Source organism: Mesocricetus auratus, unplaced genomic scaffold, assembly GCF_017639785.1.
Source record: "Mesocricetus auratus isolate SY011 unplaced genomic scaffold, BCM_Maur_2.0 Super-Scaffold_100011, whole genome shotgun sequence".
NCBI classification, from domain to species: Eukaryota; Metazoa; Chordata; class Mammalia; order Rodentia; family Cricetidae; genus Mesocricetus; species Mesocricetus auratus.
This window is the reverse complement of record NW_024429195.1, coordinates 48513141-48801498: the sequence shown is the minus strand read 5'-3', so window position 1 is coordinate 48801498 and position 288358 is coordinate 48513141. Positions and strand designations below refer to the sequence as shown.

The following is a 288358-nucleotide window of genomic DNA, read 5'->3' as shown; positions in this document are numbered from 1 at the left end:
GACAGAAGCTACATTTTCCTCATGTTGCCCCCTAAATGGCTCTAGGCTAGTGTTTACCAAAGACAAAAATTAAGTTGAAGTCATTACTGTCTCAAAGTCTGTTAGGAAAAATGACAGACAGCTTCTCATTAGGTTCCAAGGTCCCTCCCTCTCCTCTGCTTCCTGTCCAACTCTTATTACCAATTTCTGGCTTTGCTGCTTGGCAGAGGTCTCATGTCCCCCCACTAGGATCCTAGCTGCAGATCCACAGAGGTACGTAGAATTAATAAATTCCCCCAGACTTTCCATGACCCTCCTCCTGAAAGTCCCTCTTCAGGGAGAGCCTCATTTCTATTGGACAGCATTATTTTTGACATCTTGTAAGATCAATTCCCTCAAAGCAGAGATCTTTGCTCCCAAGTCAGTGACTACATCCTAAGATGTCCCCTAAAATCTGTTACAAAGCAACTAAGAGTCATCATTGGACTTGGAGCCAAAGGTTTTTCTTTTTCTTTTTTAAAGAGAGATAGAAAGATAGCTTATTTGGCAAAGTGCTTGGCTGTACAACCATATGTATAGGAAGATAAAACCTACAAGACCAAGAGATGATCCGATGACCTAGCTACACATATGGACCTGAATTTTGCCCCCAACACTCATGTGAAAATCTAGACACAGAGTCACACACCTGTGACTTCAGCACTGGAGGGTAGACAGAGAAGGCTCACTGGCTGGGGCATGCCAATCAACAAGCTCTAGGTTCAGTGAGAGATGCTGTCTCAAAAACTAAGGTGAAGAACAATTAAAGAAGACTTCAGATGCCAACCTCTGACTTTCATATACAAATGCACATGTGCACATATACCTGTCCACACACATGAACACGTGTGCACGCGCATGCACACAGAGAGAGAGAGAGAGAGAGAGAGAGAGAGAGAGAGAGAGAGAGAGAGAGAGAGAGAGAGAGGAAAAAAGAAATAAAAGGAGAGGCTGGGAATGCAGCTCACTTGATGAGTATTTGCCTGGAAGGCACGAAGACCTGCATTCAGTCCCCAGCACTGTATCAAACCAAGTGAGGTGGAGAATTCATGGTACCTCAGCATCAGGAGTTCAGGTCATGCTATCCCAGCATCAGTTAGAACCATCAGAAGTTCAAGGTCATCCTTGGCTACACAGAAGGGTGAATGAGAGCCTGTCTCACACAAATGAAATTTCACTTACTTTACATTTAATAATGTAGAAAATCCATTCATTAGCACATTTCTGAGCTTCAGCTGATTGCATGCAGGCTTCCAGTGAATTCCTCACGCAAACCAGTGCCCATCAACAAAAAGTAAGAACTATGAACCATTCAGGACTGCACACAGCTCTCATGCTGGGCCTTTCCCAATGGTAGGACAAGATCAAATGATTTGGATTTTATCCAAAACAACAAGTCAGCTAAGTCAAGATCTAAGACACTTACTAAGTTAAAAAGTGATTGTTCTTTGAGTCAAATCTCCAAACAGGACTTCTTTTGTTTGTTGCTATATTCAGACATAACCTAGTTTTGGAAACATTGAAGTCAAGGAGATTAGAAAGGCCTATTTTGTATGAACTTTATTTGTTAGCTTCACATATAAAATTAACCAGTATGCAGTGAGGAATTGTTCTGGGACAACATTTAGAGGCCTTTTAGAGTAAGTCCCTCCAAGGTACCCATGCCCACATATGCAATCAAGGAAAACACTCAACACCAACCTCTGGCCTTCACACACACACACACACACACACACACACACACACACACACACGCATGCACGCATGCACGCATGTGCGCATGCATATTCACATGCACTCACACACATGCAGACATATACATGGAAAAAACAAAATAAAATTAATTATTGCACATAAATTAATAAGAAATTAATAAAATGACAAAATGCAGTTTCCTGATGGAGAAGGTAATCTAGAATATATACTTTAAAATTAAATTCAAGCAGTGTATGTGAGCATCACAAAACACAAGTCCTATTGCTACACCTAAGATAGGGGGAAGTTAAATCAGCATGGGTGGGGGAGGGGCTTCTGAAGCCCCACCCTATCTGAGGAGCTGTTGGCAGCTGGTGGCTACTGTCAAGGGGAGTCACTTTTCTTTAGGGATATGGGGCCTGAGAGGCTGCCCATGCTTCAAGTACATAGGCCCACACCCCTGTGCATTCATGAAGCACAGAATGAATTCAATGGCATTAAATTACACACAGAGAAAGACAGGGATAAACAGAGACAAAGAGAGACAGACAGACAGACAGACAGACAGACAGGGAGGGAGGGAGGGAGGGAGGGAGGGAGGGAGGGAGGGAGGGAGGGAGGGAGGGACAAGTGTGAGAGGGGAATATGAGGGGGAGTTTGGGGGGAAGGAAGGACGGAGGGAAAACAGAGAGACAGAGACTGAGAGAACATGAAGTTGGGAGGAAAATCAGGGGGATGGGGGATTAGGTCCAAATACATTATATAAAAGTAAAAGCAGGAAGAAAGCTAGAGATGACTCAGCAGGTAGATACACACACAGCCTAGCCTGTGGTAGAAAGGACCCACTCCCAGAATTGCCTTCTGACCTCCACACACAGTCCCAGAAAAGGGGTGGGTCTTGCGATTTTTTTAAATGGGAGGATTACTGCCATGCTATTGGCTACTGGGCAGGGTTCGGTAGAGACAGGAGGGACATGAAACCGGCTGAAAGAAAGCGGCCAGGTTGCTGAAGCGCATGACTGAACAGATAGAGCAGACAGGACCCGACGCACAGGTCAGGGCGCAGCTTCATCTAAACACCCACAGTGACAGGAAGGGTGGGGGATGTGGTGACGATGTGCGGAAGCTGGGACATTAATGAGAGTGAAGCCGGACATGAGAGACAAGTGACATAGAGAGAGAGCTGCTTCTACCTCTCACACCCCACGGAGCTTACCACCACCATCTCCTATCACAGTTACCTTGGATGTATATCCGAAGTCTAGCCACTTTCTCGGCAGCCTTACTGTCACGCTATCATTAGTTCAACAGCCCCCATCTCTCTCTGTGCTCGCCCCATTAGGATAGTCTTGATGCATGGCCTTTAAGAACGTCAGTCAGATCGCATTCCTTTTGTGTTTACAATTCCCCAGGGGCTCGCTATCTTGAACGGTGTACAAATGAATCCCTCACGAAAATGTGAAGCCCTTTCATCCTCACTGTTGCCTTTGAACTCAACCTCCTTTCCTACCTTGTCTCGTTAGCTCTACTTCAGCCACGCTGGCCTTCTCTAGCTTCCTTGAAGATTCCTGACATGATCCCACAGCAGCATTGTCAGTCCCTCACCCTGTGCTATTTACCCGGCAATATCTGAACAGCTGATCTCTCTCCCCTTTCAGGCTCTGAAAAGAAATACTCACTGAGGCTTTCCCTAGCCCCGCTGTCTAGAATTGCAATCCCTATTCTTCACACTGAATTTTTCCTGCTCCATTTTTCTCTATAATACTCATGGCTATCTAGCACGTTCATTTATTTTCTTAAGCTGTCATCGTAACAGAATGCAACGAGTTTGCATCTTGGCTGTGCGTGCAGTCAAAGCCAGCATAGCCAAGAAATGAAAAGAGGAGAGACAGATTTATTATCTGCACCAGGCAAGGCAAGCTTTAGGATTAATTCCAAACCAATGCCCTTCAGAAGAACAAAGGAATTTTTATATAAGAAGCCAACACGTGTATGTGTAAAAGTGATTTGAGGGACAGGTACAAACCTAAGCACCCTCAATTTAAGATGTGCATCACTGAGCATGCTCGGCTTAAGATGGAAGCTCAAGAAGGGCCGACAACGATAACCCGTCTGCCATGTTTAGCCTGTAGCACAAAGGTGGCTGGCAGGAGGCTTCCAGATGCACTTAGCTTCTTTGCCCCAAAAGGTTTTACCTGCAGCCAAATTAAAAGACATTTTAAAGATGTTAACATAGGGGTACCTGGTTCTACTTTTGTTGGGTTGATTGCTAACACCGTGTTTATCGGTAGGCTTCCCTAAGAGGTAGGTTCCGTAACAGCTGGGACTATTGTCTGTCTACTCGAGGTTACTGCTGCTGTTTCTCAGAGCCCAGAATAGCGTCTGCTCATGAGAACTCATATTTATTGACTGAAATCGTACACGAAGATTCAGTTTCATAGACAAAGAAATCGATTCGTAAAAGCACTGACATTGGGCTGAGGAGATAGAGCATTCTGTAAAATGCTCGCCGTGGAAGCATAAAAACCAACGTTTACCCAACAAAAGCCACCAGGTGGGGTGGAGCACACTTGTTATCCCAGCACCAGAGGGGTGAAGAAAGGCAGTTCTCTGGGGCTCACTGGTGGGCCAGCTTATTTGTTCAGCCACGTTCCAGTTCCGTGTCAGGATACTACCCACTATTAGGAGTTACAATCTTTATCGATGGCTTCTGGCAGGGTGGGGGTGGGGAAGGAATCAGGAATTTCTTCTTCTTCTTCTTCTTCTTCTTCTTCTTCTTCTTCTTCTTCTTCTTCTTCTTCTTCTTCTTCCCCTTCTTCTTTCTTGGGGGTGGGGGGAGGTCACAAGGGTATGTTTAGGAAAGAAAAAGAATTAGACTGTCTGCATGAATGCCTCTCTGCAATTGTATGAATCAGCTACCAAGAACAAATACTTTCCCAACAATTGGCTCTATTGATACGTTTGATTATTGTTTCATATTTACAGAACTGCATTAAAATATTTCACAAAGATGCTAATCACAACATTGTATGCATGACCTAAATTTAGAAACTCCTAAGTGTTCATCAATAGAAAACTGATTAAATGAATTCACTGGCATCCAGAGTCCTGAGAATTTCAGTAGATGTGAGGGAAGGTTGGGCAGATCTTTACAAAGTCCTGCTTTACAAATCTTATCTCCAAGAATATTATCCATACTATCTTATCCATGTGCTAAGCCAAAAACTGCCTAGCAACTAAAGGATTTGCTGTTTTTTTTTAACTTGGTGGTGAAGCCTGACCAATTCTAATCCCACTGGACAGCAAATACTGACATGAGAAGATGCAAAGACCTACTTTATCTCACTTGCAGCAAACAGAACGTTCACTGCCTTTGATATAAGCAAAAATGTAATTATTTTAATTATGGAATGCTCCTTAAGCCCCCTAGTAGGGCTATGTGATATTTGCTAACCCACTGTATTAATACTCAGAAACTCTATTCGTGCATGGCTTACAAAGATTAAGCAGATGATGAAGAATCATGAATGCATCATGACCTGACTTCTGTAATTTTAAAAGATATACTGGGAGCTAAAGAGGTGGGCCAGCGGTTAAGAGCACTGGCTGCTTTCCCAAAGGACGCAGCTTCAGTTCCCAGAATCCACTTGGCAGTTCATAACTATCCATCAGTGACTCCAATTCCAGGGCATCTAATATCCTCTCTGGCCTCCATGGGTACCAGGCAAGCAAGAAGTGCACAGATGTACATGCAGCCAAAACACCCATCACAGAAAATTAGAAAATGAAAGGATATACTTGTATATGCCCTGGAATTCTGAAGGGAACATATGTTTTTATAGAGAAAGAATTGGCCATGGTTACTTCTAAATAAGGGACTATAAGGAAGTACAGAACTGTTCTCAGAGAAAGTAAATCCTTCCCTGGGCCCCAGGAGTTCACAGTCTTTCTCTGCAGTGCTGTCCATGAGATGGTTCAGCTCCAAATAACTGGCATCCCTGTGTCTCGACTAGGGTTAATGCCTTACAGTGAAGGACTTAAAGCCATCATAAGTCAACAGGAAATCAACTGACATACTGGGCAGTATCCTGAGTATGTGAAACCTCAAATTCCACCCCCCATGGTGACACACTTCCCATTCCAGCAAAGCCATACTTCCTTATGGCGCCATTCCCTATCCCTATGAGACTATGGGGGCCAATTACATTCAAACTACCACACTTGGATTATAGTTTATGTTTTTCAGTACCCAACTTTTTACATGGATGCTAGAGTATCACACTCACTTAGGTTCTCATGGCAAGCCCTTTACCAGATGAGATATCTCAATCCCAAATTATGTATTTCTTAGATAACATACCTAGATGGTGCTTATACAGTTACAAGTCTGGGACACACTGTATCTCGTCCATCAGAAATATGAGACCAGAGAGATCCAAAAAGGCCTCCTGCTTTGTAGATAGAGAACAAGACCTAGAATGCAAGGAAGGTTTGCCCAGTGTGGTGGCTTGAAAGAGAATAGCTCCCATAGGCTCACACATTTGAATGCTGGGTTTCCAGTTGGGGAAAGATTTGAGAAGGATTAGGAGGTATGGCCTTGTTGGAAGAAGTGTGTCCCTGCTGGCAGGTTTTGAAGTTTCAAAAGACTCATGCCATTTCCAGACTTTCTCTCTCCCTTGCAGTTCTGTTCCAAGATGTAAGCTCTCAACTCCTACAGCACCATGACTACCTACCTGATACCATGATCCCTGCCATGATGGTCATGGATTCCCTCTCTGAAACTGTAAGACTCAAATAAACTTTTTCTTCTATGAGTTGTCTTGGTCATGGTGTCTTATCACCCCAGTGGAAAAGTAACTAAGATATATTTATAGATGTATACGAGTCATCTAGATATATTATCAAAGAAATACATATGGGGTTGAGCTATCTCAGATGGTAAAGGGCTTGCCATGAGAACCTAAGTTTGATACTCTAGCACCCATGAAAAAGTTGGGTACCTCAAAACATAACTACAGTCCCAGTGTTGGGGTAGTATAGATAAGGCATTACCTGGAGCTCACTGGCCAACTAGTTTAGCTGAATTGTCAAGCTGCAAGTTCCGTGAGAATCCTTATCCCCAAAAGTAAGGTGGAAAGCAGTTGGAAAAAATGCCCAACACCAGCCTCAGGCTTCCATGCACATATGCACATGCATGTGCATGAACACAGGTGCATACACAAACATGTACTTGTATACACACAAAGACCGACTATGATTTGACAAGTCTGTCGCAACCTTAATAAGTAATTAACTGATGGCAAAGTTGCTGGTTAACCAGATCACTGAGCCCTACACAGCTAAAGTAAGCAAAATTTGGGTTTTAAATGATTAAGGGTTACTTTATAATAGTAAAACACTATTCAAGATATTCCCAATGATGCAATATATTTCTGTGAAGTATCTTGAAAGCAAGCTTAGACACAGTCATTAATGGGGTTTGTCCATTGTTAAGGCAAGCAACTCTGGTTCCATCATTAATCCGTAGGCCAACTGAGTGCATCCGTATGCTAACTCCCTAAAGTATTACCTAAGAGTTGTACTTTCAACTAGGTTTGGTACTTCAGAAACAAGCGTGGCATTGGCCCAGAGTCAATCCATACAAAAGTCCATCCATACAAAACATTTCATGATTAATGTAAACTTTACAGAAACATTTTGAGCTGTAGATAACCCATTGTTCAATAGTAAGAGGATATTAACCAACAGAATGTGGCTCTTGTGGCCCTTGGGAACAAGTTAGGTTTTCATTTATGTCTGTTTAGAGTTAAGTAGGCAGATGGGTTTTCAATGAATAATTCATTATAATGGAACTGGGGTTTTCTAAAGTGAGTTGTGTGTAGCACTCAAAGATTCATGGTGAGTTTATTTGAGGTCCTGCCGACATTGGGAGGTCAATCGTCCTCTGATAAATTTGTTAGTGTTTAGTCTAGATTAGGGATAATTTTAGAACTACTCTCGTGTCACTTTCCAAATTACACTTTCAAACTAAAAACCACATCAGAAAACTGAGTCAGTTGGAACATTAATTACTTTCAACGGGTCCTTACCCTGCCAGTTTTCTGTGTCCTCTCACTGGCTCACTTTGGGAACATAGGAAAACAGGAGAGCCAAACTGCCCTGGAAAATTATTGAAAAACATGTTTTTAAAATTTTGAGTTATAATTCACCCAAAAGACATGAAGTTCTTGGCTTTATTTTTCAGCTCTCAGGTACCATGTGATAGCAGACAGTGAGAACTAAAAAGTAGCTATAAGGAAAGGACTTTCAAGAAAGGTAAGTAAATGTTTAGTATGGCTTAGCCTGCAAAGCAAACTTTTCCTTCTTATCCCCATCCCCACCCTGAGCATTTTTCAGAGAAGGAAGTTCCAGAGGGTCCTTGGGTGTCTGTGATAGACCAATGGAGTCACCCCTGAAACGAGGGGTGGAGGAAAATGGGTCTGTGGGGGCGTTTAACATGTGAAATGCTCATACTTGGTGTTCACAGGGATTGACGGTCTTTTAAAACTCAGAGTGACTAGAACAGAGAGATGTTTATAAGAACTAGTCAGGCAACAGTATGTTAGCTAGGCCATAGAGAAAAGACTATGTAACACTGCGGAGCCCCTATCTTAGCACGTACAGAAGTGGAGAGCATGTCCACACATATGTCCATGTGCTTAGGTCTGTGGCTTTCTCTCATTCACTCCATGCATCGAGTCCTCGGTTTATTTACTAACCTCACACCTCACTGTTCAATGTCCACACTGAGTGGATCCACTGAGCAGGTTATACATGGAGTTTCCTCTCAGTGTGTCGGGCGAGCTATTTATTGCATGCCTGTGACTCACAATGGGGTCCCATTAAGATTATATTTAAAATGAAGATATGTTGGTATGTTGGGAATTGCAGAACCTGTTAGAGAAGCAGAAGGCAAAACATGTGACGAGGAGGCACACATGTATGTGAAAGAGAACGGGCAAAGGAGGCTTCCCTGCTTTGTAACATCCAGCCCTTGTGACTACCAATTTGGTCCCAGGAGGCCATGTATCCCTACAAGATGGTAGTCTTGATATACTGTCTAGATTGGCCCTCAGACTCTGTTGCAGATGACTCTGCTCACTCAGCTTCATGTGTAGCTGGAAAGACAGGCGTGCACCAATGTGCCTAGCTGGTTCTTCATTTTGTTTCCTTTTGTAAAGTGTTTGTTTGTTTGTTTGTTGTCTGGTGTGCATGCAGAGGTTAGGGGACTTGGTTCTCGCAATCCAACATGCAAGAACTTAGATCTTCAAGCTTGGCAAGCACTTCTAATCACTGAGACATCTCACTAGCCCTGACTATGCAGAGGAAAACAAGACTGCCTTCGGGAGATTTTTCTGCTCTCATGATGAGGCAATGCGCATGTTAATTAAAGTGAGCTCTCCTCAGTTGCCACCATGTGAGGACACTGTGGGAAGACAGCACCTTAAACATAGAAGAAGGCTTTCCCAGAGCCCAGCGACGCTGGAGCCATGACTTTGGATAACCAGCCTTCAGAACCATGGGAAATAAGTGGCTGTTGACTTTAAGCTCCCCAGATTCTGATATTCTGTTAAAACCGTCAAAGCTAAGACACATCAAATACTGAAATAGAGTAAAGGTCACCATAATGTAAACTACCAAACAAACAAAAAAGCAGTCACAGGATACATGTAAAAATATATTAATAAGCTGTGAATAGGGCATGCACCAAAATACATTCAGTTATCAGAAAGCACACTTTGCCAGCCCAACTATGCAAAGAAGGATGAAGAAATACCCTCTGACCGCCTCTTCTCTCTTCATGCTGCTTTCCTTTCTGTGCTCTTGGTTAATTTGGAGGAAAGGACTAAGGCTGTGTTTCTGTTGCCTTTCTTCCTTCCTTCCTTTCTTCCTTCCTTCCTTTCTTCCTTCCTTCCTCCCATCCCTCTCTCCCTTCCTCCCTCCCTCCCACTCTCCCTCTTTCCCTCTCTCTTTCCCTACCTCCCTCCCTTCCTCCCTCCTTCCCTCCCTCCCTCCCTCCCTCCCTCCGTCGTCCCTCCCTCCCTCCCTCTCTCTCTTCCTTCCTGTTGCCTCTGATTTCAAGCTGAACAGCATGTGGGCAACATTTACTTGTCCCTAGCTCCCCTGTCCCCAAGCTTGTCATTCACAGCACCCCAGTCCCTTGCTGTTGGAAAGAGGTTAACTTAAAAAGAGTACAGGGAGAGGAGTGGCCCAAGACTCAGTGGGTGAGCTCAATTCTGAGGTGCAGCAGCTGCCCGCATGGAAAAGAGGCAGTGGAGTGTCTGCTAGTAATAAGGTCACAGGTGTTTATCTGGCTCCTGCATTTACCTTCCATTTGGTCAATGTCTAACAGCAAGAAAGGGAAATGGTCTGTATAAGGAGGCCTTTGGTTTTGCTTTCCCTTGTGTTTGAGGTTTGGGGATGTGGCTCAGTAATAGAATGTTGTCTTAGTACATACAAACTCATTCACCACACCATGTACACACACGAAAATAACATGTGTGATTTCCAAAAGGTATTTCCAGGGGTCTAGAGAGACTTTTCATTGGTCAGGAACACTTGCTGCTCTTGCAGGGGACCCAAGTTAGATTCCCAGCACCCACATCAGGCAGCTCACAACTGCCTGTAACTCCAGCTTTAGAAAATCCGGCCTCTGAAGGTACTTCATGCCCCTGGTGCCTGCTGTGTGGCATTTCAATCGTACTCTGACAATAAAGCTTGACTGGGATCAGAAGACAGAGTTAGCTATTAGTTGACCAAAATTAACCATAGAGATTTTGGAGGACTGAGAATAGATAGGAGGCAGGAAGTAGTAAGGCGGGGTTAGAGAAGATTTAGGCCCTTTTGGATGCTGGCAGCTGAAATATCCCATCATACTGAAGCAAACTAGATTAGGCACTGCCATTATGCTAGCAATGTGACTAGGGGATGTCCATTAACATCAGGCCCACCCTAAAATAAGAGGAGGTTCCTCCTGTATGACTCTGAAGTAATTTCAGTAAAAGGGGGGATGTATGTATGTAAACCCTGGACCCATGTCCCACTAGACACCTCTCTCCCTGAGTGCCCACAATGAACCCTAAAAATGTTTCTAAGAGGTCATTATCATGATGGTGAAGTTCGTTATCTCCTAATCAGACTGGGTCCTCTTCAAAAGCAAAGTCCCATCACTATTCCATTTGTCCCCCGAACTGGTATAGTTAGATCTGGGTACAGTTTTACTCAAAACAAATAAAGACAAGCGTGAGAAACTGCAGCTTCTGCATCTTTCATCTCCCCTTCAGGCTCACCGTGCACCGTATCCACCAGCTCTCTCATCTCACTTTGTGTAACATGATGACCAAGTGTAAGCACTCTAGAGCATTTATCCTGCATGCTTCATTATCTCTATAATGACTTGTTTTTCCTTGTGTGGACTTGGTCCTCTCCTTCTTGGCCAACTTCTAAGTATTTCCTCATACCCAGTGAGAATGTCTCTGCTTTTAATCGCTTCTCTGTATATTACCTATACTTCCAAGTTCTTCTATGACTATATGAGTGGTTTTTTTGAGCCCCACCTATGCATTATAGCACTATGAGGTATGCTTGGTGTCCTATTTGCTCCCCAAGGTCATTTCAGACCATAAGTCCTATTGCTCCTGGGCTCAGGGTTGCGGCTCACTAGTCTGTTCATATCAGCATGCCTCTAAGTGTGGTCCACAGTAGTAGAGTTCATATCAGCATGCCTCCATGTGTGGTCCACAGTAGTAGAGTTCATGTCAGCGTGCCTCCAACTGTGGTCCACAATAGAAGAGCACTTGCCTAACATGCATGAAGCACTGGATTGAGTCCTGAGTCCCGCTCCTCTGAGAGCTGTGCTACTTGGCTGTTCTCTCTCCCCTTTGAGGTCATCTGCTCACCACTGTCCACTCTCCTTCACTCACTGAAGTCTGGCTTCATGTTTGACATCACACCTTCAAGTCATCTACCCTGGAAACCAGACCTTGATTGGTCATTATCCACAGGGTTAAGCCAAACCTACATTCCCCGTGGAAAGCTCTCTCCTCCCATCAGTTATCAATATCAACTATTGCTGTTCAACCACTCTTCAGCCTTATTGAGGTCTCCAGACCCACGCCCTCTCCAGCTTTCCTCCAAACAGACAGCATCTTCATCTTTATTTGCTTCCTTATACTTTATGTTTGTGTTCCTCTGTCTTTAGCAGCACTAGTCAGGACATTAGCTCTCTCCTTCCCCTCTCTCATGTATATATGTCCACTAGAGAAAGTGATACTATAAATTCATAATCGCAAGCATCAACACACCATCCACACTGAAGCCACATCATGTCAACCTAGCCTCCAAAATTTTTTTGAAAATGATTCTCCTATTCTCAAGTCTCCCCTTCTCATCTCCAGAAAATAACTTTTCTCTCTACTAAAGAGGTAAAAAGTTGCCACCTAGGGATGCTGCTAGGGGCTGAGTTGTGTCCACTGCAAGTTCATATGTTGAAGTCCTAACCCTTAGTGTCTCTAAGTGCAGTTATCTTTGAAGAGGAAATTACAGTAAAGGTAAGATCCTCCAGTGTGGACATGGCAGTAGAGCACCCAGTCCCACTACTACCTATGGAGGAACTGCAGATTATTAGCTGCTGGAAAAGGAAGATGCAGTTTTCTCTAAGAGTGTAGTTCCTGGTAAGTCAACCATACTTCAACAGAAGACCACACATCCAAAATATATTTGGAACAGGATAAATTGGTCTTGAAGGAGTTTTTAAAAGGGCACAAAGTTGGATAGGTAGGTGAGATGGTGGATTTCAGAAGAATTGCATGGATGAATCTGATCAAAACACATTGTACAAACTTTCAAAGAATGAAGACATTTTAAAGGAATATAAATAATGATGATTTCATATATGTGTGGGACTCAAGCTAACATAACTGACATCTTTAAGAGAAGATGAAGGCATGCGTACATGGGGAAGATTGTGTGAGGACACCGGATGACAACCACCTACCACACAAGGAAGGGAGCCCCAGAAGAAGGTCAATCTTGTACCTTGAGCCTCCAGAATCAGGAGAAATTGAGTAACCGAGTGTACCATGTATTCTTTCCACCAGCCTGGTCCCAGAGCTGCATCAGTCCCAAATGAACACGCAGGATGCTTTATTAATTATAAAACTGTTGGTCAGTTGGGCATTGGTGGCCCATGCCTTTAATCCCAGCACTAGGGAGGCAGAGGCAGGTGGATCTCTGTGAGTTTGAGGCCAGCCTGGTCTACAAAGCAAGTTCCAGGACAGCCTCCAAACAATATAGGGAAACCCTGTCTTGAATCTGCCCCCCCCAAGAAAACTGTTGGTCGTTTGCTATGGTTTCTTGATGGCTAGCTCTGACTTAATTATCAACCCATAATTACTAATATATATTTTTATAAGGTCTTATCTTACTTGTGCCAGACTTGTGCCCTCTCCTCCCAGGATCACATGGCGACTCTCTACTATTTACTACATTTCCCAGAATCCTCCTCAACTCCTAGTCCCACCTATCTTGCTTCCCTATTGGCCAACAGTGCTTTATTTATCAACCAATAGGACAACATATACACAGAAGGACTTCCCCCATCAACCAAGTCTGTAATAATTGCTGCATTAGTCCTGGTAAAACCATATAAATGTTCTCATCTGCCAACCAACTATAGGTCTTTGGGCTTCATAATATTATGCCTATCATTTTTCTTACATAAATAGTCCTACAGTGAATACACTTCTTGACTTGACTTTTCTAATTGCCTTAGCTGTCTCCAAATATCTCTCCCTTTTAATATAACAATAGGTTGTTTAATCTCATTTGCTCCCTTGTAATTTCTTCTCTTTCCTCTTGCTTTATAGCCAGAGTGGAAACAAACAAGCAAAAAAACATTATAAAGGTGTCTTAATTTCCTCCCATCAACCACAAGTCAATGTATTCTCATTTTTCCCTATCCCAACTTGCCAGGAGGGACAACTTTGTGTGTTGTGAGTGCGTGTGTGAAAACATGTGTATGTGTGTGTTTTGGTGTGTGTTAGTGCATGACTCTGTGTGTGTGTGTGTGTGTGTGTGTGTGTGTGTGTGTGTGTGTGTGTGTGTTTGCTAATATTCTCTGTATGACTTCTCATCTTTTTGGCCACTCCATTGCTTTCAGATGTCTGTTTGCACCTGTTTTTCTTCCTGCAGTTCTGGTTGCTCTTCTCTTGGATTTTATGCTCATCCTTTCATTTTTATCCAGTAAAATTGGAGCACCTAATAGTTCTGTCCCAAGCTTTCATCTTTTCTTCCTCGATAGTTTCCATGCCATTGCTTCTTTTATCATGCCTATGGTACCTTCCATTGCCCACAAAGGAAGTTACTTAATATCCTACAAATTCACCACCACCTATTTCGGCTTCATTGTCCCTCTTTCATAACTCAGCCATATTTGTTCTGCGATCTTAAAATTAACTGCCTTGGTGTTTTTCTGAGACTATTCTTCGCAGGCCACAAATAACCCTTCACTTCTTCCTCCAACATTCTTCTATTTATGTCTCACTCACCAAATTCACTTATCACCTCCTGGAAATCTCATTTCAGTTTTGCTTCTGACTTCATCATTTTCTCAGTACCAGCCCCGGAAGAACAGTGGGCTTTCGTTTTATTCTTATCCTGAAAATCACCTCTCAAAATGATTTCCACACAGCAAATGACTACCAAGCTTTCCATGTCAGACTATAGTGAATTTATTTACTTTATGGCAGCCACAGGTGAACTTTTATTATTATTTTATGGAGTCATGTGGTTGGGCTGACCCTACTAAATATAAACTTCTTTCCTTGAACAATATAACACTCATACTTCTATATATACTCCCCCTGACTGCTCTTCATCCCTTGAAACTTCTCCCAGGAAAGAATCTATGATGCCTATTTTTAATAGTTCCTATGCATATCCAAATGAACCACTCTATAGTCATGTTTGTTGAAGGTCCCATGATAATTAACCACAGAAGTACAATAATATTGGAAAACAAAATATCATTTAAAATGTTATTTAAGTCCAGTTGGTTGAATTAGGTTATGCCAAAGGAAATTAATGAATCACAATTCTGGCTGGTGTGTCTTTTGGTGTCACTTTCCAGAGACAATTAGCTCTTGAAGGCTCTGGCCTAATCCCTGGATCGATCCCATGGTGGACTTGTAATAGGAAAGCTTCATTGAAAGGTAGCCATTCTTGTTGGAGGGAATAGGCCACTGGGAGGTGTATCTGGCCCTGGCCCATTCAGTATTCCTTTTCTCTGGGCTTTTCCCCAAGCAGTGAAGGACCTTATCCATGCCCCACTGAACTTCTGCCAAGATTCATGATATTCTCCTCAAACAACATGGGACCAAGTAAATGTGAAATAAACTTCCTGAAGCTGTGAGCCAGAGCAAATCCGTCCTTCTGTTATCTCTATCAATGACACCAAAGTAACTAAATACTCTAATATTTTTAAACAAGGCTTCTTTTACTTTCATCTCATTTTCTACATATCATGGTCCTTCAGGAAATGAGTTTTCAAAATGGGACAATGCTGACATGACACTGGAATGTCTCAAACAAAAATTGCCTGTGAGTGAGGCTACAAGACTGCCCTCATTGTTTCCTGTAATGAGCATTCTTCCTGCCAGCCTGGTCCCAGAGCCGCATCAGTCCCAAATGAACATGCAGGATGCTATATTAATTATGAAGCTGTTGACTGTCTGCTACAGTTTCTTACTGACTAGCTCTGACTTAATTATTAACCCACAACTACTAATCTATATGTTTTTACAAGGACTTATCTTACTGAGGATGCTTGCCTAATGCATCCTCTCTTTCCTGGATCACAAGTCAGTTGAAGCTGAAAAATAATTAGAATGGGTAGAAAAGAGAATACTAGAAGCGCATGTAGCCCATGTGGATCCAAAACTAGACTGTATGCTGGTTATTTTACCATGTAGAGAATATCCCCAGGAATTTTGATGCAGAGGGAAAATATATTAGAATGGATATTTCTGCCACATAAACAGAATAAAAAACTACAGACATATAGAAAATACCTCTGATTTGATTTCTAAAGACAAATTAACGCTTCATCAACTAACTGGAAGGGACCCCCAGAAATTATAGTACCTTTAACTAATGAGGAAATTTCCTCCATATGGAAGGATAACAAAGATTGGCAAAAGGCTTGCAGTAACTTTTTGGGAACAACTAGCAACAATTATCCCAAAACTGAGAGAATCAAATTCATAAAGAAAACAATTTGGATCCTTTCACGTATTGTAAGAAAAACACCAATCTCTGGAGTCCTTACATTCTACACTGATGCAAACAAATCAGGTAAAGCACGATATAAATCAGGAAATATAAGTAAAGTTATTCAAAGCCCTTACAACTCTGTACAAAAGGCGACGCTGAACGCCGTTCTCACTTTTGGATTTTACAGAGCCTCTCAATATAGTTACTGACTCTCAATATGCAGGGAGAGCCATTTTACACATAGAGACCACTGAATTTATTCCTGATTATACAGAACTAACTTCATTTTTTATACAATTACAAGAAACTCTCAGGAATAGAACTCATCCTATATATGACGCATATGGGTCTGCCAGGCCTCTAGCACAAGGTAATGATGAGATTGATAATTTATTAGTAGAAAGTGTGCTAGAAGCCTCAGAATTTCATTTAAAAACACCATGTAAATAGAAAAGAGGATTTTTCTATCACTTGGTAACAAACCAAGGAAATAGTAAGAAATTACCCCATCTGCTCATTCTATAACCAAACTCCATTACCAGCAGGCAGTAATCCCAAAGGTATTCACAGAAATGAAATTTGGCAAATGGATGTGTTTCACTCTCCAGAGTTTGGAAATTTAAAATATGTCCACCATACAATAGACACATTTTCAGGGTTTCAATGGGCCATTGCTCTTAGCTCTGAAAAGGCTGATTCTGTTATAACACACCTATTAGAGGTGATGGCTGTTATGGGTACACTTGTACAAATAAAAACTGACAATGCTCCAGTATATGTCTCCAGCAAATTGGAATAATTTTTCAAATATTATAACATAAAGCACATAACTGGTGTACCTTACAATCCCACAGGACAAGCAGTAGTTGAGAGATCTAACTGCACTTTAAAAGAAATGCTCCATAAACAGGCAGGGGGAACAAAGACCCCCAAACACAGATTACATAATGCTTTATTAACACTAAACTTTCTTAATGCTAATGAGAAAGGATAAACAGCTGCAGAAAGACACTGGACTACAGAAAAAACTTCTGAACTTAATCAGTCTGTGTACTTCAAAGATGTATTGACCTGTTTGGAAACCAGTATATGTGTTACAGTGGGGAAGGGGTTTCATCTTTGGATACCATCAAAATTGATCTAGATTCGATCCAAACAGGAGGAACCTCGGGATGAGGAAAGATGACAGGTCATCCACAAAGTCATATCCACGAGGTACATGGAGACCTCACAAAGGAAAGGGAAGTGTTTTGTTCTTGTCTTAACAGGAAAACCCGCCTCCAATAGCAAGAAGCCACTGAACGAGTAGATACCTAAAGAAGAGAGGATAGCTAACCCAAACGAACCATCAAACAAAGAAGAATCTGACATTTGGTACAACGTCTAATTCTCTTAACCTATATCTTTACAAAAATTTCTTTCTATTTACTTCCTAGTACTCTTTTAGTCCCAATTCACTTAAACCAATGCTGGCTTTGGAGTTGGATCTGGCTCTCCTTCTCTAATCCAAGCATGTTGTTAAAATAAAATTCAAAGTTTCTATATTCTATCAAGAAGCCAATTGATGTAAGACAGAAGAAAATAAAATCTAGGAACTGTCATTTGTCTATACTAAGTTCCTTCTCTGAAAGCCTAATTTCACTCATATTTATTATCTTCCTTATTGTTGCCTTTCCCAGTATGCATACCCATAAAAGTTGAAATTTCTTTGTTGACATTAACGTTTAAGTCCTCCACAGAGAACAAAGGATTTCCTAACAGCAATCTTTGAACTCTCTGGAAAGAAAACAGGGCCCCACTTCATCGATTCCACCTAATCCAACTTGATGCATCTGAACTAACAATTACCACCCTGAAACTGGTTTGGGACTACATCGCTCTAGACAACTCCAGACCAGCTAACCGATATGGTGCACCTTCTTATTACACTCTGGCCAGAGCCTCAGACAAGAACTTCAATCAAGATAAGAACTTCAATTAGAAACTCCCACCAAACAGAGACTAGGTACAAATGTTGTAGCTAGTCCACTTGAGAATTTCACTACTCTAACATTTTCTTCCTACAGGAGGTTACCATTGTCCCATTTTAGCAGGAAGTAATTCTGAGAATACTACCCCCCCTTTCCATACTGTTGACATTAAAGGATAATTTACACCTGTTTAGAGTTAGTTTTCAATTGTTTAGGGTTGGGATTGGATGGAGGCGTTCAGATTGGGCATCTCTTTCATATAAGTTTAAGGTTTAGATGGGATAGATACGCTTAGGATGGGATATAGGTAGATTATTATATCTTCTGGTGATTTATAATTTATCACAGTTCGTCATACTGTGTAAAGTCTTATTTCTATTCATGTTTGATGCATAAATATCCTTATCATCTTCTATGTATACATGCTTTATGTATGTTTGAGACATTTTGTATATTGACATAATTTAGTTTTGCTTCAAGTCTAAATATTTTCTTTAGACTAAAAGGGGAATTGTAGGGAGAGATCCAGGTACTCATGCTGCTGACCACACCCATTTTGGGTGTGGCTACAGGTGCATGCCGGGTGTGGATAAAAGAATGAGGAGAAATGCACTCACTCTCCTTTTAGGGTCCCAGTTGGGTCTCGGAAAGCTGCTGAGACTAACCTGGGTTGCCGGTTTCTCTTGAAAGTACCTTCCCATAATAAATAGTCTCATAGACCCTCATCAAGTGTATGATTTATATTTCCTTATCAGTTTCCTTCCCTTTCTTTCAGTCTTTAAGTTATGTAATAATGAGGCAAACTACGATGGGCTTTGGGCAGCTGTTTGCACAGTTGGTGCCTTTGGTAACTGGTCCTTTATATCCCCTGGCCCCATGGGGTTATGAAAACTAAAATTTCATCAAGTGGGAGACCATTTAAGGCAGGATGGCAGAGTGAGGAAAAAGCCAGAGAAGGAGAGCATCCAAGCAAGTCCATATGAAAGGAACTCTCCACAGGGCCTTTGCCATGAATCTGCCTCCAGGAAGTTTCCAGATCACACAGGCTATCCCAACCAGGAAGTTTCCAGATCACACAGGCTATCCAAACCTATAGGAACCCTAAAGAGAGCCAGGAAAAGCCTTGAAGATGTCAGAGACTTCCTCAATTGTGATGTAAGAGGTGCATCATGGAGAAATAAAAAGAATTAAAGGTGCAAAGGAGAGAATTGTCACTTAAATGAAATAGGCTCATAAATATAAGTGTATGTGTGTACATAAAGAATTATTTGTTTTTAATAATGAGTAACAGTATCCTTTTTAATTATCTGTCCTAACCAATTTAAAAAAACAATGAATACATATTTTAACCTAACAATAGAATGCATCATTAAGTCCCTGACTGTGGTGAAATCTTGCTTGTAGGAATAAAGCCTGTCTGAAGGTTAGAGACTGGAGCTTGCCACTAAGTAACTATAGAGGTCTGGGGTCTGTACAGACAGAGAGGAAATGAAGTAGCTTGGGGAAAACAGGATATAAGCAGGGAGAAACAGAAACGTGTTCTGTTGTCTGCTGAGACTGGGTTTTTATTATGTAGACTGATTAAGAACTTCATTAACGCATGACAATCCAGGAGACTCATGGCTACAAAAATAGAATACTGGACTCTAAAGTCATATTTGAATCAAATTTCACCTCCACTGTTTACCGCACATGACTTGGGTCACATCATTAATTTCTCTGAATCTTAGATTCTCCGAGTAAGGACCTGGTGCTTGGGGTGTTGGCTGTGTTCAACAAATAGAAAATACTTCTGTTGTTAGCAGGGAGAGACATTAATAGTTCTTCTTCCTGAAGATCATATGACGCTGTAGCTACTGGAAAACAAAAGCTACTTAAATGTTCACTTTTATGATGTCAAGCTAGCCTGACTGCGTTTACTGACTTAATGATATTTGCAGCTTGCTGAATTTTGCATTGTTGTACAGGAAGTTACCTGCATCCCTGAACATTTGGGGTGCATTCCACACCCATCCAAAGCACACCTTGCATACCATTGCTTCAGGAGAAACCCCTAATAAATGTTAGCAGATCTAACGATACCTAAGACTCATGGTACTAAAGAAACTCATACATAATTTATTACCACATCTAAACATTTAGTAGTTAATATTTGCTTAGTTCTCACAGGGTGTGTGGCATTTTCCTAAGTACTTTAGAGTGCAATTAAAGTGATTTCAGCCTCCTAGAGGCGTAAAACCCTTCCAGCCACCCGTTTGGGGCATACACATGAGTTGTATATATTTAAAATGTACAACTGTACAGGCTTTGCTATTTATGAGAGCACCTCCTAACAGACAGTGAACTTAGTGTCACTGTCAACTTTTCCTCTTGTTCCTCTGAATTCTTTTGTCCTCCTTGGGCATCTGGCAACCTTGGGGTGGAGAGGACTGTTCACTGTACACCAGTTCACAATTTCTGAAATTTTATTAAAGGAATTATATAAAATGTATTTTAACCTATCTTGTTTATAGTAAAGTTATTTTGAGAGCCTAGCATATTGTTGGATGTATCAATAATTAATTTCCTTTATTGCAGAGTAGTATTCATTTGCATTTATAAATATGCCATAATTCATTTATTTACTCACCAGTTTATGACATTTGGGTTGTATCTACTTTGGGGAACATTTGATAAAGGGTCTCTTTGCTTATCCTGGACCCGTGGATCCTTTGAATAAACTGACTACTTAGTAAACACCCATATTTTGCTTTCTTTTGGTACAGAGTCTATATAGCTCTGGCTGTCTGGGAACTTGCTCTCCAAACCAGAATGGCCTCAAATTTACAGATATCTCCCTGCCTCTGCCCCCTGAGTGCTGGAATTAAAGGTGTGCATCACAAGGTATGTTATCACAGCAACAGAAAAAGATGTGTACAACACAAGGCATCTTGAAACGGAAAAAAGATAATATCTTCTTCCAGATATCTGCACATTTCACTTGCTTTGGGGCTCTTTGCCCTAATTCCGAAATTATTTAAGATTGTAGCCTGGCTCTCCTTATCTATCCATACTCTTTGGTACACACTACATATTGTACTTACTGATTGTATTTATTGCTTACTATTTATATGCACCTTCTGGTGACTAAAGTTCTATTAGTCAGACTTTGAGACTTTTATTCATTGACATGTTCCAATACCAAAGACATGGCTTCCTGGTACATAGGAGACATTTTGTAAACGTTCACTTGATAAATGAATGATGATGCTTGCATCTTACTTGGCACATGGTGTAACACATGAAAGTACTTAATGTTAGTCTCAAAAACAAAAAGCAGGGTGAGGATAGCTTTGATACTGATAGGAAGCCAGGCGTGACAGCTGCCACAGGTCCTAAAGCCAAATAACACTGAACCTACAGACAGACAGTAGCCAGGACCAGCTTTAGAGATTATAACATAGTGGGGGAATAGATGATAGATAGATAGATAGATAGATAGATAGATAGATAGATAGATGATAGATAGTAGATAGATGATACAGATAGATATATAGAGAGATGACAGACAGACAGACAGATAGACAGATAGATAGACAGATAGAAGAGTAACCTACACACAAACCTACTCTGAAGAGAGTGCTGAATTTTGTTTCCCAATTCTGCCTTTATTATCTTTGTTTCTTTTAAGTATAATTACTTGACTTCAGCTGACCTTTCTACAAAGACACAGCTTCTGACCTTTCATCTCTCTGTCTGTAAAGTGAGCTCCCCCACAGACTTTATAAATAAATGTGAAACTTGTAGCTGAATATTGGAAACAAATCATTAAATCGGTCCTCTCTCCCATGGAGGCTGCATCTAGTAGAATTCTTCAGGTGTCACCCACTGAGGAATAAAAGCACAACCCTCTGTGTAGATGACAAGGCACCTGTAGGAAGGATCAACATGGTTTCCAGCCTTCAAACTTCAGTCTCTGCAGCTGGAATAGAATTGACAGGCAGACTCTTTCTTGACCAAGTGTGGAAGTCCCAGCAACCTGGGATGCTGAGGCAGGTAGATTGCTTGAGCCCAGGAATCTGAGGATATCCTGAGCCACAAAGCAAAACCATGCCTCAAGTCAAACAAACAAAAAGCACATGAACAAAATGAAAACCCAGGCTCTTTGCTTGGGAACTACAGGTGTAACACCACTGAATGACACATGTTGCAACCATCTATCTTCTTTGTAATGTGTCTGTCCAACTTTGATTTTACAAAACATTAATAAACGTTTCTCTATGGTTGGCTGGGAATGTGACTAAGTGAGAAAGTATTTCCTGATGTGCATAAGACCCCCAGATTCTAATAAAAATAAAGTGCATCACAGAAATAAAAGGGAATAAATCTCTAATTTAATTCAATAAATTCTATAATGAACTTAACCAGATGTCGTCACAGAGGATTCTGAGAGATGCCATCTGCTGGTGTGCAACTCTGACTATCCAATAAGATGGTGATGGAAGCCCTTGGTAAAAAAGTCCCTGAAATGCCTATTTAATTTATTCAACAAGGACTCACTAAATAACTACTGTGAACAAGATTCATTGGTGTACAGAATACACACAGTCTTTGTTCTTAGAGTACTAAACATCTGGCAGGGAACTCACAAGTGAAAGTTGATGAATATAGTGATAAATAGAATAAAGGATGTCATCTGAACATTTAAGAGAGGGTCATGTCTAGAAAGATGGACTTTAAGAGAAACTAATTTGTTTCATGAATACATTTTATGTTTATGTAAATAATTACAAGATGTTTCTAATGTACTATGTCCACAGTGCTGGAAAACACAGATGCATAAAATATGAGCCTTGCTTAAAACTTCTCTAATTGAAGTAAAGATCAATAGAAAGAAAATGAAGCAAATAACATAAGCTGCAATAAAATTATTTATTGTAAGTTTGAATGGCTCAATTGCCCATTAAAAGTCTATTTCTCAAGAACTATAGATTTTCATTGCTTCTGAGAAATCTTCTCCCAATGCCTAATAGCCACTGCTAACCAGACTTTCCCATCACTTAGCTCATCCTGCCTTATAGGAAAGTGATCTCTGCTTGAGATAAACTATCAACTTTGTCTTTTATACAGTGTTGGGGATGTACCTCAATGGGAAAGCATCTATCTAGCATCTTCAATGAAGGTCTTGGTATGCTCCCAAGAACCACAAACAGATTTTGACCTACAGGTCTTTACATATTTGGATTCTTTGACATCAGTTTGGAGCCACCAAATTATAATGGTTAACAGCTAAATAAAAAACAAACAGACAACAAAGTATTAATTGGTTAAATACTGCCCTTGACTACTTCTTGCTTTGGGTACCTTGAGCCTTGATTTTCTTGTATATAAACCAAATTATAATGCCATTATCTACTTAATCACATTATTGTTTTGGCATAAGAATTTTTTTCCAGTGCAAATAAAGATGGAAGACACTTAAAAAGACCTCCTTAGTCAAACCAACTACTTACTGTAGATTGAAGCTGAAGGACAGCAAGATGACATAAATAATGGACAGGCAGAGAAAGACACATGATGAAGTAAAGGGAGAGGCCAAAAGTGTGAGTTACAATGCTCAGATGTGATGGGAAGGTGTCAGATAAAACTAAAGAAGAAAGGCTGAAGAAATTATTGTCAGAAGAGATTGTATTGTCAATAGTGATTAATGGGAAATAGGGAGACTGAAGTAGAGTCTCAAGGATGTCAATATAATTAGTGATCAATGGGAACTAGGCAGAATGAAGTAGAGTCCAAAGGATATTGGTGATAGCCATATAAAATGATGAAGTTGTAAATGTCACACAGATCTCATCAAGGTTGTATACCAATAGACAAGTAATCGATTGTGCTTGGGCCTGGATAGGTGGGGCGCCAAAGCAGACATTACAATGTCATGTTCAAGACTAGTTAGTTGGATGTGGCAGTGCACTCCAATAACCCTAGTATTTTGGAGGTATTGACAGGAGGATCAGGAGTACAAAGCCCATCCTCAGTTATTAATGCATAATGAGTTCAAAGCCAGCCTGGGCTACATAAGACTTTCTCTCAAAAACAAAACAAAACAAAAAAGGTAGGGGCCAGCAAGATGGCTCGGTGAGTGAAGGTGCATAACACTAGGTTTAATGAGCTAGGGTCAATCCCCAGGACCTGTATGGTAGAAACAGAGAAATTACTCATGGGAGTTGTCCTCTGACCTCCACTCCCAAGCCTGAACATCTATCTACACTCATGGATGCCAGCCCATACAAGTCACATAAGCACACCAAAACGTGAATGTAATTTAAAAGAAATTTACTTCTGACTCAAATAACCACAAAAGCAAACAGCTGAAGATTAGTTACCATGAACTGTAACTGTCTTCTTGCACAATTCAAGATGGCATGAGGCCTTCCATGAATCAAGAAGTTCCTCATAAAGCCATACTTTTCCATAAATAAATGGTTCATGGCCAAACCACTTCTCAGACACACATTATTTAAAGAGGGTGGATTTAACAAAAATAATACCCTTGTTTTTATAGATACATTGTATCAAGAATCAATAAAAAAGAATTAAATCTTTTTCTAAAAATCACTTGGAAGATTATTCAGATTTCACCAAAAATATTAATAAACCACTCTTAGTTTTACATTATCTTGCATTAGAAAAAATAAATACTGAAAACAGTGAATTGAAAATATAATGATACAGTTGATTGTTTTAAAAGGTCTATGTTACATTCTTGAAATCAAGTACTTTGGTCTTGTCATATGCTGCTGACTTCTGAATTGAGAGAGAATTTGAAGGTGTTGTGTTGCCTTTTTCCCCAAGTGTTATGGTTAAGGTCATGTGACCATTCCACCTTCCATTCTGCTTCATGCCAAGCAGGTGAGATACATCCTTAAATATCTCAATTAAAACTCTGAATTGTTTTCCCAAATGCATAAAGGAAAAGTGTACACCATACTTGAAATATTATTTATTCTATGTACCAGGGATTTAATTTCTAGGCTAGTCCACAAAGCATCACTTAGGCGCAATATACTAATATATTACAAATTAATTTCTAAAACACACAATCTGTTCATAACTTCAGAAACCCAAATTCCTAAAAATTGAGCCATCCTGGCACATGCCTTTAATTCCAGCACTCGGGAGGCAGAGGCAGGCGGATCTCTGTGAGAGTTCAAGGCCAGCCTGGTCTACAGAGTGAGTTCCAGGACAGTCCTGGCAGTTAGACAGAGAAACCCTGTTTTGGAAAAAAAAAAACAAACCCTGAGCCATCAGATTTTGTTGTTACTGTTGTTTGGGGGCTTTTTGGTTGTTTGTTTTGTTTCTTTATTTTGTTTTGTTTTACTCATGCATATACCTAGTCTGGCCCCAAACCCACTCCTCTTACCTCAGTCCTCCAGTACTAGGAATATGCACATCCGCTGCCATGCCTACATTGAGGCCACTGGGGAGCTATATTTAGGGGATCGTGAGATTCTGATAGAGAATGTGATGCCTCACCTCTACTTGCACACAGATTTCTTAATTCACAGATGTACAGGATGCCCAACCTGTACCCATCTTCCAAAGCGCTCAAGCCACCTCTGTTTTATTCAAATCGAACCCAAAGAGGAAAAATGATTTCCATACTCAGATGGCTAGGGTTTGAAAATAGTTATCATAGTAGAAGACTCTCTTTTAAACTCCCTAAAGGTCATTTGTCCCTTTTGTTTTTCAATCATAGTCTGAAGGTTCATTTGCTGTGTGCCTCCAGTGGGCAAAATCTTCTGCTAGTTTCTGAGGAAACCCAAAAGGAATAAATTTAATTTTGTTCTTAATTAACTGAAATCTAATTCGGCATACAGATGAAGCATTAGGAGATTAAATTACTGTACAAGAGTCTCATAAACACAGAAGTTATGTCAGCATGCGTGATTGACTGTGGATTGAGTTATTCAGACAATGTTCTGAGTACAGAAAATATAGAAATTAGAGTAGACTTAAGGGGTCTCAGAAGGCTTCAAAGTAGGTAAAATTTAGAACCAAGTACCCATTTATTTTCCAGAGACTATGTGGTACCCTAGCAATTTAAGGAGGAAAGACATGAGTCCTGACCTTCAAGAGCCACCGGCTGGTGATGACAGCAAGGGCAAGGAACAACTGGAGACAGGACAATTGAGATGACTCTGAACTTACAATGTATGTATAACACAATTTTTTAGATTATTACTTTTACATTTAAGATTATAACAATCTTCTTGATCTGTATAAAGTTATTTGTAGGTATTTTTTCGGGGTTGACTTGATTTGGTATTGGATAACCAATTAGTGTGCTTTTCTCTGGGTAAGATTATTTCTTCCATTCTCTGCATTTCTTGGTTGCCTGTATGTAGTTCTTTGTGTGGGATGAGGCCTCGTGGGCTTTTCCATGTCCATTTTAGCATGTCTGCTGTTGTCCCTGTTCAACTCATGTTTGTGACTCTTCTGACATTACCAAAACACGCCATCTTGGAACAAACTTCCTGACCCTCTGGCTCATACACTTTCTGTCCCCTCAACTTCCTGACCCTCTGGCTCATACACTCTTTCTGTTCCCTGAGCCTGAGGTACAGGAGTTGTTTTTTAGATGTAGCCTTTGGAACTGGGTTTCAAAATTCAGCATTTTGATTGGTTTTAGTTCCTTTTTTTAAATAGTCTTCATTTGTTGCAAAAAGAAATTTCCTTGATTAGGGATGAGGATTGCATTTACCTATGAGTATAAGGACACATATTTAGTTGTGGGCTATGCTGGTTTACAAAGTAATGGTTATGGAGTCTTCTCAAAGATCCATAGTTCACTAGCCATGTGTACGCCATGAGGCTTCCAGTATTAGACGTGATTTCCCTCTTGTTGACTGCGTCTTAAGGTCAACTAGAGAGCTGTTGGTTACTGCCAAGGTATTCATGCCGCTAGTGTACCTTTAGGGTCATCAGGTTGCCTAGTTACTGTGGTAGAACACATATTTTAAGGAATCAATTGTTCTAATGGTCTTGCAAGGACAGAATTGGCATTTTCCTGCACCTGAGAGAGTGCCTACAGAGGTTACCCCTACTATGGTGATCTAAATCTCTCCTTTATCCACCTGAATACCACAAAGCCTATCTCCTTGTTTATCTGTACATAATAACCTCACCTCCTTGTTCAACAAACCCTCCTTCCTTTCTAATTGTATATAGTTAACACTGAACTTCTTTGGTGCTGACATTTCTCCATCAGAGAGTCCAGATCATTCAATCCCAATTTACCTGTTCATATGTTCATCTGTCTGAGTTTTCTTCATTCCCTCACTGTTTCAATCAATTCTGATCCTGGAGCCCTACAGAACATGGCATTTTCTCAGTATAATTTCTCTTTTGCATGAGTAAGTTCTTTATAGGCAAGCAGCTAGGGCTCAGTTGCATCTCCTGTCACCACAGCAAGGACCACACAACTGATATCACAAGCTACTTGAGATCCCATCCTTTACAGGCTACTTTGGGAGAGTGGTAATATATTCTTTAGTCCATCAGCTACCTTGGGATCATCCCTGTATTTATATGGCAGACCCCACTTATCAAGGATGCTTGCTACTTTATACCACACAAAAGAAGATGACTGTCTTGTGGTTTTTCCCAGTCTGAATAGCCTTAGTTAAATGTCATTTTACTCATGGCAAGGACAATGTCACAGCTATTTCAGAAAGAAAGCATGCTGCATCGTTTCACATGGGCCAGGTTGACTGCATCAGGATTGCCTGTACAGACACTCCTACGTTATAATGCTGGGTGAGTCTTGAAGAATTCTGTGGGGAATAGAAGAGGTAGTCTGGAAAGCTAGATCAGTTTGGTGTTAATCTAGAACCGCAATAACACTGTCATAAGACTGTAGTCCTTGTTAGTTAGTCACCTGAAATATCACTTAGTGGATGATGGACTAAAAAGTAGCGCATGGGTACAACCGGTTGAGGAAACTCTGAGCTAACTTTGTGGTTAATAGCTAAGTATATTACTTGTTCTGTTTTAAGAACCAAGTTACTTGTGTTAAAAGTCTCGGGAGTGAAAATAATAATAATAATAATAATAATAATAATAATAATAATAATAAGAAGAAGAAGAAGAAGAAGAAGAAGAAGAAGGAATGCATTTGTGATAAATCAGTCTGGCTCCTGTCTATGAAGTAATGATGTTACTTAAGTGATTATCTAGGATCTGAGTTTAGAAACACAGCTATAACCCCATTGTGTATAGCAAGAGAGGAGAGCTCCATGCTCCAAATGGCAACTACAAAAAAATGACCCTTAGTTCTAAGAAAGTAGGGGACAAATCTGCTTTGAAAATGAGCCTCAACCCAGTTCCCAAATTGATAGAAAAGACTCAAAAAGAGGACAAAGAAGAACTCCTAAAGGAATTCATTTAAGGGGTGTCTACTCATGGCAGCACTGGAAAGATGTCAACTGAGACAACACAGTCTGGTTCCTCAGTGTTTCACATGCTTGAAGAGTGCAGTGAGTCTCAGAGAGGTTTGGCAACAGTCTAGAGTTATAAATCTTATGGAAGAGTTCTTCAAATCTAGGTGTGATTTCAAATAAAATGAGTTTTTTTCCAGTGTTTCTCAAGGTTGTGATGGAGTTTTAGATTGTTTAATTTACATGTCATGGGGTTCATCAGGGTAATTTTCATTCACAAACATTTCCACAGAACTGGTAGGTTTTGGAGGGAACATACCAGCTTTGATCTATTGTTTGCACTTTTGAAACTAAATCTGAACATATGGGCTTCTTTTGAAAGTTCCAAATCTGATATGAACAGAGCAAGTTGGGGTAGAATAAAAGATGTACAGCAGGCTAGGCCTAGAGGCTGGAAATGGGTTAGGTGGGATGAAGTCAGGTGAACACAGAGGACTGGGATGGTGTAAAGGAAAAAAGGAAAAAGAACTTAAAGGGAATAAATGAAAACACCAGATCATCAAATCCCCATGGCATATCACAATTAAAACACTAAGTGTATATATAACAAAGAAAATGTATTGAAAGCTACAAAAGAAAAGACACAAGTCACATATGGAGGAAAACCCTTCAGAATAACAACTTATTTGTTAGTAGAAACTTTGACAGCCAGAAGAGCCTGAATCAACGCATTGGAAATCCTAATAGATGATGACAGCTAGCCTACACTAATATACCCAGCAAAAGTATCCACTATAATTGAAGGAGGAAGAAAAACTTTCCATGATATAATCAGTCTAAAATAATTATATCCAACAAACCAATGTAAAGAAAACATAGCAAGCAATATTTAAGAATAAAGAGAGGAATGAGCATAGCAGAGAGACAGTGGAAAGAAATATGAAGCTATAACTAATAAAATATAAAATACCACTGAGAACACAAACAATGCCAGAAATCAACACCACAATGACCACAAATAACGGACATGCATTTCAATAAAAACTTTAAATATAAATGACCTTAACTTCCCAATCAAAAGACAAAAACTGACCCAAATGGATTCAGAAACAAAATTCATCTACATGTTGTCTACAAGAAACATATCTTAGCTCTAAAGATGAGCATTGCCTTAGAGTAAGTGGATGGACAAAAGTATTCAAATCAAATGGAACCAGGAAACAAGAAGGCATCACTGACCACATATCTGACAAAACAAACTAATCAGAAAAGACAAAGAGGGACACTTCATTCAAATCAAGGGGGCATTTGACCTAGGAGTCATTACTGCCTCAGACATATATGCACCAATCTGGTGCACCCAATCCATTTTTTCTAAATGCACTGATGAGTTAAAAGACATAGCTTAACAGCAAGAAATTAATAAAGGTTGATTTCAGTACCCAACTTTCTCCAATAGACAGGACATGTGAATATAAAATAAACATATAAATATCAGAATTAATTGACATTGTTATATATCAAATGGATTTAACAGATACTTACAGAATAGTCTACCCAAGCCCTAAACAAAACTCTTTCTACTCTTAACACATGGAAGCTTTTCTAAAATAGTCTGCATCCTGGAACACAAAACAAATCTTTACAAATCCAAAAAGATTGAAACAACTCATGTATCCTGTTTGACCACAAAGAAATAAAGCTTGAGATTAACAGTAAACAAATCTCTTGCAAGTACATAAGCACATGGGGATTAAGAAAATCATTACTAAATGATGGATGGGTTCAAGAAAAAATTCAAACAAGGAAAATTTTACTAGAACTAATGAAAATGAAAACAAAACCTCTGGAACACACTGAAAGCAGTCCTAGGAGGGATATTTGTAGCTCTAAGTGCCTATATTAAGAATAATCAGAAAGAACACAAAAATGACTTATTAATGCAACTAAAAAAGGTGGAAAAATAAGAGCAAACCAAAGCCCAACCCAGTCATTAGCAATAAATAATAAAAATCAGAGCAGAAATCAATAAAGATAAAGAAAACAATACAAAGAATAAAAGAAAATGAGAGCTGACTCTTTGAGAAGATAAACATGATTGACAGACCCTTTGCCCAGCTAACAAAAAGAAAGAAAGGCAGGACTCAAATTAACAGAATCAGAAATGAGCAGAGAAACATTACAGTAGACACTGAAGAAATTCAGGATATTATTGCATTAAGTCGGGAAACCTACAAGAAATCCATAATTTCCTAGCTTCAACAAATCCACTAAAATTAAGCCAAGAAGAAGTTAGCAACCTAAATAGACATGTAAAAGATGAGGAGATTGAAACAGTAATTAAAAAACCCCTCCATCTAAAAAGAAAAAAGTTCAAGTCCAGAAAAAAAATCACAGCAGAATTCTAACAGAACTTCAAAGATCTACAGCTAATCCTTCCTAAACTATTGAAAGTATCCAATAGCTCCATCCAGCTATGGCACTTATGAACCACAACAATAACCAGCATGCACAGTAAAACTCTAAGGGTGCAGCAGTGGTACCCATAACTTGGTAGTAGCCATCAACTCTGTAATTGAATTTAAGACTCACACAACAAGAAGGAATCATAGCTGTCACTGAAACCTAGACAACTCCCTAGGGTAAGTGAACTCCTGGATGTTGGAGGAGAACCTACAACTACCACTTCATTAAATCAGCATAATCTACTACCCACATTCTAAACAATTGTCCTTACACTCACAAATAAATGTAGTCCTCACCCCCAAGCAATGGAACTTACCCTTTGCAACAAGATAGAGACCATTGTAGAAAACCACAACCAATCAAAATGTGTAGAAGTGGAATCTAGGACCAGTGAATACATCCACAAAACAGCCTCCTCACCTAATGTTCAGAGATCATTGTGGAAGGCATAGGGGCAGAAAGATCACAGGAGCCAAAGGACCAGGGAGTTTGCTGTGAGTTGTGTCTCCTAGGAATGGTAGAAGCTATGCTCAGAAAGTCTCACCAAATGACTGTCCAAAGATGAGCTGAACAAGGACCACAGCAATAGACATGCTAAAGTGGACATGGGGAAGCCCGTGAGGCTTCATCCCAACCTGAAGAACTACAGGCAACTGAGGAACGCCAGGAGTGGAAGAGTCTTCCCTGGGGAAGAGCTCATGAACTGCCTAGCCAATATCAAGTGATAATCCATGAAAACATGCAAGCAACATTATACAGGCTGAGCCCAGTGTATTTATGTACCAGGAATATATTATAGACCTGTGTGTGTATATAATAACCATTAATGAAAAAAAGAGAGCATGGAGAGGTGTATGGAAAGTTGGGGGGAAGGAAGTAGGAAATTAATTATATTATACTCTCAAAACTAAAAGAAATTAAAAGAAGACATTGTTTCCCAGTCCTTGAACCCCTCGGGCAAATGAACTGTGCAAAGGGCTTAGATTGTGGGCAGTAACTGAATTGGTGAAGAATCGCTGTGAAAGGCCAGATGAGGGGTAAAAGCATGTAACCACAAACTTAAACACTGTGACTTCCTTAGCACTGGAGACAAAGCTGTTAGCAAAGGATTCATTGTGAGAAAGCTCGAGATGGCTCTGGATAAAGGGTCTGGTCCTGCCTAGGAAATATATATATATATACACAGAGAAAGGACGGGCCAAATGCTGGGGAAGGAACGAGACTGGTCTGGGGAGCACCTCTAACTCTCACAGCTTGTTGAGTAAAAAGATGTACGCTACCAAAGACCAGGGCCATGTGAGTAGGTGAGGTGATGTGCAGGAAGAGCCAAAGTGAGGCCACTGATTGCCCAGAAACCTGAAGAAACCCAGCAAATCCCCATCTTCCCAGATCAGGGATCTGCATAAATAAAAGATGGCCAGAGATGCAGCTGGAGTAGCTATCAGTTTTGCATACAATCTGAAGCCAAGCAAACCTTGGCTGGCTACTTAATCTCTCTCCACTCACACCACTTCCCTTTGACCCAGCAGACACTCCTCCTAAGGCAGGTCCTGGCTGGTGGAGCGGTGACAATTCAACTTGACTATGAAGTTCTAGTTATTGAATTGAAATAGCTCTCACCAAGAGTCACCAGGGGAATTTTAATTCTCTGAGAGTGACTAGAAAAGATATTCCTTTCTCTGTCTCCATTCAAGATGCAAAAGAAGAAAGAGAAAAAAATCCTGAATTCTGACATAAGCACAGAATAAGCCCATGTCAAATGAATTTAGGTCACTGATGAGAAGGATACTGACACTGGTCCAGCAGCGCTGGAGAAACCGAGTATTTATAGACACTGTTAAGGGTAGGATGAGGACTGAGAGACTAGCAACCAACTAGCTACGTCCTTAACAGGGCAACAAACCAAGACTGCGTGTTTTGTTTTGTCATTTGCTTATTTTCTGTAATGAAACCAGTTGCATCTCAGTTAGACACCGATAGAAATATTTGTGAATATCACAGGTGTTAGCACCATCACAAAATGTGGCCTGTAATCGACAATAAAGACCAATGAAATATTCCCCCAGATGTTAGATCTTCTTTGCCTGGGTCTGTGATGGCAGCCCCAAGGTGACACTGAAAGAACAGATGGCCATTCCCCTGCTTCACCCAAAGTTAATTTAGAAAGAACCCCATACTTCACTTTTACATTTGCATTTATTGTACCTATTTGTCTCTCTCTTTCCCGTGTGTGTGTGTGTGTGTGTGTGTGTGTGTGTGTACATGCACATAGGCACCATGGAGCATATGTAGAGATCAGAGTCAACTTGTGGGAATCAGTTTTCTCCTTTCACCATGCGGGTCTGAGGGATGGAACTCAGGTCCTAGGACTTGGCAGCAAAGGCCCTTACCCACTGAGCCATCTGGCTAAGCTTGCACTTACATTTAGACCTTCCAGAAACAAACAGGTATCACAGCAGGTCTTAGACTCTGTAGGAGAGGGTTGTTCTCCTGCCATTAGGAATGGGTAGGTACAGGCTGTGCTATGTTAAACAGATGTTCAAACGCTGAATTACAACCTCAGCTCTGAGACAGGCTTTCCCACGGTGCAAGTTTTTAATACTATTACCTTGTGAGCTATTTCAGTTCAATAACTAGAACTCTCAATGGGTGTGCATGTACCACCCCGTACATGTGGAGGCCGGAAGTCAGGGTCACGTCTCCCTTTCCTGCTCTTGGTGGGCTCCAGCGTTTAAACTCAGGTCTGTAGGTTTGCATGGCAAACACCTTTATCTAGGGAGCCATCTTAGCAGCCTCAACGTTGACTAAGGAAAGGGGAAACAAAACCCCCTCTGCCCATGAACAGGAAATAAAAGGTTGCATTCTCATCATGATGTGTAGGATGCGGCAGCTTAACATCCTAGATGTGCATTTCCGGGCACCAGAGGGTTGCACCTGGCTTTCTCTAATGAGCTAACACTGCAGATTTTTGTGGCCAAGTGTGAGACAAGGCCTGGTGTGAATCTGTCAGGAAAGTCTTATCTCACATGGGGGAAAGAAGATGGAAGGTGTGAAAGAAGGAATGACACGCCACAGAAGGAGGAGACAAGAATCCAGGGCAGGCCAGTCTCCAAAACCAGGATTAGGGATGAGCTCCAGGCACGGAAGCGGTGTGTGGCCAAGGTTCTCTGCTGCACTTTTTGCTCGAGAGAAAAGACAGAGGTTGCTTGTTTTCCTCTGAAGCCTGCATTTATTCTGTATTTTTCCAAGTGACCTAAGAACTTTCTTTAAGAAAAACCAGGGCACTGTCCCCTTGATCACACCTTGAGTGTCCATTTAGATTAATCTGGTAATTGACAGGAAACTAGCAAACAAATGAATGTACTGTGGGCATTGTTCTCTGTGATTGAAGATGAGCAAATGCTTTGACACAATTGTTTGGTTTCTCAGCACTGTTGGGCCCATAGCAGCAGCTCTGTCTCATCTTGACTTAAGGTCTGAGAGTTCAAGCCCACTATTGTTCTCTCAAGGTCAAATAACAGAATGTTTGGCCTCAGGTGTGGCTATTGTGTGTCTTGCCTTGACAACTGAGAGTCAGTAGTCTAAGGAGTAACTAATGGATGTGTTACCTTGACAACAGACTATTTATTTAGGATGTGGTTACTTGATGTGGGTATTGAGAAGGTAATTTCTCTTACTTGTTCTTTGTACCATGGTAAGGAAGTCTTTTGCCTTCCCCGCTTTTGACTGGGGAATGTAAGAACTTTGAGTAATAAACTTGGAGCTGATCCTGGTATTCACTGGGTGCTCTTCTGACTCTATCTCTCATCACTTTCCTCTTCCTTTCCTCAGTCCACACTCCTTCTCTCAGGTGTGGACCGGACAAGTTGGCTGGACCGGACAGACTGCCCCCTCAAGGTGAGTTACTACACAGCACCAACAGTCTGTACATACGGTACTCCTCTGCCAGGGATTCTAACATTTTGTTCATTTTTGTGGCAGTGAGTTCAAATGGACACAGTGGTTACTTAAGACTATGATAGACACTGTTTCCCTTGGTCAAATATATGGTCTTTTTTCTCTCTAACAAGCAAAATGCTTGCCACAGTCAAAAGGTCCTTTGTGCCTTTGTCAACTAAAACTGTTCAGTGACCCAGAGGTTTTACTGGCTGTCATAGATCCTTGAACAAGACCACAAAGAGTTAACTGTTGGTTGCTATTATGGTCTGGCATTCTCCTAATCTAACCCTGGAACTAGGCAGCTGACTAAGCAGTATTGCTCACCGATACCCCCTCCCCCAAGCTAAAATAAACAGAGGCAAGTATGTACATCCAAAGAAAACCATTTCTCCTAACAAGACTGTGAGACAGAAGCCAGAAGAACAGAAAACTATCCCGCAAAATGAGAAGACACGACAGACCCCGTCCAGAAGAGAGTCGGGTGGAAGTCCCTTTAAACTATGATCTTTGCTCACACAGAAAACACTAAGAACAGAGTAAGAAAAAAATGACAAAGAAAATCATCCTCCTCCCCTCACCCAATCACAGAAAAGGGATTGGGTTCATTTCCTGAATCTGGATCTTAAAGACAGGTGCAAGAGGAGTAAAGGGTGTGCCCTATCTACAGTTTGAGAGGAACATCCTCAAAATCACAAGTAAAAGGTCCCTTGAAAGCCAGTTAGGTGTGAGGTACTTAATCTCAGCACTTGGGAGGCAGAGGCAGCTGGATCACAATCTTCAGGCTAGCCTGCAACAGTGAGACCCTCTCTCTACACAAAAACAGAAGAAGGAAGGAAAGAAAAGAAAATCTACTTGTTTGTGTTTGTATACTTGCTTTTAAAAATGAACACATGCTAACAACAACAACAAAAACGCAGTGTGCTTTGGTGGTGGCTATTATTTTTGGTGTGTGTGTGTGTGTGTGTGTGTGTGTGTGTGTGTGTGTATTATATGAAGAATGCACAAATGAGCACCAGTGCAGGATGCAATCCCCTACTTATTGTCTTGGGTCAGGGCCTGTTACAGAACTGGAAGTTTGATGTTTAGGATGGGCTGGCTGGTAGGGAGATCTTCACCCAAAACTACGGTTACAGGCACATGCAGCTCCACCCAGATTTTTATGTGGGTGATGGGATTTGAACTCAGTTCCTCATGCTTGCAGAGCAAATGCTCTTACCCACTGAGTTACCTCTCTAAATGGATTTTTTAATCCTTCATCTTCCATGCACAATGAGGATTATTTTACCTATTTTAATTAAAATCTTAGAGCCTTATAGTTAATATTTGATTTGAGTTTTCATTGCTAGAAAGATTTATAAATAATATCCTAAATCTTATATTTGCCAGCTACTGGTCCTGTACTACATAAACATTAAAGAAAAAAGTTAAAAAACAAATGCTTTGATTCTTAATTATATAAACCAGTAGATGATATCAGATCCACACATACACATAACACCCATAACTGCCAGTACAGGCAGGCCCCAAAATTATACTCATTTAGTACAAACCATACCTTAGCATCTGAATTCTGAGGTTTGCCCTGGGCTAGTTATTTGCACTATAATGCATCCTCCAGAGATGCCAAACAGCAACAGCAAGCTGCTGCAACCAGTAGCTTTGCAGCTGAAGGAGAAAGAATTCATCCAACACAACGCACTCAACTTTGGGTCATGTATATTAAATTCCCTCTCCACTTACAATGTTTTGATTTACACTGACTTTATTAGACCCTAGCTAATTGTACCTTATTGTACCATATAGTAAATACTTTTGACACATAAAAGCATCTGACTTTTATGCTAGCTGTATTAATTTGGGAAAACTTGTAGATAACAACATTAGGAATTCATGGACACAAGTCTAGCTTTAGGAACATGTTGCATCTATCTTTGTTTCTACAACACACTCTCCACATTTCTCTAATTTGGCTTTTAAAAGAGAGAGTACTACCATTTCATTTTTTGTCATTGTCATTAAATTATTTATTTACTCAGTCCTTATTTAATATATGATACAGACTGTAAATTCAAAGAGAAAAAAAAGACAAAAGAGAAATAAGCCCTGTTTTTCAATTTCCTCGCATTTCAGGAGTCAGACAATTACAATGCAATTTGTTGTCCTATAATTATGGGTATGATTATGTAAAAATGCTTTAGGAATATAGAAAAGGAACCTCTTGACTGTTGAAGGATGTGCAGGATATGGGAACAATTAGTTCCTCTGAGTGTGTGGAGGTGATGGGGGGGAGGGGGCTTGCAACGTTCCTGAAAGAGGGAAACAGCGTGTCAAAAAGGGAGATGAAGGCAGGGTGACCTGATATGAGCAAATGATTGAAAAGATTGAGAGATAGAATTGCTGGGACCAAGGAGAGATTAACCTATGTCTACAAAGGGAATCAAGGACTGGACTATCTAGGCTGGCAAGAAGCATTTCAACCAATTGACTAGCTGAAGAGTTCAAAACTGAAAGAGAAATAGCATCACCAGGGGCACTGTTTTTGAAAGCTAGTTCCACAGAAACACCAGCAAGAGTCCTCCATGGAAGTCTGACATCATGACAGGCTGAGTCAAATTATTGTTGTGGAATCATCTTGAGATGAGAGACCTGCAAGGCCTAGTCAACAAACCTGTGTGATGACAGTGTAGGGGAGTTTGAGAAGAGGGATGAATGGAAGGTGCCACCCAAACTTCTAGATCGGAGAGATTGGAGGTGGTTGTCAGTGTCGTTACCTAAGATGACAGCATGAAGAAGTGTCATTATATTTATGATGTAGTGAATTTGAGTTGCATATGGAACACACGAGACAAGGCTTAGAGCTAGATGAAAACCCCAAAGGGTAGTCCTTGCTCCTCATCAGGGAAACTTAGTGCAATAGACAGAGACCAGTACAGAAAACCACATCCAGAAGTCAAAATGCAGAGTTGTGGATATGAGTTCTGATAGATCCACTGAACATTTATATCTAGTACCCTAGTCTCAACATTCAAACTAAAAACAACCTAACAGCATATAATAAAGGAAGGTGTGGTGACCCGTTTGTAATTCCAGAGTTGGTATAACAAGTGTTTAAAGCCAAAGACATTTGAGATTCAGCAAAGGCAGAGAAGCCTTCAGAGTTCCCCAGCAACAATTAGAGAGCTGCTGCTCTCCATACAGTTCACATTTGCAGAAATACCAGAAGCAAGAGAGCAACTCTGACTTCTGCCCGTCCCGCTCCCCAAAGCAGGTTATTCTCTGACTCCCTTGAAGCAAGTCCTAAGACCCACACACAGTTCACAGTGCCTTTGCTATGTCAAAATGAAAGAAATGTCTTAATGCAAAGGCACAGAGAAAACATGAACATACCTTGCTAAGCCACTCCCACTTGCTACCAGCAAACATACACCCTTGTCCAACTGTATTCATCCCTCGGACTTAGCCCAAAGCCACATACAATCTCTGGTTCTATGCCTCTTCATTTATACAGATTTCTTTTGTCACTTGATAAATCTTTTGTTATTGATAACAGTGTATGTTTTTATATGTGCATGTGGGAAGTGTACCTACATGTACATATGTATACCCCATGTGTGATAGTACCTGTGGAAGCCAGAAAGAGGATGTCATGCTCCCTTGAACTAGGGTTATAAATGTTTGTGAGCCACCATGTAGGTGCTGGGAACTGAACTCAGGTCCTCTACAAGAACAGCCTGTGCTCTTAACTGCTGAGCCATCTCTCTGCTCTCCTTTTTAATTCTTAGTCCGTCCATAAGGAACATGTCCATGGACTGCAGAGAAAGAACTTCTCTCCCCTAGCATCGAGCCATGTGGAGGAGTTTGTGGCTGAGACCTCTGTTACAAGGCAGATTGACAAGAGGAAAGCACCAAATTCTGTTCAAATCTCTCATGGAGTGGGAGAACTCTTATGGAAATAAAGACCTAAAGAAGTGGGCAAGCCTGTGTAATTTTTATGTTAAACGTGATAGGGAGAAGAAATGACAGGCATGAAGAGTCTTGGGGTTAGTGGAATCCATGCTCAGATCGTACTCAGCTGGAAGAAACATGCCAAGTCCCAGCTGTGTAAACTCTCCCATCCCTGGGTCTTCAGAGACAATGGCACCCTCTTCCTTCCACACATCCCTCTTTTATTTTATGGTTTAAGGCAGTGGTTCTCAGCCTTCCTAATGCTGCAATCCTTCAATACAGTTCCTAATGCTGTGCTGACCCCAACCACAAAGTTATTTTCATTGCTACTTCACAGCTGTAATTTTGCTATGGTTATGAATTGTAATATAAATGTCTGATATGCAAGATGTATTTTCATTGTTACAAACTGATCTAAAGAGGTCATGACCCACAGGTTGAGAGCCCCTGGCTTAAGTGGACAAGGCCAGCTAGAAGATGCATCTGGCCTTTCTTTTCTATGTCCTCAATGCCGAGGGACTGTATTTTGAGGAAGTATGTCCTGAACACCCCACACCTCTCTTAGGGGGAATGCCATGACTGTGAAGATTGCTCAAACCTGCAGAAGCAGGAAAATCTGAGAATATTTCCTATATCCTATTTCTTCTAAAAAATAATAATTCATCTTCCTTTCATAAATAAACCTACTTGCCATCTTCACCAGAGTTTTATCTCATCCCTTGTAGTTGGACTTTCTTTGGACTGCTAGCTCTCAAATAATGACACAGAGACTTCTTAGCAGTGCAAAAGCTTGAACTTAACTTAGGCTTGTTCCCAATTAGCACTTATAATTTAAATTAACCCATTTGTATTAATCTGTGTTCTGCTATGTGGCTGGCTACCTCTCCATCATAGTGTACACATGACCCCCTCACTCCCTGCTGGTGAATGCTACCTCTCTTCTCCCTAGAATCCCTATCTCTGACCAAAAGTCCTGCCTTCCTATCCTGATTCTCCTGCCTGGCTATTAACTGTGTAGCTCTTTATTAAACTAGTCAGAGAGTACTTTAGCAGAGACATCTTCACAGTGTACAAAAAGATTATCCCACAACACTCCTTCCCCACTGTTCAATTAAGGATAAAACCTCTAGTTTGAACCTCCCTTGAACAGTCTCACCCACATTTGTGCACATCTTATTTCATGTGAAAATAGACACGTTTCCTCTTGCTAATCTGCTTTTTGTTTTTCAACTTAATTTCCCCCTCGGTTTCAAACATGAGATGACAAGATTTTTTCTTTTAATTACTGGCCACACTAACAAAAATTCCATTCTTCAGGTATAGTCCTATGAGTTTGTATTTAAATTATATATGTAAATGTATTCAAATATTTCCCTGTCCTATTCTAATTAATGACAGAAATATACGCACAGACAAACCGCCTGTTGTGTAACTTAGTCTAGGAGGGTGATCAGGAGGCAGTAGACAGGTCCTTACATGGACAGCTTCCCATATGCCGAAGAATTCAAATCCCTGCCCACAGCAAGTGCACACAGGATTCTCCACTAACATATGTGATAGAAACGGGAGAAGGGGACAGTTCATATATTCCCAAATAGACTCATTCAATATAGTCTACATTTAGAGCTGCAGAAAGTGCATGTCCATGGCTGCTTATTCAGTGTCCCTACTCATTTCCTATGTGTGGATGCTTCTCATCCCATCTGTAGCAGCATCACTCAAAAGATTGAACAAAGTACGTACTGGGGTCCACCTTCTTCAACACGTCTGAAATGGGACCAGATAACCACTTTTCTAACAGGTTTGGAGCAGATCTGTAGTGGCTCACGGTTGGCTGGTTGGACATTTTTCCAGGTCCATGTAATATTCTATTTTTTTTGTTTGCTTGTTTTGTTTTTTGAGACAGGGTTTCTCTGTGGCTTTGGAGCCCATCCTGGAACTCACTCTGTAGACCAGGCTGGTCTTGAACTCACAGAGATCTGCCTGCCTCTGCCTCCCGAGTGCTGGGATTAAAGTCATGTGCCACCACTGCCCGGTTTCATGTAATATTCTAGAAATATGCTCTACCCAGCCACAAATTCTAAGAGCTCAGAACTTCTATTGTCTTTTAGATATTGGCTGATTACCCCCTGATGTCTGGCCTTGGTGGAGAATGGCTCCTATTTCTGTATAACAAAAGACTTGGGTTAGGGTGAGTAGACACCTACTCTGAGGGCTAGGGAGGGCCTGAGGGGCTTGAGTACAGGCTGTAAAGGAGTGTCTCTAGGATTAAGGGAAATATTTGATATAATCTCTTTATACATGATAATTGATGCCTTCGGCCACTGCCCCCAACTTTGGATGGTTACTTAAGGTAATGGAACAATAAACCGTGGGGAGCCTTCCTGATATGACCAGATGTCTCTGTCTCATCCTTAGTGTCATTAGGTAGCTAGGCCTTTCCTCATCCACACAGGGCTGTTCAGCTGGTTCAGTCCCAAAGACATCAGTCCTGAATAGATGGCCCCTGCAGCATGGGTTAATACAGACCCTACCTTGATAACATTCGACATTAGAGGATACATTGTTTAATGTAATTATTCCTGGGGAAACTTTCAAAGAAAGATCAAGGACTTTGTGGTGAAGTTTTTAGGTAGGGTACCATGTTCCAAAGTTGGGAGCAGCTTTTTAATTCTCCCTCCTTCTGCCATTTTAAAATCATTGTGACAAAGATTATTGTTTCAAGGTAACAGGGACCTCACTAAAGTAACAATGAAGGTTGTTTACCCAGTGGCAACTCTGTTTGCTCTGATAAATGCTCTCACTTTGCAAGAATTCAGCAATCAAGCACCTAAGACATCTTCCTCCCTGGGGACCAGCTCTTTCCTGGCCCAGTGTAGAGATGACAGCTGTCTTCAATACATTGAAATGCAACATTAGTTGCTTTGTCCCTTTTATCATTAGCTGTGTTTTGAACAGAATGAGAATGATTTCTATGCTTGCTGTAACTATATTAGGACAATTGCCCCAAAACCTAACTATGCTATTATTGCACATAGTCTCACATTTTATTCAAAAGCAGGCTAGCGTGCTCCCCGGTCTGGCTGTTGTTATGAATACATGGTGATGTTAGTAAGATACCTATTTTTTTAAATAAATCTGTACTATACCTGTATAATTGTCTCTATTCTAGTCTAAGTGGCTTAACTTTGGAAAGCTAGCTTGGGAACAACCTTCTCCACCTATGCGTAATACTATAGCTATAAATGAAACCTAATACAAAACCATCAACTTACTGGAAACATTAAGATATTTTGGAATTTTTTATGACTTAATTATACGAGTCTCAAGCCTAAACTTTGTAGTTAATATCATGTAGCAGTGTCACTCAAAATGTACATATAACCTCTACTTCATGGTGGCATGTGGCTTCTAACATGATATCTTCCTAGGCAGACAGTGGAATCTACATCATCAAATGTTACAGGCACTCATGGTGACTTGGTGAATGAATAACAGCAATAATGCCTTAGCTTTTCATCACAAATGATCTCATTTACTGTTACCTGGGAGACAGGTAAGCATTCTTATTTAATTATAAAGGATACTTCCACACCTGGGCTGAGACGTGGAAGGGCTTAAACCCAGATTTCTATTTTCACTCAATTAATTTTCACAGTGAAGGTAAATACTTCTCCTTTACTTGATTTTCAATCCCAGAATTGTTTTGACAGTGTCTCAACAGAAAACAGAAACCATAGCAAAGGAAGATTCTGGATGAAGGAAGCTTGTTCAGTGGAAAGCAGAAAGACTGAGGCAGCTTAATTTTTAGAGAATTGTGCACATTTTCAAAGACTGTGATTTGGAAAAAACATCATATGAAAAATATGTTGTCAAATTTGGTATCTGTCAAGGATATCATAAAGACAAAACAGCAAAACTACAAAAAAAAATTCATCTTCTCTAAACAGTTTTTTAAAGTTACAACTCAGATTCAAGAGAAGAACTAGTTAGGTTATAGAGTATTTAATAACAAAAAGTCAAAAAACATGTAGTGATAATGAGTTTATTTATTTGTTTATTTATTTTTTTTTTTAGGCAGGGTTTCTCTGTGGGTTTGGAGACTGTCCTGGAACTAGCTCTTGTAGACCAGGCTGGTCTCAAACTCACAGAGATCCTCCTGCCTCTGCCTCCCGAGTTCTGGGATTAAAGGCATGCACTACCACCTCCTGGCTGATAGTGAGTTTATTAAATAATGCATAGCCAGTGTGGCAGATATAATACGCCCTAGAAAATGAAGGAGGCTAAAATCAGTTTGTCTCACCAGACAATGCTCATGTGAGTTGAGAAAAACTGAGTCAAATCTATTGAAAGGAGTTTGGAGGAGGGAACCCATAGTCTTCAACTTTCTGCTCTGGGGATGGATGGCAACAATGATGCCAAAGATGCACCTCAACCTAACTCTTTGTTAGAGGCATTGATGCAGAATGTAGCAAACACAACTGAAGAAATGGCTTCATTCGTATGAGTTAAAAGAACTCAACTAATTCAAAAGATTTATGCAAAGCCATAAAAGTTTGTTAACGCGATTGCGTCTTGTCAACATGTCTAGTATAGTTGCCAATGACAAGATAAATGAGAGACTCATAAAATTAATAGAAGATGATGTAGTTGTCTGAAATCATACTTAATGAAGTATCATAGCATCTTACAGCAATGTATACCCCAAAGTAATAAAAGTGGGTATCAAGCAAATCACCAAGGCTGACTTCCTTGAGGTCCAGGGGTTAATCATGGTCAGTTTCAGGAATTTCTGTATTAATGCGGCCTGTGGTGACATCACTTTTGAGAAAACAGCAAAGTCAGGTCCAAATAAGGAGAAGATTCTGTGCCTTGTGAAGTGTTACCAAGTTGTTTATGTCGCCAAATACAAAATCCATCCCAGAACTTGATAAAGAAAACTGAATTACAGATTTAGCACTTTTAGTGATTTAAGCACTCACTTGAGTTAAAACCAGTTTTCAAGGTGAAAAAGCAACTTATCAATACAGTGTTTCGAATCAAAACGGGATTCTACATGAAACTGAAATTGTCCAAGTTTGGGTTAAGGCAGACTGTTTTATACATTTCAACGGGTTGGCTTAAGACAGCCAGCCCTATGAACAATAAAAAACAAACCAAAAACCTTTTTTTTTTTATTTGATACAAGAATTTAAAACGCATTTCAAGATTGCTGAGAAAATATTTTGGTGTAATTGTGACTCCATTTTCTGTTACTGTAAGCATATTACTGGCCAGTTTTCAAATAGCATGATTATAGATGGTAAAGAAATGGTTTTGGCCATGTCTCTGTACCAGGCTTTCACGGGCCCTATCTTCCCAGAGATAAACAGCCTTCAATTCACAGTCACTTCTTAACCATGCCATGACTTTCAGCAGCACTTACATTTGTGAGAAACTATTTTCAGGAATGAAGCAGGCTGGGGAGATGGCTCCTGGGTTCAATTTGCAATACCCACATGACAGATCACACATGTAACTCCAGTTCCAGGGTATCTGACACCCTTATACAGATATACATGTAGGCAAAACATCAATGCACACTAAAAAAAGAAAGGATGAAACAACTTAGAAGTAAAACAGAAGCAAAATATCTGACGAGGACTTCAAAAGAGGACTGACTGAGTACTGCAGCTCCTTCCCTCAATCACAGAGGGATGCCACAGTAGTGTTTTTTTATTTCATTAAAATAATTACATCATTACCTCCTCTTCCCGCCTATCCTTCCCATGTCCTACCAGTTCATACCCTCCCATATTCGTTGCCTTCTCCTCTTAAAACTATTTTTGTTACGTATACACATAAAACAATAAATAGAATCTGCTGAGTCTGTTCAATAGTGGCTTGCAAGAGCATAGGCTGTTAGTGTATTTTATATTGACGGCATTAGCCTTGATCATTTATTTACAGAGATGTCTGCTAGGTTTTTACAATGCAAGTTGTTTTTCATTTTGTCATTAGTAAATATTTTAAGAGAATCCCTGATATAGGGACTTTTTCTTTCTTTCCTTATGAAAACAATTCTTAACATTAAGTCATTTAGAAAACAGAGTTATAGTATCATAGGCAGAGCAATGGGATTACATGAGAAGTACCCAAACATAGTCTCTCCCAAATGTATAGTCTTCAGACACAAGAGGCAAGTGCTGTCTTAGTTAGGGTCCCTATACCTGTGAAGAGACACCATGACCTTGGCAACTCTTATAAAGGAAAACATTTAATTGGGGCTGGCTTACAGTTAAGAGGTTTAGTCCATGGTGGGAAGCAAGGCAGCATCCAGGCAGGCATAGTGCTAGAGAAGGAGCTTAGAGTTCTTACATTTTGATTCACAGGCAACAGGAAGTGGTCTGAGACATTGGGTGTAGCTTGAGCACATATGAGACCTCACAGCCTACCTCCACAGTGACACACTTCCTTCTGCAAGTACACATCTACTCCAACAAGGCCACACCCCCTAATACTGTTACTCCCTATGGGGCCCATTTGCTTTCAAATGTGCATAGACCCTCTACGGACAATATGCAACAAACCAATCAAGCAAGGGTCTCTCATTTCCTGATTCCTGTATCATTTGAATTTAGTTGCTCAGATCCTCCCAGGAGTAACATATGTAGTAAGTAAGAAAGGCATTTAATTTTAGGGACATCAGTAATAATAATAATAATAACCTCACTTTAAATTTAAAAAAGCAAAACTCACTTTCAACTCTTCTTATAAATCCATTCAAAGCAAGAAAGTGGGGAAGTTTCTGTTGATTTTAAGACAAAGTTCCAGGGAAGACTGCTGGACCACACTAACAATGACACTGTGCTGTGACCATGCTAACATGGGACTGTACTGTGACAGGCAATAATTAGGTTATAGAGGAAACTTAGAATAACCTCTTAAAGGATAAATTCACTAATCTTTCTAATGTTTCTGTGAGGTGCCTGAGCCACAAGCAAGTCCGAGGTATTAGGAGAAGAAAGACAAGACATCCAGCTGTTTTTATTAAGAGAATGCATGTGCTGCCTTTATTACCAGGAGTGTGTGTGTGAGTGTGTGTGTGTGTGTGTGTGTGTGTGTCTTTATTGCAATTGCTAAGAGGTCTCCCTCTTGTAGGAGGGAGCAGTCATATATATGTGTGCATATACATATATACAGGCTTACAGCACAGTGGAAAAACCCCAGTTGGAAGAGAGTGTATTTTCCTCATGCTAGATGTTGATGTCAGTGGGGCAATGCAGGGTCAGTAAGCCAGGACTAGAAAACAGGATGCACCTGTGGCTATCAGCTGACAAACAACTCAGAGACCCTGTGGGGGCTAGGACCAAACATTTCTGATTTTAATTGTGCTAAGTGTCCTATTTTAATAAAAGTTTGGAAACTGATGGGAAAATATCAAAAGTTGTTTCACCCCTGAAGATAAGGGAATCTTCTACTTTTTCATTATGGTTCTAGACCACTGAATTTTATTTATTTAAAATATGCCATGGACAGGTACCACTTTGCAACTGAAAATTAACCTGACAGGAAAAATTTTAATAAAAATCCAATTTCATATGCATAATAATGCTGTACTAAAAGGTGAAATGAAGAGAAAACCCATATTAAACTTGGCTCAATGAAAAATGGTCATTGAAGCATCTAAAGAACATTATTATGAGGTACCTGTATTATAAGAAATGCTTGAAACAGGGAGTCTAAGCTCATCTCAGACCCAGAGGGTTTTAGAACCAGTGATGAGTATTAGTGGCTCCGTTTCATATTGACTTAAGGTCATATGACTTCAAGCCCATTTTTGCTCTTTCAAGGTTAAATCCACAGTATGTTTGGCCTAAGATGTGGTTATTGTATGTCTTGCCTTGACAGCAGGATATCTGGCCTAAAGTGTAGCTAATGGATGTCTTACCTTAACAACAGGATATTTGGTTTAGGGTATGGTTACTTGATATTTTGAGTATTCAGAAGGTAATTATGCTTGCTTGTTCTTTGTATCTTGGTAAGGAAGTCTTTAGCCTTCCCTCCTTTTGACTGAGGTATAAAGAGCTTGGGTAATAAACTGGGGCCGATCCTGGTGTTCACCAGGTACCCTCCAGACTATTGTCTAATTCTTTCCTCAACCCACACTTCCTCCTTCCAAGCACAGACCAGGTAAGTCTGCTGGACCAGACTGGAGTGCGAATGTTTAGATGAAACATACATAGTGACAGACTCAGAAGTTCACAGTTTAACCATGCAAAATTAAAGAAGGCATTGAGTTGTCATCATTTTAAATCCTGGCCCATTAAAAAAACTGCTTTTGGTGGGGCCTTGGTGGCGCACACCTTTAATCCCAGCACTCGGGAGGCAGAGGCAGGAGGATCTCTGTGATTTCAAGGCCAGCCTGGTCTACAGAGTCAGTTTCAGGAAAATCTCCAAAACAATACAGAGAAACCTTGTCTCAAAAAACCAAAACAGAAAAAAAATGCTTTTGTTTTGTGTTTAATTTTATTTTATGAGGATGGGTGTTTTGGCTCTATGTTTGTATACCATGTTAGTGCATTGCCCGGGGAGGCCAGAAGAGAGATTTGGATCCCCTGAAACTGGGAGTTACCATGTGAGTGCTGGGAATTGAACTACTGTCCTCTGGAAGAGTCACTGATCCAGTCCCCTGACCCAAATTTTATAATTAGAGGACTGAAGGGGACTGAGAAAAAACTAATGGGTATTTCTAAAAAAAATTAATGGATTGAGAGTAGTGGAATTCACTAAAACATTTGAAATATTGCCAAAATTATGTAATGTGAAATGGTCAAAGGGAGGAAATACCTTTAAAAATGATTCTAGATACTGAAGAGAGGAACCACTGGGGCTTGACCAGGCTTAAGGAGCAGGGTTCTGTGGTGCCTGAAGATTAGAGTGCAAAGGTAGCCACACTAGTTAGCCACAGAGGCCAGGCAGTGGTGGCTTTAATCCCAGCAGCCACACTAGTTAGCCACAGAGGCCAGGCAGTGGTGGCTTTAATCCCAGCAGCCATACTAGTTAGCCACAGAGGCCAGGCAGTGGTGGTACACACCTTTAATCTCAGCACTAGAGAGAAATATAACGTGGGTGGACACAGGAGTAATTGAACGTATTGAGTCTGCAGTCTGCAGTCATGTTGAGGACAGGATCACCCCAACCTCGGTGGAGGTAAGAACTCTCTCGTAGCTGGCTGCTTTGCTTTTCTGATCTTCAGGTCTCCGGGTTTTTATTATTTGTGCCACAGGGTTCCTCTTTGTGGAGTGCTAGGCTCCTCTTTCTCCAGCACCTGGGCCACCCCCTTCTCTCCACTCACTAAAGATAAGGGTCCGGATTCCATCTACAACTCCAAAGAAGCCACTCAGAGCATAGCTATCCAGTTTGTACACTCTTAAACAGAAGGTAAACATCAGAACACGATGTAAAACAGTTTAGCATGAACCGGTCCTGTTGCAAAAGTTTTTTTTTTTAATTAAGCAAAACCAATATTTAACAAATGTTACCCTTGAAGAAGCACATTTGTTATTCTAAAGACGTTTAAATTAACATAAAATCGCCAAAATATATTTTAAGCATCTGTTCATTTTTTAAAGTTTAGCATTTAATTCAGTGGCTGTGTTGTTTTTCTTTAGTTTTCCACGTGCACTTAATTTTGTGCAGTTAAAATACTGCAATAGTAAAGATACATTTGTGGCTGTGTTAGAGGAAAGACCTTGTGTAAACTTGTTAAACGACTCATGTCATTTTAAACAGTGCATGTTCTTAATTTCTTGGAGACCTTTTATTTTCTGTTGTGGTAAAATTCTAGATTCAAAACAAGACTTGTGTCACTGACAGTGAGGCTTGTAGAGGTAATCAAAGAGGAAAGTGATCCTCTAGAAGCCTAGGGGAAACTTCCAAAGATTCTTGTGTACTCTTTGTGTAGTTAAGACTCGACACCAAGGTAGACTTACTTCTTTCCGTCGCGGGACTGGGAGACCCGCCACCTCCTCTGCACCTGTCTCAGCGAAGTTTCTTTTCCGGAGGTCAAAGGCAGTTTTCCTCCTAGCCCTTACTCCTCTGGCTTCTCCCTGCTGCCTGACGCCATGTGACAGCCCCTAACACCTGTACAGCCACCAGCTTCACAGCGCCCCCATCCTCCTCGCCAGGTACCGACCAGGCCAGGCTCGGTCTTCCTCAGGAGGTCACGATCACGGAGCTAGCCAGGCTCGGCCGACAGGGGAGGGGCTGAGCCTGGGCCAGAGCCGCAGCCCGAGCCCGCGCAGCCTGATTATCACATGACTAGACGACGGTAGCGGTGGCAGCCGGAGCGGCGGGTCCGCGGGCTCGCCGAGTGGGCTCAGTTCCGCGCACGCAGGAGCCGGGCGCAGGGGGCGGGGAAGCGACCCGCCGCAGCCGCCGCCCGCCAGCCGCTCCCGGGGCTCTCGCTGGCCCTCCCTAGCCGCCCGCCCGCTCCATGTCGCCCGGTTGCGGAAGTGTCGCTGGGAGAGGTGGCGGCGGCGGCAGCCGGGAGCACGGGAGGCCGGGGCTCGCCCCCCTGCAGCACTGAGCTCCGGGAGCCGCGCGCTCCAGCGGCCCGGCTGGCTCCCCGTGCGCCCCGCACCCGCCGCAGCCTGCATGCCCCGCGCTGCGCCTCGGCCGGCCGCCGCCTCCTGCTCGCCCAGCGGCTGCCCGGCGCCGGAGTAATATGCTCACTCGGGTGAAATCTGCCGTGGCCAATTTCATGGGCGGCATCATGGCTGGCAGCTCCGGCTCCGAGCACGGCGGCAGCGGCTGCGGTGGCTCGGACCTGCCCCTGCGCTTCCCGTACGGTCGGCCGGAGTTCCTCGGGCTGTCTCAGGATGAGGTGGAGTGCAGCGCAGACCACATCGCCCGCCCCATCCTCATCCTCAAGGAGACTCGGCGGCTGCCCTGGGCCACGGGCTACGCAGAGTGAGTGCACCCGCTCCCCGCTCTCCTCGCTGCCCTTCCCCGCACGGTTTCAGCCCCTTCCTCTCCCTGCTTCGGGGCTCTGGGGCTCTCGACCGGTTCCGGCCTCCAGGCCTCGGCGAGAACCTCTTTACTTCCACTGACTAGTTCCCTTCCCCCCTCTCCCCAGACCCCCGGGTATCGATGGGTTCTCCGGGCCGGGCGGTGGGTGGCAGAGCGGATGGTAGCTGCGCAGGACCGTGGGAACGCTGAGGTTGGACTGGTCTTATAATAAGGGGTCTGTGACACTTCGGAGGGGAAAAGTGGGCAAAACAGCTTTGCTGAAGTTGCAACATAGTAGGAAGACCCTGATGTCCGTGCCCACCCTCCAAAAAAAAATCATTGTTCCCCCGCGCGAAGAGTTTGGTGAGGTGAAGGCTCGCAGGATGTGTGCCCCGAGGCGGCCGGCTGGGTGCGCGTGACTGCGTTCGGCAAGGTCTTTCTTTCTGAGTTCCTGGGGCTTTCGAGCAGGTAGTGAGCGCCACTCGACCCGGTAAAATGCCACTGTCGTTTCCCACAATCCTTGGGAAGGTAGAAACTTACTCCAGGCGTCAAATACAGCATTTTAGTAATCAGCTTTTGCGATTAAGCGAGCTCCGGAGTGATTTGCTATTTTGAAAACAGACTGAGTTAGGCTACAGGGCCAGACATGGGACGGGGCGGAAAGGTTTCGTTGCCCCTCCCCTACTCCAAGGCCACTTCTCCATTGACTATTAATAACCGTCTTGTGAATGGTGGGATAAGTAATGTTTTCCCTACCTATTATCTACTATTTAGCTTTGTGGAACTAGCAGACTAGGAAGGGTGAGGGGATTTGGACCAGAACCCTGAGGTTAGTGACTGTGGACCCAAAAGCACTCCAAGCCCGGTGTTCGGCATACCTGCCCCCTTCCCTTGACACCTCCTCTATAATCTTGGCCATCCCCAACCGATGCACGATGTCTCCCTCTGATTGGTTCATCCGGGAACCAATCAATTTCTCCTATGCCTGGGCGCCTCAGTGCTGACCCGGTTCTGGTGGCTCGGATCCCCCCCAGCAGGCGTGGTTCCCTACGAGCTGGGTTCCGTTGCAGGAAGTAGGTGGCTTGCAAAGCAATCTGCCTCGAATCTTCTTTTTCCTCCCGCGTCATCGCTGTGGTCGTGACTCCACGCGCTTGTGTACAAATGGGGATTGATGACTGGCATGTGAAGAGAGGAGCGGGAGGATTGGGTGTGTGGGCTGGTTAGGTGGGTGTATGACATAAAAGCAGGCAAGCGTGAAAGAGAAGCAGCAAGGGGGAACAAAACAACCCCATAACCTCCAAGAGGAAGCCTGTGTGGGGAAACCTAACGGGGGGAGGGCGAGGGGGTGCACCTGCTAATTCACACCAGCAGTTCTTTGCCTGAAAAAACAAAAGTTTAAAAGCCTATTTGGTCCCTTTGCAAGGTCAAAAGCAATTGGAGAGGTACAGTCCCATAACTGTATACTTGGAGGTTTGATGCCGGTGGTTTGGTGGCGCGTGGCTACCTGAGGATCTGTCCTACTGGCAGTGGGAATTTCTAGGACACAGTGGACGGGAAACCTCACAAAAAGTGGGAAGAAGGGGAAAGGAAAGAAATTTTCAGTGAAAAGTAGGAGCAGGAAGCTGGATGGCTCTACCTCCCAACACACAGGTACCCCCTACTAAGCCCCGTTTCCTCCTCTACAAGAGGTCTGTCTTATTCTAGACTAGAACATGAGAGATGTTTCACTCCAAGGCTAAAAAAGTCACTATAAAAGCTTCAACTTTTAAGAAATAGTTAACAGGTACTACTGTGTACCTGCTAATTCACACAATGATCTTCAGGAATGAGTCGGCTCCACCACCCTACCCCAGGACCCTCAGTTTTGGGAGTGTGCGCTTCTCTAAACGTTTGACTGTACCTTTGAACACTTCCGTGTTCTTCCCCCAGACAGGATCCTAGTTGGTGTTACTCTGTAGAATTTTCACAAAGCACTGTGTCAGAGACATCTTTCCAACTCAGTGTGGGTAGAATTCCATTGTCCTGGCTCTCACCTTTAAACAGGTTCTCTTTACTACCCAGACATCCTGGTCTCCCTACCTCAGCTTCCGGAGAGACCTCATTCTTCTAAACTGTGTTATAGTTTCCATAATGTTTATGTAATGCTGGGCATTCTTTAGTATTTTCAAGTTCATATCAGGCCATCTAAGTATCACAACAGTCCTACTATTTCTACTTCACATGAGAACACAGGTATGAAATGGTAAAGCAACTTGCCAATGTTAATACAATCTGTATCTGAACCCAGAGAGTCCAACTACAGGGCCCATGATGCCAAACTCCCTATCTTTGAATCCTTCTGACCCAGGACATGTCATTAACAGTGTCACTAACATCTCTCCTCATGCCTACTTTCGACAGGTACAATAGTGTATCATATTATTATTCAAACCTCTATCATTTTTCTTTTTAATTAGTATATTATTACAAAATTTATATGTAAATATGATAAATTTTCTTTATAACTTTTCAAGAATCCATCCTAAGTGATTTTAAAAAAAGGAAGGAAGAAGGAACTGGGGGTATGATCAGAGTTGTCTTTTCCTAGAAAGGAACGGGGAAGCAGAAATCTCTTTTCTTCATTCTAGACAGATCCTGAGAGGGATACAGTAGGTGGGAAGATTATTTAAATGGTGGAAACAGAAGAATCCCTTAGAACCTAGTCCTTTGATTCTGTCTCTTAAGTTTGAAGTTAGGCCTAGTGATACAGCCTGTAATCCCAGCCATTTGGGAGGTTGAAGCAGGAGGATCTCAGCTACTCAGGAAGCTAAAGTAAGAGAATCATAAGTTATATAGCCTATCTGAGGTAGAGTGAGTTCAAGACAAGGCTGGGCAACTTAGTGAAACCATGTCTCATAATAAAAAGTAGAAAGAAGGCTAGAGATATCTGTACACACACACACACACACACACACACACACACACACACACTTCAGTGGAAGAAGGCGTCTGGCTCCAAGATCTCCAGGAGAGAAGGCCATCATCTGGTGACTGGGATGCTGGAGAAAGGGCTTTGGCCTATGATGTTGATGACCCACCATTTTGGATGGTAGAAGACGGTCTATTTTATCATTTATTAACAATCCCTTTTAAGAAGAGAGTCTGTGTGACGGGATTAGAGAATCAGCTATAAGCAATCACTGTAGTCCTGGGGATGCCGAGACTCAAGACCCTCTCCCATCTCAGAACTGTGTTAATGGGATTTCCTTCCACCTTGAAGAGTTTCTTGTTGGGGGTGGGATGTAACCACTAGATCAGCAAGAGATTCTCAACCTGTGGGTCGATATTAGGCATCCTGCATGTCAGATATTTACATTACTATTCCTAACAGTAGCAAAATGAAATGATTTTATGGTTGGGGGTCCCCACAACATGAGGAGCTGTCTCAAAGAGTCCCAGCATTAGGAAGGGTGAGAACCACTGATCTAGATTAAGGGATATTTGCCAGGTCAGGAAGCTCTTGGAAGCGCTGCAAAATAGACGGATATCTTTTTTAAAACATGCATTAGCTAGTTCCATTTTGAGTCTTGGCTTTGAAATCACTGACTGAGCCTGTGAGGTCTACCCAGAGAGCACCCAGGGGAAGCCACCATCTGACCCAGAGACTATGGGGACAGACACTTCCTTACCATCCCACAAGTTCAGATGCCACAAAGGTAGTCCCAGTGGTGCAGGAGCCTGAGGTCAGCTCATACTTTTAATAGGTTGTAATCTTTTTTTAACTTAAAAAAAATCTGTCTAACTAACTTCTACTGTTCAGGCAGACTCAGACATGCAGGCAATAATGGAGTTTTTGCTTACGTGCCAAAGAATGAGCCAGTGTTTTTTGAGAAACACTATTCTGTGTATTAAGTGTCATTTAAGTTTTACTAATGATACATCTTTTTCCATAATAATAATGGTGTAATTTTGCATGTAAGTAACTGAATGTTTCTCCTTTGTTATATATTTTCTAATAAAGGTACCACTGGGTATGGATTTTTAAAAAATGTCAACTCTTAAACATCACTTTGAGAACCTTTGTTAAATGTGCATTAGGTAATTTCGTTGAGTCTCATGGAGTTAGTTCTGAATTGTGACTTTTGAACAAAATAACCTTATTAAAACCCAGAGACCAACTCACAGGTGTTTGAATTTGTTTTAGAATCTGTAGGCCACTCACTCCATCTCTCAGTGAGTACTCACTGGTACTAAAGTACTCAGTGGTACTCAGTGGTACTAAATACCAGCTGCCAACAAATAACATTTCCTAGTCTGGCTTCCCCTGGCATACTCATTTTTCTTTCATACACCTTTTGTGGAATTACTTCAGAACTTCCTGTTCGACCTTTGCAACTGTGGAAACTGAAGGCTTTCTGTCCACTTATGGTTGAGAAAGGATGAGAAGAAGCAGGGGTGGGCTGATCAGTGAGACACCCTGTCCATAGCATTTACCTGCAGGTGATCCAGAAGTCCAAGGAGCCGAAGATGTTTCCTCTGCCTCTGTGATAACTTTCAGAAGACTTTAATTTTCCAGATTCCAAGTTCATTCCAAGATGGCACAACTGTGGCAGCCATTTTTCCTTCCAGGACTCCTTGTGCTTTCTGGAACTGGATTTAGCCATTCTGACAGGTGTATTTACCTGCAGTAGGACTCTGTTTGGGTAGACAATATCATGCATGATGTGACAATAACACACCCTGGTTTTCTGGTTTTGATGATGGCAACTCCACCTGGTAACTTTACCCTGAAACATGTACTTGTTTCCTTCAGACACATATGGTTCAAGACAGTTTTCTTTGTGTTTGGTAGAGAAATATTTTTAAGTGTCTTGAGTTTTCTAATTTGCCTAATCTAAAGATAAATTTAGCTTTTTCACTCTGAAGTTGTGCCCTTTTTAAGAGAAATAAACATAGCTCATCTGCTTTTGTTATTTCCCAATGATGACATCATTGCCCTCCTACTGTGTGACAGGCACTGGTCCCCTGCTAGGTCTGTGAAGTAATAAGACATATAGTCATCATCCTGTAGTCTTTGTTATAGAATTGCCCAACTCCCACCCCCTCCCATGACCTTTATGGATCATCTCTGAAGTGACAACAAGGACTACCACGAGTAAAGATGTCACAAGTGGGGGTTTTGTTTGTTGTGATTTCACTCTTCATGCCTCTGAGCAATTTTGAATCTCACTACTTATGTCACATGAGGGAAGCAAATTATTTTTTCCCAAATAGTTTTGTGATTAGCTCTGTTCCCAAATGTCCCAAGACCGTCTTCACACACCTACTGTAAAGAAAAATGTTCCTAACTTACTCTGTTGCAATATAGCATTTAGGCTCAACTCCGGATGGCTGGACTGATGGCTAGGGAGCTAAGTGTGGAGTCAGTGGACAGAAAGTCACTGAACTGGCCTGACCTAGCAGGATTATTGCTAGAAACAGATTAACCTGTCTTTCAGAGGTCAGGGATGGAAGCTTGATCCGATAGCAAGGTTGAAGATTTCCTCCTAAACTTCCTTTGCAGGATTCTCTCTAAGATCATATAGGCTGGGAGTGAAGGTCATAGAATAAAAGAACTTAGAGGACTGATTCTCAACCCGTAGGTCACAACCCCTTTGTGGGGGGGTCGAACTACCCTTTCACAGGTGTTGCCTAAGACCATCGGAAAACACAGATATTTCCATTAGTATTCCTAACAGCAGCAGAGTTGCAGTTATGATGTAGTAAAGGAAATAATTTTGTGGTTGGGGGTCATCTCAACTTGAGGAACTGTGTTAAAGGGTCGCAACGTTAGGAAGGTTGAGAACCACTGACTTAGAGGAACCTAAAGTCTGTCTCATCAAGCACAGAGTGTCTGCCACCCCTGCAAATGGGGGAATGCGAGAGTGGGAAGGAGGGCGGTTAAGTCATCATGTTTTGATTCTGGTTTGTAGCATTGCCTCCATGACCTTCTGTTGTTACCATGTCCCATACTGGCTGTGGGGGAATGCAAAGTGTGTAAAAGATGCAGGACCAACCTAATTACACAAACCGATGCTAAGGGCAATCTTTGAGGGTCCTTTCCTAAGAAGTCCCTTCAGTGGTTCTACCTGCCTCCTAACTTATTCTACCACAGACACTTTGAAAATAACAGAAGAATAGCTTTTGATGTACTTTCCCGTTCCCATCTCCCCACCACTACTATACCTTGTTAGATGACTAGCATTCTCAGTGCAGCAGTTAGGTACTGAGATGTCCCTGTGTGTGTGCTCCGTACACTGTATTTTCCATGTGAATTTAATTAAGTGCATGCAGCCCGGGAGCCAGAACCCATTCAAAAACACAGTGGTTTTTTTACATGGCAGACTTCTTAAGACCAGACTCAGTTCTCATTCCCACCTCTCGTGGTTTTGGCCTGCCTTATAAATATTTCTTTCCTTTCTATTTGTAAATTGTGCACATTCTTTAACTCCCACCCACCTGTTAAAAAAAACTTTAAAAAATGTAACTGTAAAACATGTCATCAAAAAGCTCAAGTAAGATATAATTTACTGAAAACTACAAAGAGCAAAGTAAAATTGTAAAGCCAGTAACCATTGTTAATGTTTGAGACAGATTTAGACTTACTATGCTAAAAAATAAAAGTGGATTGCTTGCACCTGCTTTGAAGGTGTCTTCTTTATGAGTGTGTGTTGGACTTTTGGTATCCAGAGAGATGGCTGACTCTTGCTCTGATGGAAGGCTTTGCGTTAATGAATCGCTAGTGGACAGTGGATCTGGGATTTACATTTAGGCTTTTAAGATGTTCTCTGGTCCTCTAATTACTTCCTTATGGACAACTTCTAGATGTGGAGAGCTTGGGCAGAAGCCTTCATGATTATGATTCACGCTATCGGACTGGCTGTACCACACAGCAAGCTGTAGTCAGCAGTGTGTGACTAGAAACTGATTTAGCAGTGAGCCGTTGATGTTTGCCAATCAGCAAAAAGATGGGAAGCACTTCATTAAAACTTTAGCTTGGAGAAACTAAATAGTCATGTATATGTGTATATCATCTATCATATGGTGGATGTTTGGATTATTATTCTTTCTAGCCTATATAGTTTCTGTTACTCTTTGGAGATAACTTTTTATTTATAAGAGCATTTTATATAGTAAGGACATTAACTAACCTTTAGCCTATTACATTGCAACATTTTTTTCATATAGCCAGTGAATTAGTTACTTTTCTGAACCAAAAATACCTGATAGAAGCAACTTGAGGAATCAGTGATTTGCTTTGGTTTACAGTTCCAGGGCACAGAGTCTATCAGGGTGGGAGGTGACAGTAGCAGAAGTTTGAGGTAGCTGTCACATTGCATCTGCAATCAGGAAGCAGAGAGATAAATGCTGTGCTCAGCCAGCTTCCTTCTTTTTATTTAGTCTGGGGACCCAGTTCAGGAAGGGATGCTGCCCACATTTAGGGTGGATTTTCACACCTCTATTAACCTAATCTACATAATCCCTGACAGACACGACCAGTGGTTTCTTTCTGTGGCGACTCTAAATCCTATCAAGTTGACAAGATTAAACACCATTTTCAAATCTGACTATATTTTCCCTTTACATTTCCAAGTTTAATTTCTGTGTGATCACATTTAAGCTCTGTTATACCTTGTATATAGTATCATTTCAAAATTTTGGAGTACTACAATAATCATCTTAGCTTTTTGCTATTCAGTGTTGTTGATTATAACTCATAGAAGTACAGGTTTTAGGGACAAGGAAGGAGTTATAGAGAAGGTAGCGTTATTGTCTTAGTCAGTGTTCTATTGCTTGCTGTGAAGAGACACCATGACCGTGGCAAATCTTACAAAGGAGAACATTTAACTGGGGCTGGCTTACAGTTCAGAGGTTTAGTCCATTATTGTCATGGCAGGAAGCATGGTGGCATGCCAGCAGATGTGGTGCTGGAGGAGATGAGAGGCCTACATCTTGACCCACAGGCAACAGGAAGTGGTCTAGGACACTGGGTATGGCTTGAGCAAAGCCTACTTCCACAGTGACCCACTTCCTCCAACAAGGCCACACCCACTCCAACAAGGCCACACCTCCTAATAGTGCCACATGAGTCCATGAGGGGCCATTCCTGTGCAAACCACCACAGTTACCTAAGTCCAAGCATAGCTGAGGATCTCCATAATGAACTGAACATCTGCACCCAAAAATCATACTGGAGCAAACCAGGTGTTCTTTGATTCCTTCAGTAGCCTCACGTCTGCCTGTCCATCCGGCAAGCAACAAGGACAGACTAACTGAAACCTCCATTCCAATGTGGAGACTGGGAGAGAGGCTCTGTTTGGTTCAGCTTGTATCTGATGTCCATCTTTGGCTTCCATGTCTGTGACCAGGGAGCCAAGATCACATCTCAGTATGGCTGCCAGAGCCCACCACAGGAGATGAGCCCTTTGTAAAGAAGGAAGGGGTGGTAGTATGGGCTGGGCAGACAGATCAGAAAATTCTACTATAGGTAACTTATTTAGCAATGAACACTAGATTTCCTTATTTCAGACTTGTATTTGCAGATCAGAAAGTAAATTGGCCTCATTTTTACAAATTTCAAATCATTATCACTAAAGAGTGAACCTTTAGAAATGAAAGGACTGTAATACAATCATTTATGCAGCTGTTTGCACTCAATCCTTTTCTAACACAAATAGTGCCTGAAATATTGTGTTTGTGTCTGAATGTCCCTGCTACCCTGCCCTACAACTCAGGGTTCCTTTCATGCTATATCTTTCAGTCTGCTCTTACATTGGCCATGGGAGCTTCAGTCAGGCATGTCCAACTTTTTGACACTGCGACACAGTGTTGTTACCTAAACGTTCATGCTCTAGAACCATGCCATCAAGTTACAAATAGCAACAATAATAATAATAACACACAAAAATCCCAGAATGTATTTACATACAGTTTTGTATTGGATGCCATTCATAGCTCTCCTGGGGCTCAGGTGGCCTGTGGGCCACAGGTTGGAAATACTTAGACCAACCTTTTTTTTTTATCATTTCTCTCAATTCTCGGATGGGTAGACTTGGGCCAGCCATGGAATTCATGTAGTTTGAGATTTGTCTTAATGTCTGTTACAAATTAACAAAGACATCGTGGTCCTTAAGACAGAGGTAAATCATGGTATGACTGTGCATCTCTGCTTGCTATTTTATTCATCTCTGTTTTCTATGCAGTTCTAGGCTAATGAAAGACACAATATGTCACTGGGTGTCTAATCTGTTTTTATAAAACTGAAGTTCAGTTTATCTTCTGTAACCTTGTTTTAAGTCTTCCAAGGTCTGTACCATTTCCCTCCATTAGATATGGGTTCAATTTGATGAACTTCTTATTCTGTTTTTTGGAATTGTAGGTGCAAGTTTTCTTAGTACATTTCTTGAGCCAGTTAAAGTCTGAGACTTGATAGTCACTGCTTCTGTCTCACTCGTCATCTTGAGTCTCCATATAGTAAAAGCCTACAAAGGAAAATGGCTTGTGTCACAGTGTTCTGCATAAACTTCCCTGCTTTCCATTTGGCTACAAGGAAGTAAGGCCAACAGATGATATAGTCTTGGAGGGGGTAAATTTGCATGTCCTTATGCTCTTGTGTTAAACCGTATTTTTACAAGTGTGGTTGAATGGCTAACGTCAAAACTCAGAAAAGTCACTGTAAATGTGCCGAGCATAGGAAACACTTTTTGCAGTACACCACGGAAGAGCCGGAAGTGGGGTGACTTGCCAATTGAATCTTGTCTCTGTGTGTGTAGTCTGGGTTTTGTTCTTAGATGGGAATCCTACCTGTGATGTTGGTCACCTTTCTGATCTCTGGAGCGAAGGACTTGCCCAGGGTTTACAGAGTTAGCTACTATTTCAGTTAATCATAGTTCCAGCCTCAGTTTTTTTTATAAGATGGAGGGACTGGACTGGAGAGATGGCTCAGCTGTTTAAGGGTAGACTCACAACCAAAAATAAATTGGAGGTATTGGATTGGATCGGTAGTTCTCAAACTTTCCATTTTGTAGCCTTATTCCCGAAATGCTGAGGAAACCAACATAGGATTATTTTCATTTTTGCCAAGAGGACATTTAATCTTACCGTCAGTTGTCACCAACATATTGGTTACATTTTAAAGCCGGAAGTGTGGAGGCATGTGATCTCAGGCACAAGCACAGTTTTTAAACCAAGTGCTCACAATTTTATGAAAATACTGCGAAATTGCCAGTGCTTTTCTAGATTTTTTATAGAGCCATAAAAACCAGAGATTAATTATCTCAGAGAATACCAAGGCCCTTGTCACCCCTGAGCTCTGAGTCCCTGGGGTAAGACTAAGAACAAAATGTGTTGCTTTCCAGACTAAGCACTGTCCTGGTGAGACTGCTGCCTCTTTTGTTGTGATATTTCCTCCAGATTCTATTATAAAAACATTTTGTTGTTGTTGTTTTTTGAGACAAGGTTTCTCTGGGTATTATAAAGACTTAAAAAAAAAAGATAGGATCTCACTGTGTCATTCTGGTAGACTCACCATAAAAATCAGACTGAACTGGAACTCTCAGAGATCTGCCTGCATCTGACGTCTGACGTCCAGCTAAAGGCATGCATGGCCAGGATTAGCCTCTTATAAAAAGTTTGAAACTTGCAAAAAAAAAAAAATGAAGCCACCATGTGCTAGGAACCACATCCCCACCATCTAGATTCTGTGATCACAGCTTGCTGTATTTGCTTTGTGATATAGTTGCCTGTGTCGTCATCCAGTCCATCCTTGGGGTATTGCATATATATTTTCCTTAGGTTGCTTTATGTTATTCTTTCCATAATAATTAAAAGATTTGAGAAAAACCATTAACAGTTGGGTCCTCCATGTCAGGGGGACACCCCACATTGGACTTCTCTATCATTGGCATCTACAGATGCCTCCTCCGTCCTTAAACCTTCTATGTCTTAGCATGCATGTCATTTAGAGCTTTCCATGGGGTAGACTTGGGAAGTGTCTCTTTGCGTTGTTCTTGAATTGCGGGGCATAAACGATACATTTGAAATTGGAATCGCTCTTCCAGGCAGGGGGGCAGCCACGTGATTGTTATCCTGTGAGCATTCTTTACTAAATACTCCTGGATGGCACTGCGCAGTGCTCAGAATGAGTCAAGGCATCTTGGCCTGGGACTTCTTGGTTAAGAAGTGTGCCTACCCATCTTCTCAGTGGCTCTTCTTTCTGGCATGGGCAAGCCAATTGTATTTTTCTGGCAAGTAGATCCACAGTATTTTCCTACACTGTCTCTGTCTTAATTTTCTCTAAGTCATTGGTTCTCAACCTTCCTAATGCTGTGCCCTTGAATAAGTGCTGTGTTTTTTAATTATTATTAATTAAAAGAATAACAAAGTAAAGGAAAATATAGCATAAAGACTAAGATATATATATATATATATATATTCGAGTTGTGGTGATGATCCCTCTCCCCTCCCCCGCAACCATTATATTATTTTCATTGCTGCCTCATAACTGTAATTTTGCCACTATTATGAAAAATAATGTAGATTTTTTTTGGAGATAGAGGTTTGCTAAAGGGGTTGCAGCCCACAGGTTGAGAACTGCTGCTCTAAATGAGTGTACATTTTAAATACTTAGATGTGTTTTCTGTATGTGGATTTTATCTTTCTTAATAGAATAAAGATAATAATAGTAATAATACTCATTTATAACTCTGTGGCTGTGGATGGCTGGTAAGGGCCTGCATGGGCTCTTAATGTAAACAAACATCTTCATCTTTAATGAAAGAGGATTGCAGCATCTGTCTGTGTCTCTCTCTCACCAAAATAAATAAAAATAAAAGAATAAAATGAAGGCTGAAGAGGACTCCAGCTATCTCAACACCCCATGCTGTCTTTCTGTTTGGTGCCGGCTACTGAGCCGTTGACACTGACCTAGCACTATGTGGAGTCATTCATTAAGAGAAGAGTATCCTGGGCCAGGGTGTTGACTTAGTGGATAAAGACATTTAAGTCTGATGATCTGAATTCCATCCCCAAGACCCACACAGTGGAAGAAGAGAACAACCTCTACAAATTATCATCTGGCAGGCACACCCATGCTCTGGGTCCACATGAGCACAGACACAGGCACACAAGATGAATGAACCATAGCTTAGCTACGACAACAAAAGGCATCTTACTCTTGTGAATGAATTACCATGAAAAGGAGTTTAATGCTTTTTGCCTCCCCCGGGGGAAACTAACAAAGCCTAATCTTCAGGTGGCTTTAAATTGGATAAAGGAAAATGAACACATCACATTTTGAATAAAATTATGTTTTTCAAGCACTTCAAAATAATTTCATTGAATATAGCAATCTTTCTTAGTTATGCTTAACATCCTTGGTATATGTGCATTCCTAAGCATAGCAGTCTGGGACTCATCAAATTACCATACTTTTCTTGACTAGAAAAGGCTTTTTTTGGTAATGTCATGTCTTTGGAAGTGCAGTATGCCTTGAAACCAATCTGGCACCTCTATGTGGTGCGTTAAGTGGGTCACTCTCCTTGGAGATGTGCTCTGGAATTCTCAAGAGTGGGACTCAAATCATAAGTCGGGTTTTAGGAAAACCTTTTTAATGTCCAGAAAGACTACCTGGGCTCATAATTAAGTAGATACATTTTAAAGGGTATGTGTTTCAGGCCAGTGATCTGGAGAACAACAAAGCAAGAAGCATCGAGTATAGTGTCCCCAGCCGTGTTTGCCCGCAAGTAACCTTAGAGTGTATGCTTTGGCATCAGTGACTTGCACAAACCAGACCTTATGGAACCTTGCTGGTGTAATTAATCATTGCAGGGCTGTGGGCAGACAGAGAGATCAATTACTTGGCGAGCTGAGAGGGCCAAAGTGGCTGTACACTGTCCTTTTAGGGAGATGATAAATAGATTTCTAAGCATTAAAAAAAAAAGATGCCTTTTTACTATGTAACCTTTTCCATATTAAGTAGGGTGGTGGGAAGGGAGGAATTTCAAGTAACAAGTTTGTTGTTTCTAAAAAATAAAAATGTAGCAATTATTGAACTACTTTATTTTCAAGTGGTCTGCTATGGTATAGCCACTCCATGTGGTTTGGAGACAGCCGGCGTTGGCAAACTGTGTTTAGCAGAATCAAAGCTGGGATGGGAATGTTGAGGAGGAAGTGACTTGAAGGTAACATGAATGTCAACCGCTGTAAGAGGATTCGAGGGACGGTCCAGCAGGGAAAGCAAGCTGGCTACAGTACAGACGGAACTCTAGCTTCTTTACCCAACCTAAAAGGAAAGAAGTACAGTACTTGACCACAAATGAGTAGCTTGTGAGGATATGAGCTCCAGAATACATGTTTGGGGAGAAACAGCACCTTTATCAGCCCTTAGGGTAGTGTTCCTCCATGATGCGGGAGGTGGAGCAGAGCCAGAGGTCGACTCGATGGCTCCGGCCCCTCTCCCTGGCTTATTTAATGGATGGAAGCCACCGAAGGCCAGGCTGTCCCGTTGCTAGAACCAGGTGTCCAGAGCGAGCGCGGCTGGTAATTCAGTGTGGCCACAAATAGGAAGGAGAGAAGAATTGGCAAGCTAGACTACCGCAGCTGCTGTTTTTAATCTGTCTGTCTGTCCATCTTATTTAAAACAGTACTCATATGGGGACTTCACAAGCCGTACTTGAAGCCCCGCCTCTCTCCCCTCCTGCCTCAAGGCATCAGGTGAGTACTGATGGAGGCCACCAGGCTGTGCCAGCCGTTTTGTACCTTGTATCCCCTGAAGCTTGCCTTCCCGCTGGCATCCTGTAGAGGCATCGCAATTATGGCCTGTCTTTCAGCCCCAGTGCCAGTAGGACCTGTGTATTAGTTTCTCATCTGCGAGACAAAATGCTCAAGAGAAGTCGACTTCTTTGGAAGTTTCAGTCGAAGCTGGCCTGGCTTTTGGCCTAGGTGGCATTGTGCAGGTGGCAGAGGAGGACTGTTCACCTCGTGGTGCCCAAAGGAGATGGGGGAGGGGAAGAGGTAGATGTGTCTTCCTGGGGTGCTCTGGCGACTGAACTGCCTTCCCTTGGCCTTGCTTTCTGGCTCCACCCCTCCCAATAGTGCCACCATGTTGGGAGTACAGATTTGGACTCCTAAAAAAGCTTGTTTCCTAAACGTTGACCCTTATAGGCTATTGTCATTATCATCATGGTGGTTTTAAGATTCCTTGGGGAAGATTCTCTTTGCAAGCTGCGCTACACAAACATTGAGTTTCCTCCATTGGAGAACAAAAGACACATTCAATCCCTTAGGGTTCATGAAGACCATCACGACGACCACCATGAGTGTTCTGTTTCAGCCCAAAGCAAAGTGCTTGCTGCCCACGGTGGAGGGCCCCCAGGCCCCAGTAAACTATGGATTAACTCCCTAGTGCTGCCTTCCCAGATCCTTGTTATACCAGATTTAAGCCCCAGCCAGAATCTGCCAGCAGGGCTGGATGTTGCACATACACCTGAGGATTGCCCCAGGTGTGCATAGCTCAGTGTCAAGATCACTGTGTTTAGAATTTAGAATTTACATTGTCAACATTTCCCTCAAGCACGTTGTTCCAAAACGTCTCCAGTGTTCTGTTCCTTGTTGAAAAACTGCTTCATAATGGTTTTATTTTCTTGGCTTCCACAATGCTGCCAAGTTGCCTGATAGGCCCTGACGTTCGTCAGCTGCAGATTTAATTAAACTCGTGCTGAGAATAATATTTTTCTAGCAGAGTTCAACCCTAGGGCAAAAGTCTCTCTTGTAAAATTTTCTGTCATTTACTACCTACGAATGAGAAGAACTTACAAGTATCTTTAGAAGTCTACTAGCCCCTCAACAAGGAGGGAAGATCAATTAGTCAGGAACTTACAAGTAATTTTTTTAATGTTGGTGTACTTTTCTTACTGGAGAAATGATAGTTCCATCGTAGGTACTTCAAATTCTTATGAACATTATAAAGAACATAATTATATATTGTTAAGAGAAGCTTTTTCCTTGAGAGGAGCCATTCCGCCCGCCTGGTTCTAGAGCTGCATCAGTCCCAAATAACACACAGGAGGCTATATTCATTATGAAGCTGTTGGCCTTGCTTGTTTCTTACTGGCTAGCTCTGACTTAAGTAATTACCCCATAATTGTTAATCTAAGTATTTCTCTTACCGGAGAATGGTTCCGGGCGTCCTACCCCCATGGCATTACATCTTGACTCTCTTGTGTTTCTCCTTCCGAGAATCCTCCTGGACTCCTAGTCCCACCCATCTAGATTCCTATTGGCCAACAGTGCTTTATTAACAAATGTACAGGACTTCCCCCATCATCTCCTCTTTTCTGTTTAAACAAAAAGAAAGGTCTTAACTTTAACATAGTCAAATTATATATAACAGAACAGTTATCAAATAAGAACATAGTTACAATATTTTAGCAAGATTTAAAGAAAATATCATCCATCCCATCCTTGTGAGTCCAAAGTTCTATATGTAGCTTATCTTTTATCATAACTAAGGAAAACTATAATTATAACTATCTGTCTTCAACTCCATCAAAGACCACAGAAGGATAATATATAAACACTAGGATTGACAGAGGTATCTTACTGCCTGGACAGTCACCCGAAGTTCCTCTGTAATGTTGGGACATCCATCTTCAGCCCATAGGCCACAATGTATCCAGAAGATTTCTCAGCAAAGCAGGAAATTTCAAAACTGTCCATCTGCATTGGCAGTCTGTCAGTCATTTCTCTGTGTCCTACAGAAATTCTCTTCCATGAAGCAGGAACCCTGTAAGACTGAGTTCAGCGGTCACTTTCCTGTGGGTCCTGCATGTCCAGATTATACAACAACAGTCAAGCAGTATAGGCAAGAGCAGTTTCTTGCCCAAATGGCTAATCTTGCCATGTTGAAAGCAAACTCCATAACGAGTTTCTTCGATGCCCATTTTCCTCTCAGAAATAATTGGTGCTGCCAGGAGCAGACATTTCTCATTGTCAAGAAAAACCCTAAACCATTTTAAATGCCATTTTCTGAAGGTCTTTGAGAGGTTTGAAGACTGTTTATCTATCTCAAATATATTTCTGTATATCTAGAAAACCTAATTAACCTAACTATAAGTTCTGACTATTATAAGTAACTATCTATAGTCTGTATTTAATTACACATTACAGTTTAAAAGATCAGTATAAGCACAATACTTAATCAAGAGGAGAAATATACATATCACAAAATTGACCTTGAATTTGTATCAATAAATGAAAAACCATACCCATACCATAATTCCCCTTTTTACCATTAAAAGGAGATTGGTTGTGATCATTAACCAATTATAAACAATCCCATTTAAATGAAAACAAAGATTTATAAACAAGATGGGAATTGGGATGTCGCTTATTCCAAACTGCTTCCTGCTGGAAGGGGGCGCTGTTTATACCATGGGGATCATGACAAAACTCAGAAACCTATATAAGTCCGTATTTTTGGAGTCTGTAAAGCTGCATCATCTTAGCTGTCTCAATAGTTGGAACACCTGGTCCACTGCTTCCGGGGGTCTTGGTTCGTCAAACCACAGAAGCCTGGAAGGAATCCTCAGCTTTTCATTTTCTGTAGAAACATAAGTAAAATCTCCTTTTCCAAGTAACATATCCTTATACTTAAATTTTGAAGTCAAGGCATTTTTAAAAGATAGAAGTTGGATTAATTCAGCAGCATTTATAATCAAGTGTACTTTAGCAGTTCCTTCCTGAGTAATCAAAAAACTGTAAAACACAATAGCATACAGTATCCAGACTCTCTGTGTATTTTCCATCTTTACGTGGCTTATTTATTTATCTATTATTACTTTATTTATTTTACTTTTATTTATTTTTCTCTGAGACAGGGTTTCTCTTTGGAAATCCGCCTGCCTCTGCCTCTGGAGTAAATCTTACCGGCGTGCGCCACTACAACGCCGGCTTTTGTATTTATTTACCACTTTGCCATTTCATTTTCTCTCTCAATCTCACGTATATTTTTAAACACACTGTAAACCTTTAGAGGTTTGTTTATCCAAGTCTGACTTTACTGTAAATCTTTATGTTTTTCTGGCCACGTGTCTTATCTGTAAACCCGCAGCTGTTTTAAACTGCCTTTTATTCAAGATGGCAGGCATAAGCGTGATTCCAGCTTACCGCCTCAGTCCATGCTGACATCCAGCAAAAGCTGCCACTTCCAGCTGTACATACACACCTTTCAATCGTTAGCAGAGTCTCTTAAAACAACCTTGTTTTTTTTTTCTTTTTTCTTTTTATGCCGAGTCAGGAAGACTCCGGTAAGCGAGCCACGTGAATCTCGGCTTGTCGCTAGCAAAACAGAGCACACCTGAGAAAAATGCTGCTACCAAAAATCTGCGTTTCTCTCTGTTCTTCTGTTTCTAAAAAATTCCTTTAAAGCTTTTGTCGTTTTGCGTGGAAATTCAATCCCACTCCTGACAACCATTCTGTTAAGAGAAGCTTTTTCCTTGAGAGGAGCCATTCCGCCCACCTGGTTCTAGAGCTGCCAGTCCCAAATAACACACAGGAGGCTATATTCATTATGAAGCTGTTGGCCTTGCTTGTTTCTTACTGGCTAGCTCTGACTTAAGTAATTACCCCATAATTGTTAATCTAAGTATTTCTCTTACCGGAGAATGGTTTCGGGCGTCCTACCCCCATGGCATTACATCTTGACTCTCTTGTGTTTCTCCTTCCGAGAATCCTCCTGGACTCCTAGTCCCACCCATCTAAATTCCTATTGGCCAACAGTGCTTTATTAACAAATGTACAGGACTTCCCCCATCAATATATAAATATTATTTATTAGTAAAATGATAATCTCTATGTATCTTAGTGTGTATGTATTTATGAAGTGAGATAATCCTCCGTACTTAATTCATTTCTCTTTTGTAAAAAGTATTCACTTGGCAGGGCATTGGTGGTGCACGCCTTTAATCCCAGCACTCGGGAGGCAGAGGTAGGTGGATCTCTGTGAGTTCGAGGCCAGGCTGGTCTACAAGAGCTAGTTCCAGGACAGCCTCCAAAGCCACAGAGAAACCCTGTCTCTAAAAACCAAAAAAAAAAAAAAAGTATTTACTTTTGTATTTTATGTATATGAATGTTTTTTCTGCAATTATGCCTGCACATCAGAAGAGGGCATCAGATCCCATGGGACTACAGTTCTAGATGGTTGTGAGCCATCATATAGGTGCTAGGAATTCAACTCAGGACCTCTGGAAGACCAGCCAGTGTTCTTAACTGCTCAGTCATCCCTTTAGCCCCTCAGTACTTTTCTTAACGGTAAAACAAGTATCTTTTCTTGTACATACAAATATCATATTCTTTGTTTTTCTTCTTCCTTTTTGAGATAGCTTTTAGTGTGCAGAGTGAACTGGTTATATAGCCCAGACTTGTGTGATTTTCCTGCCTCTGTCTGCTGAGCACTGGATTACAGGAGTGAGCCACCCCACCTGATCTAATCTATCATTTTAATAACTCCAAGTAGTCTGTTCTTATAGCATGTCTTTTCCCTTAATATAGTGATATTTACATATTGAAAACAGTTCTGGTTTGGGGAGGGTGCACAGGGATGTATCACAATGGTGGAGCATTTTAGTAGCACGGATGAAGCTCTCAGTTTGATTTCCAGCAATAGACAGTCAAGCACATGTGCATACGTGTACGCATGCAAACACACACACACACACACACACACACACAACAATTCTGGCATGAGCATCCTTAACATATATATATATATATATATATATATATATATATATATATATATATGTATGTATATGTATAGATATCTTTAAAATCATAATCTGAAAAGTGACAGGGTTTTTGTTTTTCAGTGAAAACTATTCAAATGTGACTTTTGAGAAATGTCAGATAATGTATTTTATCTAAAATTCCTTTAGTAATGTAACAGTTTGCAGGATATGCCTACTGAATGAGGGAACATTACTTCACTTTGACATTCAGGTTTAAATTTTGTATTTCATATAAATATTCTTTAAGGACCAATTTAGTCCCACCTTGATGATTCCTCAACACTAAAGGAACATTTTGGCTCTAGGCATTTGACAATATAAAGTTATGCTATTTTTTAAAGAATAGTCATAGCTATTATTCATATGTATAATATGTATATATCCCTCCCATAGTTGCCATGAAGTCAATACACTGATGATCAAATGTAAAACTGATCTACTGGGAACATAATATAGTTCTTTTCATTGTACATGAAGGGAACTTAAACATTGTTCTACAGGCTGACTTAAAAGTATTATGTGTTCAATTCCTGGGTATAAATTTCCACAGTAGATTTCAGATTTACATGGCAACTAATGTTTGTTGGCAGAATAGTTTGGTGTATTCTGCACCTGCAGTGCCCTGTGTTGTGTGACAAAACTTTTTATGGGGAGATACAGCAGATAGGGAACCCATGACAGACAAAAAGTACAGATACCACCAAAGTCCAGCTTGATGAACTAATGAATGTTGTTATTGGGGTTCCTGACAGGAGTATGGGTGAAGGGTTACTTTTAGGAGCAGAAATGACTCAAAAACAGCTGCTTCACCAAGGCCCACCCCAGTATGAGTGACAACTCACAAAATCTGGGAACCTGGAGCACCCTGCACAGCCTGCAGGGATCTGAACATGTTGAAGAGTGTTCTTTCTAAATCACTCTGGTCTAATAGTCTTCCATCTAGGTCAGCTGGTTTCTGCTTCTCCCAGGCAGCTGGTCTGGGCTTAGAGTCTTCCTTGAAGCTCATTTTCTGTTACCTAAGGGAGCTGAGCTTTTATAGCCTGATAGGGTGGGACCTAGTTAATCTGGTGAGTTTCAGGGACTTCCTGAAGCTGTTTTGGGTTGTTTCCCTTCCGGTTTGAAGAGTGTCCTGCAGGATGGAATGTTTTAATTTCAAGGAAACTGTTACCCAACACCCCAAGGCTGCCTTCATTTCTTTGTCCAGCATCTCTACACTGTTTGTTACTCACCTGCCCACTTAGCTGTTGGCTACCCAAGTGCTTGTGTTCAAGTATTTCTTAGCTGTCAGCCTAAAGCTATGTCATGGTGCCCACGTCATTCACCCCTCTTCACTAAGGCTGTGTCATGATGCCTGCATCATCTCATGAATAGGCATCATATCATGTCACATCCAAAGATGTGTGAGTTCCACACAATAGCCTATTCTGAAAAATACCACCTCACCTAACTTATATTGCCTTTATCCCACTACCAGTTATAGTTATTAATCTTTTACTGTGCCTAGTTTTGAAATTAAGCTTTATCAAGGAAATGTATAGATAGGGGAAAATGTAGACTGAGAGGAGTTTGGCTCTATCTGCAGTTGCAGGCATCCTCTGAGGCCTTGGAACATCCCTGAAGAGGATGGAGGATGAATATATCACAGATTGCCTGATCATTGGTTCTTATGCACAAGTTGAAATACTGTTGAATTAGGTACAGGGTGGTGTGTTCATGCTGAACCTTACAGTTTGAATTCGCTACAACAGCTCAAAGCTATCCATGGTGCCCTCCCTCTCCATCGAGTCCTGTACCTATAGATATGAACAAAGTAAGACAAGGAAATTCTGGATTAAAGTGAAGCAATTAGTAGCAGTTCTTGTGTTGGCATTCTTCAGAAGATGATCCCAAATGTTTGTGTTCTTGTTGGCGATGCCTAATGCTACTTAGAAATCAAAACAACACTTTTAAATATTTATAAATTTGCTTAATAAACATGTTCATTTTATTTAGCTTTGCTTTTTTGTTTTGTTTTTGTCTTTCATGTTTTAAGTGATTTTTGGACAGTATGGCTAGCCTGGTCTAGCTCTTGCTAGGTAGTACATCCTAGCCGTGAAGTCATGATTTTCCTGTCTCAGTAAACATTCTTAATTAAATATTAATTCTAAATTAATACTACATTTATTAATAAATGAAATCGGAAGCAAAGATGGACCTTGTTTGTCCCTTGAGAGTTTTGGAGGTCTCTAAGTTTCCTCAACTCATACCTTGGGAACTGCTGACATGGCATTTACTACTCAGAGTTCTTACACCTTTTAAATTTAAATTGAACTATGTTTTATAGATAGCAAAAATACTGCTGTAAGAAAAAGAAAGTCAACAGACAAAAGCAATTCTTCCATTTCCAATATGAAGACAAATTCAGATACTCGCTTTCCTGCCCTCCTGGTGGTCTTTTGTCCCTTGGGTACTTGTCTTCTGAGGCCCTGTGTAGCATGTATGTCTGGGCTGTTTAAGAATATTAAATTGTTATGTGGGTAAGTACTATCTATCCGTCTTTAATGGTAAAAGTGATAGCACCAGCAGTCGTTAGTGAGAGATAAGTACACATCTTTGGGCACTGTGGGCTTTTTCATTTCCTGGATCATTGGGTGTGGCATTCCTCTGTTTCCTTCTCAGCGTTATCGTAGAGTGAATCTGTGCTTCCTGTGTGCCAAGGGCAGGCGGTGCACAGCTCTCAGCCTCACACTCTTGCTGGGAAGACGCCTGCACACAACAGTGCAGAAGAGTCTGCTGCTGGGAATAGCGTGATGGTAGTGTAAGGAGGTAGCCTGGAGTCATCTCGGCTCGTCCTCTCCCCAGCCAACAGCCGCAGCAAAATGGTCCACATCTCAGTCCTAAGCTAGCTTGATCCTAAATGATGTCATTGCCTCAGCTGCTTCCAGCTGAACCATAGAAATAAGTGTGAGAAGTTGTGCCCTGATTAATTCCCACTGACTTAAACTGGTGTAGCGTTTGCATAAACTCCATGGTTTGCTTTTCTTCCTCTGGCTGGATCTTAAATACAGTCCAACTGAACGTGCATTGTGACGAGAAGTGGGAGTGAACTGAAAACCTAGTTACACTTGATACTATGGTGCACATTTCTCCAACAGTAATAAGAACCCAGCTATGGGGTATTGGCAACTAACAATCTCTCTTAGGGCCATAGTCTGCCCCTCTCTCCCTCTGCAGCATTGGAGGAAATGGCACCAGGCAGGACCTAGAACACTGTGGAAAATAACACTTCCACTTGAGGGTGATGTTGCTGTTAGTGTTTTGTTCAAGAAAGATGATTGGATGACTGGGAGTGTTAACTGAAAGGGGGATACTTCCAATTTTTACCAGTGAAACAGGTAACAGCACGTTGGCAATGACGAACTGTGAATTCTGTGCCAAGGTAGCCATCTTTTGGACAGTTCTAGCCAGATGGTAATTTGCCAGTGCCTGGACAGGGCCTACTGAAAGGGGAGGGGGTTTGAAATGTCTTACCGAGCTTTCCTGAAAAAGAGAATAATGGAGTTCATGAATATTGTAATTCAATCCCCCTTGGTAATCCCAAACTATATAAGGGTTAGGTGACCCCAGGATGTCTCCACAGCTCTCTGAGTTGTGAGGTCACTTGGTGTAAGGCTAATGCCCTCCTCCTCTGGCAGTTAAGCTGCTGTGGACAGCAGCTGCACTTGATGTAATTTTAATCAATGTCTTGCGCTTTCATGCAGCTGCAGAGTCACCATGCCACGGCTCTCAGCATCTCTAACTTAGAAGGACATGATGTCTTCCTTGTGATTTGAGTTGGAGATTCATGGAAGTCAAATTACATTTTTTTAAAGTACCAGGAAACGTAATATGGCAGTGTGTGACACACTTTAAACTGTTCACAGTCATTGTCTAGATCTGTATTGGTTCTTTGAACTTCAGCTACTGGGCACTGTGTTTTTCCAAGGTGAAAGGTAACTCGTGGGCTGTCCAGTGACCAGCAGCAAACATCCATACATCCTTGAAGGTCACTGGGGGCAGGCGACTAGAGATGAGTGGTCTGGGCTCCGCTGACCTCAGCTTCCTCTCTAATGTGCTTTGGATCCCACCGAGTGGTTTGCTGGCTTTGATCTCAGTGCCTTTGTTCATTTCGTGCCTGCATCACCATCGGTTTCCACAAATGGTTCTTCTGATACGAAAACAGTGAGCTCACAGAGACAGCATACGCTTGGTGTGTGAGCATAAATAAATACCATTCCCTGCGATATTTCAATTTTTATCTCCTCCCAGAGCAATGACTTACCTCAATTTCTCATTCGTATTAGGAAAGTTAGGGATTCCTTTCCTCTTTTTAATAAGTCCATAACCAGTTAGGTCTTCCAAGAAGGAAAGTTACCTCCATTCCATTCTATGACATTCATACTTTTCAGACTGTACTTTGACACAGACATCAAAGCCAAAACAAAACAGAGTAAAACGGCTCCTGTAATGAGGAGTCCGATATCAGTTTATTTTTAAAGCGAAGAGTGTGTGGTCAACCCTCCCCAGATTTAATCAGTGATCCTGGGGTACCGGGTATAAGTAACACCTGGGTTGTTTCAGCATCAAGTTAATTCAGTTTGGAGCTGGTATTTTTAGCCTTCCACCGAGTGTACAGTTCTGAAGGATGAACTATAACACAGTCCCTATCTTCAGGGGTCCACAGGCTAGGAAGGGAGATGTCTCTGTTACACCCAGCCCGTTATGCACCACAAGGAAGGAGAGGGACACTTCTGGATCCCAAAGATGTTACTAATTCACCATATAAACGAATCACTGATCGATCAAGGCTGCAGAACAAGGACTCGGGAGCCTTGTTTCTCCTGACAGCCCTGAGAGGGGCCGAAATGGGGTTTATAAGCACAAAAATCACAAACATCTGTTGCCAACGGTTACAGTTCTCACCAATCAGGATTTAGAGATTAGGGACTTCTTTACATTGCTTCTTGCCCTGTATTTTGTTGCAGCGATGAGAAAAAGTCACTGAGATTAAAGGGGCCACACTGAGGAGGGGACCAATTGCTTTCTGCTTGACCTTGCCTTCCCTCGCCTCTCCTCTTCCTCAGTTGTTAGTTTCATGCCTACCTTACTCGCCCACACTCCTGAGCCACTATCCAGTGTGAGTTCTGCCCCTGTCCCCATTGGGACCTCTTTGAGGCTGCCTTGCTGTGTGGAATGGAGAGATGCTGTAACAGAAATGTTGACACACATACATCCTCATGTACACACGCATTCATGAATACTTGCTTGCGTGTTTGACATCGGTCTTCCCTGTTCTAGCACCTGGAGTCTTTTTCTCTCTGTTGCTTTTCTTAACACTGTTAAGCCGCTTTCCCTTTCCTGGGCTGCTAGGAAAGTACTGGAGGTACTGGTTACACTGTTGCTTTTTGTTGCCTCTGCCTGCTGTATTTCCTTCTTTCTAGGTACATTTGTCAGACGTCTACTCTGAGCCTTTATCAAAGGTGAACTCTGAATCAAAAGAGTCATCTGTATAAAAAGATGCAAAAACCAATGAGATGTGTCCCTTCCTTCAAGTTGTCTGGGAGAGTGCCACACACCTGAGCAAGTCACTGGAGTGGAGTGGAGTGTCGTGCTACTTACTGTGGGAGCACACAGCATCCTGGACCTTGGACCTTGACTGTACCATAGAAGGGTCCCCCCCCTTCGATCTGAGGCTGGGACAGAGGCTTAATGAAGTCAGCAAGTGCTGAAGAGGAGGGCCAGAGGGGTGCGTGGAAGGGTGGAGTGGAATGAGTTGCAGAACACGAGAAGTCTCAAGACGACTTGCTGGTTGTCCCTCAGACTCATGAAGGGAAAAGCTCTCTAGAAGTCACTAGTTGGGATCATATTCCAATGGTCCCTTTGGCTGTTCTCAGCTTTCCCCCTTCTGGGACTTCCGGTGACTCCTTTCTTTGAATTCTTTTTCTGATCCTCTCATCATACTCCCCTTTCTTCTCAAATTGCCTGAAATATGACTTTCCCTGTGAGCTCTCTAGTCCCTTCCTCTTTTCTATTTTTCTTCATTAACGACGTTATCTCTGCCATTTCCCTCGAACTCTGAATTTCTCTTCTGTATGCTCGGTTCTCCTGTGAGTATTCCCTCATGGTTATGTCTACCCAAGTCTGAACTTACATTAGTTTGAAACATGGCTGTAAATCACAGGAGTCGTAGATGATGTGGTTGCATTCCCCCTGCCCGTGTGTCATTTATGAGCTAATGGTTTTTGACAGTGCCAGGTGGAAGCAGTTGGAAAACATGGAGGTCTCCCTGCATCAATACCTAGGAACAGCTGGGAACAAATCTGCTTTGAGTTTCTAGAGCAGGGCTGGCCTATTAATAAAATTCTGTTCTGCAGGCATTATGGGAGGAAAGATATGTTTCCTTCGTGTCCAATTATGCTTGGTGGATGCTTTTTTGGCGAATTGCCACACCCATAGTCAATATGTAGCCTTTGTCATGTCTGCATTGCTAAAACAGAAAGCTAATTGAGTTACCTCTCGTGGTACCACTGGTAGTAACAACCACTCTTCATCAGTGCTTCTAGTTCTGCCACAATCCAGCATAATTACTACTGCTCACCTGTTACATGACCCCTCCGTGCCCACATTTCTCGTCACCCACTTCCCTTCCCCCTGCTTCAGCTCCAACGACCCTCTGGATTGTAGAGACTCTGGCCTAGAAGGACATTCATGCACTCACCTGGGAAATGAAGGGATTTTTATTTGTAACTGTCAGACAGTGAGTTCAGACTATGAAGAATAGTTCTCTTGTCAATCAATACGTTGGTTTTAGAAGTAGGTCTTTACTACGTGATCTGTATTTCTAATTAAAGCCCGTTCCTGGGATCACCATTTTGGTGCATTGCAGGCTCATAAGCGTAGTGTTGTGAAATGGGTGCCATTCTTCCCTTTTTTGATGGGAAGAGAAAAACACATGAATCCCTCTGAAATTTAATTGGGATACTCACAAGACCTGAAGAAGACTTGGGACTTAACAGGGACCACATCTCACCATGATCTATGAAAGCAATCCAACAGAGAAAACATCAGAAATGCCTGTGTGCTTAGAGCCGTAACCAAACATGTATGCATGAGTGGAAGTTGGCCTGATTTGTTTTGGTTTGGGAGAAGGCCTCCCAGAGAGGTGAGATTATTCATTTGTTCAGCCAGAATTTGTAGTAAGGGTTATTTTATTATGTATATGTCTGTGTGTGGATATGGTCACAGGAGTACAGATGCCTTGCGAAGCTGGAAGAGACAATTGGAGTTAGCGGAACTGAAGTTATAGATGTTGTAAATTGCCTGACATGGGAGCTGGGAGCCAAACTCGGGTCCTCCGTAAGCTCTTGTTCTGAACTGCTGAGCCATCTCTCCAGATCCCTGTGAGACCCTGACTTCATGCTGGGTACTGTGTGATGGTTGTGAGAGAAGTGTGGTTCCGTCCTTCCAGATTTTACAGTCAACACTGAGGCCTGAAGGGGAGGAATGGTGGTGAATGATGGGCCAATATAGCCTCTGAAAATGAAAACCAGCATGCAAAGGCTTAGGAGTGCACAAATGTTGGAGCTGGGAAATGAAGCTAAGGAGGACCCAGGATTCTACTTGGACCAATGGCCTGACATCCAGCAAGAGCTTCTCACTTGCACATGTTAAGTAGTTCTGGCCAGCACACTTGGGCCATTAGGGCCAATCATCGAATTGTACAGCTGACAAATGTCTGAATGTCGTGTTGACTAACAAGCCTGTCACATGAAAAGAAGAAGGGAGGTGGTAAGGTGAACCTATCCCAGGAGAGGATGCTCATGAGACATTCAGATCACATAGAGAAGACCCTGCTTCTAGAACTAGACAGTCCACTGACCTATAAGAAGAAGCCAATGGCTTTTATCACATGTGCCTTTTCAGGGCTTGGGTTTGCTGTTCTCCACTGGCTTTCCAGTCCTTGTGAGGTAGGCTGGGGTGATGAGACAGTAACAATATTGTGTCCTCTTGCTTCTTTTATGCCCTCGGCTTTGGGGAGCCTGGCATGTTATAGCTACTCAAATATTAATTTTTTATTTTGAATCATTATTTAAAAGCTTTAAGCTAATAGACTTTTTATTGGGAGAAAAAAAAAGACTAGCATTTGCAACTTGGAGTGGCCATAAATTGTAGTTCTTTCTACAGTCATGCTGGCTACTCCGTGAATCTTCTGATGTCATCTAACATTACACCTGAAGGTACTTAGTGCCTCACTTTCAGAGCAAGCTCCCTTGTATTCTCTGGTTGCTGCTGGTGTTCAGTGATGTCGCTGGTTTTTCAGATAAAGCAGTGCTGCTAGTGAGAGTGGTGGCCGGTGTCAGGCAGCAGATGGTGGCCATTTTCATCATCATTGCATGTTTTAAACAGCCACTGAGCCCTTCCTTCACGGGATGGCTCTTTCCATTAAAGGTCAGCCTGCATAGGGCACTTGGAGTTATAGGGACATGGCATCACTGGAATCTCTTTTTAAAACTGTCATTGCAGGCATCAGCTCCCTGAACCCAATGTACTAGATTACTATACATTAACTCACCCCCCCACATGTTTCTCATAAGGTGGAAATGAAGAGAATTTTCCTTTTCTCCTTCAAATGGCTCCCAGTGACACCAGCCCTGGACTGTGCTCTGAGAGTTCCTTTGATGGATTGAGAATTTGCGGCTTGTACAAATTGCTTCCGAACTTGGAAAAGGATAAGTGCCCTAAGCTGATTAATGTAAATTCACATAAGCATCTGGTGTAATTTTCTCACTGTATTTTACTTAGTGATGGTCACAACACTTAGCATGCACGCTGTTCCCTCCTTGGCCTCCTTCCCTTCTGCTCTCTCCTGTGTCTCTGCCATGCCCTTCCACATTTCCCCAGGTCAAATCCCTTCCAAGCGCCAGCATTCTCCTTGACATGGGTTGTCTATGAGGATCGGCTTTTCTGCCTGCTCACCTGGTCGTTTCCTGCTTGGCTTCCTTCCTAGAGGGACCATACCTGAATTCCAGGGTCCATTACACACCCCCTCCAATTATGACTATCTCCTGACTCTTCACAAAGGCATTTACCATTATAATTTTGAATTCTAAAATGGTACCAATTATAATACCTCAATTAGTTTTACTTCTGTTTTCATATACAATCTTTTGCTCATCTGCCAGGTGACACTTCCTGCCCGCAGGGAGCTCTGAGCAAGTAGGGGAAGTCGAGACTGGGTAAAGTTCTCTGCAGAATGGTCACAAGTGACTTTGAATGCTGGTCACAAGAGTCAGAGAAAAGAAAGATGTCCGCATTCCTTAACTGGGGGGCGGGGGGGGGGGGACGGTGTCAGGGAGACCTGTCGGGAGAGTGACTTCTACAGAATGAAATGACAAAGTGACACCCGTGAACACAGGATTGCTCAGAAGACCTTTTAGGCAGTGGAAAGCTGGCATACAAAGGTCTCTGGATGGACACGGGTTTGGTACGCTCAAGGGCCAGCAGGAAGGGTGTGTGGCGAGTGGCTGGAGAGAGGAGGATGCTGGAAGGAAGAGGTCAGGAGCCAAGGTGGAGCCGGGCAGTCAGTGGCAGGGATGGGACACAAAATGGAAATCCATTGTTTTAGAAGGGTGGTTTTGGTCACTGTAGGGAATAAAATTCTAGCTGGCCAAAGTAAAACCAGGGAAAGCAGTTGGGTACCACTGCCTGACTTCTGATAAGTGATGACACAGGTTTGTTCACTGTAACAGCGGAGGAGGGGGTGGGGAATGAAAGGCTTCTGGGTGCACTGGGACTGGACGATGGAAGGATTCGCTGACGAGTTACACATACGAGAGAAGAGGAGTCAGGGGTTACTGAGACACTTGGTGAGCAGTAGACCTACTTTCAACAGGAAGGCGTGGAGTCTGGGTGCTCTGACAGGGATGGGCTCTGATGCTCATTGGCTAGTTTCCGCCTGATAGGGAATGTGCTTCCCATCTGTGGTCCAGGGTGACTGTCACTCACCAGGTACTTGGGATGACTAAACAGATAAGAGAAATCATATGTCTTAAAGTTGAGAAAATGTGATCTAGAACTTTTGTGGTGTGTTATTTCATGTATTAATAACATTTCAAGGTAGGGCAATCAGGGCAGTAATTAGGATTATATAAAGTCATGAAGGTGAGACCTTCGCAGTGATATTGGTGGCTTGCTACGAGACCCACTCTGGTCCACCTACATGTCTTCCCATGTGATGCCCTCCACCCTCCTGAGATGGAGCAATAGGGCCCACACCAAATGCTGAGAATATGCTGCTGGCATGTTCTTGGGTTCTTCCTTTCTACAACAGAGAGCCAAATAAGCCTCTGTTTAAAAGTTAATTTACTGGTCCCAGTATTTTGCTATAGCAACATAAAATGAGGCAACATGTGAGGTGAGTCGTTGTTTGTAACAGTTTAGCATCTGCCCACTCTGGAAGTTTCTTCAGAGCAGGCCTACAGTTGTTCTATTGCCTTTTTCCCAACAACTCTAACAGGGAGCTGGCTTAGAAATCCATTGCTCCAGGTGGCTTCTTAGCCAGCACACAAATACACTGGACACCCCGCCCAACCTTTCATAGCCTTCATAGTTGGCTTTCTCCACTTGCATATAGTCAGGAGTCCAGATAGTCAGTAAAAATATGCCTCTTTAGATAGTTTTTTAGTGAAATAACAATAAGCAAAACTCACTTTCCTCTTAGATATGCGTGATTGTGAATGAAGCAATTCAGTAAGCAGATTGGCCTGTGCTTGTCCTCAGAATTTATATTCCTCTCGTGCTTGACATTTTAAAACAAATGGAATGTTAATTTCATTTCTGCCTTGAGCCTTTTTTTTAAAAAAAATGATCTTAATTGGTGTTGCTCTCATAACGGAGAGGCCAGTTTTAATGTCTTTACCCTCTGTCCTGATGGAATGCAGAGGAAGTGCTGTGAGGACAGTGATGAGGGGGAGAGGCATCAGCCTTGGAGATGTACGCTTCTTCCGAGGCACACCCTTCCTTTCCCAGGCCTGAAATGGAAGAGCACACTGGTACAAGGACTAGCTGATCACATGTGTCCAGCAAGAACACTTGCGATGACCATGTGTGCCTCCTGTTGGTACAGGTGCACTGCCAAATTCTCCAGGTCACACAGAGAGCTCACTCTGGATCATCACAAGAGATTGGACCAGGATTTATTTGTGCTGACATTTTAGGCGTTTAGTGTCAGATCAAATGCTCGACTTGATCCTTGATCTAAGGTGGTGGTGGAGTTTGCAACAAACCTGTGGACAAGCCAAGTATAAAAACTGGGCTGGAGGACCCAAAGCCAGCCCAGGTCATCGGAAGAGCCTTCAGGTCTGGTTGGAAGTCCTGCACACAAGTCTGGACACTTGGTTCTCTGATGACTGTAGACAGTTTATTCCTTTTGCTAGAATGCCAGTTTCCCCATCTATAAAATGAAAGTGATGATCCCCGACTCTCAAGATTCATGGTGATGAGATGACAGGATAAAGGACCTGTTCTCTCTGCAGGACTGGGCACATGTTGGTGTCCAGTGAATGGATACTCTTCTCTTTCTTGTCTTTTCCTGTGGGCAAGCATCCAGACTGTCTTAGGTGGAGGAAGCGGGTTTTGAAGGAATGAGGTCCAGGGTTCCAAAAGGGAAAACAGTTGTTAGTTGCCAAGAGCAGACAGACCTGAGAACTTGAAGGTGGTGCGTTTGGTGTAACCCTCTCAGGAGAAACGGGTCAGAGGAGTCATGCTTTTTTCTCAGCAACACTCACCCCTCTTGACACCTAATGGGCCGCCATTTTAGTACATTGCTCTAGACAAGCTAGGGCGCGGCACCATTCCCTAATTTGTTTTATTTAAAGCTGAAGCAGATGCGATGGGTTCCTCTGCTCTCCGTGTCTGATTGCGTTTGTGCAACAGATGGAAGCTGGGGTCTGCTGCACTAATTTCCCATTATCCCCTTGTCCCACTTTTACTAAACAAATTATGGAGGGGCCCTGGCCATGGCATTTTTGTCTCTTGTTTTCCCTCCTATTGTTACTTTTTCATTTTTGTTCCCGTGGGGTCGTTGTAACAGACAAGTAAATTGGCATACTTCTGAATAGCCTTTCCTGTGGAGAAACACAGTTTACATTCTCTGGACATTCTGTTGGTGACCCACTTTAGGTATTCGTTAATGTCGAAGGCGTTTTGTTCACAGGGGAAGCTGTTTTTGGTATCTGTGTTGTAGCGCTCAAATGTCCAGCTAAAATTTTGAAAGTCAGTTTTGTGACTCTGTGTAAACATGGATTGCAAGTCATTTAGACATTTAAACTACAGGGCTGTTACTTTTTCACATCCCAGTATTGGATATGGTACAGAGATCCAGATCTCAAAAAATGTTCTGTATGTGGAAACCTGTCCTCCAATGCCCCCACTATGGCAGTTTATTTGTCATGCTTGACCCTGCCTGTTTACTTTCCTACCTTTGTGGCAAAATGTATTTTGATAAATTCTAGTGTCAGAGCATGATGCATTTTGAGGCTTTTCTGGAACAAGTGTAATATAATAATAACATATGCCCACAGTCCAGGAGCCTTTGAGATTTGGGGAAATTTTCTGACCAGCTGAGATAACCGGATCTTATTATCAGCTGATTTGATTTCTGCTCATCTTGAAGTTCATCAAATCTAAGTCACTGATCATCTGACTACCTTCATTTAACACTTGTGTTAGTTCAGACAGATTTCGGAGCTCTGGTTTGCATACGGGTCTTGGTCATTTGCATGGTACTTATCGTAGGAAGCTTTGGTTTGCATATTTTTCTGGGCTGGCATTTCATAGACCATTGCTTAGTTGCTCTCGTTTGCCTGGTGCTCTGCAGCGGTGGAAGCTAACATATGCTGTGTTACCACTTACCTCCAATTAGTACAGGCATCTACAGATATCATCTCCTAGGATACGAAGACAAAGTGTGTGCACCGAATGCACCCTTACAACATGAAGCCAATTCATCACTTTGACACGCTGTTCGGTTGCCTTTCCCCTGACTATTAAGTATACCGAGGCCTTCTCCTGTCTGTTTGTGCTAAAGCTGGTCTTACTGACTCCACTACATTCAACCTGCTCGTTGTAGACAGATAAATATTTACTAGAAGGAACAGTTCTCCCTGCAGCCTTCTACTTACTAAAGTTAAAAACAGACTGCAAACTTTTCTTTTCTCTCTTGTCTGATGACCATCTCTCTGTGTGCTCTGTGTTGCCTTGTTTGGATGTCATGAAAATTGCACCTGGCACATTTGGAATGTATTGGTGCCTATGTTGTCCCACCTTGGCCTGTGGTCTCTCCTGGGGGCATTATCCCTGACGTCCTTGTACATCTCTTCACTGGTTCCAATTTGAGGCTCACCAACTGTTATTTTTCTTGCCCTGTGGTAGGTAGTTATTTACTTCCTAAAAACTCTGATTCCTGTTATGTGTAATAGAATGTATTTGTAATCCCAGCGCTTGGAGGCTGGTGCAGAAAGATCAAGGTGGGAAGTCTTTACTGCAAGTTTGAGGCCAGCCTGAATTACATGAGATGCTAATTGGGATAAAAGGAACCAAACAGAAACATGGTTCCTTTTGAGGGGAACAATTTGTTGCCAAAACCTAGTACTAGCCAGATGTGGTGGTGTACACCTTTAATCCCAGAACTTGAGAGGCAGAGGCAGGGGGCTCACTAGCCCAGCTTCTTTGGGGAGCTTAGGAATATTGCTGCATAAGCAAGGCCTGCCATAGCTATCGAGCTACCAAGATGGAAAATATTTCTTGTAAAGTGAGTAGGTTCGGATTGATTTCCCCCCAAGAAATCCATATTTCATATACTAAGATATCAGTTTTGTCCATATTACTGCTTTATATATAAGAAAGTAAAAGAAGACATTTCTAAGTTCACTCTGATACAGTGCTCATGCTGAGACTTCTGAGTGATTACAGATTACTTCAACTTCTCAGACTATAGGTCATTGCAATCTCTTGTTCATCCCTTACCACCAAGGGAGGCAATTCTTCCTGCCTTTACTCTAGCTGACTGGAGCTCTGACAGCAACGTTTGTGTCCTTCCTTGTCTCAGGGTACAACATATACATTTCTACATTGGTGTGTGTGTGTGTGTGTGTGTGTGTGTGTGTGTGTGTGTGTGTATGTATGCATGTGCACGCATGCATGCCTGTGATGTAGTGTGGGTACACAGGTTTGTGTATGCAAAGGCCAGAGGGAGATGTCAAATACCTCTATCACACTCTGCCTTTTTTAGCAGAATCCCTCACTGACCCTAATACCATTTCAGCTAGGCTGAGTCAGCTGGCTACCAAACTCTAAGGATTCTTTGTCTCTGCTACCCAATGCCATGGTTGCAGGTACATGCAGCTGTGGTTGGCTTTATGTGAGTATTGGGGATTTGAACTATTGCTCAATCTCTGTGTTCTGACAAGCTCCCTCTCTTAGGACCCTAGAAGTAGTTGGTAACATTATAAGCAGATGGGGCACTGTGGTTGTTTATCCACAGGACATTTGCTTTATCAAGAGACAGTTTTAGATGCTGCAGCTGTGTCTTTAGACCTTTCTGTACACAGTCACTTTTTGCATCAGTGGTGACTAATAGTTCCTTTTTGAAGACTCTATTCATTGGATACACACAAGAAATACCAATAATGTACACAATGCCATTGAATTCCTAGCAGTACATGAACAGTGTCAACAAGCTGATGTATTGCATTTCCATAGTCTGTTTCCTGATATAAGATCCCATCACTCAGATCCCTGATTATAGGATGACTCCAAAAGAAACCCTTGTAGAAATGTATTACCTAGCAGTTAGCTTGAGTGTTTGAGAGTTGCCCTTGTATTTCTCAGTTTACATCTAGACTAATGATTTATTTACAAGTCTATTTGGACTAATGTTTCTTTAAGACCTAGTTACTGAGTTCATACACATATACACACAACATACACACACACACACATGTACATATGATGGATAGATGGATGAATGTGTGGATGGATGTATGGGGGGATCTCATATATCCTAGAATGGCCATGAACTCTATATGTAGACAAGAGTGATTGTAGACTTCTGATTCTCCTGCCTCCACCCCCAGGTGCTGGAACAAGAGGCATATACCACGACACCAGATCTGCAGACTGAAGTCAGGGCTTTGTGCATGGGAGGCCAGCACTCGGCCAACTGAGCTACATCCCCAACCCACCATGAGTTAATATTTCCCAAAGGGTTCAACTTTTAAACTCTGTGCCTTACACACACACAGCAACACACACACACACACACACACACACACACACACACACACAGTTAGATACAATTCTGTTTACTTGGCATATACCGAATTTGCAAATCTTGAGTTGCTATTTTCTTTTCTAGTCCTGTGGATTGAACTCAGGTCCTCACTCACTGTGCCTCTGGGCTACCTCACCAGCCCTCTTGTGGAGTCTTTATGTCTCATTTCCTTCTGCTATCAGAGAAACCGGAAATGGTGGCTACTCTTCATTTCCTACCTGACTATAGCTAAAATCCTTGGGAAAGTTCTTACCTTCGTGGTTGACCTCTGGCCCTTAGGTCTGTCTCCTTTTGCTGTTGTTTGTTTGTGGGGTTTGTTGTTGTTTTAGCAAAATAAATTTTATTCCACAACGTTATTTCCCTGCTCTTTCCTTCAAATTTTACAGAAGCATTAGAGACTACACAGGATGGAAGTCTTAGAGTCCAGATGGGGGTGTTTCTGACCCATGCATCTGCTTGACTTCCTGATGCTTTGTCTTCAGCTAACTCCGTGCTCTCCATTTCGAGTTTCATCTCAAGACAGGAACATGGCTGCTTCCGATGGGGAGACCTTGGATTCCTGTGATTTCTGAGATGTGGTGTCCTTAAGTTTGAGCACTCAACACTGAGCAGATCTGGTCTGCTTCTGTGTCACTCTGGATGGAATTGATGATACCCTTCACACAGCCCAAGTTATCTGTGACGGACATCATGATTGTGGCCTTTAAAAAAGCTGGTAATTTAGTTGCCGCTGAAGCACCTCTTTGGGAAGCCATGGTAAAATACTGAAGCTGGTAGGATTTGTCTGTCCCACTTGATTTATCTCACTGGTCATAGGAGGTAGGCCAAGGTGGCTGTCTGTGGTTGGTGTTTCTGATCATCAAAAACTATTGCATAATGCAGTCCTCAGTGGATTCATTTCCATCATTATTCTTTCTTTCTCTTAGCAGTAATAAACATCACAGTCAAGTGCCTAACCAAGCATACTCGCCCATGCCAGCACTGGGTCATGGGTGTGTGTTATCTCCATTATTCTTCAAACCAAGTCTGTGTCAAGATTGTCATCATAAAGAGCTGAATCTTAGGGCTAAATGGCTCGTCCAATGCTAACATGATTCTGAACCTCGGAGACTACCACCAGAAGGAAGGGCCACCCCATTAGAGCTTTGCTGTCCTCTAGACAATGTTGACAAGGACCGCCAATGTGTCCTGAGGCTGTGAGCTGTGTCTGGAAAAATGATCTAATGTTGGGTGGTCACAAACAAACAAACAAAGGCAAAGACCCATTGGTCCCACTTGGACCAGTTTCTCTCCACTCACCAAGTCCCTGAAGCTGCTTATAAGATAACCACTCACACAGAAACTTCATATATATTTATAATTGTTTGGTCAATGGCTTAGGCTTATTAATAATAGCTAGATCTTTTTCTTATAAGTTAACCCATGTCTACTAATCTATGTATCACGTGGTTGCAGCTTCCCAGTGAGGCCCTGTCATCTTGCCTCTCTGGTGGTTACATGGCGTCTCCTCACTCTGTCTTTCTTCTCCCTGTCTCTTTGTTTGGAGTTCCCACTTAACTAAATTCTGTCTGTCCATTGGCTGAAACGGCTTTGTTCATCAACCAATAAAAACAACACATTTTCGCAGCATACAGAAGGACGTTCCATATCAAGTCTGTGCTCTGTAAATGTCTTTTGAAAATCTTTTTTAAGCTTTAATTGTGTTTAATAAGTGTTTCATATTCTGATTAATTATCCTTCTGGGCTGTCTGTAGAAAATTCCTCCGAGCAGTGGTTCTCAACCTATGGGTCTCGACCCTTTGGGGGCCAAACAACCCTTTTCAAAGGGGTCACCTAAGACCATTGGAAAACCCAGGTATTTACATTGCAGTACATAACAGTAGCAAAATCACAGTTATGAAGCAGCAATGAAATAATTTTAAGGTTGGGGTCAGTACAGCATGAAGAACTGTTTTAAAGAGTCACAGCTCTAAAGTAAGCAAACCATGCTCCAGTTAGATTATCCCTCATTTGTTTCTGTTTTGCCATCTAATTATATGCAAACCTTAGAGACTTGGGTCCAAAATAGTCACTGATAGACCTTGTCTTCCTTGCCTTCACCTGCAGCTCAAAATCCCTTGTGCTTATCCCCTGCAGCTGTAAGGGTGGATGGCATCCAGGGCCCCAAGCGCACCTGGAGCATAGACTCCTTCTGCTCTAACCCTCCTGTCCTGTCCAGGTGTCATACCATGATACCTTACAGCCTCTAAGTAGTCACTAATTGGCCATCACATTAGGAAGGATTTTCTTTAGTTGTTAGAAATGTGTCTTGCTTGCAGAACATCTCTGTTCTTGGAATCGTACTCGGTTGCCTCAACAGTAAGTGTCTTTATCCGCTTGCTCTTTATAGGCAGAGTCTATAAAGACGTCTGTAATTCTGAAGTAAGTGCTGCTGGCAGTTCTCAACGGCACAAAAATTACAATCTCACCCAAAAGGCCTCTGTTGCCCGAGGCACAAACCGCCAGTTTCTTCTTTGGCTGGCAGCAGGTTTCGTATGTGAAGTGGCAAGCTTTTTATGAAACTAGACAGCAAGTTCCATCATTAATGATTCGCAGTCTTTCTCCTTCTAATTCAAGAACTTTAAAAATAGAAACACGAGAGCTAAGTGGGTTCAATGGCTTATAATTGCCATTTCTTCATTATAAATGTAAACCCACCTCCTGGGGGTTTTGTAAAAGTGGCGTTGGAGATTTGGCTGGTACCCACTAGGGACATATGGTACCAGTGAATTCATTGTGTAGCTGAGGCCTGGAAGGCACAGCCTCACAGAACTGGAATCTTTGCTCTATTTTGAGCAAGCTGCACTGTAACAAAAAGACACCAATTTATGTGGAAATAGAAATGAATGACCCTGACATTCTAGTCTCCAAATTCTCTCACCCTCAAGCACTAGTCTGTATTGATGTGGTTATAGGAAGGCCATTGGGTTTGCTTTGGAGGATGAGGTCTGAGGGGAGCCTGGACATACCATTATAGCATATGGAATTGGAAATATGTGGGAGGGATGAGGATGCTCATATTTGCTCCTGGACACAGAAACAGAATTGCTGAGGTCAGTGTGGCAGTTCAGCAGGAATGCTTTGAAGCCAGAAACAAGGAATTCATCTTCCTCCCCTGTGATATCCAACATTTTCCTCCCCTGTGGTACCCAGCATTTTCCTCCCCTGTGGTACCCAGCATTTTCCTCCCCTGTGGTACCCAGCATTTTCCTCCCCTGTGGTACCCAGCATTTAGGAGACAGTTTAAGGGCATGCCTAAGACATACAGACAATGTTCGGGACACATTGGCACATACATACACACATGCATGCCTCTCTAGCACACACACACACACACACACACGCACACACACATAACTTGCCAACCCTTTGCATGCATAGCTTCCCTCTTATCCTAATGAAGAAATAAGTAGAAATTGAGTGTAGCTAGGTGGCAGAATTGGGGCTGCTAGAACTATGGCAGCAGCTGCCACAGCCTGGGTGCTTAGGGAAACAGAAATGTATTTCTTCAGTATGGAGGCTGGCAGGCTGTAACAGGGCCTGCTTCTAGGCTGCTTACTGATGACTCCTGATGGTGGTCCCACGTGGCAGAGACACTGATCTCATTCATGAGATATGTCCCTCCCTCCCTCCCTCCTTCCCTCCCTCCCTCCCTTCTTCCCTTCTCCCCAGCACAATCTGACCACCCCCTAAAGGCCCTGTTGCCCATGCCTAATGCCATGATCTTGGGGCTTAGGCTCTTTACAGGATTATGGTGGACATAAACCCCAGTATCCTCTCATGGCCGCTGTGATGCTTTTCACAAAACTGTGGAGTAGTGTGTGGGTCTAGAGGGGATTGGAGCTGTCTGTGCTTCATCTGTTTAACTGAATACTGTGCTATTTGTCTGGATATCTGGGTTACAGAGCAGGAGCCTGAGTTACTGTCCATGCTTGTCCTTTCCCAGATTCACACACTGACTGTGACGACAGTGTACCCGATGGTCACCTACAACCCTGGCCACTCAGAAGTCAAGAGGCACCTAAGGGCCCCCGCATTAGTTACTTTTCTGTTGCTGCGATAAAAATGCCATAATCAAGGCAACTTCAGAAGACAGGATTTATTTGGGCTTAGGCTTTCAGAGGGGTAAGAGTCCTGTCCCATCACCGCAGAAACATGGCAGCCAGCGACAGGCAAGGTGACTGGAACAGAAGCCAGGGACTCATCTCTGACCACAAACAGGAAGCAGAGAGAGCTCTCAAACTCTGTCCACTGGGATGTGCTTCCCCCAGTAAGTCCATACCTCGGAAGCTTCCCTGTTCATTGGGGGACAACTCACCTCAGGGAATCATGTCACCTAGAACAGGATGCTGAGAGCTCACATCCTTAACCACAAGGACAACTTAGACCAAACAGAAATCGGGAATCCCTTTTAATCCCATCCCATCAGTCCCCACCCCTGAAATGTCCTTCCTCCAGCAAGGTTGCACCGTCTATCCTCCCCAAACGGCACCACCAAGTATAAACCAAGCGTGCAAATGGGGAGCATTGCTCATCAAAGCCGCTACAATCTCCTGTTTGTCTCACCCAGGCTGCAGACTGTTTCTCTGCAGCAGGCAGGCTCTCTTTGCTTTGGCTTGCCTTGTGTGTGAGATACACGGATGAATCTCAGGTGTGAATGTGTGTGAACTAACCCAGCAGATTCCCTCTTAGCCACAGGTGGTACGGTCTGGAGCTTGTGCAATAGTACATTTCAGGGAGGTGTTTGGCAAAATGTGGATTGATCATTACCAAATAAATGTCCATCCACCTCTATCTGGCTGCTTTTTTTTTTCAATTCTGCCTGTTTTCTAAATTTGGAAAAATCTGTGAGTTTGAGCTCTGAAGAAGATAGTCTCTTAGCAACACATCAGGACTAAGGCACAAGCTAAGACTCGTGCTATGATTTGTGTATGTTCTCATTATTTTGAAAATTACCCTCTAAGTAAGCCTACACCTTGTTGTAAGATTGTTTACAACATTTGATAAATGTAACTTAAAAAAAGAATGGCAATTTTTGGGGGGCGCATGCACACGCGTGCACACACACATACACACACACACACACACACACTTCATATTTTGCCCACTTGGAGAACATACATCACTAAAAAATTAATTAAAAGTATCTGTCTGAAGGACTTCCTCCTCCATACTTAATTAACTTAAAAAACATTGCTTCACAAGCCAATGGGTTGTTTTAAAATGGAAAACAAGAGTTCACCCTCATTTTATACACATAAAGTAATCCTTTTAATTAAGAGTGGAAGCGTTTTGCATCCATTGTACATCTGTAGACCGGGCAAGGCAGGAGTGTTGACTGCTCTGTTTAAGGATGGACATGGTCTTTGTCCCTGCTCTTGTGAGCAGCGACTGGTAGGTCCCAGCAGAGGAGAGAGCTGCGGTGGATCTGTCCCTTTGCCTGGATATCCCCTCCCCAGGCATCTGGCTAATTTACAAGGCCACCACCTTCCTGCACACAGAAGGCTTTGTTTCCTTCTACCTCTCCACCTGAGTCTTCACCTGCGCTGGCTCCCTCCTCTCCCCTTTACATGTTCATGATCTCTGCTTTCGCCCATCACAGACCCCCGTTACTGGGTCAGAAGCTCTGCTTGGTTGCTTGAGTTTTGAGAGAGAATCTGCTTTATCGCCTGATGTTTTGGAGTCCAGCCTCAATGGTCACTAGCTGATTGCCTCACCAAGTTTTACTGGACTTTATTACAATCCCACCCCAGTCTCATTGTCCAGCCTGGGGACTCATGGTTTGCCCATGGATGCAGCATTGGGGGCTGGAGTCAGGATAAGCCATCTCCCTCCCCCCCCGCCACCATTCCTCACTCTGTTGCCCCGGTGAGCTCCAAATTTCCTAAGCTTAAGTTACCTTCTGTTTTGGCCCCCTGAGTGTCCCCAAGTGCTGGCCAGGGCTAGTGATTGAAAACTTTGCAGGTTGTGCATTGTATGTCCTTAGCCCAAGGTTGCCATGACTGTGTTTGTCAGAGAGATCACAAAAAAATAATTACCTGTCTAGAAGATTTAGGATTAACCTTGATTTTTATTCAATAACAATTGGGATCACTTAAATTAATCACACAGATACTACTTAATTAAGGCCATTAATAGATGCAGCATGAATTGTGTAATGACATGGCTTTATTCATACATGGAAGGGGCTTTTATATAGTGGAAGAGCTCATGGGGAATAAAAATGCTGGCAAATTATTTTATGCTTGGAGGCCATCACTGGAATAATAACCAGTACTTCACATCATATGAAGTCATTGATAAAATGAAAGAAGGGACATTGTTTTCTCAAAGTTGTTTCTGGTTGACATAGGTATGACTTTCTCTGGGTCAGTGGTTCTTAGACTTTGATGGATTTGAGAACAACCTACAGGGCTTGTTATACTGCTGCTTATTGACTAGGTCAAGGGTGGGAGAGTAGGATTTGATTTTCTGTAGCAGCTCCTGTTGGTGCTGTCGGTCTAAGCACTGCACCTTGAGGACTGTCTTTTGTCCTTGGCCTTCCGAACGTAAGAACTTAGAAGTTTGAGCAGGGATATTAATCGGATTGTCCATTCAGGGTCATCTTTCCCAAATGGGATTGCATGTGAAATCACGTTAAGGAGACTTTCTCAGTTCTTCCTGTGAATTTTGGCTCACACTCTCTTCCATGGAAAGTAGACATTTAGTTCTTCATGTCTACAGAGCCATTCCCAGGTCCTGCTGGTCAGAGAGGACACACAGTGAAACTGTAAGGCATGGCGTCAGCGTAACAAAGACGGAACAGAGTATGTCATAGTTTCTTTAAGACTCTGTGCTGTCTTCTCTTTCTGAAAATGGGGATGAATGACTGGAAAAAGTAACTAAAGCTATCAAAGGCCACAAGATCAAACACATTAAAAACAATTAGGCATGTTTACTTACTTTTAAAAAGTTGTTAAGTGTGCTTCCATAGAAGTTGAATCCTTATATATTGTGATGATTCATTGGAAGACTTAAATCACTCTTCGAGGCATGTGTCTGATCAGGTTGGAGCTTATTAATAAACTTCAAGTGGAGAAGGTATCCTAGTTGGCTTTAACTATCAACTTGAGACAGCTTGAGAAGGGATTGCCCAGATCGGGAAGTTTTGTGGCCATGTCTGTGGGGGGTTATCTTGACTGTTAATTGGTGTTGTGGGGCTCTGTTCACTACAGATAGCACTGTTTCCTGGGCACATGGTCCTTGGCTGTGTAAGAAATCAATGACCCTCAGAGTGAGCCAGCAAGCAGCATTCCTTCGTGGTCTCTGGTTCAAGTTCCTGCCCGAGTTCCTGCCTAGACGTCCATCAATAATGGAGGAAGTGTAGATCAAGTAGATCTTGGATATGTTAGCATGTCCCTCTAGTGTTGTAAAGTTATTTTTCCACCATATGGGCAGTCCCTGCTCAGGTGACTTAAGTCAATTTGAGCTGGATAAATGCTACCTCAGAATTCTTACAGGAAAAACCTTAAGCAGCTGTCATTACAGTGACCATGCATCAATCGTGTTTTCTGCAGGGATATTGAGCCAAGTGACTTCTGAAGTTAGTGACGAAAGCAAGGAACTGGAAATGTATCCAGCGAATGCCTCTGGTTAATGGATGTTTCCAGCATTGTGGCTTTGTGGGCTCATAATGTTTCTGTCATAGTTGTTTTTTTAAAAATATATACATAGGCCTCTCTCCATATGTCCTCTAGCTCTTAGCAAGATTCCCCTTCCCGTGGCGGTGCTGAGGAACAACCATAGGGCCTCATGCTTGCTAAGCTTGTACTCCACCATGAGCTACATCCTCAGCCCAATCCAAGCTGCTTCGCTAGTTGGTGGTGATGATCAGGTTCTCAAGAAGGTGAATATGGAAGAATTTTTAAGAATTGGGCTTGATGTGTGAGAACTTCCCTCCTTCTGTCACGTTCTGCTAATAAAAGCAAACACAAGCCCAGTCTAGATTCTTAGGAGGGAAGAGAATTACTCCCCTAACAAAAAGAATGCTGTGCATAGATAGAAAGATTGAAGAAGTTTCCAGTATCTGACTTTGGACACACACACAAGTGTTGTGATGTTATTTTGATTGTGATCTAACAAATAAAACTTGCCCGAAGATCAGAGTGCAAAGCTAACCACACTAGTTAGCCATAAACACTAGGCAGTAGTGGTACACACCTTTAATCCTAGCACTTGGGAGGCAGAGGCAGGTGGATCTCTGTGAGTTCAAATCCACCCTGCCCTACCTGAGATTGATCCAGTCTAAAAGAGAAACAGCCAGGTGGTGGTGGCTCACACGTTAATCCCAGTACTTGGGAGTCACACACCTTTAATCCCAGCACTAAGGAGGTAGAGACAGGAGTGATAGGGCATGGTGGAGAGAGGATTACAAGGCGTGAAGAGACAGAAGCTCATAGCATTCAGTCTGAGGATTTGTAGGGACAGTACCACCCCTTTGGTCTGAGGATTCAGTAGAGGTAAGGGATCTCTCTTATGGCTGTTCCTTTACTTCTATGACCTTTCAGCATTTACCTTGATATCTGACTCCAGGTTTTTATTATTAAGATCTATTAGAACTCATGCTACAGTATGTATATATGTATGTATATGTATAATTTATGCATAGTTGAATCCCATTTTTGATAATTACTTTGATAGTTCTGAAGTTAGGAGTATTTCACTGTTGGTGGTATTTTATTACAATTGAATAGGGTCCATTGATATGTCTTATTCCTGGTTATTATATAAATTTGGATACAGCAATTGTGTGTATGTGTGTGTTGAGTTTAATTTCCTTTAAGGAGTCTTTAATTTTTTTAAAACCTGAAGGCCTGAGGATGTGTCTCAGAGGTGAATCCCTAAACTTAATTCCCTAGTACCAGGAGAAAAAGAAAAACCATACATGAATATAGCTCAGTTATTAGATGCTTACCTACTATGTACAAGGCACTGGGTCTGATTTCATCACTACATAAATTAGTCTTGGTGGCACACACCTGTAACCCTAGCACTCAAAGAAGCAAAGGCAAGAGGATCAGAAGTTCAAGATCATCGTTCACTGCCTGACAAGTTTGAGGTCAACCTGAACTACATGACTCTAAAGAAGAAATTCTTTTAATCTTGACTCAACACTAAAACAATTAAGTTTCTGTATGTGTAAAAGACATATTACTATGAGAAGGGAGGATGTGCTATCAGGGGAGCAGAAAGACCTCAGCTTCTCTGTTTTTTGTTGAGAGAGAGAGAGAACAAAAACCAAGAACTTTATGAGACGGGAAATAAGTCCACTAATCTGTGTTACAAAATTATAGTGGAAGCATTGCTTTTCCGATGACAAATGACATACCCCAGAGTAGGGTAAATTGGTGGATTCATTCAAAAAAGATGACTTGAAGTGTAGAACACTTCCAAAGAAATAATTCTCCCTGAATATGTTTGTGCACACATTCCTACATGCATAAGCACATACTTACATACCCCCTCTGTCTGTCTATCATCTTCTCTCTCAAGCTAAATTTACAAAGTAATTCAAAATTGATGGAAAAAGATGTCCCAGAGCCCCACAAAACATATCTCAAATATAAGTTCTTATTTTATATATATGGGTGTTTACCTCTGTCTGTCTGTGTGTGTGTGTGTGGTGTGTGTATGTGTTTGTGTGTGTGTGTGTGTGTGTGTGTTATTGTACCACATATATGCCTTGTGCTTGCAGAAGTAGATTCTGTGAGACTGACATTATGGTTGTAGGCTGCCCTGGGTTCTGGGAATCAAACTTGGGTCCTCTGCAAGAGCAGCGAGTGCTCTTAACCAGGAGGCCAACTCTTCAGCACCCACAAAATATAAGTTTGTGATGACTTTCATGGATGAGTATCTGAAGCGTAAGGAACAAACTCACAGGAATATGTTGTGATCTACTGCAGTTCTGCCTAGAAAGCTAGACTTCTCTATCCTTTATGACACTTCAGTCACAAAGATATGACCCTGTGTTGTGTAGAAAGCCTTGTGCCAGTCTCAAAGATGGCACACTGAACATAGACTAGTTGGATGGTGCAGAGCTGCCCCAAACAATAGAAGAACATCAGATGGGAAAAGATGGATGTCAGTGTCTAGCTTGAAGTGATTTAGCAGAGTCGAAATGGGGCATTCAAAGAAGCGTCGTGAATATCTTAGGCGGTGTATTTTTATGTAGGTACGTGACTGATGCACAACAAACTTATGTAAAAGCTCTTTAAATAATTACAGTTGTAAGTGACAGGGATGCCTGGCATCACAGTTTCCTTGGCAGCCTTTTCTCTTAGCTGTGTGAAAACTGGTGGCTCATCATGAAATGGCTGGTGTCTTAGACAGGATAAATGTGGCAAGTGTGGAGCCTGAAGTTGCTGCTTCCCTGGAGTTTCTAGTCTAGGTGGTCCAGGCTCTGGTACAACCATACTCCTAGAGAGCATGAAGAAAGACGTGCTAGCATCGTCTTCTTAGAAAACTAGTTTCTGCTTTGCAAACAGCCACGACTTGGTATTAGACTCATTTTCTTGCTATTTCATGTGTGTTGTGTGGATTTCATGAGTGTAAACCATTAAAATATTTCAGAGTAAATTGGTGCTTCATTTAAAATCTGTCCCACGCAGGGCAGTGGTGGCACACACCTTTATTCAAAACACTTGGGAGGCAGAGGCAGTGGATCTCTGAGTTCTAGACCAGCCTGGTCTACAGAGCGAGTTCCAAGATAGACTTCAAAGCTACACAGAGAAACCCTGTCTCCAAAAACCATTAAAATCTGTTCCCTTCTCAGGAGCTACTTAAAACCCCATTTGTGTGTGTGTGTGTGTGTGTGTGTGTGTGTGTGTGTGTGTGTGTGTCAAAGACTACAGACAGCAGATGTTCAAGAACTGTTTTATTTATTTTTTAAATAGACAATTTTTTAGAGTTCATAGCAGAATTAACTACAAATGTCTTCAATGCCCCTTTTATAGTTTCTCTGTCACCTACATTGGTTAAAGCTAGTACACTTAACACACGTGCTTACCGCCCAAAGCCATAGTTCACATGAGTGTTCAGTCCTGGTGGTGTCCACTCAACAGGCTTGGAGGATGAACAAGGCATGGCTACATCGTGCCTTCAGGCAGGGTAGTTTCACTGCTCTTAAAGTGTCCCATGATGTCCTTTTCAGCCCTCTCCATTAGCTCCTATAACCACTGGTGTCCTTGTTGCCTTTAGAGCTACAACCAGAATGCCATGCCATTGTACTCTCTGTTTATTGCCTTTCAGATTGGACTTTTTAATAGCATGCATTTAAAGTTCCTCCATGTCTCCCTGTGGCCTCATAGGTCGTTTCTTAGCCTCCAGATAATCCATTGTTGGTATGTATTGTCGTTTGTTTTTCCTGTTTAGGCATGGAAGGGCACTGTTACTGTCTCCACGTCTTGGCATTTGGGAGTAAAACTCCCAATTGTAAACACCTATGTACAGGTTTGGTTGGGGTGTAAGCTTTTAGTTCTGTTAGTAGATAATGAAGACCACAGTTCTTTTTTTCTCTTTTTATTTTTTACATTCCAATCCCAGTTCCCCCTCCCACCTTCTCTCCCACTCCCTCCACTCCTCCCATCTGCTCCACGGAGAGGGTAAGACCTTCCATAGGAAGTCTACTATAAGTCTGTCCCATCATCTAGTTGAGGCAGGACCAAGGCACCTCTCCACCCCTGTGTCTAGACTGGGCATGGTGTCTCTCCATATAGAACGGGCTCCACTAATTCAGTTTGTGCATTAGTGTCAGGTCTTGGACCCACTGCCAGTGACCTCATATATTGTCCCAGTCATACCATTGTCACCTACATTAAGGGAGTCCAGTTTGGTCTTATGCAGATTCCCCATTTGTCAGACCTGAGTCAGTGATCTCTCACTAGCTCAGGTCAGCTGATTCTAAAGACCACAGTTCTTAAATAGCACGCCAAGAGTATGTTTAGTTTTGTGAGAAGCCAAGCTGCCTACTCAAGTGACTGCTTCAATTTTGTGTTTCCAGTGAGTAATAGACAAGAGTTCTGTAACCCCATAGTTACACTGTCAGTGTTCTTGCTTTGGGCCATTTAATAGGTGCGTTTGTGTTTCCCTGGTGGTATATGATGTGGAATGTGTTCTTTTATGCTTCTTGTCACCGTTGTATTTTTTCTAGTAAGGTGTCCATGAAGGGCTTTGGCTCATTTTTCCCCCTCAGGTTGTTTTGTTATTGTTGAATTTTTAAGGGTTCGTTTACATATTGAGTAACAGTCATTTACCATATGCATCTTTTTGAAAACACTCCCTGCCAGTCTGTAACGTCTTATTCTCTCAACAGCAGTGTTTCATGGTAGGAAATTTTAATGAAGTTATTTCAGAGTTCACACCTTCGGTGGTCCATCTACTGTCTTTGCCAAATCAATGTTGAGTATGTTTCTTCCTCTATTGCCTATCTATAAGTTTTACAGTTGAGTTAATTTTTATGGAATATGCTGAGTCTGTCTAGATTAATTTTTTATATATAGATGTCCAGTTGTATCAGCATCACTTGTTGACAAGACTTTTACATATGCTTCATTCTGTTGTCCTTGGTCCTCTTCAAAAAAAAAAACCCAGTTGATTCTTTTTACGTAGCCCTGTATTTCAGAGTTATTCTATTTGAGATGATCTACTGAATTCATTGCTTTCCTCATGCCACGGTCTTGATATCTGTAACTCTACAGTAAGTCTTGACATCAGAGAGTGTAGCAATTTCCACTTGTCCTTCCTCAATGTTATCTTGGTTATTTGGGGCCTTTTTCCTCTCCATTCACATACTAAGAAACAGCTTGTTTAGATAAGTTGCAACGATAGTGGTTGTTTCTGCATTGATTTTGGAATTCTGACTCAGTGAGGCTCGAAGGTAAAGGGACTTCCACCAAGCCTAATATCCTGAGTTTGAACCCTGAGGTTTGGGTTAATTGGACTCTTGTTTGCATCGTCACTCCTGTCTTAGCAAAACTGCCTCTGCCCAACTACTGCTAACATGGTGGAATATTATTGGCCCTTACACCTCACCCGGTCCTGAGGTCCCCGCCCACTTTCTCAACTCTATATAAGAGCTTGCCTGATGCAATAAATCGAGACTCTTCTTCGACAAGTCTCCCAACTCAGTGTGGTTCTCTCTGGTGACTAGGAGGGGGAGTCTGAGTCATTGACACTCACCATCCTGCTCAGCCCCAGGAAGAGACTGATTAGATCAGCTCTTCTCCAGCCCTACCTGTCGGAGGACCTGGCAACCTGGCTTCCTTATGGACTCCCGCATCCATTTCTCTTGGTGCATCTGTCTGCAGTAGATTGTTTTGTTCCTCTATGCCCTGCCAGTGGAAAGTATCACCCTTCCTCATTCTCCAGATCCAGTCCCCATTTAGCTCAAGAATGGATACAGTCTCATATTGCCCCTGTCCTACCCTCTGCCTCCCACCCCACCCCGACATCACCACCACATTCTTAGATCTGTTCAGTGTCTCATGCCCTCTCCCCCAGAAAGCACCTCAGCCATATTTCTGGCTTGGATGATAACTGATAGGTAGCCAGACTGGTCTTTCTGTCCCTTTGCCCTCTTACCCACCACTCTGTGAGTCACATGCTAGTCTGCCTTCTCTCGATGTGATCAAGTACCCAAGATAAGCAACTCCTTACAATTTGACTTGCAGTTTCACAGATAGCCCATGGTCCTTTGACCCCCATTGCTATGGGGACTGAGGCAAAGGAGTCTAGCACGGTGGAAGCCCCACAGCAGAGGAAAGCACATCAGGTCTTGATGGCCAGCAAGAAGGGAAAGACAGAGAGATAAAGAGAAAGCTTAGGGAAAAGCAAGAGAACTCCTAAAGACCCACTTCCTTCAAGTAAGTTCGGCCTCCTAAGAGTCCCACCGCACCATAGCACATCACATGAATGGAGTTCATCAGGAAGCCATCACTCCTTCAAATCCCTGCTTCTAAACATTGCTGCGGTGGGACAAAGGAGCCTTTGTGGGACATTGCAGATTCAAACTGTGACACTTAGTTACCCCCTTTCTGAAGGCCAGAATGACCCTCTTCCTTATCAAATAAAAACCACATGATAAACCCGTTTTGGCCGTTCTTGAGCATGCACCACTTTCTGTGTCTTTGTGTTTGTGTAAGTGCAATCCCGAAGACTGAAAATACCAAAGATTTGAATGATAGTATTTTGTGATGTTTCCTTGATGAACTATCTGCCGCCTCTGGATGAGTGTCTTGAGTAAACTTAGAAATTTTTGAGTTTATTCTGTTGCATTTGCTGATTCTGGATATCCCCTATAGCATTAGAAAAGTAAGATTCTGAGCTTTGATACTATTACTCTGCAGGGCTGCAGACATTTCCCATGGCAGCTGTATGCTTCCAGGGTTTCAGTTAAGCGTCCTTGCTTGTTGCTTAGAAATAATACAATAGATATGGCAAACTGAAAACATGTAGTTGGGTGTGGTGGCACACACCTGTTGCATTAGTTACTTTTTTTTGTTCCTTTGACAAAATGTCTGGAAAACATAATGCCCGAAAGGAAGGATTCTTCTGATTCATGTCCACCATGGGCAGCAGTGGGAAGCATGGTGGCTGAAACTCCAAGCACTTGTCAATTTGTAACACAGTTAGGAGCAGAGTTAGTGCTGGTGCCCTAAGCCCTCAGGTGATTTAAAAATCCACTCAATCACACCCATTGTGTGAACCCCTTGGGAGGCAGAGCCAGGAGAATCATGAGCTGAGGGTGAACCCTTGCTACATAGTGAATTCTTGTCTCCAAAAAAAAAAAATCAAAATAATAACAGTAACAATTGGAATAACAATAGCAACTATGTTTCTAATTACATGGCTGCATTCAGATACTAAACTGAAAGTAATTTGTGTTAGCCCCTTGCCTTTGATAACATAGCACACAAAGGTTTGTAACATATGCAAAGCAGGCACTGTCTCCAGTAATAGAGAATTCACACTCAGGAATGTCACCCAGACACCTACACAGAACAGCAGAAGCTAAATGAGGTATGAAGGACTGCAGAAATAGTGTCCACACATAAAATAATATCACACTTGAAAGAAAGATTTGGCTACAGTGTATGGTATGCTTTTAAATGGCCTTTTTGGAAAGGCCGTCTTAAACCTACCTTAATCTGTAGGTAAAGAATTGCCATTATGATGCTCTGTTAATTCTGATCCCAATAATGTGATTGATCTGTGTGTGACCTCAGAGAAATGTTATAGCTTTGATGTGAGACTTCCTTTCTTTTCCTTTTTTGTAAACTCGATATACACAGGTCAGGGAACAAAATGGCACAGGTTTCCAAATTATTGTGGCTTTTCAAAGTACGTGAGTTTTATTCCTTCTTTTAAATTTTCTCATTTGGGGATTTGCAAGCCTTGTAAAAACTATGTTTTTCTGGTGCCTTCTATTGTCAGCATCTCATGGAATCATAGCACAATGATCAAATGTAAGTCATTATAATTGCACTTGTAGTAGGCAGAATTATAAATTGACCCCATGGTTCCTGGTGTGCCTGTGACATGCAACCTTATTCCCAGGGTGGACCAGCACACTTCGATTGTGTGACTTGGAATAGCTGAAAGGCTTTTGCAGGTGTAGCCAGGATCTCCAGTCAGTTTTTGAGGCTGTTGAGCCTGGGATGTAAATCAGTTAGTAAAATGCTTGCCAGAGGACCTGAGTTTGATCCTCAATACCTGTACTAAAAGCCAGGGATGAAAAATGTATGTCACTTTAAGTTCATGATAATTCATGGTATAGATGCAAAAAACTAAAGTACAATGCTGTTGCTGGTATTTCTTGTTGCACCAGGTCCTGAGACCCTTGAGCCCCAAATAAATGTACAAAGACTTAATTATAAAAGTGTTGACCAATAGCTAGGGCTTCTTACTGTCTAGCTCTGTCTTAATTATTAACCCATTTCTATTAATCTATGTATGTCCACGTGGTCTTATCTTACTTGAGAATGTCTAAACCCTATTACTCCTTTGGCGGCTACATGCCATCTCTTTTGGGCACCTCTCTGCCTACCTTTCCCAGAATTCTTCTTGTCTCCTAGTCCTACCTATCTTCCTACCTCTATTGGTCAAAACATAGTGTTGTGTTTTAAACTAAAATACAGGCTCTGTTTTGGTTTTTATTATCACCCCCCCACACACACACACTATTGCCTTTTGCCTGTTCCAAGATTTAATCCTTTTGTTCCTAAAGGTTTTTTGTTATCCCCTCCCCCCCACCACCACGATTGCCTTTTGCCTGTTCCACGATCCATTAAGATTCAATCCTTTTGTTCCTAAACAAGTCAAGATGGAGTCAACCTGAGAGGGTGTTTTTAGAATAGCTTTTACTTATCATTTGAGAATTTCATACGTGTAATCAATGGATCTCGATCATATTCATCCCCAGTTCTCCCTCTCCCTTCTGATTCTCCACATATATCTCCGAAGCAACCCACTCCCACCTTCATGACTTTGCTTTTTAACCCACTGAGTCCATTGGTGCTGGAATGATGACCCGCCTTTGTTGGTAACTGAAGCTGCAGTGAGTTCATGAATACAAGGACCATGCCATGTCCAAAGACAGTGTTCCATGGCACTCCTGCCCAGCCTCCAGCTCTTACATTCTTTCTGCCCCCTCTTCTGTGATGTCCCCTGACTTGGGAGGAGGATCAACACAGATGTTCCCTTTAGGGCTGAGCACTCAACAGTCACTTATTGTGGTCACTCTAATCACTTGTAAGTCTGCATTAACTGCTGCCCACTTGTGGAAAAAGGCTACTCCAGCCAAGGTTTGGGTTGGCATTAATCTGTGCACAGAAACATTAAGTATTTCAAAGGAAGTTTGACACTATATCCATTTAGCAAAACAGCAGTAGTAAGCCTCTTCCTACTATGACTTCCCAAGCCATGGACTTTTGTCCAGGCCTACAGTATGGAGCATGAATTCCCTCCTGTGGAATAGGCCTCAAGTCCAATCAAAACGCAGCTGGTTAGCCTGTAACCATCATGCCACTGTTGTGCCAGATGTGCTAGGCAGGTCAGCATTGTGGTATTAAGGATTTACCTCTAGGCAGTGCCATGGATGACTCCCCAAACTCCGGTGGCCTGCATAGCACCATCCAGCCTTACGGAGGCAAGCCAGCGAGGAGGAAATTTCCAGGTCAGCCTCATTTTTCTATGTCCTACAACAAAACTGGGTTGTATCTTCAGCAATAGAATCTTACCTTTCCGTTCTGGTAGGCAACCGAAAGCAATGGCAATCACCTGTGTTGTCTTGGTGTCCTGTTTGACCTCCCTGACCATAACTCATATCTCATGCCTGGGACTGAGGTTTCCTTTAACTACCTAAGTCTTGTTGGGGAATGTTGTTTGCCCATGAAGGATACCTGTATAAAAACTCATTTTTATTGTATTTTTGTCTTACATAATAGTGGATTTCCAAAGGTTTTTTTTTCCCCTACCTCCTTAATTTTGGTTAACCTACACCCATACCCCCCTCTTCCCTTTCCCTGTGCCCTCACTTCCGTCCATGCTTATGAAGTAGAATAAGGTAGAAAAGACCAACTAGATGCTGCTTTATTAGCGATTTACTTAAAGCATTACTCGTTCTGCCTATTTGACAAGCATGACCTCACTTGCTGCCTGAAAGAGTCACCTACAGGAATAGCTGAAACATGGGTCACTGCCCTTGACGACCCGCTGAGTGCCATGAGGGTTTCCATAAACCCTTGCTTGCTTGCCCAGCCCGCTCCCTTGTGGTTTCAGAGGATAAAATACAAATACAAACGAGACCCGGATCGAAGCCTTTTAGGAGCTGTCCTGGCTTTGGTCCCTGGTGACATCTCCTGTCTTCCACTCTCATTGGTGTCAGGGTACTTATTCCAGAAATAGCCCCACAACACTTAAACCTTTGACTCCCAGGGTTCCCCCCAAGTATTTTGGTATCACGTGTGTTCCTCTACCTGCTGCAAAGTATTTTGGTATCACGTGTGTTCCTCTTCAGGCCTCTTTCCCTCCCCATCCCCACCTGAGAGGCACTCAATTTGTCAATCCAGTGTCTACAGGTAGTCTCATCTCAGAATTTGCCATCAGTAGCATGGGAGGACCAGTGTAATCTATTTATAGACTGTGTTTCTCTGTGGTTCCATTGCCAGCATGAGTGCCATGGTCCCTCAAGGACTTGATACCCCTTTTTCTGTGGGTTCGATCTCTGTCACAAGTGCCCTTTGCAGGTGCAGGAGAGGTCCAGCTGAGTCCCGAGAGTCTAGGACATGGGCACAGGCCCCTTTGTCCCTTTTTCTCCTAATTACACGGCATCCAGTCATCTAGAAAAGATAAAAACGGTGAGAAAATGCTTCCCGGAAGCCCAAATGTGTCAGCTTTGGGTGGTTGTTTTCCAGCCTGGGCAGATGTTTTGGATGCTCAAACTGCCAAGAACTGGGATGGCCGCCTTATTCTCGGTGCCTCCAGTTCACAGGTGACCAGGCGGAGGCACCGGGCACACCAGGAGGTTCACACGAACAGAAACTCAACCTTCTTGCTCCTAGGATGTTGTCCCTACCATCGGTAGATTGATTAGTCTGTTCATGTGTTTTTGCCATATGCTCCTGTTAGAGATTGGGGGTGGTGTTTGGGTGCTGTTTTGATGGAATTTATCCTAAGAGCAGAAATGCTCATACTGTACTGATACTCCCTCCATGTCAACTACAAGACTCAGGAAGGGAATCAATTTTTTTTATGAGAAATTTCTGATGCATCCAGAGCCCAAACCTCAGTCATGTGTAGGACTGCTGTGTCCATCAACTGACCCAGCCACGTAGAGCCAGAGGCGGGGGAATGGGAACTGCTGGGAGTCATGGATTCCTGCCTCAGGAGATCCAGCCACCTGTGACTGGGTGTGGTGGACCTTCAGCCTCACCCGCTTAAAACAGTGGCTCAGTAGCAGCTCCTCCTTTGGACAGGTGAGAGAGGAGCTGGGAGGAGGCAGCAGTGGGGGGGGGGGGGGGGGTGATGAGACTGGAATTCTTTGGTGTCTTTGCTTTTGGTTTGCAGGCCTGGGTGGACCTTGACAGCAAAGGGTGATAACGTGAACTGAGGTTGTGACTGTGCTCTTGGGGGTTGAGGTAACAACTGGATCAGGAAAATCATTATATTAAGGAGATAGAGATGTCAGGGTTGGGCCACAGAAACAAAATAAGCACAAAGAGAATAAGTAGGTGTCTAGATGTGTACATATTAAAGGATTTATTGCAAGGAACCAGATTATGCCATTGAGCATGCTGGCTTCACAAGTTCAAAACCCACACACCAACAAAACAATGGGAACCTGCTGCACACTTCTGACCTCCGAGGGCATCAGGCATGGATGTGGTATATAGACACATATGCAGGTCGGGAGTGCATGTGGGATCCCCTGGGGCTGGGATTGTAAGTGGTTGTAAGCAACAATGTAGGTGTTGGGAACCAAACCTGAGTCCTCTGGAAGAGCAACCAGTGCTCTTAACCAGCGAGCCATCTCTCCAGCCCAGAAAGCTGTTATTTGTCTGTTTTGTTGTTGTTGTTTCTTTTATCTCATAGATAACTTCAAAGACTTGTTTTCATTTTTTTAAATATCTTATATCATATCTTGAAACTGCAACTTCTGGCCTCCAGCCTCCCCTGAGACACTTTGAGTCTGTAGAGTTCCTCAAAACACAGCATAAAGACCAAAGCATCATGTGCTAAAGTTACTTCCGCCTCTGGTAAAAGCTAATATTAGCAAAAGTGGTATGAAATAGAAACCAGCTGCCTCAGAGTGCGCCACCAGACCGTGGCCTACTATTTCCTACTGAGGTTTCCCCCTCAGAGTCCCCATTTTGACTAAATGTCACACTTTGGCAGCAGTCGAAGAAGGAAAGAATTTTGCCCCCTTGAGTATAGATAGCATTTTAAGAAATAAAATAGTTAGTCTGGTGTGCTGACACAGGCCTGTAGTTGCTGCATGGGTGGTAGAGGAGCTGAGGCAGGTGGATTGCTTTAAGCTTGAAGCCAGCCTGGGCTATAAGACAAGACCTTGTCTTCGAAGAAGGGAGGGATCAAACTATAAGGAGAACAGAAAGGGTACATAGAAAGGACAAAACACGTCTGGCCTCGTGAGGCTTATATTCAGGAAGGGCACTGAGAAGGTGGAGTATATGAGCTTGTCTAACAAACGCTGTGAGCATGCTCTGTTCCCATGTCTGTTCCAGGGGCTGAAAATGCAGTAGGACTGAATGATGACCTCTTCCCAGCAGGCCTTGGTGCCATTGGGATGGATTCATGGGGCGAAGAGAGACAAGAGGGATGCATTGAGATGGGGTGCCCCGTTGTGGGAGGGGACCTGACATGAACATAAGGGATATGATAGTTCCTTTTCTATTTTATTCCTATTTATTTCATCCCTAGTTCCTTCACCTGTCAGTGAGGGAGGAGGGAGAAGGAGAAGGGCAGTGACTCAGAGTGGGTACTGAGAACTTAGCCAGGAGTGTTCACTGCTGCACAGGTGGGCAGTGGACCTCACTGAGTCACAATGCGGCGGTGTCTCCTAGTCCTGCAGATGGGACTGGCACATGTGCAGACAGTCACGAATACCACCCAGAATAGCAGGCTGCTCACACAGTATGTGTCCTGGAAGATGCAGCCAAGACTTTTAAAGATCCAGCCAAGAACACACCTCCATGATGGCTATCTCCAATTCAGCATAGACTATATTTCTTGATGTAGGAAAAGCATACAAAGCCTGAGTCAGGAAGCATGGTGTGTTTGTTTGGGAGATAAAGGGCAGCACGAAGTAAAACCAGCAAAGGCACATTTGTAGAACCATTTATTCAAGATGGGCAGAAGGATGGATTCTTGTCCTGTATTGCAAAGAAAGCTTTGGTATGTGGGGGAGTGTGGGGAGTTGTAGGTGGCAATTACATCATTGAAATTGGCACTGTCAGCAACTGGGTACCACTTGGGATCTAGTCACTGAATGGTGTGTTGGGTGTCTCAGCAGTCCTTGCAGTCTCCATCGAAACATCAAATGGTGGTGAACTCAGAGTGGAGTGGACCCATGCTGCCTGGACAGTTGGTGTTGGCTCTTGGGGCTGCTTCTAAGTCTTGGGGTCATGCAGCTGAGATGTATCTGTCACTGTTACTTCAGGGCACATCTCCTATGCACTTCCTGACTCGAATGTCTCTGTGAAGTGTGGTTTTAAGAACCTTTTGGGTCATCTTAATCACTGACTCTTTATGTTATTTTTTTCTCTTCCTTTTGTGGGTGTCAAAGATCACTGTGTGTATCATTCAGCTAATGACTGGATTTGCCTTGGACATAGCCAACTTCTGGATGCTCACCTTCCTCTCAGTGCATGTCCCTCCACAAGAGCTTTTTGGTGCTGGCACAGTGAGGTTATATGTCTACTGGAACCTGTGCACATGGTTTTCTTGTGTATTCTGATGGCTGAGCATCTCATAAGTGTCTCACTTCCTTCCTGTATTTGAATATTTCATTTTTGCAGCCCACGTTCAGACCTTTTTATTTCATCCCTATTTTATTGACTCGGCTTGTAAAAAAAAAAAAAGGTCAGATCCTGATTCGTGGGGCAGGAAGTCACTACCGTGCCCAGGTTACTCTCAACATGGATATGAGAAGCTTCTGTGTTCACATCACAGGTCATGTTCCTCAGGCAAGGGCAAAGTAGTGGATCTTTGACAGGTCACTAGCCAATCTTAGCACATGTGGTCGTGGGACTGCTCAGGGCATGCTGCAGTTGGCAGCTTTCTCTACACCAGGGTACTATGTAGTAAGGCTACCAGAAGCTTCTTAGAGGCTAGTGTAGTCTAGTCCTCCCCAATTTTTTACTTAATGCTCTTCAGTGTCAATGGACTGCCTGTCAACCTGACACAACCTAGTCCTCCATAATTTCTTACTTAATGGTCTTCAGTGTCATGATGACTATGACTGTAAACTTGACACAATCTAGCATCACCTTAGGGACAAAACCCTCCCCATGTCTGAAAGCGAATTTCTGGGTTGGGTTAATTAGTAGCCGTGGGCTGGGGTTGGGCTCTCGTCTCTCTCAGCTTCTTAACTGTGAATGTGAAGTAACAACAGCCTGGACTTATCCACCACGATGAGCTGTCAGGCAAGATAAGCCCTTTCTCACCGAAGTTACTCCCTGTCAGCTATTTCGTCAGATCAAGAAGAAAAGTAACTACCAAAGGATCACAGCTTCCCAAGCTGTTAGAATGAAGGAGAGAACCATGCCAGCTGACATGACTGGTTTTGAACCAGCTAACTGCTGTTTTACAGGGTTTCAGATTTTTTTTTAATCTTAGATTTTCATTTTGCCTCATCAGTATTCATCTGCTCTTTTCTATCTGAACAAACTTCACTTTAAAATATCAGTACATATTCCCTATGCTAATTATAAATTCCCTGTATCCTGACAGCAGAAAGAGCCCGCCTTTGACCATGTTCTAATGATCTGAATACTTACATGTAGAATTAAAATAATAATAATAAAATGGTTTTTAAAATAATATTGTCTACATTAAATATACACAATAAGTGAAATTTTTCAAAAAAATGAAATGATGGTATCTTCGTGTCCTACTTAGGGTTTCTGTTGCTGGAATGAAACACCAGGACCAGAAGCAACTTGGGGAGGAAAGGGCTTATTTGGATCACACTTCCACATCACTCACTGTTCATCACTGAAGGAAGTCAGGGTAGGAACTCAAATCAGGGCAGAGACTTGGAGGCAGGAGCTGATGCAGAGACCTTGAGGGTGCTGCTTACTGGCTTGCTCATCGCGCTAGCTCAGCTAGATTTCTTTTGGAACCAAGAACCACCCAGTCCAAGGACAGCACCTGCCATGATGGATGAGCCCTCCCATATTCATCACTAAGTGAGAAAATGCCTACAGCTGGATCTCATGGAGGCATTTACTCAGCTGAGGTTCCCTACCTTCAGATGACGCTAGCTGTGTCAAGTTGGCTTGAAACTAGCCAGGACACTTAACAAAAAGGCCCATCCTTAAAACCTTATATTTATTATCTGTAATCTCCAGTTTGTGATTTCATCGGTTTCTGTTTTGAAACTGGTTCTTGCTGTGTAGCCCAAGAGCTTAGACCTCCCAGTGCTGGGATTACAAACCCCGAGTGTCAGTCACCATGCCTGGCTGGTCTGTGGCTTCCTGAGGAAACTCATCTGTCCGTGCAACCCTCCTTCATGCCTTTCCTTCCTTCGTCGTAGGTTCTGTGCCGTTCTAGCATCCAGAACAACCTCTTAAGATCTGAGCAGTCTTGCTGGTTTCCATAGCAACATCCACTTTTCTTCTCATTAGAATTTTGGAGAATTGCCTAGTTATAGCACCTGACCTTTACAAACACACTCCTGTTTTAGAATGCTGTGCCCCATAGCCCTCTTGCCTGTGATCTTCCAGCTTGACATAGCCCATCCACTTAGGGTCAGGACAGCCACCTCTGCCTGAGATAGCCCATCCACTTAGGGTCAGGACAGCCACCTCTGCCTGCGATAGCCCATCCACTTAGGGTCAGGACAGCCACCTCTGCCCCAGCCTCTGCCTGTGAGGACTCAGTTTTGGCCATTAGGGCTCTTCCCTATGTATGGAGGACAGGCATTGGGATGTGACATTGGGGCATTTGTGGTAAACTGTAACTTCAGTGACTTTCTCTGTTATGGCACGTTCCTCCCTTTCCTCGCCTCTCACCTTGTAGAAACCCAAGGAGGGGTATTTAGAAGTTGCACAATCCAGGATGGAGACTGCCAGTGGCAAGGCATGTTAACATGCTTCAATTAACATAAAGCGCAGAAGCTGTGTTCACGCTGTTTTTTAGATGATGTCATCTGCTTGAAGCATGTGTATGTGGAGGAGAGTGCTTCTCACTTTGGACCTTGGACTTTTCTAAAGTAGAAATACCCACTGACCTAGGAAAACAGTTCTTCACTCAGCTCTGGCCCCGTTCCTAGACCGCAAGTCTTGGGAACAGCTCAGAAAGGCTGGGACGTCAGTCTGTGGGAGCACACGCTTCCTCTATTGGCTCAAAGTATTTTATGGACAACTTGACAAAAAAAAAAAGGTGGCCAGTAGCCACAATGAGCTAGAAAACCTCCCTTCTTTGTCACTTCAGGTTCCTGAAATGTTTTTCAAATTTTCTGATGGCAGTAAGTCAAAGACTTAGTCGATCACATCCTGGTTTGGTATCTGGATCCTTTGGGTTTAAATAAGTATCATTCTCCTTTCTCTGTCACTCCTGTCCATGGCTGTTGTCACCCTTCTTTCTTGAGACTTAGTGATGGTCTGGTTTCCAAACTGTCATTCTCTGTGTGTGTGTGTGTGTGTGTGTGTGTGTGTGTGTGTGTGTGTGTGTGTGTGTGTGTGTGTGCTGGAAATTGAATTCGGGACCTTGGGCATGCCATGACCATGCTCTGCTTCTACACTGTACCCCCGCAGCCCCCCAGACACCTCACTCTCATTCTCGTCTCCATTTAGTTCATTTTCTGGACAGGATAGCAACCAGAATGCTCACTGAGGAATCTATGTCAGTTCACCATGTCTCCATGTTTGGAAGCTCTCGGTGGTTATAACATGCATCTGGGGACGGAAACAAAATTCTTGACCATGTAGTGTGTGAGGCCATGATGTACCTCTGGGGTGTCTCTTCAGCTCTATCTCCCAGCACAACGTCTAGGTAGGCCGATAAGGAGCGTATAATTAGATATTTGTTGAACGCTGAGATAGGTGATGATGTTAGTATGTGTCATCAAGCCAAATGTGGTGAAGGGGAAATGTAGACACTGCAGCCAAGAGGAGAACACTCTGGGCTCTGTCCTGCTACTTAGTGACTGTATAATGAGGGACAGATCTTTCCTGTGTGCCCTCCAGCTGCCTTTTGTTTAAGTTGAGGATAATTTTGGACCTACTAAGTGGCGGTGATAAATGAACAGCTGGGAATTGTTGGGAGGGTGAATGTTCTTGGTGCTGCACAGTTGGGTGCCGCCTTGTCCTTTGGTGTCGTTGCCTTGGGATTATCCATCCATGACTAGCAGAGAATAGACGGTACTAAAGGACCTGGCACTCGGCCAGCACAGCGACTTGACCACCGAGCCAGTGTCTGGCACCAGAGCGGGGGAGGTAATAGAGGTCACACAGAGAGAGCTACATGGGGGTCAGCAGTCTGTGCCAGAGACCTTTGACCTTCTTTGGGATATGACATGGGCACTAATGATAACTCTCGCCAATTACTGTCACATTTCCACTCGAAGGCTCCCAGCTCACAGTGACCTGTATTGAAATACAGCTCTAACTTCACTTCAAAACAGGTTTATTTATGGCCTTAGAAACATTTCACATATTGTTTATTTCCTTATAATAAAATGTAGCTTAAAAACAGTGAAGTATTTCTTGTCAGTTTTATAGAGTTAACATGGAGGACTGACTGAGATAGTATGCAAAGACTTTGGAGGTATATATGATAAGAATGTTAGAGTTAAAATTTGGGATAATCTGTCGAGTAACCAAAAGACCTCCTTTGCACGCATGTAAACTGTGGTAATAGATTTTTGCCAAATAATTTGCTGCTTCGGAATGCAGTGATTTATTTATGGGCTTATACAACCGTTTGTGAATTTCCCATTGTCCTGATTGATCTAAATTATTGATCAGTATTTGCTAGTAGTGAAGTAACACTATGTTTACTTATTGATTGCCAAAAGGTATTGCAAGTATAATTGTCCCTTTTAACACAGAGGAGTCGTTCATGGAAGATGTGAAATACCATGTAAAGAGATTAAACTAGGAAACTTGCCTCCAGCTGACACCATCTGAGTAGACTGTCTGTTGATATCAGTTGGTTTAAAAACTGCACCAAAAATTTAATATCAGTCATTTAGTAAAATAGATGTCATCATATTTTATATCTTCTTTATGTCATAATTAAATATTAAAAGAAAGTTAAGAATCAAGAACATTACTTGTCTTGTCTCCCAGTAACCTGGAAGTTAAGAAGAGCATCTGGAGCCGTGGACACTGCCTGAATCCCTCAAGACTCCTTTCTTGATGACATTATGCCCTGATGTTTTGTTCAACACTGTACCATTTCCATGTCTTGTTACAAATTAAGATGGCTTCCTTGTATATGCAAGGTTTCAGCTGGGATAAAATGTCATCGAAGTTGTGTTCTTCCAATTAACATTTATACCTTGTCTCGAAAAATCTAGTGACATTGCAAGAGCCATGGATTTATGTTCAGAGAGAAACATTTGGCAAGAAACTAAATTCCGTATTGATTTCCAAGGATCCAAATTTTAAAAGCTTGGCAAGAATTCATAAGAGGTTTTTGTATATCCTGGCAATTGATATTAAGGTCTATGATCTATATGATAAAAGGTATAGATGCTACAGATTTACTGCATGTAATCCATGAGGGCTTTGTGAATTGATACGTAGTTGGACAGCTTGACCCTTTTAAGTGTACAGTTCTGTGGTTTTCAGTATATTCATCAGGTTGTGCAGTTATTACCATTGAGTACAGAACCTACCCATCACTCCAGAAAGGAAAGCCAGTGTCTATTAGCAGTGGTTCCCTAAATTCCTCTCCCCGAGTCCATACCCCATAATAAACATGCTGACTCTGAATTTGCCTTCATCAGTTGGGTCACTCTTACTTTTTGACTGCTATAAATAGCACTGTTATGAACATTCCTGTACAAGTTTGTGCATGGATATTCATGTACAAGTTTATGTATGCAAAAAGACAAACATGGTATGTACTAACTCATATATGGATATTAGACATAGAGCAAAGGATTACCAGCCTACAATCCACACCACCAGAGAATTCAGGAAACAAGGAGGACCCTAAGAGAGACATACATGGTCCCCAGGAAAAGGGGAAAGGGACAAGATCTCCTGAGCAAATTGGGAGCATGGGGGGAGGGGAGAGGGGGGAAGGGGAGAAGAGGAGGAGGGAGGAAGATATGAGGGACCAAGAAGATTGAGCCGGGGGAAGAATAGAGGAGAGCAAGAAAAGAGATACCTTAATAGAGGGAGCCATTATAGGTTTAAAGAGAAATCTGGCACTAGGGAAATGTCCAGAGATATACAAGGATGACCCCAACTAAGATTCTAAACAATGCTGAAGAGGCTATCCCAAATGCCCTTCCCTTATAATGAGATTGATGACTACCTTATATGCCATCCTAGAGCCTTCATCCAGTAGCTGATGGAAGCAGAAACAGAGACCCACAGCAAGCACTGAGCCAAATTCCTAGAATTCAGGTGTAGAGAGGGAGGAGTGGTGAGCAAAGGGGTCAAGACCAGGCTGGGGACCCCAGACTGACAGCTTGGATACAAACATAGGACAGAACCAGGCCCCCTGAACATAGATGTCAGTTAGGAGAGTTGGGCAGTCTATGGGGCCTCTGGTAATGGAACAGTATTTATCCCTAATGTACAAATGGACATTGGGATCCCATTTCCCATAGAGGGATACTCTGTCAGCCTAGACACATGGGAGAGGGCCTAGGTCCCACCCCAAATGATGTGACAGACTTTGATGATCCCCCATGGAAGGCCTCACCCTTTCTATGGAGCAGAAGAGGAATGGGATGCAGGTGGGAGGCATGGGAGGATGCAGGGAGAGGGAACTGGGATTGATATGTAAAATAAGACTGTTTCTAATTTAAATTAAAAAAAACAAAATTAAAACAAGTTTGTGTGTGGGTATTCACATACAAGTTTGTATGTGGACATTCATGTACAAGTTTGTGTATGACCATTAATGTGCAAGTTTGTTTATGAACATTCATGTACAAGTTAGTGTGTGGACACCATGCTTCTGGTCTTTGTGGGAAGGTACCAGGTATGGAACCAATAGATGCTTTAGTCTAAGCTGGCAGTGTAAAAGGACTTGTAAAAGCGGAGCAGAAATTATCTGAGAGAAGAGTTGGAGACAGCAATGGTCTGTACATATGGCCCATCAAGTGTGAAAGCCATGTAGTGGCAAAATAAATAAATAAATTGAAAACAATCACGGTGTGTTGGAAGAAAACTGTCAAAGACTAGAATCTTAGTATTCTTTCCCCCAGGCTGTGAGGGAGACAGGAGAGGTGATATGGGGCAGCCAATACGGGGCTCTTATGCTAGACAGTCACAACCCATTTGGGGGCTGAACAGACCCTTTCACAGGGGTTGCCTAAGACCATTGAAAACGCAGATATTCGCATTATGATTCATAACAGTAAAATTAGAGTTATGAAGTAGCAATGAAATAATTTTATGGTTGGGGGTCACCACAACATGAGAAACTGTATTAAAGGGTTGCAACATTAGGAAGGTTGAGAGACTCTGATGCCACGGTAACAACTTTAGGTTTTACCCCAAGTGCACTGGGAAGGAAGCCATCGAAAGGATTAGGAACAAGGCAAGGCCTTCTGCCTCATTCCTGTGGCAAGTCAGAATATCTGCAGGTCTTTTATGTAGTGTGACTTGAGGACAGCAGAACAGACAGGAGGAGGCAGCTAAGAATGCAGCATAGAGGCCGTGTAGTCTAGTGGTCACACATAGACTCTGCAGTCATGGCGTGCCTGTTTCTCTGTGATCTCGGGCAGCTTTCCTAGCTTCTTTGGGTCTCTTTTGGCACATCTGTCAAATGAGACCGTTAATGTTAGACGCCCTTTGAGTTCATAAGACTGGGTGAGTATGTCTGTTACTCCATTTTGTCTTGTATTCCCACTGTGACAAATATCTGAGAGAAACTATTTTCAGGGACAAAGTTTCTTTGAGCTCCTGGTGTTAGAATGTTTGGCCCACGGTGGCTTAATCCCTTGCTTTCGGCCTGAGGCCATCGTGATTGGCAGCACGTGGTGAGCCACAGCCTCTCACGATGGACAGTAAGCAGAGTAGACAGAGAGGGACTGACACAGGGCGTGTCCTTCCAGGGTACACCTGCGGTGACCTACACCCTTCAGCCAACACCACTTCTCTATGTCAGCTATGAAATCATCAGAGTAGATTAATCCATTACATCCTCATGATGCAGTCCAAGATGAAGGCGGCGTCCTTGCGGTCCAGCAGCAGCAACAGCTGGGAACCAGGCTTTCACCATATGCGCCTTTTGGTGAACACTTCATAGCTGAACCACAATGCATAAAGAATTTTAAACAGATACTGGCACTAATTAAATGTAAAATACCAAAATAACACAGGAGTGAAGTATTTTAAAGCCATGATTCCAGTAACCTAAAACAATGTAATACACATATTTTTAAAACAGTAAAATAAGTAATAAAATAAAAAAACCACACTAGGAGAAAGTCAAGGAAGATGATGGTGCCCCCATGCATTTGTTTGCTGCTCAGATGAGGCTATATATAAAAACAGTTGATGTTTGACAATGCCACAGTCTGTAATGTGGTGCTGGGCCGATGTCAGGCTCATTGGTTGAAATACAGCCATGGGTTGATTTTGTCTTTGATCTAGAGGAGATACAAAGGTAGGTCCTCTTGTTCCGTGTCCAGGTTCCTCTGCCACCGTGGGAGTGCAGCCCAAGTCAGGAAGTTCTTCAGACACCCAGACCACCCTGTTCTGCAAATGTGGGCACTACCTATTCCCGAGTGGGAAATCCATCATGCAGCCTTCATGTCTAGGTTCTGTGAAGGAGGTATGGACCAAATGGAGGTTATTCAGTTTCATGCGTCTGGTTTTTGAGAAATCTCTGCTACTGTGCCCCCCCCTGTCTTCTCTTCTGCTGCTTCTGTCTCCAAAGGTCAGTCTCCACTCTCCCTTCCCCCCTCCTCCCATTCACTTTCCCCCAATAAAAATCCCCCTCCACCTGGCTCAGTGGCTCAATGGACTGCCTCTGTGGCGCAATGGATAGTGCATTGAACTTCTAGACAAAAATCCCCACCATCCAAGCTCTGTCACATGTCATCTTTCTCTCACACACCACTTTTTGATATTGCAACACTTGTGGCATTTTTAAAAACTGCTTTGGGGCCCTGGTGATGCTGCAGTTTCCATAAACCATGGCAGGAAGAGGGTCATCATACATTTCACAGCCTTTTGGTAACCAGAACTTCACACCACCTTCTCAGAGTCCCCACGGTCTATAATATGTTGTTATACATGGTAAGAAAGTGAGGCTGATGGCAAAATAAAAACAAAACCCTGAAGCCACCCTGAAATAGGACGTGTGCATTTGCACAGGTTTGTGGGTACCCCCCCCACTGCTATGCTAAGTAGTTTGTGAACTTGAAACAGGCTAGAGTCATCTGAGAGGAAGGAACCATAAAGAAAAATGCTTCCAAAAGACTGGACTGTAGGCAAGCCTGTAGGGCATTTTCTTAATTAGTGATTGATGGGGGAGGGTCCAACCCATTGTGGATGGTGCCATCCCTGGGCTGCTGTCCTGGGTTCTATAAGAAAGCAGGCTGAGCAAGCCATGGGGAGCAAGCCAGTAAGCAGCACCCTCCATGGCCTCTGCCTCAGCTCCTGCCTCCAGGTTCCTGCCCTGCTGGAGTTGCTACCCTTGCTGCTTCTAATGAACTATTATATGGAACTGTGGGGGAAATAAACCCTTTCCTCCCCAAATTGCTTGTGGTCATGGTGTTTCATCACAGCAGTAGAAACACTTGGACACCCATCAATCAAGGTAGCACAACTTAATGAGCTAATGAGTGTTACTGGGGTTACTTACAAGAATATGGGTGAGGGTTTACTTACAGGAGTAAAAATGACTGTGTCACCTAAGCCCACCCTAGCATGGTGGCAGCTCATAAAATGTGGGTACCTTTAGCACCCTGTCCAGCCTGTAGGCAACTCAACAGATTGGAAAGTGTCCTTTCCAAGTAACTCTAGTCTAAACCGCTTCCAGGCAAGATGTCCTACAAGATGCCCTCAGATGTCCACATATGGACCATATATGGCACATAAATTATAAAAATCAGCCACTTCGCAGGTCCTGGAGATATGAGACTATCATATGCTATTAGTTAAATGTTACTGTTACTGGTCCTTGTCCCCAGATCAGGAGCCATGCTTCAGCAAGAGCTCCACCACCCCAGTTCTTAACTTCATGTGCAGAAGTAACACCAACCTCTTTCTCCTGCCTCTGTACCCAAGTTTCTCAACCCTGGCCGTCCTGACATTCCCAGAGGACCAGCTGTGGTGAGAGCTGTCCTGAGTGCTTCTTGGCTTCTGCTTCATTCAGATTGCAAAGGGCCTCTCATTCTGTAATCTGGTCGCTGATTATCTGTGTCCTGTGGGCAACAGCACCTGTCACCTGGTACTACAGTGCTTTTCGTGAGGTGCTGACAGTTAAACGTGGAAACTGAGCTCAATGCAGGTGGATGGTTCTAGAAAAAGCCCTTATATCCCCGTGATGGAGTGGATTATTTTGTCAGTTTTTATCAGGAACTTGGGTGCTGGAAGCCTTTGAAGAGAACATCTCAGTTGTTCTAATGAGAGGTGTGGTGGTTGTTATCCTTATCTGGGACTATTCCCTATCCCCGCCAAATTAGGAAACATCCCAGAACATTTTCCAGCTTCAAAAGTCAAACCTGCTTCTTTCCCTCAAACCTTTCTCAGTGAGCCTTTTCATTCCCTTTGCCTGTAGCTATGGCACGGAGAGCTCTGCAGTGCAGGGTTAACTCTGTTTAACAGACAGATTGAAAACGTCCACTGTCCAGTTTTCAGAGTGACGCTACTGACTTCACACGTGCGCTTTGATTCGCAGAAGGTTAACGTGATGGATGCTAAACTATAGGAGTGAACCCGGCTGAGAACTGACCTCTGTGATCAGCAGTTTAACCACTTGGTACTTTTGAGAGAGCATGTCTGAGTAAGACTGCTTAGGTAATAAATTATTCCATATCTGTGAATATTGCTGTACAAAATTACACTTGCTGTTACTTAAGCAGTTAAATATGTAAAAGTCCCCGTTGTATAATAGAATTGTTGATGAATTTAGAGCTTTGAAACAAACATTCTTGGAACTTACGATGTTGTGCTACCTTAGAGGACAAACACCTTCATAAAAAATGAATTTCTACTATAGCATTTCAAAAGATTTCTGTGACACGTTTTACGCTAGACACTAAAGGATAAATTGGTCTCTCTCTGCCTTTCAAATGCAGGGAAATGATGGGCATCTCGACAAGTGACTTTTCACGGCGTAGTTTTTAGGGTGACTATTCTGTGACTCATATTTACTAAATAAAACATTACAGTATCCAGCTTCCTTTACTGCTTCTCTGTTGACTTCTTCAGGGAAGGCAGCATCTTGTACATATTTATAAAGGCTGTTCTCTCCTCCAGGCTCAGGAAGGCTTTTCATATATTTCTTTTTATTCTGAGTTCCTTTTGATTTTTTTCCATTTCCAAAATGACATTTGAGAAAACAGCATCTTGGAAAGAGGCGTAAAAACCATCTATCATTAATGCCTCTGCAAGGTTGGAAGGACCTGAGTGGCTCGGAAGCGCTCAAGTTTGTCCCTCTCAGACATTCACGATTATTTAGGTCAGAAGCTAGTATGTGGGCCAATGACCTAATGTCTATTGGCTTGTGCCAAAACCTTTCCCTCTGGTCTCGTCTGCCATCTCATAACCGACTACTGTCTTGTGACCACAAGAGCCCCACTGCCACCTCTCCTAGCCCGGTGGCCGCCTTCCACCGTAACCCCTGCTGCCTTCATTTGCCCTGTTCTGGTAGAGTCTGGAATTTTCATCTCTATCCAGCCCCACACTTGGCCTTGACTTTCGCTCCTCTTCCACCATTTTTTGGGTAGGAAACCCCAGGGTAGAATCTCCCAGGAGTTCAGCAGACCATTTCTCTGAAAGCTTAAAGCCACACTGAGATGGTCAGACCAGGTTTGTTACGGAAGTGTGCTTTGTTTGACTCCCAAAATGTTTTCAAAATCTGCAATTTTTTTTCCATAACATGGAGTCTTGGTTTCTCGTGAAATGCCGAGAGACTTGGCAACTCGGCGCCGTAGTACCATAGTCAGCTGAGTGTAGGTTGCCCTCCTTACTGGGGCTCGCGCTCTCCATACTGCCTCAAGCAATACTTTGCCCTAGAGTCACACTCTGACCAGGGAGGCAACTAGAACTGAGTCCACGCTGAGGGAGAGACCCACTGTTTTCTTCATGGGGGGTCTTTTCCTCACCACCTCTTTCTTCACAGCCTTGTGGCTTTTCTCCTGGCAGCAAAAGCTCTGGTTCATCTGAGTGAAGAGGGAAGTCAAACTTCCACTTTAATTCATGAATATACCAAAGGCATCCTGTGTGGGAGACGGGAAAGCAGCTCCAAAAAGGCAGTCACAAAGTCGCTTCTGCAGCAGAAAGTCAGCTGTCTGTGGAGGCCGTGCTTAACTGACTCCTGTAGAATCCATATTTAAAGCTTGCAGTGGTTTTAATGAAGGTGTTACATTACCTGGTTGGGTTACATTACCTGGTTACAGCCCCCAGTGACTTGAGGCTTTTAATTTGTAGCAGTGTTTAATGTGAGTGTTAGCAGGCATTTGTTTGAGGGACCGGCTGTGTCAGGTTCTTTGCCAAGGCTCTGGCTAATCGTCACAAGCCTGGAGAGATGAGGTCTTCGGTCATTTCAACCCCCGCAAGAGAAGGAAGGTCTATAACTTACTTTGTGGGTAAGGTGGGATTTCAGTGGGGTCTAGTTTGATTTTTAAGTTGATGTTATTCTCCATAAACCACACTGCCTGTCGTAGTAAGTTTCCCGTGTCCTCTTGTGAATGGTGTGGATTGAGCTGGTTAAGGAGGAAGCCAGGCTGTTTTTCTTTTTCATGTGGAGAAATGGAAGTGTAATCTCCATTCTTCCCTTTTTAAGGCCGTGTACTTAGAGGTGCTGGGTAAATAATAACACTGACACCTCAAAGAGAGGCTGTAGCTTCATTTCCTCCCATCCAGCCAGTCTGCGTTAAACCCTTACTTCTAACAGCCATGTGATTTCTATAGCCAGGAAACTTCAAGGCAGACTCAGACTTGGTAGCAGTGGGTTGAAGAAGGTGCTGTGCCCCTCAGAAGGCAGGGGCAGTGGGTGCTATTGAAGACTTAATGTTTACTTGGATGGACGCCTGCTGACGGCTGCTAACCCTTGCAACAGTAAGTGGTCTCCACAGCACGAGGCAGGAGGGTAGTGTGCAAACCAGCATCGTCACCCTGTGACCTTGGACAAGTCAGTTTCTATAGCTCAGTTTGCTAGTTGGAGAGATAGCCCCAGCTCTGATTTTCCATAGTCATCCCTTTAAATGACAGGGAGCTCTGTGCTTGTTTTCCTAACTTCTTGATTTCCGTGCTGAATATTTATCAAGGCCTTTTCGCTTCATAAGGAATACTTCCTTTCAAAGGTATCCACTGTTGGATCTCTTCAGCATCCCTTCCTCACCTCCCCAGAAAAACACACAGCTAGTCTCCCAGTGTCTGCCTCGTGGGCTCATGAAGTGTTATTGTTTTGTTTTGTTTTTTCCATTTGCTAATGCCTCATTTGTTTACTTTTGATTCAGTGCTTCTGACTCCTGGATGTCCTTCAGGAGCTGAAAGATTAGCCTAGAGGAAACCCCAGGCAGAAGGCTGTCACTGAGCAGCAGCAGGCTGCTCGTCTCAATGTTGCATTCAGGACCCTTGTCCCTTGGGATTCTACCTGGTGGCGAGCTCAGCCATCCCACGGTAGCTGTTCTGGTGGTGTACTTCCTAACTTAAGATCTTAGGATGCAAAGCATCCAAGGTGGCGTTTGTGATTGGTCCACAAGACAATGCCCATGCAAATCTGGGGGAGGAACCAGGCCATGCCCGGGCTGGCTCCTGTGAGTGAGCCGCTGTTCAGAGCTCAGATGATGGGCAGCAGATGTGAAAGGATCATTTTCTCTCATTTGCTGAGGCAGTTAACTTCCTCCCAAATGTGGCCAGTGCTATTATTAAAGACAATGCCCCACGCTGTTTAAAATGCAAGGCGCTGCACGGTCCCTTTGCCAAATACCAGTCCGAACACGCTGGTTTACCTGGGAGCTGGGAGAGGAGCCGGAATGCGAGTAGATTAGTGCTCCCAAAACTAGTTGTAGAGCTGTGTGCTCTGGGTATGAAGACCTGACCTTTCGTGCTGTGTTCTGGATCCCCACACCGCTGCTCTCTGGATGAATGCAAATGAGGAATTGAAAGAGAGGATCCGATCACATGCTTCCTAAAGTCTTGTTCCCTAACCAGCCACTTCCTGATGACGCCCCTCTTACACAGATGTCATCTGTGCTTCTCTGGAAGCGTGCCTATGTATGCGCTTCATATAGTTCCTGGGGTGATATATTATTTAGGATTTAATAAAGCTTGCTTGAGAGTTCAGTATGCAAAACCAGCCACAAGCTATAGAGGTCAGGCAGTGGTGATACACACCTTTAATCCCAGCAGCCACACTAACTAGCCATAGAAGCTAGGTTGTGGTGGTACACACCCTAAATCCCAGGATCCATGACACAGAGGCAGATGGATCTCTCTGTGAGTCCATGGCCACCCAGATCTGTACAAGACTGAATTCGTCTAAAAGAGAATTAGAGCTCATGCCCAGCCCTAGAGGTATATAAAAGACAGGAGCCCAGGGTCTCAGACTGTATTATGAGATTAATCTCCAGCTGTACCGAGGAGAGGCAGCACTCTGAGGCTTGGAAGAGAGCTCGTGGAGACAGGATCAGCCTTAGACAGAAATAAGAGCTAGTGGTCAGCTGCTTTGCTTCTCTAATCTTCAGCTTGAAGCTTCAACCCAATATCTGTCTCTGGGTCTTTTATTAATCGCGTTACAATTTCCTGTTACAGTACGTGTCAGCTGCTGGTTACTAAGATAGCTTCTAATTTCACAGGGTTTTAGTTTATTTGTATCTGCATATAATTAGAGGAAAACATTGAGAAAATAATGTTATCTTTTTTACATATAAAAATCAGAGGTGTCAAAAAGCAGAATTACAACAAATTTAGTTACAGATATAATTTGCTTTTATTTGATTCATCAGTCGGAACAGCCTCCATTCCGAAAAGTCAAATGGACATTCCCATGAGATGGCAGCAGAACTGTGGGATTTGCAGGGTAGGGACAAGGAAACAGCAATAGGAAAACCTGGCTGGCATTGGGGACTCCGTTTCCATGAGGTTGGAAACAAAAGGGACCCCCTTGTCACATGGTGGGCCCATGTGTTTTAGGAAACACTAGTTAGCTTGGGGATCAGTTTACTTCTCTGAACTTTTGGTTCCTGTAGCATCTGGCACAGGTGACGATTTTGGTTTGGTCTTGTTCGTTAGGCTTCATCACAAGAATAAGCAGTGACACCTGTAGATGGAGTTTCTGTTCTGTCCAGTCCCACAGCCCCTTAGTCCCAAATAAACACACAGATGATTATATTAATTATAAACTGCTTGGACGATGTCTCAGGCTTCTTATTAGCTAGCTCTCTCTCTTAATTATTAACCCTTTTCTGTTAATCTATGTATCTCTATGTGGTCCTGGCTTACCTGAGAATATCCCAGCATCCTACCTTCCTGGTAGCTACAATGGCATCCCTCATTCTCTGTGTTCCTCTCCCAGAATTCTCCTAGTCTGGTAGCCCCCCCCCCCATAGTTCCTGCCTGACTACATCCTGCCTGTCCATTGGAAAAACACTTTTATTCATCAGCCAATAAGAGAAACATATATTCACAGCACTCAGAAGGACATCCCCATCAGATGACACCACACCACCCCACCCTACCCCTGTAAATTTTGTTTAACCGGGCAAAGAAGAAACAAAATGCTTATAGCAGGTTTTAGATTATATTCTCTTTACAGTTCTATGAAATAAAACAAAAGTCCCCATTATCAGCCCATCACCCCTGCAATTCCTCATAGTCTATCAGAGGGGGGGGGCATTGCAATTAAAATCCTTTGTTTTGCCAAGCACTACTTAAATCACAAAGGTTGTATACCTGGGGATCCTCCCACAGTCATTCCATAAAGTCCTATTTACCCATACCCCTCCTCTGACACACACACCCCCATTAAAACTCAAGGAGATTTAAATGGAACCGTTTCACTTTTCCTTTCAATTGAACGATAGACCCTGCTTTAAAAAAAAAAAAAAGACTGTAAGTCTTAGGGGACAGCTTTTAAGCTGTGGGCAGATCTAATGGGACACTGTGAAATAATGGCTTTACTCATAATTTCTGCTGTGTGGGTGTGGGGGGCACCCAGAATACGGCATATTTGTAGGTGGTCACTAAACAGTAAACATTTACAAAGTTGTAGAGTTAGTTATGAAAAATGCACAAAATGGAGACTTTACTGCAAGCCAGGGGTGATAATTAGCAGCAATTAACCAACTAAGCCAGCTGTGCAAGAAACACTAGGGAAAAGCCTGGATGTCTCTGTAGGTACTTGTGACCAACAGTAGTAACACGTTTTCATTTGAATCCAGGTGGCACTCTAGCCACAGCTGATAAGCCGCACAAAAATCAGAGGGGCTCCTGTTCTAACCTCTGGGCTCCTGCCGTGTTTTTGTTTGTTGGTTGGTTGGTTTTTTATTTATTTGTTGTTGTTGTTTTAAGTGGGAGAGAAGATGCCTTACTGTGTGTCAATGACTTCCTGTTGCTGAGACCAAATAACATGTTACAGAAGGAAGTTAAGGTACAAAGGTTTATTTGGACTCAAGGCGTAAGGGGATACAAGCCATGCATAGCAGGCAAAGGCGTGATGGTCTGACCAGGAAGCAGATGGTCACATTGTGTCCACAGTCAGGAAGCAGAGGGCAGGGAATGGCTGGTGCTCAGCTGGCTTACTCCTTTCCCCCTTTTGACACACTCTGAGTCCCCAGCTCATGGTGTGCTGCCACCCACATTTGGGGCGAGGCTTCCCCCCTCAGTTAATCTCTGCAAACACCCCATAGATGTACCTAGGAATGTGCCTTCTAGGTCAGTGGTTCTCAACCTATGGGTAATGACCCCTTGGATGGAGCGGGGTCTAATGACCCTTTCTCAGGCATCACCTGAGACTACCAGAACACACAGATAATTTATTTTATGATTCATAACAGTAGCAAAATTACAATTATAAAGTAACAACAACAACAATTTAATGAGTATGGGTCACTATAACATGAGGAACCTTTTTGAAGTATCGCAGTGTTAGGAAGGTTGAGAACCACTGTTCTAGGTGATTCTAAGTCAACAGTGAAGATTACATATCTATAATGCCAGCTGGTCTGTGACTGACCCTAAAAGGGATGTGAAATCTGTAGAACAGTACAGATGAGAGAATTTTGGGGGGGGGGCTTAAGTGAATGCTGGGGAAGTACTTTTGGAAACGTTTAGAATAAGCCTTGAACAAAGCAGGAGGGAACCAGGAGTGACCAGGGACACCATCATTGTGATGCTTCTGTTTGTTGAACTTATTCCCTCTGCTCTGTTGCATGAAAAGTAAATGATCCAGGGACTGATATTGAGGTTTGAACTTCAAACTGAAGATCAGAAAAGCAAAGTATCGGGCCACTATCACTTAACATCACCTCAGACTGAATGGTCTAATCCTGCTGCCTTTCCTAAGTGTGGCTGGAGAATCCTGAGACTGAATTCTTCCTACCCTCAATGTGGATGGAGAATGAATGCCTGATACTGAGACCTTGCTCCTGTCTCCACCTCCCTGACGCAGGGAGTAAAGGGGTGTACCTGGCCTCTATGGCTTGTGACTGACTCCTCTGACAAGCTTTAATAAATCATAAATAATAAATAATATATCACTACACTGCTCCACGTAGTTAGGTTTGCTCGATTCCAAGTGTTGCCCCTGATGCCAAATATGGAACATTTTGCCTTAGGACATCCAAGTGCAAACTTGGTTCTTATCTAGTAGGAGATACACAGACATTTTGGGCACTGATTGAAGTGTGGTTGTCCCACCCGACCACACTTTCCCTCTAATTTTTAATTTCTCTGGATAGAAAGAATTTCAGTTTAGTTTGTCTCTTTGGAGAACCAGTAATAAAAAGACTGGGGAGCAAGCTCATCCCTTTCAGCTCCCCTACCCTCCCCCTTCCATTCTCTTAGGTCTAGTCCAGGACTATTGACTCTCCCCTATTTAAAGTGTTTAGGGTATTTGCAATATGTCTTAAATGGAAAACTTATAATAATCAGATTTTTTTCCAGTAGCTATATCCCAAACAAAACTTGAAAATATTTACAAGTATACCCAGTAATATGAAACTAATAATGTCTGAAATCCAGTTTTTTAAAAAAGACAAACAAAAAACTACCCAACATGCAAAGCAGCAGGGACAGGGTATAGGCCCCGCTGACGGCATTCACATGGCAGTTCTCCCACAGGTCCGGAGACCTAGAATGATTACACGTGGATGCTTTCTCGTCTACTCGGGTATTTGACTACTCAGTCCCCTAGGGTGGCACTGTGTGGAGGTTGTATAGCCATTAGAGTGGACCTTAGAGCATGAAGAATTCCGTTGTCCTGCTTCCAGACTTCCTTACCCTCCTGCCACCACTCCTGCCCGGTAAAACAAAATATCCCCTCCCTAAGTTACATGCAGGTACTTGGTATGGGAAAGGAGAAAACACAGGCACTTCAGAGGGCCTCCTCATCTTCCCACGGAGACCCAGGAGGCCAGTTTCTTACACATTGGAAACCCCAGGGAATCTGAGTTGTCAACTCCAAACTTACTAAGTTGTCCCCTTGTAGGCTGACACCTACGAACATCCTTTCTCGGTGCTGACTTTCTGCCTCCCTGGAATCAAATCACTCTGGGTCTTTCTGTCATGATAAGACCTGCCTACCTTTGTCCGCTGCTGCAGCATAGTCCTGTCTGTATCTATCTACCTGACTGCTAGTGTGCTCCATCTTTACCTTCGTTAGCGTCAGGCCCAGTAGTTTGTTGGGCATTGTTTCCATCTGTGTAGTCTTCAACCTACAGCTTCACCCGTCTCTTTCTCTTGGGGCAGTGTTTTATATGATGAACAGATGTGTTAGGCGGGGCTCACAGAAGTTCTGTTAGCTGGAAACCCACAGCGTGGGATTTACCATGCAGGGACCACAACAGCTGTGAGAAAGCTGGTACACCCGGCCGCCATAGCTGGTTCTACTGTTGGTGGGAGGGGTCTGTTCTTTCTGTGTGGTGAACTTATCGATGGCATCCTTAATGCTATACCTTTAGATGAGTTTTCATTGGCCTTTTTAGTGCCTGGTTTAGAGGCCATTGTACTAGTTAAGTGGGCACCCTGTCCTTCCAGTGGGGGTGAGGGTTAGGAACCTCAGGGCCATGTGTTAGTCCTTGTGAGGTCTTCTTCTGAATCCATCCTTTCCCAAAACACCCTTCAAGTTTTTATTTTATTCTTATTTTATTTTTATTTTGTCAAACCTTTCCTTATAGAAGAAAGGCGAATGTTTCCTTTTGAGGGATACAGAATAAGTTAGGAGGTACATTATTCCAGCATCTGTCAGAAATAAAGCCCATCATCCTTACAGTTCACCAGGCATTCACAGGTGGTTATAAAACTGGGCCAGGGTGGTACTCACCATAGCTTCCTCTTGTGAAGGTCTGTTCATCTCCATTAAACTCCCAAGTACTCTAGGAGGCCATAACTTGTCACCACACTGAGGCCCTTTGTACCATCCTTCACTGAGTTAGTTAACATCTGTGCTTTTTCTCTCAATCCAGTTTCATGATGGAAGGTTAAGTGGTCGTTTTCTGTTTATACATTCTCTGTACTCTGTAGCTTTTTTCTCTACACCTTAGTTCACGTTGCTGTAACAAAGTAACATTAGCTTAAAAACAAAAAAGCTGAGTTACCAGTCAGTCATGGTGGCCCAAGACTTTAACCTGGCACTGAGAAGGCAGAGGCAGGTGAATCTCTGGGTTCCCGAGCAGCCTAGTCTACAGAGGGAGTTCCAGAACAGCCAGGGCTAAACAGAGAAACTCTTGTCTTGAAAAACAAAAACAAAAAGCTCATTTCTCACAGTTCTGGGGGGCTGTAAGTTTGAGAGAAGATAACTAACATGGTCATAGTCTGGGGGACCCTCTTTGTGGTTGTGTATAGTTGGTTTCACCCCTCCTTAGGCAATCTGGTGCCCGCCCCTCTCCCGGGAGGTCACCATATTGATGCTGAACTTAGTGTGGACACCCAATCAGTATAGCACACTACAGCCCAGAACTCCTAGACTCAAGCGATCCTCCTGTCTCAGCCTCCCGAGTAGCTGGGACTACAGGCATGTGCCACCATGCCTGGCGGTGTATAGTTGGTTTCTAGAGCAGTCATGATCTTTGTTTTTAAGATTATAGCAATTATATTCCTCCCTTTCCTTTCTCCAAACATTCCCAAATACCTCTCTCCACTCTCCTTCAAGTTCAAGCCCTATTTTTTTCACTTATTGCATGCATATATGTTTATATATACATATATATATATATTCCTAAATATAACCTGTTGCGTACATATGTTAGTCTATGTATGTTTTCAGGTCTGACCCTTTAACCCTGGGCAACTGGTGTGCTCTTCCCTGGGGGAGCCACCTCTCCTATTCCCAGCTGTACTCAGTTGCCTGTAGTTCTTTGTATAAGGTTGATGGTCACGATCAACCTCCTTCCTGGTTGTATACAGACAGTTGTTGGATTCTCGCATGGTCAGGTTCCTGTGAGGACCTTCCAGCTGGTTGCACACAGTTGACTTCTAGCATTGTCAAGTCCCCGTGGGGAATGTCCTGCAGGAGACTTCTCATTATGTCTCCATGTTTAGAAAAGATAGCCGAGATGTTCTGAGGTCTCTGTATGGAAGAACGCACTAATCCTGTTCACTCTTCCATGGCCTGATCATCTACCAAAGGCTCCCCTCCTCCCTCCTGAAGATCAGACACCTGCCAGATGTTCTCTTTGGTCTGAGCTACACCCCCACCTAGCCCCACTTCCGCCCACACCCGTTCATTTCTGTTTTCAGACAAAGTTTACACCGTAGCCTGTCTGGCCATGAACTCATTCTCTGCCTCTCTCCTCTGTGTGTCTCTCTACATGCTGGGACCACAGCTCCTTGCTGCCACACTGTAGTGATGTGTTTTTGCTTCTGGCCTTTTGGCTCTTTTTCCGGGACCCGCCTCCCCTCCAAGTAAAATCACACACTGACTCTTATTATTACTTAGGAATGCCCAACCTTAGCTGGTTTCTAGCCAGCTTTTCTTATCTTAAGTTATCCTGTCTACCCTTTGCCTCTGGGCTTTTTCCTTTTCTTCTGTGTATCCTACTTTCACTCTTACTCCGTGGCTGTCTGGGAGGCTGGCCTGTGGTCCTCTCATTACTCCTTCCTCTTCCTGGTTTCTCCTATTTATCCTCTCTCCCCACCAGCCCCGCCTATCTTGCTCCTACCTCGCTATTGACCGTTCAGCTCTTTATCAGGACCTCCCCAAGGTGTTTTAGACAGGCAAAGAATCACAGCTTCACAGAGTTGAACAGAGCAGCATAAACAAAAGTCACTCACCTTAAAATAATATTCCCCAGCACTACACCTGGCTTCTGCCCCCTTTGACAACATCACACCGGGTTAGGATTTTAGTGTATGAACCTTGGTTAGTGACACTCGCTCCATAGCAGTTTATTAACCAGGACAGAACTACAGCTCTTCTGTTAATTATTTTCAGAGCAAGTAGCCAGTGTAACAGTTGCCTCTAATGGTTGCAGCTTAGTTTAGCTTTCTTCTTTATTTCTCTTTTTAATTATCACTTGATTTAAGGATTTTCCTCTGTGCTAAAAGTCATTTATGTGTTTGTTCCTAACGTTTAAATTATCTCGTATCAAAACACATACTTTGTCCTTCTGCGATACTCTCTTACCTCTGAGAGCTGTGTGTTTTGTTTTCTTTGCCTTCCAACCTCTGACTCACTTTGCATGTTCACCGTGTCTTTCCACTCTGGTTTCACCTGGTGAGAAACGATCCTGGAAAACGCTCCCTGGGGAAGGCAAGCTTCCAGGCTCTTAGATTGAATCAACTTATGAACTATTCATGTTTCAACAGTTGAGTCCATGTTGGAATTTGTGATTCGAATTTAAAGTTGCAATGTTTTTCTTAACTTGTCCTTTACTAAACAAATGGGCGTTGTTCTAAAATTATAACATGTGCACAAAGTCTTCTTTTTTCACATCACTGAAGGTTTATTAATTCAGATTCTTAAAATTAACATTAGATATGTCATCAACGCTAGTTGTGGGCAGTTTGCTTATTTATTTTCCCTCATGTGAACTTGTCTTATAGTAAACAGATGGGTGTTATTTTCTGTGTCCTAGGAACACGTGTGCAGTGCACCAACTTTTCTGCAGTGAGACAGAGAACTGCTGAGCAGATTTTGAGACATTTTTCCACTGTTTCTTTTTTTTAAGCTTTTATCCCATATTGTTTAGAACTTACATATAACCTGTTTTGTAAGATTAGCAACTTGATATGTAGTTACTAAAATATACATGCATAAAGAAGTTTAGTATCTATTATTTTTTCTACCCTATCCCTCCCACTTTTATGCCTGCTCCTTAGAGAGTCTGCTTCCATTAGTTCCAGTTTATTATTTGATATTTTATTCTATGTATTTTTTCTTGTTTGCTCGAGCAAAAGGCAGCACAGTATTGCCCTTTTTTATTATTTTATTGCATCCTGGAGATGTTACTAATATAGATTTTCAAACAAAGCAGAGAGTATTTATGAAATATGTACTAACATCTGTTCATCTGAGCTTGAATCTGAGCTTCAGATAATAACTTGGAAGTTTAGTAAATCATCAGGAAGTCATTTCCCTACAAAGCGCACACCTTGCCTTTAAGAAAGTCTATGCGGCTTAGTGTATCCAGCTAATTAAAAATCGATTGCTTGCTGCTCCTCTATAAAGTGCTCAGAAGTTGCCTTTCTGAGCTGCTTTTGCCAGTGCCCGCTTCAGACTGAAGCTCACATCTGTTAATGGAAAGCACTGGATGTTCCTCTGAGTTTTTACCTTTCTTGCTCTCTCTGGCTTCTTAGCACCTCACTCACAGCAGCCCCTGTTCCTTGTGTCTGCAGGCTGTTTTCTCATTGCTCTGCAGTGAGGCTTTGGGTGGATCAGGCTTTGGGCCCCTAGGGATCTGAGGCTGCCCTACCATCAGTAGCTTTCTGACCCCAGGTTAGCCAATGTTCTGTATTCAATTTTTATTAAGTAGAACAAAACCAACCAACCAACGAAACAAACAAACAAAACCCACCTTTCTTTCTGCCTTATTGGGAGGCTTGAATGGGTTTATAAAATATTCACTAGTATCTTATTAATAGTCTTTCACCCTAGTAAAAAAAAGTTATGTTAATTATTTGAATTCCAGTATATAGTTATCTGATAGAGTAGTTGTCCCAGAGTCTAATTTTGCTTTAGATCACCTAAAGGCTTGTCGCTGCCACCAAGCATACCTCCTGGATACTGGCTTTCCCTTGATTCCCTGCCTCTCACCATCTCTTCTTTGCTGCTAGACATTTGCTAACGTGAGTCTCCTGTGTGAGAGACTCTTAGTCATGCGTGCTCAGACCCCCTTCCCCTACAGCAAGTCATCCTCCCAGGGCTCTTCCTCTCATTCCCTTTGTTGGCTCATTGGGGAGAGGGTCCTCATTGCCCACATTGAACCGGTCATGGTGCCTCATCCCCACCCTCACCCCAAATGTGTCTGCATGGTACTGCAACTCCATGTATCACCAGGATCCCCATCTGGCCCTAGCACTGTCTCGGGCATTCTGCCCCCGGCTGTGGTAACCACCACTGGTGACTTGTAAAGTAGGAGTGCCATACTAATCTCCAGCTCTGTAGAAGAGGGCAAGGAAATGTCAGGCTCTGGTAGACCAGAAGGACCAAGTTTTATCTAAGAGAGTGCTGCTTATCCTCACAGACTGGAGCATCACTGTCACTTGTGTTGGGGGTCCATGAAAATGGCTTCGTTGCGCAGACCTTACCTCAGGGCAGTCTCGATCTTCCAAATGCTACGACCCTTTAATACAGTTCCTCATGTTGTTTTCATTGCTACTTCATAACTGTGATTTTGGTACTGTTATGAATCATAATGTAAATAACTGTTTTCTGATGGTCTTAGGTGACTCCCGTGAAAGAGTGATTTGACCCCCCTCAAAGGAGTCAGGACCCACAAGTTGAGAATGAGTTTTTCTTTCAGTACTACTGAGTCAGAATCTTGAGTTGAGCCCAGAAATTATGTTTTAGGGAGTCCTCAGGGGGATTGGGAGGCACACTCAGATTTGAAAACCCTTCTGAACAACAGAGGCTGGAATTAGCAGTGCACTCTCTTGTGTGGGAAAAGTGTCATAGGTTACATTTGTGGGCGTTTAATGCACTTTAGAGGGTAACGGGTTAATGCAATTTCCAATTTCCAGGTAAGCACATCAGTGGGTCAACCACTGCCTTGTGCTTGTTCTGGCCAAACTGTTGGTCAAATAAATCAGGGATCTTCCTCATAAATGTTTTTCTGTAACCCTTTTCAGGAATATATTAGTAAGTTAGGAAGTCTTGCTCAAATATTAGATGAAAGAGTTTTGTGTTATTTTCATTACTTGGTAATTAATTTGTACTTTTTGTTAGTGTTAAGAAGGATATATTGTTACCAGCATTCAAAACTCTATGCAATTTGGAAACATAATAAAAATTAAAAATACACTTCCTCCTGCCCTTTTTATGAAAAACAATTCTTCCTTCTGACTTCCTCTCTTATGCTTCTGGATCTGCTATTGAGATTGTCTCTGCAACTGAGAGCCCGTTTATTATGACAGTCCGGACTCTGGAACAATGAGGTCTATTTTAATCTCTAGACAGAAATGTAGCACGGAGGTAAACAGTTACCTCACTCTGAGTCTGTGGAATTTCCAGTGGCTTCTAAGACTACTGTAAGTTCTGTTTCTCAGGGTCATGGGTGGTGACTTGTGTTCCACAGCTGGTAAATTTTTAGCCAATGAACTTCTCATGTCTCTTGGTGGTGAGCCTCGGTAATTGTTTTTCTAAACAAGGTTAACATTCATTCATAGTTACAGTTTACTAAGTCATCTTCAAAAGAAACCATGATTAGTTCAATTGATAAAATTATTCTAGGGACAGAATATTTCGGGATGGCAGTTCACAGATGTGTTCCCTGCTGTCTTTTTCTGGCATTCAGTTAAAATTAGGCTACTCTTAATTGCCATTCTTTGTACTAGCTCCTCTCTTTGTCGCTGTGACCAAACACACCTGACACAAAACACCATAAGAGTAGGTTTATTTGGGCTCAGAGTTCAAAGTCATTGACCATACTGCCTATTATGGGGAGGAAAGCATAGGGTGAGCTGTAGTCCATGGTGCCGATCAAGAAGCAGGGAAAAGGGGGATGCTGTGTGCCTGGATCTTCTCTTCTACCTCTTTTGTTCTGTCTCTGAGAAAAACCTACAATAACATACCCGGAGGTGTACCTCCTAAGTGACTAGTTAAGAATGAAGATTAATGTCACACCCTTTTACCACTCTACACGGAATTGTGTCTATGGAGGTTTAGGCTTTTTGACAGGTTTTTAATTCTCTGGGTTTTTTTTCCATTTATAAACTTATTTATAAAAAAGCTTACAAACAAAAATCACACACTGAAATTAACCAGGCCAAAGCCCAAGTCTATACATTTTGGGGTGTGTGTATGTGTGTGTGTGTGTGTGTGTGTGTGTGTGTGTGTGTGTACAAAGTCTATGTATACTTCCATACAGTTCGAAAGCCATTTGAAACAGAAGCTCTGTAGCTTTGTGTTGGATTTTACACTTTCACTATGCATTTACCACAATCAGTTGGCAGGAGCATGGGACAGAGCAAACTACTCACCTCACAAGAACAGAGAGCTAAGACGAGACAAGTGCCATGGTCCCACCGTCACCTTTGAGAACAGACTTCCAAAGATCTCTCCCAGGTTCCACCTCCCAACAATACCCCAGGGAAACCAAGCCTTTGTGGACAGACTTCAGGGAGCAGGGAACAGTTGGTATCCAAACTCTAGTAGGTAGGACATGCTTGCCAGGACAGGAGATCCCAGCACACAGAGCAAAAGTCACATGATACAGAATGCCCAAGAGCAGCATGGGACTGTCTTAAGCCACAGGTAAGTCTGTTAATGGCCAGAGATAAATAGTGTGGTGCAAGCAGGTAGGGGAATCAAGGACCCCAATGAGAAAGATTGCTATGGAGAAAATGAAAAAAATTTAAATCATATCCTGAAATTGTCAAGAGTCCATTCAGTGGAGGTTGAGTCTGAGAGAGACATGGGGACATTCATGGTTGAGAAAGGTCACTGTGGTCACCCAAGGAAGGCAGCGACAGGTCATTAAGTACAGGCATCAGTGCCTAGAGCGTGTGATGCGGTTCTCGTTCCACACCTAGAGGTGTGGGAACTGGGTGACGTAAGTCACAGCGATGAGCAGAACCCGCAGGCTGAGAAAGTAGGTGTGGGCACAAGTCGGGGAGCTAGGGATTCGGGAATATTCTTGGTCCTGGGTGTCAGAAGGAAGGCTGTGCTGGAAATGTACAGTAGACCTGAAAAGAAAAGAAAGCTAAGCACAGGCTTGAGCGGCTTGGATGCTGTGATGATACAGATGTTCTGAAGTCATCTAGACCGGCAATCAAGACACCCCTGAGATCCGCACCGTAGATGTGAACTTGGCTTCATTGCTTGGCAGTACTCAGTGTCTGGATCCCTAGCTGAGCCAGGGGAGTCGAGACCATCTCCAAGGGAAAGTTTGTTTAGGGAGAGGAGAAGCAAGCCAAACTCAAAGCTCCAGGGAGTAAATAAGTTGCTCGGGCGGCCCATCTTTTACACCCCCACATAAAGGTCTAGTTGGAGAGAAGAAGTCTGACTCAATCAGATTTCTAATTTCCGGAGACTACTGTATGTTAAATATGGCTTACTAGGTAGCAGAGAATTTCCTCAATAAAATGATAAGAATCTGTGTTATTTGGAAAGCCATTTTAGCTCTGAGAGCAGTTTAGGTTTTAGACTAAGTATGGGAGAGGTGAGGATGAGATGGGGAGACTGGCAGACTGCACAGCTGGGGAAGAGGCCTTTAGAGGCGTTTCACTCCATGCACAGATGCCCGGAGTCTCTGAACGGAGATAAGCCACCCGCTGCGTGTTTCCAATGCCACGGGCTCCCATGAAAGGAGTTCATTGTTTTGCTGGGTAGCCTTCGGTTGATAGTATCAGAAAATGCCTGTCTCTGACTTTCTCAGTCTCCCTTCGGCTCTTGAAGTTCCTCTGCCCACAGCAGTTCTTTTTGTTTTAATTTTAAAGCTGTGATTGCTGGTTAGAGCAAGTGCTTGCCTATAAGGCAGGTTCCATGGTGAGATGCCTCAGGTCCTGACCTCTCTTAGCCGTAGTCGAGGCTTGAGATAGTTGAAGTTGATTCTGCATGTCTTGCGCCCAAGATCATTTTCTGCTTGTAATGAAATACAGTTTTTCTTTGGGCGGTAGACTTGTTTCCCTTGAGTTTCAGTTAACTAAAAGTTATGAGAGGCCGTGATCTTAGGACTGGTCAGGTACCCAAGGCCAAACAAACAAATCAAAATGATGTGGACCCATGCTAAGTACCTAGGGATCAAACTGAAACTTGGAGAAACATAAAAATGCCTAAATAAGAAATCGGCAGCAGCCAGTTCAGTTGGACCCAGCCAACCTGAGTGGCTATGATGGTAAGATGCCCCTTCAGTTTTAACCCTTAAAACGATAGTAACTTCAGCTTTAACCCTTACGAGAACAATAACCTAATTTTAGCCCATGCTCTTTTTTTTTGTTTGTTTGTTTGGTTTTTTTTGTTTTTGTTTTTAGAGACAGGGTTTCTCTGTATTGTTTTTGGAGGCTGTCGGTCCAGCCTGGCCTCAAACTCAGAGATCCGTCTGCCTCCCGAGTGCTGGGATTAAAGGCATGTGCCACCATTGCCCGGCTAGCCCATGCTTTTTTAAGATGTTTATTTTACTGTTTTCTTCTCCTTGGGCAATCTATGCCTACAGCCATTCTAATCTTAGTTGGGACCCTTTGTAACTTGTGACTCACTTCATAAAAGTCAGTTCAATCAATTTCATGACATTTTGCCTTTTGAGACAACATAAGAGATCCCACTTAAAACATTTTAAGCTTCAGCAAACAAGTAGGCAGCTCTGAAACTCATTCGCTGTCTTGGTGTGTCATGACAAAACTGAGTTCATTTGTTCAAGACATTCGTAGATTAACATTTTTATTTTGCTAACTGAACTGTACTGTTAGATCCTGTTGAGCATTTGGTTGAAGTGTTTACCATCAGTTTGCTTGTTTTTAAGCACACCTTCCCTCTTTTGGAAACTACAGAGATTGGTTTACTCAAAATAAAACAGAACCTAGGATGGCCCTCCAGGGGTCCCGTTCTTTCCCTTTTCCACAGAGGAGACTTGGACTGTCAACTGAGCTTTACCCTGGGTCTGAGGAGACTTGGATGTCAACAGAGCTTTGCCCTGGGTCTGGAGACAAAGTGAAAAATGTTGGGTCAGATAAGGACCTTTTCCACAGTGCCTCTGGGTGTGTTGTTTAGGATTCTAGCCTGAAGAGAACAAGCTTTCTCCCACACATTTGTTAAAATGCAGGCGTGAAGATTTCTCCAAGGCACATTTCTTTCAGATAGCGCATTTTTTTAAACAACAAAGAGTGAAGACTAAAGTCCCTGAGAAGGACATTAGTTACTGCTCCGGGTACATTTTGTAGTGATATTGTTGATTTCGATGGTGTTTGGAGCACAAGCCCTCCTCCAGCGCCCTGTGTTCCACCGACTGCTGCGCAGCCCGTCTCACGAGCACCATTTGGTTAGCATCTTTTGGGTTAGCATCACAGTATATCACTTGCAAAAAAAATCTCAGTTGCTGTGGGAAAATGCCTGGATGGCTTGTCTGAGTCTTGCCTCTGAATTATTTTGCATTTAACTGTGGTGTATCAAGTGAATATAATGGTATTGTTCTCCTGTCTAGGGTGGTAAGGTTTAGCCAAGTCATACATGGAAAACTTTTAAGTGGCTGATTCCCAGCAGTCAGTCAGCTACTTCCTTGAAGAAAAACATTGGTGTTTCTTTTCTGTCTTCCTGATGAGAAACTGAGGTTTGGGAACATAAAGGAACTTGCTGAAGGTCACCCAGCTATCAAGTGGCTGCTCTGGGGCTCAAACCCAGGGAGACTGCCTCCACTCCCTCTGCTTTTACTTTTTATATCAAATTGATTCACAAGTTGCCATCAAAGCCTGTCTGCTCACTGGCTGCTTCCATTCTGTGTTTAGTTGGTGTGGTCTCCACACACTTGCATACATGCCTTTCCATGAAGTATGTTCAGCACACAGCATGAAGCCAAAGGTCAACTTCTGGTGTCCTTTCTTAGGAAAGGTGTGCTTTAACTCCACCTTTAGTCCCAGCACTCAGGAGGCAGGGGCAGGCGGATCTCTATGAGTTTGAGGCCAGCCTGGTCTACAGAGTGAGTTCCAGGGCAGCTAGGGCTGTTACACAGAGAAACCCTGTCTCGGAAAAATCAAACAAACAACAAACAAAAAAAATCTCAGGCCTAGATCTTAGTGGTTAGGCAGGCAAGGCTTAAGGCTTGCTAGCCAACAGTCCCCAGAGGTTCCCTCCCCACTCTCCTCTCCCCCTCTTCCCTCCCCTCACCTCCACCCATCTCTACCTCCCCAGTCCTGTAACTAGAAGTGCCTGGGATCCAAACTTGACTCCTAATGTTTGCCCAACAAGCACTTTACCCAGAGCCATTTCCCCAACTCATTAAGGTTATTTCTTAAACAAGAATTAAGAAATGCAAGGTGTTTAACACCTTGAATACATTTGATCTTATCTGACCATGGAAGCTAAGCAGGATCAGGCCTGGTTGGGTCTTGGGAGGGAGACTCTTCTGGCTGCCAAATAATGCTGTATGGCACTGCCTCTCTATGCTTGTGTAATAGTTATAAGGAAAATAGCCGAATTCCACATAGACAGATACACAAGATTTATCCTAGGTTGTACTGTGGGGTTTTTGAAGAATGTGCCAATAGAAAATTATGGTAAGAATATAGGGAAAGAGGTTTCCTTCCCCACTGCTGGTGGAGTGTAAACTATACAGCCATGATGGAAATCTGTATGAAAGTTCCTCACAAAATCAAAAATAGAACAAGCACATAAGCTAGCTGTATCATTGTCGAGCATATATCATACCACAAAAAAAAATCATGCACATCTGTGTTTGTTGTAGCATTTCTCATAGTAACAAGAAAGTGTACTCAGCCCTGAAGTCTGTCCTCGGGTGAATGGATAATGAAAACCTTGTATATATGCACAATTGACTTTTACTCTGCTCCAAAGGAAAATGATGGAATTTGCAGGAAAATGGATGGCTGTGGAAAGTGTGCCGAGTGATATGGCACAGACTACCTTCTCGTAAGCAGATCCTCGCTGTGGGGGTCACAGGTTTGCAGAAGCGTGAGAGTGTGGAACGTGAGCGGGAGAAAGAGGTTCTGAGGGAAGAGGAGAAGACAATGGATGTGTGTGGCATGAAAACGGGAGGCTGTGGAGGGGTGCGGGACTGCAGCAGGGCAGCATGGTGGGAGGAGGAAGGCATATCAACAGAAACAGCTAGAGAAAGAATTGCTCCAGCATGCTCTCTCACAGCTGGCGTTGTACAAGGTGCATTGGTCAACAGTTGCGTCCAATGCTTCACACCCGAGGCTCCACCCCAGTATGTATTCAAAAAGAAAAAGGGAAAAATGAAAACAAGCAAAGCACTATGGAGACTATTATAATATCATCGTCAACTTCAGAATAGCAAATATTACCAGTGATAAAACTGTCAAGAACGAAACCTAATACTTTACATGATAATTTTAGAAATATTTTTTAAGTGTTGCACGTGGGGGGGGAGGCTGTAGCTCACTGACAGAGCAGTAGCCTAATGTGTAGCTAACCCTGAGTTTAACCCCAGATAGCGGGAGAGTGAGGAATAAAAGGGTATGTTCAGATTGATCTTTTAATACAAGCCTAGACAAGCCTGAGAAGACAGAGTCTCAGATGAAGACTTGCTTCCATCAGGACTGGCCAGTGGACATGTCTGTGTGGCATTTTCTTCATTGCTAATTGATAGAGGAGGGCCCAGCCCACTGTGGGTGGCGCATTCCCTAGGCAGGGCGACCTGTGTGAGAAGGTAGCAGAAGTCAGTGTTCTTCAGTGTCTCGGCTTCAGTTCCAGGCTCCAGGTTCCTGCCTTGAGTTATTGCATGCGCTTCCCCAGATTATGGGCTGTAAAGTATAAGTCAAAACAGACCCTCCCACCCCCAAGTTGCTTTTGGTCCAAGTTTCATCACTACAACAGAAATACAAATTAGAATAGTATGTATGACTGGATGTCTGTTGAGATTATGGTGTCTTTACGTTTCAGTTTCATATTTTACTAGTTTCAAAGTTCAACCTGCGTTTAAAAGTCACTTCTCTCACAAAGGGAGATCTTTCTAAAAACGCATTACCTTACCTGTTTTAAATTCCCAATGGGAGAGAACAGCTGTCTATGAATAACACTGTACTTAATCTCCAAAAGAGATTTTATTTGTGTTTTAACTTGGAAACCTCAGATCCTTTGGACAGACCCTGGCCCCCTCCACCTTCCAGTTGCTCTAGCATTTGACCAAGCACAGAACTCCCCCTTTAAATACAGAAGCTAGACGTTGATGATGTCAATACCTTGCCTTGAGGATAATTAAAAAGAAACTCCTAAGGCAGCTTTGTAATGGTTATTTTTGCTTTGTTAAAGTTTATATCTGAACAACCAAGGTGAAGAAAATACCAATCTAAGTCTATGTGAGCTCTATAGACTTCATGTCTTCTGATTTTCAGTGTGGGTTTTTAGTCCTAGTCATATAATTATACTATGAACACAATAGAAACTGAAAGTCTCTTCAAAATCCGTTAGCAAAGTTCCTTGCACACATGTTACCAGCAACATCAGGGTACACGTCAAAATTCTACCAAAACCTATGTTAACCACCTCCTCGTCGCCTACATTTTGGTCCAGTTCTGTGACATTGTTGGTATTCAACTGATTCTGGTCTACAAAAGACAATTTCAGAGAAAACAGATAATAGATTCAGGAGTAGGCTCATGCTTTCTGTGAAAAGACCCCAAAGTAAATAACTTGAATCTGTTGGGAAATTAGAGTCTGTTCTAGCGATGCAAAAGACAGCCACAGCCATGGCTCAGTGAACAGTGTGGATGTGTTCCATTGAAATGTTATCTCTGCACATGAAATTGGGATTTTGTGTGCATTTTACCAGGTCCTGAATTTTTTTATTTTATTTTATTTATTTATTTATTTATTTATTTATTTATTGTATTTTGGCCCACAGGCATAGCTGACCAAGCCCAGGTTAAACTGAACCTGGCTAACATTGCCTTTGTTATTTCTGGTATCTTAGAACTTTGGTCTGACAATTGATGTAGGAGGGCTCAGTCCATGTAGAGTCGTACCATCCCTAGGTGGTTGGGGGGCTGAGCTGTGTAACAGCAGTGACTGATGACATGTCTGAGAGCAAGCCACTAAACAGTCTTCCCCATGGTTCCTGCTTGAGTTCCTGCCTTAGCGTCACCCAGTGACTATAGGCATATGCACTACTACACTCAAATTTGCGTCTACACGTGTGTGTGGAGGACAAAGGACAACCTTACGTGTCATTTCTCAGGCACCATCACCTTACTTTTGGAAATAAGACCTCTTACTGACCTTCAGTTTATCAAGTAGGCTACTCTGGCTAACCTCAAACTCACAGTCTGCCTCTCCCAGGATTAAAGGTGTGCACCACCATGCCTGGCTATACCCAGCTTTTTGTATATGGGTTTAAGGGCTAAAATTCATGTTTGTTTTTTTGTTTTTGTTTCTTTTTGTTTGTTTTGTTTTGTTTTTTGTTTTTCAAGACAGGGTTTCTCTGTAGCTTTGGAGGCTATCCTGGAACTAGCTCTTGTAGACCAGGCTGGAACTCACAGAGATCCACCTGCCTCTGCCTCCGGAGTGCTGGGACTAAAGGCCTGCACCATCACAGCCTGGCTAATATTCATGTTCTTATTTATACTTACAAGGCAAACACTTTCTCAATTGAGCTGTTGCCCTAGCCCTGCAGTAAATACTTGCAATTATTTCAGTCACTATGTATCAATTCTAATTATTTTTCTATTTTCATATAGTCACATAGCTAAGATGATAGGATTGAAGTTCAAATCTCCATGGGGCCAGGCTGTCAATTTAACTGGCAAAGATCAACACAGGAAGGTCTGTAAAAAAAAAAAAAAACTAGCAAGGACTTGTCCAATCTCTTGAGTACAACCTCCCCTCTGAGTTGGCTATTTTTACATAGCATGACTGTATGCAGGCAGATGTATTCATTTTCAAGAGAAACTGGAATGTGAATATTTTAATGCAAATATCCCAAATTTTAAATATAGGCTACAAACTACTTTTTTAAAAACTCTGTTTGTGGGCGTTTTGATCATGGTTTTTGTTGTTTTTGGTTTTGGTTTGGTTTTTTTGTTTTGTGTAATTCCATCTCATCCATAGGATGGATGTTAGCTTTGAGACCCATGACTATCCACACCCACTCATAACCAGAGCCGGAGTCTGGGGCTGGAAGGTGTGTGGATCATTGAAGGGACACCCTACCAAAGAGTCTGCCTTCACCACACTGCCTCCTTCCAAAGTGGTACTTAACCTCCGAAGGGCAGAACCCCACCCCAGGTGCTTTCTTTCACACTGGTGACCGCTTCCTCTGGTGACATGTGAGGACTGCTAACCGCAGTTGATGAAGAGGGCTTCTGTTCTCTCCCCTGCTCTTGAGTGGCTGTCCAGGGGGCACTGCCCATCCTGATGGGAGTCCCTCCCACTGACCATCTTCAGTGCTGCTGAGGGCTGTTATCAAAGGACTAACCATGCTCCTGGCCAAAGCAAGGCTTCCCAGCACCCAGGGACAGGAGTCTATCCTCGATCTGGGAGTTCAGAATTAAGGAATAAATTGTCTTCCTGCTGTGGCCTGTCTGGGTGGTCAGCCCCCACTTCAGAGAGCCTTACAAACAAGGACCACGAGGTTATCTAGAGAAGAGAATGTCCATGATAGGCAGCTATATTTGATCTCTCATAAATGATTCATTTCCCCCCGGACAGCAATTTTCAGTCCGCTTCTCAATTATGTATGAATCAGCAATATATCTCACTTCACCCGATGTCCTGTACAAATACCTCTTCCTTAACCAGCGTGATTACTGCCTGCTGAGAGGCACTATCAAGCCATGTAAAATTTTTAGTTTAAACCACCCAGGGCTTTATACTTCCTTTTAAAAAAAAGCCAAATTCTGCAGCTCTTTTAGGTGTTTGGGGAGTGGGGGTAGGCTGTAAACTTTCTATATTGAAAAGGCGGTAATTCTCCCTCATCTTTTTTTCCTTGTCCCTTTCTGAATTTGAATTCTATGTTAAAAATGAGCCAGTTCTTCAGGTAAATAAAATCCTCTTATCTAACACATATCTTAGCAACTCAGGATTGAGTTCATGAAATGCAGCTGAGTCACCTGCACACTCTGTGTCCCTTGTTGACTCCAGGGCTCTTCTAAGAGGTTGTGACAGCAGTAGGCACCTCACAGAGTTGACCAGAAGGTGCAGAGAAGAGTTGGTTACTCCCTGTGAAGTGCTGACCCCTTCTCGGGCACACAGACAGATCTCCCCAAACAACACCACTCTCCTCACCAGGAAGTCAGCAGCAGAGGCGAGTTCTCTCTGACTCCTACATTCACTCAGTAGTACCTGCTCTGTGCTCCGTTCTCAAGAGAGAGCCCAGGCTCATAACAGCCACAGTTTATTGCATCCGGGTTAGTTTCAGAGAAAATGTTTGCCTTCTTTGAAGGAGACTGGAAAACAGTGTCACCAGAAATATGATCACCTACTGCCCACTGGCATGTTCTCTTCAAATGTTCAAGATGAGTATATTGTATAGATATGCTTTTTAACCTCAAGGGAGTGCTGGCTTTATTCAGGAGCAGGAGACAGGGGCAGACCGACTAACCATGCATAGGATGCTTCCAACTAACAGAAGCAGCTCCTCAGCTTAGGAAATTGAGATTTTTCTCCATTTGCTTTTAGACTTGCATCGGTTCTCAACCTATGGGTCTTGACCCTTTTGAGGGGGTCAGATGTACTGCATATCAGATATTTATATTACAATACATAATAATAGCAAAATTACAGTTATGAAGTAGCAACAGAAATAATTTTATGGTTGGGGGTCACCACACGAGATGAACTGTATTAAAGGGTCACAGCGTTAGGAAGGTTGAGAACCACTGCTTTAGAGGAATCTAGTTCCCTTTTCATTTGACAGGTAATACATTTGCCTTTGAAAGTGATAATACGAGCATTTAAGTTGATGCACACGTAACTTTTTGGGACCAAAGTAAATTGAGAAGAACCAAGTCTTTCTGTTGAACTTGTGAAATACTGAAGGTGAAATAGTGAGAACTTGAAAAGGGGGCTGGAGGTGGAGTTCAGTGGTAAAACATGGTCCTGGAATCAACCCCCAACAATGCCATAGAGGAGGGGAGCTGCCCAGGTTCGATTCCTGGCACACATGGTGGGTCACAACTGTATAAAACACTAGTTCCATGGGATCCAATGCCCCCTTCTGGCCTCTTTATGTGCCTAATACATTTAACATACATATAAGCAAAACACACACACACACACAAAGTTATTTGTTTCTTAATCTTTTAAAGAGAGTTAAAGGGTTTAGGATTTTAGTTTTGTTTTGTTTTCTGTTGTTGTTGTTTTGGGGTTTTTGTTTTTTGGGTTTTTGTGGTTTGTTTGGTCAGTCCTTTATCAACTGGATAATACTGAAATGTCTGACCGGGACGGTATTACAGTCTTCCCACCAGATTGTCATTTTGGACTTTTTAACACTTCACTGGGTTATTCACAAGCCGATCCAACATGAAATGGCAAAGTAAGGTCACCAGCAATTGTCCTTTCACTTACTGCAGCTCTGATGAGTCAGGGCAGTGTAGACCTCTGAACCGTGTGCCACCAGGAATAGATGCCCAATGAGAAAATAACAGCCTGAGAGCCGTGGCCAAGGGAAGAGCTCAGGCCTCACAAGTGTGTTCACAGCTCTACGACCTCGTGTTGGCCATGGTCATCCAGGGTCCCAGATTTCTCACATGTAACACAAGGTTTGGGGAACCTCTTAGCAAAACCAAGTCAGCTTCAGAGTTAACACCCATAAAGGGTTAGGAGAGGCTGCATTTTAAGGGGATGGTGATTTCCAGTGTCTTGATCTAAGTAATTATAGTAGTTTTATGGAGTCCTGGAAGCTGCCAGTGGCTAATGAGTCAGACTTGATGGGAGCTGTTGAAGATCTGCAGTGCTTGTGCTGTTGTCATTTTAAAACAAAGCAACGAAAGAGAACTACAACACAGGGCTGGGCGCTAATGCTGGAGGGACACCAAGTTCTGGAAGTGGCAGCTGAGACCTGCCCAGAGGTGCTGTGACAGACTTGTTGTTGGCCAAAGCCGGTTTCCGGGCTCCACTTCACCACTGTCTGGGAAATGGGCTGGTTTGGGAAATCGTGGCAGCAGGGCATTGCCTTTCAGTAAATAACACCCTGCAAACGTACTGCTTGGCAAGTCATTACTAGTTACAGGAGCCGGGTAATTTCCCACCTCGTTCTCGCACCTGTGGCTTGTTCTTCCAAGGTCAGACATCAGAAGCATGTGTCTAGTGAGGCCGTTCTGTCCTGAGATGCAGTCCTACCTAGCTGGGGGCGAGAATGAATGTCTCTTGGCTGGGCAAGTCTGAGCTACCTGTGCCTCCTAATTTCCTGGGGTCTTACTGGGACTCTTCTGTGGTTAGACAAGCAGGGAGAAAGCTGCCTTTGCTCTGAGTACTAGACCAGCACAGACCTACTCTGTTTCCCGGAAGTCCAGCTTGACTTGTCACAGACTGTCTGATGCCCCTTTGGTGCACAGGGCAAGAGTTGAGACGGGGTCTGAGTACACTGCATCTTTCTCCCTTGGTGGCCTTCCCTGTGACACTTGAGTCAATTACTGGACTTCGGCAATCAGCATGGTGCTGTTAATCATTACCTTATAGGTAACCTAACCGTGTATATCCAAAAATGTCCCTGCCTTAGGGAAGATAGAGTGCAGATAAGACACCCCTTGTCTCCCAACCACTCCACAGCAGGTAAAATCACCTGCAAGGCCCATTTGACCTCAGAGAGGCCCGTGGGAACACTCACCTCCTTATTATCCCCAAGAAGGTGATACTGAAATGTTATAAGTACAAATGGACTTGAAATTTTTTTATCACAAAAAACTATGGTATGCGAAATGAGTGAAAGTCGAGTTTGCTTTTAAAAGCAGCTGAAATGAAAAATTGTAGCAACACCAATAAGAACAATGAAGTGGTTTTGATGAATACAAAACTTTGAAATAGAGCACACGGTAGGCTACTGGCCCAGCCTTTTTCTTAGAGCATGCAGATAAGTAATCACAAATGGTAATGTTATTTTCTTTTTCAAACCTGGATTGCCAGGCTTGCCAGCAAATGGTTTTACCCGTTGAGCCATCTTGCCAACCTAAAAATGGTATTTTTTTAATGATACTTCTCGATTCAGAAAAAAAGGGTGGGGGTAAAAAGCTTGTCATGACAAAGGTACCGTTTCTGATTACATGAATGTACAGAAGTGAGCTTTGTGTGAGGCAACACTATAGTTCATTAAGAAAGACATATCTCAATGAGAAATAGTGCTGTGTGTGCAACACTTATGGGTAAGCGAAGGACTGAGGTTCATGCCCAAGAGTCTGTGCAATTCAAAAGGAAGTCACAAGGTTTGAACTCTTTAATTATTTCATTTTACAAAGCGCTTAGGCTTTAAAAATAAATAAAAATAAAGTGTGAAAATGTGTGAGACACCTCTGTACAGTCCCTGGATTTGGCTGAAGATTGCCTCAAATCTCTTGCATCACTCAGAGGGGTGTGTGTGTGTGTGTGTGTGTGTGTGTGTGTGCAAGTAGAGGGAGCTCTCTCTTAGGAAACCTAGTTCAACCACTGCTCAGTAAACCAGAGGGGCTGACACACAGAGTTGAGTCTGCAGGTACCTGGACTTTACATGAACGGTGGAGCCTGTTTTCCTAAAGCATTCGGATCCAATTGACATTAGACCAAAGCATTGCCCATACTCTTTGGGGCCTTCTGGTGTGTCTTCCTGTCCATTGGGCAGCTGGATAAGAGGCAGAGCTAAGAAGGTGCAGGCAGCACACCTTTGATCTAATCGAGTGATAAAGTGAGGGGGGCATGGTGAGGCAGGGTTCTCTCTTCCCTCAGACTTTACGATACGCTGTAAATTGCTGCCGTGTTCTTTAGTAAGATCGATAGTGACTTTGCTCTTTATCACTTGGGGAAATGGAACAGAATTCTCCGAACTACCCTGTCTGTCAGTGTTGTAACTGCCAAACAGTTCAGGCTCCCGATTAACCTGACCTGAAGGAGTGCTTGCTTCATGGGAGGGGGGGAGGGGGACAGGGCTGCCACCTCTAACAGACACCTGCAGAAGTGAGCTGTGATCCAAACAACTCCCTCAGTGAATGCAGCAGAGGGTGCTAATGCCATTCCATTCTCAACAGCTCAGTTTACTCGGGACGTAAAATATGGAGGCCATGGGCCCACTGCATCCTTGGCTGACTAACCCTTGTAACAGAGGCTTAGCATTCAGCTTCCAAGAAACCACCCTCTGATCAGGTTTTTCTGGCCTCTTCTTCTTCTTCAGGGTTATCAATGCCGGAAAGAGCACGCACAATGAGGACCAAGCCAGCTGCGAGGTGCTCACTGTGAAGAAGAAAGCCGGAGCCGTGACTTCCACCCCAAACAGAAACTCCAAGCGCAGGTCGTCCCTTCCCAACGGGGAAGGGCTGCAACTGAAGGAGAACTCCGTAAGCACGGTCCCTGCCATGTCTTTGGTAGTCGCCTACTCTAACCCCACTGTAGCATGCCAGGGCCTCGTCCAGGTGAGAACGGACGCAGGAGAAGGTAGTCTGCAGAAGCCGTGAGGCAGCAGGGTCGCCACACACTCCGTGCTGAAGGGGGCGCGTGGTAGGTGAGCGGGCGTCTGTGTTTTTAACAAAGTGAACACAGCACCAGCACTGTACGTAGTTTGTTTTAGGAGCCAATGTATATAATCTCTGGTGGTTTCAAAGAAACCAATTTTTTTCTTTGTGGAGGATGTGACCTAAAAGCCTCTTGTGAGCGGTGGAAGATACCCCAGCTCTTGGCTCAGAGCCCAGCTATGACTGTGACCCTGTCTTCCCCTTCTCCAGCCATTGTATCTGACCGGTTGGAACCTGTTCCTAATATCCCTCCAAGTTAATATTTGTTTCAGTTGGCCACAGGCCCTTGCATCCTACAGGATGGCCTGGCAGACCAAATGCCCTCCTAGTGACAAGCCCCAGGGTACATGCCCTCTCCAGTATCTGGAGAACAAAGCAGACACCGCCCCCTGGAAGGTCTGCAGGAGCCCCTGGAGAAGGATGAAGGTGTCCTCAACCCTGTGGGTCAGCACAGCCCCATGGAGAAGCAGCCTGTGGAAAAATCAGGGTGCATTAAATGAGATGGCCCAAATGTGACTATTGGTTCTTTAGTAGGTTTTTTTTAAATATAAAACATGCAGAATTTAAAAAGATCTAGGGGTTCCTTCTTAGCCTAGAAAATAGTGACTTGTTTCATTTAGGCTCAGAGAATAGCCAAAGTATTGAGATGAGTTTAGAGCCGGGACACAGCGACCTCTGGGGTTCTCTGGCATTTGCTTCAGCTGAAGGAAGCATGGGATTGAGGTCTTTCCCAAAGAACCCAAGTTAGGTCTTCACTGGGGAGGACAGGATGGTACCGGTTACATGGGCGAGCTCTGCAGCCAGATGGCGCAGTCATCTAGGACTCGCTGGCTCGTTAACGTTGAGATACTTGTGTATCCTCTTAGCCTTTGGGTTTCTGTAACTCCCAAAGGGTAGAAGGAAACTGGTGGCGATTGTGAAATCAAGTACTGGTCTGTGGGAATTTTTTGAGCTAGTCAGTCATTGCTGAAGAAATCCTTAATATGAACAAGGCTGGAGAGATGGCTCAGTGGTTAAGAACACAGGCTACTCTTGCAGAGAACCCAGGTTCAGGTCCCAGCAGCCACATGGCAGCTCACGGCTGTCCATAATTCCAGTTCCAGGGGAACTGACACCCTGCTCTGTGGGTACTGCATGCGTGTGGCGCACATACAGACCCATACACATAAAATAAAATGTCTTAATGCCTCTTAATTAATGATCGGTCTCCTAAGAAGGGCAGTCCCTCTTCAGTCACTGTGTAAGGCTCACTGGATTTTGTGTGTGCTCCCTTGTGAATTGGGGGGTTATGTAATTCTTTCCCTGACTCCCGCTTGATGGGATTTTTGTGAGGGTGGACTTGTGGCTGGACAGAGGTCGGAAACTGAGAGTCGATGCTAATAATGGAATAATGGAACATTTGGACATTTGTCCCCAGGCCAGTTGTTGATAGTATTTCTCTTACTACTGCACTCCTCCATAGGGACAGTGAGAACAGGATGTGTGTCCCTGGGGTGGAGCCCTGAGTCTGCCAGTGATGGTTCTGAATCTTTGTGAGACTTGTCCTCAAGGAGGGGCCTTGGAGGAGCTGGACAGAGTGGGCACAACTAGACATTCCTTTCTTTCCTCTGTTGCTTTTTAATTGTAGTCAAATGTCGGTAATTAACATCTACCACCTTAACCATTTGAGGCGTACAGTTTAGTGGCATTAAGTATGTTTGTGCAACCATAGCCACGACCCACCTCTGGAACTTTGTCATCTTCTCAAAAAGATGTTTCCTGGGGCAGTGGTGGTGCATGCTTTATCCCAGTACTGGGGAGGCAGAGGCAGGTGGGTCTCTGTGAATTTGAGACCAACCTGATCTGCAGAGAGAGTTCAGGACAGCCAGGGCTATACAGAGAAATCCTGTCTCAAAAAAAAAAAGAGGAAGAAGAAAAGAGAGATGAATTTGTGCACACTAATTCCCCCTTCTGCCTGCCCCTGAGTCCTTGGCAGTCACCAGTCTGTTTTGTCTCTCCATGGGTTTGACCACTCCAGGTACCTAAAATAAGGAGAATTCTGCAACATTTGTCATGTTGTATCAGTCTTATTTTAGGATTCAGGATAACATCTTTGGGTTACCCAGGTCATGGTGTGAGTCACCTCTGAAGGTTGAATAACTTTCCACCCTAAGCATCTTCCTCCTTTTGTGTAACCTGTGATGGGCACGGGTATTATATACAAACCCTTTATTAATTTCTGGATTCTATCCTAGTTCTGTTTATTTTTTTTACTGAAAGTTTTGTTTTTCAATCATTTTACCTTCCCACCAGCAATGCTGGGAGGTTCCAGCTTCTCACCTTTGCCAGAGCTTGTCATTTTCTTCTCCTTTTTTTCTTGATGGTAGCCATCCTAGTGCATATGTAGTTTTGAATGATGATTTATGGTACTATATTTCAAACCCGTTATTTTATTTGTATTACATAGGCACAGTGTGGGGGGGTACGCACAGAGACTGTAAGTGGGGCATCAGATCCCATGCAGCTGGAGTTACAGAGTTTATAAGGCCTGTGATATGGATACCAGTCTGAATTCCAGGCTCCTGATAAAGCAGAAAGTTATCTTTCCATCCCCATGGTACTGTTTCTGTGTGCTTATTGGCCCTTTATACATTATATGTGTATACACATATATATATACAATATATGCATATATGTTACATATATAGTCATTAGAGAATATGTATTTGAGCTCGTTACATTTTTTTAAGTTGTGTCTCCTGTTTTGCTATTGTTGGGGCTGTTCTCTAAAAGCCTGCACACCAAGACATCAGTCACTGAGTACACACTATATACCAAGAATGAGATGTTGGGGATTCATCAGGAGGACAAAAACTCTTACCCAAGAGGCATTTACATTTACTGAAAGAAGCAGTTAAATGTGGAGTGTAGCCTGGCATGGTGACACACGCCTTTAAACCCAGCATTTGGAAGACAGAGGAGGTGCGGTTCTCTAAATTCCAGGCTAGCCTGGTCTAGACAAGTTTCAGGGCAGCCAGGGCTATGTAGAGAGCACAAAACAAAATCTAGAGTGTGCCAGGTGGTGACAGCTGTTGAGAAGAAGGTGGCATTGAAAACTGTGGACCTGGAAGACAGCAGGGTGGCCCTGGGAAACACCCCCAGAAGCTGCGATATGGAAGAAAAACCTGCTAAGAACATGGGCCGGTGCAGAGACCTGGATAGAAGAGCAGAACCTGGGTCCTCGTGGATGAGGAGCAGAAACATAGAAGCTTTGCATGAGAGTGTGGTGCAGCATCAGGCAGGACCTTGAAGCTCACCTTTGTACACCAACTGCAGACTTTACCAGCTCAAGATGCTGGACACACTGATTTGAAAAGATCAGTGATCCCCCCACTCACATCCCTTAAGAGTCAAACTCACTCGTGTATAATAGCACTTAAAGGGGCCAAGTGAAGCAACACAGTTGGAAGCTGTAGATAATGATATTATATGCTTCAAAAAAAAAAAAGCTGGAAGAAAGGGTAGTGATCGTACAGAGCCTACAGCCAAAGCCCATCAGTAGGAGACAAATGAGGCAGACTCTGCCTGTTCCCCTGCGACTCCCTCCCTTCAACCTCCAGACATATCGATCACCAAGTCAGTGAGCTGAGCCCTGGGGTAAGAGGAGCTCTGTACAGCTCTCCTCCTGCTGGAGCTGGAGGAGGGAGAACTGAATCACCAAGCTGAGATGGTGCAAGGAGAACGGGTTGTGTGGAAGCCTGACACAGGTGGGCCTCTGCCAGGCTGATGGACAGCTTCCGAGAGAAAGGGACATGTGAACTGTGACCTTGAAAAGTCAACAGCACAGGCTTTAATCCCAGCATAGACAGACAGAGGCAGATAGATCTTTGAGTACAAGACCAGCCTGGTATACAGAGCGGGTTCCAAGACAGCCAAGACCACACAGAGAAACTCTGTCTCCAAAAGCAAACAACAGCAAAAAAAATTAAAATAAAATAAACAGGAGGGAGTAGAATAGAATATGGTGATAGATTACATTCCTGTCATGCATATGTCATGCCTATCAGGCCCCGAATTCGATTCCCAGCGAAATAAAAAGAAATGAAAATAAAAGGAACAGTAAGTAGTTTAACAAGCAAATATTAAAAAGGAATGTTTCTGATTCAAGTAGTGCGTCTCAACCTGTGGGTCGAAACCCCCTTGGGAGTCGAGCGAGTCTTTCACGGGGGTCACATATCAGATATCCTACATACCAGACGTTTACATTATGATTCATAACAGTAGCAAAATTACAGTTACAAAGTAGCAGCAAAAATCATGTTATGGCTAGGGGCCAGCATAGCATGAGGAACTGTATTAAAGGGCGGCAGCCTTAGGGAGGCTGAGAGCCCAGGATTACATGAAGGTGCATGTGTGGAGACTGAGGTAAGGGAGCCCCTGAGGCAGGCATGCGCACTTTGGAAAGGGTCATAAAGCAAATGATGGTAATGGTGAGTGGTTAGCGTCTGAACCTGGGCTCTGGCAGCCTTAACAAGGTAGGGGAAGCCACTCATCCTCAGTTGGCCAATTAAAGGGACACCGTCATAGTGAAAAGGCAGGGGACCGTTCAGTGTGACCACATTAGGAAGGGTGAGGTCCGGTGACTAGTCCCTGACAGCATCTACCTTCAGTTCATCCTCAGTGTCCTGACGTGAAGTTGAGGGCTAAACAGAGGGTTATGTCTAAGCAGCCCTGGACAAAGCATGGTCCTGTCCATCTTTCAGGACGGCTGTCTCAGCTTCAGTATTCCCCGTAAGGTGGTCTGCACTGTATGAAATCTTTCCCTTGGAGACAGGCTTCCCCTTCGGCCGGCACGAGGACTTCACGGTCTCCCTTCTCCCAGAGTGAGATTCCTGAGGAAATTTATATTCCTTTTGGTACTTTGTCTCAATAATTAGATCGTTGGCAGGAAGCGGCAGAGTGTCTCTTTAGAATACCCTCCCTCCTGCCAGGACAATTACAGTAAGACAGGAACAGCAAGCATTGGACATGACATTTATCAGATGTCATAATAAGCTGGGACTTGGACCGAATGATTTTAGCCGTGACAAGATGATTTAGGACAATTGTGGTCAAGGGGATGCTGGGATCATACTCAGCAGGTGAGAAGTGAAGAAATCTTAAGATGTGGCAAAGATTAGTGTGAAGGGGCAGCCAGAAGAGCTGGCATGAGAAAGAGTAGCCAGAGTGGCCAGACCCCTGGCTGTGTAAGGATGGCTGAGACTTCCGGTAGTGTCTGCTGGCAGAGGTGGTGACCGGAGGGTGAATGTACCGACTGTACCCTTCCAGGTGGGAACATTCTCTAGGAAGCTGCAGCTCACAAGCAAGCCTAGGGAGTTTAGATTTCAAGAAGTTACGAGTTCAAAGACTAGAGCTGAAGTGTCAGTGTATACCCAGATAGAGAATGAAAGTCAGAAGAGTGCAGATAGAGACAGGTTCTAAATAATCCAAGAAGGAAGGTGTCTGAGTTGCTTTTCTATTGTAATGTCTGAGACAACTTATAAAAGGGGTGGGGTCTGTGGCCACATCATGGCAGGGAGCACAGTGGCAGGCAGGTAGGTGTGGTACTGGAGCACGAGCTGAGAGCTCATGTCTCGTCCACAAGCATGAGGCAGACAGACCTAACTGGGAATGGTGTGAGTCATTTGAGATCTCAGCTCCCACCCCCAGTAACACATCTTCTCCAGCAAGACCATGCCTCCTAATCCTTCCCAAACTGTTCCACCTACTAGGGCCCCAGTGCTCAAAGCTCGGAGCCTATGGAAGTCGTTCTCATTAAAGCCACCACAAAAGAAGAATTGTTAAGGAAGGAGAAGAGAGAGGTTATTGTGGCATAGGTCACACAGAGGTCAGGGAGGTAGGGATGGGAAAACGGACACGTTATAAGCCAAAAATGGAACAAGGTTAATAACAGCTTCATTGTCTCACATGCAAACAGAGCGTTGAGCAACTGCAGAACTGTAGAGGACTCGAGCATGTTAAGTCAGACACCAGAAGTTACAGATGCCCTGTCTGAAAGAAACCACAAAACTTAAAAGAGACCTACATTAGGAAGTTGAAAATATTAATAGTTTGAAGAAAAGCAAGGGAATAAATGTCACTAAATTGGATTGCTCTGTGGGTAGGTGTAGGTTTTGTTTTAGTTGTCAATTAACAGTTTGCAGATATGCTTCCTAAGAAATAAGGAAAACTTCTCTTTAGAAGAAAAAGAAGGAAGAGAAGTTTTACACGTGCTCTCAGCCAAAGGGCAAGGAAGCAGTGGCTGTCCACTGAAGCGCTTGTGAGGGGAAGAGCACTGTCCATCATGGAGGAAGGTGGGGCTTGGCTCATCCCTGGACTGGTTGATACAGTGTGCATAGGAAAGGCCATAACACCCCCCCAAGAGCTTATGGACAAGAGACCCTCCTCTGCAGTGTCCCTGCCTCCTATTCCTGCTCTCTGACCCCTGTGTGGGCAGCTGGGAGAGAAGCATTGCCAGGGACACGTCTGAAGATTGGCTTTAAGAAAGACGCTACAAGCATCTTCATGGTGTTGAGAATAATGTGCAGCCTCTCACCCACTACAGAAAGCCTCTCCCTTAACTAGACTGCAATTCAAAGAAATAAACAGTGTTACTGGGTTTTCTTTACTGTGATTTGAAAGGTTTCAGAGAGCTCTTATCTGTCTTGGAGAGCTCCAGTGTGTATAAACACAGACTTCCCAAGAGCTTTTGCTTGGCGGCCCCCAAGTGTCTAATCCCAGGAAGGAGATTTAAAAAAAAAAAAGAAAAGAGTGATCCCACCAGATCACTTCCAGAGAAGGAGGAAGTTACCCTTGTGGGCATCTTCAAACCTTGCTGTGAAGAAGTATGTGCCAGTCTGGGCTTGGTGACACAACCTCTGCACTGAGAGGCAAGGCAGCTGGCTCTGTCTGTGGTTTTGAGGCCAGCCTGGTCTACTCAGCAAGTTTCAGGCCAGCCTGGTCTACTCAGCAAGTTTCAGGCCAGCCTGGTCTACTCAGCAAGTTTCAGGCCAGCCTGGTCTACTCAGCAAGTTTCAGGCCAGCCTGGTCTACTCAGCAAGTTTCAGGCCAGCCTGGTCTACTCAGCAAGTTTCAGGCCAGCCTGGTCTACATAGCAAGTTTCAGGCCAGCCTGGTCTACTCAGCAAGTTTCAGGCCAGCCTGGTCTACATAGCAAGTTTCAGGCCAGCCTGGTCTACTCAGCAAGTTTCAGGCCAGCCTGGTCTACTCAGCAAGTTTCAGGCCAGCCTGGTCTACTCAGCAAGTTTCAGGCCAGTTGGGGTTATGTAGGGAGAACCTGTCTCCAAAAAGGGAAATTTTAAAAAATTCATGTCTTTATTATAATGCTTGAATTTTTCGGGATATCATGGCCATCACTAGATCTCTCTCTCTCTCTCTCTCTCTCTCTCTCTCTCTCTCTCTCTCTCTCTCTCTCTCTCTCTCTTGCACACACACACACACATACACACACACACAGTGCTTCTTGTTTGAAGTGGGGATTGTTTTGAACTTGAGACTTCCCTTGGTGACACATGCCCTCTGCTCTAAGGCCATTTCCTTAATAACACCCTTATGTTGTTTAATTTGGGGAAAGTACATCAAAGTGTGTGGTTTTGGTGTCTGTTAGTTCAGTGTCTAATTACAATAACAGGAGATGGCTGTGTCAGCGTTGGGGCCGAGTTCATCAGCAGGGGAGACGAGAGAGAGCCCATTATCTTTCTCAGCAGAGGACTGGGCAGCAGTGGGAATTCAAGGCATGCAGGAGCATAATTTGAGAGAAGAGGGAAAAAGAACAGAACACAGACTCTTAACTCTTAACTGCATGTTGCCATTCTTTGCATTGCTCTCTCAAAGAGCTCTTCCAGCCACAGGACATACAGATAAAGTCACTTCTGGTCACACAGCTGTAGCTCTTTGGGAGCTCTTGGTGCCGTGATGTAGTTCACAAAACGATGGAAATGGCCTTGAAGTCACTGCTTACTCCTTTCTTGTTCTGCGCATGTCAAGAAAAATGTAAACTTTCTGTCTTATCTGCTTAGATTTTTTTCTTTTCCTTGAAGCAGGAGAGCAGTAGTTTAAGACTCTCCATCTATTGTTCCAGAGACAACGAACTCTGGGCATCGATGAAGAGGGTTGACTTGACCAGCAGGTGTTAGAGGACCAATGTCAGTAATTGTAAAGGTACCAGGCCAGTGCATACCCAGGTCTGAGGTGAGGAACATGTAGTGGCTGAGAACTCATTCAGACAGAGTTCCTCAGCAGCCCCTGTAGACAGATCTGGGGGGAGGGGAGCTCACACACACACACACACACACACACACACACACACACACACAGACTCGTTAATTATGAAAGCTCAGCCTTAGTTTAGGCTTATTTCTAAGTAGCTCTTTTAACTTGACCCATATATCTTAACCTGCATTCTCCCACACATTTTGTTCGTCCTGCTTCCTGGTGTCTGGCTGATGATCCCACCTTTCCTCTTCCCAGAGGTCTCTCTTTCTAGAACTTTCTAGAACTTCCTCTTTCTAGAACTTCCTGCCATATATACCTCCTGCCTAGCTGTTGGCCATTTAGCTTTTATTTAGTTTTTTAAGGTTATGTATTTATCATGTTCTGCCTGCGTGTATGCCTGCAGGCCAGAAGAGGGCACCAGATCTCATTACAGATGGTTGTGAGCCACCATGTGGTTGCTGGGAATTGAACTCAGAACTTTTGGAAGAGAAGGCAGTGCTCTTAACCATTGGGCCATCTCTCCACCCTGCCGTTTAGCTTTTAATTAAACCTATCAGAGTGACACATCTTCATGGCGTACAAAAAGATTATTCCACAACAAGCCTCCCCCACCTGACCCTCTCCACCCCCTACCCCCTCCCATTCTCTCCCCCATCCCCTCCTCACTCCCCATTGTAAATGTTACAACTGCAGGAAACTATATAGTACTTAAATTGAAGCTTTTCCTCACTACATCATGACAAAAAAACAGCGTCCTCTCGGAGATAGAAAAATCTAAATTATTTCCCCAATGAAAAAGTAAACATGTCAAGGCTGTAAGCGGACATCACAAGAGTGTGAGCCTGACCTGAGATGGACTTGCATGGACTTACACAATTGCTCTCGCCTCTGCTTACTTCTCCCGTGGGGCATTACTGTGAGGGTCTGGTGAGAACCTGTGGGCTAAAAGCCCCAAGGAGACAATGGCTGCAAGAGCCCCCCAGGACTCTGAATTGTTGAGCTGGCATTTTGAAAACTGGCTGGACACATTACAGAAATCCTACCACACAGAGCCGGCATTTCCCCCTGTGGGAAATAGAAATGAGAACGGAGAAAGGAAATTGCCCCCCCCCAGGCTCATGAGGAGCTGTTTGTAAAAGCAACTGGAATTTCATTCAAAGTGGGAGATACTCCTTCCATGCTGTGGGTATGGCCTCGTCCCAGGCAAGGCAGGGAAAAGCAAATATCAAATGTGCAGACTATTGGCATCCAAAGACATGACACTTTCCCATAGGACAGCTATTTTCAGATTAGTAGTCACTCAACCATCTGTTTAAAAGCAATGTTTTTGGAATGTATTCCCAATGTGTTTTTTTTAAATTTATTGACATATAATCATACTATGGTGTATTCATACAGAATATAATTATTTTAATTATTTTCCAGTCATAACAATTAATAAACTTTTCGTTTTCAAAGGCAATATTTTGAAACAGTAACAACTGACAAGTCCTATTGTTTATATTCCAGGCTCTCTTCTGAGTGTGTTTTTTTATAGTGACCCACAGTCTTGTGACAAGCAAAGACTTCTTGTCATTACTAGCTAGTGTGTGTGTCAGAGCCCATCTCATCAGTAACAGCAGCAAGAGTCCATATTCCAGCTGTCTCCTGGCGAGTTTCCATTCTCCTGAGCCTATATGAAGGTTGTCAGGTCTAGTTAGAGCATCATTACTGGGAACAGCGCCATGTGGACATGTTCTTGATCGCTTGTGTTTTCTGTCAACGGTTTCTTACAGGAATTTTTGTAACTCTGTGGGGGATAATTTAGTTTAGTTTCTGGTAATGCCATCCACCCACACCACATTTAGTTGAGGGCACAGGAGCCCAGTAAGCAATCACATTATACCAAAACTTGTGCGCGCCACGGGGTGTCCTGCTTCCTGCCACATGAGGGCGCCAGTGCCAGTCTCTGGGAAGTAGGAGAGCTTGAGTTCTCCGTTTTGTTTTGTTTTGTTTTTTACCTGAAAATAGGAGAGGATTTACAGTGTTTCTTTCCCATGCTGACTAGTTGCTCTGATCCCCCCTTGTGTGTTCCTTGGGGAGAGCAGCCTGGAGGAGAAGAGGGATAAGGTTTATAAACTTTTAGAACTCTGAGTGAGAGAAAAGACACAGCCTCTCTTTCTCTAAGGTGTCTAAACAGTCTAATAAATATATGCATTAAAAATCCCATTAGTCACCATCTGGAATCTTCCGTTAGATGTATTCCTTTTTGTTTCTGGGATACTGAGACTTGAAGACCAGGTTACCTCATCCATGCCAGACCAGTAATTTACCATCGAGCCAAACCCCAGCCTTTCCTCAGAAGATAGAAGTGGTTGTGGGTGTACATAATTACATATAAGATTGATTGTTGTTCTTAAATGAAATAATCCAGTATGTAACTTAAAAACCTTTTATTTGTAAAACATTTTACTTAACTTTATTTAAATGACTTTTTTTAATTCCTAAGTGATTTTTACCAGATTCCACAATTTCACATGTCAGAAAAAGGCTTCATCCTGTTTTTCTTGGTTAAGTGGATTTGACTGCTGCCTATCTCAAACAAAAACAAGCTAGGCTTGTGCTAAAAATGTAACGTTAAGACAGACTCTCAAGAGCAGGTCCAGGTAGATTGGAAAGGTCTGGTTTTTCAGTACGAAACTTTTATACGAGTAGCAGTAACATTTTCACATGCTACCAAGAATGAGAGGCAGGCCCTCAGCCAAGCAACGGAGTATCGGGTGATGGTCCCAGATACATTGCTACTAAACAGGAAGCAACTTGAAATAAGGCAAGCTATGCTGACCTCCAAAAGATAACTGACTAGTGAAAATTAGGGGGGTCTTGCAGAGCTTTGTGATAGTGGGAAATTTAAAGAACTAGGTTCAAATCCTGCCTCTCCTTCTGCACTCCAGCCACACTGCTGGTATGCCCGTGCCCCAGTTTCAACACTGTTAAAAAGGAGGTAACAGTGACCACTTTCTGAAAGCCTTAGTGAGATTCCCCAGGGGTTCAAATGGTATCCTCTGAACGGAGGCTTCCCCAAGTGGGAGGAGGGGGGGTGACTGAGGAAGAATGGAGGTAGCACAGTGGAGTTAGAGGAACATCCCGGCTGTGACAGAGGTACAGCGAGGTGCAGCTGGGCCTCCCTGCTGCCCAGTCCCCTTAGACAGCAAGCACTGACAGGGTAGTGTAACTGGACGTTTCTCTCCCAGCCTCCATTCCTGGATAACCACTCAGAGGCTTAATGTTAATTATCATTGTTTGGCTGCTGGCTCAGGCTTATTATTGGCTAGCTCTTACATTTAAATCAACCCATTTCTATTCATCAGTGCATCACCACGTGGCCATGGTGTTATCTCATTTTCTACATGTCTTGCTTTCTTGGTGGTTGCTGGCATCTCCCCCGTATCTCTGCTTGGGTTTCCCACCTGGCTCTATTCTGCCTGGCTGTTGGCCAGATCAGCTTCTTTATTAACCAATGGTAATAAGACATGTTCACAGCACACAGACAGACATCCTACGTCAGGGGCCACCCTCATCTCAGATGTCCTGTTTCTTCTGTGTGATGGACACAGCACTGGTATTTACCGTTTACAGTACCACACGGTACAACTCTCTCGTTCTTTGGGTACGTGGTTTTATTGATTGTAACATGTCACGGATATGCCCAGTCACAGTCATCAGGGTCCATCACTGATTGACGTCTGTCCTTTTGTCATTGCTCCCTGGGTGGTCCACACATTTCACATTCTGTCCACTCCAACAGCACTAGGCAGTTCCTCTTCTAAAAGCCGTCTCGGTCGTGTGGTCCTCTTGCGGATTGCTGACATCAGAACTTGGGAACACTGGCACTCTTGTTCTGAGCTCCTGGCTGAGTGTCCAGTGCGGAACGTGACGCACTGGAGAGAAGACTGCCTCAGATCCTTGCTCTCCATGCTTCAGCTTTACCTTTACCTTCTTTATCCTTTGCTTGTATGTAAGGAAGCGGGTGCTGAGAGGAATGAAGAAGTTAAGCCACTGACTGGGCATGGTGGCTTCTGGCTGTGAGTGCTGGGGAAAGAGTAATGCCGTCTTTCCAGCCCAAGATTGTTTTTTTAAATGCAGTGAGTTAATAACCAAATAGGGCTGTCAAGTTGATAACCAAATAGCTCAGCAAGTAGAAGTACTTGCCATTCAATCCTGACAGCATGAGGTCCATCTCCTGGAAAAAGTCAGGTGCAGTGGTACACATCTGTAATCCCAACACAAGGATATGGCAAGGTGAGAAAAAGTCACTTAGAAGCTTACAGGCCAGCACACACACACACACACCTAAGAACTCTTTTAAAAAGTGAAAGTACATAGGTGTGTCAGGGGAATTAATTATGTCAACGTTGATTCTAAAAAAATAGCTTTTTATGAAATGACATTATGCCTTTCATTAATGTAGCAAAAAAATGAGAACTTGGGTGTGGACTTGGTTACATCTGTAATTTCAAAGCAGCAGTAAGGTATTTGGGATGGCAGTGTTATTGGTTCTTTGGACAAGGGGAGAAGGTTCTGCTGAGACCATCATTGTCCTGTAGCCCTAACAGGAAATTCTAAACTTGGAAGGTTTGTGAAAATTAGAGGTTCATGAACTCTTTGAATTCTATTCATTGATGCCCTAAATTGAGAATTGAGCATCCTGGCCTGGGTTCAACTTGTCACAGGTTACTGCCTATTTAACAATCTTTTTGATGTCCACACCTGACTTATTTTGCAATTTTTCTTTCCCTATTTTACCTGCCTTAGGCTCCAGGATGCTATATAAACACATTACCCTTTCTTTTCCATGACCGCAGCTCTTGTCACAGAAGCTGACATTGCTACCTAAATGCCATGAAACCCACCTAACAAGAAGCTCAGAGGCAGAATGCTCATCGCTTGTGGCTTCCCTAGCAAGGCTGCCAGGGCCCAAGTTCTTCTGCCTTCTTGCCCTATCATCCTGGGCCTATAGATTTCAGCTTTGCTTGTTATTTGTTTGCAGGGGGCTAACTGTGCTTCTGGGTACAGGTCCTGGTACCCAAATAGGAAGTGGGAAGAACGGGGGAGAGGGAGAAATATGGCCACTTGCCACAAGACTCTGGGAGCTGATGTGTAAGAACCCCAGTAAGGAGAGTAGAGCTACTGGGTGAGCAGTCTTCACGACTCCCTAATTGCTGACCACATGGTACTCTCCCTGTGCCCAGGCTGGCAGGCCTTGTCACCTCTAAGTCTCCATCATGTGTGTTCTCTTTAAAGCCAACGTTTTCCCCACTCTCTCCAGCCACACTGATCTGTGTGGGCTCTCTAGAACAAGGAGAGTCAGCTGAGATGCAGAGGTCCTCTGGGTGGCCCCTCATTTGGCAGAGAACTAAGGCGTAAGTGATTCACCAAGATCGTGGTGGGATAGTAGTAACAGCAGCTGCCTCTGTGTGTGTACTTTGTACATTGTGCACAGTTGTCACTCAACATACATTGCTTATAGTCCCCTTAACTCCTCCCCCATAAGGTGAATATCAACTTCAATTCATATCAGGAAATCACGGCAGTAAGATACACACTTTTGACTGCCAGGCCATTGCCTGACCCGGCCATGGCTGAACCAGGCAATCCCCCACCCAAATAATGTGTGTGGAAGTGGTGTTAGCATCCAGGCCTCTAACCCCTAAGGCATTCTCCGTTCCGCTTCCCTCGGTTCTGAGTTCGATTTCCAGCTATACTTCTGCTACCCAGTGCTTTTAGTGTATGTGTTTCTGTCTGGATTTGATTGAGTTGTTTGGGGGGGGGGGGGAGGCACAGACTCCTAGCAGGAACCACCACCTTCACACTCTTAGCCTTTCACAGTATAACGGGGTGACACCGTCTCCACGAATGGCCTTTTGTGACTCTTGGGCTGAAGGCCAAACAGTCTGAGCAGACAGTGAGGCCTGGGCAGCCTGGGCGGCCTGACCCCGTTCCGTGCAGTCTGAGCAGACAGGGCAGCCTGGGCCGCCTTACCCCGTTCCGTGCGGGCACACAGCCCTCCCTCCTCTCCCGTCTCAGGCTGCCACTGTGGTGTGGTTTCCTCCTGCTCGTGTGCTTTCCTGCCGGGCCTCTGCCGTTGCCATTGTCGGGGTTGTGTCCCCTCCTCTCTTACACATAGGCTTCTCCGAAGCTCTCAGCCCCAGCCTCTTCCTGCAGCACTGGCCTCCCACTGATTTGAGCAACTTCACACTGGATTATTAAAATACCTTTTTGCTTTGGTTTTTTACAAGACGGGTTTCTCTGTCTAACAGCCCTGGCTGTCCTTCTGTCCTGGAACTTGCTCTATTGACCAAGCTGGCCTTGTGCTCACAGAGATCCGCCTGCCTTTGCCTCTCCAGTGCTGGCATAAAAGGCATGCGCCATCATGCCCAGCATGCCTGGTACACTATGACCAACCTCTTATTACTACTGTCTATTGTATGCATCTTCTGCTTGTGTATTCTAGGGGTGTTTGAGGACAGGGCCATTCATCTCAGCACTCTAAGTGCTAGGGTTACAGGAGTCTGTCACACAGCTGGGGATCTGAACACAGGTCTTCATGCTTGCACCACAAACGCATTAACCCAGCAAGCCATCTCCCCAGCCCTCACATAAAAGCTGGGTGTGGCCTCGTGTGCCTATGACCCCGGTGATGGAGACGTGGAGATAGGGCCTTCTGCTCAGCTGGGTTAGCTAAAGAGTGAGCTCTGGGTCCCTGCCATCTTCAGGCACAGTAAGAGACCCCGTCTCCAACAGACGATGCGGCTGCAGGGATGGCTCGGCAGTTACGCGCGCGTGACACTCTAGCAGAGAACGAGTTCTGCTCCCAACACCCGCCTCAGGCTCCGAGCATCTGCTTGTAAGTCCAGCTCCCAGAGGAGCTGGTGATGCTTACCTTTGGACACCCACAGTCACATACACAACAGGCACACAGCGTGATTGGTTAAAAATGAATGCTTTGAAACAATGAAGATGGGCATCAATAGAAGAGACAGTGTCAGTCTCTGACCTCGACATGTAGTCCCATGTGTGAGTTCACACCCACCCCGAGAGAGGGAGAGGGAGAGGGGGAGGGAGAGAGAGACAGAGAGAGAGAGAGAGAGAGAGAGAGAGAGAGAGAGAGAGAGAGAGAGAGAGAGAGAGAGGGAGGGAGGGAGAGAGAAGCCCCTGGGGTGAACTAAATCCATGATAGAGGAAGGAACATGGGCTGCACATAGATGATGTCATTTGGGAAGCTAAGGGAGGGGGACATAGGGAAGGCAGTTGTTAGTGGTTGCGTATTGGGTGAACTGGGCTAGGCTTCCAGGTTAGCGGAGGAGCATGTTTTAAGAACTTAGGGTGTAAAACAAGAACGAAGAGGCCGTTGTCTCAGGGTAAGGACACTGGTGGAGGAAAATGGTTCTACTTACTCTGTTAGGAAAGGGCTTCCTCCAAACTCCAAGGCCACACCTAGTCTGGGATTGCAACTTCTACGAGATGAGAAGGTAAATGTTAAAGCCCGACTCCTTCTATGGCTCCACCTTTGATATGGAACTTAATCACAAATCCTAGGCGCCTAATTAGAGCTGCATCCTCTCCTCCAAGGGGTGACCTAGTTAGTGGTTCATGATTAGACCTCCTGCCCTAGGTGGGGAGGCTGGGACCACTTCATCCCATGGGTGTTGGTAATATCACTGGCTAACGTGAGGGCTCTGCTCTGTGCATTTTAACCCTGCTTGATTCCAGTATCTTCAGACCAAAGACAGATATCCAACTGGATTGTGCCCTTCCCGGCAGAGGTTACTACTACCCGGGTCCTCACTTCTTTCCTGTCGCCCTCTCTCCCCAGGAGTCCGAGGGCATCTCTTGCCACTACTGGTCTCTGTTTGACGGCCACGCAGGCTCGGGGGCTGCTGTGGTGGCATCGCGCCTGCTACAGCACCACATCACACAACAACTGCAGGACATCGTGGAGATCCTGAAGAACTCGGCCATCCTTCCCCCGACCTGCCTAGGGGAGGAGCCCGAGAGCACGCCGGCCCATGGCAGGACCCTAACCCGTGCAGCCTCGCTGCGCGGAGGTGTAGGGGCCCCCGGCTCACCCAGCACACCACCCACGCGCTTCTTCACTGAAAAGAAGATCCCTCATGAGTGTTTGGTCATTGGGGCCCTGGAGAGCGCCTTCAAGGAAATGGTATGTACCCTGGACGACTGGGGTAGCTCCTGCCACCGCTGTCTTGCTAGGGAAGCGTCCATGAAATGCGCGTGGCCTTCCTGCCTTCTCCCACGTGCTCTCTCTTCTACAAGAAGACTTATTAAAAAGTCACAGCAAGATACAGTCCTGGAGTGATTGCCAGCAGGAATTAAGACCAGGAGAGCGGTCGAGCACAGGAATGCCTTCTGGTTATTAAATGTATTAAATGCCTCATCCGTTCTATTCATAGGACTCCTATCCATAGGACTCCTATTGACACCAGCTGGTAGCGTTCAACTTAATTGGAATATGAACGTGGCTGCCATTTGTTTTACACATGTCCAAGTGTTTAGGAAACCATGTTCAGTAAAGCACTCGGAAGTACCCTTCCTTTAAAACTGGGTGCAGACTGGTGTGGCATGCACAGTTAATTCCAGCACTTGGAGGCAGAGGTGTATGTCAATGAGTTTGAAACCAGCCTGGTTTATGTATCGATCTCCAGGCCAGCCAAGACTACACAATGAATTAGCCTGGGTGCTGTGCACGCCTTTAATCCCCACTTGAGGGCAGAGGCAGGTGGATCTCTATGAGTTTGAAGTCAGCCAGGTCTACAGATCGAGTTGCAAGACAGGCTCCAAAGCTACACAGAGAAACCCTGTATCGAAAAACCAACCAATGCAAAAAAGGGGAGTGGCTAGTGGTGTAATTCATTCTGTTCAACCAGTAGTGCCTGCAGAACTCCTGAAGGGAGGATAGAGGGCCACATGACTTTTGATTTTCCAGGGCCTGGATTCCTTCGTGCTTTGCTGTCTGGGTGGGTCTGGTCAAGGAATTCAGCATCCTGTATGTTGGCCTGGATCCTGAGCATGTATCCTGGCAGAGCGACATTTGCTGTCTCTCTGCCTGGCAGGGTAGCCATGGATACTGTAGCCCATGTGACCTTCTAGCTCTGACTTTACTTTTACTTAAGCAAGTGTTGTGGTTCCAAAGGTTTTCTTCCTGAGCAGCAGCCTGTATACAGGTGGAGAGCATGGACAACTTAAGAGTGTTTGGAAGGACTTGGGGGAGGCCAGAGGGCAGTGTTTTTCAAACCTGAAGATTAGAATATGATGGTGGCACGTCCTCACCTGAAGTGAGCATCCACCTTCACCATCCAGGTCCTTAAGACTTAGCTCTACACGCCCTAGTCAGAGGAGAAAAGCCAACATGGTTCCTGATTTGTTCATAAGGAACCAAGTTGGTGACTACAACTAGACACCATTGCTGCATGGAACTCTGATCATTTAACAGAGGTGACAGCTCAACAGTGACCTCCCTGCAACGAGAGAAAAGATCAAAAAATGGGGACAGGGGATTTTCATTTCCATCAGTGGTTGCTGCGGCTGCAGGATACCTTTTGCCTGGAACTGCTGTATTCTCACCTCCGGCCACTAGAGGCCAGTGTCACATCGATGATGGCCTCCCTAGCAACAGCAGCCCTTAAAATGTGCAGCTTATTCAGATACCTAAGGAAAGGAGGTCCAAGGTTTGTCTTTTCACCTCTAGGCAGTTCACTGCCTGAAATTTCTTGCGCGCGTGTGCGCGCATGTGTGTGTGTGTGTGTGTGTGTGTGTGTGTGTGTGTGTGTGTGTGTGTGTGGATATGTCAATTTTACACAGTCCTTCAGTCAGTAAATATTTGCTGAGAAACAAGTCTTTGTCAGGCTTGAATGGGAGTAGAACATAGAACAAAAATAGAAAAAGTCAGGTGTCCAACAAGTGAAACACACACACACACAGAGGGAAAGGGAGGGAGAGAGAGAGAGACAGAAAAAGAGAGAGAGAGAGAGGGAGGGAGGGAGGGAGGGAGGGAGGGAGGGAGGGAGGGAGGGAGGGAGGGATAGAGGAGTTAGGTTTGAGCTAGAGCTCATGAGGCAGGCTGAGCAGTATTCCAAAGGGGAAATTCTGGGAGCTCTGAGACATCGAGACCCGCAGGAGCTCCTGGGAATGAACAGTAAGTGTGTTATCTAATTAGGGGGACAGTTATTCCTCCCAACACCTTAGCATGTGACATGGGTATCCTGGGGTTCATCTCCTGGCCAGATGATTGACAGGCCGAGCTGGATTTGCTCCTAAGGGAGTAGACAGTAGTACATGATGTTCTGTCTTTGGAGCAGATCAGACAAGATCCCTCAGATGACCTAAGGAAGTGCAGTTGTGTAGTCCCCCTTTGTACTATTCCCCAGGGAGAAAGAAGATGGTGCCCGTTTTTAAAGGCTATTAATTCCTGTAGCAATGTGCCATACATATCTCGGCTACTTTGATGTCCTAAGTAATGTCAAAGGAAGTAAAACAATGATGGCAGCAGCAGCCCAACATATGTTGGAAATCCCAAGCCGGAACCAGGAGCACTTTCTATAGGGCACATGGGTCACTTTCACAAAATCTAGACTGACCGAAGGGGTAAAGGGACAAGATTTGAACAAGAGGCGGTGAAGGCAACTCTGGCAGATGCTCCATGCTCCTCTGAGACAGTCTTTGATGCTTGGGTTCCTGCACAGTGTGTGGTGTGTGGGGAAGGTGACCCCTGACCGCTGGCATGTAATGCTATCAAGGTCAGGGTTAGCCCTACAACTCCTTTGTTGTATCACGTCTTGGATCTGACTTCCCACTGGGAAGACCATGGAGCCAGTTCCTCCTGTTTCCACTGTGGAAGACAAACTGTGGTCTCCTAAGGAAAATCAGCTGCTCATTGCTTGAGATGAGTGTCAGAACTATCAGCCTAGAAATGATGCCAGGACCCTCAAATAATAGCCTAACAGTTATTGTCGCCTCCTGTAAAATCCTTTTTCTTCCCTGTTTCTCCTGGTAGTTAGTTTTTTTGGGGGATATTTTCTGTCTCAAAGAAAAATTTGGGGAGTGTTTTTGTTTTTGAGATACTAAACACAACCAACTTCCTTATATCTAATGTATGGGTTCAAGTCCACTTGCCAACGGTGATTGTTTTTAAACAGTGGTTAGCTAAAGCAACAAGATTGTTTCCTGGCCCAATAAGATAGGTGCGAATGAGATAAATGTTCTGAATTCTAGTTTTAAACACTTCACCCCCAAAAAAGATTGTTTGGGTTGAATAGACAGCACTTCAAACTCATAGAGGAAGTTAATGCCATGATCGGGTTAGCTGTCGAAGAGTCAAAACCAAGTCAGCACTGATGAGTTGGTTTGCTTACTGTCTACAAGACTGAACTCAGGACAAATCTAAGAGAATCTCTCAGAGTCCTCACCTACTTCCTCTCAGTGTCGTTAGGTAGCTAGCTGGACGGGTGTTGTTGGGCTTGGAGACCATTGATGATAGACCCCTCCCTCATGGCTGATTTAGACCTCACTTGCCATTTCTCTGATAAATCAGGAAAAGGAAAAATTAAGATTGGCTCCCATAGTACTTTAACTTACTACATAAAAAGATGCAGGTATCAGGGTTTTGTTGAGGCCAGTGCAACTCCTCCCCTGTAGCCTAAAGAGTAGAATGCACCCCCGACTCTGCGTGGAGATTTGACGTTCTCATCTGCTCAAAATATTAGAAGGCCACATCCATTGACTCCTTCCCTAAGAGTTAGCCCAACTAGAGACGTGATTCCCCTAGGACATGCTAAGGCTCTGGGAGGAATGATTGATTGGCCACTTAGTTAAATAATGCACTGAAGGAAGGCCCCTCCCTCTTTCATTTCCTTCTTTCTCCCTCCAGCCTAGGTATATTTCCCTGACTCTCAGGGCCTCCTTACTCTTCTCTCTGTTCCTTCTCCCCTTCTGCCATACAGCTGTTTGCCTTCATTGCTGAACATGCCAGCCTTGGACCCTCACTCAAAGAGGCATGGGTTTCTCTCTTTTCTCTTCCTCGTCTGCCAAGATCTACAGCTTGCCTGCTCTGTTGTTTTTCTCTCAGAGCCTAAAAACAAATTGCCCTGGAGTCTCCTTCTTCTGAATGTGTTTCTGAGTTCTTTTATTGAGGAGACTAAGAACCCAAAAGGGAACGCCAGTTTTCCCAGTAACAGTAGAAGAGTGTCCTAGCAACGTTTTAAAGGTTATTTAGATTTTGAGGTTTATTTGTTGTTATTGTATGTGCACAGGTCTTTTGTCTGCAAGGGTGTCTGTGAACCACGTGTGTGCAGCCTCCAAAAGGTGTTGAATCCCCCTTGGAACTGGAGTTACAGATGGTTGAAACCGCACTGTGTGGGTGCTGGGAATTGAATCTGGTCCTCTGGAAGAGCATTCGGTGCTCTTAACCACTGAGTCATCTCTCCAGCTCCAAAACTGGCAATATTTTAACTTGTAAAACTACTCTACATCTTCCATTACTGGCAAATGATTAGGGAGGAAAAGCATATGATGACATATAATAACATGAGAATGAATGCCAAGGTTATTACTAATTTATGAGGTCTAGAATTTCAATTAGCTTATTCATGGTAGGTTTATAACCTAAGCTGCTTTATTGAAGCTTGGTTTTGTTTAGTCTTTGTTTTTATTGCAACGGGAAGTTCTTTTAGGAAGGGATGGGCCTGGAATTCCACAGCAGTCAGCAGATGGCGATATTGGACAGTACCGGTTTTTGAATTTTTTTTACTCCCTTTTGAAACTTATTGCTTAGCTGGCAGATGGCCTTGTTCTCAGAATAAACCAGGATGAGACCCGGATACTAAAGCCATGCAGAATCTTATTATTTGTGACTGACACTCTTAGCAGTATGCTCAGAACTATATTATAACCCAGCCAGGGGGAGCTGCCAGGTATATTAAAACTGCCCAGCACGCCGGCTCTCCTCTGCTGACCAACAGTGCCTTCTTTTCACAACCTGGAATTGATGAGCAACAAAGACTAAGCCTGGAGTTGCATCATCTCTGAGACTTTCAAGTCAAATGACAACCATTCTGGGTAATAAATACTTTCTTTTACTTGAAATTCTTTCCTGTCAAGTGAGTCTCATTTTACATACATACTCTGTGTTCCCACACCTCGTAACAACAACAACCGAGAGAGAGACAGAGACAGAGACAGAGACAGAGACAGAGACACAGAGAGACAGAGAGCAAATAAAACCTCATATCATAAGAATTGGTTCTTTGATTCTGAGGTGGGCCTCGCCCGAATGTGCTGTGTAAGCAGTTGCAACCCAGAATAACTCGGCTTCCCTCGGAAGGGTGTTGCCTTCGAGGAGGCATCAGGACACTGGAGTAAGCAGGCCAGTCAGGGAGTTATTGCCACGGTCCATCCACATGTAGGCCGCCCTGGGAAGGAGTGATAGTATGTAAATGCTGTACTAGTAAGTTATTCTAGATGTATGTCTTGGAATCCACTGGCAGCTAAAATGGATAGTCCGTGTGCTCTTGCTTAGCACCCAGCAGTAAATAGCTTTCCTCATGATCACATGGACTTGCGGGAAGGGAAAAAACAATAAAAAAAAAAAAACTAAAACTCGAGGGCTGGAAAAAAATAGTTCAACATTGTGAATATATATATAAAGTTTAAATGGCTTAGGGTAATTTGAAAGATTGAGGATTTTGAAAGGGAAAGGCAGCTAGTTCCATGGTAAATGTATCTTTATTGACTGCATTTATCATGTTTAATCTCAGAGTAAAAGAGCCACCCAGATGGTCCTTTAATGTCCCTTTCAGTGTAAGATTTTCTGAATCTTTTAGGGAGAGTAGGTGGTGTGTGTAGCAAAAAATAAATGTTCTATTTTGGCTTCTGGGGAGGAGGGGAACGGAGCAATTATTTTTAGAGTCTGTTCTAGTTGTGCACAGTTTTAGAAGAAATAGAGGAGCGTGTGCTCATGTCAGTGAATTCTTCAGGGGGATGAATCCTGCAGAAATGTGCCTTTCAAATCCCGCTGATGGCGCGGGCGGAGAGAACACATTTGTAACTACTGCGTGTGCACATGTGTATTCCCTCACAGATGTAGGGGATGCACTGGTCAGAGCAGTGTTTCTTGGGTTGCAAAATAGTTAGACTTGAGTCCACTAATATACATACATATGTGTGTGCGTGTGTGTGGAAGTAGCATGCCTTATCCAGAGGGAGCTACAGAAAAAATGTACAGTTAAAATGTAAAAAAGGAGGAAGGAACAGACTAAATAAGTTTGTGTGTGTGTGTGTGTGTGTGTGTGTGTGTGTGTGTGTGTGTGTGTGTAAGAGAGAGCGTGCGTACCATGCTGTTAATTTATATTAAGGTCTGCACTGAATAAACTAACCCAGAATATCCCCAGCCTTGAAAGTAAATACGAACCCTGCTGCTGTAACAGAGCATCGTGTTGTTGAATGTTGTCTTGATCCCCTCGTCCAAGGATTAAGTAATTTTAAAACCAGACATTCTTACATTAGAAACCATCATAAATAATGCCCACACCCATGAACCAGAATAAGTTTGTTCACCTCTATCCCTAGGAAATTCTTTGCCGTGACCAGCCCTTTAACACGGACTCTGTACTGTAGGGTCCGTCCTCATCCCCTCCCCTCGGCCTCCTTCGGACTGCACTAATAATTCACTTAGGCCTGTCAAACACCATTCACATTCCAGTCCACATGCAGCATGCAAACTTTTGGGTGCTTAAGGAATTTTTAATAAATAGTGCCTTTCATTCAGGCTTACATAGTCAAACAAATATGGATCACAGCTATGAAGCGATCGTTTCCATAGCTAGAGTACTTTTCAATATATTGAACACAGTAATGTTGGATGTGGACTTGGAGATACCAGTTTATATATTTATTATATATTTAATGGACATATACCTATTATATCTAAAAATGTATCTTATTTTAGTTTTTTGTGGCAAAAAAAATTAGCAAATCGACCCATCAAAGGATTCTTTCTGTTCTAGAAATGAAACAGAAAAACCAGGGTTTCCTGATGTTTTCTCTCTCTTCTCTCCCTTGAGCGGGTTCTCCTCCCCCCCCCCCAGCTCCTGTGTCCCTCCAACTTGAGCTTCCTGCCAACAATGCACAGGATGTCATAACCCTTTTCTCTTGTCCACTGGCAGCCAGCTGCAGGGTTCTGGCTACATTGGTGCCTCAGAGCGCATCTGCCTGGTAAATGCGGTGTTTGTGAATGGTAGCTTCCATTTCTCCTATCATTGGTAAAGTGGTGAGAAGATGTTCAGAAATGAAGACTTTTTTTAAAGTATATTTTCTTCAATTGTCCATTTAACAGATACTTAACTAAACCAATGTTGACCTGGCCTGATACAGATGTTGAGGGTCTGAAAGGGACAACTGTGAACTTTCCAACTGGGGGGGGGGATCCTGTGGCTGTGGCTAAGCTCCGCCCCCACCACACCTAATTTAATCCTCTTAATAGTCCTTAAGAAAACGGTTTATTCAGCATTTAAGTCAATGTTAAAATGCAGTATAGTCCTCAGAGCCTTCCTCATGCTTGCCCCCTCTGCAGCCTTTGAAACTACTGTCACTCCCACAGAGGCTCCTCAGTTCTCTTAGACTCCCACATCCCCCTCCGTGCACGCACGCATGCGCGTGCACACACACACACACACACACACACACACACACACAGCCCTTCACCCCTTGCTGTGGCTCCTCAGCTCCTTTACTGTTTCATCCCCTGTACGCTGGTTTCTCCATCCTGTCTTAGTATGGTTTTTTTCCTACTACTTTTTTTTTTTTTTAATTCAGGGTCTTGTCAGCCTGGAACTCATAGTCCTTCTGCGTCATGCTGCTGCATACAAGGGTTGCAGGCCTGTATGTCCAAATCCATCTTCTGCCTTCTCTCTAAGCAGATGCCACTGCAATCAGCTTGGGAAACTCTTGGGGTTTGCTCTCTCGCCATCCCCAACACCTAGAGGATAGGCATTGTGGTTCAATCCAGTTCGCTGAAGCAGCTAACTGCACTCCAGGTTCTAGAGCCCCAGAAGTGCCTGCCCCCCTCAGAACAGCTGGGGCACCACTTCTCCCTCTTGTAACTTTTACCCCACCCACCCTCACTCTCACTCAGCCTCAGCAGTGAATAGCTTCCAGTGTAGAAAGAACACCTCACTCAGCTCCTGTTTTCTCAAAGACAGAGCATGCAGCTCTTTCAGTAACCCTGAATTGTTTTGTGTTAGACAACAGAAATGTTGCTCTGATTTTAATTTTTCTGAGGGTGCCTCATTACAGGGCAGGTGGTACAGGTTTGGGAAGAGAACTGGTGTTAGATAGTGTGTGCTCTATCCAGGGAAACGTGGGCAGTGTTCCCGATTCTCCGCATCTGCACACTGTAGTTAATAATGAGGCTCCCGAGGCCATAATGCAGATTGCACATGCATGGCGCCTAGCTCTATGCCTGGTGTGGGGAGGGTGTCTGTGGGCTGCTCCAACACTGGGAGTGTGTCCCATTGTGAACTGTGGCTACGGAGGAGGAAGCTATGTTCAGATGCACCTGTGTTGAATGGCAGACAGTTCATTCTTTAAGTTGGGCTATAAAAGAACTACTTATTCAAGACTTTGCATTAAAAACATAGTTTATGTCCAGGTACTTGGCATTCCTAGTTCTATTCTGTGTCCCACATGACCACTCAAGCAACCCACACACAGACTAGATTTCCCATAAGCTGTGGTTTCTGTTAACTGGAATCTACATTTTCCTCTTCACGCATTTGCCTGGTATGTCTGTGAGTGGCCCTTTGGTTCCAGTCTCTGGTCTGCAGTAGTCTGGTATTTTGTGTCATGTCCTCCAGAGAAGCCCATTAGGTCAGTGGTTTTCAACCTAGGGGTAGTGCTCCTCCCTGGGGGGGGGGAGTCAAACGACCCTTTCACAGGGGTCACATGTCAGATATCCTGCATATCAGACATTTACATTACAATTCATAACCATAGCAAAATTACAGTTATCAAAGAAATTATTTCATGGCTGGGGGGTCACCATGCATGAGGAACTGTATTAAAGGGTCACAGCATTAGGAAGGTTGAGAACCACTGCATGGGGTGGTAGGAAAATAGGTTCTGAGGATTGCCTGTCCTTTCTGGAAGCACATGCGGACTTCGGGACTGTATTAAGTGAAGGGAGGGAGGCTTCCTTTGGTGCCAGCTCCTGCACTAACTTTCCTTTCTTCTCCAGGACCTTCAGATAGAACGAGAGAGGAGTGTGTATAACATATCCGGAGGCTGCACAGCCCTCATTGTGGTTTGCCTTTTGGGGAAGCTGTATGTGGCGAATGCTGGGGACAGCAGGTAAGCAGATTAGCTCCCCGGTTCTTCCTACCTTGTGTTCTGGTGCCTTGGACAGAGTCTACCTGCTCTTGAAGAATTAAACAATTGGAAAGAAAGTTATTCTGCTTAGGATTAAATGTGAAAGGAACGAGCTTCCTGCATCCTAACAGAAAGCATTTGATTGGTTGGTGTTTTGAGACAGGGTTTCTCTGTGTAGCCCTGGCTGTCCTGGAACTAGCTCTGTAGACCAGGCTGGCCTCTAACTCAGAGATGCACCTGCCTCTGCCTCCTATGTGCTGGGATTAAAGGCTAGAAATGCATTTAAAAACAATCTGATTGCTATTGAAGGGTGAAGGGCGTGTGACTTGTTCATTGCCACAGCTTGTGTGTGCAGCTAGAGTTCATCTAAAACCAGGAGCATTCAAGTGGCGTTTTGGCCTTGGCACTGATTTAGCAGAGTCAGGATATTGGTGAGCAATGAAGTGAAGGGAGGACGTGTGTGTGTGTGTGTGTGTGTGTGTGTGTGTGTGTGTGTGTGTGTGTGTGTCGGGGAGATGGGGTGGGAACATGAGAACTCCATAGGCAGGAGTGCAGATCAGTGGCCCAGGGCCTAAAGGAATGACAAAATCCCAAGACAGCAGCCATTGCTAGGGAACACCCTTCCATGTTTAGAGTCCAGAACTTTAGTCATTTTCAAACAGTTATTCTTTAGGGAAAGGTCCAATTACACAGTCAGCCACAGTGATATTGAAGAAGCATCGCTGTGAAGGAAGGGCCATTTATTTAAGGTGATTAAAGAACAAGTGTATCTGCTTCATTGGCAATGCTAGGCAAAGACACACACACACACACACACACACACACACCACCACCACCACCACCACCACATATACACACACACATCCACACACCACCACATCCACACATACACCACCACATCCACACACACATATACACACATACATACACACACATACACACCACACACACACACACACACACACACACACACACACACCTTCCCTTTCACCTGATGACTCCATTGCTGGTTGCCTTTGTAGTTTGGAAGACTAACCCTCTTAATACAATGAAGAAATTCACTCTCCTCTTTCTTCCATTTACAAAGACTCCTCTAGGTGAGCAGTCTCCATTCCTCTTCTCCCAGTAAGGCATCTATCCTGACCTTTGTTCCCGAAGAACAACCTGGAAAACAAAGGAGAAGGGACTGCCAAGGGAACAGCTCATGGGGTTTAAAGATGAGTGCTTTGAAAGGCCCATTTATTTTGAAAGAGTATGTGGGTTTCCAGTCTTACCAGGATTCTCATTGGTTGAGCCCACCTGGCTCAAGCCAGCAAACAGGTAGCAATGGAGGTCAGCATTCATGGAGGTCAGCATGCCTGGCAGAGACAAAGTCAAGGCAGGGGGCCAAGGGGAAGCAGTCAGCATGCCTGTCCCTTCCCTCCTCCACTGCATACCCAAGAGTTTTCCAGCTTCTGCACAGAGATCAGTGGCTTGCAAATGGCCACTGAGGTGCAGATGGCGGATGGTGGATGGCAGATGGCGGCCTCTTGCTCAGTTCTACATCCTGAGCTTGTTGAGAGATGGTGAGCAGAGGCGATGGATCCTTTCTGTTTTCATAGAGATTGGGCACGTTGAGTCGGCCTCCTGCTCACACTCTCCTTCCCAGTCTGCTTGAGTTTGCTTCCCTATGGAAGTGACTGACAGTCCAGGCCACAGCCCACGCCCACCGCACTCTCCCGAGGAGGCATCCCCTTCCAGATGACCTGAGGGTCAGAAGTTAACTCCAGATCGGGGTATCCCAGAAACTCCTTGCCCAGGGACCTGCCAGCTCCAGTGTTTCTCTACTGAGATTTTGCCATTTTACCCTGAGTACCAGTCTCCAGACCTTGGTCTCTGCATGGGGCATGTGACATCTAGAATTTATGGCTTGCTAAAGGATAACCTGGGGCAGTAACACCTTCAGAAAGGAAAGTCATGCTGCTTTAGCCAATCTTTGTGACATTTCTTAGAGCTCTGTGACATCTTTCTTAGAGCCTGCTGTTAAATTTTTAATTTCACCAAGGCCCTGTTTTGCTAAGTGCCGGTAAAAAAAATATGTTTTACATTTATTTCTAATTTTAAAAGCCTAATAAATACCCATTTTCTTAATAAAGCTGTGATGCACAGAATAAAAATTACCCTGCAATACAGGAAGCTTAAATTATATTTGTGGAACTCAGACCCTAGTGTCCAAATACAAAGTTGGGGTTTTATAGCTAATTGGTTGGGTTTGGTACCCACATGTGGATCATAATTCATAAAGAAGCCTAGGGCAATAGGAACTAGTATTTTATTAAGCCAGCCAAATGATCATTTATGGAACACATAAGTTGTTGCTTGCAGCTCTATCATGAATGATAGATACTGATGTCATCTTAGACCATCATTGCCTACTTTATTTACTAATGATATATTGTGAGCATTTTAGTTTAAAAACATTGCTATTCTCAAGAAAGAACTACTGGGAAGTCATCTTCATATCTGTGAAACTGTAAGTTATTATTTGTCAACAAGCTCTCAGGAATCCAAAGACACAGGTAAAGGGGAAAAAAATGATTAGAGCTAACAGAAAACTCTGGCAACACGGCCCTGATTAATTAAGTGCTAATTTTTCCATTGTTAGATAATAGCTGTCATGTGTTTATACTTTTAAGTCTTGACAGTTTTTAGGGTGAAAATAAATCTTGGTTGTGCGCCGCTACCCTGTAATTACTTACAGAGTAACAGTGAGAGAAGCTTTGATTTGATTGAGAAGCTGCCGGTGGTCAAGGGCTATTTTCGGGGCCTCTTATCTGGGTGTCATCTGATTTACCATCAGGCCATGTGTCTGTTCTGGCATTGTCTTCAGGAAATGCTGCTGGTCGTGTCTGTGGTTTACCAGGGTTTGACTCCATAGCCACCGTCTTTGTATGGTGTCGGGTGACTCATCCACAGAGGCCTGGTCCACAAAGGAGACCGACTTCCCTTCTCTTGTTAGCTGAGTTCACCAGCCGTCTAGAGGCCGGCAGACACTGCAGGGTACTCAGTTGCTTTACTGCCCCCAGGCAAAGGTAGTCAGCCCAACACCTCACTACCTTGAGGGACTGACTAGGAGGGAAGCTGATGGTGGGTGGATTCCTCCCTTTAAGCCAAAGTGAACCCGGAGCATGGGAATATCATGCGACGCAGTGTGCAAACTGTTACTCGTTGTGTGTGAGTCATCAGCTCTCCGGGGTCGTGCTGCTCTTCGGTTCTGGAAGGTGCCTTGCTTCCATCTTAGATGATTTCATTTTGTTTCTAGAGAACTCAGGCACTGGGGAAGCTGAGCCATGACTGCTTATTTCAAACAATGTCTAAAGGTTTGGCAACTGGAATGAAGTGAACTCATTCAGCTTAAAGAAAGGCATTTAAGAACCACTAACGTCTTGATTTCCACGCTTGCAAGAATTGTAGGAACAGCATCGGTGAGACAGCTATGCAAGCACCCAGCGCTTGTTTAATGCTAGAACAAGGCCATGTTTAATTCCTGTCATTAATAGAGTGAGAAGTCAGAATTGTTAATGTCAGATACGTGCATTTTATACAAAGCAATTTTCCCAAGGTCCCCAGCTACTGAGGAGCAGAGCTGCCATGACACCAAAACTGGACTAAAAGAACCACGTTGTCAGAGACTCCACCATTTATCCATCCATGCTAAGACTTGTTTTTTTGTTTTGTTTTGTTTTTTGGGTTTTTGTTTTTTTGGTTTGTTTTGGGGAAGGTTGTTTTTTGGTTTGTTTTTGTTTTTTATAATTTATTTAACTTTATTTGCATTGGTATGAAGGTAATAGATCCCCTGAAACCATAATTACAGACAACTGTGAGCTGTCATGTGGGTGCTGGGAATTGAACCCAGGTCCTCTGGAAGAGCAGCCAGTCTGGCTCTTAACCTCAGAGCCATCTCTCCAAACCCCCCCTTTTTTTGTTGTTTTTTTTTGGGGGGGGGGGTTTGAGACAGGGTTTTTCCGTATTGCTTTGGAGCCTGTCCTGGAACTCACTCTGTAGACCAGGCTGGCCTTGAACTCACAGAGATCCTCCTGCCTCTGCCTCCCAAGTACTGGGATTAAAGGTATGCACCACCAATGCCAGGCACTAAGACTTGTTTAAACATCATTAATGCAAGAGTTTCTAATTAACATTTTCCTCCCTATTTATTTGTATATGAAATACTGACACACTTTACAATCAGTGACATCCCAGAGTTTACCTGGAATAGGTTATGTGTATAAGGGAGTGGACAGCTACTTAGAAGCTTTTTGTTTGTTTGTTTAGACTGAGTCTATATAGCTCAGGCTTGCCTTGACCTCCTCATTGTCCTATCTCTGCTTTCTAAGTGCTGGGATTATGATAATCACGCATTACCAACCCTAGCTCTTAGAGACTGATGTAAGTGGGTCTCATCTGTCTTAGTTACTTTTCTATTACTGTGATAAGACACCCTGACCAAGGCAACTTCTGAAAGAGTTTACTTGGGAGGTTTTGCAGAATTAGAGTCCACAGCCATCATGACAAGGAGCACAGCATCAGGCAAGCATGATGCTGGAGCAGTAACTGAGAGCTCACGTATTAATCCATAACTAGGAGGCAGAGACAGCAAATTCAGATTGATGCAAGTCTTTTGAAAGCTCAAAGCCTAACCCAGTGGCACACCTCCTCCAACAAGGCCACACCTCCTAATCCTTCCCAAACAGTTCTACCAACTGGGCAACAAGTATTCAAATATATGAACCTTAGGGTGCCATTCTCATTCAAATCACCCCAGCAGGCATCAAGCAAATACTTTTGAATGATCCAGCCCATTGCTTTATAATAAGGGAAGAATTTTTGTTGTGTTGTTTTTGTTTTGTTTTATTTTTGTTTTTCCGAGAAAGGGTTTCTCTGTATTGCTTAGATACTTTTCAAAATGAGGACAGTAGACCTTCTAGAGGTAGCAGAGTTATGAGGCCACTTTAAGCGAAGCGTTTTTATTTTGAAGATAGTCTGTTTAAAACATTGTAAGTTGCTTCTCGACCCCCTATGTGACTGTGAAATTAAGCATTCTCCTACAAAGTCATAATTTCATTCAGTTCTGTTTATGATTTCCTTGAATCGAGTGTCTCCCAGACTTTGAAAATGACCCCGAAGACTCCTAAGACTATGAGGTTACATGCTTGAAATTCTCCTGGGAAAGGTGGAGAGGTCAAGGGTATATTCACTAGTTAGCTCCATGTAAGAGTGAGCGACCATTGGGCCAGGTGTATCCAACATTTTGACCTTTGAGGTGTGATGCTATCAGTGTTTTGAGCACAATACAATTGTTTAAAAAAGTCTCACACTTTGTGATTTTGTGTTAGCAGTGCTGTCCAGGGGGTGAAGGTGGAAGTTTAAATAAGTTCGCCAGACTCAAGATAAATGATAAATAGATGTTTATTAGGGAAGCACTTACACAAATAACTACCGAGGTCTTCCTGCTGCAGAAGATGCAGTCTCTGCCCTTCCGATGCTCTCTTCAACCCAAGAGAGCTCAAGGCTGCTCCTCCTCTACCTTAGGTCACATCTGCACCTGAAGCCACGCCCAAAGGGTGTGGCACTATACAAGTTCACTGGCAAGGCAAGATGCCACTACAATGGCACTTGGTTTGGACACATCATTCTAAGTATCCCTTGGAGGTTTGGCCAGGATGGTGTCCTTACAATTTTCCTTTCACTCATTCTTAGTTTGCAGAATTTTCCCATTTAAGTTAAAGCTTTCTCTGTTAGGTCAGAGGTGAATTCCTATAGCAAGTCTGAACTTTCTTGAGGATAGGAGCTAGATATTAAACAAGACTTACATTTTAAATTCAAAACCAATTACACATCTGTGTGTCTTCTCTCACAGGCCTCTCCCCTCTGCTGATGGAAAGATAATGAAACATTATGTAACAGTCCCCGGGGGCCCTGGGGACCATAAAGAGCTGTTCATTCCTTTTTTATGGGCTCACATTTCACCAGTGTCCACCGCAGCCCCTTCGCGGAGCCCCTTGTCGCTCATAAGAGCTTCATCTGTCCATGCCTGCCAGTGGGCTGCTGTTTGCTGATTCCAGAAATGCCCTTGATCCCCCTCCACTGGCTGCTTTAAGTCTCCTATACCTCTCATTTTCTTGATGTTAAAAAAATAAAAAATCCACAGAATCACGGTTAAGCACCGTTCTCCGCTGTAGAAGTTAAATATGCCTTTTTATCTCTTCAGTGTATCCCCTTAGCACTGCCCGAATCCTGCAGAATGGATTAGGAGGAAGAAATAATATAATCAGATGATCACAAATACACACAGAGAGGCAGACCTGCCCTTTTCCTGTCACAGCCCTCCTGTCACATCCCTGTGGGCCACACAAAGAGCCCCTGGAGAGCGATGTCTCCTCAACTTGTGGTTCCCCAAGCCAGCAGCAGTAAGTACCTGGACTCGTGTGCAGAAGGACCTGTTCTAGCTCTACCATAGACATCCTGCATCAGAAGTCAGCAATCTGTGATGGAGCAAAGTCCTCCACAGGATGTGTGTGGGCTGCTCAAGGTTAAGAGTCAAGACTTTTATGGCTGGGCATGGCTGGCGCACAGACGTAGTCCCAGCATTTGGGAGGCTGAGACAGAAAGAGCACATGTTCAGTAGCATCCTGGGCTCCAGACAAGACCATCTGAAGGAGAAAAAAGAATCACCACTCTATAGTCTACTCTGAGCATCTGAGAGATCGAGGAAGGGGCCTCCCCAGGGTTATAGAACGACAGTTGCTCCTGGCTTAAGGGTGAGGCATGAAATTTGGCAGGTACAAATGCAGCCATGCAGCACATGCATTATTGTTGCTTCCTCTTACCCTCCAGGGTGCTTCGACCTGAGGAGGAAAGGCCAGCCCACATCTCCATCCTGTGGCTTGGGGTCTCTTTACGACACTCTGAAGATATTCTAGAACATAGGTTCAGGCAGCCAAAAGTCTTGTATGCCCTTAGCTGGAGTGAGGTGTAATCCCAGCATGCCCCCAAGAAAACACTATTGTGGCCCTAGCTTATTCTCGCAATCAAGCTGTGATTTTAATATCTTCACTTTTCTCTAACCTGCTGGGGATTCTCATGGTATTTGTGGAAAAAAGTATTTGCATGTGAAAGTGTTAGCATGAGGTTACTGAGGTTAGGTTAGTGACTGTTTCTCTCCCTGGCCCCCAAGGTTAGACAGATTAGAGCCGAAGGGGACTTTGATTTCAATAAAGGATCATAAGGGTCTACTTTTGGGCCATGCCAGACCACACCAAGATTAAGATGAACAAGCAAGATTCTAGAGGGCGGTGGTACCAGAGAGGGTTGGTTTACTCTAATGAGGTGAAACATACCCGTAGTCAAGGTAATGTGTAACTTCTGTCATCAAGAAGTGGGCACAAAAGAATGAGGGAGAAGGAAACAGCTTCTCGGTGGCTCACTTGAAATGTCTTTGAGCAGATAGTAAACTTGGTTTGGTCAGCATTGTGAGGGAGACACCAGAACCAAGGGCAGTAATGGGCTTTCTCAAACTGTATAAATAAGGTACAAACATCACTGCCGTTCGTCCATCAGGTAGGCTAATGATGGAAACAATAGACCCCAAATTTGACTGACTTAAAAATCTAGTGGCCTTCCCAACACTTGGGAGGCAGAGACAGGCGGATTGCTGTGAATCAAGACCACCCTGCTCTACAGAGTGAGTTCCAAGACAGGCTCCAAGGCTACAGAGAAACCCTGTCTCAAATAAAAATTAAATTAAATTAAAAAAAATCTAGTGGCCTTGATCCAGGGACATGTACTGAAAAAGACTACCTCATTCACATTTGGCTTCTGAGGGTTTGGGGAGCAAACCACCCAGTCAGCCTGAAGAAAATGAGAGTACAGAGGACCATTTAAGGAAGTCTGGAAGAGACTTACACCCCTTCAGAGTGCAGCGCGTTGGCTAGAATCTGATTCCATGCTTACACTGAGAAGGTTGACAGGAAGTGTTGTCTGAACTGTGTACCCAGGCCCTAAGGCAGCGGTTCTCAACCTGTGGGCCACAATCCCTTTGGTGCTGGGGAATTGGGGGGGGGTGTCAAGCAATCCTTTCACAGGGCTTGAATATCAGATATCCTGCATATCAGATATTTACATTACTATTCACAACAGTTATGAAGTAGCAACAAAAATAATTTTATGGTCGGGGGTCACTGTGTGAAAGGGTCACAGTGTTAGGAAGGTTGAGAACCCCTGTCCTAGGGAGTTGACTTCAGCTGACAGTTAGTAATGTGAACCCCGGGTAAGCCCTGAGAAGGGATTCATCTGAAGTTCAGTTAGTATTGGTTGTCATTCTTTCTTTTCCTTTGTTCCCATGCAGCTACAGGTCAGGGGTCATTTTCTAAAGTCCCAGTGCCAGTGTCCTCTTTTGTTCCTTTAACTTCATCACTGTTGACTTTAGAAAAGATGGCGGCTTGATCAGCTTCAAGCTGTCCTGGGTAGCAAAGAGAATGCTGAGTCACCACAAGCGCCTTCATCTTGGAGAAGAATGTGAATATGAAAATTCTCCAATAAACAGCGTGCCAAATGTCTGTCTGTAGAGAAAATTCCCTGGAGAAGGCAATACTTTGTACCACAGATTACAGTCTCCAGGTAGGGTGTGGGGGAACTTTGACGTTTGTCATAGTAAGGTCAGAGAACTATTCAGTTGAATAGTTTAGTCTTATCTACTCCTAAACTACAACTTTTGATATTTTTTAATGAGTTCATTTCTCCTTTTTGATGTCCTCTTTAGTAGAGTTGAAAGAGCTACAAGGAATGGATCATTTATTAATATTCTGGGCTCCATATGACATTTACTTGTAATAACCCTGGATGGTTTGCACTAGAAGACGGCTCAGTCAGTCAGAAGTGCTTAGTCATGAGGATGTGAATCCCGTTGTCCTGAACCTACATAAAAAGTCAGGAAGGGTAGCACATACCTGTAACCACAGGCAGACCTTTGAAACATTCTAGCTAAGTATCTAACTGAATTGATGAGCTCCATGTTAAGTGAGAGATGCTGCCTCAAAAAATGCTATTGAGGAAATCACTCAATATTAACTTTTAGCTTCACATGCATGTGTGTGCACACACAAAAAACAAACATGTACATACATACACACACACACACACATACAAACTGACTTGTACAATTCTCTCTGTGCATTTGTTAGGAGCCTCTGCATGAAGATTAGACATAAGCTGAGCAAAATTCAGCAAAAATGTTGAGCCAGGCACCTGCCAGGCATTGTGCTCGGGAGCCACTGTGTGTTATGATTGAGGAACACTGAACTCTGTCTTCCTGCACTGACGGCACAGGATGCAGGCAAGCATCCATTTCTGATGCTGCAGTAAGCAAATGCAGGTAATTTCAGAGACAGAAAAGGCTCTGTGCTTTAATGAAAGCAGTCACTCAAGCATGTTTGTCGTTTTCTCTATTCTTGTCCCTAGTGATGGATATCACACTGTAGATTACTGTCAAGGTCAGAATACACTGTGGTGAATCCTACAGGTAACCATCTTCACTATGTTATGCTGCAGTGTCATTGTGGTTTTGAATAGTGCTTGCAAGCTAGGTTGGCATTTGAGTCATTGTGTGGTACGGATACTTTGGTGAAACCACAGTTGTTTTTTGTAAATGTAACCTTCGTTGATGTGCCATCAGCAGGGAGTAGCATGTGGTGGCCTTAAATGGTTCTTAGTAAGGTTTTTGATACCTGCTGAATAGTCCTTCCTGGTTGCTGTGTGTGGTTTTCAGATGATTGCTTGCTCTAGGAAGTTATCTGGAGACCCTGGGTCTTTGACCTTCCACTTTGTCCTTCTTTACTGAAGAAAGGCACCAAACTCTAGCAGCAAATGTGGATTGGGTTTTAGTGGCCTGCAGGTAGGAAGAAAGTCTGCGCACAGCCTTTGTAAGTGAGCTGGTATGATGGGGATAAAGTGCAGGGAAATAGAAAAGTCCAAGGGCTAGAGTATGGAGAAGTTGGTCCTCAACCCTGCAGACAGCATCCTGTCTCACTGTGCATGGAAGGCGCTAGCTTCCACTCCTTAGAAGGCCACACAGGTTGGAGCTAATACTCACAAACCCCAGGAAAATGGCACGTGCCAGATTTACTAGATAAGACCTGCCCCAGGCATCGTGTATGACATGTCCATGATCCAGGCAAGCCCAAGTTCTTACAGGAGATGTGGAATGGGGACAAACACAACAGTAAAATGTTGGGTGTGTGAGATGGTGATGGTTCCTAAAGAGAAAAGTCAAAGGACTAACTATACAGAGAGATACAGATTGCAGTTTCACAGGGGCAGGAGGAAAGGTATCCCCCAGGAGGATGGAGCGGAGAGGAGAATGGAAGGAAGGGAGGCCCCAGCCAAGGCTAGCATCTTGGGAAAAAAAAATCGGGTGATCAGAGAAGTGGACCAAATTAAGACATTTGAGTTAATGAATTAATTCCATTTCAAATGTGCTTGCGTGCCTACTACATACAGCCTGGAAACTAGAAATCTGAGTAATAATGATCACAAAAGCCCTGCTCTTGTGGGGTTCACATCATCATGTAGGAGAGGAAGTCATATAACACAAAATCATCTTATCATTCTATGCTAACTGGATGCATTAAAGTGCTCATTCCTAACACCTTCTTGCTGAGCGGTAAGCGCTTAGTAAATCATACGTATGAGTAGTGATTATCAGGATACATCCTTCTTTCACATCTACTAAGAAAAGTTTGCCCCTTTAATGTATCTTAGTTTACAATAAGTGTGTGATGTAAGGTTCACATCCACTTTGCATTATTGAAGAGATGCCTTGAAATAAAAGAGCTACATAACCTCCTGAGCTGACATAAAGTGTATGTTATGAACTTTTCAGATTGCTTTCATAGCTGTTGTGGCAATCCAGTGTAGAATATCACCCAGCCAATATTACTGCCAAATATTAGTGCTGGACCCTAGAACTCTATTCTTACCTTATTGGATCTGGGCAGCATCCTGAATAAAATCAGACCACATCAGTGTGTGTGCACCAGCACACACATGTGTCTCCAGATAGTTTATGACAATAATTTAGTTACTTTGGGGCATAATGAGCATACTGTAATACTCTTTCCAGCTCTTGGTCTGTGTGAATTTTTTTTAATTCCAATGTATGTCACTAAGTAACACCGAAAGTCTTATTTCTGCAAAGCGCTTTAATCCAGACATACTGCTGTCACCATCAACCACCAGGCAGTCGACAGTCACAAAGTTATCTTGTTGTGCCTTAATGTTTTGTTTTGCTTGGGGCTGGTATTTGTTTCTTTGTCTTGAGAGATTTAGCTGTGGGGTCAAGGTCACTAATTCCTAGGGAGCTCATACATGGAAGAAGCCTCCTAGGACTCTCCAAAGCTCGCCAACCCTCTATGCTTCATCACTGGCTCTTGCTGGACTCTTTCCTTGTCTCTTGCAGTGGCATTGTCAGCACAAAAAGAAAGTGCAAAGCAGTGACACCACACACACACACACACACACACACACACACACACACACACACGCACGCACGCACGCACACGCACACGCACACACGCACACGCCCTGACCCAGGCAGTCAATCAGGCTTGCCTGCGAAGATTGGATTCACGCAGTTGGTTTCCACAGTGGTTCTCCTTGTTTGCCATTGATGTGTTTTCTTGCTTTTCTGTGCCCAGGTTTTTGTGTAGCTAGCTTCTGGTTTAGTTTATATTGGTTTGGGGTTTTGTTCATTTTTGTTTATGGCTTTTCTTCTTTTCTCAGTTACGTTCAAATTGCCATCAACATGTCAAGGTCCTTTTTCTAAATGTATATTCGAACCCTCAGAGCATATGGGTCATCACTTTTAAGAAATGACTAGTCTGTTATACACTTCCTGCACTCTTTATGTACATGGTATCTTACAGCAGAGGCCTGGTGTAGTCATGGACAAGACCACTGGGGCGAAGCAGGTGAATGGTCAAACTGGATTCTGGCTCTGACCTCGGGCACTTGTGTTGCTCCATGACCTTGAGCAAAATACCCAGCATCCTTTCGCCTTCTCTGTGAGTACAGGAAACATAATAGAGACCTTATCTAGGAAAAGTGTATCTGCGTGAGCTGCTCCAGGACAGCCATGTTTGTATGTCACAGCCACCAGTGTTCCTCCGAAAGGAATGCAAAGAGGTCCCTTACCTCCCCAGACAAGCGCCTACTTCCCCCACAGAGTCTGATGTTCAGAGCCTCTCAGAAGCCATGGTGTGACACCAGGCAGTACCTTCGATCTTGGCAGCAGAGGTGTAATTGCATTAAGCCAGGTGTTAATTACTGTTTTGCTACATTACCAGCAGGCAGTCTTCTGGAGCAGCCAGCATTTATTTCTGCAGGAGCTCTCAGGCTCACTGCACTGCAAATGTCCAGCGGTACTTGGCAGAGAGAAATTACTCCCACGGGTTTTCCTAACATATCCATGTGTAGTGTGAGTATACAAGTGTATCAAAATGTACAGCAAGCTTGTGCAGAATATGTCCCAGGATACACCTAAAAGAAATTGGGCAACGCTCTTGAAAAGCCAGGCAAACTCCAACTCTCTGTTCCCTTAACATCCTGTGTTTCTCAGGTCCGCACCCTGCTGTATCCAGTTTCAGGGTGACTGGTCTCGCCTCCTCTGAAACAGTCTACCCAACATGTCTGTCCCCACGTATCTTATCTGCCTGTCCCAGCTCCTTCACCGTTGCCTCCCTGATGACCTCCCTCAGCTTACATTATGACCTTTCTGCTTCTCCCTGGCTGGCTCCCTCTGTATCCAGGGTTCTCCATCCACACCTGCAATCCCTAGCTAAACTCTCAGGACAGGCTCCAGTGTGTCCCTTCCAGTCAGCCCCTGAAACCCACTTGCCACCTCATCCCAGCTGCCACAGATTGTACTGTGAAGCTGAAGAGCTGTTCTCCAACTGCTTTCCTCCTCCTCCTGGGTGTGAAGACCATCTTCCACTGCCCTGTATACATTAGGCACATGGCTACATGGCAATGTTTTAGCCAGAGGATGTGAGTGCACACCACTTGGGGTGTGTGTGTTTGTGTGTGTGTGTCACACCAAATGATATGTTCAGTTCCAAATTTCCAGTATCCATGAATGTGGCCTCATTTGGAAATGGGATCTTTATGAAATCAGTTGAGGTCATACCGAAGTAAGGTCTACCCTAAATCCAGTGATTGTCATCTAAGTAAGATGGCCGTGGAGAGACACAAGGCAAGGGACACCATGGTGTGCCAGCCACTGCCATAAGCTGAGAGAAGCAAGGAAGGATGCTTCCCCAGCGCCCTCAGAGACCAATGACCCTGTTGACCCCTATTCCTGCCATCTAGTCTCCAGAACCAGGAGAGATTTGATGCCATCTAAGCTACCAGGTTTCTTAATGCACACTCAACTCTTCTTTTCTAGGAGGTAGGGTGAGATTGAGACAAGGTCTGACTCTGTAGCTCAGGCTGTGACCAAGCACCTAGTCAAAAAACTGACAAAACAAAGCAAAACTTGAAGGTTTATTTTGTCTTACAACTTGGAAGGTGGTGGGGAAGGCATGGAGGTTGGAGCAGATGCTTGCATGGCTGTGTGAGCTCATGGTATGCTTTGTTCACACTGTGGCAAATCAGGAAATGAGCACAGCCTGGAACCAGAAGTGTCTATAGCCCGGAAGTCCTGCCCCCAGTGACTCACAGCCTCCAGCTAGAGCCCATGTCTCCCAGGTTTCTTCAAACTACTGAAACAGGCCACTTTGGGACCAAGTGTTCTGTAAATGAGCCTGTGGGACCCAATGCCACATTCAAGCCATAATACTGCCCAAACCAAAGACATAGGGTGATTTAACAATGGCTTTCCTCCCTCCCCTCTCCTTATCAGCCACTAATCCTGTCAGTGGCCAGTGTATCTTTCCTGGGCTGTGTATTTTAGCTTCACCTGAAGCTGCACATGTGGATCACCCCTCATACCCATCTGGACAGTCCCCATGACAGATGAAAACCACGAAGACTACAGAGCTTATGGCTAGGGTCTTTTGTGGGCAGGGAGCAGTCTTTGTCAACTGCTCTCTCCCTCTCTTGTCACTCCCTATGTTCAATCCCCGTGCAACAATACCAGACCATGCACTCAAATCCCCCAGGACTAAACTGCTACTTCTCATTCTGAGCTGTGCTCTTCTGTCCTCATCCCTGAAGCACACCTTGGGATGGTACCCAGAAAATTCAACCTAAGCATCACTTCTTTGGGGTCTTTGCTGCCTCCCCAGTGCCATGCCAGACAGACCCCAATTCGCTGGTGCCTTCCGTGTGCCAGGGGCTCAGGGCCAGCCTTCTCCGAGCTATTGCTTCACACCCATACTCAGCATAATTGGTTCTCTCTTCTTTCTTCCCTAATGGGCACCAACTCATTTGTGACAGGAATCAAATCTCGCTATATATCCCCTCAAAGCTCTTCCAAAAGTAGGCTCAACTCCTCTCAAAATTGCTTTTGTGACTAGTATTTCTCCCTGAAAAATTTGTGACAGTGTTGATGCCATGCCAGGCTTGTCTGTGGTATTAAGAGAGCTTGGACAAGTAGGTGCCCTTCGACTTGAGACAACACTACTAGGGAAGGGTGCATAAGAGCCTGGACCGGTACAGAGACGGCTAATTCCGACGAGCCCCACCTCCAGTCTGCCCTAACATGCACCCTGTCGTTTTAGACCCCACATTCCACCTGGAATACAATGCTTTTTGTTGCCCCCATCGCATCCCCTTTGGTCTAGTTCCATCTCTCTCTGAACGTCAACAAATGCTCTGCCCTCCCTCCCCAGCTATGTCAGGCGCCACACTGGTTTCTACCCACAAGGATAACATTGGGGGTAAGAGATACACCCCTGCCCCAAACCCTCCAGAACTGGTTTTTGAGCTCATCTGAACTCTTTAAAGAGCATCATTCAAGATCCTCACAACTGGCCCCACCTCCATCTCCTGACTGGCTCTCCCTGTCCTGCCCTTGAGCCACTACCCAGGGTTTACCCAGCTGCTTACTCACACACACTGCTGGTCGCCCTGCTGCTCAGCCCACACACATACAAATGCTTCTTCCTGAACATCACCCCCTTTGGCTTTCTTGGAGCTCCTTTCTTTGGCCTCAGTGTGACTGCGCCCTTTGGGGCCTCCTCACTGACACTTCCTGCACACCCCGCTAGACAGGAGAGCCTGTTCCCTGGGTCATAGAGAAGTGCCTGGCACCCATTAGCTCTTACGGAGTATTTGCCACGAGAAAGACTATGAGGAGAGAAAGGACTTGGGAGTGGTAATTTGATGGTGAGATTGTTGGTGTGCCTGGTGCTTCCATTACCCTCAGGGTCACATGGATCTAGTTTTTTATGGTTCAGATTTTCAAATTGCTCTGAAGGCTGAGGCCTCCATATGCGCAAAATGTTTCTGTTCACTGCAGCTGTTGCCCAATGCTTCAGACAGATTTGCTTCAGATTGGTGGCGTGGCATCTGCAGCCGTGATCTCCACTCACTAATTTAGGGCATACCTAAATTTGCAGCACATGTTTCCCCTCGGCAATGTAGGACATAAGCCAAGGGACTTTGGTGTCCCCCGACAGCGCCTCTCCACATGCTGGCCCCAGAGTAAGTGGTCTCTCTGGGTATGCACTCTCTCTTTTCCTTCTGGGTCACACCCATTTGTTCTAATTTCGCTATTTTTGTCCCTGGTAATTGTCTGAATGGAAATTCACCGGTTCAACATCCCCAGCATTACAGAAGTTAAGACTCCTTAGCTACAGGGAATGCATTCCAAGCTCCCCAGTGGATGTCTGAAACCGGGGTCCTACAGGGCCTTGTATATTCTGGTTTTTTCCTATACTTCATGCTTATGAGAAATATTAGTTCATACGTCGGGCACAGTATAAGATAACAGAGATGAAATCATTTTAATAGTATGCTTTCCAATAAACATTATTTAAGACTTCTGAGATGTTTCTGAAATTTTCTGTGTAATGCTTTGGAGCATGACTGACCTTGGGTATCTGAAATGACATAGAAGGTGAACAGCTGTATTAGTTTTTACAAAGGATGGAAAACGACATGCTCACTAATAGCATGGGGCAGAAGCCAGTTCAAACAAAAGAAAAAGTAGCAGTCAGGTTGGCCTCCCCAGGAGGAAATATAATGCATCTATGATACTCGTCAGTTGTGGGTCCTCCAAAAGTTGTTCTGACTGCTCAAAAACATCCAGGCATGTGGATGAGAAGTGATGGTCTACCATGAGCAGGGGGAGGCATAGGAGAATGACTGGAGAACCCTGGGGTAAGTCCAAGCACAGGTTTCCATCTGGCCCAAGCTTCTTCATCCTGGAAATGAAACATTGGCACTAACGAGATTAAAAAGTCGAAGGATTTCTGTGAAGAAATGTCATCTATCCCCTCTCTGAGTTACGCACCTCTCGTTAATGTTTAACGATCTGTGATGGATTTTGGAGTCACTGTAGTGATTCCAACTTTGTGTATTTGACGAATGTTCTCTCTAATTATCCACCAGGAGCAAAGGGACCAGTGGGAAAATGAGCCGAGAACTGGGGAGAGGTTGTACCAATTTGTGTTATAGTTTCGCCTGCTTTGTCAAGTGCTGAACAATTAGTCTCACCTTCAAGAGCACCCTCAAAGTAGGTGAAGTCAACTGCTGTTCCCGACACTACCCCACTTCCACGCTGTGTTCAGTCCTGGGCTGGCGCCGACACACTGAACCTTTGCAGTGGACTGTGCAGCAGGTGGCCATGTTTTATGGAGGAGGAAGGTTGAGTCTTGTTGAGAGGCTCAAAGAACCAGGCCAAAGTTACAGGTGACAAGAGGAGGTGCCAACTCTCAACCTAAGTCCCCCTGTCTCTCGAGTCAGAGCCCATGCGGCTGGGCAACGCAGTGCCATGGATGGACTCGTAGACCGGAAAGGACCGACGTCTAGCCTGACCTGGGAGGTGGTATACGCTTGAGCCCAAGTAACCCTGCTCCTCATTCCTGCTTGGGGACTTCAGGAGCATCCTTTAAAGACTGACATGGCTGCTGTTCAGATGCAAAGCCGAGAGAATGCTTGTCACCTTGGGCTGCTGAAGAAAAATTAAATACATGTTATATAGCAAATGCTGTTATAAAAGACAAAACAAAAGCTCAAGTTGTTTTGGTTTGGGTTTTGGTTTGCCCTTTCAATAGGAGGAACAATTGATCCCACAAGATTTTTTTAGTCCAAAAGTGTCACCAACCTCCAGGCAAACCTCTCCAACCTCTCCTCCTCGCCATCAATATCTTTTTCCTCATCTCTACCTTATGCTGTCGCTATTGTTACATATAGCTCATACATATTGCACATATAGCATGTGTATGTATATAGTTACATATAGCACTCACACACACATATATATTTACATATAGCAGGAGATATGGTTATTAAGTGTTCTTTTTTAGACTCTAGCAGAGTCTGCAATTGAATGACAGGACAGGCCTCTGTGCTTCCTGGCTGGTTTTGTGGCTTCCTGAGCATGGGACAGCAGTTTGGCTGACAGGAGCCCAGCAGGTGGTAGGAAGTTCCTGTCTGCAAGTCCCCTGTTGCTTGTTTGGTTTGTGCACACACAGCTTTAGCTCCATGTACCGAGTCCCTCAGGGCGAACATACCTACCAAACATGACCACAACACAGAGCCCAACTACCAACCTGAAAAACACCCACCTGACCACTACCCATGACAGAAACTCTCTGGGCTCTCTCTGATGAGTCAAACACTGTGGGGACCACTCCTAGCATTTTATTGAGTGTCTAAAACAGTGACCCAAAGTCTGTTGCACACCGCAGGGCAGTGAACTATAGGATACCAACTGGGCACATACGGGAGCCTTTGCCTGCCTGGGTCTCTGAGTCAATTACAGTATTGGGTCCCAGGAGTGAGGTCCCTCTGCCAGGAGCGATACCCATTACTTCATGTCAGACAGCAGTCATCTTTCGTCCCTACGTTCTAGACTCCAGAGTCATTAGCTGTGGCCAAAATGTTGACTATCCACAGATGTAGTGGCCTTTGGAATAGATGGCTCTCATCCATCCATCCATCCTTTACATGGTAGTAAGCAAGTAAAGAGTGTGTCTCTCCTGACTTTCAAAATGCCCAAGTATGTGTCCATCTTTTAGAGGAGTTATCCGTACCCTATGTGGACACATAGGGCATATTTGCCTAGCATGTTCTGGCAGCCTACAGAAAGCTCTGCCCTAACCATGGAAGTCAAACCAACTTTAGCACAAAAATTCAAGTGTCCAGGGTAGGGGTAATTTTTATTTTATATGTGTCATCTTTGCTGCAGAAAATCCAAATGGGCCAACAGGAGAAATCTATAATCTCGCCCCTCTCAAATTCCTAGTAAAAGTTTGAGGTCTGTCTTTCTAGTCTTTTTTCACTTATAAACTACTCCAAGAAATCATATTCCACATACTGTTTTAAAACTAATTTGCCCCTTCCCTATAAATAACAAGTGACATGGGAAAATAATCAGGCATGTCAGGAAAGGCATAAAATTCTAATTTGTTCTTCCATAATGGCGAGATTCTTAGGACCTAGGTTTTGAGTCTTACTGGCTTTTGAGATTTTGGCTACGTGTTGTTTCTCTACAGCTACCTTTGCCTGCTCTGCTGTTGGCTGGTGTCAGATAATTAGTTTCTGTGTTCTTTCTAGTCCTTGTTGATTTGAAAATACTGCTAACTATTGTGTTTGCACTGTAGATAAGACCCACATCAGCGGAGCTGGGCGGTGGTGGCGCACGCCTTTAATCCCAGCACTCGGGAGGCAGAGGCAGGCGGATCTCTGTGAGTTCGAGGCCAGGCTGGACCGATAGCCTCCAAAACAATACAGAGAAACCCTGTCTCGTAAAAACCAAAAAAATTAAAATAAAAAAAAATCCACATCAGCGGGACCTGAGTTAGGGGAGGTAGGTAAAATACTGAAGCTAGCCTAGGGCATGGCTGGTCATATGGTTGGAGTTGGTATCTACCCCTCAGAACTAGTATAGGTCTTTTGGGCATTTCTCTCTCTTATGGGAAAAGCAATTTTTAAAAGTATTCACATTGCAGTGAACAATTTCCTTAGCTGTCAAGTTTCCTGTGCCCAGTAAGTTACACATACAGAGAGAGTCAGAGGGGGACAGGGAGAGGGATGGATGGAGGGACTGAGGGGGAGAGAGAGAGAGAGAGAGAGAGAGAGAGAGAGAGAGAGAGAGAGAGAGATTTCTCCAGTGTTTAAAGATTTAAGTAAAATATAGCCAGTATGGAGACTGCAGTAATTTGCAATTGTATAGGTGGAAAGATAAAGTATTTGGAACTTTGACAATGCATATGTCCCACAGACAAGGTACAGCAAACACCGAACATGTTAACAAGCCGAGTTTGGGGTTTAATCCTCCATAAATATGCATTGTAGTTCATCTTTCAATTCCTTAGATTTGTGAAAACAATTTAGCTACAAATAAACACACAAACAGTGTCAATACAGAAATGCCACACACACAGGGACCTCCCTTTGGTGTGAATGCTATAGGCAGAGATGAATTTCACTCACACACTCCGCATCTGTGAGATTCCTGGGAACTTTGAGGCCATCAGACCCCAAAGCAAAAATAGAAACCCTTCAAAGGCTCTAGAGCTTCCAAGAATTGTTCATGTGGAAACCAAATGAAGATGCTGCTCCCCCATGACGGAGGCCTCGAAGCTACAACAAAGGCTTTTGAGTGACTCCAGCCAAACACAAGAAAGTGTGAACTTTCTCATTTGTCTTTGAAAGCTGTGACTGTAGTTTTGTGGAGTGTGTGGGGGAGGAGAGTATGGAGGCCAGAGGTCAATGTTGGTTATCTTCCTTAATTTCTATCCACCATAGTTTTTTTAGACAGAGACTCTAACTAAACCTGGAGCCCGCTTGCCAACTGACTAGACTGGCTGGTAACAAGTCCCTGGAATCCCAGTCTCTCACCCCAGAGCATTGAGCACTGAGACAGCAGCTGTGGACTAGGGATTCAAACTCAGGTTATCCTGCTTCCATTTTACCAACTGAGCCATCCTTTCATGCCCTTTTTTGTTATGTTTTTAAGTAGTTATTTATGGTGTTGTTGGGAAATGAACCCAGGGCTTTGCATGTGGTAGGTAAGCAGTCTACCTCTGAGCTACACACATGTGCCAGATATGATTATAGTTAGCATGCATCAGGATATTAGGATTTGGGGGGTTGGTTTGCTGTTATTGTTAAGCACTTAGCACTAAGCACCTGCAGTGTAGCCTTCTGAAGGGTGGTGACTCGTCTTTTCCTATATAACAGGTATCTGTATGATGCCCCTGTTGATGCTTCCTTATGGGAAGGCTTTTGAATTGCCTGGCTGGAGGTCATAAAAATTTGCACATAGAAGCCTCCATCTGCTTCTCTCCTGTGTGGGGGTTTGGGAGTGAGCCTCTTCTTCTGTGGAGTGTTTGACTTTATTTGTAAAGAGAAGCCTTCCCGCCAGCCTGGTTCCAGAACTGTATCAGTCCCAAATAAACACACAGGAGGCTATATTAATTATGAAGCTATTGGCCTTGCTTGTTTCTTACTGGCTAGCTTTGACTTAAGTATTTAGCCCATAATTGTTAATCTAACTATTTCCCTTACCGGAGAAATTTCCAGTCTTCCTACCCCATGGCGGTTACATCTTGACTTCCTGTGTTTCTCCTTCCCAGAGTTCTCCTTGACTCCTAGTCCCACCTATCTTGCTTCCCTATTGGCCAACAGTGCTTTATTGACATATACACAGGACTTCCCTCATCATTTACTGGCTGATGTTAACTGGTCAAAATGTAAATTTTAATAATCCCAAGAGACGGGACTGCACAAATGCGGGAATTGAGGGGTTTTGAGGGTCGTGCCTTTCCTGAGCGTGCTCTGGAGTGGTGTCACAGGAGGAAGTGTTACAAACACTCTTTCCCGCCAACCTGATCCCACAGCCTTGTTAGCCCCAAATGAACCCTCAGAGACTTTAAAATATTAATTATATAGCTTTTGGCTGATGCTAGGACTTCTTATTGGCTAGCTCTGTCTTAATTATTACCCCATTTCTATTCATCTATGTATTTTCACATGGTCTTATCTTACCGGAGAAGGGTCTGGACCTCTTACTCCTTCCTCCTCTACATGACGACTGACTCTGACTACGTTTACCAGAATTCTCATCTCCTAGACCCACCTATCTTGCTGCCCTGTTGGCCAACAGTGTCTTATATATTCATCGAGCAACATATGCACAGGAGACATCCCCATCAAGGAAGAGCCTCCAGTGATGCAGTCATGAGGCCACCCTTGCAGCTTCAACCTTGACCCCTAGAGAAGTGCTTCAGACAAGACCTAGGATGGCATGTTCAGGCTTGGTTTGCTAGCCTGTGTTTTCTTTCAGTGAATTTACATCTTCATTGATTTTCGTTCTTTCCCTTAGTTCTTATGAAACATACCAGTATGAGTTTATTCCCATCATACAGTTTGAGGGAAACATGGGGATTTTAAATAACTCACTGTCTAGAACTTAAGATTTCTTTTTGGATGTGCTAGTCCATAGTCTAATCCATACCCTTTCTTGTGTTCAAATGGATGTGTTCAACTATAGTGTGATCACTCTCCCCTGGAAACTGAAATGGGTATAAATAAACCTAGCAAAAGCAGGGAGGAGTTTTTTATGTTGATCTTATCAAAAGTCAGAACTGGTTTTGTTGGCAATGTCCTTCTGTCTTGTATTGCCCACACTAAATAATTCAGACGTACAGCCCAACTGTGTTAGAGCCTGAGGAGGTGTGTGGATTAAAAGGTCATCCAGCTGTGGCATCATCATAGCCCGACAGTGCCCACTGGTTTCCATTCTACAAGACCCTCACTCTTGGAGATTCTGTGATCTGGCGGTTGTAACCCCTCAACCCCGCACACACCTCACTTCCATCTGGATCTATCATAGCATTAAGTGTCTGTGTAAACTCTGGCAGAAATCTTTCTTCTTGTCTGTAAACCCTTAGGGAGACTCCTCTTGGCTTTGGTTGCGTCTTTGCTGACATCCCAGTCACCTGGATTCTAGTTTAAATGGGATCCTAGTTTAGAAGTCTTAAGTCTCCCTCCCTTTCCTCTCATCTTTGCAGCTCACAAAGACAATAGCTCCCACAGGTCCTTGTCAGCTTGTTTCTCTGGAGTTTGCCTTTGAAAGGGGTTTGTTAGTTTTGTGGGTTTCTTTTATTTTACTTTGCAGTGTGAGGGATGGAAATATATCATCGTGCACACTAGGCAAACACTCCAACTCAGAGCTACAATGCAGCTGAGTGCTCAAGATGTCAACCTTTCACTATTGCTGCTTTCCTGGCACCATGCAGTTAGTGCTGACTGAGGTAGATCTAGTTAGTACCCATTGAGATCCAGTTAGTACCCATTGAGGTCCAGTTAGTACTCATTGAGATCCAGTGAACCCACTGAGATCCAGTTGGTACTCACTGAGATCTAGTTAGCCCCCACTGAGATAGATCTGGTTAGTACCCACTGAGATCAGGTTAGTACTCACTGAGATCCAGTGAACCCACTGAGATCTAGTTAGCACCCACTGAGATCCAGTTGGTACCCTCTGAGATCTAGTTAGCACCCACTGAGATAGATCTGGTTAGTACCCACTGAGATCAGGTTAGTACTCACTGAGATCCAGTGAACCCACTGAGATTCGGGTGCCCACTCTCTTTCCCTCCCTTCCATTTTCCTTCCGTTTCCCAGTAAAAACCCTTTACTTGCCCTGTCCATATCAAGTGTCACCAAGTCACTTGAGCCTCAATATTCCATAGTGTGAACCCCTTGTTTATAGATGAGTCCACCCTCTTCAGGATTTCGCTTCATACATTTATATTCATAAGTATATTTCATAAAACCTTCTATTAAAAAAGCCACCTTTTTGTTATGCGAGACATACATTATCTGCATATGAATTCTAAAATACAACTAAGAAAGATGACATCATACTCTTACCACAAAATATGAGAACTCAGACTTCCAGTTGACAGCAAAAAGACTCTCATCATGACCCTTGCCGAGCCACCTAGTCCCTCCAGGAAAGACCCCTTGTTTTTGTCAGATAAATTAAACTATTCGGGTCCCTCACTGTGGGTTCTCTGACCCAAGCCCTGTTCTTGTTGTTTTCCAACTCACACCGGACACCTCACAGAACTGAAAGAACCCATTGCCACTGCCTCCAAAAGACAGCTTCGGGCCTCCTCCACTTCCTGAACACCCTTGCCGCAGAATCAATCACAATTGCCTTGTGCCTCTAAAGGCTTTAGTTCTGTGAACACTTTCACCAGTTTTAATCTGTTTGTTTTTAGTTATCCAACCTCCCATTCTTCACTGCCAACCATAGATCCTGAATGATTTAGTTGGTTTCTAAACTCAGGTTGATCCTGTGCCCGTAGCCTTTGCTTAGAGTAAGAAGGAAGCACTGGGGGAAGGATTGGGTGTCTCCAAGACCCACACACCACAGTGGCTACAGATTTTATAACTGCACAAGCCTGTGTTTAGTGATCTACGCTGACGGATTTCCCAGTTGGGTGTCAAGTCTGACCTTCGTAGCTTGCATGCTCCACTGTCTTCTGTATCAAAAAGTGGATCTGGCTAACCCGCCCGTCAACTTTAAATACATCTCCCCCCTTTCCCATATACCCCTCCCAGCATGGTGACAGCCCCCCTTTTGGAGCCCCTGAGAAGTCATCTGTAGAAGTAGCGGGATTTAATCCTTTTACTTGCAGCATAGTCTGTCTCTGTAATGTTTTCATCTGTCTTGGCCTCTTGTTTTACCGCCAGCCTTTGCTCTCACCCTCATCCCGGCCAAGAAAATAGAAAAGAAAACTATGGTGCATTGTCATCCATCAATAATACACCTCTGCTCTCCAGAATTCAGGTAGTCTTTTCTTCAATGGCTTCAATTTTTCAGATGAGACTAAAGAAGGTCATGTGTGTGGTCCCTGCCGTGTCTGTAAGGACTCATCTATTCTCGGCCTTACCTTGTGCATGTTTTCGTTACATTGGTAGTACTGTATCCTTGGCCAGTTTCTCGTTAGAAGTAATGAGGTCTTCAGACAGGCCTGTGCTAGTGTCCTGAGTGATGGCACGTGGGGAAAATATATTGCCTAGAACATATTTCTTCATTTGTAAATGTCAAAGAGGCTCCAGTGTGTGAAACCTCTTCCCTAGGAAAGTATCAGGGCAACAACATTCTTCAGAGATGAGTAGAAACTCGGCCTGGCTTCTGGAAGGTCAAGGAAGAAGTGAAGAGCTGTGAAGCTGAGACGTGAAAACTCTTCATTTTCAAATGTATTCTGGGTCCTGCCTGACAAAACTAAGAGGTAGAACTGGGAAATACATGGACGGGGTAAGGCAGAGGAGCACACGTGACAGAGACAAATTCAGTCCTTAAATCCCAAAGCAGGAGCATGGCAAACTAAGGCAGACTAAGACATGTCGTTGTCTTTTGTCTAAATTGAAATCAGACCCATGGTATATGACTAGAACTATCCATTTGCCTTTTTTCTCCTCATCCTGGTGATAGAGAATTGTCTCAAAAATAGCAGGCACATACCTAAAATGAGACAGAACAAGAAAACCCCCAAGCTTCGCATCAGCACTGGTGGTTATCAGGAAGCAAGCACACTCGTACCTTGATTTTTCATCCCATGAGGCTTTGAGACTAGGAGATAAAGTTCCAGACAGTGAAACCCACTGGGTTAACCATGACTCAGCTGAGTGTATGGACCCCTGACTCTGACCCATACAGGGGAGGAGAGTGAAGAGCTATTAGGAGCCATTCCTTCCCAGCACCATGTGGGAACCATCATATACTACCTGATCTTGTGATAATGATGCCTGTTAGTATGCTGAATGCTCAGAGAGAGAAATGCCGTCTTGGTCTGTAAAGAAGAATTTGCCTGTAGATGAGAAAGAAGGTGCAATAGAGCCAGCCATTCTGACCATCCTCGTTCTCACATACGGTGGTTCTGGACTGTGTCTTCTTTTTCCTACCTGCATTTCCTGGAATATGTGTTTCAAGCCCATAATTTGTTGTTGCTGTATTTTGGGTTTGTCTGTTTCTCTTTAAGACAGTCCATTTTTGGAAGCCTGACTGTCCTGGAACTCACTATGTAGACCAGCCTGGCTTCAAATTCACTGAGATCCAATGCCTCTACCTCCCAAGTGCTGGGATTAAAGGTGTATGCCACCATGCCAACCTGGTTGAGTCCATAGTTTTACCCGCCACATAGACATGAATATTCTCAGATCTTTTTCTAGCCTTGACCTCATTGCCGGGCACCAGCTCCACCCTTCCAACTGTGCCTTCACTAGCCCTGCCACCTGGCTTCAGCTTTGTGGTCTGAGTAACACATGCCGAGAATACACCGCGCCCCTCCAGCGCAGCCAGCCTTCCTTGCCCCCTTCCAACTGAGGATTCACATGTCCTGAGACTTTTTCTTCTTTGCCTCCCACACTGAGAAAGAAAATTACATATGTTAATGCTTAGAGACTTTTGTTTTCCAGACACACTGTTGTCTCATTTCTCATTAGGTATCTTCAAGAACCTTGGGTGAATTATGGTTTGAGAGATCTCAACATATGAATGAGAACAACAGTAGAGATCATCAAACTGTATTGTCATTGGAGTTCTAAGGAAGACCACTGAGTGGGGTTTGTTCTGTCTTTCATCTAGTTCTGTAAGACTCCAGCTATGGACAGTTACCATTGTCTGAAAATCAATAGAATGCTGAGCAACTGATTGTTCTGTTCGACTTTTACAAATGAGTTTCCTTCAGGGATTTGTTCAGCAGTACTGGAAGTTTTGTTTTGTTTTTACAGATCTACTCGTTTAATTCAGAGAGGTGCTGTCCTTTTTCACAGGGGTTGTGGGGGTCGGAGAACTTGAGTCTCAAAGTGTCTAACCTACTTTCCCAACAGTTCCTAGTTTGAGGTCGTCTTTAGACTGTAGTCCCTGACTGCTTTCAACTGCCCCCCAGCCAGCTCCCAACCCCAACTGAATGGGTCATGTCAATGGATGAGGGGACGCTTCTCTTGGGATTCTGATAAGCCTGGGGGTGACATCAGTAGACAGAACCAGAGGGAGGCCCTGCAAGTGTGGCTGGGGGCAGCAATTGGTCTGTTGTGGCCTGGCTGGTGGGCATGTGCTTGTCTTCAGTGGCAACTTCCGGTGTCTGTTGTCAGCTGCAGATATTTAGACTAGACCTAATTCTTTATCTGTGTAGCTTTGTCATCAGGTAGCAGTACAGTTCCTGATTCATAGTGTCATGCAGAAATAGCAATGAATGTCATATGAACAGAGGCAGAGTTCCTTCTTGTCCTTCGGAAGAACTACAGGGATGGATAGCCATCTGTCAGATGCGGAATGTGAAGACCAAGAAACTCTTCTCCCATTTCCCACCGTCCTATTGGAGCAAATTAAATAACATTTCATCTTGTTTGTGTCCCTCTGAGCATGAAGAACTAACTGGTCACCCACAGTTCTCTGTGAACAAAACCATTTCAAACGTGTGACTGAGGATGCAGCCAATCGCAACTTTTTTACTTACCTCAGGTGAACATGACACGATTGTTTTAACAACCCTGGGAACGTCTATTTCCCACCCCCCTTGAGCTGTTTTTATTTCTTTTCTTGGGGCTCTGCCCAGTTGCTTCCATCACACAGCCTTTTAAAGGTAAAGAGGACAGAGATGGACACCAAATCTAACAATCGTGCGACTAAGGCAGGTGTCACTGAAGATATTGCTTCAGACTCTGCATGTCATACCTACCTTAGACATTCAGTCAGTTATTTGTAGCCATAGGCTGAGAGGGCCAGATAAAGAGAGAGAGGAAGAAAGGAGAGAGAGAGAGAGAGAGAGAGAGAGAGAGAGAGAGAGAGAGAGAGAGAGAGAGAGAGGGAGGGAGGGAGAGAGAGAGAGGGAGAGAGAGAGAGAGAGAGAGAGAGAGGGAGGGAGAGAGAGAGAGGGAGGGAGGGAGAGGGAGAGAGAGAGAGAGAGATCTGACTACTGATTACATACTTACTTTGAAACTAGGAAAGTGGTTGGGCACATTCATGCCAGGAAACTGAGCTAGACTGTGAATTCTAGGCATTGACCCTGCACTTGGGAAAAGGAGTTGGTACCCTTTGACGCAAATGGGATATAAATCATTAAGTGTTCCGTGCATACACTGAAATCTAAGCATACGGGCATGACTTTTCCAGTGGCTCTAAAGCAGTGCCAAGTGAGAACCCACCTTGATTTTCAGAAGTAAATTTAATTTGAACTCTGTAATCCTATATGAGAAAACCCACCAGTTGGGGATGTAAAATGGCCTGGCCCCTTTGGGAAAACTGATTGGTGAGTCTTCAAAAGGTTACGACTCAACAGATAACCTTAAGCATGTAGACATGAGAACTGACAACATATTCATAAAAAAATCCTCCAACCTTCATAGCCACACCAGAGAACAGGGGAAGGACCCAAATGCCTATCATCTAATAAGTGGTTAAGCAAATTATTGCACAGTCTTATGATGGCTGTTCATTCAGGAGTGAGAAGTAATAAAACTAGGATGCATCTATAATACAGATGCCCCTTGAAACATACACTTGGTAAATGGAACTGTTAATAAAAACCACATATTTGAGCCAGTGGCGCACGCATTTAATCCCAGCACTCAAGAGGCAGAGGCAGGTGGATCTCTGTGAGTTCGAGACCAGCCTGGTCTACAAGAGCTAGTTCCAGGACAGCCTCCAAAGCCTCAGAGAAACCCTGTCTTTAAAAAAAAAACATATTTGGGCTGGAGAGATGATGGCTCAGGTTAAGAGCACTGGCTGCTCTTCCAGAGGTCCCGAGTTCAATTCCCAGTAACCACATGTGACTCACAACCAGCATGCAGGTGTCCATACAGAGCACTCATACATAAAATATAAATTTTAAAAAACACCACATATTATATCATTTATATAATATGTCCCAAATACATCAATCCATAGAGACAGAAAGTAGATTAGTGGCTGGCAGAGAGAGGGGGAAAATGAAGAGTGATTTCTAATTCCTGACAAAGAATGATGTGTTGGGGTTGGAATAAAAATGTCCTAGAAATTATAAAATGGTGGTAGTCATTCAATCTTGTGAATACACAAAAATCTACTGAAGTATGTATTTTACCAGGTGGAATCCATGGATTCAAACAGCAAACTCCTCCAAAGTTAACACACAGAGGGAACCTTTGACTTTTCTAATATTAACCACCACGAAAACTTTAAGGCCACAAGGCTTTTTGCCCCGTCTGGAAATTTTTATGCTAGTGCATTGGATTTGCATGTTGCTACTATAGCAAAATGTTTTTACAAAGGAGCTGAATGGTGACATTGAGAAATTATTCTGTGTGGTACGGACTTAGACTGGGTGGTTTGTGTGTGGGGGGGAAGCAAAGAATATGGGCTCAATTATTCCACTATGACTGACCACTTATTTTTGCTGCTGCAAAATGTTCCCCCCCATCCATGTCTTAGAGGCATGTTTGCTGAGGAGCTTGTGTGTTCGGGTTTCGGGTAAATCAGTCGTCATAATTGCCCACCTCTTGAGTAGCCATTCTGGAAACGGATAGCTAGGAATACACCCAAACCAGTTCTCAGCTCCTGGGATTTTTTTTTTCCTCATCTATTTTTGGAGCCTCTAATTAGCATGTGCAGCCTGGCTGTCCTCTGGCAGGGGCAACCCCGGCTTGTTCTGCCAGCTGCCCTGCTTTTTCTCCCAGCAACAAATCCCTGAAGCTTCTGAAGACATGGCCAGTCACTTCCGCCACACGGTCACAAGGTCTGGTGCTTCAAGACTGAGTGGATGCCCCACCCGACCCCACCCCCTGCCCCTAGCCCCCCATCCCCGCCCCTTCCCTCTGAATTGATCTCCATTGTCTAAGAGGGTTTTCCAAACGGTCTCTCTGTCACCTTGTACTGGTTTTTCCCCTCTGTCTGCAAACGTGCTGTTTAATGTTGCGTTTCAAATCACTTCCAGCTGAAAAGTGTGTAATGGAATCAGGGCGTCCCATGAACACTAACAGAGCCTGAGAGACCTTGTCATTTGTGGTTCTACCTTCCAAGGGGACTGGTGAAATTATACCTGGGCCCTGATCGCTAATGGCTTCCTTGTCCCTTTGGATTTAAGGGAGGAGCTCAGGGTGGTTTCTGAATTTGCTTTTATTTATTAGAATCTAAAGTGTGGTGATTACCACCTCCTGAAAAGGAGCAAATAAAGTACTCAGGCATCTCCCTACCCTGCCAGTGACAAGCTTCCTTCCCAGAGAGCTGCAGTTCAGGACTGATAAACACACATCAGAGTCCCCACACCCCACTCCTTCCTTTCAAGACAAGGACATGCAGGCACCCAATTAGACATTTAAGTCAACAAGATGAAGAAATTCTACTCTCCAGGCCAAGGTTGCTTCCATTCCAACATGCAGCCTCATCACCTCCAAGCACTCACACATACCTGAGTTCTTCCCCAAACCCTGAGTTCATTAAGCTGGAAGGGACTAGACTGTCCGCCTTCATCTCTAGCCTATCATTTGGTGCTCTGGTATCTAAATGCATTGGAACCTCCTGTGTGAAGTGCCAGAATGTACGGTCCTGTCGGGCCTTGTAGTATAGACCTGTAAACCCAGCTACTCAGGAGGCTGAGGCAGAAGGAGTACAAGTTCAGTGACAGCTTGGGTTACAGAGGAAGTTCAAGGCCATCCTGGGCAACTTAGCAGGAGCCTATCTCAAAACACATAAACATAAAATGAATTAAAATGGGCTGGAGTGTGGCTTGGTGGTAAAAGCTCTTGTCTAACATCGGTGAGGCTCTGTGTCTAGTCCCCAGTGCCTCCACCATGAAAAGAAACCAGTGGGGGTAGGAGGACTGTATAGGGAGAGCCTCCCTCCAGCACAGCTACACTGACACACATTTAAGGGCACTCATGGGTGGGTTCCAGATGGAGGGCTGGCTGGAGGATTGCTTCATGACTAGCAGTGGCAGTGAAATTCCGTCCCACCAGGATTCCTTCAGACCTCAGCCTTGCTGCATTCAGCTTTGCTGTCCAGCATCCGCCATGGTCAGAGAGGAGGAAGTCAGGTATAACAAATCAAGTTTGGTTTGGATTGTAACTCCAGGTCCAGGCTGATTCTTGTCCTCTGTCTTGCTTGGAGGGTTCTAACATCTCTTGCTCTGGGGGAACTGGACTCGTAGACACCATTGCCTGCTTCTTTGCTGACTTTTTTTTTTTTGGAGCACAGTTGCCAGTTCTGAAGCCACTCTTGGGAGGTCTCCTAAAACACACTGATAGAATACAGAATTTCCAGGTTTGACCAGTGTAGGGAGAGATCTACGTACCAGTAGCGCTGACCATACCCGTTTGCTATGGTTTCTTAATGGCTAGCTCTGACTTACTTTTAACCCATAATTACTAATATATATTTTTATAAGGTCTTATCTTACTGAGAATGCCAGACTTGTGCCCTCTCCTCCCGGAATCACATGGCAACTCTCTACTCTTGACTACGTTTCCCAGAATCCTCCTCGGCTCCTAGTCTCACCTATCTTGCTTTCCTATTGGCCATCATTGCTTTATTTATCAACCAGTCAGACAAACATATACACAGAAGGACTTCCCCATCAGGATGGCCAAGCGGTCTAAGGCTGTGCTTTCAGTTTGCAGTCTCCCCGGAGGCGTGGGTTTGTATCTCACTCCTGACACCAGATAATACAGAAATATTAGGCTACACAAAATAGGAATGTACTATGATATTTTATTGAGGGAGAAATCACTTATGTGAAAAGCCAAGAAATTCGAGAACCAAAGGTCTGCATGCTGCTCTCCAGAAAGCAACCGGAACCCAAAGAGAGAAAGTGTTTGCTCCCCCTAACTCTTTTATCCCAAGTTCATATTTTTATAACAAAATTTGCCAAATACTTTGTCATTTGTGCCTAAATGCCAAGTAATTTGAGATGGGTAGTTGAACCACTGGACAGAGCCTGTGGACTGGTGCTTGCAGCACCCAAGTCCCAGAGACTGATAGTTTTGAAAGATGAGTAAATATGAGTAAATATGAAGGTGGACTTCAGTAACATGCCATCAAGTCTGAGCAGAGAGCTTCCTCTCTAAATTTACAAAGGAACACGTTCCCTGTTATAGTCCAATATATAAAGGACAATTAGCCAACTAGCCTGTATCCATACCTTTCTCCTGCTCACTCAACCAGAATTACATGCTGCCAAGCTTCCAGAGGCCACTGTCATTTTGTCAAGACTTTATTCACTAAATAACGTCCTGCAGGTGAGAGGAAAGAACAGAACTTAGCCGGCCTCATAGTCTTCCACTGGCTGATGCCCAGCCTGGCACCAGCCAAGGGTCTGCCAGCTGGTACACAGAGTGTTGGCTGCTAGCAAAAGGGATACTCAGCGGGCAGGGGCTCAGAACTAAAGGCTTCTGCCACTTTATCGAGCAGGGGCTGGGGTAAAAGACAGGATCCGGAGGACTGGGAGTGGCAAAGGACTGATTTGGTACAGAGATGTATCCCAACTCTGCCAAGCTTGGAGTGAGGAGCAGGTCCTTGGCCAGTGCTCAGAGACCACTGAGCACCAACGCTGGAGCAAAAAGAGCCTTCCAGGCCAAGCCTCCACGGTTGCCTGTGGCTGGTCCTGAAGGGTCACACAGGAGGCTTTAGCCTAGAATCAGAAGATAGATAGGTAGATAGATAGATAGATAGATAGATAGATAGATAGATAGATAGATAGATAGATAGATAGATTTGATGACAGACATCACAGTCCCACTGTCGGGAGATTGAACAGCACTGACTGTGATCTCCATGTAAGAAATCATAAAATCAGAGGACTGTTTGAAACAAATGTCCCAAATTCCTTTCTTGTTCCCTTTGGACTAGCTAGATGTTTTTCACTCCCAAGAGTAGTAAAAGTTGAGTGTTTTTTATTCTAAATGATTGCCTTTGAAGATGGAAGATGTGGGATTTTCCAGAACCTGTTCTCTAAATTCCTAATTCCCTGTGGAGTAAATCACCTTTATCCTTTCATGTGGCTAGTAATTGGGAGGGAAGTTATCTAAGAAAACTATCCAGTTGACTCCATAAGAATTTAATATCAAGCCTGGTCATTCAGTGTGCCAATAAACAACACCACATCTACTTTGCAGTGAAAACAGACCTCAGCTGTGTCTGGAAATGCAAAGCTGACCTCCACATCAGGGAGCATGTTTAAGGACCCATTATCTCTAGAGAGGAAATAGAAATCTCTAGAAATTTCTCACTTATTTCTGCTAAGTGAAAAAGGTAAATGGAATATCACCTAAAATCTGACCAGAGCAATAGCGACGGGTCCAGGCCTGAGGCTCTAGAGGGAACATAAGAGACCCAGTCCTCCTTGGCCATCATCGCTGCCTCAGCTTTTGTTCCATTTTGGTTTTTTGACTTTTCCTGAAGGAACACATCCTGTAATATGATGAAGAAGATACAAAGCTGCAGGGCCTATGACAAGAGAGTGTTGCTCAAAGCAGGCATCCTCAGCTTTGTCATGGCTGAGGAGGAGATTTGCAGAGCTTCATACCCACTCTGTCCCCCTTGAGGTCCCTTCCCTTGTGTTGTCCCAAACCTCTGGAGACCAGCACCCTGGCATATTAATCCCAAGATCAGAGGGATGGAAGAGAGCGAGATCAGAGGGAAGCCACGCATTACATGGGGTGGGGGGGAGCACCACAATGTGGGAACTGGACGGTTGGCAGCCAAACACTTTAATCTGTGGGCGCCTCATAAAGGAAGAATGTGGTAGTTCAAACAGAAGTGAAGACACACACGTGTATGTGTGTGTGTGTGTGTTTGTACACAGTGTGCATGCACGCCTATGCATGCCATAGCACAGAGGAAGAGGTCAAAGGACAACTTGGTAGGGTCAGCCCCAGAATTCCATTTGGATCATCAGGGTTGAAAGCAAGCATCTTTACCTGCTGGGCCACATCACTACTCAGCCTGTACACAATTACCGTGATCTTCCAAAGCAAAAAAATTGGTTAGAACTTTATGTCTGGGTACATCCACCCAAATCCACATCATCATCTAGTTACATAGTCGCTTATCCCTTACCAGACAATTGTACCTATCATCTGTCACCTGCCATGCACTGGGCACTAGGACTCAGGGAAAGTGGCCAAGCTCTGCCAGGAAAATATCCTCAGTCTATCTAGAAACATCGCTGACACCAACAAAATTGCTAGTAAAGGCCGTGGTACCACTAGGCATGGAACATTGTGGGAGGGTCACAGAAAAGGGCTCTGAATGTAGCCCAGGGGGACAGTGGGAGGCACTCTTAGTTGTCTTAGAGAGGAGTAGGTGAGCCGTGGGGAGATAGGGGAGGAACAGAAGGAGTGAGGTAAGAGCTAGAAATAGAGGCAGGAGCCAGACAGTGGGAGGCAATGGAGATGCCAGGAAAGGGGGGATGTGACACGATGACATTGGAGGGCAGACTTTCTGGAATGTATGACTTTTATGAGCCTCAAGGTGCTAAGAGTGGCACTTTCTAGACCCCGGGGTATAAACCTAGAAACTCTAGTCTAGGCCAGAAGTGTCTAGCTCCTAACATGCTTGTGGGCAGCTTGGGAATTGATTATAATAACAGTTCTGGTAAGAAGCCTAGAGTAGAACCTGGTACCCTGCATTTCCTCCATGCTCCCAAGAAGGCCAGTGCTGCTCCTCACTGACTCCTGGAGTTCCCAAGAGTCTAGCTTTGCACTGCGCAGTACATTAGATGCTCGCCACATCAGACTCATTTAGGTTAAACGGCATTACAAATGTGGTTCCCAGGCTGCAGGTTAACCACAGATCAAATGCTCGGTATGCATGTGGGGCTGGGGGCAGCCATGTAGAACTATGTGAAGAACATTGCTGTGTTCACACGAGGTTCAACTGGACAGACTGGGCCAGAGGGAAAACCATTGTGACATTCATTCATTCATTTACTATTTGTAGAGCAGAATGCTTGTTGCCGGGCATTAAGGCAGCAACAGAAAGAACTATCATTCTTCACTAGCTATACAACTTAGTACCTTGGAGCAGAGGTGCCCCCGACATGGCAAGGAATCCACCGCTGTGCAGGTTGGAGGGAGGAGAGGACATCTTGCACCGTGGTAGTCACAGAGGCTTTATGAGTTTGTCAACCGCTGATGCGTTTTTCCCATTCCAGGGCCATAATCATCAGAAATGGAGAAATCATCCCCATGTCTTCGGAATTCACCCCTGAGACCGAGCGCCAGCGACTTCAGTACCTGGTAAGAGTCATGTGGGTCCAACAGGAGGGTAGTGATCCTGGGAGTGGTGTCAGGGCTCTTTGAGAGGAACGGGTTGCTGTGACATGAGAGGAGCCCTACCCCAGGCAAACGACACACACATACACACCTTCTGGATCACACATCCTGACTCTGTGTGTGATGGTTACACTCAACCTCCGAGAATTTATTATTGCAGCTAAGTTTTCTCCCATCTGCATCCAACTGCGCTCAGTATGCTCTACTTCTAACAGTGGGTCAGTGGGCATAACACAGGGCCCTTCTGAAAAGTGCACATACTTCTTCCCTGGCCTGCAGCTCAGCAGAGCTCCTTCAGGTCTCACCATCGGTCACATTACCAGAGGAAGCCTCTTCCCCATAGCAGCTGAGATCCCTGATGACATGCCACAACTTTACACTCAAATGGGAAGGCTTGGGCCCCTTGGGGACCATGCAGGTGTCAAAAACCTGTTTCTACATTGAAAATGAATTCTCCCTAGACGATCCTCCTGGGTTGAAATAGTGGGAGGGCTCAGGAGACCCATGCTATCCTTAAAAGTTTTATGAAAAACAGAATGAAATTCTCTTCCTTGCCCTCAAACTCCAGAAACAAGATACTGGGCACAGAAGTAAGTCTCAGATCAAAGTTGTAAGGATGCAGGCATTATGCTGGCCTGCCCCTGTCACCTGACAGAATGCACTCAGGAGTACCCTAGTCAGCCCAGGGTTCCATGGTTTCGTAGTCTGCACGCAGGTGCAAAGGACCCTTTAAAAGACAGACCCCACCCACTTACACTCTCTTTCCCTCTCTCTTTCCTGCTGTTCCCCTGTGGCAGACAGGACATTTCCTGTCTCCCTCCTCTCTTTTGTCTTCTCTGTGTCTATGTCTCCTTACCTCTTTTCTCTTTCCTTCTCACCCCCTTTCCCTATCTAATAAAATTCCTCACTAAGCTCTGTCTGCCTGGCCTGTTTGTTCCCTGCCTAGGTCACCCTGGCCTGCCATTCAATTGCCAAGGTTCCCTACTAGCTTTATCATAAAAAAGTAACTTGGGGGCCACCCCAAGTCCCAAGCTACTTTGGAGTCTATGGAGAAAAATATTTTCCCGCCAGAATTTCCTTCTAGTAAGACTCCAGTAGTGCTTTCAACTCTCTGAACAGACTGGTCCATGCTGCTCACAAAGTTCTATCCTATTGTGCCTCAGCAATGTAGATAGTTGAGGGGAGGGGGCTATCAAGCACTTCATTTTTTTTTACTGTGTGTGTGTTTAACTTGTGAGAGTCACTTTTATCCTACTGTATGGGTTCCAAGAGAGTGAACTCACGACACCTAGCTTGGCAGCAAGTACCTTTACTGCTGTGCCATCGCTGGTGAGATTTGATTCCTGTGGTTGACTTACAAAGTATCCCTGTACCTTTGCTCAGTTCCCCAGGGAGTGTTGTAGGCTCTAACCCTACAACATCACCGTTCTAGTTACATTGTTACTAGTTACAAGGCAAATGTGAGAGCAGGAATCCCAGACTAGCATAAAAAATTGCTTAATCGTCTACCCAATTTGTTTTGTTTGGTTGGTTGTTTTAAGGGGTTTTCAAGACAGCCCAGCCACAGGCTTACAGTATCCCCTCTCTTGCCAACACCTTCACCTCCATGTAAATTTATTATAGTGTTGTTATACCAAAACATCCCAGTGAAAGCAACTGGATGGAACAAAGGTTTTCACTTGACTAACAGCTCCGGTGTGCCGTCAGGAATCTGTAGCAGCTGATGACATGATGTCCACAGTCAGGGAGCAGAGAGGGGTGGTTGCTAGTGCTCTGGTCACTTTCTACATTTTACTTTGTCTGCCAATAAAAGAAGGTCTTCCTATCTCAGCCAAACTAATCTACAAAGCCCCCCCCCCACGTGCCCATTGGTTTGTCTCCAAGTGACTCTGAATCCCATCAAGTTGACAGAGTAGCCATCACAGCCTTGCTCCAAGAACTGGGACAGGAGGAGTAAGCCTGATTTCTAATGCCTCTTTCTGGAGGTTGTGGTAGAATGTTCTTGAAGCTACCAGTAGTGGAGCTCGACTTTTTTCATTTTTCTTTTGGTTCTCTGGGAAAATGTAGATGCTTGACTCCAGTCCCTGCTCTGCTATTCCCTAACTGGATAGCTTTGTGCAGGTCTCCTAAGTTGTCTAGACCCGTGAAATGTATCACTAGACAGGAGGATTCACCAAAGGCCTCTGCAATACAAAGGTCATTCCCAGTAAGTTTATAACAGCTGGCCTCTCTGTCACCTGTGTGGCTTTCTCTGTCACCCAAGGCCAGGAAAATGATCTTAGCATAGACCTTGTCACTTCTTCCTAAAGCTTTGAGCTGCCTTCCATGGAGAGAATGCAGCCAGACTTGGTCAATTCAGATCCCCACCTAAGCACCCAGCCGACTCTCTGACACCGGCTCCCTGTGGCTACTGCTACCCACCCCCCACCTCCCCGCCCCCACTCCTCCAACCCACTACCCTTTCTGTCAGCTCACTCCACTGTCTCTCTGACCTACACCCCTTTGAAAACTTACTCTGTTTAGACAGCTTTTCCTGTCTCTGCCGGAAGAATTCCCTCATCCCTTGAGATGCCAGCACAAGAGACACTTCTGGGAAATGTCTTCTAATCCTCCCAGGTTGTCAACCCCCAGTGCTGGTACAGCAGTATGTAGAGGCTTGCAGTGTGGCTTTCATGGTATTATTGTTTTGGGTTTTTTTTCCAGATCTCTAGCTTCCTCTCCAGATTGTGTTCTGGAAGTCACCGCACTTACCTTAGTCACCTAATTGCTGAACTCAGCCTAGCAGCTGGCACAGAGCAGACATTGAATGGGTGTGAACGAAAGAATGCTGAGTCAGCAGCAGGCAGTGCTTTTTCCCCCTGTCCTCCCATGCCTATGACAGCGGGGCATGAGGCATTTGAGGCATTTGTGTCTTTTACCTCCACTCTTAGCAGCTCTGCCCCTCCACGTCCCCCATTGAAATCCGCTTCCTACTGGAGGCAATGGATAATAAGAAGATACTTTCTTGTGCTTTTAAATTTTTAAATAATGTACTTTCTTTACCAAGTAAAGTTGAGCATGGGGCTAAGCTTTAAGGCAGGATAGGAATGGCTGGAGTTATCCGGGGACAGTAGGCATAAGATGAATGTGACTGTGTACAATTTCCACTCGTCGTGCCATTGATTGCTAACCATCAGTTATGGGGTAGGAAACCTCAGAGGATTAAGCAAAATGATATGCACAGGATTTCTTTGTGTCTCCCAGTCCTCATTTAGCTCCTATTTGATGAATTCCACACTCTTGCTCCTTCAAACATGCCTTGGTCTATCTGGGTTGTTAAAACAAAATTCCATCAAGCATCTGGCTTAGAAACAACAGAAATGCATTTCTCGCAAGCCAGAGGCTGTGGAGTCTGGGATCAAAAGCCCTGCAAGTCTCAGTGTTTAGTGAACGCTCACATCCTACTTCATAGCCAGGCATTTTTTTCCCAACCTCATATGACAAACTTGTTCTTAGAAGCCTCTTTGCCCCATCCTTAAGCTATAATCACACACACACACACACACACACACACACACAAAACCATACCTCCTGATGTCACCACATAGGAATTTGGCTCCAACATATGACCGTGAATACATAGACCGTGTATAAAAATTCACTCTACAGCAAAACCCTGCTGGCCTGAGTTCCATTTTGCCCTGCTTTTCTTAGCACCCACTAAGATGTTGCTAAGATGAAGGGATGTTTTGGAGTCTGTCTTGACCAATCAGCACAGATGCTATTAGTCCGCAAAATGGGGCCGAATGCTCAATTTCTGAAAGACGGGGACACCATCCTCTTAATCCCCAGCAGAAAGACATGAAGGGTGGACACAATCAGGATCTAAGCCACCCTGGTTGTCCAGTCTCTTAAAGATTCACTCAAGTTTAGGAATATGTGCTCTGAAATGACCTGCTCTGGCCATAATAATCACACTGCGTGACTGTTTGTAGTGAAGAATTTGAAGTTTAAATATTCGCAGTGCAACCCGTGAAATCTTCATGACAAAATGTTTGTTAGAATTAGGAGGCTGATAGTGTGAAGTTTTGAAAATAGTATCAAATATGAGAGGAAAATCACCAGAGTGGAGTAGACCGTCTTCAGTCCAGCCCAGTAATGACCCGTGTAACCTCAGTCCTCGCCCATAACTTGTTCAGAAGTGGAAATGAAAAGTAGCCCCATGGCGATTTAAAACGTAGTTGTTCTGCAGCTTAATGATGCGGCTTTGCCCACTCACAAACTCATCACAGTTGAATAATACCTAAGTCAAAATGCAGCCAATATATCTCATTTTCCAAACGGTATAGCTAAGCGGTGCCCAACTTCAGCATACCCAGCCACATGTACATTGGCTTACTGTACGGGGAAATTATCCAGCAAGCTGAGTGAGGTGGCACACTTCTGTAATCCCAGAACTCAGGAGGCAGAGGCAGGAGAATCATGTCAGATCAAGGCCAGTCTGGGTTACACAGGCAGACCCTACCTCTAAAATACATACATACATACATACATACATACAATAGATAATATGGTGCTGAGTATCTCATTAATTTTATTGATTGGGCTGCTGAAGTAAAAATGGAGCTGTTGTGTGGATACGCTTTATGCTATCATGGAGTCAAAAAAAAATTAAATCCAACCATTGTCAGCCAGGGACCATCTGTGTGTGAACCATCTTATGGTTTTAATTGCACATGCTTCTGCTGATTTTTTGAACATCCATTCCCCTAATCTAATTATGAATGGTTGGCGGCAAAGATAGTTGGAATGTCCTTTTCCCTCACATGATCTCATCCAGTGATATAAGTTCAGGCATCTTCTTTATTCTTAGGACAAATCAAATTTTATGTTCACATTGTGTGAAGAAATATTTATGATAGAATTATCAGAACATCTAGGCCCTCAGCTACTTGCTTTGGGTAGCTGTCTGCAGTCCCAAGGCTCTCCGACTTGGAGAAATGGATAATGAGCTTTGAGGAGTGGGGAGGGTGGTCAGAGCCCTTTGTGATCTGCAGTGGAGAGGAATGTTCTTGGTATGTACAGTCCGGATGCTTAGGGATTATGGAGCTGGAGGCAGATTGTAAAATGATGAATGTGCCAGGCATGTGCATTTTGTTTGGTCTTGCATCCTGACCTCAGGGGCTCTTGGGTAACATAAACTTTTGTTTCATAGGTTCTCCGATGGAGGTGACTAATAGAGCAGGCTTATGGGTTTGGTGTGCTCACACAAAAGGCAGGTGTATGTGTGATGGAGGGATCAGGAGCCCTGGGTTCTTACTCCAGCGGCAAGGTTACCTGATCGAGCCGACAGGCATAACTAAGCCTGGTTCTTCTGTAGCTGGTTTGGAGGGGGATTTTGTTTGTTTGTAGGCTAGTTTTTAATGGATTGAAATAAATTATTTTATTTATTTATTATGTAAATACTACAAAATACATAACTACATAACTACAGGCCAGAGGAGGGCACCAGATCACACTACAGATGTTTGTGAGCCACCATGTGGTTGCTGGGAATTGAACTCAGGACCTCTGGAAGAATAGGCAGTGCTCTTAACTGCTGAGCCATCTCTCTAGCCCCTTCTTTAGACAGAAGCCAACTGTGTTCTGTCTGAGAGCATCAAAGCATAGCCAGGTGAGAAGGGAGTCTAGCTACTGAATATTTCCCAGCAGAATACAGTGTTCTGTGTCTGTGGCCTCCAGGAAATCACCCCCATGGTTGGCAACAGAGAAATGAATCACCCTCAGGGGACCTCGGGAGCCCTGAGGTATGAGAGAGGACACTCCCTCTCCATTCTGCCTAGATGTCTTTATAAACTCTGGTTTGATTACATTAAGATGCTGGTATCCTCTAACCTTCTGGTAATATGCCCTGTCCTTACAGAGTAATCCATGTCTGCAGCTGGCTTTAATCAAGGACAATGCGCAAACAGGATGAAAGTGGGCTTTGGATACATATTTGATACACACAAATGTAGCTTTATCTGAGGTGACTGTGGTATCTTCTACCTACCCTAGCCCTGATCCAGCCTGGTCCTACTTGTCTGCCGTCTCTCTGGTGCTGGACTCAGGAAGGCTTCCAGGGAAGAGTGTCATACCTCAGAGCCTTCCTGAGATTTTTCATGCTCAAGGGTTATCTTCACAAAAATAGTCCTTCAGGCTGAGCCTACTTTTAAGACTGGGGGGCTCTAACAGAGTGGTTCTCAATCTGTGGGTCACAACCCCTTTGGAGGTTGAACACTTCCACAGAGGTCGCTGATCAGATACCCTACATAACAGATATGTACATTACGACCCATAACAGTGGCGAAAAATTAAAGTTATGAAGTGGCAACGAAAATAATTCTGTGGCTGTGGAGTCCCCACAACATGAGGAACTGTATTAAAGGGCCACAGCATTAGGAAGGTCGAGAACCACTCACCTAATGGGAAGTTCAAGTGTGCTTCTGGGTAAAAATGGCAGGAGCTCCACTTCACCTTGACATCGGTGGTTTGACCTAGTAACCTTGGTCTATGGTCGTTGTTATACAGTCTTCCCTTTGATTGTGCCATAGCAGGGTATATGGATGTGGGGAGATGAGAACAACACTCTAACTGCAGTGTCCTCAACACTCTAGCTCTGTCTCATAAGACTGCATAGAAGTTTGGGATTCCCAACTAAACAATGACAGACTAAAAACCACTGTAGCCTGCTTCTCTATCTCCTGAAGGCTCCAGGGACTATGCAGAAGCGTAACTGTGACCCTTCCTTGGAATCCACATATGCCAAACAGAATTGTTTCAGTTCTCGATCCAGTAATAACTTACATATACGAACTTGGTTCTTGTCACTTTGAGAGGTGACTGCGGTCACACACGTGTGCCACAGCTGGCATGACAGTGTCGGGGTACAGTCCTCATCCTCCTCCTTTGTTTGAGACCTGGTATCTGTTGCTTTTCCACTGGATGTCAGCATAGTGAACCCTTGAGCTTCCAGGAATTCCCGTCTCCACCATCTCCCTGTGGGAACATTAGGATCATAGATGCTGGTGTTAAGCATCTCACTTTTAAATGTGGGTTCTGGGACGTCAGCACACGTCCTCACATGAGTGGCAAATGCTTTTTGTTTAACACATTGAATCAACTTCACAGTCTCATTTTGAGATCTTTATTCTTTAAAACAAGGACTCACTGTGTACAGTCCTGACTGCCTGAAACTCGATATGTAGACGAGGCTAGCCTTGTCTCACATGAGATTAATTTGCCTCTGCCTCCCCAGAGCTGAGAGTAAAAATGTGTGCCATCATGCCTGGCCAAGAATCTCTCATGAAAAAAATCTAACACACACCTATTAAATGTGAAATCAGCCATTTCACATTTTTCCTCACCCACCCCTCCCTCAGCTCTGGAAGAGCCTTCTCATCCATCTATTGCGTGACTGTCAGTGATCACCAATGACCTGTCTGATGTTATTCATTTCATTTCATTTTTGACCTCAGATTTTCTATCGTGGTAAATGCTCTTGAATTGTACCGCATCCAACCCTCCTATCGTGTAATCTGATGAGAATTTTCCCCTCTAAGGGCAAGAAAAAAAGATCACTCAACTGGTTTTTGCTGTAGTTGTTTTGTTTCATTTTGGTTTTGTTTGTTTATTGTAATGAAACAAAAGATTTCTGGTAGCCAGTGAAATCTGTCTTTCAATTTTTTGAGATGTCTGGCTATATCTCAAAGCTGTAGTTGCACTTACCAGAGTGCTGCCTGTGGTGGGATCAGCCATGTCATTTGATTCGAAAGTGTCTTGACTCCCTGTATCCTGCTGATGGGAGTGGAAACTGAAGGCTTCTTTCAGAAGGCATTGGCAGCCACTCCGGAAGCAGAGCACGCCACAGCCCAGCTGCATTCTTAGGTATCTACCTCAGAAAGTCATGTGCAAATGTTCGTGCAAATACTAGAGTGCATAGAATGTTTGTCATAGTCCAAACTGGTACCTGTCCACCCATCCACAGAAAAGGGAATGAGCGTGTAAATCGTGACTTCATCCCAGCCTGAAATGCTGTATGGCCCTGAGAATGAAAACAATTATGGCTGCATATGACATGATGGATCTCAAAGACTTTTCTGCTCCTGTCCCCCAGAGTGCTGAGGATTGACCCTAGGGCCTCAAGCATACTAAGACCTCTACTACCAACCTATGTCCCCAGACTTAATTTGTGACTAAGGGGACTACAAGGAAGTACAAAAATGGGGTTTGAGAGATGCCTTAATTGGTAACAGCACTTGCTGGGCAAGCTCGAAGATCTGAGTTCAAATCCCTATAACCGACATAGAAAGCCAGGTGTGATCACACGTGTGCCTGCACTGCAGAGCTGTGGGGACAAAAACAGGAGGAGCGCTGGCATTTGATGAGTGGCAGCCTAGCTCTAGGTTTAGTGTCAACCCTCTCTTGCCATCGAGGTTCAGTCTCTGCAGATAAAGGGGGGCACACAAGTGTTTGAGCTCAAGAGAAGTGCAAACAAAGCACTTCTCATTTTATTATTAAAGCAAGCAAAACATGTGGTGATGTGTACAGTTAGCTTAAGCAAATACAAGTACAGTGAGGGAATACACCTGGCGTTATGTCTTATCACCTTTGGTCATGAGAAAAGAACCAAGTACATTCCTTCCAGGCCTTTGCCTTTCCCACAGAGATCATGGGACATACCAGGGCATTCCCTTCATGCGTGTCCTTGCTTTCAAGTGCATTGACTTATCATAGTTTATGCATTTCTTTCTGGAAGGCCACCTTGAGGGGAGAGCATTCCATTCTGCACTCCTGCCCAACCGTAGTTCCCAGTCGTTCACAGCTTTTATACACCGGCTCCCACTGATCAGCCAGAGACCCTATCTCTAGGAGAAAGGGAAGAATGATGAGAGAAATGGGACAATGGGTCATTGTCCTCTAGCCTCCATCCATGTACACATAGGCACATGCATGCACACACACACACACACATGCACACACAGGGCACACAAATGTAAGCTCAAAAATAGCCAAAGTCTATCTAGAAGTTGGAACACTGCTTCCCTCTAGGGTAGCCACAGGGAGTTTATAATTACAGAGGAAGTGGTCCCTAAGGGAGTGGGAACATTCCTTTTTTAATTGCTAACTACACAGGTATGTTCCATTTGTGAAAAATTATCACCCTTTACAATTGTATTATACTTCACTGAAATGCTGTAGGTAACTGTGTCTTTTATTCAACTATAGGTTATGTGTTTTAGGAAGAGCTTTTCAGTATTCCTCAGGAAGCCACACTTCCTGTCACCGCTTTCCTCTGCACCATGCTCTCTTAGGGACACCTCTCAGGCTCCTCCAAACATAGAGCTGCCCTCTGTCTTCTTGCATATGTGGCCTGCATTAGTATGGGTGTTCTTGTCTCCACAGCTCTTCAGCACCTTTCAGAGTCTCCCTGCCATTGCCTTTCTCCACCATGGAAAGCCCACTGTCTCCCCCGAGTCTCTGGGTGTAATGGCCATTGAGCTGGTAAAAGCCTTCCTCCCTCTTCCCCCATATTGTGAGCTTGAAGCAGCAGGGTCTCTGTGCTTAGGTTTTGAACACCTGACTTGTGAAGGAGCTAGTGTGAGCAAGCAGATTTCTTTGTCTGGATACTGAGCCCCAAACCTGACACAGTTTCCTTTTTGCTTGATAACCACTCACTAGCCATTTGGCTGCAAAGTAGCAAAAGAAAATGTCATTCTACAGCTGAACGAAAATGGCGAAGTACATTGTATTTCTAGCAGGCAGTTAGTTTCTGGTAGACCCACTGGAAGCCTAGAGTTCAGTACTTAACTTTAGATACAACCTTGGGATCTGGGTTGCCTGCTCTTGCTTCTATTTTCTCCTTAACTGCCAAAGTTCTCAAGAGTTCTGCTCAGCCCATAAAGGCATCCTCAGTGCCATGTGCTGGAGACAGACAGACCTATATGGATACTACATGGATGTTCCTAGCATTCATACATCTAAATAGCATCATCAAAGAGATATAAAATGTATTCACATATCAGATAAATACGAGATGTTCCGGAATGTGTCCAGAGATTTTGGTTTATGAGTGAACATAGGTCCTATGTACTTGATGCCACCTTGAATTTGGTCCACATTTTTGTTTTGTTTTGTTTTTTTGAGACAGGGTTTCTGTGTATAGCCTTGACTGTCCTGGAACTCGTGCATGTAGACCAGACTCGTCTCCAATTTACAAAGATCCCAAGTATTGGAATTAAAGGCATGCACTACCACGCCCAACCTTGGTCCACATTTTTAGCAAGTTAGCATCCCTATGAAATGTATGGGGGGGAGTATAGTGATGTATGCATATTTACGAACTGCCCAAGTATGGGAAGTAGAGTAAACCATAATTGTTCATGATTCTTACAACTTAAGAGCCAGGAAGTCATTAAGTTTCATTGCTTGAAGCAACCCAACAAGGTCTCCCACATTTTACAGATTTTCAGTGTTAGAGCTTGTTGCTAGACTCCAAAATGCTGGTGTAAGCCATCCTTCTAGTAAACCAGGCCAGTACACATGAAGCCATTCCAAACAGTCATGACACTTGGGTGCTGGACAGACTGGAGGAAGTTTCCAAATTCCCCGCTTGTTTGGCCCCTGTGCATCTGTCAACCCTGCTGACCTCTCAGGAATTCACAGACTTCCCCGTCTCCCTCATGGGAGCCAGGCCCCTCCCAATGACTGTAAGGAAATCAAATCACTAAAATAAGGCTCAGTGAAGCCCTTCCCAGCAGTTTAAAACCTCACTTAAACCCCGGATTCCCTTAAAGTCATAATTTTTAGAGGCTTTTGTTGTTTTGTTTTTATTGAAAGCAAACTAGGCAAAGGATTATGGGTCAGTGGTAGAGCACTTACCCATCATACTAAAAAAAAAAAAGGAATCTGTGATAGACATACTCACCAATATAGAAGTTAAAAATAAATTCTTAGATAACTTTTTGTTTTGTTTTGTTTTGTTTTGTTTTCCTGAGACAGGGTTTCTCTGTGTAGCCCTGGTTGTCCTAGAACTCAGTTTGTAGACCAGGCTGGCCTCAAACTCACAGAGATCTGCCTGCCTCTGCCTCCCAAGTGCTGGGATTAAAGGCATGCATGATCACCACCCAGACAGATAACATTTTTATAGTATGTTGATGGCTTTGGGCATATATACTTATGCATAATGCCTATAAAGACCTGCGTTAGTTTTTGTCAACTTGACACAAACTAGAGTCACCTGGGAAGAGGGAGCCCAACTAAGAAGCTGAATCCACCAGAATGGTAGGATGCCATGTCTGTGGGCATTTTCTTAATTAATGGCTGATGTGCGAAGTCCAGCCCACAGTGGGTAGTACCACCCTAGGCAGACAGTCCTGGCATGTATAAGAAAGCAAGCTGAGCGAGCCTTGGAGAGCAAGTGTTTCAGCTGCCATCAAGGACAGACTATGGAAATGAAAGCCAAATAAACCCTCTCCCATCCAAATTGGCTTCAGCCAGTGTTTTACCATGGCATCAGGAAGCATATTAAGGCAAGACGTAGATACGAAGTTTCATGGTACTTATAAGAAATGAAAGCACTAACCAGCACAGGTCTCTTCCTCTGAAACTTGACGGGTTAATTTTATTTATTATTCATTTGTTCATTATTTATTTATTTATGCATTGTAGGTTTTCTGTGTCACCTCGCCATCTCATTTTCTCCTTAAGCAGCCATGTTTGCTCTATTCTTTGAGCTGCATTAGTTTAGCACCATTAACTCCAGACACTCTGCTCAGGGCAACCGAAGGGAGTGTGTGAAGTTCTCTGTAGGAGGGACTGTCCAATATGGGGCAAGTGGTGACTTTAAGTATCAGTGAGTAGTAAAGAGATGTCATAGGTGCAGATGGGCCGCTAATAGCTCCACAGAAGTTACAAGCACTTATCAGGACACGGGTGCTGTGGCAATTATCAAAAGAGACAGAATAATCACCACAGAGGCAGAGAAACCCAAGGGTGTGGCAAGACTATAAATGTGGGATTCCATAGACTATCTCCTCATAACCAAGATGCTTTCCCACACACATTTCAATATATGTGAAGTTGGAACAGGATACAGATGCAAGCATAAATGAGTAGACATATATAAAGACGGGACAGTTTCTTCTATCCCTTTATGAGGTTCATTGTTAGACCCCTAAATGAAAGACAGATTGACAAGAGATAAAGCAGAAATGTATCTAATATACTTGTTATTTGACACATAGGGTATGTCACATAAGAAAATAAAGAGTTGAAGAAACACACGAATGTCAAAGATTGTGCTCAGATCTGGTAAAAAGTGGGCGCATGGGGCTGGAGAGATGACTCAGTGATCTCAAACACTTGCTGCTCTTGCAGAAGGTCCCGGCCTGGTTTGCAGCACCCACACTGAGCATCTCACGACCGCCTGTCACTTCAGTCCTGTCCCCCAGCCTCTTTGAACACCAGGCACATGTGTGGTACATGCAGGCACCCTCACATACACATAAAATAAAGAAAAAATATTATCTTAAGGAACAGGTCCATGGGAGATGTGGGAGTTGATAGTGGGACCATTGAATAGGAGTAAACCGGGAAAACTTAACAAGACTCTTAAAAACAATTTAAAGATGATTTATGTATTTTGAATGGGAGCATGTGTGGAGAGAAAGAGGTCATGCTTCTCCGGCCACCTTGTAGGATCCAGGGATTGGTTGTCAGGCCTGTCCACTAGGACCTCTGCCCACTGATCCACCTCACTAGCTTGAAGGATGTGTTGTTTACTTCCTACAATGGTACATCCCTTCATAGTAGATATAGGAGGGTGCCTCTGGAAGAGGAGTCTTCCTACCTGACCTGCTCTAGGGGAGAAGGGCCGGGGGACAGCAGGAGAGAGTTTGTGTTCCTGCTTTCTTCTGGGTATGTCATGTTCTAGGATGGTGTGTCTGACCCTGTCTTACCAACTTGCAGGGTGGTTGACAAGTGTCTAGGGGGAAATTCCTCCCGATGAAGAAACCACCCATAAATCTTGTTTGGATCCAACTGGTTCTGTGGCAGGAATGGGTTGGGCAGGAACGAGAAAGGGCTAGCCACATTCCTGGAGTGGGAGTCAGCTGGCTGAGGAAGACAGTCGCTAAGCTTTTGAGGTATGCTGCGGTCAGTTAAGAAGCGCAGTGTCGATGATGCTGTCATGAGACACAGGACGTGGTGAAAACTGTGACCCTCTTGATTCTGAACAGAAACACAATGAGAGCCCACGAAACAGTTGCGGGGGAGTTTTAAGCAACACACAGATGGTCCTTCGTTGATGGTTTGGCTGCAGACTTTTCAACCTGAGGATAGTGTGGAAGCCAAACACAGACAATAGACACCACACTTCAAATTTTACATTGTTTTGTGTTGTTTTGAGATAGAAAACCACTATGTAGTGTGATGCACCCTGCGATAGGCATGAACCACCGTCAGCTGAATTTCTATCGTGTTCTAAGCTACAGATGTGTGATATCACTCTCTCACAGTGCTGGGCAGCAATGGTGGCAAGCCCTAACTTCCTGCCAGCCATGAACTCCCTGGAGCTATTAATGGAGACTCCACAATGTATTGTGTTGCTCTACTACAGTGTTCAGTGGGTTAAGACTGTTAAATGCACTTTAACCGAGTGTACCGGGGTTGTAGCCATATCATAATGAAGAGTATCTGAACTTTACATATGCATCCCATACCGTGTATAGACCAGGCTAAGAAGGTGGCTCAGTGAGTAAGAGCTCTTGCTCTGCAAGCATTCAGACCTGAGTTCAAGTCCTCAATACCCATGTAAAAAGCCAGGCATGACTACACATGTTCGTAGTCCCAACACTGGTGGGTGGAGGGAGACAGGTGAATTCCTCAGAGTTCGCTGTCCAGCCATTGAAGTTCTATTCAGTGAGAGACCCTGTCTCTAAGCATTAACGGAGAGTCACAGGAAGACATTGCACACCCTGCCTGATCTCTGTATGGGCAGGCACAGGCATGTTTGCCTACATGCTTATGTACTGGCACCACACACATGAGAATATACATATATATATATGTGTGTGTGTATGTGTGTGTGTACATATATATATATATATTGATACATAATGAAAACTTGTCCTAAAGGAATTTTTCCAAAGGGAAAAATTTGAAGTGGTAAAAGAAGAGCATTGTACACAATTTAGGTGGCAGCCTAGTTCTCTCTCTGCGATGTGGAAGAGTGGTGTAGCATCTAATAAGCGTTTCAAGTTGGACTGGATGAAATAGAACACTTTCTTGTTAGCACTGGAGAGAACATAGCTTGTTGAGACTGTGACCAGCTTTCAGTGTGGGGTCCCCTTTGTCAGAAGTGGCTCGACGTTAGGCTCCTTTAGTCCTGGTGACTTGGACAGCTGTAGCAGCTCCAGGAGATAGCAATGTGTCTGAGGATTTGGCAGCTAACCCAGGGGCATCTACGTCAACAAGCCATCTGGCAAAGCTTCCCAGGTAAATGAATACTAGCAAAAATGGACACAAGGGTACCTGGCTAAAGCCCCATCCAAGGGCCTCCTCACCCTTCTGTTAGGAAACAGAGTGCCTGACTTCTGTGCATTAGCCCTTGTGGAAGAAGGGAGAGCTTGACTTTCTTGTCCATTGCTGGGTTCATAGCTGATGACCCGGCCACAGGGGATAAGATAAAAGCCCAAAAGTTATTTAATAAAAATTGCACATGGCACAGCATCCTTTAAAGGCAAAGAACCAAAGAAAAATTGTATTTTTTTTTTTGGTTTTTTTCGAGACAGGGTTTCTCTGTGGCTTTGGAGGCTGTCCTGGAACTCGCTCTGTAGACCAGGCTGGCCTCGAACTCACAGAGATCCGCTTGCCTCTGCCTCCCGAGTGCTGGGATTAAAGAAAAATTGTATCTTTTGTGACTAGTCATGTGTATGCTGGAGAATATACTACATGCATGCCTGTTACATGCAAAGGTCGGAAAAGGGCGTTGACCTCCCTGGAACTGGAGTGACAGATGACTGTGAGGCCCCATGTGGGTGCTGGGAATCCAACCCAGGTCTGTATGAGAGAATCATATGCTTTTAACGGCTGCGTCATCTCTCCAGGCCCAGTTCCTTGTTTTTTAAGCTGAGTTTGTGTCACGGGCTTTGTGGTATTGGTGAGTGAGATACAGATTACTTGTATAAGGTGCACGGTAGTTTCTAAATCAGTCAAGTCCAACCTGGGGATAGGAACTAGACCAAACCTCCACACTGATAGAGATAGAGCCTCAGGTTCGGGAAGAGGATGAGGGTGCATGGAGACACTCCTGTTTATTAGCACTAAATTTAAACTTCTGTTCTTTAGTCTTAGTTTCTTTTCATTTGTTTGTTTTGTTGGGTTGGGGAGGGTCCTTTGCTTCTTTGTTTTGTTTTGTTTTTGTTTTTCAAGGCAGGGTTTCTCTGTGTATCCCTACCTGTCCTGGGACTCCCTCTGTAGACCAGGGTGACCTCAAACACAAAGAGATCCACCTGTCTTTGTTCCTGAGTGGTGGAATTAAAAGTGTATGCCGCCACCACCCAGCGCTATCCTTTGTTTTCTATTGGTGGATCAGTGCTAACAAGAAAATCCTAACTATACTTTGGGTGTGGCTGCTACATGGGCATGTCATTGGTGTGTAAAACTAAATACAAGTACTGTTGTCCCTGTCTTGAAATTCTCTATATATTCATTTTGTTCTGGGGCCCACAAATTAAGTAGTGGTTCCTCCTGCCCTAAGGTTTTTGGAAGGATGTAATAAGAGAATTCAGAAAGCATGGAGCATAAAAATCATTAAATGGATATTAAAGTTGTGCTTGCTCGTGTGTGTGTGTGTGTGTGTGTGTGTGTGTGTGTGTGTGTGTGTGTGTGTGTGTTGTAGGGAGTCAGAGAACAATTTCAGGTGCCATTTCTCACCTTCTATCTTGTTTTGGCATCGCCAACACATATTACTGTACCGGCTCTACATGGGTTTAGGAACTTGAACTTGGGTCTTGTCTTCATCCTCATGCAGCAGGACTTTACCTACTCACCAGCCCTAGTTATTTTTCATAAGCAAAGACAACCATGATGAGAACACTTAAGATATCTAATTATGAAAATGTCAGTAATAATGTCACTTTCAAAACAATGAAACCAAGGCCCAAGGAATTAAATAACTCATTAAAATCACGAAATTAATGAATACAGAGCTCGATGGCTCCTAACGCAGACTGACTCTATTGCATATTAGCTTCCTTCCTTCCCAGGGGAGCCTCTCTCCATGAACCCTGCCTGGTCTGGGAGCTTCCCTGTTACCTATCAGAGACCTTCAAAGCAGCCGGGGCTCCCACCAGATCTGGAGTCATTTGGAGTCCTACTGGACAGACAGGAAGACAAAATCTCTTCACTCTCAGTCATCCTGCCTGTCTCTTGCCATCCTCCCTGCTGTGCCTGTAACTACTGCATCAGAGCTCCCCAGCCTGGTGATAGACAGTGCAGATTGCTTCCCTGGTTCCAGGGAGCCTAGCACTGCCTGGTACCCTCCAGATCTTCAAGAGCATCAGTAGGGATCTACTGCTTTGGGAAGGAGGCTATGGGAAATACCTGTTGTAGGTTGAGCATCCCTAATCCCAAAATCTAAAATCTGAAATGCTCTCAAACCTGACAATTTCTGAGTGTTGACATAATGCCTTAAGTGGAAAATTCCACACTGGACCTCATGTGAGAGGCTGTAGTCAAAGCACATACTGAAAACCCTGTGTGAAACTGCCTTCAGACTGTGTGTAAGCTGTTTCTGAAACAGAAATGAATTTTATATCAACTTGGATCCCATTTTGTATCTGAAAATATTCCAGTTGTGCCCCCCCCAACGCTTCCTGCCCTAAGCGTTTCAGATAAGGGATACTCAACTTGTACCCGTTAACTGAGGGTGTGGCCATCTGTTCTGCAAGGGGGATCCCTTGCCTTCCTACAGTGGCTAGCCATGACGTACACTGTCCCCTCATCCCCGCTATAAGGAGAGGCAATGCTTCCCATCACAGTGCTCTCCTGCAGGAGTTGGGCGGGATGTGGGGAGGTTCTAACACAGATACACGGGTCTGCAGCTTTGGCAGGGAAGTCAGAATGTGACCACTTCATCTCGCAGATAGCTAGATATGGAGTGTAATGATGAGACGATTGTTTCAAAGCAGCCCTGCGTGTGACTGTTTGTTCAGGGAATGGGAGAAGCCATCTGTTCTGGAATAGTCTAGCAAAAGACTACAAAGCAACTGGAGGAGAGTGGGTCCAGCAGAAGGCTTCTGTGTATCTAGTCCCGCTGTGAGGGATCTGGCTGTTCTCTTGGGTGTGCTGGAGTCCCTCATGCAGCTCTGAATGGCAAATCCATGGGAACTACTGTTAAGTGAGGGCAGAGAAGGGCAAGGGAGGGGTCGGGGTAACCTTTCTGGCCTTCAGTCTAGCCAACATTCTTTCCAGAAAGCAAAACCAAACTGCAAAGTCGACTTTGAAGAACCCACGCTCACCCCTAAGCCATTAGATATGCATGCCTTTGATTACAATTAATTTATCAAATTCAACAGCGACAGCCCTTGGAAGCATTTATTTACTTACTCATCTCTGTTAGTGTTTAAATTCTGAAACTTATTTGCTTCCCTCAGAATAGGAGACAGTTTTCCTGTTTTTGAACTAAGGCTTGTCTCGATTTGTGAAACATACGCAAATTTTATTTTGTTCTCTAAAATCTGTGTGTGGCTTTTTCCCTTTCTTTCTTTTGCTATTAGGCATTCATGCAGCCTCACTTGCTGGGAAATGAGTTCACACATTTGGAGTTCCCAAGGAGAGTGCAGAGGAAAGAGCTCGGGAAGAAGATGCTGTACAGGGACTTTAATATGACAGGCTGGTAAGAGCGCACCGCACTACCACACGCACCGTATAAAGCCACCAACACGAATGCAGCCGAGGACCTGGGCTCCAGGTTAAGGACAAGAGCCCACAACCATGGAGGACCAATTCTCAGTCACCTGTGTTACTCTCTACTTGTCTGAGACCCTCCATGGCAACACCAGATGCCACGAACCTGTCTTAAATCCTTGATTTACATAACACAATCATTTGGAGGCTTTTAAAATACATTATGCTTTATGTTTTTAGAGCAGAACAATCAAAGAGATAGAAGGAATGTGACTTAGTGAGCCATGCTGGTTTGGGTTTGGACTCCAGCAATTGATTTTCTGAATGGGCCATGGTGGATAAAATAACCTGGGAGCCCATTTTTTTCATGAATGAAGTGGGAAAGGGTGTCATCTGTGGAGGATCTTTGGGAAACCTGGGAGAGATGAGATGTTTTCTTTAGAGGTGCTAAACACCCCCCCCCCATCCATAGAGGTTAATTAGCTACCAATATGCAAATCTGAGGATGTTCGGGTCTCTTACAGAAAATGGCACAGAGTTTGCATTTAACCTATGCATAGCTAAGTGTAGACTACTTGAAATATTCAGCCCAAATAAATACTGTATACATAGTTTTATCATTTAGGAAATAGTGTCAAGAAAAATATCTGGGCATTTTCACTAGATACTTTCAAAAATGTATTTACCATTTGCAAACGATTGAATCCACAGTTACAAAAGCCATAGACAGCTTGGATATATTTTATCACATTGAGCATAAAGTAAGAACTCCTGGCATGGTTGCCTTCATCCCTAAACACACCTATACAAGCACCAAGACCTTGACCTACAGCTGACCAGTTGACAAATCTTGACTAAGACCCGATTCACTGTCTGAATAACAGGCAGGATGATAGTTACCTGACAGGAGGTTGGAGCGAGAAAACGCTGTCTCCCATGTTGCTGTGTGTGTGTGTGTGTGTGTGTGTGTGTGATGGATTTTCTACCCTGAGACCCTTATGAGGGTGCCTCTAGCCAACCAGAAGGACAGTAGAAGGTTGAGACAATTTGCTCTTTCTTCACAATGTCACTAGAAGAGGCAGCAAATGTATGACTATCTCTTCTTCATGGTCAACAGTTGGCCCAGATTGCCAAGGTGATGACGTTGAAGCTGGGACTCTGGGACATTCAGAGTTTTGAGTGAACAAGTTTAACTACCCATAGAGACTGGTCTGAGGGACCTGTTTGTCCTTTGGGGCTTGTTTGCTTGTTTGTGGTTTTGTCTTTTGCTAGGTGAAGAAGCGGATCCCAACCCCAACCTACTCTTCTTCTCAGATGAAATCAGTAAACCTTGACTGGGGAGCCACCGTCTGCCCGCCACCTGTTTCTGTGAATTAGTGTTTAAAGCCCACGTACCCACTTGTTTCAACACTGTGGCTGCCTTCACGGTACCACGGGGTACTGTGTGTTATGGAGTCCTCAGAGACTTTGTGGCCCAGAGAGCCCAAAAGATTTGTCCCAGCTCTGAAACAGGGGTAGAGAATCAGAAGGGCTTATGATATTTGCAGCTATGAGTTTTTTAAGTCCTGAAGTCATTATTCTCACCTCTTCTAATCTGCTTGAGTCCAGTCAGGAAAACGAGCATTTCTCATTAAAAATCAAATATAAGGTAAGGGAGGGTGTAGTTCAGAAGTACATGGAGGGGCTTAGATGTAAGTGTTGTAGAATTTGGAGATGCAGCAAGAAGGGTGATGAGTGCAGGTACTTGTAAGGTGGGGTAATATCTAAACGGGAGAGATAATAGCACCAGACTGAGCTTGTACTAAAGGAGATGTGGGAAGCCAGACAGCAATTTAGATTTCCTGTGGGATGATATAAGCTGCCCGTGTATATTCCTGGGGACAATGAAATGGAAATGTTTTCAGAAGGCTATATTAGCGGAGGTGAGGGTAGGCTGGCTTCAGACAGCGGAAGACTCAGGTACACAGAAGAAAACAGGCAGAGATAGGTATATATAGATACATGTGATACAGATAGAATATGTGGCCTCCCAACCTAGAGGAAAACAGGCAGAGATTGGTATGTATAAATACACATGATATAGATAGAATATGTGGTCTCCCAACCTAGTAAAAATGTAAATGAGCAGCAGACAATATGACGTGGTTCTAAATACATGGGGTAAGTCAGAGCAGCTTTGGTGGTCCATTTAAACGTCTTCTCGGTGTGCGAGCTGCTTTAGAGACACGGAGTACCTGGACCAACGCTTGTAACAGAGAATCAAGCAGCAGCAGCTATCACCGGATGAAATGGGGATGGATTCCCCTGACGGTGAGGGGCAGGCCATCCTGAAGGGTGGACAGAGGTTGCTTTTGAGGTATGTTAAGATTGAGACAAGACTGTGTGCTTATTCATCCCAAACCAGAGGTGCAAATCGAATGCCATGCCTCTGTTGTCCTAGGAAGGGTGACTTTGTGGCAGATACTTGTGGTGTGAGTTCACTGAGGTAGCGTGATAGCTCTTTGTGTCTGGAGAAAGCACTTGGGAAGAAAGGTGTCATCACTTTAATGGACAAGATGCCTTCAGAGGCTGTAACTAGCCACTCAAACTGTGTTCTGAGGTTAAGGGTTTATATTTTTTAATGTTCCTCTTTTCAGTCTATAGACTTAGACTATACCTAAGTTTTGTGGGGTTTGTGTGTGTGTGTGTGTGTGTGTTTGAGTGGCTCATATATCTTTCCCTTTATCAAGTCTAAAGTGCCCTCATTTTGCAATTTTTTAAAACTAAGTTCAGGAACTCGATTATATCCGACTTCATATGCACTTCCCAGAGCAGTGGGTGGGCGGGCCCTTTGTTAGCCGGGTTTCAGAGAAGCTCTTTCTCTGCCTTCCCACTCTCCATGTGTGTTAGTGCGGCACTACACAGAGCCGATGAGCTGCTTTTAATTGCGTGGAACTTCACTGAACACACTAAATAATTGAGTAGCCAAAACTGAGAATGGCTTCAGTCAGAGAGGATTTGAGTTGTTTCCAAGGTAATTCCCAGTGTGGCTGCGGATTTCCAGGCTTGACTGTGAGCAGGATTTATGTATGCCTTCATGCTTCCTACCTGTTCTTTCTTGATTTGAAAATGGGACTTAGAGAGGAGGGAGAAGCCCCTTCTATCCTTGTTAGATGAATTTGTGAAGTTTAAAACCCATTTACCCCACAGCCTCTGTAGATCCCACTTCCGCCCCACTAGAATATGCTGCGTTTCACCCCCTAGCAAAGAGCTTCCGGCCAAGAATTGGTTTGTCGTTGTTGTTGTTGCTGTTGTTTAGCTTGTTTGTTTGTTTGGTTGGTTTTTGCAGGGAGTTGTTGAAAAAGGGTCTCACATAGTCTAAGCTGGCCTAGAACTTGCGATGTAGCTACAGATGGAAGCCAGGGCCTTGTGTATCCTAAGGAAGTGCTCTGTCATGAAGCCCCAGCCTCAGGGGGGAATTTAGACAGTTAGACAATAGGACTATATAACATCTGCTCTTTCCTGCCTCTTCCTCCCAAGTGCTGGGATTGTGGGTATATGATTTTACAGTCCTGAAGGTGGAACTCAGGGCTTCATGCATGCTGGGTAAGCCCTCCACCAACTGAGCTGCAAGCTCTGGCCCCAAGGAGTCATTCTAAAACCCCAAGTCTGCTAAGCTTTCTCAGTCATTTGCAGAGGAGAAAGGGTTGGAGGATTAATTTATGAGAAGACAGAAGGGTTTTCAGCCTGTTTTTTTTTTTTCCCAGTAAAACCTTAAATGGCTACCAAGTAGGGTTGTGGTAGCTGCAGGTGGACTGCTGAGCAATAAGAGGGTGTCCACTCCAGGATGAGCAATAGGAGGGTGTCCACTCCAGGATGAGCAATAGGAGGGTGTCCACTCCAGGATGAGCAATAGGAGGGTGTCCACTCCAGGGTGAGCAATAGGAGGGTATCCACTCCAGGATGAACAATAGGAGGGTGTCCACTCCAGGATGCAAATGATTCCTTCCCTCACAACACCTTGTGTTTCTTGACTCCCAAGGCAGCCTTGGGCTATGAACTCATTTCTCTGATATGGCTAACAAAAGGTCCACACACTCCTGTGTGGTTAAAGCCCTGCAGGAAATTCTTGGTTGTGGAGGATTTTTTCACTTTGCCTCTGGCTGGCTGGCAGGTATTGTAAGAGCTGAGAGCCAAGCCCTGTGATGAAAACTTTATCTAACTCCTCAGATTTTGCTATTAAAGTAGGCCAGTATACTCAGTAAATTTTATAAGTCAAGAAACTTGAGGCACAAAGGTTAGCGTGCCCATGGTTGCAGGACTAGCATGAGAAAGGGGTAGGATGTGGCTGGAGACACATGGCTTCAGGTATGCGCGATTGTCTACTTCTCTGCACTGCCGATGACAGAATGAGTCCCCCTTGTTTCTAATCACCTCGCTTGAGCAAATCAAGACCCAGGAGTTTGCTCAGCTTCTACTGATACACAAGTGTCAAAATACGGTCTGGAACTGGACAGAAATATCCATCTCCTATTTCAAGACTCCTTCTTGGTTAGTATGCCAGCCAGCATTTCCCTAGGTCGATAGTTCTCAACCTTCCTAATGATGCAACCCGTTAACACAGTGCTGTAAAATTATTTCATTGCTTCTTCATAACATGAATTGTCATGTAAATACGTGATATGCACGGGGAGGGGGGGAGCACGCCTCAGCCCCACAGGTTGAGAACCACCGCTACAGGGTAAGAGTACACATCTTTACTCAGTTTGAGCACTGACGGAAATGTAAGCAGTGCAGTGTAGCCAGGTGGTGGAGGCGGCAGCAGCTCCTTTGATCCCAGCACTCAGGAGGGAGATCTCTGTAAGTTCGAGGTCAGCCTGGGTTACAGATCAAGTTCCAGGCCAGCCAGAGCAACACAAAGAAACCCTGTCCCCCCCCTAAAAAAACAAAACCAAAAAAAGAAATGTAAGCAGTGGACCCTGATCACACGGGTATCTCCTCAGCAGTCCTTTATGGACAGAAGGATGAAAGAACACATCTTGAGCTACAAGGCAGCGACTTTTCTCACCCCCTGTGTGACCGGATGGACTGTTAGTCAAATTAAACTGGGATGCTTCCCACTTTTCACCTGGAGTCCGCGCATGCTTTGGGGGATGGTCCGAAGTATCTCCAAAGAACCCACGCTTAGGGAAACTGATGCCTCTCATTAGGGGAGCCTTGCAGCCAGCATACTGTGGCGTGTCTGCAGCAGGGAGGAAGTGCGGGAGAGGATGTCAGCTCTGGGAAGCCTTGTCTCATAATTAAAGATGAGTCTGTTGCCTCCTGACAGGGACCCTTTCTCTCCCACCGTCTTGCTTTCTCGGAGACTGTGGAGCAGCTTGGCAGGCCCAGATTGTTTAGAGGACAAAAGGTTATTGTCACCAGGCCCATCATAATGAGATTGGTTGCTTCCCGGGCTCCCTGCCCCTCCCACCTTCCCCCTCTGCGATAGTTTGCTCTGCAGCTTGATTTACAAAGGCTTTGTCTGAGCACAGCAGCTCCGAGTGGGTCCCTGGTGTGGCCTTCCCTCGCTCCCCCCATCCACCCACTCAGCTCTCACCTTCTGCGCCTTGTGTCATTGGTCCTGGTGCCAGAATCCCCAGGCTGCTGCCCCTCCTCCCCAGCCCTTTGTGTCTAGCTGCTCTAGCAGGATGTACCCCGTAGCTGGCATTGTGTCAGCTGGAGAGCTCCGTGGCCCAACCCCGCAGCCCTCTGAGCTGTCTTGGGCTGTAATTTGCTGGCAAGTATCTTTGTTACTGACTTGAAACAACAGTTTCTCACAGCTGGCTCTGTGGCACCAGGTCCCTGCTCCTGGGACTGCCGGCGGTTTTGCTTTCTCATGTAAGGATCCATGTTCTCTGTGCCCTTCGTCCAGCCACATGGGGTGCTGGGCCCCAGATGACATTGGTGTGGGAGGGGCTGAGACCTCACCCCTGGCTTCAGGCCAGATTCTCCCGCAGCTGTTGTGGGGCCGATGGGATTTGTAGAGAGGGCAAGGGTCAAAGAAGAAAAGTCCATCATGCAAATGTGAGATTCCTTCCAGATGGTTCTGGGTAGAAGTAGTGTACACCAGACTTCTTCCTTCAAGCAAAGCCTCCCTAACTTTCGTGTTCACGATGGTCCGTTGAAGGGTCAGTGGTGGCACAAGGTCACATGGCTTACTGCGTGGGGGGTGGGCTTTCTGATGTTTTGCTCTGCCAAAGCCTCTTGTTGGTAAAATGCTTTCGGTGCCCATCACTGCCAACCTCTGTGTCCGGAGGGGTAAACTTTGCTCTGCCTTTATGAGCTTCTGGAAGAGGTAGAATCCAGAGACATTAACCTTTTATTCTCATCTCTTGCGACCCTTAAACGTCTAACGGCTTTGCCTTAGTGATGTGTCAGGATAACTTCCGCCTCCTCTGTTTCCTTAAAACTATGAACAAATTGGGATTTTCCAGTGGGGAACAAATGGAATCGGTTGTCGTGTTCCCCACTCAGCACTGCCTTTTTCGCTGAAAGCAAAGGAAATCTCTCCATTTTTTTCCTGGTGATCTCGAACACAACGTCCAGTAGCCACATGGGGCCTCATAAATTTCAATTAGTTAAAAATTAAACAGAATTAAAAATTAATTCGCCAAGTCTCACTAGCCGCAGTCATTTGCTCAGTAGCCACACCTGGCCACTGAATTGGATGTGCAGAACAGAGCATTTACATAATCCAGAAAGTTCTATTGGCCCAAGCTGTGGTCTACATAATAGGAGTAAGAGTAAGGTTTTAGAGTAAGTTGCAAGAAGTTGTCTGTAGCTAAACATCCCATCAGCGTAAGGTATCTAATCTAAACAGCTGAGCAGACAGCTAGGGATGTGGCTTGGTGGGTAAAGCCCTTGCCTGCCACGTAGGAAATCCTGGGTTTAATCTCTTGCACCACATAAACTGGGCATGGTGGTACATGTCTGTAATGCCGGCACTTGGGACAGGGAAGGAGAATTAGAAATTCAAGATCATGGATGGATGGGTGGGTGGATAGGTAGATAGATAGATAGATAGATAGATAGATAGATAGATAGATAGATAGGTAGATAGGTAGATAGGTAGATAGATAGGTAGATAGATAGAAGGGAAAGCCAGAGGGAAGAGGAAGAGGCCCCCTGACTAAGGCAGCTGGGGGATAGACTTCCAAATGTCCAGGGGCTTCTGTCTTGGTGTTTAGGAATGACTAACTCTACCCCAGCTGTCCCTTTGCAGGGCAGCAACAAAAGCTGCCTGCTGCAGACTGTGAAGGAAAACCTAGTTCATCTGCCCAAATCAGTAGCTTTCTCCCTCCCTCCCTCTCCCTCTTCCTCCCTCCCTCTCTCTCCCTCTCCCTCCCTCCTAGCCTCTCCCCACTGCCCCCTAGGCTGCTACCAGATGTTGCTACTTTCCTTCTAGCTTTTTCTTTTACTTCTTGGGAAGTAGTTCAGATCCTGAGGATCTGATTAAAAAAATAAGTTCATTTCCAAGGCTTTCGGTTCCATTTTGGGTGACCTTTATTCACAGTCTACAGCCTAGAAGCCCGGCTCAGTCATGAAAGACCCAGCCCCATAGCCTTCGGCTTTCACCAATAAAAAGGCAACATTTTCTGGAAAGAGAAACCTGCTGGAGACAGCCCCAAGTGTGTGGGGTCTCTGGGTCAAGTTGCACAAACACTGTCCATACAGCTTCTGTCTTCTCGATTATTGCTTTCTTCCCTGCCCTCTGCCAGTGCACACGGGTGGATCTCGGGAGAGGGAGAGAGCATGTGAGGAAGGCTCAAAGCCAGCTCCAGAGTGGCACCCACATTTAATACAAATTGATTTATTGAATCAGGCCAGGAGCCCTGTTACAGGAACCCCAGGCCTTCTCCTCCCTCCTACCACCTCATAAAGTTGCATTACTGACACTCCTCATTAGCTTGCCCACTGATCCCCAGGCAGCTTTTAAAGGGGCACTGCCCTTCTCTGGGGCTTGAATTTATATGTTGGTCATGCCTGTGGGTCTAATTAACTCAGCATTATCAGTCTTACTTAGAAAGCCTGCGTTTTCTAGTGGCTTGACTCTCAACTCTCACAAAGTAATTGAAAAATTCAAACTCTACTTTTTTCCCTTTTTTTGCTCTTAATCACTCTTAACCCAATTTTTGGAAAATTTGCTCACAGATATCTCTGGCTGGTGTTTTGGGGGTGCAGAAGGATTTCTCAGTCCCACTCTGTTGCAAATCCTGACATTTCTGTTGTGCCGTGGACCGCACCGGGAAGCTTTTTAGACTCACCAGAGAAATATCACATTTTAATTTTATAATTACTTCAGAAGAAAGCAAGCTTTTCCCTAGTGAAAGCTGGCATTCATTTCCTCCCAGCAACTTGTGTTTTCATAGTTTAACGATTATGGTCCGCCTTGGCAGTCATCAGACAGCCGAGAGTAGTGTGAAAATCTTGACTTTACAGAGATCAGGGTGAGGGCTTGGCGATTGTCTCCGGGAACTTTTACCCCAAACCTCAGTAGACTTCAGGGTATGAGGGTTATCTGGAGCCTGGATTGAGCCCATCAAAGGCTTCTTGTTCCAAGTTCCAGGCAGGAAAGTGAGGCCACAGCCACAGTGAGACCGGGTCAGTGCCGTGTGGAGAGTGGCCTGTCCCTGGCTCGCACAGCCAGGATGATGAATGGCTATTTGCAATGTGCATGTTCTGCGTCTTTTCAAGATCTGCAGCTCTTGCTGCAGGAGCAGCAGGGAAGAAAGCCATCCCTGCTGTGTGCAGCACATCTCCTGACAGTGATGAATGGCTCCCACTCCTGCCCCATGCAGGAGGCCAGGGGAAGCCGTGAGGTCTTCACAAAGGGAGGTGAACCAAGACAGACAGGCTTTGTCAGGCCACTGGGAAGAGAAAGAAAAGGGACACCCCACCATCTTGCTCCCTATTGATGGGGCACCCCTGTGCACACTCACACAGACCCTCACCTCTCCTTACCATTCCTAAGGTATCCAAGCTGCTTCCCAGCCTCCCTTTCTTCTCCTCAGAGCGACTGAGGAGTCATACCATCCCCATACCACCTACTTAGGTTGTATGTACTGTTCACCCCCATGTATGCTAGCTGGGGCTGTGTAACACGTGGTGCTCACACGGCTTCAAGTCATCTGGGAGAGTGTGAGAAGTCCCAGGCCTTCAGAAATTTCTGTTGAAGTAGATGGGATTAGGGGTCCACTACTTAGATTTTGCAGATCTATGTTGTATGCCTGTTGCATATGAAATATTACATTGAGAACGGGTATGATGAAGCCAGACTACCTTGCTGAGTCAGTTACCACGATATGGCTTTAACAAATCATGCCACTGTGGTTCCTCCAATTGTGATACGTGGTTAATTATAGTACCAAATGGTGGTTATATTATGAATTTATGTGCCAGGTAGGTGCCCAGCAGAACTTTCTTGTTCTAAGTGCTGGAGGAGTATCTAATTTATAATCATTAGATGTGCGTCTATATGTGTGCATGTGTGTGTATGCATGTGTGTTCGAGTGTGTATTGCATATGTGTATGTATGTGTGTGTGCATGTATGTATGTGTGTGCATAGGAGTGTGCATGTGTGTTCAAGTGTGTGTATTGTGTGCATGTATGTGTGCGTGTGTATGTATTGTGTATGTATGTGTGTATATTTATGTGCATGTGTATTGTGTATGTATGTATTATATGTGTGTATATATGTGTGTGAGCTATATAGGATTAATGGATGAATGGGGGCTTATAATCCAGAGTGCATTCAAATGCTTGTTTCCCAAGGAAATGAGAAGCTAGAAATCAAAAAGGGAAATAGGCAGTTTGGAGATGCAAATGTCAGCAGTGTCAGGGTATGTTGGCCGGCTCTGCCTGGCAGCTCTGCACTACAGCAGATTAGGTGAAGAGACAGGCGCAGCACAGCTGAGGTGACATTGCACTGTATGAGAGAGATGCTCTGTGCTGCCCAGATCCTCATGTCAACCCCTCTCTTCCTAGCACTGATTAGTCAGGTGCTTTTTATTCTATAGAATTCTTCAGACCTGCTCTTGCTTTAGGTCATTGACCCTGTGCCTTTCTGAGCCATCCCTGTAACAGCAGGGATACCAAGCTCCTCAATGACTAAGTCAAGACCTCCTATTGGAAGGAGCTAACCACATAGGACTGTGGTAGTCTGTCGACTGTTTTACTATATAGAAATGTAGAAGTTATTAACAAGGGTTTAAATACAAGACCTGAAGCAGTCGTGGAGGAAGCAGTTGTTTTTTGAGAGAGGAGATTGAGTTTGTGCAGGTGGTTACGTTAGAATCTAAAGGCGTAGACTCAGACAGGGGTCTCAACAGAGCTGGTGCTACCAGAATGGATATTGTTTGCGAAGAAAACAGCACAAGCAGAGGCCAAAGGGTTTAAGACAGAATGTGTGTTTTGGGAACTTAGAAGCCAGAGGTGATATTCAAAATGTTTTAATAATCAATGTGGAGAACATAGACTCAGCCTGTCGGATACAAGGGTCCCGGAAATCCCCTGCTGTGCTAGGCATTATTAAGCCTTTATTGACTATTGCATCCTGGGGACTCTGCAAAGGACACAGAGTACAGACAGGAGTCATTTCACAGCCGGTGTGTAATTATTTCAGTGTGGCACACAGTTAAATTGGTGCATGTCAGCTAGACATCGTTGCTTTGCTAGCGGTAGTGCCACATAACGAACACAGAGGATGTATAGTATAGCACAGGAGTGTGCTCGGAGTAGCAATAGCACTCACAGGGGAATAGTGTCACACTCCCTGGGGAACTTTGAAAGCCATGCTAAAGGTGGGGTGAAGCTGCGTGGCTTTACCTTTTCTCCCTTAAGAGCATTCTGTCTCTGTAAGGGAAGAGCGGAAGAAACAGGCAGGGAAGAAACAACATCAGTGGTGCATGGAGAAGAAAATAAGGGCCAGTCTTCTGCCCATCAACAGGATCCTATTTTAAGGAAATTCCAGAGAAGTAGATACCATAAACGCTCTTACAGATATCCAAGGTCCTTTACCAGCCTGCCAAGAAAGCATTCTTTATCTCCACCCCCACACCTCTGGTTATGATATTTCACTTTTATGGGAGATCGCTAAGACTATTTTCCTTCTCTATGCCCACTAAGTTTCAGAGTGAGAAATTGATGCCTCAGGTTTTGAGATAACAGACATTGAAGTGCTAACCCAGTGTGACCCAGGAGCATCTTCAGAAGCAGTGGGGCAGGGTGACAATTTAACACCCCTGAGAGCTGAGCTCACCCCAGGCACCCATCCAGAGAGCTAGCAAACACCAGCTCTAGACCCTAAAAGATCTCATCCTGTCACTGTGGTCCTCTTAAGTTCAGACGACTCCAAGACAGTGAAGGTAAGGTTTTGTGCTAGGAAGCTTGCTCTGGGCATCCCTTGTCTCTACCTTCCAAGGCTGCAATAACAAGTGAGCTGGCAGGTCCATTGTGCCTTATGTGGGTTTCTTGGGATCCAAACTTTTCACATTTGCCCAATGAGTACAACCACTGAGCTCGAGCCTGTGCGTGTATTTTCTTATTGGTGTAATGAAGATACACCCTAGCTCCCTTACTCGGTTACTAGAAGAATTATATATGTAAAAAAAAAAACAGCATTGAATAGAACAAAGGGAGGGTACCCTGAGTGTAGTTGTACAATAACCTGGAAAGTGTTAACAGTGGGGTGATAGCAGAAAGGTAACCAGTTGCTGTCTCTGTACCCTGACCTCTGTGATAGTTTCTCATCTTGATGCATGAGCCAGGAGTGTGTGCTCCTCCTACCGATGACGGCAGGCACCTTCACCCAGACCCAGGCCTCTTCCCTATGAACTAGGACGCCTAGGAACCCAAGGAATACGTGTCTGTTTCACTACACATTTCCGGAGTCTTGGAGAAGACTATCTCGTCTGTTAAAACAGAAGGCTGAGTAAGTGTAGGCTTGTCCACAACTCTCATGATTCTTGGTGATCCAGCGGAAGACCTTAAAGAGGACCAGCTCACTCTCTTGGGTGCTTGGGCTTTGCCTGTGTGGTGTTACCAATTAAGGTTCTTGTATAGAAAGTGTTGAAAGATATATCACTGGGTGTCGTCCCAAGTGTGGCTTCTTCCAGTGGCTACAGGGTTCTAAACTCTATGCTACTAATTCCCTGATGCCAGAGAAACAGTGGCTTTGTGAGGATTTTGAAGGCTGACATGAAGGCACTAGCCTATGCAGTTGGAATCTGTGACTAGAAATCTCTTGTGTTGTCTCTCCCTACCATTTGTGGCTATGTGGTCAGTTTGGTCATCTGGTTTTGTATATATTGACATGATGTCATACATAAAAGGCCAGTGTCAATGAAGTTCTTGTTTGTTTCAGAATGAATGGTCCCAGTGAAAGCTAAAATCACTCTCCGTTGGTCATAAAAGAGAGGATCTGTGATTGGGGACTGTGGGGAGAGTTAATGTTATCGATTAGAAAGAACACAAAGCTCTCTTAGCCAAGTCCTAATGCACACCCAAGAAAGCAGCAGATCAGAAATAATCATCAAATCTGGAATTTCCCTAAGATTGGTCCCGAAATAGCACTGGTTCTTATACACAGGCTTGATTCTAGTTTTCAGAAATGGACCCTCAGTATTTTCATCTTCTATGCAAGGCCTTTCTGCTACTCAGGTAGGGGCTAGGAGTCAGTAAATGACCTTAGCTTTCTTTACCTAATTAGCTTCGGATTCCAGCACCTGGTCCCAGCCCCCTCCCCCCAATAGATGATAGTCAGCAACATTAGGAATGAATAGGAAACACATGGCTTTTATCTGCTCAAAGCCTTAGCTCCTGGCTTGGAAGTTTATGAACGGGTTGTTTCTTTACCGAGGACTCACTGTGGGCGGGGACCCAGTCATAGACTTCGAAACCAGTTAGCATACAAAGGTAAGCATTGTCAACAAACCAAGCAGCATTCTATAGAAAGAAAATGGTTGTATGTAATAAATGTTGGCTTAATATGTGCTTGTTTATACCAGAATTAGAAAGATTGATACTTACATTTTTTACCGCTGATCTCGAAGTATAAAACCTCTCCTCTAATCCAATCAACTTCTCAAGTGAATATAGAGAGGCCAGTAAGATAAAACCTAGCTCTGGTCCTTGTGTGTGTGTGTGTGTGTGTGTGTATGGTGTGGCGTATGTGTGTTGTGTATGTGTGTGTACATGTTTGGGTATGTGTGTGTGCACAGCATACAGGTGCTCATACCTGTGGACATTAGAGATTTATGTCAGATGTTGTCCTATACCCTCAGATTTTGAACCTGGGTCTCTCACTGAGCCTAAATCTCGCCTTTGACTGCACTGACTGTCCAGTGAGCTACAGGAACCCACATATCCCACTACCCACAACCACCTAGTGCCAGGGTAACAGACATGTGCCTAACATAGTGCAGTATCCTAGTTTCCTTTTCTGTTGCTGGGATAAAGACCATGACAAAAGCCAATTTGGGGAGGAAAAGATTTATAACATCTTATACATGAGAGTCAGTCCATCATGAAGGGAGTCAGGACAGGAACTCAAGGCAGGAACCTGGAGGCAGGAGCTGATGCAGAGGCCATGGAGGAACACTGCTTACTGGCTTGTTCCCCGTGTTTGCTCAACCTGCTTTCTTATAGAACCCAGGACCACCAGTCCAGGGATGACACCACCCACCATGGGCTGGGCCCTCCCCCATCAATAATTAATGAAGAGGATGCGCCATAGACGTGCCCACAGGCTAATCTGATAGAGGTGATTCCTCCACTGCTGCCCCCTCTTCCCAGATGACGCTAGTTTGTGTCAGTGAAACAAAATCTACCCGGCTCATGCAACACGCCCCTTACCTGTGTGCCGTCTCCCCGGCCCCTTCTGTTTGCCTCTTTCCCTTCCCTTATACATAGACCTGCTGGGAACAAGAGGGGCATTTAGGCAAACAACAACAACAATAACAACAAAAGGCATGATTACCAGTCCCCAAACTCCAGATATGGTCCAGTTCAAGCATGCTAATACGTGAAAGAAAAGCAACTGGAATTTTCCTAGGGATTGTGGGTCAGCTCTGTCACTAGGGAGATTTCCTCCCCAGGACCAAACCTTAACCTCATTACAGGATGCTTTCCTCAGGAGACCAGGAGGCCCCTTTGATGTTGCCGAGATGGGGAAGGTGTTTACCTCCTCGCTTTGAACCTCAGTGTGCATCGGTGATGTGGTTGCCAACCCTGTTCGGTCTCTCACCAAACATGAATCATTTTCAGAGAGCTCGAACTTGGTATTTGTACCTGGGTCCAACAGAGATGTATCAAACTGCATGATGGCTTAACACTTATGACTGGCTAATATAAATGACACTCCAGGGACCAAAATTAGAAAAGAACAGATTTCTTTGGGAAGCCTCAAATTGGCCTCACCAGGGGTCACATAACCGAATAGCTATTGAAAATTGCCGCAGGCCCATGGATGTAGGAAGCCAGTGAGTCAGACTATCGCATGCACACGCATGCACGCACAACTTAAATTTGAAGTTAACTCAATCCTGCCGGGCAGTGCTGGCCCTACGGCAGAAAGTCAAACCAGGCCAAAATATAAAGGCTAGATTCCAAACTACCTTGCGGATACCAGATATCTTTTAGTTCCCTCAGTCTCTCCCCAGGGACCCATTCTCCACAACTCTGATAAGAGTCTGCTGTTTTAATGCTTGCGGCAGACTCAGTGTCCCTGACTGTCTGGCCCCATCTTTCCAGCAAGCCAAGTTCCCACCCACTGGCAAGCTTAAGATACATCTGAGGGTTTTCTCTAACACTTTGAAGCTGGGGTAAAAAATGGCTCTTCAAAGATAACATTTGAAAAGTAATAGTAGGACTTAAATACCGAATCTTGTGTGACTATGAAGGAGACATGCCCACGCGCGTGCATGCGTACATGCATGTGTATGTGTGTGTTTGTGTGTTTGTGTGTGTGTGTGTGTGTGTGTGTGTGTGTGAGCGCCCTCACACACACACATAGCTGGGAATGAGGGGGTGAGCTGCCTGCTAGCAGCCCACCAAAATCAGGAAGCAGCCTCCATTTCCGAGACTCCGTGGTCAGGCTCTGGGCTCGATGCTTTTGGAAATACAGATGGCTGGCAGAAAATAAGGAAGCATGAGGTGGCCGCCAGTCCCACATCGCTTTTTCCAGGAAGGCCTACAAAGAGTGGGGGTGGGGCGGGCCAGTCGAGGGAGAGCCGTGACAGATTCCAGTATTGCTTAATTGGGGCATTGCCAAGCTCTGAGAGCCACCGCTGGCATTTGGACTTCAAGCCTGAGTGATGTTTCCTCCTGGGCCTTGTGGGATGCGAGTGGCTGTTGAAACTTTGTTCTAGGAAGGTAGCAGTGAGGACCTGAGGGCAGGCTGCTTCTTTCCACCAACCCCCCATCCAAGAATGATAGGCCTGGTGAAAAGTGACTGTGCCTAGGCTAGGACTCTGTGCTGTGAAGAAAAGAGACTGCATGGGGCTCTCTCCTCCCTCCTGGAGAGGCAGTGGGCTTCCACCTCAAAGGGAAACCAACCCAGCAATTCTCCCTCTAGGTTGCTGTTCGGATCGCAGGCTTCCTACTGAGGCCTGGGGCTTGTTTGGATAAAGATGTGTGCAGGCTTGTGTATCATTGGTTGACAGCAGAAAGGGCTTAAGTTTTTAAGGGGTTCTGTGTCTCTACGGACATGTACTGTTTTGCCTCTGGTGACCAGTTTGTGTGTGTGTGTGTGTGTGTGTGTGTTTGTTTCTCGTTTTTTCGAGACAGGGTTTCTCTCTAACTTGAAAGGCTGTCCTGGAACTCGATCTGTAGACCAGGCTAGCCTCAAACTCACTGAGATCAGCCTGCCTCTGCCTCCTCAGTGCTGGGATTAAAGTCAGGCACCACCACCGCCCAGCCTGGTCACCAGTTCTTTAACTCCACATCTATATTGAATGAATGAGGTTCCTGTGACCTTAATAGTCCCAACTCATGCTTCATTAACAGGCTACCCCTCATAAAGTGCACATTTGTATTTAGGCCTTGCAAGCACCCTCCCAAGTATCCAGTTGAAGAAGCAAGTTCAGGCATTTCAGGGACTTTTCCTGCATTCACGCAGCTAGTACACGTGAGGGTTGCAGTATGACTTCCAAACCGCTGACTCTGAGCCTGGTGAGCTGTAGTTCACCACAGTGGGCTCTGAGCCTGGTGAGCTGTAGTTCACCACAGTGGGCTCTGAGCCTGGTGAGCTGTAGTTCACCACAGTGGGCTCTGAGCCTGGTGAGCTGTAGTTCACCACAGTGGGCTCTGAGCCTGGGGAGCTGTAGTTCACCACAGTGGGCTCTGAGCCTGGTGAGCTGTAGTTCACCACAGTGGGCTCTGAGCCTGGTGAGCTGTAGTTCACCACAGTGGGCTCTGAGCCTGGTGAGCTGTAGTTCACCACAGTGGGCTCTGAGCCTGGGGAGCTGTAGTTCACCACAGTGGGCTCTGAGCCTGGGGAGCTGTAGTTCACCACAGTGGGCTCTGAGCCTGGGGAGCTGTAGTTCACCACAGTGGGCTCTGAGCCTGGGGAGCTGTAGTTCACCACAGTGGGCTCTGAGCCTGGGGAGCTGTAGTTCACCACAGTGGGCTCTGAGCCTGGTGAGCTGTAGTTCACCACAGTGGGCTCTGAGCCTGGTGAGCTGTAGTTCACCACAGTGGGCTCTGAGCCTGGTGAGCTGTAGTTCACCACAGTGGGCTCTGAGCCTGGTGAGCTGTAGTTCACCACAGTGGGCTCTGAGCCTGGTGAGCTGTAGTTCACCACAGTGGGCTCTGAGCCTGGTGAGCTGTAGTTCACCACAGTGGGCTCTGAGCCTGGTGAGCTGTAGTTCACCACAGTGGGCTCTGAGCCTGGTGAGCTGTAGTTCACCACAGTGGGCTCTGAGCCTGGTGAGCTGTAGTTCACCACAGTGGGCTCTGAGCCTGGTGAGCTGTAGTTCACCACAGTGGGCTCTGAGCCTGGGGAGCTGTAGTTCACCACAGTGGGCTCTGAGCCTGGGGAGCTGTAGTTCACCACAGTGGGCTCTGAGCCTGGGGAGCTGTAGTTCACCACAGTGGGCTCTGAGCCTGGGGAGCTGTAGTTCACCACAGTGGGCTCTGAGCCTGGGGAGCTGTAGTTCACCACAGTGGGCTCTGAGCCTGGGGAGCTGTAGTTCACCACAGTGGGCTCTGAGCCTGGGGAGCTGTAGTTCACCACAGTGGGCTCTGAGCCTGGGGAGCTGTAGTTCACCACAGTGGGCTCTGAGCCTGGTGAGCTGTAGTTCACCACAGTGGGCTCTGAGCCTGGTGAGCTGTAGTTCACCACAGTGGGCTCTGAGCCTGGTGAGCTGTAGTTCACCACAGTGGGCTCTGAGCCTGGGGAGCTGTAGTTCACCACAGTGGGCTCTGAGCCTGGGGAGCTGTAGTTCACCACAGTGGGCTCTGAGCCTGGGGAGCTGTAGTTCACCACAGTGGGCTCTGAGCCTGGGGAGCTGTAGTTCACCACAGTGGGCTCTGAGCCTGGGGAGCTGTAGTTCACCACAGTGGGCTCTGAGCCTGGGGAGCTGTAGTTCACCACAGTGGGCTCTGAGCCTGGGGAGCTGTAGTTCACCACAGTGGGCTCTGAGCCTGGGGAGCTGTAGTTCACCACAGTGGGCTCTGAGCCTGGGGAGCTGTAGTTCACCACAGTGGGCTCTGAGCCTGGGGAGCTGTAGTTCACCACAGTGGGCTCTGAGCCTGGGGAGCTGTAGTTCACCACAGTGGGCTCTGAGCCTGGGGAGCTGTAGTTCACCACAGTGGGCTCTGAGCCTGGTGAGCTGTAGTTCACCACAGTGGGCTCTGAGCCTGGTGAGCTGTAGTTCACCACAGTGGGCTCTGAGCCTGGTGAGCTGTAGTTCACCACAGTGGGCTCTGAGCCTGGGGAGCTGTAGTTCACCACAGTGGGCTCTGAGCCTGGGGAGCTGTAGTTCACCACAGTGGGCTCTGAGCCTGGGGAGCTGTAGTTCACCACAGTGGGCTCTGAGCCTGGTGAGCTGTAGTTCACCACAGTGGGCTCTGAGCCTGGTGAGCTGTAGTTCACCACAGTGGGCTCTGAGCCTGGTGAGCTGTAGTTCACCACAGTGGGCTCTGAGCCTGGTGAGCTGTAGTTCACCACAGTGGGCTCTGAGCCTGGTGAGCTGTAGTTCACCACAGTGGGCTCTGAGCCTGGTGAGCTGTAGTTCACCACAGTGGGCTCTACCAGGAAGGAGGAAGATCCAGGAAGAAAGGTCCTCAGGGGAGGAGAGACATCCAAGGCCATGTCGAGAGGTTAGTGGAAGAATGTGACTCACTGGTGTGTGTCACTGGGGATCCCAAGGCGACCGACCGCAGATTCTGCTGTCCCCAAAGGGAGAGCGGCCTTCAGTTCCCCCAGAAGGGATCATGTTCTCTTTAAATGACTTAGAAGCTCTGCTAAGGAAACCAGTTAAGGGAAAGGAGCAGTTTTTCTGCCCCCCTTTTTTAGTGAAAGGTGGAAACTTAGGAGAAAAGGGAATGTGTAGAGTGCTCTGTGTACATGATGTCCAAGTGTGTACTCTGGACTCCAGTCAGGGAGTCACGGCAGAGGACTGGAGAGGTAGTTCGGTTGCTAAAGTTGGTGCTGTATGAGCATGAGGAGCCACATTATTTAAAATCGAGCCTCTGTCTTAATCCCAGGCCTGGGGGGGCAGAGATAGGTAGGTGCTCTGAGACTGGCTGGCGAGACAGCCTAGACTAACTGGTAAGCTTCAGGTGAGAGACCATGTCTCAGAAAAACAAAGTGCTTGACCCCTGAGGAATGACACTTGAGGACGTCCTGCGTCTCCACCCAGGAGAGCACAGCGGTGCACCCCACGGACATGATCCTCCAGGCCTCCCCACCCACCCACATGTATCAGATTGTGTGGGAGGGGCTCCTCTGCCTGGGTATGAAGGACTCTCCCAAAGAAGAACTTCATTCTCCTTTTTGGCCTTCTCCTCCCTCCTACTCTTGCTTCTTGGAGTTTCACGTCTCCAAGTCCTTGCTAAAGCCATTGTCCTGCCTGTGTCCCCAACATAGATAGACTACAGATACGGCTAAGATACTTCTCAAGTGAGAGGCAGACCTGTAAACTGGGTTAACTTAGAAGATTATGTATGCAAAATAACATAACTGAAGTTAATATGGTGTCTTGGCAACACCACACAGTGTGCAGAACTGTGATTTTTAAAAGTGGTCATCCCAAAGGGTGTTTAGGAATTACCTGTAGAAAATAGCCATTTGGAGATTCATAAATGGTGTCCTAATTACTTTGCAACATCTATTAATATGTATAAGTAATGAAAGAGAACCTGAAATTTTTTCTTTTGTATTAATTTATTTTTTACATCCCAATCCCAGTTCCCCCTCCCTTCTCTCCTCCCACACCCCCCCCTCCCCGCACCTCCCATCTGCTCCTCGGAGAGGGTAAGGCCCTCCCTAGGAAGTCTACTAAATGTGTTCCATCATCTACTTGAGGCAGGACCCTGTGTCTAGGCTGGGCAAGTATCTCTCCATATAGAATGAGCTCCGCTAAGTCAGTTTGTGCATTAGTGTTAGATCTTGGACCCACTGCCAGTGGCCTCATATATTGTCCCAGTCACACCATTGTCACCTACATTAACAGAGTCTAGTTTGGTCTTATGCAGATTCCCCATTTGTCAGATCTGAGTCAGTGATCTCTCATTAGCTCGGGTCAGCTGATTCTGTGGGTTTCCCCATCATGGCCTTGACTCCATATTATTGCCCCTCCCTCATTTCAATTGTACTCCAGGAGCTTGGTCCATTGGTTAGTTGTGGATTTCTGCATCTGTTTCCATCTGTTTCTGGAAGAAGGGAGAACCTAGAATTTTAATATAAAGGGCACTACTAGTAGAGAACGTAGCTCTGATTTTTAGCCAGAGAAAAGTCCGATGGGGGCAAGGTGAATGGAAACACTAAGACAGGGGTATGTCGTCTTAGACAGAAACTCACTAGCTGAAGGTAACAGGGCAGCCTTCATTCATTCACTGAGATGTTTAGCTAGTCTGGGTTCTGTCCACAGTGTGCCTGCCTGCAAAGTTGTATGTAGGAAGGGAAGGCAGAGCCTATGAAAGAAGTCACTGTCCTCATAGAACTAATGTTCAGAGCAGAGATGGAACATAAACACAAGCTAGAGGAGGCTTAACCCAAGAAAACCCTTTTAAATTTTTCTCTTGTGGACTGGGGTCTGTTTTGTTTGGTTGCAGCTAGGGGTTTTTGGGTTTTTGGGGGGGTTGGTTTTTTTGTGTTGTTTTGATTTGATTTATTTATTAGGTACATACTGTTCTGCCTGCATGTCAGAAGAGGGCACCAGGTCACATTATAAATGGTTGTGAGCCATCATGTGGTTGCTGGGAATTGAACTCAGGACCTCTGGAAGAACAGTCAGTGCTCTTAACCTCTGAGCCATCTCTCCAGCCCTGTTGTTGTTTATTTTCACTCAGGGTCTCAATCTGTAACCATAAAGCCCCCCTATATACTGGCATGCATGTGTGGGTACACAGTACAAATACGATTCCTTGATCTTTTAAGAACAAGATCCAAATCAAAAGAATAATTTCATTCTTAATTAGATCATATCTCAAGAGCTTTCACTTAAGATAAGTGCCAATCTCAAGGACACTGTCAGACTAGAAAGCCCACAGAGGGCCCTTGTCACAGTCTGTGATGTTTGATTAGCCAATGTGTTGAGTAAATGGTGGCCAGAGCAGTGATAGATGTTCCCCAAGGTCCTGTGAAACGTAGTTGAAAGAAGTAAGGAAGAGGAAACAGACAGTCCATTCCAGATGTGTCCAGAGTTCTCAAACAGGAAACATTGTTTGGTTTGAGACAATGGCTCTCTCTATGTAGCTCAGAACTCACTCTGTAGACTAGGCTGGCCTTGAACAGAGATCTGTCTGCCCCTGCCTCCAGAGTGCTGGAATTAAAGGTGTTTGCTACCATGTCTGGCCTGAAACTAGTTTGTCTGAGGGTGTTGCCTCTAAGGTAGGAAAAGCCAAGAATGTAGTAACCCATTAGAAGTCTTTCATTCATTTCTCATCTCATGAATATTCATAAGGGAGTTGACCTAAGAGTGATCTAAGAGTCTTTCACATGCTTATTTTAGTGTGCTGTCTTAGAACAAGTGCTTGCTTGACTATAATCCCTGATCAGTTATATTATGATTAATCCAGTGACTGATCTGGTTTTGAAATTTTTCTATTCATTTAACAGAATTTTCCAAATCTTAGAGTCTATAACAAAGGAATTAGCCCTATGACCATACATTCTTGGTTATAACATCAAACAACCTTCGCTTGGTGTCTTGGTACTCTCAAATACCACTATCCTCCTTTCTCCTCTCCTCTCCCCTCGGTGAAGGAGAGAGGGGCTGTGGACAAGTTGGAAGCATGAATGCTATGATCTGAACGAGGAGGATGTGTAAGACTGTGTTCTCGCGCACACAAGCTCTTGAACGCCTGCTCATGCTCATTTGAGAGGCTTTCTCAGCCCGTTTCCTTCCCCCTCTTTGAAGCCATACAGTCTCTCCTCTCAATAATCAGGCTGATGAGGGCCTCACTGCTTAATTCTCCTCCAATGTAAGCTCTCTGGAGCTAGGTCAATAGCAGAGTCAAAGATGGCTATACATTAGAGTTTCCTTGGAAGTTTTAAAAACAAAATACCTGATGCCCAAGTCTCTTTCCCAGAGAGTCAGTCAGCTTTAATTGCTCCATGATGTGGCCTGGGCCTCAGGATGTTCTCAAGTCCTGGCAGGTGGTTCATTATATAGCCGAGGTTGAGAACCACTCAACACAGTTGATCCCGAAGCTGAGGCTAGATTCTAATAATAGCTTTATTTGTTCCCCCAAGTGGCTTATGTACGACAGTGTTTAAAATAGTTCATGTGAGTATATGAAACATCAAAGTGACTAATTTCCACTTTATGTTAATTTGATAGGTTTAAGGGAAGGAAATAGTGTGTTGTTCTTGTTTTTTTCCTTTGATTTCTGGATTATTCCAGCTCACCTGCCGGGGACTGCAGTGGCTTTCCTATACTCTGAGCAGGGCTGTGCTGGGCACATACTGAGCTCTGTACATCTTGTTTGACCAATGCGGACACTAAGGTTCACAGAATACATCCACTTATTTAGTGCTATACTCAAACCCAGGGGGGATCTGATGACAAAACCTCACTGATTCTCCAATCATGGAAAGAATGGCATGCACAAATATTTCCCTGGACAACCAGGTGTATTTTCTTTCACCTTGAGGGCACACGCTTTTAAAACCTTTTCATCTTCAGGTTAGCGTGCAGCCAGTGAGTTCCAGCATGACGTCTTTATCACGTGCTGTCATACTTTGTTCTCAGTGCCTTTTCATCCGGGTTGCATGCTTTTATATATCAAGAACATCCGTAAATTTGATTTCACCTCCACTCTCCAGTTGCCTAAAGTACAGGTCTGGGGGGCCACTTAATAAATGGCCTTTCTCCATGCGTTCTAAACCTACCATACCCTGTCCTTACTTATTCTAACTAATAACTTCTGACTTTGCTCGATTAATGAAGTCCTGAGGACCCCAGCATATGTTCATTCTGGGGTGGTGAATGAGTAGTGATACCCACACCCCATTTTGCAGAAATGGAAAGTGTTACACCAAAAGTTAATCCCCTGCTAAATTCTCCTAATAGCTGCCCTTAATTGGGTCCTTAATGAGCAGAGGCTCTGTGCTGAGTCCTTTGTGTCTCATGCAGTACCCTCACTTTACAAACAGGAAAGCAAAAGCAGAAGGCTAGCTCTGTTTTAACCAGGGGGCATAGCTACTAACTGCCTGTGGTGTTTGCTTTCTGGTTTTGAACTTGCTTGTGGGTAGATTTGGGACGCATGGTTTCATTCACTGGCAGTGACATCTAGACAACTATGTCAGCCATAAACCGATGAAGTATAAAGTGTTTTTCTGTGTGGCGAATGGTCCTCTGAAAGCTATTGAGAAGCAATTTTCTGCCAACCTTGACTCTCATCCAGAGGTCAAACGGGTGCTGTAGCATCCATCCCCAACCACCCCAATAGAAGGTGTTTGATGTAAACATCCCCTGAAGGTGAGAACTGGCTCGTGGAGGGTGTCTACACTCCATTTACGCCCCAGCACTGCTGCTTATCACTGTTGCAGACTGCAAGAAGAGTCCAGTGGCTGCCGGATCACTTTGTTATCCCAAAGGCACTAGGAACAGAATTCCATCTCCCCTTCTCACTAATCATAAGTAACTTTCTCCCTCTTTCAGAATACAAAGACTTGGTATTTCCTGCCTTGTCAAAGCACGCACGCGCGCGCACACACACAATTCTGTATGGAGAATGGAAAATAACTATATAAGCAGAGAGGCAGGCAGTGTTGTGAAGTGATAGAATCTCTAGGAAAATGAGGTTCCTAGCAGCCTGAGTCAGGGTGAAGGGTCATTAATTGATTACAAACCTGTTTTTAACATGTTGTTTGTCCCCCTCCAGGGCATACAAAACCATTGAGGATGACGACTTGAAGTTTCCTCTTATATATGGAGAAGGCAAGAAGGTAGGTTTAAGTTCAGCCCTGGAGAGGCATCTGTAGCCCTGTGTGCTTTGTATAGCCCCTGGCAGTTTGTGTGCTCCATTCAGCAGTGTGGGATTTTATAGCCATGACAACTTGAATGAACATCGCATCCACCATTCTTTAGGTCACCTGTCTTGAGGGTCCAGAGTGTGGCAGGATTTGAGGGGTATGGGTGAGCAGTCAGTTTTGTGAAAATACCATCCCTTTCCCTGCCCATTTGAGTCACTCTTTAACCAATTCCACATACATCATCCTATTTTATAACTGACATCAGCTCAGAGGCAAGTCAAGCTGGCTGTGTTAACTCTACTCGGTAGACAAGGCAGCTGGAACTTCAAGATTAAAACATCCCAGCAGAACCACACAGTCAGCAGAGGACAGCCCTGGTGTAGAACTCTGGCTATCTGCTATAGGCTGGTATCCTTTCTTTCCACCACTGATACTCAAGACTTTGCAAGTCGGCTTTTTCTACTTGCCCCAACAAAAGGATTCCGGAGTGTCATTGCAATTACGCTACAGCATCAAGAGCCCCAATTGAGATAACAGAACCATCACTGGGTCCAGTGCCCCTGTCAGAAGTAAACGCTGGATGACATGGTTGAACCCAAAACAGATTGTACACATGAGACATGTGTGAGCAGATTTGACGGAAGTCCGGACACCAGTGCTGAGATGAATAACCTTTGAACCCATACTCTACAAACACAACTCACTTCCATTCATAGTTAAGTGTTTCAATTAGAAGTGGACAGTGTGGCCACCAGAAGATTCTTCAAGGGAACTGTCTATTGGTATTATATAGTATTCATCCAGAAGAAATGACTCACAAGAATATCAAAGCAAGGTCTCCAGTGTGGCCCAGGACTGTCCCTCCCAGTCCTGACCTTGATATATGTGTCAATACTGAATAAACTCCTGCTTATGTTCATCGTGCTCTCCTGAACAGGGAAATGGACTGCTGCCTTTCTTAGAAGGTTATGGACATGGAAATTTTTCAAAAATAATCTTTCTTCTGAAGAATTTCATATATGTCTACAATGAGACATGATATCCATCATATCCATCACTCCATTTCTCCCCTCCAGTTGTCTCCCTATTCTCCCCAACATATCCCACTCCCAACTTCGTATCTTTTGTTTTGTTTTCTTTGTTTTTTTTTTTTTTTTGATAATCGGCTTATAGTATCCAATTAGTACTTCCCTTGAGTTCATGGTGTAAGGCCATCCTCTGGGGCATAGGAAACATACCAATGGCTACACTCTCAAAGAAGAGTGATTCTCCCTTCCCTGGCAGTTATCAACTGCCAATTAACTCCTCTCAGTCTGAGGGGTGATGTGTGTGGAGCACCTCCCCCACCTATGCTGGAATTTTAGCGGGCTTGGTCTTGTACAGGTAAGCACAGATTCAACAATGAGGTTAATTGAAAAGTCTGATTCACCAACATATCCCAAAGCCTCTCAGTCAGCTCAAGAAGGAGGGCAATCCTGTGATAAGGGATGGGCAAATTCTGCCCATTGTAGCCTGTTGTGTTACAGAAAGCTACATTGTAGCCTGTCACACTATAGGAAGCCACATTGTAGCCTGTTGTGCTGTGTAAAGCTACATTGTAGCCTGTTGCTATATGGAAAACCACCATACACTCTCTACTCCACTCTGGAGGAAGGTGGGTATGCCATCCTTGTCTGAGTTCTTGGTTTCTTGGAGTTCTTTAAGGTTTTTCTTCCCTCTTTGCAAACTCCTACTCTGACATGTGAGTATATTTTCACAGCTGTTACTTTTTATTTCCTGGAATTCTTGTGGATAACACCTGTATATGTGTAAACAAGTTCAGTCACTTCCAATAGCATTTGCATTCTTTGGTCTAAACATGGGCATGTGGTTTTTCCACCCAGAGAAGCTGCTGTTGCAGGGAGACGGCAGAACGGCCACGAGAGAGAGACTCAGAATGTATTTTAAGCTGAACATTCCTTAACTAGAACGAGACCCGTCCAGCTTCAAAACCCATCATCGAGGGCTTCTGGTGTCTCTCTGGTCCCAGGTCCCTGGGTTTCACATCCCTGTTTATTTTTTTATACCCTTTGAATCTGTACCTTATATGTCATGGAGCTCAGTAAAGATGGCTCAGTGGATTATAGTGTGTTTTTTTCTTCTTTCTTTATAAGTTCTTTCTCTCTTTTCCTTTTACATGTATTTATTTATGAGCCACAGCACATGTGTTAGAGGTCAGAGGACAACCTGCAGTTCCTTCCCTCCATCGTGTGTGTGTTCCAGGGTTGAAATTTAGGTTGTCACTTGACGGCAAGTGCCTTTGCAATGTCCCCTGAATTTAGTGCTGCTGCTCTTATTTATTTCGTCCTGGCCTCTATGAGGTATCTATTCTTACTACTCAAGTAAAAGAAAAATCCCAGCTTTGAACTACAGTATCATATGGGCTCTATTATTGGTGACCTAATGTTAATGCCATTAAGCTTCATGTCGCTCAGCATAACAGGCAATCTGTTCCTCCGTGTCTGCCTATCTGATACTGTCCATTTTTTTGGCACCAAACTGTATTGCCTCCACCATGGGACTGTCTTGGTAGAATTTTTTTTTCCTCTAAATCCACATATCCCGTTGTTCATGTGCCTTCCAGGGCACATTTTATGTATTAATTAGATATGTACCTCTTGCCTCCTTTACCAAGTTCCTTCATAGTAGAGATGAAGCTCTGTGGTCCTTCCACATGGCGGGTACATATAGTAGCTGCTTTAGGAGACATTTAAGGTGACTGTGCAGATATTAATGTAATATGTTAATTCCATAAGCCATTATAAATAAGCTTAGAGAAAGCATGAGGCTACAGTCTAGAAATCTGGGCATAAACATGTTAGTGACACTTTATTACTTTCTGCCAAGAAAGGATTTGTAGGAATATACAGGTAGATCATGGAATTGCTAAAGATTTATTTTCTCTAGCCATAAAACTTAATAGTTGAGATTTGCAAAGGCAGGATCTGCCTCAGACTCGCTTCATCTTTTGTTATTGCCTCTGATGTTGCCAAGGATGTAGCTAGTGTCCAGCAAATACTTATAGAGTGAGTGTGTGGGTGGATGGGCCGAGGGGGGGGGGTTCGATGTTCTTGGTCTAGTATAAACTGATTTCAGCAGCTGTAGATGGCACATGTGTTACAGTTAGCGTATTCTCAGAGCTTTCCACTCCAGGCTCTACAGAAGAAAACTGAGGACAGACAGCAGAACAACATAGTAAGCCTAAGATAGAGCAGTGATTTTGATGAGCCCTTCCTTCTTAATACCACACATCTCAGTTAACAGCCAACAGCATAGATTGATAAGCAAGAGGACCTGGGGCAGGATGCCATCACTGTGTGTATTTCTGGTAACTCTCTGCTTATATTCCTAGGCCCGGGTAATGGCAACTATTGGAGTGACCAGGGGACTTGGGGACCATGACCTGAAGGTTCATGACTCCAACATCTACATAAAACCATTCCTGTCTTCAGCTCCAGAGGTACCACATGAAGTTTTTGTTTATATTCTGTACAAGAAAATACTTGGTGTATTATGCCTTCCCTGACCTCACCCCACATCCAAACAACAGCCAGCATGGCTTACATGTACTAATGATGTCACCCTGTTCTCACTCCAACTACCTGGATTCATACCCTCACCATCTCCTACTTACTGAGCCGTGTCGACTCCTCATCACCTCCTCCAATTCCTCCCACATGTTGCTATAAAGTGACTCTTCCCAAAGGACCATTCTGATTCCTCACATCTCGGCAGTCTTCGGTGGCACCCATGGCCTGGAGCATAACCCAACTCCAGTTGCCATTCCAGGCTTGCCATCTGATCTGACTTTTTAATCGGATCTCTATTCTCCTTCACAAACCAAATGAACTCAGCTACCGTGTCTGACCTTAAATTTCTCATGCTTGTTTACATCTAGTCTTGCCAGGAATGCTCTGCTCCCCATCCACAGCACCCAGTTCTCTCTGTGGTTTAGCTCAAATGTATCTCCTAAGGCAGTGTTTCTCAACCTGTGCGTCCCAACCCCTGTGTCAAACCTCTGTCTCCAAAAACATGTACATTATGATTCATAACAGTGGCAAAATTGCAGTTATAGAATAGCAATGGAAATAATTTTATGCTTGGGGGTCAACACAACATGAGGAACTGTATTAAAGGGTGGCAGCATTAAAAAGGTCGAGAATACTGGTTTAAGAGGACATCCTGATATTTGTCCCTCAGATGGAAGTCTTATGAGATATTTTTGTTCAAGACGTTGTAGCTCAGCTATTCATCTATGTATTTCCTCACTTGATTTTAGTTAACCAGAGGATTTGTGTCATTCAAGTGTCATTTGGAAAGTTCATTGAAAAATATATTTGCCATTTTGTCCATTTAAAAAAATCCTATAATATTTCCTACAATTCTGGAAATGTTAGGAGATTTTATGTTGGCTTTCATAGTGTATTATTTAGAAAGGATTTGTCTCCATGTTAAAGAAAAAAATCTAATAGTATAAAAATCTAATTGTAGGCCAAGTATGGTGACACATGCCTGTAATCCTAGCAAACACTGCTAAAAGTTCAAGTCAGCCTGGTCTACATAGCAAATTATCCAGGACTACATAGGGAGACTGTCTAGAAAGACAAATGGAGCGGGGCATAGTGGTGCCCACCTTTGATGCCAGCTCTTGAGAGACAGGGGCAAGGGGATCTCTTGAGTTCGAGGCCAACCTGGTCTATAGAGTTAGCTTCAAGCTGGAAGGCTAGATAATGAGACCCTATTCCAGAAAATAAAGAAACTAAATGTAATGAGGGTTTATAAATTTTTCTCACACAGTAAGACTCTGTTTTTGTTGTTATAGGTTTTGTGAGTTTGGGCTTTGCTTTGTCTTTTTTATTTTCACTTATTCTGAGAATTTCAAACATGCACACATATATTTTTATCAGTGTCCCCCAATGCCCAACCCTGCTCCCAGGTTCCTTACTTCATGTCCTCCTCTTTTCTTTCTTTCCATTTTTTGGTGGGATGGAGGGAGGCTGGGGTTTTAAGACAGGGTTTCTCTGTGCAGCTCCAGCTGTCCTTGAAGTTACTCTGTAGACCAGGCTGGCCTCGAACTCACAGAGATCCTCCTGCCTCTGACTCCCGAGTGCTGGGATTAAAATCATTCACCACCACCACCTGGCTTGTTTCCTTCTTTATAATAACCCACTGAGTCCAGTTATTGCTGCTCAGATGTACACAGGTGTCAGGTCATCCGCTAGGATGAATAGCATCCCAGAGACCATAACCTCTAAAGCAAAATGGTGTTCCCTCCCCCAGCAGCCTGCAGCTTCCTGTAGCTCTTCAGCTAGGGATAAGGCCTCATGGGTACCTCCTCCATGAAAAGTGTGGGGACAGGCTCCCTCCCCACATATGCTCCCTTAAGTCTCATTGATTAAAATCATGTCACTCTTCTAGCCGCAGAGGCTAGGAGAGAGATAAGTTTAGTTCCCGGTTTCTGTGGGAGAGGTGAGCAAGTCAGAAACCAGCATTGTTTGCCATACCATGAAAAATGAGCTTTTAAAGTCGATGTTACACTGGAAATGTCCAGAATGTATAACCATAGTTCCATCTGGTTGTTCTGCTCAAGAGTAGGTGCCAGGCTTAGGAGGTTGTATATTGGAGGGTAGCAGTCCATTGCATGCTCTACCACTGAGATACACCACACACACACACACACACACACACACACACACACACACACACACACACACACACACACACACACACAGCACACTAGTGTGTGCTGGAGATGAGAATTTGGGACGGGGGTCTCGTTGTATTGCCCAAGGTCCTCCTGGTTTGGCCTCCCAATCAGCTAGTACTACAGATGTGAGGTTCTACCCTCCCCAGTAGGTGCTATTCTAATGTAGGTCATTTTGATTGTAGGAAACATAAACTCACTCAGAGTAACCCCCGAAAGGCAGTGTTTAATTATATTGGAAGGCATACTTCTGGTGTCTACAGAATGAATATCTAAATAAGCAGGCTTATTTACCAGAGTAGGCCTGGAATGAACAGCAAGGCCATCTCAGCAAAAGCCTGTGAGAGAAGGTCTGCTCTCCACTTAGCCATCCATGTATCACAAACCACCCGGCCCCACACCCACACATCTGTACTGTAGAGGAGTTTTGATGGTCCCCATTCACCTTTTATCAAAGGCTACAAGTGGCTTCCAGGCTCACTTATAGCCTTTCAGACCATGTGCCCACTCCATTATCCATGGGCACAAACAGCCACCCAGGCCCAGTTCCCCTGCAGGACTCCAGACAAGGACAATTCATTTTGAGCGTGTCGGCATTGGAGCTGGCATGGGAATTTCTAGGCATAAACATTAGGCATGAGAGATGTATTTCCCAGTAGGCCCTGAGGTTGTACATGAAGTTGCCTTAGTAAAAATGGTAGCAGTCTACATCCAGAACCAACAGGTGTCTTCTTTCTGGGCTCCCACAACAGTTCTACATGGCAAGGACCACAGCTAGACACAACGTCCAAAGTCCCCTGGAGTTCCAAATCCCTCCACGCTGGCCAACATCAGGACCTGGGAATTACCGCTAAAACTGCGTCTTGCCAGAGAAAAGTAATAAATTCTGAACCCTGGACTCTCCTTCCTTTGAACTCCACTGAGCACAGGGTTTGTAACTGGGCCCATAAAACTGTGCTCTCCCCCTTGGGGGGAAGGCATTCATCCAACATGTTAAATGGCACCCTCACCTCTGTCCTTTGTACAGAAGCCTCCCTGGGGATCGCAGGAAACGCTAATTAAGCATTTTGCTCTTTCCAGCAGCCTTATAACTCCTTTCTCAGGATCCCTCCCCCGTTTCACTCAGGCAGGTACTGCTTTATGGAGGGGAGAGTGGCTCAGTGTGGTTGGAAGGACAGCGGTCTGCTGCAGTTAGACTTTAGAGCGGCCAGCCACAGTGCTGCCCTTTGCCTTAGAAAATGCCCTCTGTGAAGGGCTTTCAGAATGGGAATGGGGCGGGATGCTGATTGTTGACTGCGGCCATCATGCTCAGATTAGGTGTCAGAAATGGCTTTCTCGTGTTTACTTGAAACCTTGTCCTTGTACTTTTAGAATGTCTGTCTCCCCTCGCAACAGACTTAGGATTTTACAGGCAGCATCTCATCCCTACCAGAGCTGGGACGCTAACAGTTATTGGACCCATGTTTTACACTGGGGCACTGGGACTCAGGGAAATCACTCCTCGAGGCTCTACAACTGTCGAGTAGCAAGCTGAGCTTGCAACCCACATCTAATTAGTGACAGGGTCATGGCAGTGAGAGCTTAGGATCAGCGACTCACCATATACTGGTCCTAGGGCTCCATAGAGGACACCTCTGTCTTGAACACGAACCCTTGGTCTTATTACCTCAGTGGCTTGAGTTTCTCAGAGCAATACTGTTGACCTCAGGCTAAAGCTGAAGATGATGGTGTAGTCAGAAGGGTAATTGGGAACGACAGTAATGGCCTCTGTATGTATATAAACCTAGGCCAGACAGAACTGTGTAAAATATGATGGCGTGCCTACAATTTGGCTTAATGGATGTGTAGTGTATATACCAAAATCTCCTGCACAAGATTAAATTTGTTATACATATTTTAAATGTTTCCAGATGGAGGGGCCTCCGCCAGAGTCAGAAGAAGGGGGGGGGGTGAGGGTTCCATTAGAAAAGGAACAGTTTGAACTGGCTACTGTGGAGGTTAGAAAAAGAAGATAGTCTGTGTGTCATGTCCCCCCACCCCACCCCCACCCTCCATCTCCATTCCTTAAGGCTAAAACCCTTTACCCAAGGGGATGGTGATAAAATCATACCCAAGAGAGAAATGGCTAGGCAGCTTCTGTTGGGATCCCAGAAAGGCAAGTTAATTTATTTACGCCATCTAATGAAGAACCACAGACTCTCTCCCTGTCTTCATTACCTCCCCCCTCGGCTCACAAGCATGCCACCCTCACGCCCTGTGACTTCCTCCGAGTATCTCCCTGCTATGCTTTGACTCTGCCAAACATGGGTCTTTATTTCACATTCGGGTTCTAAATTTCAAATCTACTTCAGTCTGGTAGTTTTAAGGACTGGGGCTGTTGGGGGAGGAGGTGAAGAAAATGTGATTTAATTCTAAGAAAAAGGGCTCAGAAACCTTCTTGGAAATTACCATTGTTCCCATTCATCACTGTAACTCCTAATTTGATTTGACGAATTAAATATAAATAAATCAGAACCATGTGGATCAAATTTATGTAAAAAATGCACAGGGGTTTAAAAATTAGAGAAGGGTTTCTTTCTAGCCAAACACATTTTCAGTTTTGCTGAACACAAGGCGCTGGAAAAATCTTGAGTTTGCCAAACCTGAGGAGCAGCCGCCAGGTTTCCTGAGCCTCCCTCAGACCTTCTGGGGTCTAAAGCAGAGATTTCTGGCCAAGACCTGAATTCCACAAGAGGCCCTGCCACAGAAGCAGGGGGCTGCGGGGGAGTGTGAGAGCCCGTTCACTCTCTGGTCTACAGCACCTGGCTTTCTTTGTGGGACTGAGTGGGTTGCAGCCCCTCCCCCAGTGCTCCCCAGCCAGGTCTGCCTCTTGCCTAATTAGGAAGCTTAAGGCTACAGTGTGCCACAGCGTCCTGAAGAGTGCGGAACTGGGAGGATTTGTTAAGTCTCAGGATTTGTTAGCGCCCAGGCCCTCTGCTTCGTCCTCTTTTCCAACAGTTCTCCCCCACCAGCCAAGCACACACAGTGTGTCCATTTTCTCAGACAGCTTGGCACAAGCCTAGGGCCTCACTCCCAGATGTTCTCGATTCCCCCACCCCTTTGGGCCTGTGACAGGCCCACTGGAGAGCTAGGGTTCCTAATTTCATCTTTCTTTTCCGGCCTCCACTCCAAGACTGTGCCCCAGTTTGGGCTCTTGGAAGAACAAGGCCTTTCTGTCTGGGGGCTCTTCTGGAGAGCCAACTCCCTCCCCCACGCCACAGCCCGGCCTCCTAGCCGGGCCAGACAGAACCGCAAGGAGGCCTCATTTTCTCTCCCTGCTTCATTCCTCCTTTCTGGTTTTTAGGAGTCTGTCAGCTGTTTCTTATAACTCCAAGTCACCCTTTCAGCTCATTCCTAAGAGGGTTTTTTCTTTTTTTTTTAAAAAATCTAGATAATATTCCTGTCCTTATCTGAAACAATCCTTTCATAGTAGACAAAGTGCTTGAGTCTGAGGTCTACCCCAACCACCAACAGAGCCCTAGCTGCTTTTCCTTCATCATGGGGCCTGGTGTGGCCTGGACCAGTGAATTATGGGGAGGAACAAGTATGAGCATCAGTGATCTCGCTGGCGTGAAGATCAGTAATGTTTCTCCCCTGCTTTCCTACTGTCTTCTCAAAGACTGTGGCACACTTAGGCACTCCCTGTGACCACTCTCGTATTGAAAGGGAATGTGTTTGTGAGTGCTGGTATTTCCCTTGCAAATGTAAAAGGTATTTATGGCCCTTCCATTTACATTTTAACATCTATCATCTTCTGAATCTTGGTGACTTTTTGTGCTCCATGCTACAATGCTTGTTTAGGAAAAGGATGTTTTTCTATTTTGTGCTTCTGCGGTCTAGTTTATAAGGAAATAATTCTAGGCTACCATGAGAAGGGAAGGTGGTTGTGCCTTGGCGAAGGAAGCTTTGCTCTGATTGCATGAGTACAGTCTAGAGAGGTGAATAACGTTTGTATGCCACGGATGTCTTCAAGTCTTTCTAAAGGGGTTGTTATCATCAGATGAGAGAGGGGAAACCACATTTATTTTTTAATGCCTACCGGGCATGGTAGTACACACCTTTAATTCCAGTACTCAGTAGGCAAAGGCAGGTGGCTATCTGTGACTTGGAAGCTGACCTGGTCTAAGTAGGAGTTGCAGGGCAGCCTGAGCTATAATATATAGATTTCGAAAAGGGGGAGGAGTGATATGTCCCCATGGGAATTAGAATTTGGGGCTGCTTACAGGTGATACTAGCTAAAGAATCCTTAGCCATAAACCTCGTTGCTTCCTAAGGGTTAGCAGTTCAGATAAAGGAGGGAAAATGATACAACAAAGAGTAAATAGGACATGAAGAAGGAAGCAAGAGTGTGTTGGGTGTGAAATAAAATTTGCCTTAGAGAGTGCTGTGTCTGCAAGATTAGGTAAAAGATCATTAGTATAATGAGGCTGATCACTACAGAGGTCTGTGAAGTGGGCCTGAAGTAGCCAGGGGCGTGGCTCAGCTAGCTGCGTGTGATGTGAGCTCTTGCAGGGGTGAGGAGCTGCAGACCGGAACTGAGACCATGAGGAGGTGAATTGGGGTGAGGATGTGAAAACTAAAGGAGTCATATCTGGGAGCTTTTTATTTTGTGTGTGTGTGTGTGTGTGTGTGTGTTCCTGTAATGTAACAGGAATTCACCTGATGCTCGATTCAATATACAGAGTGAAAGAGAAAACTTTATTTTATTAAGCACAGGATGGCAGTATGGTTCACTGGTTAAAGGGACCATCCTGTCTTCCCATGGCATGTGGTTAGCATGTGTCAGGCCCTGGTGTGATATTACTATACTGTGTCCCCCAACACACACACACACACACACACACACACACACACACACACACACAAAGACATTTTGCTTTCTAGCCTGAAAAAAGGGAAGAATTATTCCCATCTGAAGAAGAAAACTGCTCTTATACCTTTTCCTTATGAGTTTTCTGAATTTAATTTTTAAAATAGACACAAAAGTCTAGAGTCAGGATAACTTCCTAATTGTAGAGACTTAGGCTGGGAATCCCCGACAGCACTGAAAGCAGACAATGGGCTTCTTCCTTCCATCCAGCCCAGGTGGAGTTGACAGTTCTAGAATTTTCTTAGCCCCACCAAGGGATAACTTTCCTATTTACCTGCCAAGAGGCAGAAGCAGAAATAATGAGTGTAATGTGTACAAACAAAGACAAATGAGAAAATTCTAGATAGTTCAGTGTCCCATCTTAACCACATAAAGCAGTGCTTCTCAACCTATGGGTCACAGCTCTTTTGACAAACAAGCCTCTATCTCCAAAAATATTTAATTCATAACAGTATCAAATTACAGTTACGAAGTAGCAGTGAAAATAATTCTGGTTGGGGATCACCACAATGTGACAAACTGTGTTAAAGGGTGGAAGCATTAGGAAGGTTGGGAGTCACTGCTGTTGAGAGTGGGCTTGTGTTTTCCCCTGGCTGTCCTGGAACTCACTCTGTAGACCAGGCTGGCCTTGAACTCACAGAGATCCGCCTGCCTCTGCCTCCGGAGTGCTGGGATTAAAGGCATGCACCACCACTGCCTTTTTGCCTTTTGTTGGCTATAAACAGACCACTTTCAAAACTATTCACTTTCATGGTTCTGTTACTAATCTTTATGATTCTGCCATCCATAGACTGAGGTCTAGCTGCATGGTTCCCCCAGAATCCCTCCTATGCTCCCAATCAAATGCTGATTGGTTCGCATCCGAAGACCAGGCTAGGCTGGAAGAGTCTAAGATGATGGCTCAGTGGGCTGCCAGTTAGCACAGGCTCTCAGCTGAGAGTTTAGCCCAGGTGGCAACCGGTGGTGTATCCAAATGGTCTTAGGTACTCTGAGCAGCGAGCTTGGTTCCTGGAGAAACTGTCCCAAGAGCGAGTGGTTGAAGGGTCCTAGGCAGCATCTCACAGCTTCAGAAGCGCTGGCCTCTGAAGTTCCATATCTGTACCACTTCTGCATTCTGAGACCAGTGCTTGTGGAAGGAGGGACACACGGAGGCTGTCGCTTGATTTGCCATGAACCACTCCCTACCCCCAACCCCCCCCCACACACACACCATGAACTCTTGACAGGGTAATGACCACCCATCTATGAGGAGCAAACTAATGCAAGCTGATGAGTTAGCTGTTTAGTGAATTAAGAAAGGAAATCTAATCTGCTATGTAAAAGCAGATTTACAGAGAAGCTAATTAAACTTGGCTATAGGGGACTTTATCTCAGAGCAGGCCCTGTGAGTTCTGCTTGTTATTGGAAAATGTAGCCCGTTTTAGACAGAAAGGAAAAGCAAGTTTGCAATGCAGATACAGCTTTGTGTTTTTATAGTTCTCAAAGGGAGGCTTAGGATACAAGCTTCCAGCAATCTGTTGGGATTTTTGTTGGTGGTGGTGGTTTTGTTTTGTTGGTTTGTTTATGGTTTTTGGTTTTGAGACAGGGTTTCTCTGTGTGGCCCTGGCTGTTCTAGGACTTACTCTGTAGACCAGGCTGGCCTGGAACTCAGAGATCCACCTGCTTCTGCTTCCCGAGTGCTAGGATTAAAGGTGTGCCCAGTTTTTTTTTTATTATTGTTATTATTACTATTCCTAATGAACATTTACTTGAATACTTAAGTTTGTGTTTATAATTAGTTTGCTTTTATGTTTTTCAATGAGAGTGAAAATTCCAAAAATTGTGTAGCTATTAGGTCAAAAAGATACTTTTTATTTTTTTTAATTTTCTTTCTTTTTTGTGGCATAAGATAGTCTCAAACTAAGTGGAACTTGAGGAATAACACCCATGTCCTCTGGCCTATGTGTGCACATCATGGCATGCATACACCTGCATTCATGTGACACGTACATCACAGGACACATACATGCACACCTCATACACACACAGAAATCATGAGACTACAGGGCACATGATATCTTCAGTGTTTTCCAAAGTTGATCAATAGAATCTTGAGAATACCACTTCACATAAATATTTGGTAAAGAAAACACAGAAGTAGGTTTAGGGCCACTTTAGAAATTGTTAGAAATTCTGCCTTCTTCCCAAACTGAAACTTACATATCTGTCTTTTATGAAGTTCCAGTCAGTAATTCAAACATCAGTTTTTTATAGTCAAATATACTAAAACGCAATCCAAAGATACACTAGTTTGACATTTACATGCTGAGGAATGACGGCACAAAAATACTGAAAATTTTGTTCTCTGTAGTTAAACCATTATGCTTTTACATGAGCAGAATATTTCATATGTACAGTTAACACAAACCCTGAAGTTCATAGCAGGCAATAGTGTCTAATCTGAGTTGTGGTGTTTCGGGCACTTTGGCTGGCGTGTGTGGTGTGATAGTTCGTATAGTGTAAGAGAACATACTGTATGTTCAGAACCAAGACTGTGGTGGAGTCACGTGATACAGCGGGGGTGAGTGTGCTGCAAAGCAACTTAGATTAATTAATTACTGGTCAGATTTTGGATGAAATTTAGATTGTTGTGCATTCACAAGCCATTCATTGTTTCACATTTCATTTACAGGATCGTGCCCCACAGTTTGAGAAGTGCTGTATTAAGTCTAGGGTAATGGCTAAGAATTTTCATCTTTTAGATTTTTTTAAAGAATTCGCACTCTGTACCCATGCTGGCCCCAAACTCCCATTCATCCTCCTGCCTCAGCATCATAAATACTAGGATTACAGGCATGAGCCACAACACCTGGTTCTCAGTAGAGAGTTCTGAACTGCACCATCCCACAACATTTCTGACTATGTTTTAGAAACTTGATGTTATAATCCCAGAGTGGTCTTGGTATATTAACATAACCATACTCCAGTCCTAGTCATTCCTTCAATTTACAGGATTGGGACTACAACACATCCTACCTTCCATTTCACCAAGAATCTGTAGAGACCTTGGTTTCTTGCTGAGCAGTCAATAGAATTGATCTTGCCATACAGCAAGTGTCCCACAGGTTGCCACCACTAGTTAGGCTCACCTAAAGGCCACATGCACAGTGACTTGAGTAACCAGTCTCTTGCTGACTTGAGGCCTCTGAGAATCTACCTTTGTGAACAGCCTCGTAGTCATTTAGTCCCAAATAAACACACAGAGGCTTACATTAATTATAAACTGTTTGGCTTGTTACTCAGGTTTCTTATTGGCTAGCTCTCTCTTAATTATTAACCATTTCTACTAATCCGTGTATCTCCACTTGGTCTTGGCTTACCAGTGATGCCCAGGTCTCTTGTTTCCTCAGCAGTTTTATGGCATCTCTCTCACCTTTCTCTGTCTACCTTTCTCTGTCTCTGTTTGGATTTCCCTCCTGGCTAAATCCTGCCTGTCCACCTTTGGCCAAAACAGCTTTATTCATCAATCAGTAAGAGAAACATGTTATTCACAGCATACAGAAGGACATCCCCCATCAACTGTGGTCCTTTTAATCCCTGAATGGAAGTAGCAGCCATAAAATTAAGAGTCACAATCATTTCACTGCTTACACATTAGGTTGTCACAGTACTGTCCCCTCAACTGGATCAATTTGAGGCTGGAGTAGGGGGCCACCATTAAGCTGAAGATAATACATGCACAAAGAATGCTATGACATGCAAGCTGGTCACTCATATTTTGGTCACCGGTACTGATAGCCTTGTGTGATGAATTGATGAACAACCCATCCTGTTGGCACCTAGCCACTCAGGCTGGAGCTTCTTTGGGCCCTCATCTCCAGCAAGGGCACGTTAGAGAAGATGAGCTCAAGTGATGGCTGTGGTGGATTCTATCCCATTTGTGATCTACCTGCTCGAGCAACGGTTTCACCTAATGACAGCCCGCTGTCAGAGGCTCAGGAAACAAGGTGTAGTGAGTGTGTCTGTGTCTGAGTCCATCCATGGGGTTTCTTCCTATAGCTTACCTGCTTATGAGATGCCGGGTTTTGTGTGCTGGAAATGGACACCCTGTGTTCTAGGCATTGGCTATAACTTCAGGCTGTATTAACACTGTCAAATATTGTAGCTGATTTTGAAGCTTTGGGGTCTCTTATCCACTCTCTAAAAGTCAAATGTTTGTGGACTTTAGAGAGAGAGGAGACGAAAAAGCCCCCAAGAGTGTCTGTGGTATATTTCAGATATGATACTACCCATGGCCAAAACAAACAGCCAGGTCCTTTTGGGTCGTTTGAGCAGCCAAAGTATTTGTGATGTGTGTCACTGGATTGATTTTTCAGCCAGTGCCCTGAAGTCACATGGCCAGTCACATCAAGGTTTAAACCATCCTGTGAGGAGAGTCAGACAATGTCGGCACCCTGAACACACCCAGTAGTCAGTTTGCCCCCACCTTCCATTTCGGAAAGGGACACACTAGAGGCTGAAGAGGCAAGCAAGCCTGTCCTTTGCCACTGCCCAGCAGAAGTTCCATCCTGCAACCAAACCAAATAAGGAAAAGCTCTCCAAGCACACGCACCCTCTCTCACCTCCAGGCATTGACCCTGCCATTTCTCTCCCATGGCAGACCAGCAGTGTCCAACTTCTCCCGCCTAACACCCACAGTCTGAGGACTTGCCCCCCACCCCCCAGACAAGATTCCTAGCATCACTTCTTAGAATTGTAAAAGAGCAAAGTTATTTGGCTGAGGCAGAAGTCCGTCTGAAACCCATTCAACTGCCATTAGGTGTGGCTCTGACTTTGTGACATGTCGTGTAGGTTAGAGTCTCTATAGAGAATTTGGATGCCATCCTGGTGGCATGACACAATGTCCGTCTTAAGACACTCTATTTGATTCATAGGACCAAGAGAAAGCAGGCTGGGGTGTTTCTTCTGGTATAAGACCTTGCAAGTTCAAGGTTTGGATTAGCTAGGATGAGACTTAATGTGGCTTTCTTTCCCACTGGCCTTTGGTGGTCTTTATCTTGTGAACCACCTCTGACTCTCCTGGCAATGACACTATAGGAAGTCCTAGTCATTGTTATTGTAAATGAGACTTTTGGAACTGAACCCCAGGCTCCCAGAGTACCCTCTCATCCCTTTGTTTCCACCCAGCATCTTATCCTTGGTGTTGCCACTTTGAGACCGGAGCTGTGGTGACGATGATCCACTCAGGTGATTCCCCCCCCCCCCCCACATCCACACACACACTCCACCCCATGGCCTTCATAACAGCTTTGTGAGAAGAGGAGAGCTAACATAATCTGATTTTCCTTGATTTTCAGTTAAAAAAAAAAAAGAAGTGATCGCAGGGCCGTCTAGCTCAGTTGGGGCATTGCTAGCTGGCTTGCACACGACCCTGGGCTTAATCCTCAACACGGCAGTGCTGCACAAAACCAGGCAAGGTGGTGGGTACCTGTGATCCAGCACTTATGCTCATGAGGTCAAGGTAGATTATCAAAAGCTCAAAGTCATCTTCAACTACATAGTGAGTTCAAGGTCAGCCTGGGCTACAGGAGACCTATCTCAAATAAATAAAGTCCCAAAGATTTATGAGAAACTGAAGCTTGAAGCCATGAGTCCTCTTCCCTCCTCAAGCCACACAGAGCTTGTCATTGTCCCACACTGCACACTCACTCACCAGGAGAAAAAGGTGCAACAAATTTGCTGAGATAATGAAGACATAAAAGCCGTAAAGGTTGCCAGGGTATGGTGGCTCAGACCTTTGACCCCAGCACAAAAGCTGTAAAGGTATCCCCCCAGAGAAGCCATGGAGCTGGGCCAAGTGGGAAAACTGGTGAGGTCCTCTCTTAAATTAGTTCAAGACACCTAAGTCAGCTTGCAGTATTGTGATCTCTTGGCATGCCAGCAAAATATCAGTAATAGGACAGAGAGAGGGCATGTAGCACACACACGCTGAGACAGCAGTCTACAGCCGAGCGCTAAATGGAGTCACAAGCTGCTGTGTCACGTGGGTGTCGCTGATGACGGTAAGCACATCTCTGAATGCTGGGAAGCTAGAGCTGTGGGCTGTCAGCACTTTGATTCATCCCGGGCGGGCGTATTAGCCAAGACTCTTGTCCTCCCACTCATTCCCCTTACCGTGCACCGAGTGTGTGTCTTGAGTATAGGAGAAGGAAATGCGAGAGTCTCCTGCTTCTGCATCAACAGCCTATTGCATTTTGGTAACTGTTTGGCCACGTCAGAGTCAGCAAGCTATGCCTGTTGGATCACGCTATGAAACTAGTGTCTTATGGATGGGTCTGTAATAAGATGATGACGTAGGTCATCAAGGCAGACATCAGCTCTGTCTAGCAGCAGTCGATACCCAGAGGTAGTAGTGGCTGGGAAATCAAGACCTCTCTGCTGTTTAGATAACAGGTGGCCTTTGACTTGGTTGGTTTGGTTTGGTTTGGAATCGCTTTATTCAATGCTAGTATACAACTGTATTTTGAATTTGGATCTTTTACCTGGCTAGCAGGATGAAGTGTAATATGAATAATATTCTCTACCACTGCTGGACAGTGGCACTGAGATCACAGTGCCTGGACAGACAAGGTCGCAGGAGAATAGCTCCGCTGTGATGTATCATAGGTTATGTGCACAGAGTGCATCTTCAGCTTACCATACATTCAATTTAATAGTGGGTTGATCAGACATAACCCCTTTCCTAAGTCAAAGAACATCTGTGTATCACTCTAACTTAATACAAGATTCCCAGCCGGGCAGTGGTGGCGCACACCTTTAGTCCCAGCACTCGGCAGGCAGAGGCAGACAGATCTCTGTGAGTCTGAGACCAGCCTGGTCTACAAGAGCTAGTTCCAAGACAACCTCCAAAGCCACAGAGAAACCCTGCCTCAAAAAGAAAAAAACAAGACTCCCAAGGCTTCTTCTAGTTGCCCCTCCCTTCCTTCCTTTGTAGACCGGAACAAGGAGGGGAAGCCATTAGGAACTCTCAGTGTGATTTCTAGCCTCTTTCCCCCAAGGTGTTCCTTGCACCTTGCAGCACGTTCTTCCAGACGTCTTGGTTCTGTTGAGCCTCTGAGCCCACTAGATTCATGTGAGGCTTCCAGGAACAAGAAAAGCTATTTCAGGAAATGAACAGAGGAACCTGGCGGGGGAGGGGAGGCTGCTTCTCATTGAGGAAGATCTACAGCACCCTCAGGGAAGGAAGGTCCGCCATTATCACTGTCGTCCACTGAAGCCCTGGTTGCTGGCAAGCCTAAGTGCAGAATGGGATGGCTCGCACACCAGTCCAATTTTTCTGAAAGCATTTTCACAGAGTGTTCTGCATCACAGGTTAATGCACAAGACCAGAGCTGTAAGTGGAAAGTTGGCAAAGTCCTTTGGAAATTGGCTGAAGGGCAGGAAACAAAGGATAGCAGTAAAAAACCTAAAAGGCTGTTAATTGTGGAGTGCCTCAGGGAATGGGCTTGCTACCGGCTTTGTATTATTTACATAAAAATTGTGTGAAAAAAAAAACCGGTATTGAAAGGGATTTTCGTGCTGGCTAATGAAACCGCATTAGTACTCGGAGGGTGGGAATGCGCTTAAAACTGGTGAAGATTCCCATTGCTGACAAAATTGAAGAGCAGCATCTTTGAGCATGCTGGTATGAACCCACGTGGTTCCACTGACCAGATTTCCATCAGGTGACTGGGGCAGGCTAATTTAGGCGGAAGGAATCAAGCGGCCACTTCTTGGACCAGCAAACAGCATTTTGAAGCCATGTGGGCACCCTGTTCACAGGACAGATCCTGATCCGGTGTTATCTTCAGACCTGGAAAGATCTGTTTTAGGAAGGACAGAGAGGCAAATGGAAACTCCTCTTAACTACAGATATAAGACTGAGCCAAAGCCACCTACACTCTCCACCTCCCCTGTTACTTAATATTTCCTGTTCGGCGGAGCTAAGATGATCGCCGCAGCTTATTGTAGATTAGCCTCAGTGGGAAGCTAGCCAGCTCCCACTGAACACATTCCATTCTCATGGAATTAACATGGCGAGGTAGGACTTGGAGTTGGGAGCCCAGGAGTGACATTGACTGTCCTTCCCAGAGTCTCAGGAGACTAATTGTGTCTGGCATCACAGAGTCTACAGAGGTTTTAATTTCCAGGCTCAGTAGGACTCTTGTGACCTTGCTACTCCAAGTGTGGTCCAAGCATTTGCCCCTCTGACATCACCCTGGAACTGTAGGTTCTCATGCTCTACCTCCAAACTTAAGAAGCATCTGCTTGTGCTCAGGCTCCTTGGCTGACTGGTCCATACATCAACATTTGAGGAAGGGTGGCTCCAACACACCCAGCAACCATATATATATAAAGCCATATAGTTTCAGGCTCCCCACCAGGTTGTCCCTAAAGGATGTCACTGGCCTAGGCAAATCATTGTAGAACAAAGGCTGCATTTGAACCATCTGGTAGACCTCTTATAATCCCGCTACCTACACTGGAGATGACCAGATGCCACCAGTGTAACCATGGGGAGGGACACAGGAGCAGCAGCTTATGCCACATTCTCTTCTCTTCTCAACACTCCCCCAGAGCTTTTTCCGGGCATGCAGGGTAAAGGGATTGAGAGAGGGGAAGTGGGTGAGTCATTAAATTGATGTTTGTCCTCGTTCTGTGAAGTAATGTAAGCAGGGAGACTCTGCAGAATCAGGAAAGCATGGCTATGAAACCCCCAAACTTCTCTTTGTGCTCTCTGGCTCACGCTAATGAGACTTGCATCTTAGTTCTTTCTGGTTTTCCAGAGATGCTCCATCCTTTGTAAAGAGTTTCTTAGGCCAGTACTGTAATATCACTATCATTCAAGGTACGAGAGGAAAGAAGGTATCAAACTTGTCTCTTAGCATGCTTTGGAACTGTAGCTTGAGCCCCCAGATGGTGGTGCACACCTTTAATCCCAGCACTCAGGAGGCAGAGGCAGGCCAATCTCTGTGGGTCTGAGGCCAGTCTAGTCTACAGAGTGAGTTCCAGGACAGGCTCCAAGACTATAGAAAAACCCTTTCTGAAATAAACAAACAACTGAAATGCAGTTTGAACTTTCATCTTTTGAGCTTTGCTCTTTTGTGACTTGTCCATATTGGAGTTTGTCAACCCCAAGTGTAATATCAGAACTTCATCCTTACTGGAGGGAGGGGGAGTGTTGTAGCCATTGTACCTTAGAGAAAATAGGCAAGAATGACTTCAAATACGTTATGTACTAAACAAAGTATGTCTCCTTAGTCCTTAATAAACATGCCTGGAGCCATTTCGTAAAATCCCAAATGGACTTCATCTCCCCTACAGACTGTTTCTTAAAATGGAAGAACCTATTTTTTTAACTTTATATTTATAGCAATTGGGAAAGGGTGGCTCATAATATATGCAAAGGAAGCTGAGCGGGCCAGCCTCGTGCTCATCGTGGCTCACACAAGGTCTACGTGTAAGTTGTCACTTCAACTGGAGCTCAAGCATTGCATTTTCAACTCATATCTTTCTTGTTAGTTATTAAGCCCTTCCTGGGCCCCGTTCCCACTTGTGAATAGGCCTAAGTGTGTGTAAGCAAGTCCCAGAAAGAGGCTACCCAATCCACAAAGCTTGCTCTGGGATCAAATACCGTGTAGTGCATCTGTGAAAAATAGTAGGCCAGACAGGAAAAAGCAGGAATCAGAAGCCACTTGATTAGAGACAAAAATAATAATAATAAAACAAAACACCACCCACCCACCCCGTCTCCCTGTTCCTTTCAGGTAAGAGTCTACGATCTCTCCAAATATGAGCATGAAGCAGATGACGTGCTGATCCTGGCTACCGATGGACTCTGGGATGTTTTATCCAATGAAGAAGTAGCAGAAGCAGTCACTCAGTTTCTTCCTAACTGTGATCCAGATGACCCTCACAGGTGGGTGAGTCTATACGCGCTGTACAATCAATCTCACCGGGGCTCCTGCTTTACAGTGGGGGCTGTAGGAATAGCTCAGGAACCAAATACAGAAGGGACTACTTATCTTATTAGAGGTTCTCCTGTAACCACATGAAAACCCTCCTTAAGTTGGTCCCAAATACAGATGGCAGAGAACCTAAAAGTTTACCAACAGGCTGAGGACACTGTCAGTAGAAAGCTTACCTGTCATGCTCGAGGCCCTGGGTACAATCGATACACCTCATGAATGACTTGGTGGTACATGCCTGTAGTCCTAGCACTTAGGATGTGGAAGAAAAAAGTTCAGGGTCATCCTTAGCTAAGTAAGGACTTTGAGGCCAACCTGGGCTACATGAACCCCTATTGAAAAAAAATAAAAGAGTGACATTTCTTTTTCTGCCTCTGCTGCGCTTGCAGCATGAGACACCACATCATCTCCTTTCTCGTGTTCCCACTTCAGGTTAATCTGGGTTTTGGTCCCTGCTGATAGGAATCGCCATCAGTCCTTTCATGCATTGATCACCCCTTAGGAGACTGTTTCTTTTGAGAAGTTCTGAGGAAGGAGAAGGTGATTTCAGTAGGGTTTTCCTGCACGATATTATACCAGGGTAAACACTGCTAGCAGCCCTACAAGACTCAAAGCCCTAGAAGAAAAGCCCTCTAGCAGAAAGGCAGCTCCAGCAGCTCCAGCTTCAGCACCAAGAAATGAATCCTCCTGAGCAGAAGCCAGCAGAGCATCAGACAGCAGAGCTGGGCCTAGAAATACTTCCTTACTGAAGCGGTTAGCAAAGGTGTAAATAAACACCTTAGCTTGCATCGGAACATTTTAAGAGCTTTGAAAACATGCTCAAGGATGAGCTTGGTGGCATGTGCTTTTAATCCCAGCACTCTGGATTTCTAAACTGGAGGCCAGCCTGGTCTGTAGAATGAGCTCCAGGTCAGCCAGGGCTACATAGAGAAAACCCTACTTCCAAAGACCAAAATCTAAAAGGAAAGAAAATATGATTGAGGAGCCAAAACTAGAAAAGTTACTGTGCAGATTTTAAAAATATGTAAATGGGGACCTGGATAGATGGCTCAGTGGTTAAGAGAACGTGCTACTCTTGCACAGGACCAAGGTTCAGTTCCCAGCACCCATGTGGCAGCTCACAACTGGCTGTAATTCTATTTCCCAGAAGTCTAACATCCTCTTCTAGCTTCCACAGGCATCAAGCACACGCATATATGCAGGAAAACACTCATGCACATGCAATTAAAAATACACCTTTAGAATATATCAATGGAACTTCTAGATTACCATACATACATACATACATACATACATACATACATACATATTAGAAAGTAAAATTCAGGCGGGTGTGGTGGTGCACACATTTGATCCCAGCACTCGGGAGACAGAGGCAGGTCTATCTCTGTGAGTTCAAGACCAGCATGGTCTACAGAGCAAGTTCCAGAACAGGCTCTAGAGCTACACAGAGAAATCCTGTCTTGACAAAAACAAAAAAAGAAAGAAAGAAAGTAAAAATTAAGTGACTAGTTAAAGATAGTTGAAGACAAAACATTGGTGAGTTAGAAATTGCTCTGAACAAATATCCTGTCACAGACCTCAGGAAGACAAGGAGAAAAGAAGCAGTGAAACATTAAACAACTAAGAAGATGACCTATGATGTTCTATATATAGTTCCAAAAGAAGATAGCATAGATAATGGGGAAGGGGGGAATCAAATAAAATTTGGATCAATGCTAAACCTAAGACCCAGAAAACCCAACAAATCTCATAAAAACAAATAAAGGAAATTGTAAATAGCTACTTACCTTCCTTGCTTAAAAAACTATTTACTTTCATGGTTTGCTTTCCATGTCTGTGTACCACATGTGTGAGGTCCTCACATAGGCCAGAAGAGGACACCTGATCTCCTGGAACAAGATTTGCAGATGGTTGTGAGCCAATATGTAGATGCTGGGAACTGAACTCAGGTCTCAGTGCTCTTAACCACTGAGCCATCTCTCCAGCCCTAAATACGTGTTAAGAAACTAAAGAACCTGAGATATAGCCGCCTCAGAGAGACTAGAAACAGATGTACACCAAAGTGGCCCTTAGAGCAGTCTTCTTAGGAGCAGTAGGAATGTCAAGAGACACGGCGTCTTCAACTGACTGAGCGGAAGGTTGTCAAACTATCAATAAAGGAAATGAACCAATGAAATTTCAGACATAGCAAAAACTAGGAAATGTTATTGCCAGCCAAACTCGGAAGGAAATTCTGAAGGATGTACTATAGAAGAGAAGGGGAAGATCACAGATAAAAGACCCAGGAAATAAGTGGATTATTAAACTGGAGTAATGGATGGGCATAGATACACGTCCTCTACATAAAACACTAAAGGGGTTAAAGTTGTTAGAACTAATTTACTGGATTAAAATAGCATATTGGCCAGGAATGGTGCCTAAAATCTTAACACGACATTGGTGACAGAAAAATTACAAGTTCAAGGACAGACTAAGGTACATAGTGATCCCATCTCTAAAACAAACTCCACAACAACAAAACAGTACGTTAATTAGCAAAGGATAGTAATCAGCTTAAATAGCCTACGGGATTTTTTGTTTTGTTTTCTGTTTGGGAACATGTTGAAAGTATTTAACTTGTAAACTCTAAATAAATGTAAATAGGGAAACTAGCTTAATAGTGTAATGTCTCAGTTGATAGTGGGAAGAAACTCACATGGAATTGAGCTATATTTCTGAACATCTTATAAATCAAGGAGAAAAATTATGACTTCAAACTAGAAATAACCTGGGTCTGGATAATAGTGCTACATTTGGAAAGTGTAAAGGCTGAATCTTGGCCATTCTTTTTTTTTTTCCCCGGTTCACGAGCTAAGCATAGATCAAGGTCCCACTCACCTCTGAAGTACCAGAAGCGACTGCCTTCCCTCTGTGTCATAACTCTGCCTAGAGCTTCCCTGTACCCTGGGGATCCTTGTGACATTGTGACACAGAAAAAAAAACAAAGACTGAAAGAACCCTGTAACCTCAGAGAAAGACATCTTAGTGTCTTCAGCCGATACTCCACATAGACATGTTAGCTCCGGGGCTCTACGAAGCCATAGCCACGGAGCTATCTCTCTGTACACGTCCCTCCTGTGTGTACACCGCAGACTTCCGGTTCCAAATCCACCGTGCGTACACCAGTAGCAGCATCCAATGCCAGAAGTGAAAGCAGCCAAACAAATCTCCAAGGAAAGTCTTAGGAGGGAAAATAAAGACCGGAAGGACAGCATATATACCAACGGGATAAATTATAAAGCCACAATCTGATTCCCTGAAACGTCTAACACGTTAGAGAAACACAAATCTAAACCACAATGGAATTCCGCTTCACACTCGCATAATGGATGGAAGGCAGTCACAGAAGTAAAATGTATGATGGCCACTTTCAGGTGGGATTCCTCTCATAAGAGGTCCTAGAAGCAGGTATAAAGTGGACTTGATGGTTGCCAAGGGTTGGGAGGAGTTTGTAATGGGTAACGAGTTACAGTTTGAAAACAGCCGGTGATACCCAGACTGTGTTACAAGTGTATTAAATATTCACAGAAAAGCACTTTGGATATTAACTTTGAAAAGGTAGATACAGTGAAGCTTATGTATATTTATCATAATCAAATAAATAATAGTAATTAACAATGCAATTTTAAAAGGCAATAAAAATGAACAAAGTCCACACATTTTCTGGAACATTAATACAAATGGGATTCCACTGATAGTAGTTCAAAGTAGTTATAAATCAGGTGCAGCAACAATTAAAATATAAGAAGCAATTATCAGCATTAGAACAATATAAAGATATCATTTAAATCTATATTGAATCTATGTAGCACATTATAATAAAAATATCAGTAGATTTTGGGGGTCTGGAGAGATGGCTCAGCAGTTAAGAGCACTGGCCATACTTCCAGAGGACCTGGGGTCAATTCCCAGTGCCCACATAGCAGCTTAAGACTGTAACTCCAGTTCCAGGGGTTCTAACACCCTCATACAGACATGCATGCAGGCAAAACACCAGTGCACATAAAATAAAAATAAACTTAACAACTTTAAATTACAGAAATATCAATAGATCTTTATTTATTTTTACTTTATGTGTAAGGGTGTTTACCTGCATGTACGTCTGTGTGTGGAGTACCTACAGAGGACAGAAGAGGGCATCAGCGGGTGGGGAATTGGGAGGGGGGAATAAATGGGGGGAAACAATTTTAGAGAGGCTGGAAGAATTAGGGGTGATGCTAGTTAGCATGCTATTTAGCACATACAAAGCCTGTGTTTGATTCTCAGCACCCCAGAATTCAGGCATAATGGTGTACACCGTTATCCTAACACTCTAGGTGTGCAATCAGGAAGATTAATAGCTTAAGGGCATCATATCGAGTTGGAGGCCAGCCTGAATGCTGGATCCTGCTGCTCTTTGCTGGAGAGTGGAAACTGACTGAGCCTACAGTTCCAGAGGCCCTATTAACTCTTAGATTCCTTTCGCCGTGAATGTAGCCCAGGACCCCAGGTTTGCTTATGGAAGGAAGTGGACAGTGGCCAAATGGGACCTGCCTGCTGGATCCAAAATGAGAAGGGAAGATGCACCCCTAGTCTGGGAAAAGCCTGGGGGACCAGAGAGGAATCAGAAACAAAGAAAAAAACATGTTTGAGTCTGATAGGAGGAGACGTCTGCAGAGACTACATGAACCAGGTTTCCACGGTGTTGTCTGGAAAGAAAGCCAACAGAAGGAATCAGGGCCTAGGTTGACTAGTGACAGGCAGGGGAGTGGGGTTTCTTGTTTGTGTTGCGTGTGGCTTTTCTCCTTTTTTATTCTTTTGCTCCCAACGATTTCCCAGCATTGTCTTCCTTTGCCCACCTCCCCCAAAAGAGGAATATGAAATCATACCCTTCCCCGTGCTCTTGGAGGACAGGTGATTAACTTAAAGACCAGTTAGCCACAGCTGACCTTCACACCTTCCTCTCGGCTTGGAGGAGCGGAGGAGCGGGCACAAACATCCCTGTGATCTGAAAACCCCCAGCTTTTCCTCTCTTTGAACTGTCTCCACAAAGGAAGCAGAAAATTAAAGGCAGCTTTGTAGAGGACCAGACTGAGAGCAGAACCATTTTTGGTCTTTCCCTTTGTTTCATTGGAGTTTGTCCTGAAGTGCTGGGGACCGCCAGCTCTTTGACTCTCCTGTGGGGTGGCAAAATGAACTGTTCCTAGGAAGTGCCTCACTCGAACATTCTAGAGAGAGGTTGTGGGAGGTCACAGGGTGCACATTCTACAGGGAGGTTGTCGGAGGTCACAGGGCTTGGGCTGCACCAAACCCTTGTTCCTGTAACTCTAGTTGGATTCTTTTTCTAAAACTTAAAGACAATGTGTGCTACTCAGAGACAACCTCCAATTTGTAAAACATAATGAGGAATTGACCCATCCCCTCTGGGAAGCTGGAGGTTTACCTGGTGGGTCTCCCTGGGGAAATTATTCAAGGTGGGACAAGTGTCTAAACTACCTGAAGAAGCTTACCATTTTATCAGAGGGGGAATAAATTGTTACTGTTGCTGAAGAGGGGGAGGCGGGCAGGCAGAGGGAAACAAAAACCAAATGTGAAAACACGTCATGGACTCACGCTCCAAGTGCTCAAGCAAAACTCTACAGGGCTTTGCCCACCCCATAATTTCCCAAAACCGTCTATAGACACCTTGGGTTTCCTACCCTGCTCCTAGCAGCTCTGTTACCCCTGCTGTGCCACAAGGGGAGTATGCGTGCTCTCTGCAGATGAGGCCCAGCACATGCTTAACAGTAGAGCTTTGTGCCCAGCCCTGTAAGAGCCTGATGGAGTTCTCAAATGCCAGTGTTCCAAAATCCTCTCAAGTGTGTTCTTCCCTTCTGCCCGCTGACGAGCTGTGGGCTTTGAGAAAGGAATGGCAGGGTTGAAGGTCAAACACCAAGCCCTCAGCCTTAATGAACATATTAAATGCCAGTTTGCATTGCCACGGTAATAGCGAATTTATTTTGGCCAAAGACAAAGGTGGCCTCTTTTTTCTTTCTTTCTTTCTGTTTTTTTTTTTTTTTGAAATCGTAAGTTAGTTAAACTAATTTCTCAGCAGCACATATGCTTTCCAGAAACTCAAATGCAAAAAGGAAGACCCCCCCCCATATCGTTTGCAGGCTTTAGGAACAAATTCCCGAGTGTTGGATGTGGTGTTTTGTAGACTAGATAAAAATCTGCATTTCTGTTCCTTGTGCACTGTTTAGCATATTCAGATCCGTGGGAACCTGGAAGTTGGCCTGAGACCCTGGCTGCAGCAGCCCGGGCACTGCACAGACGGTTGTGTGCTGTTGGCTGGGCTGGCAGAGCAAAGCTCTGGGAGTACTTAGCTATGTGGCCCGGAGCAGGATTATTATTCCTCCTCGTATTGAAATGTTGCTGTTTGGGAATTGAACTAAAATAAACATTCACCACTGGAGAAACCGAGGAGCCCAGCCACTGCCAGGGTACTGAGAAACCTGGCGGTGGTTAGCAGGGGCAGGGATCCCCACTCTTCCCACGGGGCGGGGTGCTGTCTCCAGCCTCAAGCCTTATTTGAGCTTCTCAGACGTCTTGGCCTAAACTGGTGTCTCAGATCTTGGTTCTGAGGGGTGACCCAGCTCCCATGGGCTCACCTGATATATATGTGCCTCCTCAAAACAAATTGCCACTTTCTAAGCACAACAAATGCCACCTCCAAGCCAACCCTGGCCCCTCCACTCATAGCCATAGATCCCTGCCAATATTCCAAAGCTGGGGAGGTTTTCTCCCTCTTAAATCTCAGAGGCCTGCTCAGAATGCAAAGGGGGCTCCTCCTCCCTTCCCATCACATTGTGTTGCTGAGGGGGGTGTGGGCCAGCAGATGGAGGTTGCCTTTTATATGCAAATATTTGGATCCCATTAATTCCTCAGTTCTCGCCCACCTACCCTTTTTAGAGGGATCCCTTCTGCAACCTCTAAATGACTACAGGGAGTTCCCGCCCAGCCCATAGCTCTTCATGACTGTGAGGACTGAAGTGGACTTCCTTTTGACAATCCCACACTGATGCCAAGGTGGCGGCCTCGTGGGAAGCGGCCTCTGTAAGAGGCGAACGACTCAAGGCAAGAGGTTGTGGGAAGGAAAGCATTTTGAAGTCTAATGAGGGGGAATGGCAGTTACACTTGATCTCTGGCCATGTGCAGGCTGCCATATTGGATGTTTATGGCAAGGAAAAGAGGGGTCTTGGAGCTAAGGAACTTTCCCAGAGCCATCCATTTGGGTGGCGTGAAAGCAAAGATGAAAAATCTAGGTGGTCCCACAACCACGGGAGAGGTGACAGAAGAATTGTGACAGACGCTGAGGTTTTATTGTCCTCTCTTCTGTGTTCTCTGCTAACCCTGCTGTGTCCTTCCTCTGCTCCTGCCCCCCACCCCACCCCCTCCTGAGAGTTCAGCTCTGTGAGTTTTCTAAGTCCAGCCCTTCCCACCATTTCTTTCTTCGGAACTTTGTTGATCAGTATTGAAAGCTTCAGCCAGGGGAAAAAAAGTTCACAACTCCTCTCTTGGGGACAGTCTTGGCCTTGGAGAATGTGAGCATTTCCAATGACCGAAGTTCCCTGATGCTGCCTGGGCAAGCATTTGTGAGGAAGGCAATGGAAACTTCCAGAATTGCCAGCCACCTCAAGCCTGCCAGGTCCCAGGTACCCGCAGCCACCTCCTGTCCTGTCTTCAGTTTCCCCCTGTGTTTGTTTCTGGGCTGTGTATTTTGTGCTTTTCATGCTCGGGACATGTACCTCAGTCTGTGGCACATAGACGTCCTCTTGTTCGGTCTCAGGACTGACTCTTAGTGCCCTCTTTCATGGCCACAAGAACCAGTTTTATTTGTCACCAACCCCAGTGTCTCTGACAAGGCAGACCTTGGAAAATGCACCAGGAGCAAAGGTAGCTGAGGGGATGTCTTTGTATGCTAATGCTCAATGAAAAGCAACCTCAGATTGGCTTCATGTGTGGACCAAATTGACTTCTGAATGTGGGGGATAGTGGGGTGTCTGTCCACCAGCTTGGCCCACTCCAGCAGGCTGCAACAAAAATGCCTTCTCCAAGAGCTGAGTTCTGTCTCTGAGGACAGCTTCCTTACAAGGGTTAGCTTTAATTTCAGTTTGGGTTTCCCACTCCATAAAAGACATGTCAGGAAGCTGTCCAGAAAGCTCAGGTTCGGGTCTCACTTGTAGAACACAGTGTCTGTCCTACAGAGAGCTGTCTGTCCGATGGGGAGGAATTTCACAACACTGTTGAAACTGGGCCAAGAGAAGGCATGCACAGAATGAATCTCAGCTCCCTCAGAATAAGGTGGGGCCTAGGATGTTCCTTAAACTGTTCCCTCTCCAAAAAAAAGCACGTTGTAGGTACTGAGAGCAGATACCTGACAAAATTAATGCTCTGGTTTAAGGAGGAAATGGCTAGTACACAGGACAGACGTGAAGTTAACCTTCATACTACCGCTATGATCTTAAGCTCCCCCAAATTAACAGATTTGTAAAGCACTGGAAAAACCCATAACACCTCCACCACCACCCCCACACACACCCCGAAGGTTGTTTTAAATCTCTAGATAACCCTGGGTACGTAGTCAACAACTGATTTCAGAAGCAAAGCTTGCATCTTACCTTAAAACACATGTGGACGATGGAGCCCCGCCCCCTTATCCACTTCCCAGAGAAAACCTGGATGTGATAGGATGGTTTGAAAGGAGTTAAACGTGTGAAAATAGAATCAAGAGGTGGATTTGGGAAAGAACCAGGGGAAATCAAGACAGAAACTGCCACTATGATGAAGGAGCTCCCCGAATGGATTGAGTAAAGTAAACTTGTAAAGAAATTAAAGAGTGAAGGGCATCACACAGAAACAAGTTCGGGGAACAATGGAAGGTACTAATGGCAAGGAAGTTATATAAAAACCTCAGGGCTGGAGATGGTTCATCCTGTGAGGGCACACACGTGCCACCAAGGCTGATGAACTTAGTTGGAGCCCACATGGTGGGAGGAGAAAGAACACACTCTACAACATGTTCTCTGACCTTCATGTGCAAACACCCGTAAGCACTTTTGTTTATGAGTACTTTTATTTGTTTATGCAGAGTTTGGCTACCATATCTGGTGACTTTTAAACACCTGTAACTCCAGCTCCAGGGGATTGGACACCCTCTTCTGATGTGCGAGTATGCACACACACACACACACACACAACATAACAAGAGTGAAAATAAGTCTCTAATACTGCACCTTGAATCGTTATTACTCTAAGTTAAATCAAGCTTTTCCTTTTCCCAAGAATGATGTAAGCTTATCCCTGGAGCATTGCTAAAGACTTATCATGTCCTCCTAGAGCAGGAAACAAAATTCAGAGTGAAAAACGGACTGAGAGAGAGAAGTTTGTGAGAGTGTTTGGTCCCCTTAAGTACCCAAATAATAACAGTGACTAGTTGAGATTAAAACCAAGGCAAACTAAAATATTCCACCCATTATATGGATGATGAAGGAACGTGTTCTAATGTCATTTTTTTGGAATAAGGCAGAGATAGTGAACTGTACATTAAAAATTGAGCAGATTGCCAAATGAGCAATAATCTCAGTCACCTGTATGTGGAGTGTGAATGTTCAAAAGCTCTTAGCATGGCAGAGCATATGCATGAAGCACGAATGGAAAGCACAAAATAAGCCTTCATACATGTATGCATGTCTGTGTCTATGTTATAGTGAAAGTAAAATGTCAGATACACCAATCTTAATGACTATGAAGTTGGGTTTTCTTTTGATTAGCCATGCACAATCGAAGAAATAATACACTGAAAAATGAGATTTAGAAGTCCTAGTCTGCTTTGTAATCTTTATAATCAGTAATACCAAGGTGAGAAGGTGGCCTTGAGAAGGACTGTGATTTCTTGCTTCAGGGCTTGTGTCGTGCATGGGTGCCAGAAAGAGAAAAGGGCCACTCGAGAGGAAAGAGCAGTCAGCAGGCTATGTTTAAGAGAATGAGTATGGAGACAATGCTGCCTTGGGATTGGCTGTACAAGGATAGATCAGAAAGGGTATAGGGCCCTCCTGGTTAAGGCTGGGGGATCTAAGAGTGGATTCCTGTGTCGGGAAGTTCAGAACCTGGGGAATATAGCTTGGTTGGTAGAGTACTTGCTTTAGCATATACAAAGGCCTGGCTTCAGTCTCCCAGACCCCGGAACAGAGGACATAGTGGCACACAGGATCCTAGGACTCTGGGGGTAGAAATAAGTTCAAGGTCATTTTGCAGTTTAATTCAGCCTGGGATGGAGCCTCTGTCTCAAAACCCTAAGGGAAGGGCTGGAGAGATGGTGTGGTCGTTAAAGCCTAGGCTCCCAATCATAACCTCAGGAGAAATGATGGAGAGTGAAATCTCAAAGACAATATCCAGCAGTAGGTCATGACTGTATCTTAAGAGTAATCCATCATTGGGTGGGGCCATTGTCTCCAGGTGGCATAGTACTCAGCTTTTAAAAAGTCAAAGTTCTACTGTACACATGTATGAAATTCTCGTGTGTGTGTGTGTGTGTGTGTGTGTGTGTGTGTGTGTGTGTGTGTGTGTGTGTACACAGAAATGGGAATAAAAAATGCCAAAGCTAACTGATCATTTGAAAACACTGGGAACGCCAGGCACGAAGATACATGCCTGTGATATCAGTATCTCAGAGGCAGAGGCGATGCAACTGTGAGTTCAAAGACAACCTGGCCTGTAGGGCAAAACCTGTCCCCACAAACTAACAGTGAAATACCTGAAGTCACAAGAGTACAGGGCTATGCTCTCTTGCCTGTGCTCTCCTGACCTATCTTGTCCCCGTCCCCAGCCATTTCTCATGAAGGTTGCACCTGCCTTTTTGCCTCATGACCAGGCAGCCATCAAGAACTGTGTCTGGACTTCTGAGGGCTGTTTTTCTGACTTCTTAAAATGTCTGTCTCCTTGTCAGCCATGTTTCCCCACAGATGACCATGTCCACAGCTCATCTTTCAAGGTGTACTCAACCCTGATAAAGGAATCAACTCATCGAGTCAGCACAGTTGCTGCTTTTTCTCCCTCCCTCCCTTCTACCTTTCTTTCTTTTTTTTTTCTTTTTTCTTTCTTTTTTTTTTTTTTTGAGACAGTTTTGGCTGTCCTGGAACTCCTCTGTGGACCAGGCTGCCCTAAAAAGCAGAGATCCACCTGTATCTGCCTCCTGAGTGCTGAGATTTAAAGGTGTTTGCCACCACTGCGGTGGTCAGTGATATTTCTGAATCTTCAAAGTTTAAGGTTCAGACAGTCAATCGCCAGAATGATAAGCATCACCCTAATGTTGCTGGTAACAACATTATTGCTAAGAATAACCCCCAGCAAGTCCCTTAGAGGCTGTCCTGAATGTGTATAATGTAGGACCTGGGGTATTCATGTAGTTCTTCAGCCTAAGGCCTCCCCTTCTTGGCTGTCAGTCTTTTTTATAAAAAAAATATTTGTATGTATATGGGTATTTGTGCACCACATAACTGTCAACAAGGGCATCAGACCCACTGGAACAGACGTTATCCATGGTTTGTACCACCATGTTGGGTACTGGGAGCTGAACTACAGTCCTCAAGAGCAACAGGTGCTCTTAACTGTTCTCTGGGCCATATCTGTCGCCCCCTCTATCTCTTGGTTACAAAATGAGACTTCTTAGTTAGAACTAACTGGTTGCATCTTCCCTCAAGTATAACAGACTTCTATATCAGTTAGAAAACAAGGGGTCTCTCCTACCTACCCAACTCTCCATCCAGTCCTACCTACCTACCAACTCTCCATCCAGTCCTACCTACCGACTCTCCATCCAATCCTATCTACCCGACTCTCCATCCAGTCCTACCTACCCGACTCTCCATCCAGTCCTACCTAACCGACTCTCCATCCAGTCCTACCTACCCAACTCTCCATCTAAGGTGGCATTCATTTTGCACTAAGTGCAATGTGCTGTATGACACATTGTTGGCCACCTGGGCTTATAAGAACAGACTTAATTCTTAAAGGCTGCACAACTTGGAATGTTCCCAGCCCCAATAATTTGCTGAAACCCTTGTTCTTAAAAATCAAATCTGTTCTAACCAGAGTGCTGTCCGCTCTTAGGTTTATAGAGCACATGGCATCTGTCCCAAGATTCCAAAGGTAATGCTAAGATACTCTGAGCAGGGAGAGGTCATGTGCGCCTTGTAAAAAGCCCTGTTGTCGGGCTTCCAAGAGGCATGCGTAGGTTGACATTTATTTTCCTGGTGATTTATCAGAATCTGCCTCTTAGTGGTTTAGGTTCCAAGCATGATTTAATCATGATACAAATAACAGACTCAACTGTCAGAGCTGGGCTCACCTTCCCCAAGCTTGACAAAAATGTTCTTTAAACCAAAATGCCAGTTGACATTTATTCAGAGAAATACAGCTGACTGAGGCTTTCAAAGCACAAAGAGTAGTATATTCTCCCCTGGTAGGCAAGCCTACGCTACACAGGGAGGCACACCATAATCAGCACACTATTTGGTGAACGAGAAACTGGAAAAAGAAAAAAAGATGCATCGCTCATTTCCTGGCATAGGCTTAGAAAATAATCCTTCGCACACTAAGTCCCCCCCTCCCAGACGCCTTTGAAGTCTCAGCTAAGAGTCTCTGCACTGATCAATACTGAGTTAGGAACCTGCTGGTGTCTTAGTTCATTCTTATGCCTCCCAGGTGACAGAAGCCAGTGCCCACAAATAACCCCTCGTGCAACACTTTCTTCTCTGGGTGTCAGCCTCTTTGTCAGCTTAATGCCATTTTTTTCTGTGAACAGTCATTTCAAATTCTTGAGTGGTCCCACTCCCGCGCATGCGCGGCCCTTTTATGAACTATAGGCAAACATCACGCCGATGAAGGCATGGAGAAAGTCACCCCTACTGAGGCTTTACCCATCCCCCGCACCCACCACCCACCCTTCCCCTTCCTCGTTTTCCTATACCACGTGTAGTACCTTTAACATTTTTCTTCAAATCTTTTGAACCCATAGGTTCACCACAGCCATGAATGAAAAACCCTTTGATATAAAAGGAAAGATAGCCTTAAAAATATATTGAAAACAGACGTTCCTGGATTTCGTTTGCTTTTTTTCTCATGTGCTTATGTAGACAAATACTAAAACTGGGATGGTGAAGGATTATGCTTTTGGGAGAAGATAGCTTTTTTTTTTTTAAGTTAGTTGGAAACTGTACAGCTGTAGTGATGCCTCCTTTCCAGCCCCCACTGGGCCTTGTGTCTACCCATGTTGTCCTGACTGTCTTATTCCTGCTTTTCCCCTCGGCACAGGTACACACTGGCAGCTCAGGACCTGGTGATGCGAGCCCGGGGCGTCCTGAAGGACAGAGGATGGCGGATATCCAATGACCGACTGGGCTCAGGAGACGACATCTCTGTATACGTCATTCCTTTAATACATGGAAACAAACTGTCATGAAAGTGACCCAGGGGATTGGGAGGACAGAAAGAAAACTGGGATGCCTCTAAGCAGAACAGAACTGGGGAGTGCCTGGGCTGGATTCCAGGTGATACAATTTCTTCCCAGCCCAGATGGGGAATTTGCTGCCAAAGGCCTCTGGCTTTGCTTCAAGGTGACCCTTAGGTTTCCATTTCTTTAGTACCGGTCTGGATACTGAATAAGAACAAAATGCACAGCCTGCTACCGGGTGTTCTATTTCTCTTGGTTTCCATTGTAGGGCTCCTAGGGGGCTATTGCCTATCTGGAGCACAGGCATAACCTTATTTATTTTATCTAGAAAGCAGGGACAGCCATTCCAGGTGTAACTGGCAGAAGACTCCTCAGCCTGTCAAGCTGCCAGCTTCTCTCCAGGTGAAGAGCCACACTGAAAAGTTGGGGACCCTGCCTCACAGTGTGAGCGCCCATCTTGGAAGCTCCACTATTTCAGGGATTCTTCCTTGTTCTGTCTTGTCCCTTCTCTCCATCTCCCTCTGTTTCTCTGGATTCTTTTCTGGTAATGATAGGGTGTGAGGCAGATTTTTTCCCCGCTTTGACATTCCTTGAATCTTTCTCATTTCTCTCCACTGGGACTTCCAACTCGTTGCTGGACAGTTTCCATATCAGGCTAGCCCGATCTGGCTTGTCCCGTGTTCTGTGTCCCATACACAAATATAGTTGTCCGGAGCAATGCCCCGTGTGACAGTTTGTTGGATAACGTTAACCCTGAGTTCTGTTTTCTCACCAAGCTTGGCTTCAGAATGTGGGTGTCTCATTGACCCCACAGACCCCCTGTTATCTGAAGGTCCCTCTGCACATATTCCAAGGTCTTGCTGTGAAAGGCCAGTTTTTTCTTTCTGGACTGGGTGGATGCTCTCCCACCTGGTGTGTCCTGACGATGCATAGGGAGCAGCAATCCAATACAGCAGCTTAGGAAGTTGCCCTGTCCATCCTAATGAAGTCGTACTTCATTAGGGAAGAATGTGGGATTGAGGCTTGCCGAGTGGCTGACTGTTTTCCAGCCTCAGCCCCCCCCCCACCACCACCACAGGAAGAGGGAGTGTCACAGCTCTGCTAAGCAGTCATCCTCCTCTCTTCCTGTCATCTTTGTTCAAGGGTAGATGGGATGACACTTGAATAAAAGTGAATTTGACCTCGGGCTAGTCATTGTGGCACTGCCTACCCTGTTCCTCAAATGAATCATGCTGTAGAAGGCCTAGAGCCGAGACCCACTTTCCCAGTGTGCATCAACCCCCACTGCTGCGCGGGCCCCACGAGCATAGCCATAGCTCACACGTGGGGTGGCATCTGCCTCCTGCTGGAAGGGACAGCAGGCAAAGCCCCTGTCTCTTGAGCAAACGGCTGCTCTGCCTCAGACCAACATCTGATGGCTTAGTCCTGTCCTATAGTCTTCCAGGATATCAACTTGGTGTGATTCAGACACTCCTCCAACCCAGGGGGGAAAAGGGTATAATTTCCCCAAGATGCTTGCGAGGCAATTCCAGCTCTTGTGTGTTTAAGAATTCCTTCCCAGAGGAGAGCAGAAGAGCATATATCCTCCAGGCTGATAAGTCATCCGCATTCCTGGGATTGTAGATAATTTCTTAGGAAAGGCCTGGTGCCTTCCTCCTCACAAAGCCACCCCACTGTGTGTGTAGAGCCAGTACCCAGTCCAGCAGGTGACATACTATGCGTGTGCCAACTGGTTGCCCGAGAACTGGGGAGCATCTTCATCTGGCTGGGCACCCAAATCTCCTCCTTCAGGAAGTCTTTACCACCCCAGACATCTCTGTGGGGAGTGGTTTGTGCTGCTTCCGTGGCGGATAGGATGCTGTGGAAAGCGGTTGAAGCATGTTCTAGGGGCGTGGTCCTCTTCCCACATCTGCCCAGCTCTCAACGTCATGTGCAAACGGGAAATGGGAAAGCCTTGACTTCTGTGGAGGACCTGAGCCACCTTCTTTGGGATAGTCCCATGTCCCTAATGCCTTCCATATTCTTACTTTTATGCATTCCTCCCTGGGTCTCACCTTGACCCCCTCCAGTCCTCCTCAGGCCACCAGGGTCAGAATTTCTGAGTGTATAAATATCTTCTAGGTGTTATGACAACATTCTCTCAATTCATTTACTGTCTAAGGAAAACCAAACAAAACCTGGAAAACCCAAATTGAAATTAATCCTAAAACCTAGGGTCCCGCTGGTTTTAGTTGGCAACATATCCCGGAGTTCTCTTCATGAGAAGATGTTAGTCGAAGACTAAAGCCCTGTTTGTGTGTTCGGGGGAGGGAAGATTACAAATGAGGTGAATAAATCAAACGTGGGGAAAGCGATTTGTTCATGCAATGGCAGAGCTACCCAGCGCTGATATTGCTCTGTGCATTGGGCTTTTGGGACCTCATGCTTCACCCAGGCTCCAGGTCACCCTGTCCCAGAACAGTAACTGTCCATGTATGTAACACGTTGGCCCTAGGAGCATTCCTGTAAAGGTCAAAAGACAACACACTCGGAATTCTGCGAACTGTCTGTGTGTTTAGAAATAGCATATGACTGACTTAAAGCCACGCTGGCTTGCCCTAACGGCCTCGGGGGAAGCCGCGTGTAATGGAGAGCGTTTGATTTCCTAGTCAAGTCCTTATGGGTGTCTTGGGGGTTGTGTGGCTACTTCCTCTAATGAAAGGCTCTTCAGCCCTAAATCTCTTTGCTCAGCCAGTCTCTGCTCTTGGTCTCATGGTACCTCCCGAAAACAGTGTGAACTCTGAAGTGTTTCACTAGGCGGTAACGAAAAGCTTTGTTCTTCTGACACCAAATGTCAGCAGCCAAAGATGGGGAAGGGACCTGCTGGAGTTGTGTATGCCCAATGATTGCCCTTGTGGCAGAAAGGGAGTGGTGACAATGGGTTAGGCCAAACATGCAGCTGTCTAGCCGGAACAAGCCGGTGTCTCAGTTATTTTCCACAGTATTCAATCTTGGAGGATTTGGGGCATTGAATTTTTCAAATTCCTAGCGTCTTACCTCCGCGAGGCTATGTGCAGCCAGCTGTCTCTTCCCACCACACTTCTCTGCAAGTCCCTTCCTTGAGGGGACTTCTACCCATAGATGGATACTGATGAGCAGGGATGAGTCTCCCGAGCCAAATTTCACTCCAGACTTTGGCCGTTTGGGCGGGGAATTCAGCATCCCATGGCCACTAGTTTAGAGTCCCTTTGGGGGAAGAGTGTCTTTTTTAAAATACCAACTCTCCTTTTGCTCTCCCCTCCCTTGCCTCCTCTTTCCTTGTTGGCCCGTCTGCTGCATTTGCGAGGGCACAAGTGGTGTGTGCTTTTGCGTGTGCTAGTTTGAAGACATCACCCCTCAAATGAGCCAGGATCTGTTTTCAGGGTGTGCATGTTGTGCAATGATGAGATTCAAATTTCAGTGAGTTTGTGCTTCAGGGCCAGCTGGAGAAAAAAAAAAACACAAAAAACGAAAATTGTCTATGCAAGGAACAGACTGACCCTAAAGCGTCCCAGATCTAATGAATAGTAGAGCAGACTTTAGCCACAGGACAGAATTATGTGTTTGGAGCTCAAAATTGCTCTGTGGGCCTGTGGACCACAGCCCACCTCACTGAGCAAATTTTGGGTGCTATGTGGCAACGGGGCATATGTGTGTACACTGGAACTTTCAGAGGACACCACACGAGCAGCCTGGCTTACTTGCCTCTTCTGTGAGCCCTGTGGCCCTTCCGTCAGATGTGAATGCCATCTGCTCTAAGTCCCCATGTTCTCTGTGTAAATAGCTTTAGTTTTTCCTTTGTGTCTTAGGTGAAGTTGTGTTCATGTAGCAATCATGTAGTCGGTGACCAAATAAGGCCGTATGTGTACTGTTTTCAACTGGATGTGCCGAAGATGGAGAGGCTGTGTCCCCCACTCTTCCTCTCCCAATTAGATGAGTATTTTGTGTGAGTTTAGGGGTCCCATGGTTTCTCCTTCATTCCTGTTTTGCCTCTGATTTTCTTTGATTCTTTGGAAACCCAGGGATGCCCATAGCAATTATCATTTGTAAGAATGATGTATGTCATGGTCTGGGTTTCCAAAACTACTCCACGTACAGTGATTTGAGAGGAATCTGCCTGGGAATGGATTCAGAACCGTGTACCTTTCTGCTTTGTGATTGTGGAACATTGACTTTTGTAAACCCCAAATGAAGAAGTGTTTAAAGGGGATCTATTTTGTGTGTTTTGAAACTTAGGTGCAATGTCCCCTAGAAAAAGCTCAAGAACTGTATATGCTCAATGACATTTTAAATAAAGTACTATATATGTATATATAAATATGTATATAGGACATCTTTAGCAACGTGTTCTTGTCTCTTGTCTTTGAAGTCGCTGTGCAGTTTCTTGTCCGGTAGTGGAGTTATGTGAATATCATGAGTTAATGGGAGGTTGTCACCTGTGACCACAGCACCATGATATATATATATTCCTGAAGGAAAATGTATTCCCAAGAGTAATTTTTCCAATTTAATATTCCCTACAATATATTTCAATATTTGTCCCACCCTTTCCCCAGCTCCTCCCAGATCTATCAGTATCCTCTACCCACACACCTTTATGTCTTTTAACTTACATTTCCCCCTTTTTAAACTTTATTACATGTACAGTGTTCTGCCTGCATGTCTCCCTACACACCAGAGGAGAGCACCAGATCTCATTACAGACAGTTGTGAACCACCAAATGGTTGCTGGGAATTGAACCCAGGTCCCTCTGGAAAAGTAGCCCATGCTTTTAACTGCTGAGTCATCTCTCCAGCCCTTTTCTTTCCTTCTTTATGAGACCAATCTTGGCTGCACATAGTCCTGAGCATGGGTGGTCCACAAGAGCATGGTTGATCTTACCAGTGGCCACCGTTGAAGAAAATGGGCTCTCCCGGCCCTCAGAAACCATCAGCTCTCCATAGGATTCCTTAGTTGAGTCAGGTGCTTGGGAAACTCTTCCTCCTCATGCTAGAATGTTTACCGCTTGCCCTTGCTCGAGCAGCCACAGCCACTGTGAGCTTCTTAATGCAGGCTTCTGGTCATGTCCAGAAGAAACTATTTGATCCAGCCCTCCCTGATCCCTTCTGCTCCCTCTTCTATGCTGGTTCCTTGGGAAGGGGTTGGATATAGATGTCTTATTTGTGGCAGAGTGCCCAAGAGGTATTCTCAGCTGAAGACAGTACGAATTAAGACCCACTTTAGTCATCAAAGCATCCTGAGTACACACAAAGACTTAAATCCAGGCACAGTATTCCATGCCTGTAATTCCAGCCCTCTTGAGTTCAAGAGTTCAAGGTTATCCTCAGCTATGTGGCAAGTTTAAGACTGGGCTACATAAAACTGTCTCTTTAAGAAAAAAAGTTGTAAGCTGTGCCATCTTTTAGTAACTTTGACAAGCGGAGTAAGACATCAAGGAATAGGGTTTCATTTTAGAATGTAAGAAGCTAAAAAGCAATCTAACTGATATTAATATCTGAATATCTGTTGAGGATGCTTAACCAAGATCTCATTGAATGTCCAAAGAAACATGTAGTACTCAATTCTGTGTAATTCATTCTTTCTTATGCATATGTACATATTTGTGAAAGTTTAGTTTACAAACCGAATATGATGGATATGCTGGTTCCTGCCCAATCCTGGTACTTTAGGAGGCGGGAAAGATCACAAGTTCTAGGTCAGTCCAAACTATATGGCAAGACCCTGTCTCATTAAAGAGGGGAGGTGGGGACCAGAGAGATGGCCCAGTGGTTAAGAACACTAACTGCTCTTCCAGAGGACCAAGGTTCAATTCCTAGCACCCACATGGCAGCTCACAACTGTCTGTAACTCCAGTTCTATGGGACCTGACACCCATGGCAAAACACCAATGTATACAAAATAAAAATATGTTTTTAAAAAGTGGGGAGGGGAGGACCAGTTGGAGAGGTGAGTCTGTGTGGTAAAAATGCTTGCCACAGAAGCATGAGGACCTGGATTAAAAATCTTGTCCATATAAAACATGCCCAGCATCATGAGCACCTGCAAATACAGCACACCTACAGAGAAACGAGAGGCCAAGGGAGGAGACTCCCCAGAGCTTGAGGGCCATATACAGCAGAAAAATAATGAAGAGACACTGTCCCAAAGCAGAAAGTGGTAATTGACACCAGAGGTCATCCTCTAATCCTACATTGTGACACACATGTGCCTACATTCACACACATGAATACACACATGTCACAAGGACACGTCCACAAAAAAAGACATCAAAATAAAATGTAAAATTAGTTTTTAACAACTAATAGGTTATGAATTGCCCAGTCCTGTAACTATGTCCTGAAAATATTAAATGTGAAGTTAACTGTAGGTAACTGCACCTACGGAAGTTGAAACTGCATAAAGAGATGTACTGATTTACAAAAAGGAAGCTTGTTTTGGCTTTTTGAGACTGGGACTAGTGGAGTCAAGGCTGGCCTTGAACTTGCTACGTAACGGAGAACAAGAACTCTGGTCCTGCTGTGCTGAGGTCACAGGCACCTAGTTCCTCTGTGCCTGGAATGCAAGTGAAAACATAGGTTATATAGGTTTTCTCTCAGGAAGAACAGGGTTAAACAGTTATAGTTTTTTTGTTTGTTTGTTTTGTTTTGTTTGTTTGTTTGTTTTTTGGTTTTACGAGACAGGGTTTCTCTGTATTGTTTTGGAGGCTGTCGGTCCAGCCTGGCCTCAAACTCACAGAGATCCGCCTGCCTCTCCCTCCCGAGTGCTGGGATTAAAGGCGTGCGCCACCACTGCCCGGCTTGTTTTGTTTTTTTAAGACAAAGTGTTACTGTAATCCTTGCTGACTGTGAATTTGCTATGTAGACCAGGCTGGCCCTGAACTATATCTGCCCACCTCTGCAGACTAAAGGATTTGACCTCTGCAGTGTTGGAGGAACAAGGAAGAGGAAAAAGAGAATGGCTTTGAGGAAGATAGATACACTTGTGACTTAGGAAGCGGTCTTCCACATGGAGAAATGGAGGGGCCCATTTATCACAGCAATCAAGACTGCCTGAGAGCCAAGCTGGAATCCAGCAAGAGTCAAGTGTGTGTTTATGTCCCGCTTCCTGCCGCTGGATTGACCATTGGTAACTCAGGGAAATGGTGACCACTGTGGAGCACTGAGCCCGAGAGGAGAAAACAGAGGGACTTCCTGGTCATGACCAGACATCTCATAATGTGTCGTTTCCAACCAATGGACTTTGTAATTGATTCCTTGGTTCCTGAGTGCTTGTTTGTGATATTTGTAAAGACAGGTTTTAAATCCTGTGATTTTTAATGATAATCATTATTCAAAATCTTCTCATTGTATTGTATAAACTTAAAATGTGTTGCCATGTTCCTTCATTTAAGTGACAAGAGTGAGCTACATATCCTAGGTGCTAGTTTGCTTTTTTGATTTTTTTCCGTCATTAGAGCCTTGATGAGATGGCTGCTTGCTCCATATTCCTGCATATTCAGGGTCTTCAGTTTGTTTCTGACAAGATTTCCCAGTCTGTTGGCCTCTTTTGCTTTATTGATTCCAATTACGCTACCTAAAAGATATGAGCAAAAGACGGGGACAGGGTGTCCTTTGACCATCTTCCAGGGTCTGGGTCTGATCAGTTGGCTGGACCAAGGAGTCCAGAGACAAGGTTTTGGGAGGTTGAGAGCAGACCCGGACATCAGCACTTCCCTAAAAAGGACATGAAAACAAGCTTTTGCTTTGATCTTCAAGTTTCATACTTGCAAATCAAGTTGCTGTGTAGTGAAAGAGGATCAGCTCCTCTGGGAGTAGCTGTTGGGTAGGGATGGGAGAGCAATGGGCCTGAGTGTGGGAGAGAAATACAGCCATGGCCGTGAAACGCCCCAAACCAAGTCACCATGTACCGTCTGCACATCCAGGAAAGCAGTGTACTTAGTGACCATAAATCTCTGATCTTAAGGCAGAATTGTGGGAGCTGTCATCGTTAATCTTAACGATTTCCTGTGAGCCATCCATCACTTCCCAGGGTTTGGTCAGCTAGGAAAAAAAAAGTGTGGGGGGGGATCTTGGGAGAATTGTGAAATCTTCACTCATATTCCAGGCCGGGAAAAATAATAAACAAGTTTCCCGTTATTATAAGCCCTTAAACACAAGTCAATGTCTGGACAACCTCCCAGTCATACAATAAAACAAAGAATTGCCAGGTGGTGGTGACCCATGCCTTTAATCCTAGCACTCAGGA

At 44.3% G+C, this 288358-nt stretch overlaps 1 protein-coding gene and 1 long non-coding RNA gene across 3 annotated transcripts; one reads left to right on the top strand and one right to left on the bottom strand.

The window, feature by feature from the left end:
- The first annotated feature begins 49041 nt into the window (after window positions 1-49041).
- On the top strand, window positions 49042-284452 carry Ppm1h (protein phosphatase, Mg2+/Mn2+ dependent 1H). 2 transcript variants are annotated; one of them, XM_040754792.1, is made up of 10 exons: window positions 49042-49711; window positions 143883-144045; window positions 160327-160671; window positions 169756-169868; window positions 204233-204317; window positions 222152-222270; window positions 245854-245917; window positions 249336-249443; window positions 266382-266533; window positions 279957-284452. In XM_040754792.1, the coding sequence occupies exons 1-10, from the start codon at window positions 49467-49469 to the stop codon at window positions 280102-280104; spliced, it is 1542 nt and encodes a 513-aa protein (XP_040610726.1). In that variant the 5' UTR covers window positions 49042-49466; the 3' UTR covers window positions 280105-284452. The 2 variants fall into 2 exon arrangements, with proteins under 2 accessions (XP_040610726.1, XP_040610727.1); XM_040754793.1 differs by having other exon boundaries at window positions 266382-266537.
- LOC121143267 lies at window positions 211958-228027 on the bottom strand. Its single transcript, XR_005880465.1, has 3 exons — window positions 227860-228027; window positions 227389-227502; window positions 211958-213238 (listed from the first exon to the last, which is right to left on the bottom strand). It is a non-coding gene; the product is annotated as an uncharacterized LOC121143267 (long non-coding RNA).
- Window positions 284453-288358: the final 3906 nt, after the last annotated feature.

Bases quoted from the DNA above. Each gene is read 5' to 3' on its own strand.
- Ppm1h (XM_040754792.1), top strand. From the start codon at position 49,467: ATGCTCACTCGGGTGAAATCTGCCGTGGCCAATTTCATGGGCGGCATC. The intron at 169,869-204,232 runs GTAAGCAGATTA...TTCCCATTCCAG, and splicing joins GCGAATGCTGGGGACAGCAG to GGCCATAATCATCAGAAATG. The intron at 204,318-222,151 runs GTAAGAGTCATG...TTTTGCTATTAG, and splicing joins GCCAGCGACTTCAGTACCTG to GCATTCATGCAGCCTCACTT.